The sequence below is a fragment of the Dermacentor albipictus genome, chromosome 1, assembly GCF_038994185.2.
Source record: "Dermacentor albipictus isolate Rhodes 1998 colony chromosome 1, USDA_Dalb.pri_finalv2, whole genome shotgun sequence".
NCBI lineage: Eukaryota > Metazoa > Arthropoda > Arachnida > Ixodida > Ixodidae > Dermacentor > Dermacentor albipictus.
The window spans coordinates 489,197,177-489,485,534 of record NC_091821.1 but is presented as its reverse complement, the minus strand read 5'-3'; the positions used below and the strand labels follow the sequence as shown (position 1 = coordinate 489,485,534).

At 46.8% G+C, this 288,358-nt stretch overlaps 2 protein-coding genes, 1 long non-coding RNA gene and 1 pseudogene across 3 annotated transcripts; 1 reads left to right on the top strand and 3 right to left on the bottom strand.

Moving 5' to 3' along the window:
• The first annotated feature begins 12,329 nt into the window (after positions 1-12,329).
• On the top strand, positions 12,330-15,425 carry LOC135912323 (uncharacterized). The gene is made up of 4 exons (XM_065444733.2): positions 12,330-12,386; positions 12,473-12,738; positions 13,906-14,175; positions 15,142-15,425. Exons 2-4 carry the CDS (start codon positions 12,585-12,587, stop codon positions 15,423-15,425), a joined length of 708 nt encoding a protein of 235 aa, XP_065300805.1. The 5' UTR covers positions 12,330-12,386; positions 12,473-12,584.
• Positions 15,426-15,514: 89 nt separating this feature from the next.
• LOC139059789 (putative nuclease HARBI1) lies at positions 15,515-16,931 on the bottom strand (annotated as a pseudogene).
• Positions 16,932-118,415: 101,484 nt separating this feature from the next.
• Positions 118,416-201,705, bottom strand: LOC135911785 (glucose dehydrogenase [FAD, quinone]-like). Its single transcript, XM_070531753.1, has 10 exons — positions 201,602-201,705; positions 199,273-199,498; positions 196,478-196,664; positions 186,421-186,552; positions 184,135-184,259; positions 183,774-183,941; positions 178,175-178,243; positions 162,440-162,617; positions 139,892-140,044; positions 118,416-118,504 (listed from the first exon to the last, which is right to left on the bottom strand). The coding sequence occupies exons 1-10, from the start codon at positions 201,703-201,705 to the stop codon at positions 118,416-118,418; spliced, it is 1,431 nt and encodes a 476-aa protein (XP_070387854.1).
• A 6,971-nt stretch (positions 201,706-208,676) lies between these two features.
• On the bottom strand, positions 208,677-286,459 carry LOC135912320 (uncharacterized). The gene is made up of 3 exons (XR_010567602.1): positions 286,294-286,459; positions 282,076-282,247; positions 208,677-209,352 (listed from the first exon to the last, which is right to left on the bottom strand). It is a non-coding gene; the product is annotated as an uncharacterized lncRNA (long non-coding RNA).
• Positions 286,460-288,358: the final 1,899 nt, after the last annotated feature.

The following is a 288,358-nucleotide window of genomic DNA, read 5'->3' as shown; positions in this document are numbered from 1 at the left end:
CGTCATGTTACTTATAAAGAGGCAAATCATTGATGTCGACACTAGAGACACTCGGGGCATCCTTGCTCTAGACTTGTCCAAGGCTTTTGATAACATCTCGCACCGGTTCGTACTAGACGCCATCTCAGATCTGGGCCTGGGGCCACGATTCCATGCGTACGTTAGCTCCTTCCTCAGGGATCGCAAGGCCACTGTCAAAATAGGGCAAATCAAATCGAAGGAATTTACATTGGGAGCGAGAGGCACCCCGCAAGGGGCGGTCATCTCTCCCCTACTGTTTAACATCGCCATGAAGGGCCTCTCGGACAGACTGGCCACAGTAAGAGGAACGGGTCACGCCCTCTACGCGGATGATATTACCGTGTGGTGCTTGGGAGGGTCTGACGCTGCAGTTGAGAGTGCGCTCCAAGAGGCGCTCGACATCACAGAACACTTCCTACTAGACACGGGCCTGAGTCTGTCACCAACCAAGTCCGAACTTCTATTGTATAGGCCCACCCGACGGGGGGTTAGGTGCTCCACACCCTTAGATCAAATTCCCATAGCCCTCCATACGAAGGACGGACAACAAATTCACAGAGTGGATACCATCAGGGTCCTCGGACTCTTGCTGGAATCTCGCGGGGGCAACTCACAGACTATAGCCCGCATTACTTCGAAGACGGAGAATATGCTTCGGCTTATCCTCAGGGTCTCGAACCGCAGAGGGGGTTTAAGCGAGAGCAATCTACTCAGACTCTACCACGCGTTTCTGATGAGCCACGTTAACTATGTAGCCTCCGCGTTGCGCTGGTCTAAAGGGGATGAGGCCAAAATTGACGCCCTCATGCGCAAAAGCATCAAGCGCGTGCTGGGTTTACCACTCACTACCAGCACCGCGCGTCTCATGCAACTAGGCATGCACAACACCCTATCAGAGGTGATCGAGGCCCAACGAGTGGCTCAAATAATTCGACTATCATCATCGCGAGCGGGGAGACGCATCCTCGAATCCGTTGGATGCGGTCACCAGGAAATCACGGAGCGCAACGTGACCCTATCACCCATGGTCCGAGATACGTTCAAGGTAGATCCCATGCCACGTAACGTCCACCCTCAATACAATGTAGGGCGCCGGGTAGCCAGGGCTCGTTCCCTGTTAAAAGCGGCTGCTGCCACTCCAAATCTGGCATGTTTCGTTGATGCCGCCCAGTACGAGTGCTCTGATCACTATGCCGTAGTTTCGGTTGACTGTAATGGCACTCTCATTAATTCAGCATCCGTGCGGAAGGTTTCTTCAACAGTAGCCGAGCAAGTTGCTATAGCTATAGCACTGAAGGACCCTCTACGTTCCAATATCTTTACAGACTCCAGATCGGCAGCCCGAGCTTTCGCCTCCGGCTCGATCTCAAAGGAGGCGGCGGCCATCCTCGGCAGCGAGGGGGCTGCTGGTTTTCATAGCATCAAATGGTTCCCGGCCCATATGGGAATCAATGTACACTCTGAGCTTGTTAACGCCAATGAGTTGGCCCATGACTGTGCGCGAGGTCTTACACACCGCGGCGGTTCAGGTGGACTCACGGGCGGCGACTTAGGGCTGTATAGCGATTCGCTTCTCACCTTCCACGAAGTCTTGACACATTATCAACTTGCTCGGCGGGCCTTTCCGCTACCACACCCTAAACTTAATAGACCACAATCGTCGGCGTTTCGCATGCTTCAGACGGGGTCATTTCCCTCCAGGGGCAGATTCAGTCACTTCGCGCCTAACGTAGAACCCCACTGTCCAGACTGTGGGGAGGCGTACTGCTCCTTGTCCCATATGCTCTGGCAATGCCCTGCGTTACGCAGCTCATCGCTAACCACTCTAACCGACTGGGAGGCAGCCCTTAAGAGCGGCGACCTCTCAGAGCAACTACGGGCTGTCCAGAGGGCCTGCGACAGGGCGGAGGACCACGATCTTCCGACCCCGACGTGGGTGCGGCCCGCGACGGCTACGGGGACTCCCTGAAAAGGGGGGTACCCTAACGCCGGTTCCTCAGGACCATTAATAAAGTTCTTTGTCTGTCTGTCTGTCCACTCCTCTGAATGGAAAGGAGAACCCCAGTCCGCTTCGCTACTTTGTGTAAGCTTGGCAGGAAGTAGCGCCTGTAGTCGAACACTATCCAAATGCATTGTTTAGGCAAGCAAAAATCCTTTTCTATCCGCAAATGGTAGCAAGGAACGAAGAAGGCGACAGGAGAGAACACCCACTAGCAACCAAGTTTATCAGTAAGATGGCAGAATTATAAATACAATCGGAGTGGAGCGGGAAGGGGTAAAAGGTAGAGGGTGAAATGCCCACGTAGGTACATGCGCAAGATCATGCATCATCTCAAGATATACTGATCTTTATTATCTAGTAATGTTGAATTCCAATGGCGGAGTCGGAACAGCCGACGGATTCCGCGAGCGAGCACTCGACTCTGGCGCAGAGCAACGCCTCCGGATCCGCGAGTGGAACACAACCTGCGCCACCGGAGCAAGGTGGAAGCGGATGTTCTATCACAGAGTTACCCAGGATACCTTGCGTGTTGTCATTTCCTTCCGCTGTTTGCTCCCAGCACCGGCGCACCGGTCACTTGTCTCTTCAGCGCCGTTCACCTGTTGTTTTTTGAAAAGTGCGGAATGGATATCTCGCCAAGCGTGCAGCAGCTTTTGCTTCCTCGCGAGTCGTGACCGGTGGCGCCTCCCAGCAGACAAACGTGGTAAAGGAAATACGTCACGCAGAGTTCCGGTCCACTCCGCCGATTTTGGCGGAGCATCTTTTTCTGCTCCACGGAGTGACTCCCGCTCTGAATCCCCTCCGACTCTCTCATTGGAACACCTTACTCCCGCCCTCACTCTGCCATTGGAACAAACTTGCTCCGAAACGAGCAGAAAAACTTGCTCTGACTCCGCCATTGGAATTCAACATAAGTTTATAGAAGGCGAACTCACACATTTCAGCACATCGCGAATAAGAAAGGCCTGAAGAATTTCACGTGCCATTTTGTCTCTGCAGTAGGCGGCTCATTCTCATAGGCAGCTTGCAATGGACTCCTTTATTCTTTCTTAAAATCTGCAACAAGCGATTCCGCTAAGCCTGAGAGCATGTTGTCAGGAAAGCCTGCAGCTTTATGTCTTTCAGCTTGGCATTCAAAGCTGGTTTTAAGCTGGTGATGGCAAAAACTTACGGCGACCCCCTCACGTATACTTTTCCTATACCCCGCTTAACATTCTTCAAATGAACGCAACTAAGAGACAGTACGCTTTTACGAGAGCGAGGTGAATATTTCCAGCAAAAATGTATAGGCATGAACACGTTCTTTCATTCCTACGATATGTGCACTAAGAAGTTTTTTTTTCTTTACCCAAAGAATGGAAACTGCTAATGTAGCCGCCCTTTTTTAAAATGGAATATATATATACAAAGACAAATGCAAACAAATAAATTTTAAAACTCGGTAAAAGGTAAGCAGACAATACGGAAATGTCTTCGTCTATGAAGCTGAAGCGCAAGTGTTACATTGACGGAAATTGACGATATTGACGATATTGTTTAGTACCACTTATGAAGCGTACTCTATTTTTAATCTTCAGTAGGAAGAAATTAAAAAACACACATGTGTTCAGAGGTTTTGCGCCCCAAATGCACGATGTGATATCATATTAGGAATGTCTTAGTGGGGGACGCCAGAAAATTTCGACTATCCGCAGTTCTATGACTTGCACCCAATTCACGGTACATGGCCAGTTATGTATATTTCGCCCATCGAAATCAGGTAGCTGGAACCTCTATGCCATCATGGCAGGTGGGGTGGGGGGCGGGGTTAGGTGAAAACTTCAATATCTTAGCTGCTGTATAATAACGTTTGCGCATTTCGTCCCTAATATGATTGAATGGGACGTTGCAGCAACTACCCAAACTTGATCTTTTCCTGTCTGTTAGGCCATGTAAATATCAAGAAGGAAAGGGGTGAAAATAATTTGCAATATGTCCTTGATCGAGCCTTTCATGTTACGGTTTAAATTTGCCTTTGATGTGGCGGTTTAGATGCTGCGGTTTAAGCCGTGAATAAGCTACAGCGATATGTTGTGGTTAGCGAGAGCATTGAGCGAGAGTAACTCGGCTAGGCTGCATTTCGTCAGTACTGAATATTTCAACTATGCTTTTCTAATGCTGAGTGGTAATTTATTATGGCAACGCCAGTGTCAGAGGCAAGCGATTTCGGCGCTAGTCATATCTTCATATTCGCTAATAGATGGCATAGAATCACAAGTGCAGTGTCACCTGCGCAGCTAGTAGTTTCATATTTTCCTAGTGCTTTTGTAAGGTCATCTATATATGAAGAGAATATTATGAACCATAAAAGAGAGATTGCAGCACACCACGCAACCTAATTACGAATGAAATATAGTCGCCAATCATAACAAATGTGTTGTGGTAGCAAGGTGCCTGCAAAGCCGTTAAGAGAAATTTTCGGCTTACACGCCAGACACAACAGCGACTGAAAACCTCATGTTGGTGCGTCTGAGATCGCGGCGTGATGTTCGCTTCTTTGGCGCAGCGAAACGCATACGCTTGACGTCTGTGAGTGGCGCATGAAAACGCATTCAAACGGCGATGCGAAGTGGCAGACTCAGCAAATTCTTTGGGGAAAAGATTTCCAAGAATTCTTCAATCGTCACTGAGTGTAAGTGCTTTGTCTCTAGAGGGAGTGGTAAGAAATAGCTTGGGGTGTGCAGGACCGCCAGTGGATTATTTCGAAAAATTTTAATTAAATAATTTCCTGCGCTGTGCACCGCCAAGTGCGCATATCCGCCATTGATATAGCTCTTTGGAAACCTACCAGAAGGAAGGCTGCTGCAAAATGCCTTTAGTCATCAAAGCATTAACGAAATACAGTGACATAGTGTCAGAATTTCTTGAATTGTGCGTTTTAATAAAGGTTTTGTACTGGAGCTACACGTCTTCTATGTTAAACATCTCACTTAACTCACCATCTTCTGACAGCTTGCTTTCATATTGCTTAAGGCCGAGAAGCTGTTCAGAATATTACGCTTCATTCCTTGGAATAAGCTTTAATAGCACACCTTTGGAGTAGCTTGATGGTGCTACTATCAAGAGTGTGTATTTTATTCTACGCTGATACTAGTGTTGGCAATTGGGAAGAAAAAGAAACATCAGACGTAAATTTATGACCGCTTATAGACTATGGCGTGTTCAGAGTGAGACTTATGGTACAAAATGTGAAACGTACGAACGTACTGCACTGTCTTATCTTTTTGCGTGTGTGCGTGCGTGTGTGTGTGTGTGTGTGTGTGTGTGTGTGTGTGTGTGTGTCTGTGTGTGTGTGTGTGCGCGCGCGCGTGCACGTGTAAAAATTGGTTTTACACACGGACAGTCCTATTACCGAAAGTTATTCGGCGCTTGCGCTTTCAATCATTCTCGCGTCAATTCAAGCAACAGATTTAAAGGCATATGCAGTGAGGCAGATTTAAATTGCTGGGTTTGACGCAAAACACCGTTGTGCGAGACACATGCAGCTTTCCTGATATATCCGCCCCAAGCGACCGCGGCACGAATTTAGCATGTTTTCAATGGAACGAGCAGGTTTTTCACGAAAAATCAAGCTGCAGGTAAATTATCAAAAATGCAAGTGACACGCATGTTCTAGAAGACATTCCACAAGAGTCAAATGCAGGTGACACACATGTTCTCGAAGACAATCCACAGGAGTCAAATGCAGTGATGACACTGTGGAGAGCTAGAATTTCGTTCCCAGAGCGATTAAAAATGAAGCAATAGCACCTTGCGGAAACGACAAACATTTTCCCTGCATTTTCGCGACAAAAACGATAGCTATGCCAAAACTACGGCTGCTATCGCAAACGTTGCTACTGTGTATGTATTCCGGAGACTCGGTTTTCAATTGATGCCTATCCCGACTTTTTACGCATGAGGTAACACGGTTCCCAAAAACGCTTTTTGAAACGCATTCGCGCAAATTCGCGTGGTATCTGTAAAAACCCGAGCATATGGCTTGCGGAATCGTTAGAAGCCGTGGCCGAGTCATTTAATCGCTTCAACCCATTGTTCCGCATAATGCTGGCCACGGTTCAATGCTTTGCTGCGTGCTATTTTTATTTAATGCCAGTAGGACTTAGCTTGATAGACAAGGTAGGGTTTTGGTTTTTTCAGGAGTGCTCTTCAAATCTTAAACTTTCTATTTTTACTTTCTAAGACGAAGCAATGGGGGGCTAATTTCTTATGTCATCGCTTTCATTATCAAATTTTATTCGTTGGACCACATAACAACAAGGATGCGCATGTGTTGGTGTTACACTATGGTGTTAGGCTGCTGAGCACGAGGTCGCGGGATTGAATCCCGACCACGGCGGCCGCATTTCGATGGGGGCGAAATGCGAAAACACCCCTGTACTTAGATTTACGCGTACATAAAAGAGCCCCAGGTGGTCTAAATTTCCGGAGCCATTCACTACGGCGTGCCTCATAATCAGAAAGTGGTTTTGGCACGTAAAACCCATAATTTACTTTTTTTTGGGTGCTACTCTAAAGAAAAAGAAACTATCGTGGCTTGTAGCATAGACATACTCAGGAATTATGCACCACTGCACCTTTAACATTCTGTGGAACTTAATGACAACACACATGCGTACCTGAATAAGCAAAATTTTTGAAAATTTTACTTCAATATGGTCGGCATAATATCAACAAGTTTCAACTGACTGCACCGAGAGCGTAGTCCCTTTTAACAACATATGCATTTGTGGAGCTTATATTCGGACCAATGGTGGTGCTTTGAAGCATTATTTTCGCCAGGAATGGGCGATTATGCCACACGACAGGAGCCAATGGTCTTGCAGAATCTCGGCAGAGCGCACATTGACTTGAAAAAGCGCGACATTTAAACCGCAAGAAGATTTATTACAGGTGGAGTTTGAACGGTAATTGCAGAGGAAGTGTCAATCAGTCTGTTGGCACGCGCATGTTTTTGTGAAGCAGCAGGGAACGAGAGTGAGTATATATGCACGTGCACGCCTTGAGCGTACGTGCGTGTGTACTTACATATGCGTGTGCGCGCGTGTTTGTGTCTGCATATTTGATTCTGCGTGCGCACGAGCGCGTGTATGCGTATGCGAGCATACAGGCGTTTGTGTGTGGGCAAGCATGGACCTTTCTAAATAGAGTGTTTTAGTTGAGCGTGTTTACGCTCCGCTAAGCAGCTAAGCGGAGCGGAAGCGCGAATGCGCATACGCCATCCGCTTAGTTGTAAGCGGACTAACGGAGCGAGGAACACGGTTCGCATAAGGCCCGTTTATAGTCCGACGTTATCGGCGCGCGGGCGGGCGTCGTTCGCGGTCAGTCACGCTACGTCGGTTGCGCTGCGCCAGCCGAGATGCCATCCCCTCTATACTTCAACGCGCGCGCAGTCGGCTGCTATCTTCGGAGCATGCGCAGAACTTTCGCCAAGTCGCGCGCCGTCCGCAAAAGCCGTCTGCGGAGTTGTGCTGGCGCCTTTTTCTTCGCGCGCAATGCATTGTGGATCGACGCAGTCGGCGGCGCCGGCGTGCGAATGGAGCAGGAGCCAAATTTGCGCCGGGCCCGTCGGGGCCCGCTGGCAGCCGCCGGTTACGTCGGCGCTGCAGTGCGTCGGACTATACACCAGAACACCGTGAATTCAAAGGACGCCGCCATATTGATGAGCGCCGGTCGCGCCATCTATCCCAAGCGCCGCGAAATTGCAGGCCTGGGCTGCCACGCCGGGAGATGCGACCCGGCGCGAAAGCGAAACTTGGGCTTTTTAGCTGGGCGGAAGGCGTGTTTCGCGTTTTTTCTAACTTGTCATTTTCGCTGTCTGGGTTCAATCAAACTTCAAGACCTCATGCCAGTCCGCAATGGCCACACTGAGTGCTGTGCAGACTGCAGAAGCGAATACATCGGGTAAGTACGCTATTACGTTTGTACAAACCGCGCGCTATATGCTAGAACACGTGTGAGCTTTTTGGCACGTAACCTGTGAAGGAATTTACAGCACTGTGTTGGTGCCATATATTATTAAAGCACGCAGAACACTGTCATCTGCACTTTCAGTTTGGTCTTGTTTGTCATGGTCTCTACTGGGTTGGCCGCGTTTGGCAACCAACTGGCGAGGTCGTTTGACTGCCTGGTTAGCAGATGCCTGCCCTTTACCACCTGCACATTGAAAACAAAATAGATGTTATAGTAAGAAGGGCTGTAGTTCTTTCCCATGCCATCACTGTTGCGAAGATATAAAGTCCTCTCAAAATGAAATAGAAAATACACCAGGTCAATTGTATCGTGCAACCACTTAAGAGTACAACATTCAGAACAAAAGCCTACAGCACTCGAACAAGGAGCATATGATGCTAAACCTGCACTCATTGGAAAATGAGGTACTACAGTAGTTATAATGTTCAACTACACGTGCAGTCAAAGCCCGTATAACAGGGCGAGCATGACAGATGCAGGTGTTGTACAGTTGCACAAACCATGACAGGGCACGTAAAATTACCATCGCTACTTAAAGCTGTATCATCAGGACCCCTTTGGTACAAGACAACAACCGCACCTGCATTCCAAGAAATTAGCCCCACCAACTGCAGCTACCTGGTACCAGACCTGTTTCGCTTGTGCGAGGCCATCGGATTGTCGGCGCTCCCTTAGAAAAGAAAACAGTAAAAAAAAAAACTAGTGAGAACGATGAAAATTTTGTTACAAAATACAAGAATAATTAAGCACCTTATATTCCTCGCCATATGAACGGAAATATTTTGCGCTTTGCCCCGCATAACAGCCCGCACGCAGTTTAGAGCTCAGGAGGCTCAAATGAATTCGTTACGTATGACACCTGCAACACCAGCTCGTAAAGGTAGGTGCGCTGCAAGAACACCTTCGGCGACGAGTAGTCGTCATTTACGTTTTTGTGGACGCATGCTACGTGACGAGCAGACTTCGGTTTACTTTCATTAGCAATAACGCTCACCAGCAAGGCCTACAACTTGTCGTTCACGCTTAATGGTCATTCCGTGCACCAGCTGCAAGTATCGCCAACCACAAACTCAACTGTTCCGCTTAACCGTCGGGAGCTCTGCCTGAATGAAAACACGAAAAGGGTTGCCTTTTTGTTATAGCCAAGGCGAAGCACCGGCGCGGGATTCTGCTCTGTAGGCTTGTTGCCCAGAAAGAGCTCGGAGCAAACCTACGTGTTACACTTATTACGTTTGTAGGGCGCAAAGTTGAACGTGGCACCAAAATATACACAAATCGAATACTCACTCGTGCGTTTTCACTGGGTTAGTAGTTCTTCCTATTCACTGCAGCTATCCACCGGTGGCGCAGCTTGGCATTCTTCGTTGCGGATGGAAATCGGCGCAGGCTGAAAACACCGCACCGGCACGATTCCCTACGTGTGTTGTGCTCTTCGCAAACAGCGCTAAGCAACCTGCTCCTTTTCCGCTGGTTGTTTTGGCATCCAAACACGACGCAGTGATGCCCAGATGACTTCTTCTACTTTGGATCCGTGTGAACGGGCACATTTCCGCACTTTGGAGCCCTAGAGCTGGCGCTTGCCATGTCTACTGGTCTTCGGCGAACACACTTTGGCAGCCCAATACAAAATGGCGCCGGTCGACCGGGCAACCCGGGTGCGAGAGTATGCGTTAGGTTAGTCTGGGTGCGAGACTAGCGTGTTCTGGTCTATAGAAGGAGTTGTTTTCGCCAACGTAACGTAGCGTGCGCGAGCGCGCGCGTTACGTCGGACTATAAACGGCCCTTTAGAAGCTGCCTGAGCGGAGTGCGCCGCGCAGCGCTTTGGCTAGCGATGGCGTCAGAAAGAATTGGATTGGATGCAGAAAGCAAGCGCGCTGGCTATCACGTGGCGTTCCCCAAGACGGCACTTTATTTTTCATAGGATAAAATGGAACGGTAGCAAACTACAAACGCACGCCTAGATACTTCATGGAGAAATAAGTGATATATATACATGTGTACGTCTTACTTTATAAGAGTGACCAATAGGCGTACTCATTTTCTTTCATTAACCTGAATTTGTCCAGGGGGCGCTGCAAAAACTGAAGGTCCGCTCCGCTACGCTAAACGCATAACTAAAACGTGAAAATTGCCCGCCGCTACGCTGTGGCTTAGCGGGGCAGCTCGGACTTGGGCGTACCGTAAAGACGCTCAACTGAATCACTCTAATGTCCATGCGGGCGACCATGTACCCTATCTCTGTGTGTGTACGTCCGTGTGTGTGTCCGTGCGTGCGCGCGCGCATGCGTGTGTGTGTGTGTGTGTTTGTGCGTGCGTGCGTGCGTGCGTGAGCCAGCGAGCGAGGCTGTCTTTCGCCGCTCACACCTGCTCTCTGAGATGAATGGGATGTAGAGTTTATTGAAACCCGTATTGAAATCTACGAGGCAAGAACGAATGACACTGTATCTACAGCATTATCTTCTTCGGAAAGCGAAACCAACGCAAAAAAAAATAAACACCTGCGCCATCAATATCGCCGCCCCGGATTTCGTCACGATGGCACCGTCACCATCGGCAAGACTCCGTGAGGAGCTAGCGAGCTGTTCACTTTCGTTATCTTCCTTCCATCGGCGGCAGCGCATTGTCTCGATGCCAGCGACGTGCAAAATCTGCAACAACACTGCGTGTTGCTTTGCTTCTTCGACCAAGCAAGCTTTCTGCGGCACACGTTCGCTCCTATTTTGCTATATTGGCTTTATAAGATTAAACTGCTCGCCTCCGAAAAAACAGCACGAATAAAATAGAAAGCGGACTGGCCACCAGGATTATGCTCACGTAGCCATACTGTTGCTAACATCACAAAAGGCTAGTTGCGGTCAGGCTGACTTTATAGGCATTCCTTCTATGCGCCAGTTACGCTTTCCAAGAGCGTTTAATTGGAAAATAATTGTTCGCATAGCTCGTAAAGAACGATGTTTAATCAAAATCTATTCGCTAGGCTACATGATCTCGAGGACGGGCTCCAAGGTACTCATTTTCTTCAGCCACTTCATATCAATTATTGAAAATGTAATTAACGTACCTTCAATAATTACGCACGTACCCGCCCTAGTTGCTCAGTGGCTATGGTGTTGGGCTGCAGAGCACGAGGTCGCGGGATCGAATCCCGGCCACGGCGGCCGCATTTCGATGGGGGCGAAAACACCCGTGTACTTAGATTTAGGTGCACGTTAAAGAACCCCAGGTGGTCGAAATTTCCGGAGCCCTCCACTACGGCGTGCCTCATAATCAGAAAGTGGTTTTGGCACGTAAAACCCCCTAATTTATTTTTTTTTAAATTACGCACAGAACTTCGCAGCTGATTCCACATTTAAAGGTTGTCACTCTTAACACTCGCATGACAAAACGTTGTCATCAATATTTGTATTGGTTGAATGGTTTTATTTGGTGCAGGTAAAAGCAGCCGGCGTATTGATGGTGAATTAGGATTCTCATAAACTAATTGTGAAAGGTTGGACCCGTTATCTTGGCGCAAGTCAAGTTCGTGAACCTAAACGCGTGTGCCCAACGGTGCACTTCTGCTTTTACGACCGATTGCGCTACATTATACAAGAAGCACCTCAGCGCTACGGTACATCACACAAGGTGTGCGCGCTCCCGTTTAGATATTCTGAGCATTTGCGGCATCAGGCTCGCTTTCCTGGAATCATCAGGAATAAAAACAACTGCGTGGCGAAAAGCATTAGATATATTTTTAGTACGTTGTAACATATGGAGCAGGGCAGACATGTACACGGTCGTCCACTTCCAATTTGAACACGGCTCCGGGAGGCGGCGAGGCCGGCGCTCCACGGAGCGCCGCTCGTGGGCGCTGGGGTGAGAGTTTTAGCTTGAGCGTTTTTACGGCCAGCGGAGCGGAGCGGAGGAGCGCAGACGCCACTGCGCATGCGCACGTCGCTGGGCCGGCCAGCGTTTTTACGGAGCGCAGCTTACGCCCGCTGGGAAGCCCTCTCCAGCGGAGCGATAGGCAGCGCGCGAGCGTGCGTAAAAGCGCGCGGGCGTGTATGGGTATTCAAGATGGCAGCCGTCAACACAAGCGCCGGCGGTGCTGCGTTGTCGACGGCGACCGCAGCTCAGGCCCGTTTAGAAGTCAAGAAAGCCCGGAGATGTTTCACCGCTGAGGAAGACTTGTGCCTTTTGCGTGAGGTGGCAGCGACGAGACCGTTTGGGGATGACCATAAATGGATTGAAGTTGTGCGCATCGTGAACCACGCGGTGGGCCGCCAACTTACGCTGCGCGGAAAAAAAAAAAAAACCGCGTGGATTTGCTAATCGGATACTGGCGACAGCAGGACGCCAAGAACCTTAAAAGGTGAGTTTTATTTCTGCACAACTAAAACACCGGGCACATGATAGGCAGCCGTTAATTGACGTGCATGCTCTTTTCACATTAATCAGGTCTGGTACAGAAGAGCAATACGCGGAGAAAGAACAAATTCTTCAAGACCTCTCGGACTACGTGCGGACAATAAATTACGAGCCGAGGATAACCCCAAGAAGTGGGGGCATTATGAAGAGAAAACGGCCCGCAACAGCCGAGTGTTCAGCTTCCGTGTCCCTGACGGATCCACGGGAAGGTGCTATGTTGATGCAGGAAGCGACCGGCTGCAGCAGTAATCCGAGCGGGGCTGCCGACCGAAGTTGCGAAACTGAATCAAGGCATGGTAAGTATTACCATGTGTGCCTCTAACCTTGCATGTTGTAGCTTTTGATTTTCTCTGCTGCAATATAAAAGCGCTTATGAGTGGTAATTGTTGCGGGTATTCTATGCACTGTAAATAAGTCCGATGAGTCAGAGCAGTCGAGTGCCTCAGCCTGTCATATTGAAAGTCTTTAGAGCTCACTTCACTGATCATTGCTGTGAATGTTCTTATTGTTTTGTTGCTTTGGCTATTAGCCTCCAAACATAACCCGCGCAATAATTGGCAAATCAAACTGCATTGAATTTTTCAGCTCGCTTACTGTCGAGAATGGCTCGTAAATAAAACAGCACACACATCGAAATGCAATTGACGCGAAATGAGAGAAAGCTTATGCAGTCTTTCTAAACCGAGTCGATCACCGTCAGTGCCGCGCGGCCGGCCTCGGATGAGTGATAAAAAAAAAAAACATTTCTCGTAATGCAGCAGCAGGAATGAAAAGCCGCACTCACGTGTTGCTCCTTGCTGATGCAGCCGAGGTCGATTCCCTTTTTTATTTTTAGTCTCTATTGAAAGGCGCTGAGTTCAGCTGTGCACTTGATCAGTTAAATTGTGTTCATTAAAAAAAGCTATACCACTGGCTGCAAGGAAATTTTACCGATTATAGGTTATGTGTGAGCGCCCGCTAGATAGCTGTTCAAAAATTCGACCCATTGAACACACCTCATCACCTCATTTTGCATTAAAATTCTCCAAGCGTTACTGCGGCTGGAGCTCTTTTGCGGGAGTTCTTGATTGACATGAAGGAGATCTATTTGGTCATATGATCGATTTGCCTGATACCTTACTGTGAAGACGCGCCCGGGACGGGCTTGGCCTTGAACACTTAGGTCCGGGCCAGGCTTCAGCGTAGGACTTAAACCCGATAAAAAATTTAGTTCCGTGGGTTCCATCGAAGGGAACTTAGCATACTTAATAACTGAAAGTAAACCACAACGTCATGAGTTCGCAAAGCGAAGGGTGACGATTGCCAACCATAATAACGCTGATTTTAATGTGGGCTCACTTAATTGTGCAAATGCTGAGGTTTGTAAAAATTAACAGACGATATACATTACTTATCTGTGCACATGAAAAGCGGCTCCTAGGAAGGCTGCTACATTTTTGTGTCTACCTTTCTTTACACGTAAGAACCAGAATCCCCGGCTGCTCACCTGCTCCTCACTATGTACGAGCCGGATTCTCCAGAGACCTCGGCTGCTGGAGCTGCTGCTACTAGTGGCGACCGTTCTGAGCAACATGTGCACAGACAAGTGCATAGCCAGCACTCTGCAAATGTCAGTCCAGAGCAGCAACCCATCCCCGCCGGGGGAACACAGCCCCAGCCCACAAATGGAACGGACCAAGGAGGAGAGCGCCAGCCTGCAGCTAGGCGACAAGTTCTTCCCGTCACCACTAGAGGTAGTATTTGAAGGAATATTTTAACTGTGCAAAGACTAAGGATTCGCTGGGTTGAAACGCCGTTGTATGATAGTTTGATGTGCGGTTGTACCAGAACTTGACAAGTGTAGATCACCTTGGCAGGTGGCGGCCGAATTATTTATTGGTCGCAATGTACCACTGTACCAGGAGTTGTATGATGACTCCTATGCAGCGCTTCATTAATCTGTAATATACCATATAGTTAGTTACAATATAATTAGTGAGGATATAATTAATTATGTAGGCTAAATAGGCTATTAAATTGACTATCAAGGCTAATTATGTATTGCCAGGGCAGCTACAACCTAGCATGTCTTATGATGGTATCGCAGGATATTAAACACCATCCGTTAATTTTTTATTCAGTGCGCCATCGGCACGAAAATCTTTGTGTCGCTCAGATTGAACATATTCACTATACTTTTTTAGAAGTCACATTACTCTAACATACCGCCGATCGCCGAACGCGCGTTTGTCTTTTTCCTGCCCCATTGTGGTCTTGACATGAATTGTGGAGAAAAAAAAACGCAATCGTCATTGTTTTTCACACGGTCAAGAAATTTCTCTTTCCGCATGTACTTTGCAATCTGGTGTGTATAGGACCCCAAAAACCCACCGAAACAAATGATGTATTCATTGTTATTCTGCCAGTTAGTACACAGGCTACATTGCAAGAGGAACTCTGCTAGACGTACAAAACAAAAATGGCAGACAAGCAGAAACACAGGGGTTATAAACTGTTTACTGTCCTCGCAACAGTCCTTTTAATTTTTGATACAACGTATACATAATGTGGTACCCGTTCTGTATACAGAGTCCCGGTTACCCGCGAATGTTACATGTCAACTGACTACGTCTGGTAGAAACATTTGTGACTATTTTGCTCCAGTGGAGAAGCTCAACTGAATTTAAGGTTGATAAAAAACTGCTTTTCTGTTTTTGCAGGAACCCGAGGGTTACAGAGCATCGGCCTGCAGCTGTTAACTATGCGAGAAAAACATGACTACGAGTTACGCATAAAAGCGCATGAAATTGAGAAACAAAAAATTGAAAATGAAGTGCGGCGTCTCGCTCTAGAGGAGCGCAGATTGGACTTGGAGGAGAAAAAACATGAGCTTGAAGTGAGACGGTATGACAGAGAACATGAGAAACTGCTTGAGAAGGTAGAGATGATGTTAAGCGAACAGACTAAAGCGATTTTTGATTTCTTGAGCGCAAATCGCGCATGACATGAATAGCCAGAAAACTGTCCTGGAAAGGTGTTGTACATCTTGTGCTTCAATAAAACACATTTCAGAAAGATGTGTGAATGGCAAAACTACCGAGGAGTAAGGTAAGTTTCAAGATCTGGTGGATCGAGGCCGAAGTAGTGCGATACCTGGGCGCCATACAGACATGTATGACAGTTTGCCAAAAGCGCACTAGCTTTATAGATACGCGGCACGTTCTGGCGGTACAGCTTTTGATTTTTCTTAAAGTCAACAAAGGCAAACAGTCCTGCAATTTTTCCAAATCCCCACTCCACGGCTTGCCTTACACTGCTCATAGCTTTGTTGAACGCGCACTGTTCCGGTGTAATGGACACACCACCATATGGCTTCAGCAAAAGAGGTCGCAGTGGATAGGCGGGGTCTCCATAAATGCAGAAGTTACGCCCTTGAACGAGCCTTTCTAGCTTCGAATATACGTTGCTAATCCCGAAGTTACCTGAAAGTAGAAGGGAATTATAAATGATCAGCACCCGTTTTGAAACAGCTGGTATGGGAGGAGAAAACAATGTGCGACATCGCATTATTGCACTGAACACACTTCCTTGATTTCAAGTGTTCGTTATAACTCACCAGCGTCATGCTTGCTGCCCGGGTATGATCCATCCAATTGGCAAATGATTCCATTGGGGCACATTATGGATTGGTATTTCAAGGCATGAAACCGCTTGTGCCCACTAAAGTAAAGTTTCTGATTTCTTGTTGGCCGGCATATTGCCCTTGTTGTACCGTCGATGAACCCCCAACAGTTTGTCAGCGGGGCACCTTTTGCGTGAACGGCCTGAAAATTTTAAGTGACATTTTGAGTGTAAATTTGTAATTGCAAATTTTGACAACCTTGACATTGATTCTGGTGTAATTGCAACTCACCTGCGAGAATTTCTCCAGCGTGTCGAGATTGAGCCAGGAATGGTTATTTACATCGTCGAGCAAATGAAAAAACCGCTCGTCGATGTGGCGCTAAACTTCGTTCGTCAGTGATGACAACGTTGAACTGTGCCGCCCGAAAAGATCTTCAAGATCACACAGCCGGTTGGGATATGCCAGCCGTCGTAGGGTAATGCAGAGGGCTTTATCTCCGGGAACCGCAACCCTTTGCGCAGTTACGACTTTATCGGGTATGCGCAAGGCACGCTGAAGTCTGCCTATATGCTCCTTCTCGAAACGAAAATACGTCCTAAAGACGCCATCGTCCATAGCATCAATGTTCAAACGTCCGTGCACTGAAAGTGGCTCACGTCGTGTCTCTCCAAATACCTCCAGGCACAGCACATCTCCAATCTCGGTCCAGGTCAGTTGCGACAGCAGCAGCGGGTCCTGTAGTATGCTCTTCGGCATGATGCAAACAGCAGTAGCAGCCGACAATTCGCGAATGCGCGCGGAAACAGCTTACTTCTTTTGTTTCGACTTGACTTGGCCAGCTCTGGCGAACATATTCTGTTTAACAGACTGCTCTTTTTTACATCTAAAACGTAACACTTACCAAACAACTAACGAAAAACACACAACCTACCTTTACTAAACAGTTTCAGCGCATTATTAGCAGGTTTAATTGATATTCTTTTCACTCTAACTCGAATTGTGACCAATAGGTGGAGCAGCAGAGCAAGTGACTCTACTCCGCTCGAGAAGACGGGTGATCCGCCCGGCTAAAACTATTTTCTCGCGCGCCTCTCCGCTGGTGTAGCCGCTCGCCCGCTCCCCCCCGCTGGCCGTAAAAACGCTCAAGCTAAAACTCTCTACTCGCCGGCGCATTGGCCGCCACAAGCGTGGCCGCAGCCGTGTCGTCTGCTACAGCGCGCCCGCACTAGTGTGTGCTGGCTGCTGAGGCCACGCTGTGGCTGCCAGTGCGCGGCGCGTTAGTTACCCCGGCGCCCACGAGCGGTGCTCCGCAGAGCGCCGGCCTAAAACCCCTCAATCTCCCAAAGTAGCGCCATTCACTTCCCTCCTCCTCCGCTCGGCGAGGCCTCGACGGTGGCGCCGCCGGTGGTGGGCCTGCCGTAGCAGACGACGGCTAACACGCTACGGGAGGAAATCCGCGGAAAAGTTCGTTCGAGTCCTGCGGAGCAGTTTTAGAGCGCAGCTCTTTGGCGTCCGTTCCTGGGTTTCGCGTCGTCGTCGGCCTCGTAACCAGCTCCGCCCCCCTTTCATCCCCCCAGCGCTAGCAGCGACCGACTGATACCGCTGGATGCCGCTGACGCCGCTAGAGAGTCAAGATAACGTGACTGCATAGAACACCGTCGCCCCCCCCCCCCCCCCCCTGTTCCGCATCGGCGGCGTTGTCCCTGAAACCAACTCCGCAGCTGGGGTTGACTCACTATCGGCGTCAGCGGCATCAGTCAGTCGCTGCTATCTCTTCCCTCCTCCCTTTATCGTGTTGTCCGCTTGCTGCGCGCGCTTCTGCCCCCATCGTTTTCCGCTGGGTCTACACGCCGCCCCCCCCCCCGCCCTCTTCCTGCGAGTCTCGCTCCTCCTCCAATGCAACCCCTGTGCGGTGGCAATCAGAGAGCCAGATCGGTGGCGGCGGATATGTGCACCGCCCGAGCCGAAATTGCCGCTGCCGTTCGCCACTGCGAAATTATCTGCCAGTTCTTTCTGAAAAATAAAATAAAAAATTCTGTGATAGCGCATACATGTGTTGCTCGATTTCTTTGCCTCAATCTATCGAAAAGGTGAAACAGCTTATTTGCTGCGCTCAAATTTCGCGTTAGGAAGTAACGTAATCGTCGGTAATTTTTTTTCAATCTAGATCTTGCTTTGTCAGTCGGTAACTGGCCTTAAGAATGTCGTGTCGTATTTGCGGAAGAAATAGAGAAAAGCACCATTATTCAAGGCGTACTTAAGGCGTAAAGGGCGCGCACGTTGAAAGTTCGTGTTGCTGAAACACGACGCAAGCACGCGGTGTGCTCAGACACGCGAGTAATTACCAGAGTTTCAGGTTTTGACAGCGTGAAAGTAGGTGCACGTGGTTTCGTAGGTTAATTTACGTACCGGCAAGATGCTTTTGTTCGGCCGGCGCGTGAGAGATTCCGACTGTCTGCGGTCAGCAATGCCTGGCAGCAGGGCCGTTTCTGTTCCGCGCCTTTTAGATTTACGTAGCTCATGCACAGGTTGTGGTGGCCATGAGCAACGTTTTCACACATAGGCGGTATAGATAATTTGAACAACGCACCAGCATATAAAATCGTTATTTATTTATTACAGTGCAAATGGTTAGAATTTGATAGAAAAAAAAGAAGGAACTTGATGGGACAACTGGAAAGAGGTTCAGAAAATAATTATCCCCCTCCCCTCATTGGCACCAGCAACACTTTTGTTGAAGTGCTAATTTTATCTCTGTATACTACGTGCGTCTGTATTCTTTTGCGTTGTAAGTTTTCACAAGGAAGCATTGTTGCGTTAACTGGAACAGTCAAGGCACACAAGACAGAAAAAAAGTTGATTGTTGGGTTTTACATCCCAACACCACGATCTCATAAGGCACGCCATAATGGGGGCTCCGGATTAAATTTTTTCCAGCTGGGGTTCTTTAACGCGCCCCCAATGCACTGGACACGGGCCCGTTTTGACACGGGCGTCAAAAGAAGAGGTTGGAGGAGCCGTGGCCCTTACTTTACAAACCCGCGCGTTCTTTGCCACTTGCTCGAAGTCAGCCCGCCCGATCTTGTGAATCCACACTTTTCTTCGTTTTGCGTTGCGCCCGGCGGATGGTAAAGCAAAAAGCTTTTTGCCGTCACTGGGTCTGTTGTGGCAACCGTAGGCGCAGCAGCACGGCATCGCAATTAAGCACTCGGCCCTAACACATTGTATAAAACTACCGCGCTCCTTCAAACCGCCTGCCGTATTTTCGTCGCGCAGGCCCAAGAATGGGGGTCGCAGCGCGCTGGAAAGAAAAGATATACAAAAGCGCGGCGCCTGCTCTGCGCCGGAAAGAAAAAAAATATACAAAAGCGCGGGGCCTGCTTTCACGTGACACAGATTGGCCAATGGGGGGCGGAGGAGGCCGCGGCGACAGGAGGAGTGGAGGAGGAAGCTCCTGGGTGAGCGGGGTGGCGGAATGATCTAAGAATGGCGCTACTTTTGGAAAATTGAGGGGCTTTACGCCGCCCTCGCCGGCCGCCCGGAGCCGTGTTCAAATTGGAAGTGGATGACCGTGTACGTTAGAACTAAAAGTACTGAAGAATTGGGATTAGGGCTTTGCTGCATATATTGTCACGTAGTGGTGACGGCAGTCGCAGGGACGATGAGGACGGACAAAAGTTTCTCGAAAGAAGACTGTTTATTGGGCGGACTTGCACCCACAATGCCCTGAATTACGCGGCGACGGCGAGGCGACCAGCGTGCTCGGCGGTCGTCGAACAGAATGCCCGCCGTTGTCGTCTGCGCTCAATTTAAAGCGCGTCTTGGCGCGTCTCAACTGGGCGCGCCGTGCGTCGCATGGCGGCAGCGCGTCTTGCGTTGCGTGGCGTGGCGGCAGACTTGAAGAGAGAGCGAGCACTGCATAGATTCGCGGCATTACTCCCCCCTCAAAGAGGCATCGACCCGATGCATAAATAGAAATGATGCCACTAGCAACAAATAAAACGAACTGTGCGAAAATAAACACAGAGTGTAAAAATGCAGCGCCCATTAGCGCGTATAATAGGGCTTCAGGAGGACGACATGAACAACTTCTGGTCGTACGCGGCGTCGCTGGGATGCAGTCATGGCGTCAAGGATGACCTCATAATCCAGTTCACCTAGCCGACGAAGAACCTTGTATGGGCCGAAATAGCGGCTCAAAAGCTTGTCACGCAATCCACAGCGCCGAATGGGCGTCCACACCCAGACTTGGTCTCCTGGCTTGTATTCCGCGTTGCGTCTTCGTAGGTTGTAGCGTCTGGTGTCGGTTCGTTGCTGGTGTTTGATTCGTAATCGGGCAAGCCTTCAAGCTTCTTCTGCGCGTTGAATTTAGGTGGCGACATCGACGTTCTCTTCTTCTGTAACATTGGGCAGCATGGCGTCTAGCGTGGTCGTGGCCTCCCTTCCGTGGACGAGCCTAAAAGGCGTCATCTGGGTGGTCTCCTGCACTGCGGTGTTGTAGGCGAAGACGACGAATGGCAGGATGACGTCCCAGGTCTTGTGTTGGGCATAGACATACATGGCGAGCATATCGGCGATGGTTTTGTTTAGGCGCTCGGTCAGTCCGTTGGTCTGCGGATGGTATGCAGTTGTCCTCCGGTGGGTGGTTTGGCTGTAACGCAGGATGGCTTGCGTTAGTTCCGCCGTGAATGCTGTTCCTCTGTCCGTGATGAGTACATCGGGGGTGCAGTGTCGCAGAAGAATGCACTCCACGAAAAATTTGGCGACTTCTGCTGCTGTTCCGTTAGGTAGGGCTTTTGCCTCGGCGTAGCGAGTCAGGTAGTCGGCGGCTACGATGATCCACGTATTTCCAGACGTTGACTTTGGGAACGGGCCAAGCAAGTCCATGCCGATCTGCTGAAAGGGTCTTGCGGGGGGTTCAATGGGATTCAGGAATCCTGCTGGTCGGGTGGGGGGTGTCTTTCGTCGCTGACAATCTCGGCAGGTTTTCACATAATGTGCGACTTCGGCAGAAAGGCGGGGGCAGTAATACTTTTCTTTAATGCGGCGGAGAGTGCGAGTAAACCTGAGATGTCCCGCTGCCGGCTCGTCGTGGGAAGCCTGTAGAACTTCTTCGCGGAGACAAGCAGGTACACCAAGGAGGTAGGCTGTTTTGTTCGCTGCGAAGTTCTTCTTCATGACGACATCATTCTGTACACAGAAGGAAGAAAGTCCTCGCTTCAGTGAGGCAGGGGGCGAAGAAACGTTGCCTTCCAAGTACTCTATGAGGCATTTAAGTCAGGGTCCGAGCGTTGCTGCTGAGCAAAAGAGCTGGGGCTGATGGGTCCCAGGAAGGCGTCCTCATCGTCATCCGGTGGTGGCGCATCTACAGGGGCTCGTGAGAGGCAATCGGCGTCAGAGTGTTTGATTCCGGACTTGTAAACCACGGTGACGTCAAACTCCTGGCAAGCCAGCACAGCGCGTGGTTATCGCTGACCACCTTGAACGGTCGTCCGTACAGGTAGGGGCGGAATTTCGACGTAGCCCAGATGATGGCAAGGCACTCCCTCTCAGTCATGGAATAGTTAGCCTCGGCCTTGGAAAGGGAGCGGCTAGCGTATGCCATGACGTTCTACAGCCCATCGCTTTTTTGAACGAGGACGGCGCCTAGGCCCACACTGCTTGCGTCGGTATGCACATCAGTATCAGCGATTTCATCAAAGTGCGCGAGGATCGGTGAAGACTGTAAACGGCGCTGGAGTTCTTTGAAGGCTTCTGCTTGCGGCGCTTCCCATTTAAATGGCACGTTTGCCTTCGATAGTTGGGTCAGAGGCTCGGCGATGCGCGAGAAGTTTTTCACAAATCGCCGGTAATATGCGCACATGCAGTCCAAGGAATCTGCGCACAGCTTTCTTATCGGCCGGCGGTGGGAACTGTTCAATAGCGGCTGTTTTCTGCGGGTCTGGGCGTACTCCCTCTCTGCTAACGATGTGGCCAAGAAACAGCAGCTCTGCATAAACAAAGTGGCACTTATCGGCTTTCAAGGTTAAGCTAGACGACTTGATAGCATCGAGCCCTGCCTGAAGTCTTTTGAGGTGTTCTTGAAAGTTCGAGGCGAAGACAACGTCGCCATCTAAATATACCAGACAAATTTGCTACTTTAGGCCTGCGAGCACTGTATCCATCACCCGCTGAAACGTCGCTGGTGCGGAACAGAGACCACATGGCATCACCTTTAACTCAAAGAGCCCATCAGGAGTGATGAATGCTGTCTTCTCGTGATCTCTTTCGTCGACCTCAATCTGCCAGTAGCCGGTCTTCAGGTCCATCGATGAGAAATACTTGGCGTTGCAAAGCCGGTCCAGTGTGCCGTCGATGCGGGGGAGGGGGTAGACGTCCTTCTTTGTTATGTTGTTTAAGCGGCGGTAATCAACGCAGAATCGAAGTGCGCCGTCTTTCTTTCGCACTAGAACAACCGGTGCAGCCTATGGGCTGTTTGATGGCTGGATGACGTCGTCGCGAAGCATTTCTTCCACTTGGTTCCGGATGGCTTGTCGTTCTCGCGGCGACACACGGTAGGGGCTTTGACGTAGAGGTCGGGCGTGCTGGTCGGCTATGATGCGATGCTTGACAATTGGCGTTTGTCGCACCTTTGGCGATGACGAAAAACACTGGCTGTAACTTTGAAGCAGATTGCGGATCTGGTCTTGTCGGTTCCGGGACAGGCCTGGGTTGATGTCGAAAGTGGGCGAGTTCTCATGGTCAGACGAATCTTCTGCGTATGGGTCGGAGAGGGCGAAGGAATCCCGTACGTCGGATATTTCGTCGAAGAAAGCAATCGCCGTTCCTTTGTTAATGTGCCGGTATTCTTCGCTGAAGTTAGTCAGCAGTACTTCGGTCTGGCCGTTGCGGAAATGCGCGATGCCTCTTGCGATACCGATTCCTCGGTCGAGAAGCAACTGCCTGTTCCCCTCGATTATGCCTTCAGAGTTAATGGCTTTCATGGCACCTACGGTCACGATAACGCTTAAACGGGGTGGGATGCTGACTTCTTCTTTCAGGATGCTCAGGGCACAGTGATTTCCCAGAGTTCTCATCGAAGGGATGGTCTGGTTCGTCGAAAGTGTAATCAGCTTGGATCACAGGTCGATGATCGCCTGATGCTCACTAAGGAAATCCAAGCCCTAGATCACTTCGCGGGAGCATTGCGGTAGCACAACAAAGGTCGCAGGACAGGTGTGTCCTTTGACAGTCACTCGCGCTGTGCATCGTCCTGATGGCGTAATGAGGTGGCCACCTGCGGTGCGAATTTGTGGGCCATCCCAAGCGGTCGCGACTTTCCTCAGCTGCGCAGCGAATGTTCCATTCATCACTGAGGAATCGGCTCCTGTGTCAACTAGAGCAGTGACTTTCCTACCGTCGATAGCCACTTCTAAGTCGGATGTCTTGGCTCCTGCATTGCACGTCGCCCTCGGCGTCGATCACCGAAGCGTTTCTGGATGGAGGCGTCGTTTCGAAGGCAGTTCGCGTCGTGGTCGGGGTTGTCATTTTCTGCGGCGTCGGTGCAGCGAGTGTGGCTTCTTCATGCTGCGTAGCGGGTGTAGCGTCTTCATAGAGCGTTGTCGGTGGAGGATCTTCGGCGTTTCGTTCGTGAGCAACCTCACCTCCAGAGGTTGCCGTCTTTAGTTTCCCCTACGGGGGCTCGGAGACCTTCCCCGTACCGCGACTGCGTAGCTGCGGCGTGGCGACGCAAAGCACGACGTTGACCGTGATGGTGAGCGTGAAAGGCGGTTCGGCGTGTACTTCTCTCGACGCAGGTACTCGTCGACTTCCTGCGGATGTTGGCCGAAGCGTGGTCGTGGGACGTCAACGGCAAATCCTCGAAGACAGATACGTCGGTACGGGCAGTGACGAAGAATACGGCCGGCCTCACCGCAATGGAAGCACAACGGCCGGTTCTCGGAAGTCCTCCAGGCGTTGCATTTCCTGGGGCTTGAGCGTTGCTCGTAGGCTGGGCGGGCGGGGGCAGGGAGGCGGTGTCCGGGAACAAGTTGTTCATGTCGGAAAGGATGTAGTGGTTGTCGTTGGGGCTGAGGAGTGCGTACTACAGCGGCGTACGTCATGGCCTGGGGTTCTGTGGCCGTCGGGGTGCCAAGTGCCTGTTGCACTTCTTCCCGTACCACATCCATGAGAGTTGCTGCTTGCGGCTGTGCGGAAGATGGCAATAATCGGCGTAGCTCCTCGCGAACCATTCCGCGGATCACTTGCCGCAAGTTGTCGCTGGTGGTGGTCGTCGTGTCCGGACGGATTGCACAGAGGGCGGGCGGTTGTACTGCCGAGCCCGGACGTCGAGGGTCTTCTCAATCGTGCTGGCTTCTTGCATGAACTCCTCGACTGTTTTTGGCGGCTGGCGGACGAGGCTGCACAAAGAGTTGTTCTTTTACGCCGCGCATTAAAAACTTAACTTTCTTTTCCTCGGTCATCTCGAGGTCGGCACGGCTAAATAGGCGCTTCATTTCTTTGACGCAACACGGATGGGCTCATTTGGCAGCTGGATCCTGGACTCAAGGAGTCGTTCGGCTCTTTCTTTCCTCATGACACTGCTGAATACCTTCAATAGCTCCCTCTTGAATAGTTCGTGAACCTAAACGCATGTACCCAACGGTGCACTTCTGCTTTTACGACCGATTCCGCTACTATATACAAGAAGCACCTCAGCGCTACGGTACATCACTCAAGGTGTGCGCGCTCCCGTTTAGATATTCTGAGCATTTGCGGCATCAGGCTCGCTTTCCTGGAATCATCAGGAATAAAAACTGCGTGGCGAAAAGCATTAGATATATCTTTAGTACGTTGTAACATATGGAGCAGGGCAGACATGTACGATAGAACTAAAAGTACTGAAGAATTAGAATTAGGGTTTTGCTGCATATATTTTGGCTTTCTAATGTTAAGACATAAAGTAGAAAAGACTGTGATAGTATGACAATTAACGCTGACATACGTAAAGTCACGTGAAATATGAGCTCCGACACAGTGCCTGTGGCGCAATTGACCCCTGAAATACAGGGCTATATTGACAAGTGAAATACTGGTTCACTAAATACCAGTATTCGGAAAATGTGTAGCTCTTGCGCTGTTGGTACGTCGGCGCCGCTGTGCGGTCTCGGGCGCCCTTTTTACGAGCACTATGGTCAGCTAATATTTAAAGCAACTGTACACTGTGTTTTTATTAGATGAGCTTTCTTTAGCGTGCAACCACTGTTCCAATGTTATCAATTAGCTCAAGACGCGCCTACATATATTGCTAATATCCAGAATGTCATCACGGACTCAATATCTAAAGAGCGTTATCTTATCAGATGGCGCGCGTGAAGCAAATACTGGCTCAAATTCTCACTCACATATGCGGACCCGAGATCGCGCTGCAATGTACGAGCGCTCCAATCTGATGAACCGATGCCTTGATCCCTAGATCAGATTCAGAGGAAGCACTACTTTGCGCGTAGCCATCGTTGTGCTTTGAGTGTTATTTTCTTTTCCAGTGCAAGCTGTCCTTATAATGAGTTATTTTCGTGACTCAATCTTTTGGAACTGCCTCGTTCTTCACCTCTATACAACCTGATAGTATAGGCGTGCTGCATCTTCATTGAGTGAATACTGGGAAATGGACTAGGACTTTTGTTGGGTTTGCATTTACACATTTAACGCAACAACGTATTTTTGATATCTTACTTTTCAGTTCAGGAGCCTATAAAAGACAGCAACCTTATATTAACAGGAGGTGTTAATAATAGAAAAAATTAAGGTAAAGAAGTTCACCTTATGGTAAAGAAGTTCAATAAAGATATCCTTGCGATAATTAAAAGGCTATCCGCTTGACAATGTTTCATCAGAGTTCCCCCCTTTCAAGCTGATACCGACTTGAAGGTGGTTCATATCGTGGTCCTTTGATATATGTCCGACCGTCAGAGTTTTATTCCGAATGTTTCGTTTCAGGAAGGCGTGTTACCCTCCTGCCATTCACTCCCGTTCGCAAACGCACACAAAACGAAAGTTCTGCGCAACGAGCATCGTTAGTCGAAACCCACGATCTACCGTATCTCACTTGGCCTATATTACTGTGATTTAGGCTTAGATAAGAAACGTATATTTTAAATCGACGCATCACGAATCCCAGTTGCGACCAGCCCAGCTAGGTTCCTTAATTTGGTACTTAGTCCCAAGATAGATCAGGCAGGGCAACGACAAAGGAAAACGCAACATCACAGAGGGAAGGACAAAGAATTGAAGAGGAAAGGCAGGGAGGTTAACCATGGACGTGCCAGTCTGGCTATTCTACAGAAAGGGAAGGAAAAAAAATTGAATGGTAATTCAGCAGTAAATGCGAGAGAAATGCAGTAGGCGTTACGGCACACCTCTGTGAGGTCCCGGATCCATGATTGATACCGCGTTCACTACATTGCAAAGCGCTGTTCTGGAGCTCAATCGACACCCATCTTGCCCTTCGAGGAGCGAAATGTAACCGACGGGGTGCAAACCAACATGACACACACACACACACACACACACACACACACACACACACACACACACACACACACACACACACACACACATATATATATATATATATATATATATATATATATATATATATATATATATATATATATATATATATATATATATATATGTATATGTATATATATATATATATATATATATATATATATATATATATATATATATATATATATACGCATTCAAATATATATAACCGTACGCATTCAAAGTCAGAAACATAAAGAAAATGAAGGTGAGAAGAAGAATGAAGAACTAGCGACAGTGAACAGTGCACAACACACAGTGCAGGTGCTTTCAAGTAGCGCAGTTCGTCTTTTGTGCCCTTGTACATCGACAAACGCTCAGCCCAAGTTCCCAGGATATTTGTCTCCGAGAGTGGCGTGCCGTCGAAGCGGATAATGGTAGCTCACGGAGCAGAGCACTGATTGTAAAAATGGCAGAGAAGGTGTCTCGCCGCCCACCCGAAATTTCCCGCCGCGCTGCTGGCCATTCCTAGAAAATTGTACGTGCGACGCCCAACCATTTGCAGCACAGCAACATTGTTTTGCAATAGGATAGTCTGGGTGTGAGAGAGGGTGGTTATGAAGATGAAGACACGCTATGTCCTGCCGTAAATTAGAAATGAATGAATGAATGAATGAATGAATTAATTGAGAGAAAGGAGGAGCAAACACCGGTGGAAGCATGTCTCAGCACATTCTGAAAAGAGCGGGAGACAAAAAGAGGGAAAGGTGGAGGCCGAGTGGCAAGGGAAGTCGCAGTTTAGGGTCAAGAGAATTAAGCGAGAGTTCGTGAAATCGGTTGAATTCTAGTTCAAATGCGTGACGTGGCGAGTAAGTGATTGCAGACACCGCCCAGCATGGATTCTTCAGACTGGAATAGGCGCCCACCGTTCTTAGTAATAAATGTCTCCGTGACTTTCAATATTGGCAATTACTTATTCATCGGCCATACCTCGTCGCGTATTCCTTAGTGGCAGGCTCTGTGGATTAGAAATGCGCTGTTGCAACAACTTATGACCATACCATGACTCTTGCAGTTACACTGGTCATACTCATGGCTCTTGCAATTGCGGGAATACTATAAACATGGCTTTGCTGCCCAAGTTAGAGAGCATACAGCTTATAATAGAGTTTTTCGCCTTACATAAGCTCTACGCAAGCACCTGTGCGGCATGTTACGGTGCTCGTTCCTTTTAAACGTAACTTAATGTACACGAACGCAAACATAGGAACGCGTTAGAAGACAGTGTGCCGCCTTCGGCCTCTTGCCAAACATATCCAACATAATCATGCTGTCGTTTCTACGCAAGGAGGTTATATACTTAGACTTCTCTATTGACCGTACCAGGCGCCGCCCAGGGGATCGAGTGAAGTCGCTGGCGGCCGCATTGCTTGATGGAAAAGAATTATCGCCCATGCAATCCATACAGATGGTTAACAAGTGCAGCTGAAAAGTGTGACCCGGTGTTAATACTGGTTTAATCGCGACGGATCACTAAACGACAGCTTGGTAGGCTGCCTGATCCTTGGTGCGCAGTTGCTGCTCGCACTCGGCTAAACAAGCCTGCTTTTGTGCCCGGACTGCACAATCGGCATGGCGTAGACGAGCTCGTTCTCGGTTCTGCTCACGGCGTTGCTGATCGAAAGCTGCCTACGCATAAGGAGTACTTATGACGCCTGGCTTAACCTTTTCGGAACCGGAGGAAGAATTGCTGAGCGGGCGCTCGGCTGCGATGAAGAGCTACGACATCACTGCTAGCGCAGCTAATCCAACACCACTTAGATAGCACAAATCCATCTCACTCCGATTGATGACGTCATGTTCCCAGGCCTGACTGCCATAGAATCTAAGGGGATGTTTTCAAGTAGACAAAAGGGATGTTGACGGCACCACTTTGATCACGGCAGCCTTGTGAATGAAAATTTCGGGCCAGGTAGCGTGACGTCATGGATCGGAGTAAACAGGCCTTGTGCTATCTAGGTGGTGTTGGCTAATGGCGCACCTCTCTTTCTCAGTCTTCTCTTGTTGCGCATGCGCATGGGGTTGCGCCAGGGAGGTTTTCGGCGTACAGGCGACCGATGGATGGACGGACCAATCGTCTAGCCATGTACAGCTTCTCTGTGAGAGCCCGCGCCTCCAGCATAGGTGGCTGCGGTTTACGCATGGCGCTCCATGCGTTTGCGGTTCCACGATGAAAAATAAAATTTAACTGCTTTAAGAAGTATATCAGTCCACGGATGTGTGACACTGAAGTAAAAAAAGAGAAAATATTCCTGCGTCGATTGATTGCCCCAGACTTTGAGAACGCTTTCGGCAAGCTGTTTCGTCAATCGCACTTCCCCACTTTATTAAATTATGAACCGACTCTCAATACAAACTAAGCTTGTGCGATGAGTGCTTAATGAACATTCAGCTCTGTTTACATACTAATTGACGTGAAAGATTATCAGACACCTTGCATCAAGACTGGGTACACTTCTCGTCCGGCACTGTTTGTTTAAATGGTGCCATCACTATTTCGAATCCCGGCCACGGCGGCCACATTTTGATGGAGGCGAAATGCGAAAACACCCGTGGTACTTAGATTTAGGTGCATGTTAAAGAACTCCAGGTGGACAAAATTTCCGGAGTCCTCCACTACGGTGTGCCTCATAATCAGAGAGTAGTTTTGGCACGTAAAAATGAGAAAAAAGACTATTTCGTATTTGGTGAGCGCTGTCACATGGTTGTGGACATGGGGCGATACTGTACTCAATATATTGTATGTGTTGCAGGTAGTTCCAAACAGGAATTTACGAAACTGGATGCCTTGTCATAAGCGCAGTATTTTATTAGCGTACTTACGCGAATATAACAGGAGATTCATTTCGAGGTTTCTCGCCTCGGAATGCCCCTCGCACTTTATTCGGATTCATAACACAAATATAACGCAGCTTTCGTTTATATTTTTTTATTGTCGCATGCTCTCCGTGCACTATAACGGTACTACACTGCCAATGACCTTTCCTAACGCGCAAGAAAAAAAAAGTTCCTCCTTTCAAATCAATCAATGTCTTTCACACTTTTGTTTTATGGCGAGTAGGGCTGCCTTACGGGATAGATAAATAATTGAAAAAAAAAACCATCAATACGAGTTTAATCCGGCAATAAGCCCAACGAAATTCCATGCACAATGTAATTTGCACTGTACCGGGTGTTCAAAATGCTTCATGGTTTTCTTAAAATTGGGCACTGGAAGACATGCGAAGGCAACTAGTGCAAATACGTTAAGTGGCCAGGGGGACACAAAGTTAGATGATAATTTTGGCTGTCAGCAGCCCAATTAAATAAAGTCGAGTAATGAACTTTTCGTTGAATGCACTAAAAGGGTATGTTTGTATTGAAAAGTTCGAGGCAATCATCTTTCTACACAGTGTCAGTTGGAAGAATTCTTCTACGGAGTCTCTGCTTCCAGACATCCGATTCCAAATTTTAATTCTCTTTGCATGATTCTCTTTGCCCATGGCAACAGACTGAGGATCGGCGCAGGCTCGTCTCTAATGAGATGCGTCTGTTGCGTGCGGCGTTTAGTATGACAACAGGGCGGATACGCAGGCAAGGATGATAACTGTTCCCTTCCCCTCTCGGCTGGCGAAATCAAGATATGACAGCGCAGTGTGCCGTGGTGTTGTTGCTCTTGATTTCAACAAAACTTACAGTACTTGAAAATCAGCCGTCGGTTTATTTGGGTAGCCCAGGCAACGACATTGCCCGCTCGTGTAGTCACCGTTACGCACGCGCACTGCCCTCCAGCTTGTGCGCTCGCGCCATTATCTGAACAAGGCAGCTGCTGCCGTCGTTCCAGACTGCGCGATCGCGCGTCGCGACAGCAGTTAGGGGTCCTTCGATTTTTTATTCGCCAGCCGAGAGCGAAGTGCGTCAGCTATCATCTTTGCCAATGCCTCCGCCCCTTTGTCAGACTAAACGCCGCAAGCAACAGCCCCGTCCGATCAGGGAAGAGCCTAGCGCCGATTCTGAATCGTTTGAATGCGTAATCATGCAAACGAAAATTAAAATTTGCAGTCGGATATCTCGGAGAACAGACACGCCAGAAGAATTCTTCCAACGGATAGTGTGTAGAAGCACGACTGCCTCTAACTTTTCGATAAAAACATACATTTTTACTGCACTCAACAAAAAGTTAAATATTCAACTTTAGTTAATTGGGCTGCTGACAGCGTTACTTATCATCTCACTTTTTGTCCTCATGACCACATAACCTATGGGCGCAGGTGCTCTTCACGTGTCTCCCAGTGCCGAATTTCAAGAAAACGATAAAGCTTGATTTTGAACACTCTATAGATTCCATGCATACCATGTTCGCCACAGTTTCTGCTCTGGTTAAGAACATCGCCAATGCCACTGTAACATCGCCAATGTGACACAGAAAAGTCTGGCATTGAAGTTGGGACATCGCGCACTGTTATTTTGTTCATTTGATACATGTTGGAATTCAGGCAACAAATGTGAGGAATATGACGCTTCTCATACGCCTTTAGTTTTAGCATATTGTTGGCCTGCTAAAATCGGCCTTTCGCCGGCTGACAGGGTTTATATTTCAAGCAACATTATTATATATTATTTTGGAAGATTTTAATAATCCCTTCAAAGTTTATATGGTATGAGCTGTTTATTCTTGCTTCGCTGTACTGAAAGAGTCATTACTGCTCGGACGGAAGGCTTCTGGAAGAAAGACGCAGAAGTAAAACATCCGGCAATCTTTAATTTGCACTCGAATGTTTCACACTGGTAAAAAAAGAAAAAAAAGAGTAGCAGAAGCGTTACTGGGTCCTTTTGTGCGCATCCGTTTGTACGCTTGAAAGTTGTTTATGTTTTCTACTTGCGATGTCTAAAACTGCAGTTGTAGGCGATTGAGGGTCGCTAAGAACCGAAAACACAAGGAAGTTATGTGCAATATTGGTTCTATGTAGTGGTCAAGTACGTAATTAAGGTCCCAGGCTCACGGTACGAACGTAGTTGCAGGGCGCCATTAGGTCAACTGACAAACACAACCGGTTCTGATGATGAGCAGGCGATCGAGGCGTGGCTGCCACATATACTTTTTTGGTCGCGGTGTTAAATTGCTAAGGGGGTACGAGTGAGTTCGCTTGTGTGATCAGTCAAGGCACCTCACCACGCGCATCTAGTCTTCTGAGCGGTCGCATCTTGTTAATTGCATTGTTAATATGCGGCGACGTAACGGCGCACAAAAGCGCATATGCCAATTTAAATGATTCAGCATAGCCATACATGTGTGGCATGCCATGGTGGCCTGCGGCCAAGTCATCATGAAGTTGCGCATGACTGTCCGTATTGTGTGCTCAACAGCAACACGTAACCCGTCAGATACAGCAGGGGGGCATTTCTACGGTACAATGTTACATCATCCGAAAGCAAGCTTGCTAATAGAGGCATTAGAAGATTAACTAGTACGGCTCTTATTAACATTGTAGAGAATGACGTAAGAATTTATTGCAGCCCTTAGTTCGGGCAAAACGAATTCAAGTTATGTTTATTTTCATCACAATGGGGGGCTGCTCAGGCAAGAATTTAAAGCGTTTCATTTGAGGGTACCTGAGTATTCTGTTTACATTACGTGCGACAGTGATAGCAAGTCTACAATATTATTAAACGAGTAGAATTCGAACACAGGCTCACTTATTAGTACAGTGAAGTAAAAACGAAGTACCTTCGCAGTACTCCTGTGGAGGACGCCAATAATGAACCGGCTGAAAAAAACAGTCTTGTATGCGAGTAGCAAACTGGATACACCATTGTCGTCTTGGCAAAAGGGTAAGGCTACTCCTGAAGACAGAAACAAGGAGGCCGAGTCGGCCAATTTGGGTCTCGCAGTTGATGAAATCCCGCAAAGGACGCGATGACACCATGAAGACACGCGACTGCACGTCAAGAAATACAGACAATTTTTTTAAACTGTGAATTTATGTATATGCTTACGAATTTCGCTTAATAATAGTTTTATTCCAAGTGCGAAAAAGCGGCTGCCGTGTCAACGGTAAAGGTGATTTAAACGGCTTCAATCCCATGGCCGTTGCATCATTGTGGACTTCCGTGGCATCGTAGTTGTCAAAATGGGTTAAAATTAAGAGTGAATTCAGGAGGCTGATGAACGGTAAGTAAGCAGAAGCTTGCAGAAGGCCTGATGTAAATTAAATGACTTTTTGAGGAGCATGGTCAGGTTGCGTGCTATAGTTATCACGTCTTTCCAAAATGCCTACAAATATGAACAGCGGCGGGAAAAAAGTATGCAGTAACTCCACTGACATATGCGTAAGCGTATCCCAAAATTCCAATTAACAGACCCCGAAAATTCGCGCTGGCCCACCCTAAAATTTGACATTTGCAGTTCGCCCACACCTAAATTTCAAGTGGCGCCTTACCAAATTTTAAGTTGGCCAATCTCAAAATTTAAGTTGGTGCACGCACAAATTTCAAGTTGGCCACTCACAAATTTCTCGTAGCCCATTCCGTAATTTCAAATTGGCCTAGCGCCAAAGTTCAGTTGGCCCACCTCTATGTTTCAAGTTGGTCGAACCCTCAAGTTTAAATTGGGCAACCCCAAAATCCAAGTTTGCCCACACCCAAATTTGAAGTTGGACCCCCGCCAAATATTACGTAGGGTTAGTCCCAAATTTCAGTAGGCCCACCTCGACATTTCAATTGGCCAGCACCGAAATTTCAAGTTGGCCCAGCCAGGAAAGGTATTTGACCCAACCCTACTATAGGCTTTAGCATGCGAATTGACTGGAGCCCGGTGTAACCCTAAGAATATGCACAAATCTGATCATACGGGCGTTCTATCTGATCAATTCTTTTTGTTTCAATAGTTCATTATCACTTATAATGCTACCAGTTATCTATAATCACACTATAAAACATATGAATGATGAACTTATCAAATTCTGCATTTTTGTGCACATACAAGGTATTACATATCTTGCGTAAGTTTTTGCTCTGGCAGCCGCCAAAGCACGCTTACGAATTTTAATTCGGGCATCTTGGGAAAAGTGAAACCGCTGGAAATGTCAGGAAAGTACTAACTTAAACATTAACGATAACTTACAGATAAAAAAATGGCTGTGGCTTAGCTAAGGTTAAGCCCAGGATGCGAAGCATACTAGCCTTTATTTTAACGCGACAGCGTTAAGGAGCTCGTGTCGCAGAAAAGCCGGTGTCGTCGGCGTCGGCTCAGGCGTGCGGCGCTTGCTCAGGCGCACATTTCGTTGTCGCGCCGAACGCTGCGTTGCTCGACGCTCACCGCGTCCGATGCGGGGCGCGTAGTCGCTGCGCCGTAGCAAAGCCACCTAGAAACAGTCTCTGTAGCACGCCGCAAGCTTCGCTTCTCATTCCAATGAGCAGCTCTGTCTCCAGGAGGCATCTCACCTCGTGAGTGTCTAGCAGAGGCAAGCGCAGCTGCTTATATACCGCCGCGACGCCGCGAGCGACGGCGCGACTGGGAGCCCCGTTTCTCCTCTGTCGTGACGTCATGGTGTCACGTGGTCAGCCTTGAAGACGACGCCGCGAGCGACGGCGCGAGTTGGAGCCCCGTTTCTCCTCTGTCGTGACGTCACGGTGTCGCGTGGTATTGAAGGCGACACCGCCGCGCCTGAGGAGCTGGGTTGAGCTCTAGTAATATGCTTCGCATAAAAAACCACAACGTTGACAGGGTGGTCAAGTTTCGAGACAAATACATTGGCTGTAGGACAAGTTCAGCTGATACCTGATGGAGCGAAAGAAGGCGAGAATTGTCGGCAAGTCTTGAATAAAGATCCAGTGGGTCCTGTGGCCTACTCCAGCGCGCGATAACTGTCGGGAGACTGCACATAGAAGCGAGATGCCTGGTCGTCAGTCCCTACAGGGGGAGTCGGTTCTGAAATTTGGGACGCGGACTCCATCACATTAAATACAATGCACTCTACATTGAGTGTAGTCCTTCGACGACTGGTACCGATTCTCGCACAATGAGGATGCGAACAAATTATTTCATGTGCCAAGTGTCACTTTCATCGAGCTGCCAGCATTCCTTAATGATATCCTTCACAGTCGCGCAGCCTGGAACACAAGTAAATGTGAGGAATTGTGCGCGAGGCCTTTGCGTAGTTCGGCAGGTATTTAGGCGTTCGATGTATGTTAGTCTACATTGCGGCTATGTTATAAATTCGGAACGGCAACATTATAGACAATATGCACAACAGACAAATACCACGCGCATTGCTGCACAATAATGTTAAACAGCTGTCTTCTGTCACGCACGTGGCAAACTGTCACAGGACAGTACTTTGACAACTAACTGCAAGTAATGTCTACACAATGCCCAAATGTGTACTTGGCACGGTTGCTAGTAAATGTGACGTAATATTGAGAGCAGCTTCGGCCATAGCATGCGAACAGGCGACGACACAGAGACAGTTTGCAGGATTCTTGTGCAGTGCCTTTTGCCTTAAAATGCAAAACCAACATATTCCTGTATCCATTCCAATAGTTAAGCACATCTCCATATGCAGCTGCTGCAGCAGCCCTTGAGTGCGGATAATAAAGTCGCTAAGGAAACAATTGGGGGCCCCTTAACAAAATTTGATAGGTGGAAATCAAAAGCCATCCACGGCGGCGTCCCTCGTAGACGCTCTGCGAGGTTCGGACGCTAAGAATGTTTGCCGACTTAACGAAAGCTGCCGCAGAGTGCTTCCGACGGTTACTCCAGCCAGTTTGCTCCGTAGCATAAAAGAAAAAAAAACCATGGCTACCTTCGGAGAAGCCTTTCAGAAGCCCAGAATGAATGATCGCTCATCGCGACTTACGGCCCTTTCGGTAAGCCATTTCCAGGCGACGAGTGGCTAAGCTTTATTAAGAACACTGATAACGCCGGCGGGACGAGCTTTGTTGTGAAGTTGAGCGCGCAAGGATATGTTTTAATTCTTTTGTTTTTGTTTTGCTAACGTCATCGCTACGTCGCCGCGGGAAGTTTGAAAAGTTTAAGGTCACGATGCCACGTGTTGGCACTCAGGCGAACTAAACGCTGATGTCTGGAAAAGCTGGATGCCCGGTAAAGCGGGCTCTGCAATAATGCGTACAAGTAGGAATCATTTAACCTTAACATATGTAGGTGCACAAACGTGCCAGTGTTCCGCCATTATTCATAATGTAGCCGCCATAGCAGGAAATATAACCCGCAACCTTGTGCAGAGTGATACTCTAAAGTACAGTCGTCCGCGCAGCCGTCCTGTCGTGCGGATGCAGCATTGAGTGCTGCTTGGGTTCCTGTACTCAACACGATGGAAATCAACAAAATAAAAGAGGCCCTCACGTCACGTTTTCTAAGCTGGAAATGCAGTGATGTTGGTTTGCCATTTACATTTTCGCCTCCAATCAGCTCGCGGATGCACGTAGGCGCCAGCTTTGAACTTACATTGGTACGAGGCACCGGAACTGTGGGCTGCGAACGCGCGCCAGAACAAAGCCTACCAAACTTCTCTAACAGTTTTAGTGAAGCAGACAGGCTCCTGTGCTTTTCCGCGGCGCGCTGAAGAAGACCACGAAGACCCGCGCCCTGATTGCTTGAGCATCATTGTTGCTGGCTGACACTAACACTCATAGACCCTTAAGAAAACTTTCAAGCTTACACACCACGCTCCCAAGTCAACTCGTCTCGTGAGCATAATGTGCTGCGAGAAAGACATAGGCTGGAAAATCTTGTTACGCTTTTCAGAGGCCGAGAGCAGCAGCGATGGCTTCAGGAGCGCGGTTGCTATGGCAACGTAGACGTTTGGGGTTCCAGTCCCAGGGCTCCTTGGGAAAAAGCAGCACGTGACTTCCGCCACACTTTCTCCAACACGGCCGTGCTGGCCGGGGCCTCTCCTAAGCTTTCCTTCCTCCATGTGTGCACCCGTTTAAAAAGGCCTAGTCGGTGTAGCTTCATTGCTTTGCTGAGCTATGCCTGCCACGGTGCCTTTCTGTCACCGTGACTGGCACAGCGCAGCAGAACGACGATTCCCTGAGCAGGAGCATGGTTCTGAAATTACATTTTCTGCTATTCTTTCTGCCTGACAGCAGTGGCTTTGTACCTTTATATTTACGTAAAATAAATGTTGCCGTTTTCTGCTAAAAGGAGGTCCTACGCTTTGTTGCTGTTCGGACGCACGTGGCCGTTGAAAGCAAGCAGCTGTGGTTTAAGCTCTTTTACCTTATTCCCAAATACCTTTATTATACTTTGTATAATTGTTAAGATTTTTCATGCATTTTGTAAGCTTTTATGCACCGACAGATATTATTTTGCCGCTTACATGCACTATAGTGGGGGCCAACGCTTGGCTTATTGCATGATTTTATTATTGTTTGTGCGGTTGTGAGGCACAATAAATGTCACTCAGTGCAAACAAAAATAGTAAGAAAAATGCAGTACACAATGCAGTTAAGGCCTACGGTGTGCAATGCATGTGAAGGTGTACATGCTTTAAAAGCCAGGAGAACACTTTCGCAGAAAAAGAAAGAGAAGTACAAGAAACCTATGGCATTATCAAGTTGTAGCAAAGTTAACACAACGAGAGAATAGTCACAAAGTTTCATTTAACTCGAAGGTTTTCCTCACAGAATAAGAAATGTTCACTACAAACACAGTTTGTCCAATGAAATTCGCACGTTATTTGACATGAATACATCGGCAGGCGGCGTGTTCGATTCAGTGATTTTCCTGCGGAAAAATAAAGCCTAAAGAAATTTGTACATACAAGAGACCCAGTTAGCATGCCAGGGTGAACGTTTCTCACCGATTTCAAGAAGTAATGCTCAAGCATCTCGAAAGTGGAGTTTCGTGCTTTTTGTCACTATATGCTAACGCTGAACACACAAATTAGTAATGAAAAATTGCAACCAAACTCTGCATTCCCATTAGCCACAAAGTTGTACAATAAATTAGGATAACAGATAATTACCGTACTTTACGTGAAACTCCATCGTCACAGATAAATTTTTTTTTCGTTTGTAACGTGGTTTCCGCTATTGGGATGAGAACGTCCAAATTACTTTCTTTACATGAGTACTTTATCACAAGCTCATTTTCCACTTATGTACTGCAGTATTCAGTTGGGAATGCTTACGTAACATATACATTAAGAATAACCTCCTTTTTTATGAACTGAACCTTATAACGTAGGTGGCAACCCCACCTAGATGGCGACCAGGAGCGCTTGAGCTCTAGCGGCATCCTCGGCCTGCTGGACGGCCAAAAGTTGGTCTTTGGGGTCCGAGCTGAGCAACGCGGTCTCCCACTGCTTCCGATACTTAATTTTTTGGCCCTGTCGCGGCACCCGAGAACAGGCCCAGGTAATGTGATCCTGGTCAGCCTTTTGTTGCCAAATTTACATTTGGCCGAATATTGGTCTGGGTAATAATGATTATAAGTCACCGGATTTGGATACGTACTTGTTTGAAAGAGGCGCCATGCCACTGCCTGCTGCGTATTAAGTGATGGACGTGCGGGAGGAAATGCACCCTCCACAATCTCTAATGGTTAGTTATCTCCCTGTAGCCATCTATCCGGTCGCCCGTCAGCCCCAGCCACGGTGCCCCAGTGGCTCGGCTTGTGAGTCCTCGAGCCACGGTGTCGGCCGCCTCAATGCCAGGGTGGGAGAAGTGCGCCAACGCCCTATGATATGGACAACCCGCTGACCGCGGAACTTTGCCAAGATTCGTTGTGATTCCGGCGAAATGCGCCCATTTGCGTAATTTAAAATGGCGGTTTTAGAATCACTTACTATTATCGTGGCCAGTGTGGAAGCCATTATGAGAACAATGGCCGGTTCCTCAGCCACCTCGGCTCTGTTGGTTTTAATAGATCCGCTGACCTTAAGATCACCTTCCGAGTTCACTGCAACGATAGACATTTTCTGATTAATCGTGTACTGTGCCGCGTCAACGTACACCACGTCCTGAGAGCGTTGGAATCTCCTCTGTTAGACCTTGCCCTTTTCTTCCGCCTTTGCCTGGGGTGTTCGGGATGCATGTTTTTGTGTAGTGGTGGAATAATAGGCTCCTTCCTTATGTCTTGGGGAACGTCTGCTTTAGTGGCATACTGCGATGCGTATGTTACTCTAAGCTTGTTAAGTATGTGTCTGCCATTAGGCGTTTGTGTTAGTCTTTCGTATTGCGCTGTCGTATGGGCTGCTATGAGTTCTTCGAGCGTGTTGTGGACACCTAAGGCTAGTAGCCTGTCATTCGATGTGCTTATCGGCAAACCTACGGCTTGTTTGAATGACCGTCTAATGATGCCTTCGATTTTTGTCTTTTCTGCTACTTGGAGATTTAGGTAAGGGGTTACATATACTATGCGGCTAATGACAAAAGCCTGGGCTAGTCGAACCAGATTCTTCTCTTTATTCCCATAATGGCGATTAGCTATTCTCTTAATTAGTCTCATTGTTTGTTGTGCGCTGTTTTCTAGTATTCTGATTGTTTCCCCGTTGTGACCGTACGCTGATACATGGATTCCGAGGACTCTAATCCTGTCGCTGATAGGTATTTGGCTGCCATTTACAAAAGGCATGATGTTTGGTTTATGTGTAGAACTCTTACGTCCCCTGCGTGTCGGTCGGTACAGAAATAATTCTGATTTTTGCGGCGAGCATCTCAATCCTTTATCCACGACATATTTCTCGACCGCATGTATGGCTGTTTGGAGAATTTCCTCTATCTGCCAATCACTTCCACCTGTTACCGAAAGGGTGATATCATCGACGTACAGGCTATGCTGTAATCTTTCTATAATTTCTAGTTCTGCTGGCAGGCCAATCATAGCTACATTGAAAAGAAAGGGCGATAAGACTGATCCTTGTGGTACGCCCCGCCTTCTGAGTTTTATCTCTTTGGATTTCACTTCACCGATTGTGATTTGCGCAATACGGTCAGAGAGAAAGTCTTTAACATGCGCATGGGTGTGTTGCCCCACTCCTAGGCCTTGTAATTGTATGTTTTTTAAAATAGCCCTGGGGGTGATATATTCAAAGGCCGTTATAAGATCAAGACCAAGGATGGCTTTGGTATCCAGCGTTTGAGGTCCCGCGTCTGTTATTTGGTGTTTGGTTTGCAACATAATGTCTTGCGTAGACAGTTTTGGTCTAAACGCGATCATGGTGTGCGGGAAAAGGCCATTATCGTCCATGTAATTAGTTAGATGCGTGAGGATGACGTGCTCCATGAGCTTGCCGGTACACGACGTTAACGATATAGGCCTGAGATTCTCAAGTTGAAGTTACTTTCCCGGCTTTGAAATCATTATAACGTGGGCGGTTTTCCATTGGCCTGCAATATTACCCTGTTCCCCGCAGTTGTTCTTATACTTGGTGAGGGCCGAGAGAGATTCATCGTACAGATTTCGCGGGATCTTGGTTATTCCATCCAGGCCTAGTGTAGATTTCCTGTTGAGCCTGATGAGTTCAGCTCGAACTTCAGCCTCGGTTATGGGGCTGTCAAGATCCGGGTTTTCCTTACCAGTATACTGATGCTGTTGTTCTTTGGTTGTATTTCCTACGTATAGCCTTTGTAGTTCCTGTAAACGCTCTTCTTCCGTGCCTTTGTATCTGTGAATTATTTTGTGCAGGCAGAGTCGTTGGGTGAACTTGCTGTTTTCCGGATCTAAAAGGTCACGCAGAAGATTCCGGGTTTTAGGTAGCTCTATCTGTCTCTGCATGGCGCTGCAGGCGGCCTTCAAATTTTGACGGCTTAATCTGTTCGCATAGTGCTCTATTTCCTTATTGACCATGGCGATTTTCCTTCTCAGGTTTCTATTAAGTTTTTGCCGATTCCAGCGTTTCTGCAGGCTGCTTTTTGCCTCCTACATATGTAGGAGTTTGCTGTCTGCCTCCTCTATCCCCGCTTTTTCCGGAATAGTCTTGGTGGCTCGTTTCACACTTTGATGAAGTTTTTCAGTCCAGATCTTCATGTCGTGTATGACTTCGTCAGCTTCCTCCTCCCGTATTTTGCGGAAGGGGTCCCATTCGACAGTCGTTATTTTCCTGCCTTTATTTCATGATGGGATTGCGTGTACAGTAGTTGTTGCTACAATGAAGTGATCACTACCCAGGCTTTCTTGCGTGTTCATCCATTTTACATGGGGTGTGTTCTTTGTAAAAGTTAGGCCTCGTGTGGTGCCATTGCTCATGTTGTTACACATTCTACTGGGGGCCTGTGGATCTGTTACGAGAGTAAGACCCCCCTGCTGAGCGTCTAACCATATATTACGACCCTTGACGTTCTCCAAACGGTATTCCCAAGCCACGTGGGGTGCATTAAAGTTCCCCCCTCCAATTACCATTACACGTCTTTCTGCTAAATTTAAGGATTTACGAAAAAGCGGGCCCAACCTCAGCATGTGTCGAGGGCTACTGTACACATTTAAGATGAAAAGGCTTCTTTCTCCCTTGCGCGTGGGAATGATTTCAATCAGGACGTGGTCTACGCCAGTCACGCCAGTGTTGTGTTCTATGACCATAAGGTTTCTATGTACGAGTTGTAACGGACGCCTTCTCGTCGGAAGCATCATATGCTTTGTAACCGGGTAATTTAGCCAGTCCCCCCGTTTCTTGCAGGGCGATGACGCCTGGGGCCTCCTTGCTACTTATGAACTGCTGCAGGTGTCCCCGTTTCCGCCGATACCCGCGGCAGTTCCATTGCTATAATATGTATTTATTAAGCGGAGCCATCTTTAATTGTTCGATTCCCCGCGTTGACTTTACTGGCTTCTGTCACTACGGGTCGATGATGTGGTTTAGTAGTCGCTTTTACTGGTCTCACTCCCGCGGGCCTCTAGTCTTTTTGCGCGTTTTCAACAACTCTTAATGGGGTTTCATGCCGTCTATTCATTGTAGAATTTCTTTGTCTCTTTGTATTTTCTATTCTTTGTAGAACGCTGAGATACTGCTTTGCGCGTCTGTCGCGTCTTCAGCTTTTCTTTTGTGGGGCGGCATCCCTGTCATTGGCGCGAGAACAGGCGTTGACTCGCGGCTAGGCGTCTGTGCCGTACTGGCGGTAGGGCTGCGACTCGGCTAGTGTGTTCTATTCTGCTGAAGCCTAGCGTTTTCTTGCTTTAATTGTTGAATTTCTTCCCTCTGCTTAGCGTTTCACGAGTAATTTGCGGTAGTAATTTTCTAATTTTGACCATTTCCTGCTCCAGGGCGGACCCTTCAATTTTAGGTGTTATATATGACGGAGAAGCACCGCCAGAGGCGGTGCCTGCCCAGCGGACCTGCATTTTAACGCGATAGCGTTAATGAGCTTGTGTCGCAGAAAAGCCAGTGTCGTCGGCATTGGCCGTGAGGGATAAATCCCGGAAGGCACTTCATAAATAAAAAAAACACTTGCAAGATGGGCTGGGTGGGAATCCAACCATGGTCTCCGGAGTGTAAGACGGAGACACTACCACTGAGCCATGAGTTCGACGATTCAAAGCGGGATAAAAGCGCCTCTAGCGTATGCGGTGCTGGCTTAGAAATGTGCCGTAGAAACTTATACTACGGTGTATATCGGTAATTATTAGCATGTAAATTACAGAAGTCGCAGTTACACGAGTAGCGAAGTATGTTTCCGCTACATTTCTTCTGCGCTCTGCGCACACGTAGAGCCATCTTGCGGCAAACACAGAAGACTCTTCCTCGCAATGTGCTACGCTGCCCCGACACGTGGTGCGCCACTCGCCCGCTTCTCCCCTTAGGGCCGTGCGGGGACCGGTGCGAGGATGCCCCAATACTCTTGCGTTTATTACGTTTTCTCGCTCTCTCCCCTTCCAACTGCCAGCGTGCGTCACTCGAACACACGTGTTTAGGCGACGCGGCTCCTCTTTCCGCTCACAGCGCGAATGCTAGGTGCAGCGTCCGATGCCGGACTCCTCTGACGTGATCGCTGCGCCCTAGCATGTCTGATGGGAAAGCGTCCCCTGCGATGTGTGCCGAGCTGCTTCCGAGGAGTCATGCGTCTGCGTGGTGCTCCCAAGCGAGATAGAGGACGATCCTATCGAGGCGTCAGCCTCATGATCGCGTCCGCCTTCATGGCGCGTTGTGGCCCGGCTGTCAGTGCCGATCACGACGTTTGGCTCGCGTAGATCGTTTCTCCCTGCGAGACACCGAGTTCTTTGATTCGTTCCGCTTGCTCGGGCACACGTTTCGTTGCCGCGCCGAACGCTGCGTGTGCCCCAAGAGCATGCCGAGCGAATGAGTGGGCGGTGGGAACGGGCTGCCTAAATGCTACCGCGTTCTACTGTTGAAGGCGAAGCTTAAGCGTCCTCCAACTTTTGTTGCCGTCATCGCCGCCAGAGCCCTCCGGTGTTGCGTGTAGTGGGGATCCTCTCGATCTCTACTCAGACCTGGGCCGTGACCTGGACCGGGACTTGGAGTTGGACCGGCCGCCACCGCGTCCACCAGGGAATCTCGGGAAGGAGCTAGAGCGGCTCCTGTGGCGGCGTCTGCTGCCGTGGCTGTTGGTCCATATCGATCCTTCGTGCGATTCGGTGCTGCCCGACCACTCCCTGGACCGACTCGGGCTATTGTACGCCATATCTTTTGCGCTTGATGTTGATCCTGTTGTCATTGTTGCTGTTGTTTCCACTGTCTCTTTATGAGAATATATGGGGTCTTGAATCGTTCATGGCACTTTTTGTATCCCGTAAGGTTTCCCTTCCCACACATGAAGCATCGTGGCTCATACTGATGATCTTCGGGTGGATTGAGAGTTCCGCATCCACGACATTTCTTGTTGTTCGGTGTCGGGCAGACATCCGCTCCATGGCCGAGGCGACCACAGGTGGCACATGTTTCATACTGCTTACGATATAGTAGGCATCGGTATTCAGCTCCGCGGTAGTACACGTAGTGTGGTACGTATGTACCTTCAACCACTATCACAACCGAATCAGTACATCTCATGCGTCTTGCGTGTAGTATAGTCCGTTTTCTGCAGTTCACTAGGCTTTTTTCAACGTCCACAGGCGTGTCGTATTCTGGTACACCATATAGGACTCCCTTGGAGGTGTTCTCCGGCTCAGTAATATAAGCAGCCATACTGTAGGTGTTCGAACCGAGTTGGATTTCCCGTATCTGGCTGTAGCGTTTCGCATTCTCTAGTTTCGACACGCTCATGATCGTGGTGTTTTGTCTTGGATTGGTTCGTAGCGTATCTTCTTTGGCATTTTATGGTGTCAGCGTGGCTGCCAGCAGAACGCCATCCTTTGTGTACGCAAGGTGTTTTTGCGCCATGTCGAGCCCACCTCTCGGTCGGATCACAATCTTGTAGTCATCCCCTGGTAGCTGTGCTTGCCTCGGGGTCATAGGTGGCTGTAGAATTCGAGTGTTCGCGGTTTTCCACGCCGTTGAATCCGTCGAGTCTCCAATGTTCTTGGAACATTCATCGAGGTCTGGGTATTTCTTGGCTTTACTACGGCGTTCGTGAGCCGCAGTCCAGCCCTGGTCATCATATTCTTCCGATGAAATTGTCTCCCCTTCCACTTCTACGACGTCCACCTTCGCGTCTCGCGGCGAAGCGGGGGCCCGACCGCGCCCTAGTCAGGCGTCGTTCCCGTCGAAGTGGTGGGAACAGTGGCGTCGTAGACCTACCTAGTTAGGGTTAGCCTGGACGCCTGCGTGGCAGTGTACTAAAACTGTCTTTGTGGCTCAAAAAATCGGCCACCTTGGATAATCCCGATGTCGGCGTAGTCTGTCGACCTTCCGGTGTTAGGTGTGGTAGTTCTAGAGTCAAGAACTGCCTTTTTCCGCCACAACCACAGAAACCTTTCGGAGCCCGTGCGTATTCTGTCTTGTCGACTCGGACCCCTAGCGGCAATCTCAGTGCGTGCTCAATAATATTTTTTACCGCATTGTTGGGCGCACCACCACGCGAGGGAATCGGGAAATTTGTGGAATCGCGTCTGCTACCGTAACACATTATTAAATGGCAGAAGTCACAGACTTAAGGCATCCGCTGAGTAATAACTGCGCCCAGCAACTAAGCTTCACAAGTGAAGCGGCTCACTTGAACAGTCATTGTTTATTCGATAAAGGAAAAGATCAGTAATTTTTGTGACATGACTACGTGCATGAATCGTCACCGGCACCGACGCGTCCTCCATAGATACGGAAAAGTCAACAGCCGTGAGCAACGTTGACACTGAAAAAAAAAAGAAAAACAATTTTGGACCGAGCCATTCATATGGTGGTGGATTAGCCAGCAAAGCTGCCGATCGTAGAAGGAGCAACTATGGCCGAACTCCGTGTCCAGAAACATTTTCTTGAATATAGAATTCACTCCGGTAGTGCTCGCAAAAGGTCGCAGCTCACGCATGTGCCGCTTGAACGCAGACTCGAACGACCAAGCTTGAACCTTATGAGCGGACTCCGATGCGCGATGTTCATCGGTGGCTTGCGCTCGGCGCCGAAGATTAGACTCTCGCATCTGCTCTTGCTTGCGTTCTTCAGAAGAAAAGTCACTGACCGAATTCTCCGCTTTCGCACGTGCACGTTCTTGTTGGTTACAGTCGCGTCTACTGTCGACGCTTCTGCTCGTACTCGGGTTGTTCTTCTGCAGTGCGCACAATGCTGGATCTTCCCATTTTCCCCATTTTTCTTGGAGTTGCAATGGTTGCAACGGCCCACCTCTGCAATGCACAATCCAGTTCTTCGACCCCATGGTGCACATCCCCGTGTTTTCCCCCAAGTGCCAAGCCATTGTACTGTGGGCAGGCGACAGCAGATAGGGCGGGCAGGAACAGCGCCCAGTGAGGCTGCACTCCCCCACCCTGCTAGCGCGACGCGCTGTGAAATCACGTGTCCTCCGCCGCATTGTCGTTCGTTCTCCCCTATTCAGCGCTCCCGCCACCATATTTTTGTTCACTTTACGAACGTTAGACAGCCTAGATACCCCCTCCGAGGATAGCGCGCATATTGTTCACTCATACAAGTCCGTAAGGTAGACAGCTTCGCAGTAAAAAAGCACCAGGGGGCCTGAACGGAAGTAAATTATTTGCCCTGGCTGAGGCCTCTAAGGAAAGGGCTCTGAGCAATACGCGATAAGGGTTCGTCGAGAACAGACATCCCACGTGCCCATGCAAGGTGCATGCGACGGTGCACCGTGGCAGAAAGGATGTATAAGCACTGTCATAGACTAATGCAATACGTTAGAAAATCCTATTAGAGACTTACTTCTGTTGTGATGTTCTTAGTATGGCAATCATACGATCTTATGATGTTGAGCGGGTTGTTTTGGGAAGGCTAAATTATGCCGCTGCAATTGATACCCGCCACTGCTCATGCAATCTCACGCGCCGGTTTGGCACTTCTGTCATGTGTATATAGAAATTTAGTGTCAGGATGGAGCCACGTAGACTCACTCAAGCAACTTATAAATTACGTTTCGAGCAGAATTTATTGCTTGGGAGGAACAGTAGGTGCTGGTAGTGGGAATCTCAGGCCCAGCCAGATTTGCACAAATTGTTCCTTGCCGCTAATCTCCGAATCTTAGTAGTAGTGACATAGCTGGTAGGTGTAATGGCACAAACTATAGGGTCACCGATCATTGCCAATGAGCAGGACCAGTCATTCAGAGGGAAACATTTCTACCCAGATACCCAAACTAGGAGGTATTCAGAGACCTGGATTGGGGAGAATTGAGGATAAGAGTTACCGGAGAATACCTTAGTAACTTGCGATTCGCTGATGATATTGCCTTGCTTAGTAACTCAGGGGACCAATTGCAATGCATGCTCACTGACCTGGAGAGGCAAAGCAGAAGAGTGGGTCTAAAAATTAATCTGCAAGAAACTAAAGTAATGTTTGACAGTCTCGGAAAAGAACAGCAATTTACAATAGGTAGCGAGGCACTGGAAATGGCAAGGGAATACATCTACTTAGGGCGGGTAGTGACCGCGGATCAGGATCATGAGACGGAAATAAGCAGAGCAATAAGAATGGGCTGGGGTGCACTTGGCAGGCATTCTGACATCATGAACAGCAGGTTGTCATTGTCCCTCAAGAGAAAAGTGTATAATAGCTGTGTCTTACCAGTACTCACCTACGGGGCAGAAACCTGGAGGCTTACGAAAAGGGTTCTACTTAAACTGAGGACGACGCAACGAACAATGGAAAGAAGAATGATGGATGTAACGTTAAGGGTAAGAAAAGAGCAGATTGGTTGAGGGAACAAACGCGAGTGAATGACGTCTTAGTTGAGATCAAGAAAAAGAAATGGGCATGGGCAGGACATGTAATGAGGAACAACCGATGGTCATTAGGGTTACGGACTGGATTCCAAGGGAAGGGAAGCGTAGCAGGGGGTGGCAGAAAGTTAGGTGGGCGGATGATATTAAGAAGTTTGCAGGGAAGACATGGCCACAATTAGTACATGACCGGGGTAGTTGGAGAAGTATGGGAGAGGCCTTTGCCCTGCAGTGGGCGTAACTAGGCTGATGATGATGATGATGATGATGATGATGCAGATTAAACGAAGGAAACAGAAATGAGACGGAGGCAGTAGATATCTTGCTTGCAAAATGCTTGAGTCATTAGACGTTGCAAGCTAGCAAGACAAAGTGTGTGAGTCGGTAATAATCTGTTGTAACCAGGAAGGGAGAGCGAGACGGCCAGACGAGGAGTCAGATACGCACACGTTTAGTGGTCTCTCAGGCGTGTTCTATCTCAGGAAGAAGAAGAAGCACGCGCTGCCAGATCACCGGCCACGCTCAGTCACGGGGAACTATCTCTCCCAGCTTTCACTAGAGGGCAGCATATACAACATCTCCCCAACAGAGCAAGCGAAGCTCACGGCAGCAGGCGGCTTCACACACCTCCAACTTCTAGTATGCACGTGGTAAATGTATTGGCAACACGAACGGGCCTCTGCTACACCGTCACTGATACAATCATTTTCTGCGTTGGCTTTAGCCGGGGAATAGCGAACTAGCTGGGCACTGTTCCTGCATACAGCACCAGTGTCGGTGTTAACCCAGTAGGACCGATGCTCATCGACTGGGGCGTGTACTGTCGCTTTGCACTTCAGGTCTGTCAACCAGACGCCGTCTTCGTAGAATAGCTCCGGCAGGTCGCGGACATCGGTGCCGTCAGTCGAAGTCTTTTCTTTGACGTTTGCGGTACTGTTCCTCGAATTTGCGAAGGCTCTCTTGATCCGGCAGTTGGGGTGTCAGCTTGGTGGACGTAAGAGAAAGCTTGGTTCCTGGCCGACGACCCATAGTTCCGCAGGGCTATACCCATTCTTCAAATGAGTCGACCTGTAAGCTAGAAGCGTCAAGTAGGCGTCTGTCGTCTTTGTCATGGAAGTCTTAATGATTTTTAGCGCGGCCTCAGCAAGTCCATTGCTCTGAGAATAGTAACGGTTAGAGGTAATGTGCTTGAAGGCGTAGTCCTGAGCGAAGAGTGAAAACTCAGTCGACGAAAAGTGTGGGCCGACGTCGGAAGCCACTTCCTCAGGAATCCCGTAGCGTGCTAAAAATGACTTGCAGGGGTTTACAGCTGCGGACGTAAGCTTCTCGAGCCGAGTCAGTTCACGGTATCTTGAATATTAATATGTCGATATCTACCACCAATGACTCTTACAGTGAAACAAGTCTATTGCAATGCGTTTCCAGGGTCTTTCTGGAAATTTGGAACGTTGTAGTGGTATTTTCCTGTTACTTGGAGTTTCAACGCATGGCTGACATTGGTTCACCAAGGACGTGAGACCAGCTACTGTAGTGGGCCACCAGACAAAATCTCTTGCTCGAGAAAGTGTCTTTGTTATGCCGAAGAGTCTCCCATGTAAGACTCATGGGACTTTGTTTTGGCAAGAAGCAGGGACGACAACTCGAGCAGCGTAGAGTAAATCATTCTCCAGAGTGAGCTGGTGTCGATGCCCGTAGAAAGGTGTTAGGTCCACTTGTAAATCTCGCTTGGAGGGCCACTCTTTTCTTGCTCCACCGGTGAAGTTGTGCACAAATAGGGTCTGTTTATTGGGAGGACTTTAACCATTGAAGGCAGTGCTCTTTCACGGGAAAAGAGATTTTCAAGGAGTATACGAAAGCTTGTACGTTTTCTTCGAGCTCTGTGCCTTCTATTTTTTTTTTAGAGGCGCTCTGGAAAGAGTGTCTGCGGCTAGAAGGTCTTTGCCTGGAACGTATGCAATCTCGTACTGGTATCGCATCATTCTCTTCTTTAGCCTCTGTAAGCTGGGTCTCAGGTCGTCAAGGCTCTTCGAAGTGAAGACGGAAACCAACGGCTTATGGTCCGTTTCCAGCTTGAACGGCTTACCGACAAGATAATCGCCGAACTTGTCCTATGCCCAAACTAAAGCGAGATCCTCTTTCTCGTATTGAGCGTATCGCTTCTCGGTCTCGGAGAGTAATCCTGAAGCACCAGCGATAACAGAAAACTAGCCATTCATTTGCTTTTGCCGGATTGATGCACCAAGCCCGAAGGAAGATGCATCTGCCGTGATGATCGTTTGTCTCGATGGATCGTAAACTCCAAGAACAGGGCGAGACGAGAGCACCGACTTACATCTGTTGAACGCCTGCTGTTGTGGAGCATCCCAATCAAACTCTTGCTTCTTTGACAGCAAAAGAGTAAATGGTTGCAGAACTTCAAAGAGATTGGGAACAAATCGCACAAGATATGCTGCCACTCCGACAATTCTCTGCAGCTCGGTCCTGTTTCTTGGTCTCTCCTTTTTCGTAACGACTTGACCTTTCTTTTCGTAGAGTCGCATTAAGTTTTGGTCTAGCCAGTGTCCAAGGAGCGTGAGGCGATGGATATTACACAAGCACGCGGTTTCATTCAATCTCAGTCCAGCCTTGACTAGTAGCTGCAGCACATTTCTGAGTGTCTTGTTGTATTCATGCTCATTCGAATCCCAGATAAGGATGTCGTCCATGTGACAGACAACCCTACTGACACCTTGTAAAATGCATGACATCTGTTTCTGGAAGTGTTCAGGAGCTCACGTAATTCCAAACGACCCCCTGTTGAAATAGAAGCGTCCAAAAGGTGTGCTGAACGTGGTGAGCTTTTTAGAATCTTCACAAAGTGGAATTTGCCAAAATCCAGAGTTAGCGTCCAGTTTGGCGAACACTTTAGTACCATGAAGAAGTCCGAGAGTGTGCTCCACGGAAGGGATAGGATGCCATTCTCTCAGAACGTGGCGGTTGAGTTCTGTGAAGTCCACACAACTTCTCACGTCTCCAGGGGGTTTTCGGACGACTATTATTGGTGCACACCACTCAGTTGGCTCATCAAAAGGTGACATGACGCAGAGTTTCTGCATTCTTTGTAGTTCCAACTTTGTCCTTTCGTATAAAGGAAGTGGGATGCGCCTGGGAGAGTTGAGTGCGAAAGGTTTCGCTCCTGCTTGCAGATGAATTCCGTGTTCCATGTGCAGCTTGCCGAGTCCCTGGAACAACGCTAGAAATTCTTCTTTCGCATTCACTTTCTCAGCAATGGTGTTTACAAATGTCAACATCCGGAGTTCTTTGATCACTGGCTTGCTTACCAACGGAATGAGGACTTAATCTAAGACGTAGACATCCTGAGTAGTCGTACGGTCGCGGTAGATAAGCTTCAAGTCCTGCGGCTGGAAGGAGTTTTCCGTCTGGACCATGTAGCTGGCGAGGAGGAGCTGAGAGAAAAGGTCTGTCCTTGAGCCTCAAGAATACTTGCTTCGGGAGAACTATTTCGTCGGCACCAGTGCCAGTTTTGGAATCTACTGGCTGATTTTGAACCAGCTTTGTTGTCTCGTACGTTCCAGCATCTGACGTCTTGAGTTCTCCGAGGAATCCTGCTTCTAAATTGACTTGCTGCGTTTCGACAAAATCGAGGCGCCGTTACATGCATACGGAGGCGTAATGACCCTTTTTACGGCAATTCCTGCAGACTTCCGAGAATGGTGGGCACAGAGTACGAGGGTGACGCTCCTTACCGCACCAAAGGCATGGTTTCTGCATGCTATTTTTAGCGAAGGATGAAGAGGGCTCGTTTGCGCCCATGTGAATAGCTGCCGCTTTTGTCCTGTTTAGAAGTACGCCAAGTGGATTGGGGAGCAGACGCAACTTTGTTCACACATGGTACGTCTTGGCGGAGCTCGACTTGTTCCTGACGGATGCTCTCGATCTAGCGGACGGGCTCAAGAGCCTTCTAACAAGTTGGGTCTGCTTCGAGCTGTAGCCTGGCGGATAGCTGCTTATCTTTTATCCCAAATACGAGGCGGTCGCGCACGAACTCTTCTCGAAGAGCGCCGAGCTCGCAGTCTTTCGAAAGTGTGGGAAGCTCAGTAACGAAATCTTCGGCCGACTCACTGTCTTGTTGCGCTCTGGTGTTGAATCTGGCTCGTTCAGATTACGTTGCGTCGCGGGATAAAGTAGTTGTCGAACTGCTCCACGACTGCGTCGAATTTCTATGGAGTTCTCTTCAGAAAGAGCAAAAGTGGCGTAGATTTCCTCGGCTCACTCGACTATGATGTAGAGTAGCGAGTACACATGACGCTTCTCGGGCTTAACGCACAACCTTGAAGAGGTTCGGAAACGTTCAAATCTTTGTTTCCACTTCGGCCACTGATTCGGCGACGAAACGTTGAAGGCGTGCCGTGGTTCAATTGCGAATGACGCCATGGCCTCGAACGTTAAGGGGTCGCATTGCATGAGTACTGAGATGTGCGTATAATGGGCAGCTGACTGGCGTTTCGTTGCTGGCATTGTCCTTTGCACGCAGGAGAACTAGCAGCTGATGTCCGCTGGTCGAACCTGTTCTTCTGACACCATGTTGTAGCCAGAAAGGAAGAGCGAGACGGCCAGACGAGGAGTCACATACGCACACGTTTAATGGGCTCTCGTTCTATCTCAAGAACAAGCACGCGCTGCCAGATCACCGACCACGCGCAGACACGGGGAACTATGCCTTCCCGCTTTCACTAGATGGCAGCATATACAACACAATCGGCATAGTGCTATATCTACAACTAAGAATTCTGCTAGGTAAACAGGAGTGAAATAAAGAAATATAATAAAAAATACCAACCTAGTTTAATAGAACACATTCCTACACCTGCCTTTTGACTGCTCTGTGGGGCATCTACCACTGTTATAACGTTGGTCTGAACATGCCTGAAGTGATCATGCAGTAAGTCATTGATAATTCGTGAAAGTGAAAATATTGCATTATTTTGGTAGATGTTATCCAAAATAATTTCCGGGGAGGCGGTAGTAGAATTTCCTGCAGTTATCTCACGTAGTATTACATTTAAGGGTTCGAGTAGTGCCTGTGCAAAAACGAGCTGCGGCGCATGAAAACTGGGCCAACGCACATTAACAATGTAATAGGATGACTAATAACCACTCCTCGGTTTCCTTTAAAATGAGAGTTACGTAGTCGCAGGAAGGTTAAGTCTGTTAGGAGTCGAAGTTTCGCCGTTAACGAAGGCACTCATGATTTCACGTTCAGTTCAGCGTTCGCTGTGAATTTCGGTAAGTGAAGGCAAAGAGGGAGCAGGGTCCCGTTCGGTTAGAAGACGGGCACAGATCCTATAAGCGGAACCTCCGGAGAACAAAACACGCCTCAATTCTAATATTGGCTCTGCATACATGCTGTATATCATTAGCAGTGTGTCACTCTGTTCCGGAACCATTCTTGCTCAGTTGTATTATGCCGGGAGCACGGCCTCCTTATGTAGCAGCATATTCTATGTGCGGTAGCCAATTTAGTTTACTAAGGTAAATCACTCAAAGGTACTTAGTCCTCTCAGCTTGAGGGATAGGCTCATTCTGATAAAATAGAGATAAATACACCATAATCTTTATCGGGAGAAAAGAACGGCACTCTTAATAAAGTTTAGGGACAGGTGAATTCTTTCTCGCCACTGTTCAAGTGCGGTGAAAAAATCTTGCTATGTTTCGTACACAGATTTAATAGCATCCGCAAAAGTAAGGGACGCAATATCTTCTTCGTAAGCATATGTGTTTACGTCAGGATGACTGAAGATATTGTTAAGTAATACATTGAAGAACAACGGAGTCAGTATGCCAAAACCTTCTGAAGGCGATAGCATGCTTTACACAAAAGGCTTCTCTCTCCCCCAAGAACTCGACCGTTGATCTGATAAACTACATGCCGAGGAAGATCAAGAGCATTCATTCTGTCGAACAATGTTGAATGTGCGACAGTTGTAAACGTTAATAAGATCTAGCATGACCAGTACTGGGCATTGCCCCAGGCGCTGTGCAAAGTGAATTGGACTCTCTATGTCAGTGCGCGAACAACAAATGGAGAAGGCTTCTCTAGAACCAAGTTGGAAAGGGTTCCACAGTTCTCTGGTATTTGCGAACTTCATGAATTATACGTGCAGTATTCTTTCCCTTTAGCCTAACAAGGTATGACGTCAAATAAATAGCCCAAATTTTCTCCAGTGCATATCTGCTACCTTGATTTTTCCGCAATAATTTTTTTCTTAAACAGTTTTCAATGAAATTGTGTCCGTGCCTTTTCTATAAAATGATTAAAAATAGCCAAGAAGTAATCAGAGTGCTCCTTATAAAGAAATTTATAATTGCCACGGTAACCCGTCTGCCCACAGGACTCGAGGAGGAAACTGACAACCAGTGTTGGTTGTCAGTTCAGGTAGTCACACCTTCAGTAAATTGTCCACAGAGCCAAGCCTTAAAGAAGGAAGAGAAAGACAAGAGGAAGAACGGTTCTCCAGCACTTTGGTAATTTGTTCCAAGAACTCAGCAATTTCACTCGGCTAGACAACACGTGAGTGTTGACTAGCCGAGTGAAACAGGGTCCTCATTCCCCGAAAGCGGAATGAGGACCCTGTTTTGCGTGCCTGGGAAAGAAAATTAAAATGTTTGATGATATACACGACATTTTTTTTTCTAAACTGCGCGCTTAAGTGTGTCCGCTATGTATCTGTACACGTGCCAATGCGTTGGGCACTTGTTATGTAGGAGATTTCTTCATGCAGCTTGCCTCGACTTGCATTCTTTAGCACATTCATTGATGCACAATTTGCTATGGGCTGTATCTTTTATTTGAAGGCATTAGAACTATAGACCTTTTTCAAGAATCCTGAAATGCCTGGCATAAATATCAGCCTACGGATTCAAAGTTAGATGTCTCATTAAACTAAACGCTGCTTTTAAAGAAGTGACAAAACAAAAATAACTATTGCAAGTTCTCTCATGAGACTACGAAGATGTTAGCGGGCTTATCCATTCAAGCCTAAAAAGGACGAGGTTGCTGTTCGTGGTGCCATTAGCTGTTGACCACGATGATACACCAGTACTTATTCCAGAAAGCGTGAGGTTTAAAACAGAGTGGGACTGCCCTCGGTGAAAAGTAACTACTCCACTATTCATGCAAGACAGCCTGTTATGTACTATTCCTTTCCACGGTCTCTTACCACACTGGTCCGTTTTGTAGCCCCGTGAACCATGTTGTCAATGAAAATAGCCAGCCAAGTGTAGCTCTTCTCAGCAGCTTGTTATAATTGAATTTAAGGCACGTATGTTATGGACCTCCTCACGAAAGTAAACATTTACATGTGGGAAAGGATTACATAGAGGCAGGTTTTTTTTTACGGCAACTAGTTCGCTGTTTGTGGCAATAAACCTGAACTTCAACTTGGTTTTGTAACAATGTTTACTTGAGGCAAATATTACGATACCTCCGCCCCTAGTAGGACGGCACAAACGAAAGCATCTGTAATTGAGCGCAGTTTTACAGCGAAGCTGTTAAAGGTTTGTTCCCCCAGGATCATGACCGTGCGCAGGCATAAAAGTGCCCCTACGTGGGCCGATCCCGAAAATAGTGCAATGCAAGGCCGACCTGCGCCGGAGGTGAAGCAGACGGCAGGGAACGCCATTGCACAGCAAGCCAACACGTCCTCTCCTAAACCGACAGCGGCACAGCAACAAGAGCAGCGCTCAGCTGCCTGCAAGAATCAACAAATGCCAACGCTAACGCGAGGTGGGTATCAGGCGCTTTGGCTATGCCGAGAAGGACTCTTTCTCCCGCAGACCATGCCGACGCCGCTCCTCACAGTCATCGCCCAGGGCATCGCCATCACCAATCTGTCCCAATTCTTGTGATAACCCCTTGCTTTCGAATACTAATGACAGAAGTTTAATAAATAAATTTTCTGATTTCTTATGGTTAGCAACGAGCTACTTGCCTGATATAGTCGGAGTCACCGAAACGTGGTTAGACGCCAAAATCTGTGAGTCAGAAATATCACCACCCGGTTTTATTGTAGTTCAGAATGACCGCAAAGGTGGAAGAGGCGGCGGTGTGGAACTGTTCCTGCGGCCTGACCTGAACTTTTCTGTGCTTGAAGGGCCTGATGAGCTTAAGACAGTTTGCTGTGAGGTTAATCTTCATATGAAAACGCTTTTAATTGCTGTTGTTTATCGCCCTTCAGGATCATCCCCTACAGATCTTCATACATTGTGCAATTTCATGAACGAACATAACGCTTCTTCTGCGAATGTTATATTAATGGGCTACTTCAATGCCCCTGATATAGACTGGCCAAGTCTATTTGGAATTAGTCACGATGCCCTATTGTGCAAAAAGTTGATCCACGTTTTACTTTCATTTGGTATAAAGCAGATCGTTGATTGCAGCATGCGAGGGGCAGCCGTTTTGAACCTTCTAAGTGCCTGTTTTCCTGATGACGGGTATGAATGCGAAGTTGTAGATGGTTTGTCGGATCTCAAAGCTGTACTAGAGTCCCTTTCTATTAAAGTCCCAGCATCTAGATGTATTTATACTACTTGTCATGACTTCAATCGCGCTGATGACGTCTCTATTGCTGATGTGTTACGTAATTCTTTTGAACAGTTCGAACAGCTTAGCTTGTCCTGCGGTGTTAACATATTAGTTTCGTTCTTTCAAAGTATGGTCCTTAGATGCATCCAAAGCCTTGTTCCTCTCAAAACTAAGAAACAAGAACCAAAAGTCCCTTGGATGACTAGGCAATTACTACACATGTCCCGTTGTATTTCCAGATTCAAACACCTAAAGCGGGCGGATGACATCTATGCTACAGGACATTTTCATACTAGTGAAGAGGAATATCGCATTAAGTCAAATAAAACTAGAGATGTTTATTAAAACTCTACTCCAAACAATTTATTGGGCAGGTATCCTAGAAAATTCTGGAGCACAATTTTTCCTAAAGTAAGCGCTAGCAATACTGTTATCGTTAACAATGTACCCTCTAGTTATCCGAAGCTTATCACTAAAGCATTCAGTGAGCGTTTTCAATCTGTTTTCACAATAGACAACCGCGATATTCCTCCTTACAGCAGTGCTGTGTATTCCCCTGTTGAAGATGCCTTTGTCTCGGAGGAAGGTGTTTTTAATATGATCCTGCACCTGGATACGAAAAAGAGTTGCGACCCAGATGATATTCCTAATATTTTTCTTCATCATTATTCTTTCTGGTGTTCTCGCTACCTAACGCTCATATTCAGGAAATCCCTATCAGATAGCATAGTCCATTCGTCATCGAAAACAACAATAGCTATTCCGTTTTATAAACCTAGCCTCAGACACTGTTTGTTGAATTATACGCCGATCTCTCTAACGTCCTACTCGTGCAAAATGTTGGAGCACATACTACACAGAGAGATTTCAGACTTCCTTAATAATATCAATATTTTATCTAACTTTGAACATGGTTTTTGACGTGGCTACTGTACTACCACTCAATTGGTAGAATTTATTCACGACATTGCTAGTTCGCTTCATTTAGGTAACCAAATGAAATCTACCTTTAATAACCTTTCCGAATTTCTTTCTACAGTTACTCACTCCAAACTTTTATGCTAACTTGACTCAAAACCAAATGGAATCTACCTTTAATAACCATTCCGAACTTCTTTCTACAGTTACTCACTCCAAACTTTTATGCAAACTTGACTCAATATTTAACAATCCTTCTCTTGTTCAATGGATTGCAAGTTTTCTCACCGGCCGTTCACAACGCCGTTAATTTACGAACACTAACTCTTCTGCTGTTGACGTAAAATCCGGTGTGCTGCACGGTTGCGTCCTGGGGCCTACTACTCTTCTTGCTGTACATCAATGATCTAAATTGTAACATTACTATTATTATAAGTTTATACGCAGAGGAACGCATGCTTTATCAAACTATCACTTCACCTAAAGATCATATTCTTTTTAACGATTTCTCTGATCGTTTCCGCCAATGATGTAAAACCAGACAATGACTATGAATTTTAAGAAAACCATGTACATGTAATTTTGTAGGCGTATGTTTCCATCCACAGTTCCTTGTGCATTTAGTGGTTGCGTACTGGAAAAAGTGTCTGAACATAAATACCTGGGTTTTATTTTATTAATAACATGTCCTGGTCTCATCATAACAATAATATTTGTAATGAAGCACTTAAAAAGCTAGGGGACTTAGGGCGTACTCTGCGCACCGCTCCTTTAAAAGTTAAAGTAATCACTTACAGAACAGTTATCCCCGCACTTTTTGATAATACCTCTGTGGTATGGAATCCTCATAACAAATCAAGTACCGTGAAGTTGGAAATTGCTGAGAAAAGCAATCAGATTCATGTACCGCCGATACGATAGGAACTTTTCTCCGTCTTCGAAAGTTTTGGAGCTAAATCTAACTACTCTCAGCCTCCGTTGCAACAAAGAGTCCCTAAAGCTCTTGCACTCATTACCTCGCCAAACACTTCTTCCTTTAGTAAATACATAAAATTTGCTGAACCTTCCCCACCTAGGTGGGATCACCATCCTAATATTGTACCCTATCGGTCACGAACTCAAGCGTTTAAACATATTTTTTCCCTTAACCATTGAATATTAGAACTGGTTGCCTGGTGTCATTCGTTCTCTTCCATTGAACGAATTCTTGGTTAAACTTGAATATCATTGATCTATTTCTTATTCTTGTTTTTTATCCTTGGCGTGCTGCCTACGTTGCACATTCTTGTATGGTAGACAACTGTATGATTCCCCACTTTTACCATAGCCCTAAAAGGGCTGCAGTAAATAAAAATAATGTTATGGGGGGGTGGGGGTGAACGAGGCATCAGGAAGTAATGATTATTTACAAAGTATATTTACAAATGATAACTACAGCGCTGGCAGTTCAACCGACAGCTGGAAAACCGTAGAGCTTTCGTGCTCTTCGTCGGGGCGCCCGCGGGCATCGTTCACAAGAAACAGGCAATATGCATGTATCATTATAGCCCAGCGGCAGAAGCACCGTCCCGGTGCGTATATACATCGGTGATAAAAGGAGAGTAATATGGTTCGACGTGCACAGCGTCAGTGAAATTCGGGGCAGATGAGGCGCCGGTACTGACTGGGGCGATTTCGTACGTAACTGATGTCACGGCACGCAGCACTTGACATGGGCCTGTGTACTGAGACAGGAGTTTTTCTGACAGGCCAACGTGACGAGTCGGGGACCACAGGAGTACGAGAGATCCAGGCGAAAAGTGGACGTCTCTGTGTTGGCGTTTGTACAAACGCCGCTGCTTCTGTTGTGAGGCCAAGAGGCGAGCGTGGACTATTTCACGTGTTGACCTGTCCTGGTGATGGCGTCAAGTGCATACTCGCTGGTATCTGCTGCGGCGGATGGAAGGTATGCGTACAGTGTCAATGCGGGTTCTCGGCCTAACCACAGAAACAATAGGGAATAACCGGCAGTGTCGTGACGCAAAAAAATACATGCAAAAGTGACATAGGTCCCAATCAGTATGGTCGGGCCAGACATACTTTGCAAGCATGTCTGTTAGGGTGGGAATCACACGCTCCGTGACACTATTAGCCTGTGGATGGTAAGACGTAGTCAGCTTGTCCTTGGTTGAGCAGGACTGCAGGATGTCCGCAATGACTTTAGAATGAAATGTCCGACCACGTTCAGTGAACATTTCGTGCGGAGCCCCATGCTGCAGAATGACGTCACATAAAAGACAATCGGCGACATCTGTGGCGCATTTCGTTGGAAGCGCTCTGGTGATGGGGTAGCGCGTCGCGTAGTCTGTGGCTACAGCGACCCACTTGTTGTGAGACGTGGATAGAGGGAAAGGGCCAAGTAAATCCAAGCCAACGCGACAGAACTTCTCCGAAGGAATGCCGAGCGGTTGTAGGCACCCTGCCGGGAGCGTCGATGGTGTTTTTGGGCGCTGGCATTTCTGACTCGCCGCAACGTATTTCCGGACCGAGCCGGCAAAGCTTCGCCAAAAGCAGCATCGGCGAATCCCGTCGTAAGTGCGGAAGAGGCCAAGGTGGTGGTGGTGATAAACTTTATTGAAATAGGGAATGGTAAAGGGGGACGTGGCTCAGGGATTGGGCTCAAGTAAGGCCCTGGGCCTGCTTGGCCTTCTCCGCCCAGTCCACCAGTTCAAACTGCCGGTCGACGTCCCCAGAACTGAGCCAGGCTGTCCAGTCAGTCTCGCTGCTGACGGGGGGATGAGAAAACGGGAGCGAGGTGCATTCCAACATTATGTGTGTGAGTGTTCCTGTTTCTGAACAGAGCCTACATTGGTCGCTTTCCTTGCCCCCTGTGATTTTGTTAATGTACTTTGGGCGTGGGTATGTGTCTGTCTGAAGTCGCCGAAACGCGACCGCTTGCATTTTATTGAGTTGCTTGGCCGGTGGTGGGAGCGCGCGACGCCTCAAGCGATACCTATCATGATCTGTCATGAACACGACGGCAAGACACCGACTGCATCACAACAATGCTGCGAGGACAGTGAAATGATGATGAAATAACGACATCAATAGAACAAAAAAGACGCTATAAAATGGCGGCATACAGAGATGAGATGACGATAGTATGACGACGACAGCGTGATCACGATGGCATGAGGACAATGGGATGGTGACGAGTGTATGACGATGATGCATTGTATACGGCTGCAACACGAAGAGTACATGAAGACGAAGGCGTAAAGAAAACAAAACGAAAATGAAGATGCAAGGACGACGATGTCATGACAGCGAATGTATGACAACTGTTCGACAACGATGTCGTGACGACGATCGTATGACAAAAGTCGGATGAGGAGCTCGGGGAGAACGATGGAACAACCACGGCGGCATCAGACTGATGGTTTGACAACAAATGCATGACTAGGGTTGACGGGCGAGGAGGGTGTGGGAGTGACCATATGAGGAGAGATGGATACCGAAGTTGAAATGACGATGCAATGACCACCACGGCATGACGACCACAGGCGAATGCCTAGTGGTTTAAGCTAGCGACAACTGGGGCCACTGGATCGCCGCAGGCGGACGGACGTACGGACGGACGGACGGACGGGCGGACAGACAGACAGACAGACAGACAGACAGACAGACAGACAGACAGACAGACAGACAGACAGACAGACAGACAGACAGACAGACAGACAGACAGACAGACAGATAGATAGATAGATAGATAGATAGATAGATAGATAGATAGATAGATAGATAGATAGATAGATAGATAGATAGATAGATAGATAGATAGATAGATAGATAGATAGATAGATAGATAGATAGATAGATAGATAGATAGATAGATAGATAGATAGATAGATGGGTAGGCTCAAAACTGGCAAAATAGGCAAAGATTGCTATGCACATTGACGAAAATTCAGCGATTTTCCCGCTTATACACCAAACCAGTGCTGCTCTTAGAGAAGTCGTGAACACCCTAATTAAGGAACATTCCGCAAATAAATATAGCATGTCGATTTTTTGCGGAGTGGCTGCCACATTCTCGCCCATGTTCTGCTGGAGTGCACTCCAGCTACGCGTCATGTGGCATGGAATAACACAGACCTTTACTTGTGGCTAATGAGAAGGCGCACATCCTTTCATCATTGAGAAGATTTGGAATGAGCAAGACTTGTGCAAATTTTTCCTCACATTTTCTTAGAAAAGTCACATCACCTTTAATTCATGCCTATGCGTTTTCGCACTGAAAACACGTTCAGAGTATATTTCCTGCTTATTTTAGTGCCTTAACAGCCGTCGTAAAAATGAGCCCTTCGCAGATCAAATATCTCGCTGTCTTTTAGATCGTTATATTGGCGCAACTTCACACCGAATGAAGCCGACAGGGTTGGAAATTTTTAGTTCACTGTACAGAACAGGAAATCGTTCCTAATTAGCATAAAGCAAGCGCATCCTATCTTCTTCAAGGATGGAGGCGGCTTACTTAAACGGCGATTTCGAAACAAATTGCTTACTGATGGAGATTACGCAGAAAAATTCAGAGTGGTACCGGGCTTGCTGATCCTCTGGCTCCGGCAGGGGCATCCATCGCACCAATCACGGAGTCACCAGTCACGGAGGGTTTAGGCTCAACCGCGAACACGGAGCCAAGAAAAATTCTCCGTGTTTCTTTGCCCTGACGATATGTGTATGTGAAAAATCAAATGAAGAAGCATGAAAACTTGTGTGATGGGAGTAATTGTTCTCGCATTTTACAAGGCATAGAAGACAACAAGAATAATTTCCTCAACGTTTCTGTCACTGCTAGCACACGAAAAGCGGGAATTGTATCCGAGGCATGCACGTGACAGCCTTCGACGCCATTAGTTTTGCTAAAAAAGAGCTCAACTGTTTAAGATCTTACGACACGTTCTGGGCGAAAAATTTACAAGCCTCACACACTGTAAGCCGTCGCGTGTATATCTTTTCTCAGTAGTGATTAAAGAATTCTATAATTTCTTGCAAGAGAATGCGTTACTCGAGTCAACAAACAACTGTATTCAAATGTTCTGCTGAGTAAACCTGAAACATGGGGCAGCTAAGTCGAGAACGAAATTTTCAAATCTGGATCATCTTCAATAAAGTTTTCTCTGTTGGAATCGTATAGGCATAAATGACTACAAGGATCTCGGAATTTGTAGATGAGCTTACGGTTACACGGTTGTTATTACCTGAAACAATCAATGAAACGAGTCCGATGCTGTGAACTTGCTGCATAAGTTTAGACAATGTTTTTAGGCCATTCTTCTAAACCATGAATTTCGTTCTGCGAAGATCATGGCAATGTACTCTGCCATTGTGCTTATATTTAACGCTGACCCTGCTGGCCATACATGTGACGTGGCCACGAAGTGTTTTGCAGTTTGTCTCAATTCCAAGTAGCTAAAATAAGAACTGTTAGTCCATATGCCTTGACTATCACGCTTCGGAAGTTGTGCGGCCATGGCATGATGAAAAGCTTTCTCGGTCAGTGTATCCGTCTCTCAGAAGAGAAGTAACCCTTTCACGTTCAATTGTATTTGGCTAAGTATCTACCTGGTAGTCGTTTTTCTGTAACCCTGCAGACACTCCAATCATCTAAGGTGAACATATTGATTTGCTGTTGTTGGCCAACTTGAAAAAAAAACGCTAGCAGAGCGTGCAATAGCAAGGTTTTTTTTTTTTTGCTCGTCGCAAGTCAGATACTTATGTTCTCTACAATCAGCAATCCTGCCGCTGACAGAGGGTGTGGCTATAGCAAGCGTCACAAACGACGGTTTCGCAACTGCAGGTATTGTGTAATCTGTAATTCGGCTACACGTATAATATTTATACGTGTAGCAGAGCCCAATGCTATATACAATTTATTTACAGGGAAGCTAACGGAAGGTCAAAATGGCGGTGCTATATCATGCGGGGCCCACGTCGTCTTCTTCCTCCTCACTGCAGCCACATTGTGGAAGCTCTTCCCTAGCATCACCCCCGGCAGTAGAAGCACCATCCCGGTGCTTAATCTGCACGTCCGCCGTGAAAGGTGTATGGTATGGCTTTAGTCTCGCCACGTGAACGATGTCACTTGCAGCCGACGATGACGCTGACAGGTCGGTGGGGTTGACTTCATACGTGACATCGATCACTTGTCGCACCACACGGTATGGGCCAGTGTAGCGCAACAGCAGCTTTTCGGAAAGGCCCAGACACCAAATAGGTGACAAGAGAAGCACCAGAGAACCCGGAGTAAAGTGCAGGTCACCATGGTGGCAATCATTGAGGCGTCTCTGAAGCTCCCGTGAAGCCTCGAGACGGGTGCGGGCGAGCGGGCGTCGCGTGGCGGGCGTATTCAGTGGCTGAACGTGTGGCCAGGGGCAACAAAGTGTTTAAGAGCAACGCAGGTTCTCCGCCTTGTAGGAGATAGAATGGTGAATAGCCGGCGGTGTCGTGACGCGATGAAGTATACGCGAACGTCACGTATGGTGTGTGAATGTCCCAGTCGTGGTTGTCGGTCGCAACGTACTTCGAAAGCATGTCAGTAATGGTCCAGTTGAGGCGCTCCGTGAGGCCGTTGGTCTGTGGGTGGTAGGACGTGCTGAACTTGTGCTTTGTCGAGTAGGAGCGGAGGATGTCCTCGACGACTGCGGACAGAAAGCTGCGGCCGCGGTCAGTGAGTAATTGGGGCGGAGCACCGAGCACTAAAATGAGCGGAGCACCGTGCACTAAAATGATGTCAGAAAGCAGAAAGTCAGCAACGTCAGTAGCACAACTTGTCGGGAGGGCTCTGGTGATTGCGTACCGCGTAGCATAATTAGTAGCGACGGCAACCCATTTATTTCCGAAGCCCGAGAGAGTAAATGGTCCAAGAAGGTCTAGACCAACACGGAAAAAAGGGTTCGGTGGGATGTCAATCGGCTAGAGACATTCAGCTGGAGATGCGGAGGGCTTCTTCCGGCGATGACAGGGCTCACAAGCGGCAACGTAGCGCCGCACGGAGCGGGCAAGACCAGGCCAAAAGAATCGACGGCGTACGCGGTCATATGTGCGCGAGACGCCCAAGTGTCCAGCCAAGGCAGCGTCGTGAAGTTGTTGGAGGACAGTCGAACGCAGGTGTTATGGAATTACGAGCAGAAGGTCGAGACCATGTGGATCGAGATTGCGGTGGTATAATGTCCCCTTCTTAAGGAGAAATATCCGGAGAGAGGCGTCGCTGGGCGTTGATTCCAGATGGTTGATGAGGGCTCGTAATGAAGGATCGCGGCCTTGCTCGTGGCCGATTTCAAGCAACTGGGACACAGAGAAAACGCAAGCGATGGAATCCGCATCAGCCGGTTCGTCGACAGGGCAGCGGGACAAACAATCGGCATCCTGGTGCAAGAGTCCCGTCTTATATACCACGAAGAAGGTATATTCTTGCAGCCGTAACGCCCAGCGAGCGAGGCGTCCCGTGGAGTCCTTGAGTGAGGATAGACAGTAGAGCGCGTGGTGATCAGTGCTGACACAAAAATTGGAGGACGCTTAAGCTTCGCCTTCAAGAGTGGAACGCGACACTGTTCCCGTCCACCCGCCAAGGGGTGTAAGACAATGGGCTACGGCGCAGCCACTACGCGGTCTGCATCGGACGCGGTGAGCGTCGAGCAACGCAGCGTTCGGCGCGACAACGAAATGTGCGCCTGAGCAAGCGACGCACGCCTTAGCCTTAGAAACAGCTCGTTTCCAAGGCAACACCGCGTTCGCTAGAGGCGCTTTTGTACCGCTTTGAAGCATCGAACTCGTGGCTCACCGGTAACGTCTCCGTCTCACAGTCCGGAGAACCTGGTTCGATTCCCACCCAGCCCCTCTTGCAAGTTGTTTTTATGCGAAGCATATTACTAGAGCTCAACCCAGCTCCTCAGGCGCGGCGGTGTCGCCGTCAATACCACGTGACACCGTGACGTCATGACAGAGGAGAAACGGGGCTCCAACTCGCGCCGTCGCCTTCAAGGCTGACCACGTGACACCATGACGTCACGACAGAGGAGAAACGGGGCTCGGACTCGCGCCGTAGGTCGCGGCGTCGCGGCGGTATAAAAGCAGCTGCGCTTGCCTCTGCTAGACACTCACGAGGTGAGATGCCTCCTGGAGACAGAGCTGCTCGTTGGAATGAGAAGCGAAGGTTGCGGCGTGCTACAGAGAATGTTTCTAGGTGGCTTTGCTACGGCGCAGCGACTACGCGCCCCGCATCGGACGCGGTGAGCGTCGAGCAACGCAGCGTTCGGCGCGACAACGAAATGTGCGCCTGAGCAAGCGCCGCACACCTGAGCCGACGCCGACGACACCGGCTTTTCTGCGACCCGAGCTCCTTAACGCTGTCGCGTTAAAATAAAGGCTAGTATGCTTCGCATCCAGGGCTTGACCTTAGCTAAGCCACAGCCAGTTTTTTATTCATGAAGTGCCTGCTGGGATTTATCGCTCACGGCCAACGCCGCCGACACCAACGCCGTTGCCGACGACACCGGCTTTTCTGCGACACGAGCTCCTTAACGCTGAAGCGTTAAAAGGGGCGTCTGTATAAGTTTGGACGAAACTTCGCAACAGCCCACATAAGAGCGAGGCACTCGCGCTCTGTGATTGAATAATTGCGCTCGGCGGGTGATAGAAGTCGGCTGGCGTAAGCTATAACGCGATCATGTCCACGCTAGCACTGTGCTAACACTGCTCCTATGCCGTGACCACTGGCATCAGTTCGAACTTCCGCTGAGGCAGACGAGTCAAAGTGGGCCAGAATTCGAGGCGTGGTAAGAAGAATAGTGACCTGCAAATAAGATGCAGCACGGTCAGGTCCCCAAGAAAATGTGGCTTCTTTCTTCAACAGGTTGGTAAGGGGACGTGCGATGGTCGGAAAATCCTGCACAAAGCATAGGAAATAAGAGCACAGCCCTACGAAACTACGAACGTCCTTGGTAGAGTTCGGAATAGGAAAGTTCGTAACAGCGCGAATTTTGTCCAGATCAGGTCGCACGCCTCTGGCGTCCACGAGGTGTCCAAGGACGGTGATGTGGCGGCCAGCGAAGTGACAATTTGACGAGTTTAGCTGGAGACCGGTGCAGCAGAACACGTCAAGAATTGCTGAAAGACGGTCTAGATGTGTGTCAAATGTGGGAGAATAAACGATGACGTTGTCCAGATAGCACAAACAGGTGGACCACTTGAACCCCTAAAGCAAAGAGTCCATCATTGGTTCGAAGGTGGCGGGCGCATTACAGAGACCGAAAGGCATCACCTTGAACTGATAAAGTCGTCAGGGGTAACAAATGCATTCTCGCCATCCATGTCGTCGACGGATATCTGCCAGTAGCCAGACCGTAAGCCGATAAAAGAAAAATAGGTGGCACCGTACACGCAGTCTAGAGCGTCATCAATACGTGGCAAAGGGTACACGTCGTTTTTTGTGATTTTGTTCAGGTGGCGATAATGTACACAAAAACTCCACGTGCCATCCTTCTTTTGACAAGTACGACGGCAGAAGCCGAGGGGCTACAGGAAGGCTCGATAATGTCCTTTGAAAGTGTCTTTTTGACTTCCTGTTGGATAACAGCTCGTTCGGACGCAGAAACACGATATGGACGTCGGTGAATAGGGTTCGCATCGCCAGTGTTAATGCGATGGGTCAGGAAGGACGTTTGACCTAAGGGTCGATTGTCAAAGTCAAAGATGTCGCGATAGCCTTCAAGAACGCGGCAAAGAGCTTCAGCTTGAACAGGTGTAAGGTCAGAGGAAACCATCTTCTCACTATCGACGTCAGTACCATGCGATGACATCACGGTATGGGCTGAGCTTTGACGATCTTTCGCTGTGAATGGCTCGATATCATCATCCTGCAAAGCGCTAATAATAGCCAATGAAATCTCCTGAGGCAGAACTTGCGCGGTTAGCGCGAAATTGACAAGTGGAAGGCACGTGCGGTTGCCCGTAATTGTCAGCACAGTGTGCGGCACGGTAACACCACGTGTAAGTGTAACTGCCGGAATTGGTGCTACCACCTAACTACCGTCAGGTACCGCTGGCGAGGACAACAAGTTGACGTGTGTCACAGAGCAAGGCGGTAGGCGAATAAAATCCATGCAGCTCAAACAGCTTGGAGGCGGGTCCACAGGGTCGGCAAGAAGAGGCACGTTAAGGCGAAGTGAGCCGGCCGAATAGTCAATGAAGGCAGAATGATTGGCAAGGAGATCCAGACCGACAATGAGTTCGTGAGGGCAATGCTCGGTGACGGTGAAGAGAACGACGGTGTGTCTCTCAGCAATGGTGAGCCGGGCAGAGCACATGCCAACAGTAGCGGCAGTCCTTCCGTCGGCGACTTGTACCACTCGGTTCGGGGCGGGCGTCAGAACTTTCTTGAGCCGACGGCGTAGAACAGCACTCATAATAGATACATGCGCCCCGGTGTCAATCAACACGCACACAGAAACATTGTCGACGAGAACGTCCAAAAGATTCTTGTTCGTGGGTAAGGTGAAGCGAGGATTTCGTGCCAATGTCGTCATTGCAGCTTCACCTCGAGAAGCTGCACTGTCTAGTTTTCCGTTCGGGGGAACGGCGAGTAGCTCGGAGTACGGCGTGACGGGGACGAACGAGATTGACGATGGGAGGGAGAAGGTGAGCGGGAGTAGCAGGGTCGTGTCAAAGGTGTCGCAGGGTCAGATGATGGAGCGGGCATAGAAGGGGCGAAGGAAAAGGATGCGCTAGAGGGGCGAGGTGTGGTAATCAGGAGAATAGCGCGTCGGAGAAATCCAGCGGCTGCGGCAGTGGTGAGCGATATGTCCAATGCGTCGGCAGTTAAAACAGATCGGCTTGTCGTCCACGGTTCGCCATACGGAGGGGTTGCGCTGTCCATAAGAGGAGTAAGAAGAGCGCGGTGGGGACTTGCGTGGAGAGAGAGGTTCCGAGCGTACGGAACGAATGAATTGCAGGCAGACGTTAGACAACTCTTGACGGACGACGGCCTGGATCAAGCAAATTGTCACCGGAGGATGATCAGGTGACGGGAATCAAGGGGCCGCCGGTTGTGCCGCTTCGACCTCACGACGAATGATGCGGGTCAAGTTGTCACATCGCGACGGCTGGTGGAAAAGGTCGTCACAGGATGACTTAGCAGCTGTGTTGGGAAGTCGCGTGAGGTGCTGGGATACCCGGCGGCTTTTAGCATGCTCGAGACGGCGGCACTCCTTGAGGATCGTATCGATGTTGGTGACGTTCGTAAACACCAGTAAATTGAAGGCGTCGTCAGCAATGCCTTTGAGGACGTGATTAACTTTATCGTCCACAGACATGGTCGGGTGCGCCTTGGCCCAAAGGGCCAAGACATCGAGAATGTACGACACGTAGGCCTCGGTCCACGTCTGTACACGTGTGGCAAGGGCTTTCTTGGCATTGACTTGGCGACCGAATTAATTGATTGCCAAAAAAGGTCGCGGAGCTTCTCTTTGAAGAGATCCCAGCTCGAGATCTCCTGTTCGTGAGTTTCGAACCATGCAAGTGGAGCTCCGTTGAGGTAGAAAAGAACGTTCGCAAGCATAATAGTCGGAACCCACCTGTGACTGGTGCTGACACGTTTTGTATAGGTGGAGCCAGTCGTCAACATCAGGATTGCCGACTTCGCTGAAAACACCAGGATCTCGAAGGGGGAAAACGGTGACGTAGGTCGGGGCTGCAGGCGGAGACGGTTGAGTAGATGAAGTGCCGCCAGCAGGAGCCGAAGTTGCACTGTCACCATTGCGACCACTGCGAAGCTCCAAGACGGCTACGGGGAACGTCCACCTACACCAAATGAATGCTACGTATCGGTGAAGCCCAATGCTCTGTACACTTTATTTACAGGGAAGCTAACGGAAGGCCAAAATGGCGACGCTATGTCAAGCGGGGCCCACGTCGTCTTCTTCCTCCTCAGTGCAGCCACACTGTGGCGGCTGTTCCGTAGCAATATAAAGAAAAGACGAGAAGTGTGGCTTGTTCTGCGTTTTAGCACATACAGTTGTGATCAATTCTTTCAGAAATGCCTGTTTGTGTAGAGAAAGAAAGATTAACTCGCTAAGCTGTATTTTAAAGGAGCAAGACTAGCAGAATGCAAGTGTGGAATGTGTAAACACACCTTTTGTTAGATTTGGCAAGGAAAGTATGGTCATTTTCGAACGTGATATAGCGCACCTGTCACAATCTTCTTTCCGCTTCAGGGTGGTACGCATGCGTAAATATGTATGTGCGCCAGTCTCTAATAAACGCTTTCTTGAAGTTAGCGCTCTTTGTCTACTTGCTTGTCTCTGTGTGTCAATGCAATTACTCGATTGTAACCATGTTTTACCAACAAGGCGGAACTTAAACGCGCACTTTGGGTATTTTTGGTGCAACTGAGAGGCACGTTACGGGTGATGTCCTTCCAAAGTTCAAAGCGTGCGGGTTAATTACGATATTTATAATAGATTCCGTATTGAAGCACCCAGATGCCTTATGGGTGCATTTCGCTAAAAGCGCCGGATTAGGCGACAGTTATGAGAGGCCGATACATAACTTCGTGCTAAAACTTAGCGAATGTGTACCCAAACTGTGTAGTGAATTCGCAAGCGACATTCAATGTATGTGCACCGCTTATATTACCTGCAAAAGGTTTTATTATCAAGGGCCCATGAGAAATATACAGCCGTTGACCGCCATATTCTCCCCTGTTGGGAGAAGCCTCTACATAACCTAGAATGTAGATTTATTACAAATAAGTGGACTTTTAAACGCTCCGTTGAAAGTTTCGCGTAATTGTAGTGTTTTTTTTTTTGCTTTAATAGGATCCTTATAAATAAATATTGACCCCACGTATTTTTCGGTTTTTATATGCTACGCGATTCTGATCGGCTTTCCTCGGACTTATACGCTAACTACGGGGTATGAGTGACGGGTATGCGGTATGCGAAATGTCAGGTTTTCCGAATAACGATGGACTTCGCTATAATTTTTCTTATGCGCACTTCTCTGGAGTATCTTATACGTGTGTTACGTGTAATGCGCAGAGTCTAGCCCACTGTCCCGTGAAAGCTCCGATTGCCACTGAGATAGAACCGGGTCACAATTTTTTTGATCTCGCAACGGATTCGCGGCGAAGATGTCTGCAAGCGGAATAATTGCAATCTTTCTAAAAAAATAATTCAACACTTGCTGGAAAGCGTAATGTCAGGAAAATGCCTCAAACTGGTATGTTCTGTTCTGGCAACGTTTTCAAGCGTGTCGTAAAATTGAATTCAGCTGAAATTCCTAATGGAACTGCTCGAAATAAGAGCTTCATTTATTTGGGCTGAGATCCTGGAACGGCGCATCCATCTTGTCTTATTCATTTCTCTGGCTTTCGTTTATACGCGAGAAGAGTCACGCAAGAAATAGTGCACTGCAAACAATTAAATTAAGTGTTTTTAAATGTTTAGAACACGTAGTGTTTGCATATCTGGAGTGAGTATAATATTTAAAATTTTTGGGCAATATCCATCACAATCTCGTTTATTAGGAATGCAATATATACTAACATACAGTTCGTTTCGCGCATATAGAAAGTTTGATACTTTGTTTCTTGTTTAAGGCTTAATGCATAAGAAACCAGGCACTTCGTATAAGCGGTATAGCTAGTCTTTATCCCCGTGGAGTTATGTAACATAGTCTCTATAGTAAGGTCTTCCGCTGAAGAGCGTCTGTGAGTGCTTCGTCTACTTTGTTTGTGAAATTTACACTAGTGCCGGGCTAGATTCCTGTGACGAATATTTCGCTCCGTCTGCATTAAAGTCCGACGTTTCACTGCACCGTTCGATCGCAAATGCACTTTCAGGGGCATCCAATTTTCGAAAGCTGAAATATCCAACCAACCTAATCTCTCAGAAAGAAAACATTGAAATCCGCAAAGATGTCGCGAAGCAGAGCTCGTCATACATAGATGTAATAAAAATTGGTTTATTTTCAAGTGTTTGCATTGATATTACGCTTTTGACCTTCAGTACCATTTAAATTAACATAAAAGGATTCTACTTTTGCATGAATCAATATTATTTTTCTTCTTACGTCATTTGTAACTGTTACATTGCACGCTGATCCAAATATTATGAGCGTATATTATTAGCGTTTTATACAAACAACCTTAAAAAATATTTCGCCGCGCGAACGACGTTATTAGGCTGGCTGTATCATTAAAACTTGAGGGAACTAACAAATCTGCCTAATAATACATTTGCCTGAACTCACGCTGGGCGAAAACTTGATAACATAAAAGTGCTTTGTGAACTGACCCACTTCTTGACCGACTGCCCTATATCTTGCCTAATCCATGCTAGTTGATTGAGATGGTGGATATAGATCACGCACGTGCCGTCTTTATTTTATCAGTGAGCACTGCGCCCCTATTTTGTAAGTTTCCTGTATTGTACGTTTCTTTTTTCTCGCCACGTCATTGGCTAGGGTGAAGCCACGCTACCAGTATTGGCTAAGTAGTAGAGAGCCCGCACTCATTATACGGGCGAGGCGGATGAAAAACGAACATATTCGTGCGAAACTAAGTCATGCAAGATCACGCACCTGGCAAGACGCAGGCTCAAGGCTTGAACCTCCCTCCGGAGGTGTAGCGCGAGCGATTCATAAAACTTTCTCTGAAGACGGTGGATGCCTCATAAATCAATCAACTATACATTTTGTATTGAAACTCAAAAGCAGACACACACTCAGTCCGAGGGCTGAGTGTGTGTATATAGCTCAGACACGCAGACACACTCAGACACTCAGCTCAGACACACTCAGACACACACTCAGTCCGAGGGCTGAGTGTGTGTATATAGCGGCTGCATAGCCGCCGTTATCCCCCGTTTGGGTGGTTGGTTCGCTTTCGCGAGGTGAAATGCTTTCAAATTCGTGTTGAGAAGCGCAAGTCTTGCAAAAAGCAATTTTATGCTTTCATAAGAATGCTAGGTGGAGCTGCGCGCTTTCTCAAATAAAAAAAAAAAACCTTTTTCTGGCCCTTCGCAGCAGTAATGGGAAGCTAGCTCGCGAAAAAGAAAGTTAATGGTAGCGTGCAATGCATCCGCGATTTCTCGAATATGTATTGGCGTTCCAACGTACCCGTGATGTCGGCTGTTACGACGAAGCTGTTTATGGCTAGGCTTCAGTAAATTTTTCTCTTCTGCGTGAATGCAATCATCCCGAACCACGCATCGTGAAGCACGCAAGCCCTCCGCGTGGCGCAGATGCATTAGTCTACGAAATGAATTTCTGAAACTAAAGTGCGTCAGAAAATTTGTTATGTACGACTTACACGAAACCTACAGACATGATGGTTTCTCATGGTAACTTGAATGTGCAAGAAAACGTAATTCTGCTACCGGGAAACTGAAACACGAGCCCCTTTTCCGGGTGCCGTTTGGTGCCTGTCTAAATGTAGGTGCGGCGCTGACCGCTCGGTTCCTTCAAACACCATAAAAAAAGAACCACAATATTCGCCTTTGTGCATAACGTTTGCCGCCAGCATTTCCAGGAAAACTTGACGGTTACATAAGCTCGAGTTGCCGGAAAGCGTCAGAAGCACTCAGGTATCTTGGAATGCTATCCTGCTCTACTCTTAAAGGCAAAGCTTAATCAAACTTTCCAATCTACTGGTGTCTGAGTACCTTTCGTGACGATGACCATCGATCAAGACAACAAATGTGTTCGTAGCTTCATTCAAAGCTCTGTGTCACATATGTGTCGTGTGCTAAGCAGCTTCGCAGGTGATCGACCTCCACAGAGTAGAATGGTTCATGCTTTTTTTTTTCATTGGCTGAAGAAAAATGTCGCAGTTCCATCCTACAGGCGAAGCAGTGATTGTGATAGCTAATTATTAGACAGCTATACGACCTAAGGATAGTGGTTTTATTGGCTGTGTAAACTTGAAAGCATTCTCTTAGTAGCTGAATTAACAAGCATGGTGTCACGTGCGCAGAACCATGAATAAACTTCACTCGATGACCGCGAACTCTCGATTTCACACCGTTGACGGGAGGAGATGGGGTAGCAGCAGTGAGCGAATTACCCTTCGTGCTGCCTATCGTTTCAACGCGAGCTAAACGGCGAGAACACAGCGCACACGAAACCATCAGCCCTCGGCATGTCTAAATTCTTTAACCCGTGTACCCAGCGCAGATCGATTTCATGACAGGGCCTGCGCTGAGGTTCCAAGAATGTGGAAGTGCGAAGACCGCGGTGGTGCCTCCATTGCCTAGCGAGGTCCCGCGGCGCTTTCCTGTCACTGGGTGAAAATTCAACGCTTCGGTCGGGAGCGACCGCTTTCGGGGTGGTTGTGACGTGCGCTTGATGCTGAGCTTGTTTTTGTGAGACTTCCTTGACCAAAGTGACGTAAGCCCAAGAGGGAAGAAGCCACAGCTCGAAAAAATAGGTGGCGAAAAATGAAAAAAAAAAAACACAGGAGAAGAGACGGAAGAGGAGATCGTGCGCTGCGGGGGCTGGCGAGACTGGCGACAAGGAGCCGGTGCCGGTTCGTGGAGCGGCGAAAACAAAAGCGCGCCTAGGAGGAGCCAGGAGGCAGCCCTGCTATTCAAATAGACCGGACTGTTGCGAGCATGTCCGCGGATGGACGAACTGAGCCGGGTGGGTAGAGCCGACTGGCCGGTCAGAAGAGAGGACCCGGGCCTGCCCTACAACCTGGGGCCCACTGACCGTTGCCAAGTGCTGCTCCCGTGCCCCGGCCTGACCGGCACTTCCCCAAGAGCGCGGGTACGACCTTTTCACCAACCTTTCATAAGCGCTGATTCAGCACCCGGCCTTAGCGACGACTCCCGGAGAACGCAGATGGGACCCGCTCATCGACCGTTCTGGTCACGACTATCAAGCGTCGTGTTGAGGTCAGCGCCGACAAAAAGCCCTGCGTTACGTCGACTGCCACATCCTCGGCAACTGCCCCGCCATCTGGGCCGACGCAGTTATTCCCGGTGGACCTGTGCTTTTAATTGTGGCTCTATGTCTTATCACGTCATTAACGGGCGTAGTAGAGATACATTTCAAGCGACGGTACAGCTCTGATCGCGCCCTGTCTATACGCTCCTGCTAGCTACAACGATGTTTTTTTTTTCCGAGTGTCTTTGCATGTGTTGTAAATATAGCATAATTGATCTGATCAGAGTAGTGTGAAAAGATTGCATTTTGTGTACAAACGGCCTTGTCTATTATCCGCACCAAGGATGCCCTTGACTGCACGATATTTTTCCAAGAACCTGACATAACAGTGGTAATCCTGTATACGGTATTCTAGCATGATTGCAGATATGTTTCTTATGCCGCCAGGTCACCGAGATGCCTCAACTGGTAAAAGAAAACACACTTTAAACAAATACGCTTACATTGCCTATTGCCAGCGGTGAAAGAAGCGGTACATGTTCCTAATTTTCGTGCAGGTGAGGTGGACCTAATTCTGTCAGTCACTGAGTTTACAACTTGCAGAAACACAGCTATCCATTTATTTAATAGAATTGAAAGCTGAAATTGATCGAAGTTCTCTCATCGTGTTCGACGTGCCTCTAAAGCAGAGAGAACGAGCGATATTTATACTGGGCTACCCTCGTACCTGTAGGTGAGTACAGTGCTGCTTGATGCGTTACGTACGTATTGACACAATGATGTGGGGCTCCCGCACCGAGGGACGGCACGCGCAAAGGTCGGTGCCATGAAAGACGATGAAGCGCGTGAGCTGCACGTTCTTCTCCTGGCCCGCGAATAAACAGAAGCGTCTTTTGCAAGACTCCGTCTTCAATCCAACGCTTCTTTGATTTGTGCGCATATTATAGGTGCTTCGTCGAGGGATTCTCGAGAATTGCTGAGCCTCTGACACGGCTCACACGCGACGATGTCCCTTTCATTTGGTCGGACGAGCAGCAGCGGTCGTTCAATGAATTGCGCAATCGCTTGCAAGCGGCCCCAATACTTGCTCATTTCGACGAAGACGCTGACACTGAAATTCATACTGACGCCAGCAATACGGGTTTCGGCGCAATTCTTGTGCAGTGGCAAGCTGGTGCGGAACGCCCCATTGCTTAAGCAAGCCGCAGTCTCACCAAGGCTGAGAGAAACAACTCAACCACTGAAAAAGAATGTTTAGCGGTTGTGTGGATAATTTGTAAATCTTGACCCTACTTTTACGGTAGGTCCTTTAAGGCTCTCAACGATCACCATGCCCTGTGCTGGTTTTCCAACCTCAAAGATCTTTCACGCCGACTAACCCGTTGGAGCCTGCGCTTACAAGAGTACGACATTACAGTTGTCTACCGATCTGGAAGGAAGCACAGCGACGCCGACTGTTTGTCACGCGCACCACTCCCTACGACGTCCTCGGTACCTGACCATGACATGCCATTTGTCGGCATTATCGACGCCATAGAGATGGCTGAGCACCAGTGCGCTAACCCTGAGCTGCTGCCGCTAATCAAGCACCTTCAAGTAGCTGAAGGTGTCTTACGTCGGCCGCTCGTGCGCGGCTTATCATCGTACTCTTTGCACAACAACGTCCTTTAGAGGAAAAACTGCGGAAGCGGTACAAATACGTACCTCCTTGTCGTGCCCTCGGCGCTGCGCCAAGACATTTTGCAAGCCTGCCATGATGAGCCAAGTACCTGGGATTCGCTAAGACATTAGCAAGGATACGCCAGAAGTATTACTGGCCCCGGCTTTTTTCCTTCTGTGTAACGGTACGTCAAGACGTGCCGTGATTGTTAGCGCTGCAAGAAACCACCAGTTAAACCAGCTGGCTTTCCCCACCCTGTGGTTCCTCCTCAAGCACCGTTCCAACAAATAGGAATGGAGCTACTTGGGCCATTTCCAGTGACCTTAAAGAAGGGAATTGCGCTAAAAAAGACACGGACGAGTAAGGACATGGACGGGCGCCGGTCCTTACTCGTCCGTGTCTTTTTTAGCGCAATTCCCTTCTTTAAGTATGTACGACCGACTCGCCCAACAACGTGCTCTCCAGTGACCTCTTCGCGCAACACATGGATAGTCGTCGCTACCGACTACTTAACCCGGTGCGCCGAAACCGAAGCTATTACGCAAGCAAACTCGTATGAAGTGGCCAAGTTCTTTGTACGCCACATCGTCCTACGACATGGTGCACCGTCTGTTCTCATCGCCGACCGCGGTGCAGCATTTACAGCCGAACTTATGGAGGACGTTCTCCAGCTGACGCATTGCTCTTACTCCAAGGGCACTGCGTATCACCCGCAAACCAATGGATTAACTGAACGTCTGAACAGAACGCTGGTTGATATGCTCTCCATGTATATCGACGGAGAGCACAAGACGTGGGATGAGATTTTACCGTATGTAACCTTCGCGTATAACACTGCTGTACAGGAGACTACACAGTTTACGCCGTTGGAACTTGTATACGGGCGCCACGTCACGTCAACACTTGACTCCATGCTACCTCTGGTTGATAATAGCCCACCAGCGAACAGGCGGAAGAATTCGTACAAAGAGCCGAAGAAGCACGCCAGCTTGCGCGACATCGTATCCGGAGTCAATAGCATACCGACACCTTTCGCTACAACCAGGGTCGACGCGACGTCCATTACAATACCGGCGCGTTCGTGTCGGTCTGGACGCCCATCCGTCGCCGTGGACTTTCGGAAAAGTTACTCCGCCGGTATTTTGGTCCGTACAAGGTTACACGCCGTCTCAGTGACGTGACCTACGAAGTCATCCATTGCAGTTCTGAGCCCGGTTCGCTCCGTCGTCATCCTCGCGCGGAAGTTGTTCATGTAGTGCGCATGAAACCCTACTATGTGCGTAGGTGAACGCCCAAATGCACCTGATGAGCTCCATTTCTTGGATGGATGGATGGATGGATGGATGGATGGATGGATGGATGGATGGATGGATGGATGGATGGATGGATGGATGGATGGATGGATGGATGGATGGATGGATGGATGGATGGATGGATGGATGGATGGATGGATGGATGGATGGATGGATGGATGGATGGATGGATGGATGGAATAACTTTAATGAAAGGCCCTGCGAGCTGCGGGGCGCAAGGTCCCATAAAGCGTGCTACTCCCACATTGGGACCGGGAGTTGTAACTCCCTGGCCGCATCGTGGGCTCGCTGAACGGCCCAGAGCTGCTCTGCCAGGTCCGTGCTGCGTAATGCTTCACGTAGCCTGGCGCAATCTTGATCCTTGTTTGCGTGGGTCCGACCACACGGCCAAAGCAGGTGATGTACGTATAGTGTGCTATGGAAAATTTCGCAATATGATGTTTCGTATAGGTCAGGCATGTAGTAATGTAGTCTGTTCTGCGTGGGGTACGTGTTTGTTTGAAGCATTCTGAACGTGAGGGCTTGAGGCCTGGTGAGCATATTGTGAGGTGTGCTCTATATTCTGCGGTCTCGATAAAAGTGCTTTATTATCTCGTTATATATGGAGAGTGGGTCCCGATTCTCGCTTTGATGGTCACGACCGGAATAGGTGGCCTCGCGGAGGGTTAGGTCTTGAGCGCTCCTGTGAACCATCTCATTGAGATTGCGAGGGGCGCCCTCGATCTCTCCGAGGTGTGCAGGGAACCAGCAGATGGTGGGATGCTGCAGCGGTGCGGATCTATTGATTATTTATAGTGCTTGGCTTCCAACCGCTCCTTCCTGAAAGGCTTTGACGGCCGATCGTGAATCGCTGTAGACGTGGGTGGTAGTCGGGCCTGTGAGCACGAGTGCGATTGCGACCTGTTCTGCTATCTCGGACTTGTGGGTCTTGACTATGAGAGCGTTTCTGACTTGACCTTGCTTATTGATCGTGGTGGCAACGAAGGGCTTCCTGGTCGGGTACTGTGCCACGTCAACGCAACAGGCTAGGATCTTCTTTTCACGTATTTCGCGCAGGATTAACGATCCGCGTGCCAGCCTTCTGGCTTGATGATGCGCGGGGTTCATGTACCGCGGGAGTGGGCGAACCATGTAGGAGTTGCGTGTGTCCGTCGGAACGCTTTGATATAGATTCTTGATTACTGTGGTGTTATGACCTAGTTTGGCTAGGATTTCTCTATGCGGTTTGGTTCCAGAGAGTCTTGTCCATTGAGCCCGTTCTTGAGCTTCGGCGACTTCTTCAAGGGTGTTGTGTACCCCCAGTTGCGGCAGGAGCTCTGTCTCGGTGTTCTTGGGGATTCCCAGCGCTGGTTTGACTAGCTTCCTCAGATGTACATTGAGTTTTTCCTAATCCGCTACCGTCCATCTGTGCATGGCCACTTCGTAGGTGAAGTAGCATAGCGCAAAGGCGTGTGTTAGCTTGAGGAGATTTTCTTCTCTAAGGTCGTGTTGTCTGTTTGCTACGCGTCGTATGAGATTCAAGACATTATTCGACTTTGTCACGATCTTCTCCACTGTCGCGGCGTTAGAGCCGTTGCTCTCAATGAACTTCCCAAGGACTGATTTTGCTGACGTGTGGAATGGGTCCTCCGTCTTTTGTTCTGAGAGTAATGGCGTGTGTGTCTCTGATTTCATTCTTTTGTTTGGGACCACTCCTCGATGCCTTGTAGACGAGGAGAGAAAGAGAAAAAAAACTTTTATTTTTACGCCAGCGTCCGGCGATGAACCGTGGTCGGTCGGCTACCAGTCCTCACCCAACACGTCTCTGACGTGCTGGATAAGCACCGGCAGGAGAATGTTAGTTGCATGGGGTGGTGGAGTGAGCCAGTCCGTCCATGATCGTGGCTTGGTGTTAGTGGGAATGTTAGACAGGGCTCACTGCAGTTTGGGTTGAGTGTGAGGGCAATGCCATAGACAATGCTCTATATATATAGGGACGGATATTGCATGCAGTTCGGGCATTTTGGTGCCCCAGGTAGGCCTTGAATATATTGACGGAAAAGAGGAGTCACTATTGAGTTTGTTTGAAGTCTTCGGAGAATATCGCTGTCTTCTCGCGAGATGTTAGCAGGGGGAGTAATAAAGATGACGGCATTGGCGCGAAGTTGCTTTAAAAGTGATGTGCGCTCCTTGTGCAAAGTCTTTCTGTGTTCCCTTGGGTTAAATTCGCATGGCCATAGGTACGATGTACCGGGAAACTAACTACGTGGGTGAGCTCATGAGCTCGGGAGTTCCCCCCCATTCCTTGGTGCCCAGGTATCCACTGCAAGGTAACACAGAGCGAAGGGTGTGCATCCAAGTGACATTGAAGTAGGCTGTGTATATGCTCAGGTAGCAAGCTATCGCGAAACATGCGAGGAGCTCCGGCTTCGCAGGCGAACATCGCAGGCCGGTGGGAGTGAGGTATTCCTCGATCGCGTCGATCGCTTGCTGCAGAGCGCTTTCAATTGATTCCAAGCTACCTCCCGGGACCCAGAGCGTTACGTCATCTGCGTATATCGTGTATTTGCCGTCCTCAATTTGATCCAGTTGCTTGCCTAGGCCGGCTAGCGCAAGGTTAAAAAGCGTCGGAGAGATGACAGAACCTTGCGGAGTGCCATTTCTTGTCGCCGAAAGAACTTTTTGATAGATAGATAGATAGATAGATAGATAGATAGATAGATAGATAGATAGATAGATAGATAGATAGATAGATAGATAGATAGATAGATAGATAGATAGATAGATAGATAGATAGATAGATAGATAGATAGATAGATAGATAGATAGATAGATAGATAGATAGATAGATAAACTTTATTAAAATAACCTGACCGAGACGGTCGCTTTTCGCATGAGGAGGGGGGGGGGGCAATTGACACAATGATATGGGGCTCCCGCACCGCGGGACGGTGCGCGCAAAGGTCGGCGCCATGAAAGACGATGAAGCGCGTGAGCTGCACGTTCTTCTCCAGGCCCGCGATTAAACAGAAGCGTCTTTTGTAAGACACCGTCTTCAAGATACGTTACAATATATTCTCTGCGTTCGAAGATTTCAGCTAGATTAAAAAAAGAAAGATAGAAACTGCTCGGAAAAGGTGTACCGTCAGCAAGCTCGAGCTACAATGTCCCATAGTTTTCATGACACATTGGCGAGAGGTCCGTAGTATAGGGAAAAAAACATCATGCTAAATTTTGCACCACATATTGCCCACTCCTGACACTTCTTTTCCACATTTGGTGTTCAGGTGCGGCAGTAAAAATTTTGACACAAGTGAAGTACTCGCAGGAGAGCCTCAAACGTTATGGAGACAACAGTGCTTACAAAGACTTCTGCAGATGTGTGAATAAATAGACACAAAATAAACATGTAAGCAAACGCAATCTATGCTCATGGATCCATAAAAATATAATTTAAGGTTTCCGGTTTAAAACGCAAGCTCGGTTTGCGTAATAAAACAAAGAAAAATGTTGCAAGGAGATCAACACTTCAATGGGGCAACAAAGGTAAGCTAGCGAAACCTCAGCTTGGAGCCACCGTTTCAACAAGCAAGCATATGTGTCAGGGCCGTGACGAAGACAAATTCCCACGCTGCGGCTTCTCTTGCTCGTGCTCTGTCATGCTGAATGTTAAGCCAAACCTACTGCGAGTATATTACAAAAACCTTTTCGGAACACGCTACGCTCAGGTTTGTCATTTGCTGTTTGAAGAAGAAAAAAATAGTTTTTAGGGATTTGTTTGTTTTTGAAGCGTGAAGTAGGCCGGTTGCGTGGAGTTAATTTTCCTAGCTATCATTATGGTGCAAGGATAGCCTAATTAATGACGTCATGCAAACTGTACGTGAAACATTTGTAATTAAGCAATGTAAAATAATGCACCTATCCAGACCATATTCTAATCCAAGCACTTACCATGTTAACATTCCCTTAGATTTCTTCATGTCATATAAATATCTTGGTGTACAGTTGAGAAATAACCTAAATTCGAGCATTAATATATAGTATGCTATTAACAATGCTGATCACATGCTAGAGTGCTTACGGTGCAACTTTTCGAAAGCACCATCCACTTCAATACTACAGCTTTACAGACACTCATACGCTCGAAACTTGAATATGCATCGGCTATATAAGATCCCTGTCGCGTGAATCTTATTACTTACTTGAACTAGCGCAAAATAAACCTACTCGTTGTACTCTTTCTAACTAAGACTGCACGGCGAGTATGACCTCAATGAAATTAACTTAGCACGTATTTTACTAGCAACCACCGCAAATTAGTAGCCCGTCTTTCGCTATTTCATAAAATTTTCCATCGCATGACACTTTACGTCGATTTCATGCTGCAGCCTCAGTACATTTCAAACCGCATTGATAATCGCAGTAAGCTCAGAATTGATTCATGCTACACCGATATTTTAATCTGTCATCCCCCGCACATCTGAGGAGTGCAGCCGCCTTCCCTAAAGTACTGTAGCCATCACCGATAAAAAACCCTTTCGGAAGACTTTAGCTAACATTGTATAATCAATAGAACTGCGTCAATTCTACAAGCATGAAAAGTGAATAATCACCATGCTGTCGCAAACTTAATAATGGTTCGCCTTGAGAGATGCATTGAAGAGATCACAGCATATGAGTTTCAGAGCAACATTTGTCTTTCAATAAAGAAAGTGCTTTGCTTGTTCGCCTAACTCCACACCGTTTGCAGATGCGGTTGAGCCAGTGAATATTCTAGGGAGAGAAAAATGCTGTGCGTATGTTCTGTCGAGCATAACATTTTTGGCATATTTCTTGGTTACCGGGAACTTCGAGAGTTGAAAGAGGCGGCTGTTCGACAGGCCGCAGCTCCGGAACGTCTCGCCGACGAGGCCAGCGAACAGAGAGCTGCGGCCGACCGCCAGGCTGCTGCTATGAAGCGCCTGGTGTAGCAACATGGTGGAACTTGCATGAGCTCCATCACATCGGTCGTAGCGCAGGCCCTCAGCACGTCTCTCTAGCAACAGGCTGCAAGGAGGCACTGGTCAAGCGGCCGTTAGAATTTATTTTCCGTTTTTGTTGAGCGAGGAGCTACACAAACGAAAGGCACAAGCGGGCAGTGCAATGTTTACTTTCAGCTGGAATAGTGCTACTGTGCCAAATTGTTTCTTTTTCATTTTATTTTTGTTCTCTGCTGTAACTCCAGCAAACTGTTAGCTGAATCACCTCAAATGACAGGTGCATGTTGAGAGCTGGTGCGACCCTTTAAATGAAAAAAAAAACAATGTCCTTTCGAGCTCACTGTATTTTGAGACACACGTGCATGGTAGAATTGATCTGTCTGTTTCTTTTTTGCGATGTCATGAGCATCGACAAATGCGATGCAATAATTACACGTTTCTCTGGTATTTCTGAACACGTTACCTCCTCATTGAAAGCCACTGCATTTCTATACAACTTTCTGCTGGCTTTGTACTTTGGTACCTGTGATATTTTCTGTTGACCTTCCTCATTCGTGGTCCTACTGCTTATTATGCAGCATGCAGATTTGCAGTCTCGTGCTTATAATGCTGTTACAAGGGTGTAAGGTGTGTCATGATAAAACATACGTTTCGTATGACACTGTTTCAAACCAGTTAGACTGAATTGTTCCTTTTGCAACCGAGACACATGGAAAATCTCGTATGAAATTGTATTTTTTGTTGAACGCAACGGGATGCGTTGCGTTTGACAAGAGTGATTGATGGCCAGCTGAATATGTACACGAATGAAACTGAAGTAGACACATTATTCATTCGAGTCCGAGGGCCGCGTTGTGCTCTAATGGGGGCATGTAAAGTAAGAAGCATGTTTGTTCAGTTAAAACGTTAGGTGTACCTGAAGCTGTAACAAGAGACAATGAAGTATTTGCACTTTTGTATTAATTCTCTTCCAGTCTTCAAGGAAAACGCTGGTGCATATACATAGGCAGCAGCTGCAACAACTTTGCTGTTCATGTCATACGATCAATAACTGAAGGAAATACCTCACAGAAGCCACATCACCATACTACTTTGCTTTTAGCGCACCTCTGTTCCCTTATTATGCAGATGTGTAGCTACATTTGCAACCTAGCAGATTACACCTAATTTTTCTATGTTAATCACGTCTGATCCCGCAGAAACACCCATTATTGATGCCTACTCTTGACGCCCCGCTAAATTGCACATTTCTAGCAGTAGGTTGTGCAAGACAACTCGCCAGGCAGTCCTGTGATGCTGACGGAACTGAAGGAGGTAGTGGTGCGAGGTGGATAGCATGCGCGCTCCGTAGACTTCGGAACGGGTTAACCACATCGCTGCGCTGCTGCCTACCCCTTAAATAAATGTCCCACGTAGCACCCGTCTTTCGTCAGGCAGCCCACCCTGTACTCTGCGAACAGCTGCGGTAGGCGGCCCATCCGGGCACACGTCGGCGCCCTCAAACAGCGCTTCTCCTGCCTACAAAGCAATGTTGTGGAGAGCAGCACAATCACTAATGATTACGGTATCGTCCTGTAGCGCTGCAAGCAGTGGAACCCGCTCTTCAGTACCCCGATGAATCTCTCCACAACATTGCGCATGAAGGCGTGTTCCCTGTTAAATCGGCCCTCGAGGGTATCGCCAGCAGCGTGTCCGGGCACTGGCATCAGTAGCCAAGGCTCCAGGCATACCCAGAGTCTCCTGTAGTGTAAAAATGGCGTCATGAGCTCTCTGCGTGCAAGACGTACACATTTCCCTCGCTTACCTAGCAGCTATTCAACCAGTTGCAGCTGTGATGTGCGACGGCTGCGCAGAGGGTTCTGCCGCCACACCCACGAGTCATGGCACTCCCCCCCCCACTCCAGAAAACGGAGATCGATCACCATGATCTGCAGGTTTGCAACGCACACCTACTAAATAAAAATATGGGTGCGAAGTGGTGTTACAAGTTAGCGTGAAAGCATTTCTTTGTATGGGCCTCCGCAAAAGTAAATTAATGTGTGTAATTGAGCAAAAACTAAATTTTTCCTGAAGAGAAAGCAGCTAACAGCCTATAAGCAAGGTTTGAGCTAGCACACCTCCTATAAATGCCCTGACAAATGCAAACCCGCTTGAATATAGGCTTCAAGTTATTTCTAGTCCACTACTTTATAGTTGTAAACCTTCACGCCAGCGCTTCGAAGTATCACAATTAGTACTCATTTCATCCCAAGTACTACAATACCTCAAACACGCATAATCTAACTATTTGTACTTGCATCGCACATAAATTTGAATACTTATTATGTGCTATCAAAGGCACACGTGTTGCTAGAGATAACGCCTATTGAAACGTGAGCATCAAAACCCCATTGAGGACGCACATGGTCCGAAGAACCAACAGTATTTTGTCACTCTATACTCTATACTCTACTATGCCAAGTAGCGAAGGACCTAATAAAGAAAAAACCAAAAATAAAAGTGTGCAGCTCTAGAAATCAGACATAATTCGCGGAACTGTCAAAGCTGATCAACAAAGACAAAGCAAGCGAAATTCGAAAATATGATGTGAGAAAGGCTGACGAAGCAGTAAAAAATGAAGGCAGCATGAAATCAGTGAGAATAAAACTTAACATAGGACACGCCAAGACCTATGGACTGAAAGATTAGCAGGGTAATATCATCAGCACTTTCAAAGATGTAGCAACAGCAGCGGAAGGATTGAATACTGACCTGTACCGTACCCAGAGCAGGCACGCTTTCTCCATTCGTACTAGTAATGAGGAGGTTACAGAGGCTCCTTGTATAACTAGTGAATAATTTAGAAGGGCCTTGCAAGACATGAACTGGGGGAAAGCGGGAAGAGAAAATGAAAGCTGCTTTTTCGGAGCAGTTTCTCTCTCGCCTCATGGACTGCCGTCGCCTCACCCGCCTTAACACCGACATCTCCCAGGACCCTCGGAAGTCTTGTTACGACTCCACTTACCGCCCTGTGAATTTTCCTCCTGGGGACGAAGTTCTTCTTTGATCTCCTGTGCGCGTTCCCAGCTTATGCGAAAAAAAATTGTCACACGTTTTATTGGACGTTACACGTTCACTGAGCTCACTTCCCCTGTCAATCACCGCGTCTCGCCCCTTCGAAAGCCGTCGGATTACCGTTGACGTGGGACAGAGATAGTGTACGTCTCTCGCTTAAAACCATATACTTGAAGCATTTTATAATACTTACGCGCGGCCAGGCGGCCGCTTCGACAGTGAGAGGGAATTAGTGTGAGCGCAACACATGCCTCATTTTCAACTTCATCATCTCCGCATATCATCATCCATTCTACACCTACTTAATCTGCATATATCTTCACCAGCAACACAGTTTGATCCTCGTAGTAGCAGCACGAGCTCGGCTGGAATAAAGCGGTACCTTACAATATACACTGCTTCATACTCTGTATATGTTATCGTCCTAGTGGAATTTCGCCCTCATTGTAACTCAGTGTTCCTGTTGTCGCTTGTTGAAATCAACTCTTTGTAAACAAGAGGATGACTCGGCAAATTAAGAAAATGACTCAGCGAATTAGTAGAGGTGACTAAGCGAAATAGACTCAGCGAATTAAAAGGATGAGTAAGTGAATTAAGAGGATTGACTAAGCGAAATAGGAGGGCAAGTAAGCGAATTAAGAGGATAAATCCAGTAATGGACTAAGTGCAACAAAACAATCGAACGTAATGTGTCCGTCTTCAATGCATCAGCACTTGGACTCTCACCTTGAAGTCGTCTTCGGGGTAACATAAGAGACCGTGTTATGTTTTTTTTTTTGTTCATTCTCATGCACAGCGTTTTTTGCATACATCATACACGACGCGCTGTATGTGGTTCCGCTTGGATGCCCCACGAATTTTTCAACATGGCCGTCGCTTCCCTTATGTGCGGCTGCACTGCTCCGTTTCTTCTTTCGCCCTTGATTAGGAGGTGAGTGGTTTGGTTTTCAGCAGTGCATAACAAGAAGTGTACATCGTATTCTTTCAATCTGGACTTTCTCCGGGATCAGGGCGTAGAAAAATACCGCGATACTAGCGATAATAACGTGTGGTTCACATGTGGCTATCAAATGCTCAAGACCAAGCTTTTTATCCAGAGCGCTTCTGCAGTTCGCCTTTATTAGTGTAAGTGAAGTATCAGTGTCAGTATCAAGGATGACCCTATGAGACTTCCTTTCACCCCAGGCATAACGTTACCTGTCCACTGATTGTTCATCGAACAGCAGCTTAGCAGCACACATTTCTGCTTTTTGGTATACTTGCCATAATTTCTTTCTAGAATGAACTTTTTCGGAAAAATCCTCCCTAAATTATGGTTCATGCAGAACTTTGCGGCTTCGGATTGTTTCCTGGTATACGTGTCTTATGGCGATAGTGAGGTAGCTTCGGTATTAAAGCCGGGTTTCGTTGTTGAACCATCTTTCCAAGTGCTGTCATGTTCAAGCCCCTTTACTTCCAGGTTAGTCGGTTCTTTAAATAAACAGCTGCTACAGAGTCATGCATTCAGTGCAGTCATTCCTCACTGGGTTCAGAAACGCCACGATTGATACTAGTATTCCTCATGTGGGAGTTTTCTAGATAATCAACCTTGCTTTTCATAGAAGCAACCCTTTCACCAATCGCATTCACCTGTTATTCCACAGCAGCTAGTTGTTCATGGCTTGAAGCAAGGTGCTTAAATGACGATTCCAAGAAATCAAGCCTGCCATTTAAACGTGACAATGTCACTTCCTTAGCATGCTTAGTGGTGCGTAACTGATCCATGTTTCTCACAATTTCTTCTTTGACCGTGAAGAATCGCAAGCACTTCATCATAAAATGGGAAAATCGCGATCGCTTTGCCCTGCCATCCGCTAGCCGCCTGGTTAGCTCAGAGGGTAGAGCGCCTGCCCCGAAAAAGCGGTGATCCCGGATTTGAGTGCCGGACCAGGACGAATTCTTCTTTAACTGCGAGGGTTTTCTTTCGAGGAACCCGCGTGGGTTTCCTTTGTAGCAATTCCTACGATTGGATGGATGTCACATTTGGCCTTTAATTATTAGTTCTCTCCACATTGCGAGTTTCCGCTGAACTTTTACGTCAAACTCTTTCCCTTGCATCGAGCTGTACATAATTTCGTCTTCGCTCTGCCATCTGCTAGCCGCCTGTTTAGCTCAGGTCGTACAGCGGCTGTCCCGGAAAAGCCGTGGTCCCGGGCTCGAGTCTCAAACTATGACGCATTTTTCTTCAAATGCAAGGCTTTTCTTTCGAGGAATCCATATGGGTTTCCTTTGTAACAATTGCTGCGATTGGGTGGATGTCCCATTTTCCCTTTCTTGATTACTTCGCTCCATCTCGCGGTTTTCCGCAAAACTATTCCTTCAAAGTCTTGCCTTTTCTTCGAGCTGCAGATAACTTTGACTTCCCCCTGTCACCTACTAGCTGCCTAGTTAGCTGACATGGTTGCTCACATGGTTGTCTAGTTAGCTCACATAGCTCACATGGTTTCCGGCGGTCCCGGAAAGGCGGTGGTCCCAGGTTTGAGTCCCGGAACAGGACAAATCTTTCTTCAACTGCAAGACTTTTCTCCCGTGGGATCCGTATGAGATTCCTTTGTAGTAATTGCTACGATTGGGTGGATTTGCTATTTTCTCTTTAATAATTACTTCTACCTTCCAGAATTTTGCTGCTCCTTTCTGTGTCTCATGCTTGCTACACCTATGCTTACTTGGCCCCATATTGCGAAATGCATGTTAACTTGAAGCCTATGCTTGACTTAATATGAATGACGCCTGGTGCGAACGTGGCCAAGAAGCTCATTGCGTTTCTTTTGGTACGTTCACGACAGGCGTCATTTAAATCAAGTCAAGCGTGGGCTTCAAGTTAAGACGAATTTCTGGATACAGGGTTTAGACACGCAAGTTTCCGGTTTTCCCTCTGAGGAAGTAAAAAGTGCATGGGACGTAGATAAAATCAGAGTGAACATAACACACAGTATTGGTCTCTGGTCTGACGGACAAATGTACGCTTTGCATTCTTCACCTTGTGCTCATCGTTTCCTTGTGTGAATAACTGTTAAGAATATGCACATGCTCCTTACCCCTGCGGAATTACAGCAATCACGCGCTGATTATATTCCGGCTTAAACGCGCGAATTTCAAATATTTGATTAAACCATTGACCTCACTGAAAAGGAATGGCTGGTATATTTAGCGCATGTGTCAAAGCGTATGTCAATGATAGTGCGAAATAGGATAGCGTACTTATTATCGTTGCACTACTGTTGCGAATATCCGACTTATTAAAAGTAGACTAAGCACATTAAAAAAGGTGCCAAGACAATTCGTAAAATTATGTAGCACCTCGAGCAATTCTATTTCGTAGTATTGAATGAGTGTGCGCCAGCTCTTCCTTCACGAGAAAGGCGCGTACTCGCCGCGTTGGCACAGTGGCTGTATCGCTGTGCTGCTGAGTAGAAGGTCGCGGACTCATTTCGTTAACACGTCACCGATGTAGGTCATAAAGAAATGCACAATTCCATGGTACTAAAACTTGGCGCTTGTTGTAGAGATCGAAAAGCGAAAATTATTGCAGCGGCGCTTGCTACAGTTTATCCGGCAGCGCTTGTATTGGATTAGCACGTATAAAACGAGCAACAAATTTATGTGGGGTTGTTATTACACTTTTAAACACAAATTTCCTGGACCTATACTTATTTACAGGTGACCAGCTTTACTATACGCTCCACAGTTTCGATGCGTAGTTCATCCTACAATGTCAGCAACAGCGACTGCTGTTACTGCTCGCCTATATCGGTGAGATACGCTGGGCGATTAGTACCCTAGGCACGCTTCGTCAACAAGGCACAGATGGAAGGGTCTCCAGCAATTTTCTTCGGGGTGCTGCGGCATCGTTCGACTCCGCTGTCTATACGAGTGGCTTCTTCCGCCGTACGTGAGGCGAAATACTAATGCAGTGGGCTAACGTGCAGAGCAAAGGAAACAAGACATGGCCTCAATTCGTCTGGCTCTGCCCTGGCACAACCCTTCGAGTAAACGAACAAATAATTGCACTACTGTGTTTCCCTATTAATTTTATGAGCCAAGGGACTAAACATAGTGTGTGCAACAGGTGAATGCGGCACCTGGACGGTGTTCTGGTCAACGCTGACTGCTGGTTAGAATGACAGAGCAGGCACATGGCCCGTCGCACAATACCTCGCGTTTAAACTTTCATACCAGTATCGGTTTGTTGTCATAGAAGACGGTGTCTATCGCAGAGTAACAGCAATTGCCAATTATTAAAATCGCAAACGCTTATGGCCTGCTCAGATTAGGGCCAAGTGTCCGTAATGTCGCCGGGAATTTCAACCCCATCCTAATAACCCTGATTCAGATAACTGCATTTAATGCGAACCTTGCTGTTGACGCACACTGAAAGCAGCACCGAGGTCCTGTCAAGCACGTATCTCACCGTCGAGCTGACATCATTGCCGCAGTCTCCTCATTATATTCTTTAACGTTGTCGTACAAGGATGATGTACTGATAAGTACGACGGCGTCGCATACGGTATGTATGGGCTGGTTTCTTTATTTATTGCTGCCAGCTATTATGTTCGCTGCTAAAGGCGCCTCAAGCTGATAGTCACAGGAGAGACTTTTTGGTGTATGCGTAATGTTGCCGTCAGTGTTCACCCTTGTTTCATATATTTCTCATAGGTCATAGCTTCTTTATTATTCCTTTCATAAACAATAAATTACAACGTAAACAAACATTTACGAAAAAAATTACCGACGATTACGTTACTTCCTAATGCGAAATTTGAGCGCAGCAAATAAGCTGTTTCACCTTTTCGATAGATTGAGGCAAAGAAATCGAGCAACACATGTATGCGCTATCACAGAATTTTTTTTTATTTTTCACACGTATTCCTTTAACAAAGACTCCACTAACAGTTCTTGACAGTCATGAAGGAAGCTTTGTGGTCGGAGAAATAGACTGATATATGTTCGACTTGGTGCACCAATGCTTGATTCTCAAAGACGAGATCTATACAAGTGCCTCGCGAGGTTGTCACAGCCGTGGGACGCGTTACGAGCGAGAGGAACTGGATGTTCTCCCGCATAAGTGTTAGGAAATTGCTGTTTGTCTTTATGTCAACATTAAAGTCCCCCACTACTAACATCGGTGTGGATCGATGGACGGTTAATGCGAGTTGCAGGAAGTGCATGACGTCTTTCGTGAGTGCGGTAGCGGACTCACGAAAGCGGTATCAGTCGGTCGCTGCTAGCGCTGGGGGGATGAAAGGAGGGCGGAGCTGGTTACGAGGCCGACGACAACGCCGACGCGAAACCCAGGAACGGACGCCAAAGAGCCATTTGTGTAGCCAGCCCTCCTCCACAGTCTCTCCTCCTCCCTTCCATCATCCTCCCTCGCCCGGAGAGCCGACAGCGCGCATGCGCGGCGGCGGAGCAGATTCGTCAGCGAGCTGGTTACGAGGCCGACGACAACGCCGACGCGAAACCCAGGAACGGACGCCAAAGAGCTGCGCTCTAAAAATTACCCCCAAGGCTGTGATAGGGGGCCACAGCTGCGTTCCATTACGAACGGTGGTGCTGCCGCCGCCTATGCTACTCGAACATCCACATAATGCCAGGCGAACAGTCCGTTCAGAAGGGGGGGGTTCCAACTGCGAGAAAAGACGGCAGCCGGTGCCTATGTGACGTTTGACTTCACGTACATTTATTGCCTCAAAGACCTCCAGAATTGGGGTCTTAATTACACGTTTGCTCTCTGTTACATATGCTAGTTCTATAATTAAAACTTGTGGATGGGAAGGTAATTGCGACGATGTCGTGTGGAAGGACGTTCCAGGCCGATGCTGACCATGGAATGATGAGGCCAAAAGGGTAATGCGCCCGCGTGGCCAGGTGATTTTAAGGGGATGACCAATGCGGAGTGAAATGCGTGCCGGTCAACTTTGTTGCCTTAAAGACCCCCTCGATTGTGGTATCACATAAGGTGTGGGTAATAAACATAAAGCGTAATACACAGACAAGGAAGAGACGTTCAATTACGCGTTTGCTCTCTCTTAAATATTCTAGTTATACAGTTAAAACTTGTTTATGGGAAGGTAATTGCGGCGATGTCGTGTGGACGGTTGTTCAAGGCCGACGCTGACCGTGGAATGATGATGCCAAAGCGCTAGTGTGCCCGTGTGGCCAGATGACTTGAAGGGGATGGCCAATACGGAGTGAAATGTGTGCCGGTTAACGTTATTGCCTTAAAGACCCCCAGAATTGGGGTATTCTATAAGGTAGGGGTAACAAATACAAAGCATATTAAATACACAAGGAAAAGACGCCTAATTCCGCGTTTGCTCTCTCTTAGATATGCTAGTTATACATTTAAAAATTGTGAATGGGAAGATAATTGCGGCGATGTCTCGTGGAAGGTCGTTACAGGTCGATGCTGACCGTGGAATGATGAGGCAATAGTGGTAGTGTGCCCATGTGTACAGGTGACTTGTAGGGGATAACCAACGCGGAGTAAAGTGCGTGCCGGTAACCCAGGTACGGTTGATGATGAAGTGAGCTGAAAAAAAAAACTTTTGTAACAAGTAAATTCTAGCGATGCGGCACCGGCAAGCCGGTGTTGTTAACATACTAGCGTTAAATTAATAACAAAAATGAATTAATAAATATTGTGGCAAGATTTTGCATTGATTTTGGTTAGGGCTCCAGATGGCAAAGGCATATTCTAGCCTAGAGAACAGTGACGTGTAGGCAACAAATTTTATGTTTTGTGGCGCGTGACGCGGACTGCGTTTTACGAATCCAAGACTTCTGCCAACAGACGATAAGACCTTAGCGACATGTGTGTTCCAGGTTAGATCATAAGACAACGTTACGCCGAGGTGTGCAAATTAACATTATACTATTCCACAAAAAGGGAGACGGCGAAGCAGTGAAAAATTATAGGCCAATGAGCTTACTCCCCGTAGTATATAAAATATTTACCACAATAATCTTCAATTGGATAAGGGCAACACTGGACTTTATTCAACCAAGGGAAGAGGCTGGCTTCAGAAAGGGCTACTCTACAATGAATCACATCCATGTCATTAGTCAGGTTATCGAGAAATTCGCAGAGTACAATAAGCCTCTCTATACGGCTTTCATAGATTACGAAAAGGCATTTGATTCAGTAGAAATACCAGCAGTCACAGGCACATCGTAATCAAGGAGTACAGAACGCTTACAAAAATACCTTGGAAAATATTACATAGGTTATACAGCCACCTTAATTCTACACAAGAAGAACAAGAATGTACCTATAAAGAAAGAGGTCAGACAGGGAGACACAATCTTTCCCATGTTATTCACTGCGTGCTTGGAAGAAGTATTCAAGCTATGAAACTGGGAAGGCTTATGCTATGTTCACACTACGGTCGTAACGCGCGTAACAGCTCTTTTGGCGTATCGAACGTAACGGCTGTAAAAAACGTTACGGCAGTTAAGCCGGCACCTTTGTTCACATTTACTGCTGCCTAAATTACGGCTTTTACAACAGGCCAATCAAATTTGGAGCTGCAGAATGGACGTCACCAGCGGTCCAATATGGCTTCTGCCAACATGCGAGCGCTGGCCGAGATCGAAGAAATTCACGCTCAAAACAAACTTATAGTCATGTATTCAATCGCCCAAAGACGGCGAAGGCGACGCAGAAGGGTTTGGGTGCGGCAAGTATTTCTCGAAAGGGCCGCGGACGGCGATTTTCACAACCTTTTCGCCAAGCTCCGAGTTGGTGACGCTGCGATGTTTCATAACATCATGCGCATGTCGCCCCAGCAGTTCCGCTTCCTTGAAAACCTAATGAGACCACTCATCGAAGTTCGGAGCACGCATCTGCGGCCATCGATTTCCTCGGTGGATAAACCAGATGAACTGAAAACAGTCTCGCAAGGCGCACTGCAAAAATTTTCACGAACACAGCCAATCGTGCGCACGGAATGGCGGAATGGCACTTTCCGCGCCCGGAGCTGTCTGCAGACGGGAGGACGGAAGTGTCGTCACCGGTTGTTGAAAGCCGAAAACTTATCGGTCATTGGCTGTGTCGCAACGGTCGTAACATAACAGTCGTAAATGTTGCCGACCCTTCAACACTCTCACCCACGATTTTTGCGAGAATTGCGCACGTTGGTACCTTTACGTTCGCAGTCTGAACTAGACGCATACGCTTGTTGCGCTTCCGCTTACGTATGTTACGAAAAATCGGCGCCTTACGAACGTAGTCTGAACATAGCATTAGAAGTAAGGACCGACGGCGAATGTCTCAGCAGCCTTTGGTTTGCCGATGAAATGGTTCTAATCCGCAAAAATGCAGACGAGTTACAAAAATGATTGAGAACCTTAACAGAGAGAGTGTAAGAGTGGGGCTGAAGATTGTTATGCAGAATACGAAGATAATGTTGAATAGCCAGGCAAGGGAACTGGAGTTGATGATCGCCAGTCAGCCTCTAGAGTCTGTGAAGGTGTAGGTTTACCTGGGTCAATTAATCACAGGGAACCCTGATCATGAGAAGGAAGTTCACAGAAGAATAAAAATGGGTTGGATCGCATACGGCAGACATTGCCAGCTCCTGACTGGAAGCTTACCGTTATCAATGGAAATGAAGCTGTATAATTAGTGCATTTTACCAGTGCTGACATATGGGCAGAGACTTGGAGAATGACAAAGAAGCTTGAAAACAAGTTAAGGACGGCGCAAGGAGCAATGGAACGAATAATGCTAGGCATAACGTTAAGAGGGAGAAAGAGAGCGGTTTGGATCAGAGAGCAAACGGGTATAGACGATATTCTAATTTCCATCAAGAGAAAGAAATGGACTTGGACCGGTGATATAATGCGCCGGCTAGATAACTGTTTGACCATTAGGGTTACAGAATTGGTACCAAGAGAAGGGAAACGCAGTCGAGGATGGCAGAGGTGGAGCGATGAAATTAGGAAATTAGCAGGCGCTAGTTGGAATTGATTGGCGCAGGACAGGGGTAATTGGAGATCGCAGGGAGGGGCCTTCGTCCTGCAGTGCACATAAAACAGGCTGATGATGATCATCATCGTCATGACGTAGAAGTATTTATGAGACTGTGTAATTATATCGTTACGTGTGAGATTGTATTAGGCAACAAGAGATGATTACGTTTACGGTCAAATGAGACGAGTTCTCATTTATCGGGGTTTAGTTCCATGAGTCATTGCTTACACTAGTCCTGGACGCAATTTAAGTCACTTTGGAGAGCTAGTCAATCAGAAAAGGTATTAACTGTGCAATAAATAACAAAGTCATCGGCAAAGATAGGGACGTTACAGGAGACATGCGTCGATACACCATCAATGTATAATGAAAATAAGAGGGAACCGAGGACGGACGCTTGCGTAACGCTTGATGTTACTAGAAAACTAGAGATTTGATTATGAACGTGAATAAATTGGGTGCGGTTAGCCAGAAATTCCTATATCTACTGCAATATCTTAGGATCTAAGTTTAACAAAGAAGGCCTGATTATGTCTGTTTGAAGCTGAGAATCAAGGTTCACATGCAAGTGATGGACGAAAATAGCTAATCCTGTTTCCCAGGATAGATTCTTAGGAAAACCGCGTAACAATGAATGAAAAATTATTGGAGTCAAGAAAGTCAGTTATTTGAGAATAGACGGCATGTTCCATGATTTTGATTGGTACACTTGTTAAAGAAATAGGGCGATAATTAAGGGGTGACTCTTTGTTACAGAAGTTGAAGAATGGAACGACCTTCCCCACCTTCCGATCGCTGCATATGCTACCTGCAGAAAGTGATTGCGTTAACAGTTTGATCGTGATTTCGTTAGTACAGGCAGAAGATTGCGTCTTGATATTTATCATGACAGGTGCTGCGTGCGCAGAAAATGGTATTGACGGTATAATCGATCTCGGGTGGCCAGTTGGGACAGATGGCATATCAGTTTCGTTTGTGAAGACGAACAAGAAGGCGGCCTGAAATATATTTGCACATTCAACTTCGCTCGCTTCTTATCCAGGTGTGTTGGTAAGTGCGACGATGGGCGCCCGACAAAGCCTTAGAACTTGCGAGAACTTTCTCGGATTACTGGTGAGGATCTTCGGCAGCACAGTGTAAAAAAATACGCGACTGGAATTACAAATGGACTTTATGTGCTTTGACTGGGCCTCGTAGTATTTGTCTCATGCGCTAGGGTTTCGTTTTACTGCATGGAGAAGTCGCTTTTTTTGTCTCCAGTGTGTTCAAGGACTTGGAAAAGCATAATTTGTTATCACAGGCGCAACATGTAATGGTGGGAATAAATTTGGTTCTTAGTTCCCTAATTATGGTTTTCAAAGTCAGCCAGTTATCCTAAATTCATCGGTCGTGAAAACCTTATTCGAAGTTTGGTGAAAAGGCCAACAATTGGTTATTAATTTCGCTGTAATTGCGTGATCGTTAAGGCCAATCATTTCAACAATCCTTTGGCGCGATTCCTGGATGAAGGTGAAAATAGCATGTAAAATATCGCGGTCACTAATTTCACTGGAGATAAGTAAGGGTTGATAAAGTTCCTGGGTGATTAGTCAGTATGAGGCCCAGGATGTTTACCGATTCACGTACGTCGCGCGTGGGTTGTGTTCTAACTGGGTGACAATGAAATTTATACTAACGTCAACGAAGTTGGTTATTTCTTTGCGGACTGTTGGTGTTTAGTTCTGCCAGTCACTAAACTGAAAATTTGACAAAAAGAAGGATGCACGCGTTGGAATGTGTAGCATTGCGTGAATGTAGGCCAGCACTTAGGCTACAAGAAAGACTTAGACAGCTTTTCTTTTTTTTGGGGGGGGGGGGAGATGTGTTCTGGAGAAAAAAGCCCGATTGCCTCATTACGTGTTTCTAAGCTTTGTCGCACACAGGCGCTCCATACAGTTCGGAGACCACGCGCAGGCTCTCCGGCAACGGTGCTAGACAGGCACCGAGTGTTTTCAAAGGGATACAGAATAAAAATCGAAGAATATAGAGAAAGCCCCACAATTGCATTCCTAAGACCCGATTCCTATAGTATATAGTCATTATTCGGGGTACTTTTGAGCGGATGGCTTTATTTTTGACTCTCTATGAGCGGCCACCGCGTCCCTCGCAAAGCGCTCCCGACAACAAGCCGGTGGATCTGACGTCACACCTACCCTCAGCAGCCGCGGAGCGAGTTGGCCGGCTGCGCAGTTTTGTTTTCCTCGCACTGCGCAGTGCAAAATACAAAGTTCTAGTGAGAGCAATAGCATGAGCAGAACTTATGACTCCGACTTGGATGAGCGGCCTACTGAACGACCACGAACGATAAAGGCGTATGCCTACGATCCGTCCGCGTCGTCAATCGAAATTGACGACGACCCGCCGCAGCAGTCCCCCTCCGCGGTGCCGAGAGAGTCTGGACCAGCAAAGTGGTGTTTACACTGTGTATTCCATGTACACGCGTTCGCCTCGAGAGATCAGGGGCGGCATCAGAAGTGGAAGCCACATATAAACTCGGTTCCTGCGGCTCGGATCGCAAGCTTGCACCTGTCACGAATGAGTTAGCGAGACGAGAGGCGCACGCCTCATTGACAGTGTTGCATCCGTGGCGGTGCGCCCAGCGCGATTCAGTCACGCAAATGCTTTGCCATGTTTGGCTTCAACAGAGCGAGGACGCTTATGCCTCAGGCTATGCAATGTCAAGCGACGTAAGGAATTTACTCTGCGTTCTGCTCAAAGCGGCTTGCTCCGCCCGCTTGGATGACTAGCTGCTAGCGCGTAAAACATGAAAGCCACCAATGCACAACACAGGTGCCGTGAGTACACACTGTACAAAAAGAAACGTAGAAATCGTTGAAGATATTGACGCGTGTAGACCTCCCTGTACCTACGCCATCGGAGCAGGTGTGGCCGGCGGCGTGAGCATAACAGTCGGCTGCCGATTCATGCGCGGTAGGTGCTTGATGCGCGCAAGTAGCTGTTTTGAGAATAGATGCGATGAAGCAACGGGTGAGTATTGAAGCCAGGCATGTGCAGTGACTGAAATGCGCCTGTGTAAGCAGGGAACGTCCTGTTATCCACGGAGTGAACGAGTAAATGCGCAGCGGTTTCAGCGTCACGTTGTTTCATCGCGGTGAGCACCCCTTCCGTTGGTGCACACGAGATGGTGCCACCAGTCTCATGTCGGCGAATTGTTTTTCGTCAGCCGTCGCTTCAGACGATGCGGATTTCGATTCATTCTGGCAGAATTGGCCAAACATCTGGCTCAGAACGTCGTACAAACGACAAATTACGGTCAAAGGAGACTTGTGCGCAAAACTACAGCGTGAACAAGTACGCGAGAAAAAGACTACCGCTGTCTGCCGTTTTCATATGCGCACAGCAGACCCTCGGCATTTTGCGGCGTTGACACGGCTGCTCCGCACATCAAACCACAAATCCACGAGATGGAAGACGAGGTTTTCGAACAGCTCACACGAGGAAGCGGTACGTATAGGACGGTCGATCAAAAGAAGCGCGTTGCTGCAAACGTCAACTCGCCACTGCGCGCTCAGTGTGGACGATCGCTCGCAATGGGCCTCGAGGTGGGTAAGCGTGACGTGACGTCCGGTTTTGTCAGAGCTTTCGGAGGAGGCCGGTAGGGGCTGTGATTTGAGAATTATTCACTAAAATAATTACTTTTCGCTCACTTCTCTTCAGAAAGAGTGTTGTTTTGGTCGCTCTCGGTGCGACAGCTATCACTGGAGACAGAAATCTCGGCGACAAATTTTTTATTCACTATCCCTTTGAGAAAGCTCGAAAGAGGAGCATCGTTACAGTGCACGCCTCTTTCATAACTCGTTTCAACTGTGCCAATACGCTGTGTCGACATATTGATTCAATGCTAAATGCATTACCATCGCAGTCATCCTAAGATTGCTTTTGCCAGTTCTGTTTCCTTCTCATATCCTGCTTTTGTGGACACGTACCAACTAGCACCCCAAACGGCCGCGGCAAGCAGCTAGCGCATTTTCAATGGAGTGAGCGGGTTTTTCGCGAACAATTAAAGCTACAGGTCGATTATCGAAAAAGGCAGGTGACCGACATGTTCTAGAAGACATGGGATATGGGACAATTGCAGTGATCACGCTGTAGAAAGCTCGAATTTTTTCCCGGAGCGGTTAGAGATTCCACCATGGAAGCCTATGCAAACGACAAAAACTTGTACTCCATGTTCGAGACAATAACTCTAGCTGTGATAAAAGTAATGCTGCTATCGTATTAGCTTCTACAGCGTGTGTGTAATCCCAAGACTCAGCCTTCGATTGATGCCCATTGAGACTCCCTACACATGGCGTAACAATATTTCCAAAATCGATTTATGAAACCCAGTTGTGCAAATTCACGCAGTATCAATAAAAACCCTAGCGTATCACTGCGGGAACGTTGGAAGCCGTGTCCGAGTGGTTTAATCGCTGGCACCTATCGCTCCGTGTAAAGCTCGCAGCCGCTCGATGCCGCCCTTCGTGTTAATTTCATTTAACGCCACGTAGGAGTGAGGTCGACAGCTTCCCAACAGTTCACCGAAACACAAAACTCGATATTTGTTTTCGATTTTTCAGACGTGCTCTACAAATATTGTTTTCTGCTTTTCCTTCCTAAAACGTAGCAATGGGTTCTTCATTTGTTAAACCATCGCTTTCATTTTCATATTTTGTTCCTTGGACAACATAACTACAAGCATGCGCATGTCTGTGTAATGCTAAAAAATAAAAAAAAAATATCCTGCCTTGCAGCATGGACAAACTCAGGAATTCTGGACATTGCACCTTCAGCATTCTGTGGAACTTCACGGTGATGCACATGCGTAACTGAATGGGCAAACGTTTAGGAAATTTCATTTCAATATACCGGCCTCGTATCAACAAGTTTCAAGTGACTGCGCCTAGATGGTAGTCTCTTTTAACAACACATTCACTTGTAACACATATAAAAATGGAGGTGCGACAAAGCAGTATTTTGTTCAGGGATGGGTAGTTATATAACACGGCAGGAGCGAATGGCTGTGCACCCTCTCGCCAGAGGACCCATTGGCTTGAAGAAGCGCCAAATTTAAACAGTAAAGCGATTTATTACAGAATGAGTTTGAACGGTAACTGCAGTGCGAGTGTCATTCAGTCTTCAGGGTAACTGTCATTCAGGGTAAGAGATGGAATGTATATTGTCACGTGGTCGTGACGTTGAAGAACACAGCAGCAATACCGTGAAAGACAAAACTAACTTTCATTGGGCGAACCTGTGCCCACCAGAACAAGCTACTTTTATAGCACAACGATAGCGGCGAACACGGTCGACGGTCGTCCAAAATCTGATCAGCGGGTGAAGCGCGTCGGCTTTTAAACATCAGTCGTCGAATGTTCCAGGGTAATCGCTGGGACCCGCGTGCCTTCCACAAAGATTTACATCATTCACGTCACGAACACATGCGATCAGATTACACAAGGTTCGGTCACAGACAGCGGATGGAAGCATCGATAACATTCCAGAAACTTCCGATATATGCAGGCGCGTCCTGCGCTGTGCAATAACATTTGTTAGGTGGTGAAACATGTCACCTGATATCGAAAAACAAGTACACTTGTCAATACCCTCCTCTTAAAAAGCGTCGACCCGACGCTGCAAACAAACGAAAGTAATAAACAAAACCCCCGTAGCAAAGAAACAACAAAGTAAGGAAGTTCGTCAGCGTGCGTAAAGGGGCTTAAGGCGCACCACGCGGACAACTTCAGATCGTGCGCGGCACCGCTGTGAATGCGGAATGCCGTCTGGCACGACCTCATAGTCAAGTGCACCAATACGTCGGGTGACCTTGTAGGGTCCGAAATAACGTCGCAATAGTTTCTCACTGAGTCCACTTCTGCCATCGGGGTCCAAACCCAAACGCGGTCACCGGGCTGGTATTGGACGTAGCGTCATCGGAGGTTGTAGTGTCTGCTGTCGGTACGCTGCTGGTTCTTGATCCGCAGGCGGGCGAGCTGTCGGGCTTCTTCGGCGCGCTGGAGATAGGTAGCGACGTCAACATTCTCTTCATCAGTGACGCGCGGCAGCATGGCGTCGAGCGTCGTCGTCGGGCTCCTGCCGTAAACCAACTTTAACGCCGTGATCTGTGTTGTTTCTTGCGCCGCCGTGTTGTAAGCGAAGGTTACATACGGCAGGACCGCGTCCCACGTCTTGTGCTCGACATCGGCGTACGTTGCTAGCATGTCGGCGAGGGTTTTACTCAGGCGCTCCGCGAGACCATTCGTCTGCGGGTGGTGGGCAGTTGTCCTCTTGCGACTTGTCTGGCTGTATTGCAGAATGGCTTAGGTGAGTTCTGCTGTAAAAGCCGTTCCTCTGTCGGTAATGAGGACTTCTGGGGCACCATGTCGCAGCAGGATGTTCTCGACGAAAAATTTCGCCACTTCGGCTGCACTGACTTTTGGTAGAGCATTAGTTTCAGCAAAACGGGTGAGATTGTCGCTACGACGACCCACTCATTCCCGGATGTTGACGCCGGAAACGGCCCCACCAATCCATCCCAATGTGCTCGTATGGTCGGCGAGGAGGTTCGATCGGCTGTTGTAATTCTGCTAGCCTTGTTGGTGGTGTCATGCGTCGCTGACAATCTCGACATGTCTTGACGTAAAGGGCAACGTCGGCGGTCAGACGCGGCCAGTAATACCTTTTCCGTATCCTCGACAGCGTCCGGGAGAATCCGAGGTGCCCAGCGGTTGGATCATCGTGTAGGGCGTGCCGTATTTTTGGACGCAGCGCTGACGGTACAACAAGAAGTTAGCTGGCGCGGACTGGTGAGTTCTTCGCGAGCCGATTGTTTTGTAGCGGGAACGAAGACAACGCGCGCTTAAATGCCCTAGGGAAAACATCGGTGTTCCCTTCCAAATACTCGACGAGGCCTTTTAGCTCCGGGTCTGCTCGTTGCTGTTTAGTGAAGACTTCCGCGCTTTTTATTCCAAGAAAGGCGTCGTTGTCCTCGTCGTCTTGCGGCGGGGGATCGATGAGGGCGCGTGAGAAGCAGTTGGCGTCAGAGTGTTTTCTTCCGGACTTGTATATTACCGTGACGTCATATTCTTGCAGTCTGAGGCTCCACCGCGCCAGCCGTCCTGAAGGGTCCTTTAAGTTAGCTAGCCAACACAACGCGTGATGGTCGCTGACGGTTTTGAATGGCCTGCCATAGAGGTAAGGGCGGAATTTTGCTGTAGCCCAAATGATGGCGTGGCATTTCTTTTCAGACGTAGAATAATAACCTTCAGCTTTTGACAGACCGGCTAGCGTAAGATATCACCCGTTCAAGTCCGTCTTTCCTCTAGACTAGGACGGCACCGAGGCCTATGCTACTGGCGTCAGTGTGGATTTCGGTATCAGCGGCCTGGTCGTAGTGTGCAAGTACCGGCGGCGACTGCATGTGTCGTTTGAGTTCTTGAGTTGCGTCGGCCTGCGGCGTTTCCCACTTGAAGTAGACATCACATTTCGTTAGATGTGTTAGCGGCTCCGCGATGCGTGAAAAGTCCTTGACAAAGCGTCTATAGCAGGCACACATGCCAAGGAATCTGCGCACTGCCTGCTTCTCGATTGGCTGCGGGAACTTTGCGATGACAGCTGTCTTCTGCGGGTCGGGGCGTACTGCAGATTTGCTGATCACGTCGCCTAGGAACAGAAGCTCATCGTAAGCGAAGCGGCATTTTACCGACTTCGGAGTGAGCGCTGATGACTTTATGGCTTCTAATACTGTCGCACGACGCCTAAGGTGATTATCGAAATTTCCGGCGAAGACAAGGACGTCATCCGAGTAAACAAGACGCGTCTGCCACTTCAATCCTGCCAACACCGTGTCCATGACGCGCTGAAACGTCGCAGGTGCCGATCACAGTCCAAATGGCATGACCTTGAACTCGTAAATGCCGTCTGGCGTGATGAAGGCGATCTTTTCGCGATCTCTCTCATTGAGTTCTATTTGCCAGTAGCTAGACTTGAGGTCCGTCGACGAAAAGTATTTAGGGTTGCAGAGACGATCCAATGCGTCGTCTATCCGTGGAAGGGGTATAATACGTACTTCTTCGTGATCTTGTTCAGTCGACGATAATCGACGCAGAAGCGTAGGGTTCCGTCCTTTTAGAGCGCAGCTCTTAGGCGTCCGTTCCTGGGTTTCGCGTCGTCGTCGGCGTCGTCGTCGTCGGCGTCGTCGTCGACGGCGTCGGCCTCGTAACCAGCTCGCCTCCGCCGCCGCGCTCCGCCGCCGCGCATGCGCCGCTGCTCCGCCGCCGCGCATGCGCGCTGTCGGCTCTCCGGGCGAGGGAGGATGATGGAAGGGAGGAGGAGAGACTGTGGAGGAGGGCTGGCTACACAAATGGCTCTTTGGCGTCCGTTCCTGGGTTTCGCGTTGTCGTCGGCCTCATAACCAGCTCCGCCCCCCTTTCATCCCCCCAGCGCTAGCAGCGACCGACTGATACCGCTTTCGTGAGTCCGCTACCGCACTCACGAAAGACGTCGTGCACTTCCTGCAACTCGCATTAACCGTCCATCGATCCACACCGATGTTAGTAGTGGGGGACTTTAATGTTGACATAAAGACAAACAGCAATTTCCTAACACTTATGCGGGAGAACATCCCGTTCCTCTCGCTCGTAACGCGTCCCACGGCTGTGACAACCTCGCGAGGCACTTGTATAGATCTCGTCTTTGAGAATCAAGCATTGGTGTACCAAGTCGAACATATATCAGTCTATTTCTCCGACCACAAAGCTTCCTTCATGACTGTCAAGAACTGTTAATGGAGTCTTTGTTAAAGGAATACGTGTGAAAAATAAAAAAAAATTCTGTGATAGCGCATACATGTGTTGCTCGATTTCTTTGCCTCAATCTATCGAAAAGGTGAAACAGCTTATTTGCTGCGCTCAAATTTCGCATTAGGAAGTAATGTAATCGTCGGTAATTTTTTCTTCACCAGCACTACAGGATATGCCTACGGGCTTTTGGACGGCTGGATAATGTCGTCGCGCAGCCTTTCATCGACGTGTTGCCTAAGAGCTTCACGTTCTCTCTTCGAAACTCGGTAAGGGCTCTGGCGGAGTGGTCGAGCGCACTCTTCTGTTATTATGCGATGCTTTGCAACTGGTGTTTGTCGAATCCTCGACGACGTCGAAAAGCAGTTTTTGTATCGTCGGAGGAGACTTCCCGATCTGTTGGTGCTTACACATAGGAAGACTTGGATTGACGTTGAAGTCTGGTTCCGGGACTATGCTCATCGGGGGAGATGCGACAGAATCTGAGAGGACAAAGGCATTGCTGGTTTCCACAATTTCCTCGATGTACGCGATTGTAGTGCCCTTGTCGATGTCCTTGAACTCTTGGCTGAAGTTGGTTAGCATAACTTCTGCGTTCCCTCCGTGCGGTTGAGCGATTACTCTTGCGACGTAAATTTCACGTTCGGGCAGTACATGTTCGTCGCCCTCGATTACGCCTTCTACGTGAGCGGTTGTTTCGGTGCCGACGGAAATAATAATGTCACAGCGCGGCGGGATGCTCACTTGGTCTTCGAGCACACTCAAGGCGTGGTGACTACGAGAGCTCTCCGGCAGTATCGTTTGATCTTCCGACAGCGTTATAGATTTCGACTTCATGTCTACGATTGCATAGTGCTGGTTCAGGAAGTCCATGCCGAGAATGACGTCTCATGAACACTGTTGGAGGATAACGAAGGTGGCAAGGTAAGCCCGGTCATGAACGGTAATTCTTGCCGTGCAGATTCCAGTCGGGGTAATGAGGTGTCCTCCAGCGGTTCGAATTTGGGGGCGCTCCCATGCAGTCTTAACTTTCTTCAACTGGGCGGCGATGTGTCCACTCATGACGGAGTAATCGGCTCCTGTATCGACTAAGGCGGTGACTGCGTGGCCGTCGAGAAGCACGTCGAGGCCGGTGGTTCTTTGTCTTGCGTTACAGTTCGGTCTTGGCGTCGAATCACGGCTGCGTCGCGCCGTCAGGTTGTCTTTCGTCGTCGTATTCTTTACTTCCAGACTTCGTCGGGACGGCAGCGTGTCGTTTCGTCGGGGAGGTAGTTTCTTCGGCGTCTTTGTCGGCGGCGGAAGATCTTAGTCAGTTGGACGAACAGCAACCGCACCTCCATCGGTTGCTGCTTTTAGCTATCCGGATATTGGCTTGCTGACTGGCCCCGGGCTAGGCCAGTGTATGATCGGCGCTGTGGCGACAGGCAACGGCCTGGTGACGGCGAACGGGACAGTCGTCGAGGGCTCCACTGAGTGGCGGTGAGGCAGTCGGCGATATCGCGAGGTCGTTCGCTAATCTGTGGTCGCGGCGCGTTAACGGCGAACCCTCGGAGTCCCATGTCCCGGTATGGGCATCTGTGGTAGATGTGTCCGGCTTCTCCGCAGTGATAGCAAAGCGGACGCTGGTAGGGGGCACGCCAAACGTCAGTCTTCCTTGGAATGCCGAGTGGGGCGACGGGTTGACGTGCTGGCGGCGGGGATGGCGGTGGACGACGGAACTGTGTCGCCACTGGGCCCTGCCGTTGTTGCTTGAGCTCCTCATGTACGGTGTCGGCAATCGAAGCCACTTGAGGCTGTAATGATGGGAACAGCTTCTGTAGCTCCTGCCGCACGACCATTCAGATAGACTTGCGCAGGTCGTCGGTGGCCAGTAACTGAAATCCGGCGTAGCTTGTCGAGTTCGTGCGGCGGTTGAATCGCCGGTTCCGCATTTTCAGTGTCTTCTCGATGCTACTGGCTTCACGAAGAAACTCGTCGACATTCTTCGGTGGGCTTCATACCATTCCGGCGAAAAGCTCCTCCTTTACACCACGCATCAGTAGGCGGACTTTCTTCTCCTCGGACATATCGGGGTCGGCATGGTGGAACAGACGGCTCATTTCTTCCATAAAGATGGCAACGTTCTCGTTAGGTAGCTGCACTCGGGCGTCCAGCATTGCTTCGAACCTTTCCTTACACACGGCGCTCGTAAAGGTGCGCAGGAAGCCGCTACAGAACAGGTCCCATGTTGACATGGTCGACTCCCGGGTCTCCAACCACGTTCTGGCGGCGCCTTCTAAGGCGAAGTATGCATGCCACAGCTTGTCGTCGGAGTCCCAGTTGTTGAAAGTCGCGAATCGTTCGTAGGTCTCCAGCCACGATTCCGGGTCTTCAGTAGCTGCCCCATGAAAGGTCGGTGGGTCCCGAGGTTGTTGCAGGATAACGGGGGACGCTGAGGCAGCCATTGACGTTGTCTTGGCCACGATTTTCTTTGTCGTCTCAGGCAGAAATTTGTACTCCGGGGGAAGTCCTTGCAGTCGGCGGCTAGCACGCTAATCTTGGGCGATGTTGGTTTTGTCCTCGGGCCTGGATCACGGGTTTGCGGGGGCGGTCGGTACATGAAGGCACAAGCGCCTCCACCAGATGTCACGTGGTGGTGACGTTAAAGAACACAGTAGCAATGCTGTGAAAGTCAAAACTAACCTTTATTTGGCGAGCCTGTGCCCACAAGAACAGGCTACACCTATAGCACAACTACAGCGGCTAACATGGTCGGCGATCGTCGAAAATCTGATCAGCGGGTCAAGCGCGTCGGCTTTTATATATCAGTCGTCGAATGTTCCAGAGTAAGCGCTAGGACCCGCGTACCTTCCACAAAGTTCTGCATCATTCGCGTCGCGCACACATGCGATCAGGTTACACAAGGTTCGGTCAAAAACAGCGGATGGAAACATCGATAACATTCCAGAAACTCCCGATGCATACAGGCGCGTCCTGCGCTGTGCGATAACGTTTGCTAGGCGGTGAAACATGTAGCCCGATATAGACAAAGAAGTGCACGTGTCGATATGCATGTTCACGTCTTGAGCGTGCGTGCGTGCGTACTCTCATATGTGTGTGAGCGCGTGTTTGTGTCTCCGTATTTGCATCTGCATGCGCACGAGTGCGTGTATGCGTGTGCAAGGATACGCACGTTTGTGGCCCGTGCAGTTCCGTGAGCGCGCATGCGTGCATTTTTGTGCATGTCTGCATGCGTTGGCGCGTGTAATTGATAATGGGGGTGAACATGTGTCGTAACAGTGTTTGCACGTGTGTGTGCGTGCGTGCGAGCGTGAGAGCATGCGTACGTGCGTGTGTGTGTACGTTTGAGCGAGCGGGCATTTCCACGATTACACCTACTCTTCGCAATGAATGGGATATATAGTTTATTTAAACCCATATTTAAATCTACGAGACAAGAACGAATGACACTACACTTTCAGCATTATCTCCTTCCGAACGCGAACTCAACGCAATAAAAGAAGACAGAAAAAGAACAGCTGAGCTGTCAATATCACCACCCCAGATTTCGTCACGATGGCACCGTCACTATCGGCACGGCTCCGTGAGCAGCTACAGAACTGTTCACTTTCGTTATCTTCTTTCCCTCGGCGGCAGCGTACTGTTTTGATGCTAACGAGGCGCAAACTCTGCACCATCATTGCATGATGCATTGCTTCTGTGACCAAGCAAGCTTTCGGCGGCGCACGTTCGCTGCTACATGGACAATAAAACTTTAAACTGCTTGCCTTGGAAAAAACAGCGTGAATAAAAATCAAAAGCGGAGGGGCCACAAGGGACATGCCCTCGGAGCCATGGTATTCTTGACATCACAAAAGGCTAGGTGCGTTCACGTTTTTACACGTTCGCAAGGAATGACTGACGGGCTAGTTAGTTCATTATCACAGAACTTACGGCGCTTCAAGTTGTTCGTCAGCGGAGTGTGTGTGTGGTTTCTCCTTCATGTTCTGTCTTGATGCGCCGTTCTTTCCATGACATTACAGACGTTCTTTTTCTGCTTCAGTTAAGGTTTCGAAGAGCATTTAATTTGAACATTTTTTTCGCATAGATCTTACAGAAGCATGTTCAATCAATTTTTTTCTCTCGGCTAGATAATCTGGAGGACGGGCTCCAAACTACTAATTTGCTTTAGCTACCTAGGATCAGTTATTGAAAACTTAATTAACTTAGCTTCGTTAATTAAATTCCAATGCTACGCATTAAAGCAAAAGCAGAGATAAGGAAAAATAAAGATAACAAAAATGTGGAAGAGGTAGCGAGAGTGAACACTACAGTGCACTCAGTGCAGGGACATTCTAGAAGCACAGTTAGTCTTTTGTGCATTTGTGTATCGAATAATGCTTAGACCAAGTACCCAGGATATTTCTCTCTTAGAGTGACCTGGTGTCGAAGCGCTTAATAGCAGCTCACAGAGCAGAGCGCTGAGTGTGGAAGTGGCAGAGTGGGCGTTCTATACTCTCTTGTCACCACCGAAAGTTGCACGCCACGCTGCTGGCCATTGCTAGAAAATTGTATATGCGACGCCCAGCCATTTGCAACACAATGTTACGTCCCGACACCACAAAGGCTTTAAATTGACCTTTGCTCCAGGTCAAACGCCTGTCCGTCCATCAGCGCCTATCCAGACGTCAACGCAGCATAGACACTGACTTTTCGCTGGTCCCAAAAGAGGCCCCCACCCAACCATTACCTGACAGCGGGAGCGAAGAATCAAAAGGGGCGGGGGGAGGCATCGAATGCTACTAAACAACGCAGGCGACCTGGATGTCGCGGATAATTAGACGTTTGCCACGAAGTAAGCCACCACCCGTCCATCAGCGCCTATCCTGAGGTCAACGCAGTGGGGACACCGAGTCTTGATGGGTCCACAAAGGGCCACCAGTCCCACAATTACCTGACAGCCTGAACTAAGGATGAAGAGGGGCCCCATCCAATGCTACCAAATGACGACGGCGACCTTGCATTCGCAGGTTACTTTCCTGCCCCATATTCCAAAGCATCGGGCTTCGTAGGCGAGGGTACTGCGGAGTTTTCCAAGCGTGGGCGTAGTATCGCAACAAATTCCGCGTTTGCGATTTGCTGCTGGGCAGCATTAAAAGCGTATACTTTTCGAGCTGTGCGACAGTAGCTGTTGATATGAAGGCGGACGCCCAACTTGCTCCCGCATGGAGTGGGCTTCCGTAACTGGAGCCGTCTAACTAATGAACCCTTCTTCCTTTATTTCTACAACTTACGTGTCAGTCGATGGGGTTGGTATATTCCTGGCCCTAACGCCAACCCTAGCCGCGCCAATAGCAACATTGTTTTGCGATGGGGGATTCCAGGTGAGAGAGAGGGTGGTTATGGAGATGAAGGCACGCTATTTTTTTCTGCAGCAATTTAGAAATGAATGAATGACTTTACTCATTGAGCAAAATGAGAAGCAAACATTGTTGGAAGTACGTCTCAACATATTGGGAAAGGAGCCGGGGACAAAAAGTGGAAAATTTGGAGACGGGGTGACAGGTGAAGTCGCAGTTGTGGGTCGAGAGCATAGAAGCCAGAGTTAGTGAAAGCGGTTGAAATCCAGTGTAGAGGGTTGATGTGGCGAGCAAATGATTGGAGTTTCCGCCTAGTATGCGTCGTTCGCAGTGGAATAGGCGCCCGCCGTCCTTCGTAATACACGTTTCCTGAATACCAATATAGGCAATTACTTATTTCCCGGCTGTCCTTCGTCGCGTATTTTTTAGTGGCAGGCCCTGTGAATTACAGCTGCGCAGTTGCGACAACTTACAACCATACCGTGAATCTCGCGGTTACGGTGGCCGTACTGATGACTTTTTCGATTGCGGGAATACGATAAACATGGGTTTACTGCCCAAGTTCGAGAAGAGACTGTTAAGAATTGATTTTCTCGCGTTACATAAGCTCAACGCAATCACCATTGCAGCATGTTACGGCGCTCGTTCCTTCAAGACATAGTTTAAGGTACGCCAATGCAAACATAGGAATGCGTTAGAAGACAGGGTATCAACCATGCTGTCGTTTCTATGCAAGGAGGTTATACTATGTACCTAAACTTCTTCAGTGACAGTCCCAGCCGCCGCCTTGGGGAGCGAGTGAAGCCAGTGGCGGCCATTTTGCTGTATATATAGATGGAAAAAAATCCCCATTCCAACACATCGCACTTCAGTGCACGAGCGAAGCTGCAACGTGCGGTCCCGGTGTTTATCACTGGGTAAATCCCTACGGTTCATTAAATGACGGTTTGGTAGGCTGTCGGGCCCTCGGTACCCAGTTGCTGCTTGCGCTCAGCTGCACGAGCCTGTTCTTGTGCCCGGGCTGCAGCAGTGATGAAATGCGGCAACGGACACGATGACATTTTGACCACACGCGACTGTACGCCAATCAATAAAGACAATTTTTTTAAACTGTGAATTTATGTGTATGGTTAAGAATCGTGCTCATTAATGCAATAGTTTCATTCCAAGGGCACGAAAGCGGCTGCTCTGTTCACGGTAAAGTTGATTTAAACGGCTTCAACTCATGGCCGCTGCGGCATTGCGAACTTCCGTGATATCGTAGTCGTCAAAATTGGTTACATTTCATTGTGAATTCAGAAGGCTGATGACCGACAAGAAATCAGAAGCTTGCAGAAGGCGTCATGTAAATAAAATGGCTTTTTTAACAGCATGTTCCGGTGGCGTGCTTTCATTACGGTGTCTTTCCAAAAATACCCCCAAACATGAACAGAGCCGCACAAAAAGTATGCAGCAACTCCACTGAAGTTGTCTAAGTATGCGTAAACATACACCCAAATTTCAAGCTGGCTCACCCTCAACCTGAAATTTCCTGTTCGCCCATCCCTAAATTTCAAGTTGGCACATCCCCAAATTTAAGTTGGCTGACGCACAAATTTCAAGTTGGCCCACCCCCAATTTTAGGTTGGCCCATGCCCAAATTTCAGTTCGGCCACCCCTTAACTTCAAGTTCGCCTACCCCTAAAGTTCAGTTCGCCCACCTCTAATTTTCATTAGTCCCACCCCAAATTTCAGTTGGACCACCCCTAAATTTTAGGTTCGCTCGTGCCCAAATTTTATTTTGACCCATTTTTGACGCATTTTGACCCATTTCGAAATTTCAAGTTGGCTCAACCACAAATTTCAAGTTGGCGCACGCCGAAATTTGAGTTGGCCGACAACTACATTTATGTTGGCCTACGCCCAAAGGTGAAGTTGGACCCCCGAAAAATTTTAAGTTCGCTAACCCCCAAATTTCAGTTGGCCGACCTCGACATTACAGTTTGCCCACTCCCAATTTTCAAGTTGACCCAGCAACAAAATTTAGTTGACCCACCCCTACTATAGGCTTTCCCGTGCATTCTCTGGGAGCCTTGTGATCCCTAAAGATATGCATAAATCCGATCATATGGGTATTCTCCCCGATCAATTCTTCTTGTTCCAATTGTTTCTCATTGCTTATAATTTTATACATAATCTATATTCACACTATTGTAACATATAAATGTCATAACTTCGTTAATTATTTGTTTTTTTTGCAGATGCAAGGTACTGCACATATTGCGTGACACATTTTGCTGGGTTACTTGCCAAAGAATGCTTACGAATTAAAATGCGGGCATCTTGGGAAAGGTCAAACTGCTGCAATCATCAAGACAGCACTAACTTAAATATAAAAGCTAACTTAAATAATAAAGAAAACGCATGACGCCGACAGGTTTGCCAAATTTCTACACAAATAATCTGGCTATAGGACTAATTCAGCTTATACCTGATGGTGCAAAATAAGGCGAGAATTGTCGGCAAGGGTTCAATAAAGGTTTGGTAGGTCTTCTGGCCTACGCCAGAGCCTGCGAATTGTCGGGTGACTGGACATATAAGTAAGATGCCTGGTCGTCAGTCGGTACAGGTTGAACTGGGCCTGAAATTTGAAACATGGACTTCATCGCATTAAAAGCAATACAGTCTATAGTGTCATCCTTCGACGGCTGGTCCGATTCTCGGGCAATGAGGATGTGAACAAATTATGTCATGTGCCAACTGTCCCCTTCCTCGAACTGCGAACATTGCTTAATAATGTTTTTGGCAGTCCCACAGCCCTTGACAAGGCCGGCATTATCATTACTAATATGGTTGAGATAGTTCAAGTGGCTGAGGAGTTCTATAGAGATTTATATAGTACCAGTGACACCAACAACGATAATGGAAGAGAGAATAGTCTAGAGGAATTAAAAACCCCACAGGTAACGCCGCAAGAAGTAAAGAAAGCCTTGGGAGCTATGCAAAGGGGGAAGGCAGCTGGGGAGGATCCGGTAACCGCATATTTGTTGAAGGATGCTGGGCAGATTGTTCTAGAGAAACTGGCCACCCTGCATACGCAATGCCTCATGACCTCGAACGTACCTTAATCTTAGAAGAACGCTAATGTAATCCTAATCCATAAGAAAGGGGACGCCAAAGACTTGAAAAATTATAGACTGAGCAGCTTACTGTCAGTTGCCTACAAAATATTTACTAAGGTAATCGCAAATAGAATGAGGAACACCTAAGACTTCTGTCAAACAAAGGACCAGGCAGGATTCCGTAAAGGCTACTCAACGATGCACCATATTCACGCAATCAATCAGGTGATAGAGAAATGTGCAGAATATAACCAACCGTTATATATAGCTTTCATTGATTAGGAGAAAGCGTTTGATTCTATCGAAACATCGGCAGTCATGGAGGCATAATAGAATCAGGGTGTAGACGAGCCGTATGTAAAAATACTGAAAGATATCTATAGCAGCTCCACAGCCACCGTAGTCCTCCATAAAGAAAGCAACAAAATCCCAAGAAAGGCGTCAGGCAGGAGGATATGATCTCTCCAATGCTATTCACAGCGTGTTTACAGGACATATTCACAGACCTTGATTGGGAAGAATTGGGGATAAATGTTAGTGGAGAATACCTTAGTAACTTGCGGTTTGCTGATGATATTGCCTTGCTTATTAACTCATGGGACCAATTGCAATGCATACTCACTGACCTGGAGAGGCAAGGCAGAAGATTGGGTCTAAAAATTAATCTGCAGAAAACTAAAGTAATGTTTAACAGTCTCGGAAGAGAACAGCAATTTACAATATGTAGCGAGGCACTGGAAGTGGTAAGGGAATACATCTACTTAGGGCAGGTAGTGACGGCGGATCCGGATCATGAGACGGAAATAATCAGAAGAATAAGAATGTGCTAGGGTGCGTTTGGCAGGCATTCTCAGATCAAGAGCAGCAGGTTACCATTATCCCCTAAGAGAAAAATCTATAATAGCTGTGTCTTAGCAGTACTCACCTACGGGGCAGAAACCTGGAGGCTTACGAAAAGGGTTCCACTTAAATTGGGGACGACGCAACGTGCTATGGAAAGAACAATGAATGGTGTAACGTTAAGGTATAAGAAAAGAGCAGATTGGGTGAGGGAAGAAACGCGAATTAATGACATCTTAGTTGAAATCTGGAAAAAGAAATGGTACATGGTCATGACATGTAATGAGGAGGGAAGATAAGCGATGGTCATTAAGGTTTACGGGCTGGATTCCAAGGGAAGGGAAGCGTAGCAGGGGGCGACATAAAGTTAGGCGGGCGGATGAGGTTAGGAAGTTTGCAGGGACGACATGGCCGCAATTAGTACGTGACCGGGGTTGTTGGAGAAGTATGGGAGAGGCCTTTGCCCTGCAGTAGGCGTAACCAGGATGATGATGATGATGATGATGATGATGATGATGATGATGGGCCTTGAACACACGTAAGTGTGAGGTGTTGTGCGCGAAGCCTTTGCGTATATTGGCAGCTATTTTGACGTTCGATATCTGCTAGTCTATATTGCGGCTATATTATAAACGCGGACCGGCAACATTGTACACAGTATGGAGAACAGACAAATACCACTTGTATTACCGCACAGTAATCCTAAACTGTGGTCTTCGTTTACGCACGTCGTTAACCGTGACAGGACAGTATTTTGATAACTGCAAGTACTGTCTACGTCGTGCCTAAAAGTATACCTTGCCAGTGTCCAGTAAATGGGGCGTAATATTGTGAGCAGCTTCGGCCGTAGCATACTAGCCAACGATCACACAGAGACAGTTCGCAGAATTCTTGAGTCATGCCTTTTGCCTCAAGGTGCAAAACAAAGATATTCATGTATCCATTTCAATAGCTAAGCACACCTCGATTTGCCGCTGCTGTGGCAGCCCACGAATGCGGACAGCAATGTCGTTAGGGAAACAATAGGGGGCACCTTAATGAAACTGACAGGTGGAAATCAAAAGCCGTCCATGACGGCGTCTCTCGTAGACGCTGTACGATTCGGACGCTATGAATGTTTGACGACTGAACAAAAGCTGCCGCGGAGTGCTTCCGACAATCGCCCAAGCCGAATTACTCCGCAGCATAATAAACACGTGTGTCTTTCGAAAAGCCTTTCAAAAGGCCAGAATGAATCATTGCTTCTCGCGTCTAAAGGCTCTTAAGATGATGTCATTTCCAGCCGACGAGCGAGTACGCTTTATCACGAACACTGCTAACGCCGGCTGGACGAGCTTTGTGGTGAAGTTCAGTGCGCAGGGATAGCTTTTCATTCTTTTATTTTTGTTGTGCGGGTGTCATCATTACGTGAAAGCGGGAAGTTTGACAAGTTTGAGGTCACTCACACGAACTAAACCCTCAGGTCCAGAAAAGCTGGATACGATCCCGAGGTATGACGTGTCCCAGTGGCTGTCTTTCGCCGACCTAAAACGTTTCCTTATTGGTGCGTTCGGCCTAGAAACTAGAACGAGAAGTTTGACAGACATAGTAGCTCAACAAAAAAGGTTACGTTCCTTATTCTGCATATAGGTGGGCACGCGTATGTGTGAGAGGAGAGAATAAAAACATTTCAATTACTTGGCTCGTGCAAGCTAGCAATGTGAGAAACCTTATGCGTCCATGGCTTCCCATAGGAACAATTTACTTGTAAACGTCAGAACGCGCCAGTTCGCCTTTCCTTCCCATGAGGCGGCTAGCAATTTCCTACTTTGTGAGACATTTCGTCGCCCTACGCGAAAACTGCACACCACCGCCAGCTAGAACATTTGCACGGCAACGTTAGGGGGATGTCTTTTTAACAGATCTCGCTTCAAGAATTCAACAAGCGGAATATACAAAAGTAGATAACGTGCGATTTCAAAGTTTACGTGACATTTCATTGCGGTGTTTGTCTTGAGTTTTCACATTTGCCTTTGTAAAAAAACGTGAACCATGAATGCAAAAAACATGCGTAGAAGGCCATATGAAAGAATTAAAGATTAAAAAAATTGTTTTGTGAGCGTTGCTCTTGGAAAATATATCAACGCCAGGCCACGCTCCGTATGAAAAAACAGCGCGGCTGGTACATTAAAACACAATGGTTAATATTGTAAACATTCTGAAATAAGTAGCAGTATGTTCAAGCTCGCTGGAAGCACCGTGCCTACATATGAATGTTGCGTCAAGGTAATGGCCATTGGGCAAGCGGCGGTAAAATAGCCACGCAGGTTGGTCACACTTACATTGATGTTGATACGTAGGGGTATGTGTATGCGTCAAATTAAGGTTGGACATTATGGGGCTTTGTGTGCCGAAACCACAATCTAGTTATGAAACAGGACATAGGGGGACTCCGGAATAATTTGGACCAGCTGGGGTTCTTCAACGTGCACGTAAATCTTACTGCGCGAGCGTTTTCGCATTCCGTCCTCATCGAAATGTGGCCGCCATGGTTGGGATTCGATCTCACGACCTCGTGCTCAGTAGCACAACGCCATTGCCAATAAGCGACCATGGCGGGTGGAATTAGGTACTGTTTTGCTGCAAGACTGACATGGTGGTGCAGGTTACAAAAGGTGCAGAACAAATTCACTTGACAGAAAACGCTGTCCTGATATCGTGAAGTGTGGTAGCGTAGACAACAGAGATAAATAGCAGTACAGGCCGCGTGATATTTCAAAGAAACATATATGGCAGATTTATGACCCATTCTAACATTACATTAGTCCCCTGTGATGACACGGGTGGTTGAAGCGAATTCCATATACGGCGCTAGCCCGCTGTAGCAATTATAGCTACTAGATAGGGCTGCGCCATATACAACATCACTACATTGTACCAAGGTCCGCTATCTTGGGCTTCAATGTCATGCAGGAAAGCCACTTATTTATGCACAGAAGCATTCGCGCAGCACTGCCAGCAGTGCTTTTTTTGTTTATTTCAGTCCTCATTATGTCACGAGTACAAGACGATCGCTCATATAAAGGTTACGAGCCTGGATTTTACGCTTGCATGCCTCATTATCCTCTGGTCAGGTACCCCGGGGCATGGTGGCAACGTCTGTGAGCGTTTCCGATTTCTATACCAAACGTCAATAGTAATACTAAGCTTTCATAGAATATATATAATGCTCATTAGGCATGTATGTATGCATGGCTGCATCAGGCATGTATGTATGCAAGCTAAAATACGTGAATACATGTATTTAAAGCAACAGCGCTGTCACGTCCAGAATTTCGTGTTTGTAGAGTATGAAACCTGAATCCGATCCACGTGAATCACGCGAGAAATTCCGTGCAATTATACATTGTTTGCTTTTGAGCACAGTTTGGAAAGGCCACTTGGAAACTAAATAATTGATGCAAATATAACAATGCGATGAGCAAAATTATCAAATAGAGGAGTATAGTTCTTATAAAACAAAAAAGAAAATCACATCGCAATTATAATCGCTCTTGACCTATTTCTGCAAACGCTATATGTGCTGCAAGAACACTCAAGAATAAAGGTATATATTTGTTTTAAACATTCCTTTACAATAATATTCTTTCAAAATTTAATGTTTCTCAAAGCGATGTCACATACGTGCAGCCGGTCGTATAACTTTTCTCTGTATGTTTGTTTATGACGGTATTCCTTATTTAATACATTACGTACTGTTACGCACTTGCTAATCCAGAGCGCCAAAGTAAATGCGCATTCATTTTGTTAGAACTTATCGCATTTATTTCTTTAATATTCAGAAAACTTCCGTAATTTCGTTTTATAAACGACAAGAATATCCACCTAATACGTACATACTTAATGACGAGGTCGCTTCTTCAGTGGAATCCCTGAAATATTTAGGACTTAACACCACCCGTGACCTCACGTGGCCATCACACGTCACACACATCACAAACCAAACTAACCGCACCCTTTGCTACCTACGACGTAATATCGCACTCCGCCCCTGCCCCGCTCCGTTAAGTTATTAGCCTATCAATCTCTTGTAAGTCCTAAGTTAGAATATGTGTGCGTCATGTGGGATACCTTATAAAGACAACCTTAGGAAGACAGGCGAGTCGGTACAAAATCGTGCAGCCAAATTCGTCTTTTCTGACTACTCATACCATACAAGTGTCACTCAGTTGAAATCAAAGGCTAGTCTCCCAAAACTATACTGGCGCCGCAAAACATTCAGACTTCACCTTTATCATAAACTCTACCATACCCTCCCTCCTGACCACACTCTTATCAAACCAACAAACCGTCTTTGAAGCCGTATCAGCCACATAAAGCAATCTACCCGCCACATGTTCGGACAACTGCTCATCTTTATTCCTTCTTTTCTCAAGCAGCCATCAATTGGAATAATCTTCCAGTCAGTATCATTATTCATGACGATCCTGCGCGTTTTAGGTCCGCCATTGAATAATTTGCCTGATTGCGTCATCTGCTCGTATTATTTGTAGACTTATCTTAAGCGTATTTCTGTCGAGAGCTTAATATGTTTATCGATACGTCTGCCTGTTTTTTTTCTTTTACTTATTGCGTTCCATACCTAGAAAAATGTTACTGGCACCTTTTGTGCCCAATACGTTCAACACTTGTCCATTGTCATATTTAATACCGGCAACGGCGGCCGCATTTCGCTGGGGGCGAAATGCGGAAACTCCCGTGTACTTAGCTTTAGGTGCACGTTAAAGAACCCCAGGTGGTCGAAATTTCCGGAGTCCTCCACTACGGCATGCCTCATAATCAGAAAGCGGTTTTGGCACGTAAAACCCCATAATTTTTTATATTTAATATGTTTGCGTGTTTTTCTTTTGCGGTTTCCTATTTCCTAACCTGCGGATTTGCTAAATGTTTTAGTTTTTACGTTTTTCTTTGTTGCTGCTTCTCTTCTAACTCATTTCAGCACTTACTGCAGTGGTATTGTGTTTCTGCTAATTTGTATGCTCACCCACCCCTCAGGTATAACCCCGCCAGTAGGGGTATTTGAGGTATTGTAATTAAATAAATAAATAAATGGCTGATGCTTCAAAAACGGTTGAGAAGCGAATCCATTGGCAGAGTGAAGCACGTTTCCACATTGCGAAGGAATCCTGCGGGCAAGGCGCACGGAATGACGAGAGCGGCCGCCCCGAAGATGGGGGACGCTGCTGGCGTTTTTGCTGGAACAGTGACCTCAGGCCATGAGACGGGAGATCACGTAGGTGACGTTGCTGAGGTGCCTGACCGCGACAAACGGGGTTTGTATTGTGGGCAAATATCACGCTTCAAGTTTGTTTCTTTGGTGATGTTGCAGTTACATTTCTAAGGACAAGTACCGAAGGAGCTCAAAGAGTTTATAAAGAATTCACAGTCTAACCTCCTATAGATACATGATAAGAATACTAATGTAAAGAAACCAAGCCAAAAATTAAAGTGCGGACATATGAGCGATACCGATAATAATATTTAGGTTCATTTATTATTTTTAACAAACGAATTACGTACATATTCATGATATTACTGAGTACTTGAAGCGCAAGAAAGTGAGCAGGCAGGAAAACAACATACAGCATAACGTCAATAATCAACTTGACACGTGACACAGCTGTATATTATTTGCCTAAAATATAAGCTAGATAATAAAAAAATAAAACTTCAAACTGGCATGTTGACAGTTCATTAGGAAACTCCAATGCGTCCCTGAATTCCCGAACAACATATTTATTGTGCGCGTGGCATCAAGAACGACAATTTCACTGAGCGATAATTTCATTTCAGAGAGTGAAGAACTCCAATATCCACTGAGGCTGCTCAGTGACTTTCACGTTGCGGGGCTAAGCACGAGGTCACGGGATTAAATCCCAGCCATGGCGGCCGTATTTCGATGGGGGCGAAGTGCAAAAGCGCCCGCCCTGTACTGTGCTGAGCGTGCACGTTAAAGAACCTGATGTGGTCGAAATTAACCCGAAACTGTGGCGTGTCTCATAATCAGATCATCGTTTTGTCAAGTAAAACCTCAGAGTTAAAACAAAAAGAAATTCATATTACTGTGAACGAAAAGAGAGTTGTAAGCTTACCGTAATTAGTCCTCACAGCAAGGAAGGGAGGGTGGGAGGGTTATCCAGTCCCCTGAAATAGGCCGCACTCCTGCAGAGCCATACCCAAAAGCGCAGCGTTTCCCTTCGCGTACGGCAGATTTCGATGTCGGTCGTCATAGCGAGCCACATCTCGATGTTGCGAGACTAGCGCCCGGAAAGAGGCAATGCACGAGGTATCCGCAGCACAGCAGAGCGGCTCCGACCACAAAAAGGCTCTACTATAAACAAAAACGATATCATACGCACTATGTGGTGAGCGGACGCAAATTAGTTAGCGTAAGCAGTGGCCTCATGCCCCACAGTATTACAGGACTGCACGATAAGTGGTAGTATGTCAGAGCTTTGTGACTCGAATACACATACACGCAAGTTCGTCAGGGTCAAGCTAGCGTATTCAGCAAACTCTTTCGCATGGGTTAGAAGGACAAATCTTGGCAGTTGAAAGACGCAGAAGGTGTTCGACGACTTCGGGTACAAACTGACAGCCATGACCAGCGGTGATACGAGGAGGAACATTGCGCAAGATGGCACAGCTACGTAACACTGCTCCAGTTGGCGGAAGCTTGAACGCGCTCTGACAAGTGATTGCTATACCATTTGGTATCAGTTATGATTTGGCATTAGCAGAAATCAGCGGAAATGCTCAACGCCTTCAACATCGAAGAGCACTACATTAGGTGTGTGACGGGGGTCTAACGGCGTTCGCGCGGTGCACTTGTGGGTCGCAGTGCAACACGCACTGTAGGTCGTGACATGAGCTTTTATTGAAAGGCAGCAAAGTGATTCTTGATTATTGGATTCTTACTCTTGGACCGAATTGTCTTCAATAATCATGGCGGCTGCTCGGTGTCCCATCATCATAAGTGGCGCATTAAGGTTTCCAGCCGGAAGGTCAGGCATCGATGAGGCATCCACAACGCGTAGTCTTTTAATACCGCCGAGGACCCTGCGACACGTGTGCAACGATACAAGATTAGAACGAGTACCTTTAGCATTTCATCGAGTAGGTTGCGTCACACTAAATACAAAAGAAAATCACTTACCTCTATCCCTCCCTTAAATAGAGAAACCCCTCTTAGCAGATATACGTGCGTTGTAGAGTCATTTGAGAGCGCCCCCCCCCCCCCTACACACACACAATAAGATGCAGAGCTAAAGGAAGAGAAGAAGCGATGAGAAGGTTTGCAGTAACACGCAAACAATAAGAAACAAAGAACCTAACGTCAGCAGTTGCAAAGTTCACAAGCAGATTGTCGTCTAGTAAAAAAAAAAAGTCGTTTCCGTCCAGTTATTTCTTCTACATTTGCGTTCACATCCGTTTTCACGGGTTTCGGTTTGTACTTCTGTAGATGATGAGCATGTATTCGCAACTGCGAATGGTCGTCGGTACGCCTGTAGCGTATTTGCCTAGCCGAGTTCACGGCCGTCTGCGCACCTGCGATTCCAGGACTACGAGGACAGAGCCGTTTAGAAATCGCTCTATAGTGAGTTACCCATTGCGATCAGGAAAACATATCTCTCGCGGATAAATCGTAAAAGTTTTCAGGCATGTAGGACTCGCTGGGCTGCACTTGTCGGCGAGAAGGTAGCCTCGTCTTCTATGGGATTATCTGACTGAGCTATATCGAATCCTCGGTTGCCATAGTCGAAAGTTCGAATCCCTCTATAAGGGTTTTTTTTTTTTTACGATGGTGAGCTTGAAATTCACCTCCTCCAGCGCACAACAGTTGCAGCCTTGGAGTGGCGCCAATCACCGGCAATAGGTGCCGAGAGCGAATGGGGTACTAATCCAGGTACAATCAAATTAGGAAGGCCCACTAAGCTTCAACAAGACACTGCCTCACCAAAACAGGAATTGGCCTCCCTGGTACTTTATTCGGCCACCCGCTGCCAAATGGCTCACCCAATTACCCAATGTCCCTCAGTCCCCAGCAGCTGCGGAGCGCCCGACCAAGGCCGTGGTCAAACCTGTAATGTAGCACAGGGTGCTAAGAATCTCTGGGTCCCGACAGGCCGCCATTGAAAACTGACCCTTGCAACGTTTAACAACCGAAACCTCTCGAGTAAGGCTAGCTTAGCAGGACTCTTTGATGGACTATCAGACATTGTTTCGTATATCGGCTTTAGTACGATTAGAAGAACTGGTGAGGCTTATACATTGCTAAATGAAGCACATGTCCTCTGCTATAGAGGTCTACTAGATAAAAAGAAATGCTGGGTAGGATTCCTAATACATAAGGATTTAGCGGGCAATTTTGATGAATTCTACAGCAATAATGAGAGGGTAGCTGTAGTCGTAATCAAACTTAATAAGAGGTATAGGTTAAACGTAGTACAAGCCTATGCTCCAACATCCAGTGCCAATGATGAGGACTAGATATCATCGTAGAATTCGCAGAAAGGAATGAGCTTCGAATAATGAACACCTTTTTTTTAGGAAGCGTAGCAACAGAAAGTGGACCTGGAAAAGCCCTAATGGTGAAATGAAGTTTACTTCATAGTTTCTGCTCATCCCTGCATAGTGCAGGACATAGAAATGATAGGTAGGGCAAAGGGCAGTGATCACAGGTTAGCGAGAGCTAGGATCCACCTTAATTTCCAGAGAGAAAGAGCAAAATTGATCAATAAGAAACAGGTCAACCTAGAGGCAGTAAGGGTTAAAGCAGGCAAATTCAGACTGGTACATGCAAACAAATATGCAGCCTTCGAAGAGAGAGATCATGATGACATCGATCTAATGAATGAAACCGTAACTAGGCTGGCTTCTGAGGCAGCAATTGAAGTGGTAGGCAATTCACCAAGGCAACCGGTAGGCAAGCTCTCCCAAGTAACAAAGGACCTGATAAAGAAACGACAAAGAATGCAAGTGTCCAACTCAAGAGATAAGATAGAAATCGCGGAACTGTCAGAACTGATCAACAAAGCGAAAATAAGTGAGTTTCGAAACTGTAACGTGGGAAAGACCGAAGAAGCCATAAAAAATGGACGCAGCCTGAAATCCGTGAGAGAGAAACTTGGCGTAGGACAAACCCAGATGTATGCACAGAAAGATGCGCAGAGAAATATCACCAAAAATCTCGAAGATATAGTAAAAGAAACGCAATAATTCTACACTGACCTGCACAATACCCAGAGGAGCCAGGATACCTCCATTAGAAACCGTAATGAACAGGATACAGAAACTCCTCCTATAACTAGCGATGAGATCAAAAGGGCCTTACAAGACATGAAACGAGGAAGAGTGGCAGGATAACATGGAATAACAGTCGATTCAATCAAAGATGGAGGAGACATAACGCTTCAAAAACTGGCGACTCTTTATACAAAGTGTCTAGCGACTGCAACGGTTCCAGAAAACTGGAAGAATCCAAACATTATACTAATGCACAAAAAGAGAGACGTTAAAAAATTGAAAAACTATAGGCCCATTAGATTACTCCTAACATTATATAAAATATTTATCAAAATAATCTGCAACACAATAAGGGATACACTGAACCAAGGGAACAGGCTGGCTTCAGGAAGATATACCTCACAATGGATCAAATTGATGTAATTAATCAGGTTATCGAGAAACCCCCAGAATGCAATCAGCCTCTCCACATGGCTTTCATAGATTACGAAAAGACATTTGATTCAGGAGAGATACTAGCAGTCATAGAGGCATTACGTAATCAAGGAGTGCAGAACCCTTACGTAAACACGTCGAATATAAGTAGAGAGGTTCCACAGCTACCTTAATTCTACCCACAAAAAAGCAGGAAGATACCTATAAAGAAAGGGGTCATACAGGGAGGCACAATCTCTCTAATGCTATTCACTGTGTGCGTGGAAGAAGTATTCAAGCTAATAAACTGGGAAATCTTAGGAGTAAGGATCGACGACGAATATCTCAGCAACTTTTGGTTTGCCGATGACGCTGTTCTATTCAGCAACAATGCAGACGAGTTACAATAAATGATTCAGGACCTTAACTGAGAGAGTGTAAGAGTGGGGTTGAAGATCGATATGCAGACGACCAAGACAACGATGAATAGCCGGGCAAAGAAACAAGAGTTCAGGATCGGCAGTCAGCCCCTAGTGTCTGTGAAGGAGTGCGTTTAGCTTGGTTAATTAATCACTGGGAACCCTGATCATGAGCAGGAAGTTCATAGAAGAATAAAATGGGTTGGATCGCATACAGCCGACATCGTCAGCTCCTGACTGGAAGCTTACCGTCATCATTGGCAAGGAAAGTGTACAATCAGTACATTTTACCAGTGCTAACCTATGGGGCAGAGACTTGGAGACTGACAAAGAAGCTTGTGAACAAGTTAACGAACGCGCTAAGAGCTGTGGAACTAAGTTTGCTAGGCATAACATTAAGAGACAGAAAGAGAGCGGTTTGGATTAGAGAGCAAACGGGTATAGACGATATTCTGATTGACATCAAGAGAAAAAAAAAAATGGAGCTGGACAGGTCATGTAACGTGGTGGTTAGATAACCGTTGGACCATTAGGGTAAGAGAATGGGTACCAAAAGAAGGGAAACGCACTCAGGGACGGCAGAAAACTAGGTGGAGCGATGAAATAAGGAAATTCGAGAGCGCTAATTGGAATCGGTCGGCGCAGGACAGGGGTAATTGGAGATCACAGGGAGAGGCATTAATCCTGATGTAGACATAAATCAGGCTGATGATGATTATGATTAGAGTCATTTTTTTATTTATTTAGAGACTGTCAGGGACATGAATTAGGCAAGTAGGTACAACCTCAATTATTACGACAGTAAAAGCAATAAAAACAATATAAGCCATTTGATAACCACTAGAGGAATGCTGTCTCGAATGGTGTCAACGCGGCGCGGAAGACGATTAGAATGTAAAAAATGTACTGCGAGTAAATTATTCACGATAGCTCTTAGTGTTTTAAAATGGATTACCAACTTTATGATTCATCGATATCAAAAATGGAATAACCCTCCCGACTTTCCGCTCCACGCAATACAGCCAGCCTGAAGCAATTTCTCTAACAGCTTTGAAAGCATAGTGGAGCTGCATACTTTGTATTCATATTAAATGTAGAATTGACGTGGCCAACTCCCGCTGGCAAGGATATCTTGAGGTTTTTAATTATTTTTCTAGTATCTGTCGGGTCTAAACAAACAGACTGGTTCGGGAGAGATTCCCGAATTCCGAAGGATGCTAAGGCATTTAGGACGCTAAGACATTATTTTCTATAGATTAACGCGCCGACCGGTATTTGAAGAGTTATATTGTTCGTGGTCATCCAATATTGTCTCGAACTTTCAGTCAACATGAGAAAGCTGAGTTTATCTACTCATACGTCTTTCGCGAGTTTTATCGATATTAGCGCGATTGCGATGATCCTTAATTGCTACATCCTCCTTAAAAGGAAAAAAGGGCATGGTCGCACAGGCCCGAAAGGTAATCAATGAAACTATAGAAATCACGTGCAATAGTACTCGTGGGATCTGTTACAAAGTAGAGGGTGCAATCCACGTTGACTGGGTAATAATTTATGTAAGGTTTAAATCATAACACAAGGTCAATGGATTGCTGCGCTCAGCAGAAAACAAAGTGAAGTGCGGAAAAGCAGTTGACGAAATATTATGCGGGGAATTAACATCACCAGCAGATGACGTAGGAGCATTTGGGTAACATAGTGCAACTTAATAATTAGCATCATCAAGGGGCTGTATAACGCAAGACTATCCCAATATCTTTTTATTCCAATCTTCTGACGTCAAATTTGCGTAACCGCCGACGCAAGCATCGGGCGGTCAAGGTTGGGGCAGTCAACTTTTGGAGCAAAATGACCGATCAAAGCCTTGTGACATCACTGTCACTGTGTTAACAAAAATCATCAACTAGAGAAGCAGTTCGTCACAACACAACAGCTGCCGTACTAATTACAACGCCGTACAGCCGCCCACCGCGTAGCAGACGGATGGATGGACGGATGGATGTTATGAGCGTCCCCTTTGGAAAGGGGCGGTGGGTTGTGCCACCAAGCTCTTGCTACTATGCTGCCTGATATCCTACCTAGGTTAACCAATGAAAAAAGAAAAGAAAAAAAAACACTACGAACTAACACGTCCAAATTTTCTGATCCCCTATTGCGAACTGTGTTTTTGTACGTCTCCTTCTTTTGTCGTTTCCCGACTTTTCTTCCACCAATCCTCCGATCGCCTCTTACTAATGTCTATTGCGGACCTGTTTGCTTTACCACTGCTCCCGCTTAACCCAAAGGCTTCAAGGAGGCCAGTGGTGCCTAAATCAACCGCTGGGTAGACGTCTCCACAATCTAATAAAATATGCTCCGTCGTTTCCCTAGCTTTACCGCAGCAAGCACATGCTTCTTCTTCCTTCTTATATCTCGCTTTATAGGTGCGCGTTCTAAGGCATCCCGATCTCGCTTCGAAAAGTAATGAGCTTCCCTTTGAGTTATCATAAATGGTTTCTTTCCTGATTTCGTTTTTTCCTCTTAAGTAGTTACTCATCGCACACGAACAGGTTATAAAAGCGCCACCTACGGCCGTCGGTTGAATGAAAGTGGGCGCAAGCTGCTCCCATAGAAGCCGGATATCTGTGCAGGTCTGGAGTTCCAGTAGGTCGTGGTCGCCACCATACTGAGGGACGCGGGGGATCGCGTTGATTGCGCGTCGTCTGAATCTAATCACGTCGTCTGCGCCTGCGTCCCTGCACATGGCAGCGACATGGGGACCCCCTTTCCGTTGCCGATTTCTATAGTGTTTCCAATTATTGTACGAAACTCTATGCCGGTTTCAATGCATGGACGCTATGGTGAGCTTTTTTTCCAATTTATCAAATTCCTTTTTTTCGTGTGTGGAAGCCTACTTATTAGCCCCGAGAACGAACAGCAGGGGACGCGGCGAGCACCGCTCACGTGACGTCAGGGCACGGACTCGCGTCTGTCGTGTGCTGCACTTCGGGCGGTGTCCGGGCGCCTTCTGCGCTGTTTCCGTTTGTTCGCTCTTGTTCCATGTGCTCGTATACTTATGGTGGTCGCCTCAAATGTATTTTTACCACGTCTTCATTCGCAAAAATGTATTCAATAAGCTTGTTTCCTAGATGGCTATACATTTCTCAAAGCCAGTCGTGCCAGCCCAAGGAGCGCAGATCAGCCCATTGCGGGTTTTTCATGCGTCGATTTGCACTTTGCAGCCGCAGGTCGCGTGAATATTACAAGCACAACCGCAAAAACATGGCATATAAGAATCCACTTAGGATCGCGTACATGCCATGGCACATCAAGTATGCCACAAACGCAGGCTATATATCACTTCCACAACATTTACCTTGATTTTAAACCGCTAAAACATGTTTGCACATGACGAGTAGTTCATTGTAAATATCGAATTTTTGCATTTTTTCCCGGAAACGCTTGGCAGTAACACGATGACTTAACTAACTTTATATATGCCACTGGCATATGCCACTGGCAGTTCAGATTCTGCCAGTGGCATATGCTTCTTTATGTGCTTCTCAAAATTAGGCGGTTCTTCACCGGTTAACTTTACATGGCGGTAATTTGAAGTAAACATAACTGAGGTTTACAGCTGTTTGCAACATACGAAAAGGAATGTACCAATATTATCCTCCTTCCCGTACTAGACGTTCAACTCAAGCGGTTTACGGGTGCTTGTTGCTTGAGGAACAGACATGACAAATCTGTTTGGCGAGCTGACGCAGGCTATCCGGCCCAAATATTTTTAGTGTAATGTGCCTTTTGTTGCGTATGGTTGCAGCCAGAATGAAGCCCAAGCGTCATTCATTAGTAGTATGGGCCATATTAGAGATATCATTATTCCCCAGTGTAGGTCAAGAATCAAGTTAATTCACGTAAGGCTTTTGGTGTCTTATAAATGTTTGCGAGGTTCTGTTTCATGTACTGACGAAAGCGAATAGTTCGCAGTTTGTATATTTAAACAACGTTGGATCGAGACATGGTGAAGCGGGAGCTGTTTGGTTTTTCCGTTCCCGGACAACCTAAGCTGCACTGCAGTGCCTCGAGTGTATTTGAAGCATTGCAATTGGCGCTGTAAAAAACTGCTTCATGGTTTCAATTCGAACTTGTAGTGAACCGATGGGTTTCGCGAAGAATGCGTTCCCCGCCATGACGCTCTATTATGAAGAGCACGTTAAAGGCGTTATGCTTCTAACGGAAGACAGAGTGGGAGCTCTGCTCGTCTGCTACCAGGTTTTCGTTGAGGACTGTGCCGCATGAAGCAACCGGTTTTCGCCAGCAGAGCTCGTATCCCGCAGTTCACTGCGGTCACCCCAGCGTATGCTCCGCGAATCACGAAAAGGGCGCGGGGAAGATCCAGTTCCGGTCGAGTAGGTTCTTAAGCTACTAGAACCATTAAGGAAGGCGCAGAGGTTGTGAGAAGAGACTATATCTATACCCCAGCATAGGTCCAAGGTGTATTACGACCGGACAGCCCAGCAAGGGCTTGTCGATTAGAAGTCGGCGATAAATAATGATTCTGCCACCATCGCAGAAAAACAAGCTAGATGTGCACTAGGAGGGTCTCACAACCATGGTTCAAAAACTGTCGGACGTGAACTAGGTTATAAGCCTCCCTGAAAAGCGGAAGGTACAGCAGGTTTATCACTGTAATCTGCTCACGCCTTACAGGGAACGAGAAGCAGTTGTATGTATGATAGTAAACGTTACCGAAGAGATTCCAGTGGAGCCTCCGGGGCTCATGTCAGTCACAAACGGAGAGACTAGGGAACAACAAATTTGGAACGAGCCTCTAAAACGCCGCTGGAACCTGAACAAATGACCGAGTTGCAGCAAATCATACAGGAATTTCAGGAGTTATTTGTGGATATGCCAAGAAGGACATTGGTTCTTACAGACAACATCAAGCTCACTTCTTCAGAGCTGGTACGTTCAAAAGCTCATCGAGTGTCACCGCGCTAAGGCGAGATTATGGAAGCCGAGGTGAAAAAAATGTTAAGAGTAGCTGTGATCCAGCCTTGCGAGATTGACTACACCTTTCCTTTGATATTAGACGAGGTAGCGGGCAAGGATTCGCGTCCTTGCGTAGATTACCTAAGGCTAAACGCGATCAGTGAAGATCAGATCTATCCTATACCAAACATCGAAGAGCGCATCGAGAAAGTTAGTAGCACCCGATTCATTTTCACACTGGAGCGAGTTCGAGGCTTCAGGCCGGTTGCGCTCACCGAGTGGGCCAGCAGATGTGCCGCCTTCATATCGCGGTTGGGAACGTTCCACCCTAAAGCACTGAGCTTCGGTTTGATAAATGCACCGCATTGTTTTTCAAGCCCTATGGACAAAGTGTTCCGACGAAAGGAAGAGTTCGCTTTGCCTTCCTTAGATGATGTCGTGATATATTTGGCATCTTGGTCGGAGTATATGCCACATCTAATTGCAGTGTTGGCCGGAGTGCATGAAGCAGGCTTAACCTTCAAGGCCCCGAAATGTCAAATGGCGCAAGCGAGAGTGATATTGCTCGGTCATGTAACCGTACAGGGCCGTCGCCGTTTCTCTGAGCTAAAGGTGGCTGCGATACCAGATTTCTCGCAGCCCCGCACAAAGTCTAATATCCGAGCTTTCTCAGGGGTCGCAGCGTACTATCATCGGCACATTCCGAGGTATTCTGAACAAGCTAGTGTTATAACTAACGCTCATCGAAAAACTGAGCCACGGAGGGCCCTTTAGGACAAAAAAAAATGAAATTGCCTTTCAACACCCAGAAGAGCACGCTGACGAGTCAGCCCGTGCTAAGATCACCGGACTATAGAGGGGCTTTGCGGTTCAGCTCCGTGCGAGTGAGCGAGACATGAGCGTCGTATTACGCCAAAAGGGACATAGCGAGGAGGAACACCCGGTCCTTTACGCAAGTATGAAACTGGCTAGTCTAGAACAGTGCCACTGAGAAAGAGCGTGTATGTCTCGTATGGGCTGTTCAAAAATCGTCGTGCTATCGTGCGTACTCGAGGGTCGTCATCGAAACGAATCGTCCTCTCAAATGGTTGCAGACAACGTCTTCCAAAAATTGCCTCCTCCTGCGCTGCAGTCTCACTTTGCAGCAGTATTCTTTCGAGATACGATACAAAATGGGGACTCTCAATGGCAATATAGAAGGCTTAAGTCAAAGCCTCTAGATGGAGAATGAGCCTCGAAAGTTTTGTTAAACTCTTGTTTTTTTTCCTGACGTACGATTTAAAGGGTCTTATTTTGGTTCACTCAGTTGGGTTAAGTAATGTCTTGTGAAGAGTACGACAAATTTATGTTTGTAAGTGGTGATGATGTAACATGTCCGGCAAAATTCTCACTATTGAGTGGGAAATAAGCCTGGCGGAGCTCATTGAGAATTTGCCTGGCGCTTGCTAACTGAGAGGTTAAGTCTTGGTGTAGTTCTAGCAGACGCATGCTGTGAATGGGAAACTGCTGCAGACCCTTCGGAGGTATTTAGACTCTGACCGGGACGTTGGGCGACGTTGGAGAACGGCCACAGTGTTTCATGCTCAAGATAGCTGTGCAACAACTGATAACAGCTGCAAGCGCCAGCTGCGAGATCCCTCCGGCCAGGGGATGCCATGCCCTGCCCAGCGGGATCCCCTTTGGTGGCGGGGTAGTCAGTTACAGTTCACTTTGTACGGCAGTGAATGGAACGAATGCTAAACGCATGGGAGAGACCTGGCGAACCGTCACACTCGTCAATATAAACACACTTGTCCTCCACGTGTGTGCGAGGGTAGCATGCGCGGAGTGTGAAAAATCCAACACTCCTTTGGATGCTCAACCCGTCTCCATCAAGGGGCGGACTCTCCGCGTGGCACTCCGTCTGTGTTGCCCCGACATGTCCTCACAAGGCCCTCTGCAGTGGGGGTAGCGAAGAAGGAGAATGCCCGGATTGTAGAGAGTACTGGCGGCGAGAAGGTACGGTGTCGCCATCTGTAGGAAGCGCCCTGCGTAGTATGAGGGATAACGCAGCGCGCTCCTCATATGTTTGGCTGTCGGCGCTTAATAAAAGCAGCACGCTGGAGCCCTCCTGGACATTTCTGCAACTACTCTGAAAACGACAGTTTTGCTGTCAAAATAATGTTCTTGGGCAAACAGAAAGCACAGAATCATTTGCTGGCACCATTTCTTTACCGAAAAGGTGTAGTGAATGCCCACTACGCGTGGTGGCCGGAATGGAGTCCCCCAAACAGGCTTCTTGCATGAATGGTAGGAAGTCGCTGAGAGCAAATAATGTGAAATATGTTCTTGTACTGGGCTGCCTGTGTAACGAAACGGAGCATAACAGAACGAAGCCTCAAGGCGGTGATCGCACGGGTTCGTAGCGGCCGATTGCCTGTCTGCATGCGTGTTCGCGCACAATGTTTCGCTTTCGCGGCGAGCACGTTTTCGCACCATGCCGTGAGCGTCAGGCCGCAGCACATGAGCATTTGACCGTACACAAGCAACCAATGTTGTGTGGACGCTATCAGATCTGTTCAAAAATATGTTTGTTTTAACTAGACACTTCGACGCCTGCGGAGACTTTTGATGTGCTGTTGGGACGATCCAATATTTTGTTTCTAAATTCGTGGACATTTTATTATCATTTCTCATTGTATAGCACCGTATGTTTATCGGTCTTCTCAGAGAGCAATTTTCCGCTGCTAATTTTTTTTTTTAATTCAGTACATTCAAAGCTCGGTGCTAGCACAAACCTGAGCACATGCCATGCCTTTTTATTTTTAATGTGCTTCTGACCGTTCTCTGTCAATTCCAGTGAACTTGCCAGTATGTAGCATCAACATGTTCATAGATAAAATTCGTTACGGTAGCCGAGAAGAACGCGCGGGCGAGCATCCCCATAGGCTCCGTACAGTCAAGTTTAAAACTACTCTCGCGCCATCTACCGCAGCGATGCGACAGTACTGAGAAGGCGGCTCCACGGCTCGGCCGGCTCGACTGGTATTAATTCACGCACACCGCACTTCGTTACGGCCACGGGTGGGGCCGTTTTGCTTTGTTAATTGGCCCTCCCGTTTGTTTGTGTTTTGGGGGGAAGGGGGGGGGGTGTACGCCTTGCGACAATGCAGTGGCATGCGCTTCATGGACAAGCGTCGAAATTAAGGAGGTACGAAAAAGAACAAGTAGAACCGGCGATACTGCTGCGTTAGAATCATAGCCACGAAGGCAGGCCCGGGATAAATTGGTACATGTTTTCGGGCAGGTCTTACGAACTAGAACGGCGATAGAAGTGGATGGCAGCTGTCAGGATAGTAAAGTAAGCCAGCTTCTGCCATCATATATTTGTGAAAATGGTTTGTTTTGTAAATCGTGCTACAAGTGCGCGTTTCGCTGCTTGTGCAACGCCAGCTGTAATGGCCGGGTGAGCTGCTCAACATTTAAAAACATTTGCCACGACTGTGCTGAATGGACAGCTGCTTAGTGTAGCCTTAGCATTTGGCATGATCAGGATAACATTGGCGTGTGTGATGAGCGGTACTTTATGCCGAGGAAGCTTATTTTATGCTGGCGAGCGCTAATTCCTAGACGATATTCGTTTCGGCTGCTGGCGCCAAAGGCGCAGTTTCACATGGTGGAATTTTTCTTGAGACTTTACATTTGCAAAATTGCCTTGCAAAAGCAAAGCGCATATGTAAAGAAGCGAATTCGCAAGCGAAATCCGACCTTGTGAAACTGGCATAATGAACCTCGATAATTGTACAAGATGAAGGACGAAAACTCGTGTCTCATAAATTACGATCTCCTGGTTAATAAATGTCATTTTTCATTTGCATATGGCTCCAAATAGGTCCCAAACGCCAGGATATGATCTAACCATTTCGACAACGGAGAAAAAAGCACAATTGAAAGTCATCTTGACAACAACCCGAAGCTTTTTCCTGGCGTTAACGATGTGAGGCACGCTGACGAGAATAATTTGACGATTTGACCAATAGAAAGGACTGCTAAATAAAGGCTCGTTTGTCTCACTAGCTGCGCGAAGAGACTTCTAGTTATGAGCACGTGAGTCAATAGCATGGTTCTGTGTTGAGCAGTGAGCCACGACAGACCGCTTACAACTGCTTCATAATTACAAAGCTTTCGTCCTGTTACACAGTCACTTTCAATCAAGATCGCACCCAACCGGATCAAATTTCTCTACTTTGATCAAGCGTGGTAACTGCTACAAGGCCCAACAATTTGAAACGAATTAGTTTAGCTCACTCAGCAATACAATAATAATGACAGTCTACAAACGCGATCTTGAAGCTCGAACTTGATGCCCGAATCGTGATAGACTAAACGCATATCGAGCAAAATCGCAATCAAAAGTGACCATCCAGCTGTGCCTGGCGGGGATCGAGCTGTATGGCCATCTGAAGCAAAAACGTCGCATTTTGACGTAATAGTTCTGCGGAAACCCGCAAGGTGGAGAGTAGTAATTATTAAAGGGAAAATCAGACATCCATCCGTTCGTAACAAATGCTACAATGGAAACTCATGCGGGTTCCTCAAAAGAAAAGCCTCGTAGTTGAAGAAAAATTCATCCCTGGTCCGGTACTCGAACCCAGGACTACCGCCTTTCCAGGGGCAGCCTTTCTACCATCTGAGCTAACCAGGCGACTAGCAGATGGCAGGGCGAAGTCGAATTTGTCAACAACTCGAAGCAAAGGCAAAATTTTGACGTAATAGTTGTGCGGAAGTTCGCAAGGTGGAGAGAAGTAAATAATAAAGGGAAAATCAGACATCCACCCTTTCGTAGCAAATGCTACAAAGGAAACCCATATGGGTTCCTCGAGAGAAAAGCCTCGCAGTCGAAGAACAGCAGTGAATAGCGTCCCGGACCAGGGCAAATTTTTCTTCAACTGACCGAGGCATGGGTGTGACCGAGGCATGGGTGCCGTTTATGCCCACTGCTGTTCATGATGTACATGTTGACTACGGAAAGGGTGCCGGGGGAAAGTAAAATCGGATTTAATCTGTCATCAAACAGGGGGTACACTAGCAGAGCAGCAGCTTCCAGGTTTGCTTTATGCGGATGACATTGTGTTGCTAGCTAACAAGCAAAGTGATATGCAACGTCTGGCTAATATCTGTGAACAGGAAGGCAAGAATATAGCCCTGAATCTTAGCGTCAAAAAATCAGGTGTTATATTACTCAATCAAAACAGTGAACAGACAGTGTCGATTCAGGGCCAGGAAATACCTCAGGTAAAACCATATAAATACCATGGCATATCGATAAACGAAGGCGATGGATATCTGCAAACACAAGAAAAGAAAATTAGAGCAAAGGGGAAGAGAAATACGGCCATAATGGAACACAAAGCGCTATGGGGCTACTATAGGTTTGAGGTGCTTCGGGGTAGGTGGACAGGTGTAATGGTTCAACGATAAACATTTGGAAATGCGATTATTTGCTTGAAATCAGGGGCACAATCAGGACTCGATGGCAACCGAAGGTCAGGGGGACGCCTCGCATTGGGCGCTCACGGGAAGACCGCAAGTAATGCTGTTTTGAAGTTTTGAAGTGAAGTTTTGAAGTGAGAGAAGCTCACAGTAAAGTTCTGAGGGACATCGAAGAAAGTAAATGGGTTGAAAGAGTTGTTACGTATTTGCACAGGAACAACATTGATTTACAATGGAGGAAAGGAGCTAGAAAGCTCACCATCAAGCATGTGACCTGTATGGTGAGCAGCCTGGCAACAAAGAACATCAAGTGGAAAGTAAGCGAGGCTGAGATAATCTCATGGGTGGCGGCAATGGAAAAGAAACCTATGAGTAACTCCTTAAGTGGAAAAAAACGAAATCAGCACACAAACAATTTATGATAACTCAAAGGGAAGCTTATTACTTTTCGAAGCGAGATCGGTATGCCTTAAAACACGCACCTATAAAGCGAGATATAAGAAGAAAGAAGAAGCATGTGCTTGCTGCGGTAAAGCTAGCGAAACGATGGAGTTTGTTTTCTTAGGATGTGAAAATATCTGCCCAGCGTTTGATTTAGGCATCTATGCCCTCCTTGACGCCGTTGGGTTTAGTGACAGCCGGGGGAAAGTAACCGTGCCCGCATTAGAGATTAGTAAGCGGCGATAGGAAGATTGGCGGAAGTATGGAAACGACGAAGGAGAGAGGCGTGCAAAAGAAAGTTCACAATAGGGGTTCAGAAAGGTTGGTTATGGGAATTCATCGTGGGTTTTTCTTTCCTTGCCTTTATTTTTTTTGTGGATAGATAGGACACTGGCCAATATAATAACAAGAGCTTGGTGGCGCAACAACAGGGGACGCTCATAGCGCTCCACAGGGGACGCTCATAGCATCCGTCCATCCATCTGCTGCTGTCAGTGGCGGCACCTGTTCACTGGATGGAGCCTAAACGCGCTGTCTGCCACTCACTGAATATCGCAGCCCCGGCGGCATAGCAGAAATATTCCTCGTGGAAGTGTTGGCTGCCCACACGTCTTGTAGTCGATGGCTGCTTCTCGCTTGTAAGTTTCACGATCCAAGCTTCACGCAGCTTCTTGTCCTGCGGGCTTCGTCGCGTACCTCCGGCACTGCAGCACCGATGAGTAGCCTAACCATGTTGGGCGCCTTCAAAGGCAGCCAGTACCCATTATAGTGCTTGCAAGTGTTCTCAAGCAGACAACAAAAACGGGAAACCCTCTCCACATAATCATAACCGCTGCGCAGGTGGGACTCCAAACCTTCGTTTTCAGCTTGTTTCAGCGCTTCAGAAGCAGCCGACGCGTTCGCTGTGTTCATGTGATCCCTCATATCACGTCACGCCGACGGCAGCGCTAGCTTTTCCAGTGGTAGAGCTCGTCTCGAATAAGAAAACCAGCGAGTCATCGCATCTTCTCTCCTTGCGTGCAGGTGCGCGCACGCTGAACGTATTTTTTTATAGTTTTTTTCTTTGGAGCGCACCACTCACCCGTAGCGATGCATTAAAGTTCAGTTGTCTGTTTTTCAGTCACCTATATTTCCCTGCCGACACCCTCTCGGATGTTGAGCTGGTTCGAGCTCCAAGCTGACGCTGCTGAAGATTCACAAAACCGCGTCTCCTTAAGAGGAAGCTATTGCTCGGGTGTTCCTATCTAAATACATGTAAAAGGAGAATTCGCTTTTCTCGGCAACCACTGCACCAAATTTGACGAAGTTTGTTGCATTTGAAAGAAAAGCTTAAACTCTAGTGACTGTTGGTTTCGAATCTTTAAGTTGGGTCGTCAATTTTTATTAAAAATTGACAAAAATCGAAAATTTTCAGAATACGAAACTATCAAGTTTACAACTCTGTAACACAACAACGAAACATGATAATACAATTTGTTGAATCGCATCTAAAGCGGACAAAATTGGTATGTTACACATGAATGTAGAAAAAATGTAGTAGGGAGATACAATTTTTCCAGACCCTTTGTTACCAACGTAACAAGTTTATTTAAGATGTAAAATCACAAATCGACTTTGTCCAGTTTGATAGATCTAATGGATGCCGTTCACAGAACCGCAATATTAGTTCTTGATGCAGAGCTATGAATTTGTAAACTTCGTGCTTCTATTTTTTTCAAACGGTCAAATATTTGAAAATTTTTAAAGACAATTCAAGCCCTAAATCCAAATTGTGCTTGGAACAGTTACTAGACTTTAACTTTCTCTTTCAAATGCAACAAATTTCATTAAGATCGGTCCAGGGTTTATCTCATAAAAACGTTTTTGCGTTTTACATGTATTTGAATAGGCCGCGTCAGAGTTGGGCCTGAGCTAAAGCTTCCTCTTAACAAAGATCCGAAAAGGGACGACGGGCGAGCGTTCGACTCTCGCTTTCTCTTTCTTGCCACCTATGTACTTAAGAGGCACGCCATGTGATAATCGTAAAAGGTGTTTTTAGCAGCGTTCACCTGTGAAAGAATACTCGCCGATTTTGAATGACAGAACCTTGGTGCGAATACGAAAGTTCAATAAGCTGAGCTGTACGTGAGAAGGAAATGAAAATAAACTAAATAAATTTTTGAATTCGGATGATGCGTTTTTTCGCAGTTCGGCTATAGAACAAAGCACATAAGTGTTTTTAGGAAAGTTGGGATGTAAACGGTGAAAATGCTCTGCGCAGTTCTTATTCTGCGGCTGCGTTATTGTGTGATGTATAGAGACAGAGAAAGCGGCGACTGGTATAGATCCTTCGTAGCAACTGTGTTGTCAAGCTCCGCGGCCATTGCGCCATTCGATGCGACATCAGGCAGTGCGGTGTTTTCGCTTTCGTGTGAACACGCATAGGCCAGCACTGTCGAAAAACCAGGACACGACCCAGACACCCGAAACTGACGATCCTACGTCAATAACCTATGCTGCCTGCGTCAGGTCGTGCAAATATCGCGTGCTTTGACATGTTTCCTGAAATATACTGCGTACACACGAAGTGTCGAAAATAGCAGTAAAATTAAAGACAATGATAACAGTTAAGGCAACACACATTATGATATCACGTTACTTAATTTTGTGCTTGTTCTGACATTCTGGCAGCGGTTGTGGCAACAGGAACACAGACTGACCAGCGTTCTTTGTATCCGCAGGCTTCTATCGTCGTCTTCGACTCCCCGTGACCAACGTACCGCTATCTGCTTCCACGTGTGTCCACCCGGCCTACAGCAGCTGCGCCATTCAAGAATCTCCGGTGCTATCGGAACCAGCGTTGCGCTTGCGCCACCAGCCCACCGTGAGAAAAGGATATAAGGAGGCGCAGCGGTACCGGCACCTTATTCTGGCAGCGGTTGTGGCAACAGGAACACAGACTGACCAGCGTTCTTTGTATCCGCAGGCTTCTATCGTCGTCTTCGACTCCCCGTGACCAACGTACCGCTATCTGCTTCCACGTGTGTCCACCCGGCCTACAGCAGCTGCGCCATTCAAGAATCTCCGGTGCTATCGGAACCAGCGTTGCGCTTGCGCCACCAGCCCACCGTGAGAAAAGGATATAAGGAGGCGCAGCGGTACCGGCACCTTATTCTGGCAGCGGTTGTGGCAACAGGAACACAGACTGACCAGCGTTCTTTGTATCCGCAGGTTAGTCATATGCGTATGTATCGTTGTCATTTGTGATTCCAATATTGCTGCAGCCGCTGCCAAACATTGCTGCTGAACTTGTGTTAACTTGTACTGCCAAGCTTGCGTCGTCTCGTGCGGCCTTCCGGGTGTGGTCGGTGAACAATGCCTACAAATGCGGAGCTTGCCAAAAGAATTGATGACATTGAATCTAAGCTTGGAAACGTAAGCGAAAAACTTCTTGATGACATTTTTGGGAAATTTCTGCTGAGGGCGAACAATTCGGGCATAGACGTCGTAGAACTTAAGCAAAGAACTGACAGTTTAGAAACTAGCGTTGAATTTCTAAGCAAACTCGTCGAAAAGCTGAGCGCCGAAAACAAAGAGCTGAAATCCGAAAACAAAGCTTTACAAGCAAACAACAACACTCTCACAAAGAAGGTTGGCGAACTGGAGCAATATTCTCGATTAAACAACGTCGAGATTAAGGGCATCCCTTGCACGCAAGGAGAGGACTGTGTGACAGTCATACAAACTATTGGCAACAAAATTGGCTGCCCAGTAACCGCCAGTGACCTCGACGTTGTTCATCGTGTTCCTACTAAAACAGAACATAAGAACATCATCGCTCGCTTCTGCTCGAGAACGAAGAAAGCCGAGTTCGTCGCGAAAGCACGAAAAGCTAGACTCTGCCTGAGTGATATTGGCCTCGCAACAGCAAAAGAGAACCCTGTCTTCGTTAATGAACATTTAACACTTGAAAACAAAGCTCTCTTTTCCAAAGCCTTGGGTCTGAAAAAAACGAAGAACTGGAGATTTCTGTGGACAGAAAACTGTCAAATCAAGGCCCGGAAAACAACTGAAAGCCGCGTCTTTCGCATCGCAACCGAATCCGACCTTTCAGTAATAACCTAACTCTAATCAACCTTTGCGCCACACCTGTCCCGTAGGCAAATCTCACAATTTCGACCTATCTCACAGTTAACCAGTTAAACAATCTTCTTTCAAATCATCAGCGATCTGTCTTGCACTTGAATGCGCGCAGTCTGCGCAAGCACTTCGATGAATTCTCCGATCTCGTTTCTTCATTCACCTTCCCATTTTCAATCATCGGAGTATCTGAAACTTGGTTGAGCGACCATGATAAACACCTTTTCTGTTTTTCTAGTTTTGTTCCTGAATACTCCAATCGTCCGTTCAGCAACCATGGCGGCGCAGCGCTGTACATCTATTCAGATATTACTTACAACCGAAGAAACGATCTTAAACTTAATGTAACTAATTGCGAAGACGTTTGGATTGAACTTAAAAATGACTTCCTCAACATAGACAACAAAGACCTAATAATTGGTTGCATATATCGTTCACCCTCGTCATCAGCAATAGACTTCTGTACTGCTCTCCATAAAGTCATGGGACTACTAGCAGATGAAAACAAAAATGTAATAATTATAGGTGACATCAACATTAACCTCGCTGATAGTACGTCTACTAATGCTTTACATTATTCTGATCGTTTTAACAGCTTTGGTTATGAATGTTTAATTAAGATACCGACACGATGTGCTAACCACCCCATAGGTACATTAATTGACCATGCATTATCAAATTTAGCATATCCACCAGACGCAGGTGTTATGATGACCGACATAACTGATCACTATCCTATATTTCTAAATTTTCACTACACTCATGGCTCCGAAAAAATCACGTACACGAAGTTTATATTAGACAAACAATCATTCCTTGACGCCGTGTCAAACCTTGACTGGTCCCCCATCTTTTCTACAAATGATCCACAAAAAGCATTTGCACTGTTTATCTCTATGCTTAAGTCATGTGTTGATCGTCATTCCGTTCAAGTTAAATGCAAGAAGAAGTACGCGTCCCCTCAAAATCCATGGATAACAGATAAGCTCTTAGCTTTAATGTGCAAAAAGGATAATCTTTATAAGAAAACCAAACGACAACCATTTAACAAGAATTTAGCAATCCGGTACAAAAAGTTTTCTAACCAACTTTCTGCCACATTGAAAAAAGCTAGAAAAACATGGTACGAAAGGAAAATTTTGGAATGCGATAAAAACGTAAAAAAGAAATGGGAAATTGTTAACTCCTTCTTAAACAGGGCAAATAATCGCGAAGCTATAACAGAAACTGCATATCAGGGTATCGTATACAAGACCGCCAAAGAAATAGCTGATGCGTTTGCTGATTTCTTCTTTAGCAGCGAGCTACAGCCACCTGCGCATGACAATCCCGTGCCCCAGCGCCTGCCCCATTCTTTCTTTTTATTTCCAACTACATCTCAGGAAGTTCTAAACATTATAAACAACATGAAAATAACCGGCGCCGGCATCGATAAATTACATCCTTCCCATATAAAATTAATTGCACCCCTAATAAGTGATGTCCTTGCAGACATAATCAACGTCATGTTTAAATCAGGCAGTTTCCCACAAGAGCTAAAACAAGGCAAGATCACCCCAATTTTTAAGAAAGGTGACCGCTCTTTAATTTCCAATTATCGCCCCATCTGTGTATTACCATTCTTTAGTAAGGTAATCGAAAAGCTAATAGAAAAACGTTTAACTAATTACCTTACAAAATTTAACATTCTCTCACCATTCCAATACGGCTTTCGCTCTGGTTACTCGACCGAACTGGCTCTCATTGCTCTAACCGATCAACTAAAACTAGCTATCGATGAAGGGAATTATGCAGCGTCAGTGTTTGTAGATTTAAGCAAAGCGTTTGAGAAAATAAATCACCGCATCTTATTTCGTAAGCTTGAATCATTGGGAATCACCGGCCCAGCGCTCTTGTTACTGCAAGATTACCTAACAGACAGAATGCAAGTAGTAACAATTTCAGCCGTTCATTCTAAAACCATGTTCACTAATATTGGTGTGCCCCAGGGTTCCATATTGGGTCCGCTTTTGTTTTTATTATACGTGAATGATCTGCCTAACTGCCTGTCCTTTTCGAAATGTATACTTTATGCAGATGATACTACTATTATTAATTCCAATAAATGTATTACAACCTTAGTATCTAACCTTAATAGCGACTTACACAGCCTGATGGAGTGGTGCCAAACTAACCAGCTACAGATAAACCCGTCTAAAACAAAATTTGTTGTATTCACTTCCCACCAACGAACACTTCACTCCATTCCTCCTATCTTATTAGGCGGAAGTCCTATCACTGCAAGTTTTTCATGCAATTATCTTGGTATAGAAGTAGACAAACATCTTAAATTTACTGAACACATAACCAAACTAAAACAGAAGATTGCCTACGGGATTAGGGTACTTCTAAAAGCACGAAACATATTTGACCATCAAATATTACTATCATTATACTTTTCATTTATTCATTCCCACATCATTTACTGCGTTACTTGCTGGGGAAACACTTACGTAACCCATTTAAACTCATTGCAAATTCTACAGAATCAGGCTATTAGGATAATTACGTTTAGCCCATATAATAACAGCGCCTCATATCTTTTACGAACTAATCACATTCTTACAGTCACACAACTCGTTAAATACAATCTAGGTACCTTTTTGTTCCGCCAAATCAATTACACACGACGCGATAGCTTGTTACCACAGTCTTCTCTATTAAATACTAATATTACCAGGTTTGCAATAAATAGGAACTTCATTTTACCTAAAATCCATACTAATTATGGCAAACAGAGCGTCCATTTTTCATCTATCGCATTTTGGAACACACTACCAATTTACATAAAAACACTTAAAATTCACGAATTCAAGAAACAACTAAAAGATTACATTATGTCGAATACTGATGCCTAGTCCATACTCATAACATTTCTTTCAGGGTCCCTTCATTTCATTTTCATTGCCATACCATTAGGTTTCTGTTCTTGTATCACATATACATTAGAGTTAACAAATTCTACTATGTTCGTCACGTCATCTACGCAGTTACTTCATCAGTTGTCAACGAGTTTGTGTTACAGAGCTTTTTTTCATGACATTTATGCATATGTAATTCTTCAATCATGGTATTCATACTAAAACATGTAATTTTTTAACAATGTGTTGAAAACTGCTGTACTTTTGTTTTATTACGTTTACTTTGTAAAGGAGGTCCCATTGCAGTCTTTGACTCCGGGACCTCCTCCTGAATATTAACAACTTGTAATCATTCTAATGATCTCAATAAAAACCGATTCTGATTCTGATTCTGAATCTCGCATCTAGTACAGCGTGCCGATGCGTCCCCATGGGCGCAGTGCAGCAAGGGTGCCAACCACTGAGTGAAGTGTGCTGCACAAAGCAACGCAGGTACGAGTCGCTCCACAATGGTCCTGCCGACTCGCACGCTGGCAGGGCGGCGTCCCAAAGGGTTGCGTTGGCCTTCTTCATAGCTTGAGTTCTCAGTGTCTGGACGGCGATCTTGGCGCCTGAAAGGATGCGCAAGTAAACAGCAATTAACATGAAACATCCGGCCCGACGCAAGTCCCAGACCTAAGAACTGGTGATGGGCTACTGTGGACAAATAAAACGCCAATAAAACCATTGACGGTGAAACTCTGGCCGCAGGATCTTGCACGCAGTCGACCAATGACATCGTATACATACGTCAGCGTCTAGTTTCTGTGCAGTTTGCTATGTTTTTAAATGTTGTGTAAAGTTATTGCTTATATATTCTTCCAAATAAATTATTACATTATTGCTTGTATATATCCACCCCAACTCGTTAACCTTATGCGTCGGTAAGGTTATGGATCATACACTCCTTACCCGCGTAAGCTCTTACCTCGAAGACACGTCCGCATACCCCGCCTCAATCATCGGCTTTAGAGCCCATCTCTCAATCCAGCACGCCATGCTCCAACTCAAGCATCAAATCCTCAATGACAAATCCCGACATACAAAGGCGATATTGGGCCTCGATCTCGAGCGCGCCTTTGACAATGTCTCACACTCTACCATCCTCGAACACAACTCCCTGCTCAAACTTGGCAAGCGCACCTACAACTACGTACGAAAATTTCTATCCAACCGACCCGCATTCCTCTCGGTTAGAGATATTCAATCGGAGAAATTCAGTTTTGGATGCGCGGGAACCCCACAAGGCTCTGTCATTTCCCCACAGCTGTTCAATTTCGTCATTCTCGGATTAGCACAGGAACTACAGAAGCTTATCTGCATAGAACATATGATCTATGCCGACGACATTACCATCTGGACCACAACGGGCAGCAACAGGCAAATTGAAACCGCTCTGCAAGACGCCATCGATGCCGTCGAACATTAACTCCAAGGCACGGGACTTCAGCGTTCCCTAGACAAGTCAGAGCTCCTCCTATACCACCCCACACTCCGTGGATGCCCACACCCAGGATCTGCGCACAAAATGCTGCTACGAGGAAATCCAACTCCACATGACGGATGGTGGAGCCATGCCCGTGGTCTCCACCATCCGGGTCCTCGTCATGACCATAGAAGCCAACGGCGCCAACTCGACGGCTATATCCAACATCCTCCGACAGATGGCCAATACGACGCGCCTGCAGAAATGGGTGACGAACCAGGGTCAGGGCATGCAGGAAGAAAGCCTTATCCGCCTTGTTCACTCGTTCGTCATCTGTCACATCACTTACGTCGCCGGCTTCCATAATTGGTACAAAGCAGAAAAGAATAAATTGGACATCATTATACGCGGCGCCTACAATATAGCCTTAGGAGTGCCAAACAACACGAGCACGGAACTACTACTCCAATTAGGATTCCATAACACCCTCGACAAATTAATCGAAGCACAGCGTTCGTCTCATCTGGCGCATCTCACCCTCAAAGGAACGGGTCAGCATGTTCTAAATAAACTTGGCATCACCTGCCACCGTCAACATGTAGACAAATCCCCAATTCCCCGCGACGTACAGACCTGGCTACATGGCCACCCTATCCCTAAAAACATGGGCCCGGACTACATTAAAGAACGTCGCAAGGGCTACCTCCTTCATTAATGTTTAAGGCGACACCACGGGTGTCACCTTCGTCGACGCAGCTGAATATCAAGACGGGCACCGACTCGCGGCGGCTAGGCCCAGCCAACTAAACTGCTGGTTTCAATAAAAGTTTGTCCATCCTCATCCTTCTATATTGTTCTATGCTGGGTTTACTTCCTCGCAGACTGAGCGCTACGTACTTTGTTTCTAACTTGCGGACTCCAATTGGAGAAGTTCAAGTGAGCATACTGGATGTTTATAAGTGATGACAATCATCATGACAGTGTTAGAATCACGTTTAACCATGCGTGTTTTCATCAGCCACTAAAAATTAAAAGGCGTATTTTACTAAACCTAATGTTTACTCCAACTTACTCGCTCCAGTTTACTCGCAGCTTTCAGAAATTACGTTGCAAATGCTACAAAAGAAAAGAAGAAGAATCTACCATCACTGATATGCGCATCTAATCATGCTTCCTTAACTACAGTTGATTGTTTTAGTAGAGAAATTTTGGAGATTGATAATGCAGCCAAACTATATTGCTCCTAGCACTGCAGTTCACAAGTGATGTCAACTACAGCGCTTTCTTTTTTTCGGATCAACTTCTGGCCGCCCTTCCACCCTAAACATAGGCACAGCAAGGCAGCAGCCACACCGATGGCTGAACACGCCTCAATAGTCCTGATACTTGCTGTCACAGTAGCGACACTAATTTACTCACGGATACAAAGTAAATTCCAAAAAACGACGTGAGCCTATTACATACTGTCGGCTTGAAGGTGACTCTTGCCTTTCATATGATATAAGATGATATTATCACATGTTCACATGACATATTCCCTATGAATTGATGCTGTACAGAACTGCTACCCCTCATCGGATCGAGGAAAACGTCATCATTGTCGCTTCTTGTGGCTAAGTGCATTGGATCAGTTCTGCAACGGTAAATATTTTTCTTTGATGGATCTCAAGACTGGCTACTGGAAAACAGAAGTCGACGAGAGGGATCGAGAAAAGACCGCGTTCATCACTCAAGACGGCCTCTTATGAGTTCAATGCCATTCCATTCGGACTGTGCTCGGCGCCTGCAAAATTTCACCGGGTGATGGCCACGGTGCTAGCGGGGTTGAAGTGGCAGACCTGTCTTGTTTACTTGGATGACGTCTTCATTTTCACCGGAAATTTCGGTGAACACCTTAGGCGGCTTGCGACAGTACTAGAGGCCATGAAGCCATCTGGACTTTTGTAATCTCACAGCACGTGCTACGCGAATTGTGTAGAAGTTTCTGCAAGACACATGGGCACCAGCGATTACTCGAACCTTCAATGACTCATGTACAAAAGCCGACGCGCATGACCGGCAGGTCAGATTTTCGACGATCGCCGACTGCGTTCGCCGCTATATCGGCATTCTTTGAGTGTAGCCTCTTTTTGAGGGCACAGGTTCGCCAAATAAAAAGCTAGTTTCGTCAAGCCTAGCTTTGCTGCTTTCTTTACCGTCACTACTAAGTGACACTAGATACTATTCCAGCTGGCATATGAGATGCGAAGATAACTGTCACTCCTATCAGAAACACAACCTCTGCAGCACCTGAATTTGAAACACAGCATGTTCACACGTGCAATATAGAGGTAAACAATTGGGCCGGAAGACTATATGCAACTTCTAAACACGGGTTTGCTAATCATGAAGGCACAAACAAACAGCAGGCATATATAGTGCACTAATGTGGCAAAAACAGTGTATGAGTTGCGTGACAGTACATAAAATTAAATACCATACAACTAGAAACGCTCAACTGAAAGCAATCAAAGCCGATATTCCAGTGAAAATTTACAGACTACAAGATGCTGCATGCCTGCATGGATTCACTAGAAACTATCAGGGCCAACATATCACAGAAGATTGTCACAAAAATCAAGATATTGAGACGCGTCTTGCAGGTACACGGCGAAGAAATTGAAGTACAAAGTACATATTACCATGCAGATATTCCAGGACGCAAGTGGGCTCATGAGCTGCATATAACTGAAAACAGGACAAGTTGGCGTGTATTCAGTACTAACTACAGCGCAGAAAATAGACAACGGACCAGATCTAATCACTCTGTGTTCACTTCGTTCTTGCCTATTGCTTATTATCAATTCATGAGGCTGCACAGCAGAACGTTACCCGCGCTCAAGGCCCCGAATTCACATCCAAATCTATGTGCACGCAAAGGCGCACACACATAAATGTGGCAAGGGCGCATAGCGTGAAGCAGTATGGGCAGGATGGCACTAGAGACGGATGAGGGCTAATTTCGAACTAAGGTTTACTGTTAAAATGAGGCAATTTCTACAGTTCACTAGAAAAAAAGGAAGCCGGCAAGAAGGCCAACTAAAAATTGATGCCTGATGGAACCAAACACAAATAAAGACGTTACAGACAGAAAATACACATCAAAATTGCAAGTGCAGGGAAAACATCACAACAATCGCCATTCGTCCATTCCAGCACCTCTCAAGAAACACTCTTCTTTTTCCGACAGACAGACTGACAGCTTGCTTATGCAAGCACACTCTTGCACTTCCATGCCATTGAAAAAAAACTTGTTTCTTGGAAGGTAGTCACATGCGCAATTAGTGATTACAGTGTTCCTTTCTCCCGGGACTTGTATATTTATTTCTATTTTCTGTCTTTCCTATTTCTGATTATGTCTCGTTTCATCGAGCACTAGTTTTTATCAGGCTTTCTTGCAGTACTACTTTCTGGTAACCTTTAAAAACCACTGCATTTTCACAATAAACCTTTCAATGAGACGTTAGAGTACCCTGTTCTTACTGCTTCAGACTACGCTCTTGCAATATTGCCCTAATAAAAAATTATGTAAAGTACACAGTATCATAAAGGCCTTTAAAGCGAGTTGTTGCAGTGTAAAAAATAAATAATAGCTTGGATGCAGATGGCAACAGAGAAAACATAGGATTGAACAAGTAAACCGAGATATTTTTTTATTGCGACAGCGTGCCTTCTGGCATAAAGAAATATTTAAACGTGTAGATACACGCCGGATCCTTGGAGGAAGTCCAGCAATGTCTGGTGGTGGGGCCCCAAGATCCAACTGTCTACATGTGGCGGCCGACCTGGGGGTGGTCCACATCGAAGCAGGTATTTCTGGCAGAGGGCATGTAGAGAAGGGCAAGTACAGAGGAGGTACCCAGTGTCCACCTCGCAGACAGGAGCGGGACAGAAGGGGCAGGAATCGCTGATGGAGGCACGGTGCTGTGCCGACCACGACCAGGTTACCGCAGGGGTGAGGGCGACACGGAGGCGTAATCTTCGTAACAAGGCCTCTTCCCAGCGCGCTAGACCACCAGGGAGGTCGGTGCCACATGGTGGGAGAGGTGCTCGCGTGGTGCGCCGAAGGTGTTATTTTTCTGTGAGGAACCTTGTCTCCGGAGAGGTGGGGGCCAATTGAAGTGGACGAGAAGTTTTGTTATAGCTCGCTGCATCCACTAAGGCTTGTGTGGGATGTGAATTGCGATGTATCCATTGCACACACACGGTAACGGGTAATTTTTTCACTGTGTCCCGAATCTCCTGTGCCAAAACGTCGGAATCCAGAACACGCCGCAGACAACGGATGACAGCTGAGGAATCGGTGAAGATGTCCATGTGTCTGCTAGATGGCGGAAGCAGCGGACTGAGGATGGATATTGCGTGTCGGATTGCCATGAGCTCCGCCTGTGTCGACGGCCAGGCAGAGGAGCAAGCATACCATCAGGTTGCTATTTCTTAAAATATTTCCTGACAAGCGATAGCCGTGGTGACGTGATCATCACTCACACTAGCGTCGACATACGCTACATGTCTGCACGAAGAGCTTGCACTCGTAGTTGATGAGCTATTCGCTATTATACTCGACTCTCTAAGGTGACCAATGGATCGTGTGTGTATGCGAGTCAGAGGCCGATTGTCCGCAACTTGCTTTTAAAGCCATGGTGGTCGTGGCGAACAGCAATCGCAGGAGAGAGAGAGAGAAGAGAAGACGGAAAGGCAGGGAGGAGCAATCGCAGGGCATCACTGAACCATCTGCCATATACTTCTCAAGAGCTGCGCCTTCAGGGATATTATGTCGCTTTGCGGAACGACCTTGGCGGCGCTGGTGGACCAGTTCGTCTCGCGTATTTAAGTGCGCTTCGGCCTGGAGTGCGTAAATGTGCGTAATTTGTGGGAGGCCCGTAATAACCCGCATTGCTGCTCGATTGATATATTCCAAGCCGCCCCACTCTGCTCGTGTCATGTGATTAAACTGGGCTTGGTATATCAATCTTGGCTGTAGCACAGTACGTATGAGGAGGCGGGCGATGACGGTTGTGGCATCGTCTGACTTTTCAGAAATCCTACGGATGAGTTGCAGCATTTGGGATGTCTTCTGATGTGCTGTGCGAATCCAGGGGCTGGCAGAGCCGGAACCGTACAGGTCCAGGCCGAGGACTCGGAGTGAGTTGACGACTGGAATTCTGCTTTCGTGCAAGAGAAGGACAATAGGGGTGGTGTTGAACGCACGGCGACCGCACGCATTCGCAACCGGAAGCACAGCTGTAATTGTAAGAGCGAGCTGCAACCTTTTGGCTTGAATTTGGAGGGGCGGGTGGACGGTCCAGACTGTGATGTCATCCGCATAAATGAGTGCGTGCAGGTCAGCAATTTCGCCGAATCGCCATGCCAAGGGTAGCAGGCTAATGATGAAAAGTATGGGGGCCAGCACTGACCCTTGCGGTACATCGCGATGTGGCCGAAAGGATCCCACATTCTCCTTGTTGATGCGGGTGGCGAATGCACGAGATGTAAGAAAGGTGTGAATAAACTTGCATATGTGGGCAGGTAAGTGAATCCAGCGTAGCACTTCAACGAGGGCAGCACGGCTGACGTGGTCGTATGCCTTGTGCACCTCCATGCCAAGCACGGACCTCACTCGGGTCGATCGGCCACCAATCAAAACCATAGAGGACAAGTGACCTAGGCCATCTTCTGCACCAAGGTGGGGGCGCAAGCCAACTTGCGACGGATGATACCAGTGATGTACGTCTAGCCACCATTGGAGACGGTTAGACACCATGCATTCCAACATTTTCTATAATGTACACATAAGAGAAATTGGTCGAAGATTTGATATGTTGTTATGAGGTTTGCCAGGCTTTGGGATGGCGATTATAGCTGTTTGCAGCCAGCGCTCCGGTACTTGTCCTGGCAGCCATGCAGCGTTTAACGAGCTGAGAAAATATTTCAAGGTGGCTCCTTCTAGGTTTTTAAACGCCTCATAGGCCACGCCATCAGGACCCGGGGCACTCTTCAATTTGGCTTGGTCTTTTGCAGTGAGAAATTCAGCCACCGTGAGCGGACCCTGCATCCCAGCGATAGCATAAGCTGATGGGAGTGCCCCTACACTTGGCGGAAGCGTAAATGGGGCGGAGACCACAGGTGGCTGCGTATCATAACCGGGAAATAATGCCTACGCTATGTCAAATGCAAAGACGTCTGTGGTTTTGCCAGACGCGAGGCATGCGCTGGAACCCGGGTCAGAAGAGCGTACACCAACTTATGTTGCTCGGAACGGTCTCCTAATTGAGGTGGCACTGGTGGTTGGACCTAGCGAAGAACACCAAGCCAACCAGCGTTGACGTGAGAGGCGGCGTTTGCTGCGTCTAGCTGCAGCTGTCAGCTGACGGTGGCGGAGTTGAGCCTCCACGGAATCTGGCTGTCGGGTGGCATGAACCTCTGCCTAGCGACGCTGTGTACAAAGCTGTAGGAGTCGAAGATGTAGCGCCGGACGAGTCTCCTCGACCCATGACGTTAAAGTGGCTGTTTGATCGCCGATTGTAACATTGGGATGGGGTCGCATAGAGGAGCGAGGGCGTCTCTTGATAACGAAGCACGAAACGCGTCTCATTCGATCACACTACATTGGGGACGGAGGTGGTCGGTTTTCTGAGGGGCTAGGCCGAGCCGAATGGGATGGTGATCACTCCCCCCGCAGTCCGGTTCCCGATGCCAGGTAACTGTCAGATGGCCCAACCACCAGGCCAGTTCCTGTGAATACGCTGGCATTCGTGGGTGGGTGCAACGTAGTGTAGGCATGGATACGTCATTAATCAAATTAACGTTGTTCTGGGTGAGAGTATCAAGGATGAAACGTCCACGTTCACTAGACGCAGAGTACCCCCACTCACGGTGAGGAGCATAGAAATCACCGACGATGAGAATAGGACAGCCAGGATGATGCCGACGAAGCCAGGTGATCCAGCCTAGACGAAGAGGGGGTGCTTGTCCTGAGTGAGGACGCACATAACACGACACAAGCACAGTAGCACACTGAGAGAGTTGCACCTTTACAGCTACGACCTCTTGCCATGCATTGCACCATGTCACCATCGGTATAGCCGTCTGAACGAGGGAGGTACGAACATATATAGCTGCTTTGCCTGGTTTGTCACCTGACAGGCACGCACGGCGATCTGGGATGGAAGGTGTTGCGTAGCTAGTAAACCCAGAAATTCGAGGAAGAGAGTTCTGCTCCTGTAGGAAGAACGCCCACGCTCACCCATACTTTTCTAACTACAGCGGTCCTGTGCTAATTGTGGCCATGTTGTCCCTGCAAACTTCTTAATCTCATCCGCCCACCTAACATTCTGCCACCCCCTGCTGTATTTCTCTTCTCTTGGAATCCAGTCCGTAACCTTTAATGACCAATCCCAATCAACCCAATCCCAACCTCAAGCTCACCTTCAGCCTCAGGTGGTAACGCAGCCTGCACCAACGCCAGAATCAAACATGCTGCGCAAATCTGTGGCTGAACGCGCTTCCGGAGTGCTCACAAAAACACCTAGCACGGTTTCACCGTGCATAGAACCACACAAACAAATGTGATGGCCAAAGCACCAATTGTAATCTGGCAGTGGAATTGCAGGGGCTCCCACCGTAAACGCAGGTCTCTGGAATACACACTTCAAGATCACCAAACCAAACCTGACATAGTTGCCCTCCAGGAAACAGGGATAGCGGCAAAACTATCAGGTTTTGCAGCTTACAACAAAATTACCGCTCCAAATATCTCTCCGGCCACGGCGATCATAGTGAACAGAAATCTGATCGCCAACCAATTATACCTAGAATTCACGGTGGTGTCATACACCTTCGTTGAAATTCTGCCAAAACGACGATCGGACCAAACGTTCTACAGTCTGAACGTTTATAGCCCCCCTAGGGATAAAAGCCTAGCAGTAGCTACACTAAAAGGCAAAGCATATAAAGCTGCAAAGCATGCACAACTCGTGCTGCTGGGAGATTTTAACCGGCACAATTTGGCCTGGGGCTATCAAAAATTTCCAAAGAAGGGCACTAAACTCTGGGAGACTGCTCAAGAACTTGGTTTTACTCTTCTTGTTGACCCTGAAAGAACAACCCGCATAGGCAATAGCGTGAGTCAAAACACCTCGCCTGATATAACCTTCACCAAGAACTAGACAATGCCATTTGGGAGAATACCGAACGAAACGTTGGTAGCGACCATTACTCTCTTTCCATTACGGTACCCTCCAGAGGCTACAAGCGAAATGAGCGGAAAATTAAGCACACTAAATGGGACGCTTTCCAGTATGTTCTCCATGGACGCGAACCCTCAACTATTACAAACCTTAAGAGTGGATATCCACTCTTCTCAAAGACGCAGCTAACTCGAACACGGAGGTAGGCCAGGAAGAGGACGGCTCGGCTCCTGATGCTAAATTGGCCTACCTGTGCTCTGTGCAGCAGAGCTTGCAGAAGCGCTGGCTGACACAGAAACACATCCGTGGCCTATGCAAACGCATGGCGCAACTCGAACGGGATATCGAGAAATATTCACAACAGCTCAGTCAGGAACACTAGCAACAGCTATGCGACCGCCTTAACGGCCAGCTAGGGTGCAAAAACACCTGGTTCCAACTTAAAGACCTACTTGACCCCAGTCAGACTAAAATAGCATCACAAAAGAACCTTCACAGGGTCATACACTCTCTCCCGGGAGATAATGATACTCTTTTTAGAGCTCGTAAAAACCGCTAATTGAATACAATCACCGATATTCCTCTAACCGTAGCTTATGCCGGAAAGGAAAACAGGGAACTAGACAGCGAAATTATGGAATCAACATCAAAACTACAGCGGTCGCTGGCGAGGACCGCATCACCAATAATATGCTACGGAACCTAGACGATCAGTCGGTTACCGAAATCACCAATGTTTTCAACATCCACTGGAAGGAGGAAACTATACCCATCAGCTGGAAACATGCAAACGTAATTTTCAGACCCAAACCAGGCAAGAAGCTGGAGTTAGAGAACCTCCGCCCTATCTCCTTAACCTCTTGCCTGGGGAAGGTTATGGAACACGTCATTCTTAACAGGCTAAACAAGTGCACTGAACGCAATGGGCTGCTGCTTCATACGGTGATAGGCTTTAGATCAAATCTGTTCCCTAAAGACATAATGTGGCAGATTCAGCAAGATATCCTACACCCGGGCCCTATAAGAGCCACCCGTACAATTCTAGGGCTCGACGTGGGTAAAGAGTTTTATAATGTGTAACATGTTTCAATACTCACAAATCTAGCCCAAATGAATGTCGGGAAGTGCACATATAGCTATATTACAAGCTTTCTCAAGGATCGCACTGCATAAATAGATTCTGGGGACATTGAAAGCGGACAAATTCAATTAGGTTCAAGGGGCACCCCTCAGAGTGCGGTCCTATCCCCCTTCCTTTTCAATGTGACCATGCTAAACTAGCCTACATTACTGGAAAGGTTCCCGCATATCAAACACACTATCTATGCCGATGATATCACCATGTGGACCAATAGCGGTTCTGATGGACAAATCGCGGAAGCATTACAAGCGGCCGCGGATACCGTACAAAATTTTGTGCGACAGAATGGTCTAGCGTGCTCGGCGATAAAATCGTAGCTTCTCGTCATCCGAGATAAATCGACCAAAGGCGCCATCGAAAGGGACGCCACCTCACCTCTACGAGTCAGTATGGAAGACTGCCCAGTTCCGCCGGTACTGATTATAAGACTCCTGGGCATGCTAATTCAACATAACACCCATAATTCTGAGGCGATTGTCCGATTACAGGCGGCAACCCGCCAAATATGTGGCCCAATCAGACGAGTAGCCACACGACACTGTGGCGTGAAGGAGGCCGATATCTGCCATCTGACGGAGGCTTTCCTTCTCTTCTCTCCTCTTCTCTTTTATTCCTTCTCTTACTACCACCTACACCTTTCTGACAAGGAAAATGTTAACATCATCATTCGAACATCTCATAAAGTAGCCCTTGGTCTCCCGAGGTATGCGAACACTGAAAGATTACTTGCGCTAGTTATGTACAATACCCTAGACGAACTCGTGAAGGCCCATAAAACAGCCCAACGTGAACGACTCTCCAGCACCGCAACTGGCAGGGTCATTATAAGTAAACTCGAGCTGAATCTCTTGTGGATTCAGCAGGAAGAACAACATTACCCGGTGGCATCAAACGCCGTTTGGTTACAAAACCGTTACCCAAGAACATGCTCCCTGGGAGACAAGACAAGAGGCGGTCTGCCAGAGCCAAGGCCCTTCAAGAAAGCTACCAAAGCAACCAGCACACCGCTTATGTCGATGCAGCAAAACAAAATCACCAAACTTGCGTATTGAGCGTCGTGACCGGAGAGGGAAGTATACTCAACTCCGCGACCATAAAAACAGCGCCCACCGTGGCAGCGGAAGAGACTGACATTGAGTCCCTCCGTGCAAACTATCATAAGCGACTCGAAAAGGGCAATCGTTAACTTTTCCAGAGGCGCATAGGCCTCTTTGCAGCGTGAGTCCTACGGGATTTTACAAATGAAAATACTGTTGAACTCGTATGGGTCTCTGCCCACTCCAGGAATCAAGGGAATGAGGTAGCGCACTTGGTAGCCCGAGGTCTAATCAACCGTGAGGTGTGCCCCTCGGACTCGGATCCCTTGGATGAGGCACCGACGACATACCACGATATAACAAACTACTACAAGCAAAAAAGGCGAATCTACCCGCCTCCAAACGCAAGCCAGACGCGAGAGCAAGCCTCGATTTTCCGTCGAATCCAAACTAAGTCTTTCCTCAGTTCGCATTGGCTGGCCATAATTGCGAACGGTCAATGGAACTCAATATGTCAAAACTGCACAAACCAAATATTGGCTACCCAAAAGCACGTTCGTTGGGGGTGCGAGGGCTTACCCCCTCCCAGGTCGCTCCTGCCAGCTCCCTCACAACAGGCGTGGGAGGAGCTGCTCAGAACGCCGTCTCAAGAACAACAATATGCCCTCGTTGCCTGGGCCGAAAGGGTCGCTCCTCGTGAGGGGCCATCCTAAGACTCGGGCCTGCCAGATCATAACATGAGCAGAATCTCAATACATTTGTTACCACCCCCACGTTTAATTACCATTGGTTATCTTCCCTCTTCATTACATGCCCTGCCCAGGCCCATTTCTTTTTCTTGATTTCAACTAAGATGTCATTAACTCGCGTTTGTTCCCTCAGCCAATCTGCTCTCTTCTTATCCCTTAACGTTACACCCACCATTCTCCTTGTCATAGCTCGTTGCGTCCTCCTCAATTTAAGTAGAACCCTTTTCGTAAGGCTCCAGTTTTCTGTCCCATAGGTGAGTGCTGGTAAGACACAGCTATTATACACTTTTCTCTTGAGGGATAATGGCAACCTGCTGTTCATAATCTGAAAGCCGGTTCACTAGTAATAAACCGTACACAAAAAGTACAAAAAAAAACTAATGTTTGTTTTCTGACAGAAAGTGCATTAATTTCTAATGGAGGACATGGTGACACAAGATTCTCCCAGCGTTTTTAGACCTACAGCTTTCATAATTTCTTTAGGCAGCTGATCAGATCTCAATATAATGCTAGCGTCTTCCTCCACAATCCACGCTCGGACGTCGACACACCTTCCATAATTTCTCTACGCAGCTGTTCAGATCAGCACAGAATGATAGCTTCTTCCTCTACAATACACGCTCCGATGTCGAGACATCTGAGCATGCATTGTAGAGGAAGAAACTTTCAGAATGCTGTGATGCTACGTACAGGTTTCTACACAAGTGACGGTAGTTGCTCAAAAAAATTTGATGCGTGGGCTTTTGCGCCGTTAGAAACATTCACAGAGGGCTCCCATATATATATTCACGGTACACGCACCACGAGGGACGAATCAGGCTACCGCTAAGGTTCAATTTCACAACACAATTTTCGTTCCAATTTCGGTAATCACACGGAGATCATTTGCGGCTTCGTTCAGGGGTAGACGTGGGCTTTCGGGTTGGGGCTTGTTGCGTTTGGTGCAAGAATACGGCTAGGAGTAGGAACCGCTTATGCATGAGCGGCGTGCGAGGAATATATACACGTCATTTCACCAGAGGCTGACGCTCAGCAAGGGTAGCACGAGGATCTCATTGGGCTGACACGAACACTTCGCTGCAGCTGAGCTCCGAATACTGCATATGCGGTGAGGGTAGCTATATGAACTTGATTGGTCATCTTGTGAGCTGTTGTAGCGCAGCCAGAACGACACGAACTTAGAAGCCAGAACTTAGAACTTTGAACCGCGCTGAACAACCAGCTGCGAACAGCTGTTGTTTACGTGCCCCCGTGACATCGCACTCAACTTCAAAAACTGCCGTTGGGCAATCGAAAACAAATGTAAACTTCAGAGCAATTCTAAATCACGAAATACGCCTATTATTGGTCCTAATAAAGACAGGCCGATAATGTTGTAATATTCATGGTTCCTTCATCATAACAAAATAATTATGCGGCCTGTGCCACAAAACCTGGCAGCAAGCAACCCTGGCTGTCACATCAGTCGCATTTTCGACATCAAAATCATGGGAAATGGACCCTCTAAAAATCAAATTCCGACCCGTGCGACTGTATCGATTTTCATCCTTCCACTGTTCCATATCATCCCCATCGCCATTTTTGTAGAAACCTGTACGTTGTATCACTGCATTAAAAAATATGCGCTTATCGTCCGCTTTGTTGTCCTGTATCTCGCGCTGGTAGTATACTCTGAACTCCTAACAGGAAGACGATGTCAATATGCGCTATCCACAACGCAGGAACTTGGGCCCACGGCAGGCGCACTTGCCCCAGGCTTTCTATGCTCAGCCTCGCACGCCGCTCACTGTTAGCCTGTCTTGTGGAAATAGATGTTATTATTAAATTATACTGTTATTAGATATTGTAGTTCCTTCCCTGTAATTTAATGCAACAATCCTGATTTCTTAGTCTAGTAATGCATTCAACCTGTTTTATATCACCGTTGTTACGACATGCTTATGGGAGTCATCTCAAACTAGAATGCCTATCCAGAGACTATTACAAATGAAAGCCTCAATGTTTATTCCTAACTGGTATTCCTAAACAGATTATATTTGCAGAATTTTATACCCGCTTGCACTGCCTCCAATTCAATGCTAAAAGATGGCAAAATTGATTCCTTTCTTGCTGTCGAAAGGCTGCTTCAATGTCGATAGCAGGCTATAATTATTCATTTCAAAAGTGTTAAGCAATGACTATATCCCTAAGCTTGTCAATGCAATTGTGTTCCATGGACACATTTAAGTTTCCTTTATTCCTCTCATTAACAGCCTTGGAATGAAACTGTTCACTTTAATAAGTATCAGGCTGCAAACATACCGGAGTTTTTCCTTAGCATTTTTCCGTATCCTACAGTGTGCGTATTTGTACCAAGTTTTGGTGCTCAAGCGCACTTATGTACGCATTCTTTAAATATGTTGCAACAAACTAATTTACTGAATCTTGTTTACAAATCTAGAAGACGTGGCCACGCAGTAATGACCACATTAGTAAGCAAAAAAAATGCAGATTCAGTGCAGATATTGGAACCCATGCGAACTGAAATTTCTGTTAGTGGTCAATTAAATGCTGCTAAAGTAACTGTGATGTATACAATTGGTCTTATTTTCAATAATCCAACATGTCCTCGGTTGCAAGGTTTGTTTATGTAACGCATGGGTCACAACCTTGATGTCACGTAATGTTTACGCACTACAGTGTTCACAAACTATACCAAAATGCAAACGGCCGTTAATGTAGTTGCACACTGCGAGACATCAACAAAGTGACGTTTGTTGAAGGAGGGATGGTGCGAGGTGCATGAAGATAAATAAAGGACATGTGCTTATGTACCTATTTATTTATATACCTCGCCGGCTGCAAGGTTGGAGTATTAGATGAGAGGAAATAAACAAGTAGTTACAAAAGGAAGAAGAGCACAACATTAAGAAAAAAAAGCAATAAAATCATCAGCAATGGAATGCAACAACCATCCTATCAACGTGTTTTACTGGCAAACATTATACAATACTTAACAAACAATACCAGAAAAAATTACCACCTATGCACTCCAGTGGTCCACCAGCAAAGCTGAGATGTGCAGCCCCTGTCTTCATCACTGGGTCAATTCCAACGGTTTAATGAAGTCTTTCTGAATAATTGGTTACGTCCACACATCGCGTTTCGAAAAATCATCATCATGGTGGGTGCAATGATGGTTCATTATGTTAATCGAGCGCGTCCATGAAAGTCTTTCTGAATTATGTTACGCATTTATGTTTCGCAATGCGTTAATTATAGTATTTATGACTCATTTATGCACTGTAGTTGCCAAGTGACACACCAGGGCCGCACATATCATTAGATTAAATAAAAGGACCCATTCTTGAACCTATTTCGAAGTCATAGAGAGACTGCTGCACGTGCGTTCTGCTGAGAGAGAGAGAAACGACGTCACTATCGATGTAGCCAATGGCCCGCCACAATTTCGCTGCGAGATAATTATGACATGATGATCTTGTCTTAGTCCCGTCCCCCTCTGTGTCCCTTCCCTGCAATAACACTGAGATAAATGTAGGTTTTAAATAAATAAGCATTTCTATGCCTACCCAACGAGAAATTTGTCCGTCCGTCACGTAAGACGAATGCGATGGCTCATACCCCTCTAAACAATAGATCATACCCCCGCAGTAGGGTTTCTGTGGGCGCACCACGAGTGTTTCTCTTAGGCATATACAGCTTCGCTATAAAAAAAATGAACACCTTTCTGCTAGAGACCAATACAATCATAGCCGCACTGGCAAATGAAAGTTTACTAAACATGCAGAGTAAATTCTGCATGAAAAACAATAAATCGATGCTACACAAAAAGGAGATGCAGAAACTGGTGTGCCCATACTCATCCCAACAGGAAATGCATCCATCTATGAAGGTATAACAGAGACCATGCTGACACAAGATTCTCCCAGTGCATTTGAATCTACAGCCTCCATAATTTCTCTAGGCAGTCGGTCTCCACAGAGTGCTAGCTTCTTCCTCTATAATGCACTCTCGACATCTGTGCGTTCATTGTAGAGGACGAAGCTAGCATTCTTTGCAGATCGGCTGCCTAGAGAAATTATGGAAGCTGTAGAAATAAAAACGCTGGCAGAGTCTTGTCAGCATGGCCTGCGTTATGAATGGATGCATTTCCTGTCAGGAAGCACACAATAATTTTTTTTCTCCTTTCTGTGTATTTCCGGTTTATTGCTTGTCAGCCAGCATTTACTCATGATGTACATTAAACTTTCGGTTGTTAGATCATCTCCGTTTTCTTGTTCGTCCTATGTGTTCTCTGGTGTCGTTTGCAGCCAGGCTATTTTTTATTTTTTCAGGCTGCAACAAGTCACTTTAATCGCCCTTATGATGCCTCTGTGTAGCTCATAAAATCTTTCATTTGGGCCATGTGGCAAGAATGTGTAGTGTAAAGCAGTGAGAACAGGCTACGCTAACTTCTAATTAAAAGGTTTATTGTGAAAATGCCGTGATTTATAAAGGTTACCCGAAAGTAGTGCAGCAATCAAACCTCATAAAAACTAGCCCTTGATGGAACCAAACATAAAAACTGGAAAGGGCGAAAATACATCTAAATATATAAGTCCAGGGAAAAAAACATTGTGATCACTAAGTGCGCATGTGGCTACCTTCCAAGAAACTGAGGCTTTCTATTTCTAATGGCATGTCAGACAGACTGACAGCAAGCTGTCAGTCTGTCTATTTGAATGCGAACGGTGTTTCTTGAAGGGTGCTGGCATGTACGATTGGCTATTTTATAGATTTTTTTCCTGCACTTGGAATTTTCCTATATTGTATTTCTGTAACGCTTTTATTCGTGTCTGGTTGCGTCAAGCACCACCGTTTATCTATCCTTCAAAGCTGTCTTTCTTATTTTTCTGATAAACTCTATAAATGGCCACAATCTTGCAATCAATGTTAGTTGGAAAGTAGCCCTCATACGTCTCTAGTGTCATCCTGTTGATAGTTCTTCATGCTATGCACCCTTGCAACATTTGTGTGTGCTTGTGTCAGTGTGTGTGCGTGCACGCGCGCACATATGGATGTGAAATCGAGGCCTTGTGCGGCGGTACCGTTCTCCTATGCAGCTTCACGAATTCACTAACTATAGTGCAACAGAAATACAATAGACAAGAACGAAATTAACACACAGATCACTTCGTTCTGGTCCGTTGTCTATCTGTTGCGCTTTAGTTAATAAGGAACACACACCAACTCGTCCAGTTTTCAGTTCTTATGTCGGGCTCAGAAGCCCGCTTGTTATTGGCATATCTACATGGCTATGTATCCTGTAATTAAATTTTTGGTCATGTGCTTACAAGTCGCGTGTCATTCTCCTGATTTTCCTAACAATCTTGTGTGATGTGTAGGCCCAGACAGTTTCTGGTGAAACCACGAAGGCGTGCAGGGTATTGTAGTCTGCAAACTTGCACTGCAAGTGCTACTTTGATTGCATTCAGTTCAGCTTTTCTAGGCGTAGGGTCACCTGGAATGGTACTCACTTGTTTGGGGTTTAATTTTATGTAGTGTCATACTAGTGTTACACTGCTATTGCCACATCAGTGTACTATATGTGCCTGCTGTTTGCTTGCATCTTAATGATTAGCAACCTCTCTGTGTGTATGGCAGTTGCATACAGTCTCCTGGCCTAATTGTTTGCCCCCATATTGAACGGTATGGGCCTGTTGTGTTTCAAGTCCAGGTGCTCCTGAGGTTGTGTTTCTGAAGGGAGGCGTAGCCATCTTTCCATCTCATATGCTAGCTGGCATAGTATCTTGGGATCAGGTCCTCAGCTCTTGAGACAGAGCTTGTGTGCTGCAGGTTGGAACTCTACTCTGTCTAAGTGCTTGTTTGTTCGCTCTTTCTCATAGCGGTCTTCAATCATGGTAAAGTTGGAAATACCCGTTATTACCCGATGCCTGTATTCGATGAGTTGTCTTTTTTGTGCACTGCTGGTAATCCATATCCTACAATACTTTGGACACAAGCACAGCATCTGCCATTCTCCATAGTGTCCGCTCGACCCCCCCCCCCCATTATTTCGAGATTATGCTTTTCACCAGGTGTACAATTGGCATCCAGGCATGTCATAACTGTTTCACCCACGTGCTGACCATGCCGTCATGGTCTTACACTAGCTGAACATTTGTGGATGTTCACTTGCGGGTGTGTGTGTCCAGCTATGTGTAGCACAACGTGCAATATATACCCGCCGTGGTTGGTCAGTGGCTATGGTGTTAAGCTGCTGAGCACAAGGTCGCGGTATCGAATCTCAGCTACGGCGGCTGCATTTCGTTGGGGGCGAAATGCGAAAACACCCGTGTACTTAGATTTAGGTGCGGGTTAAAGAACCCCAGGTGGTCGAAATTTCTGGAGTCCTCCACTACAGCGTGCTTCATAATCAGAAAGTGGTTTTGGCACGTAAAACCCTATAATTTAATTTTTTTAACGTGCAATATAGGTAATTCATGATTCTAGTTTTTTTTCCCAACGCCGACATGCGCTGACTTATCAAAAAGCGAAACGCAAGGCTGGCCACGAAAGTCTGGAGTGTTTTCGAGAGCTTGTTTCATCATTCTTGATTTCTGTATAGGATAGCTTTCCTATAGACTGTAGCAGGGGCGTTGCCAGGGGGGGGGGGGGTGAAGGAGGGGGGGCCTCTACCGCTGCGCTCCACGTTCACTTTCATCTTTCGCCTGCGCTCATTCTCTCGTTTACGAGGTGTAACGCCGCCGTGGAACGCCGACGCTGAACGCAGGAACGGGCGCTTAAAGGGCCCATCACCAGGCCACATAGCAAATTTTGGTTATACGCTGGAAGTTATTGCGTGTCCTTTGGGGAGCGTTCTGCCACAAGAATGTTTCAGATTGGCTCATTAATAGCCGAGATAAAAACATTTCAGTGCCGCGAACCCGTGTTTTCACCACAGGCGGGCTCCACTACCAAGCAAGACGCTCACTCCGTTCGCCCCGTCTAGCCTTCGCAAGCGAAATTATTTGCCTCCGTTCTCCTGAACCACACCTCGAGGATCGCGTGACGCACGCGTCACAGGCCCCGCCTTTATTCTTTTTTCTCCTACGCATTTCCGCTGACGGCATCGCGCGCGAGTCTTGTCTCGTTCGCGCAGCGCAAGATTTTGCACGCTGTGCACAAGGAAATATGACTAGCGGTATAATTCAGTGCAGCAAGAATAATGAGGCAGAACAAGCGGATCAAAGAGCATGATCACTCGCTGAAACACGGTAGAAAGTGGCATAGTTTCGGTACTTGCGCACGTGACCACACGACCGTGGGAACAAGCAGATGAAACGAAAGTACATCTCCCTTGCTTCGGTACGAAGTAAAACAAAAAGCACTCAGACATTCCGTTTGTTTTATTATTTTTCTAAACTTCAATTAGTCAATGCAAGCAACAGGACGCACAGATAACAGATGTCTTGAATAATTCTCGATGTCACGTGTCACCAAGAGCGACGTCACAGACCGGACTCGAGTACATAGGCGCAGGGATGCAAGTACATCATCCTCCGGCTTGAAGCGCGCTGGCCGCGAGGAGAAGGAAAAAACGGCGTCTGGTTTGACATTTCAGATCTTTCTGCGGCGCGTAGCAATGCAATACTTTGCAGACATGATCGTTATCGCGCATTGTATGCTCGGCGCTTGTCAGCTGAATATGGCCAGACCTGGTGACGCGGCCTTTAGATATTGTGCTCTAAAACGGATCTTCGGTGTTGCGCGTAGAGTGCTGAGACAAGTATTGTGATCAGACATGTAGTGTGATCAGGCAAGGCCACGGCCTGCGCACGTGTGTAGGTAGTTTCACCAGCCGGGCGGAAGTGGCGCCGGTGTTTCGAATTCCTGATGCATGGAATACGCGTTTCGCCTTTTGATCTGAGGTAGCGTTGCCGGTAGCGGCCTCCTTAGTACTTCGTGGACAGTCGTGTGGATGAATTCTCGCAGATTGTCGGCGCTCGCGCTGTCGGTGTCCGAGTAACTTGACATGGCAGCTTGCAGATGCATTCGTACTGTCTTGCTCGCAAGCGCAGCGTCTTCTGCATTATCACTGCTCCAAAATCAGTGCTTACTTCGGGGATCGCGAAACGAGATCAACAAAAAGTTGTTCCTTGACGTCGCGTATACGATGCTGCAATATTTTTCTTCGTCATGTTCTCGTGGACACGGTGAAAGAGCCATTGCATTTCTTCCACGAACACAGTGACGACTTCATAAGTGAGTTCCTGAACTAAGATGCGCCGTAGTCTTTTTGAAGCGTGTGCAGTAAGGCTTTCGCACGTTCCTTTCAGAGAACTCAGGGTAAACGTCGCTGATAACTGGGCCCTGAATATGTTTTTGATGGTCAAGGTTCTTGCACCCAATTCAGCTTGATGCGGCGTGCGGTATAAGCAGGCGTACAAATTTGGTCGGTAGGTTTTGTAGTCACCCGCTTTTCCAGGCGTTTTATGTATTGGCGTATGCAGCAGCTTGTTCGTCTGCGTCTACCGCAGGAACGTTACTTGGGCAGAGATCCCGGCTCATGGCAGACGTCTCTAAGAGCTTGCTTTTGTACTTGACCACTTTCATAAGGGTAGGTACACCGTAGTTTCCACGTGCTCATATGAGCAGTTTGTTCTAAGTCGCAGCTTCGAATGCACGTCGATGTTGCACCCTAATTCCGGAGGCAGAGGATTAATTTCACCTATCGTATGATTGTTTTCATGGAAGCCATGGAAAGCTAAAATTCGCAGATCGAATGGAAATAATTTTCCTAAGCAATTATTTGTCATGAGAAGTGACTTTTTCCAGGGTCAAATTAGCATTGCATAAAGGTTGTTCTCAGGAAGGCAAGTCTCGGGAGATGAGTATATTGCAGGCCATCACCACCGTGCCTAAAGAGCAGCAGTCACGGCACATTTAGACACTGGCACCCGGACTATGTTTTCTTAGTTGAAACTTGAGAGTGCTCACGAGGGAGCCAAGTACATTTTTCGCTGCGACATAGGGCGTCCAATATTTCGTTGATTTCGTGTTACATATGGAAGCGTACATATTGGCCGCTCGATACGCAGCGCTATACAGCTATACAGTTATATTATACAGCTATACAGCTGTACAGCTACATTATATTGACTTTACTACAATCTCTTGCAGTCAAAGTTACGTAACACCTGTCGCAATAGCGGTGTTGGAACAGCCTAATCAAATGCTCTGTTCATTTACAGGAGGTCACTTTTGCTTGCTCCGGATGCAAACAACACCACCCCATTGACAGGTCTTTCTTATCTGATTGTCTGACAAGAGTAGAGGAGCGCGCAGAAGTCTAGTAAGTTTCGGTGGGTCCGAGCTAGCGCAGTAAAATAATATAAGCAGGTGACGAGTGCGGTGCCGGAGTTTGCGATTACCCCTTCCCCTTGCTTAGCTTGTGGTGCCTGGTCGAAAAGTGCTGTGGCGTGCCACAGAGGGTTCAAATCTTCTAAAGCTCAGCCTCAGCGAGGAACAGTTAGCAGAGAGATGTCGTATACGGGGCGAAAGGGTTCGAGAACGTTATACTTTAACAAAGAATTACTTACTATACGCAGAAAAACCCATTCTCCCCGGTAGCTCTGAGTAGTCATTGCCATAACGATTGGTGGGTAGCCATGTTTTGTTATTTTCAAAACGGGGTATGCTCAGGCTATTAAAGAAACTTAAGTTTTCTTTGTCAGAATAATGCATTTTAGTGAATACACGTCATTCTGACGCGGTGCCTTTTCGAGTTTTTGCGATGTGGCGCGACCGACAGGTGAATTGGTTGCAGCTCGAGAAAGTTCGACGCATAGGGAAACGCTAATGGTGCAAAAGGCCTACAATCTGAAACAATTATGTTTTATTTTGAGCTGCCCAATCATGCATAATCAGCGTATACGCGTAATATGAGATAAATGTTTTAGCGGTTTTTTTACTTGAAATGGCAGACAGGCGAAGTAGTAGTGGCCCGAAAATAATTTCAATAAGTGAGGGCTGCTTAGCAATAGGCAAATGGGGATAAAGGGCCTGGAGAGTGCAATAGCGTGACAAGGCAGAAGGATAGATACCTCTTGCTACTGGACACTTGAGAATCTACGTAATAGGAAATTTTGCCATTTTGTGTTCATTATTCACTGTTCAGAAAATCGTACCCTTTTTGTTCGTTGCCATGAAACGTGGAGCAGGGGCTTGCGTCCATTTGATTCAGCACATAATGTCATACGCATCAACTGCATCCCTACCAACCCCGCCTATCGTAGAATCACAGTTTCTCTTAGTTAATGTTGTGCCTAGCTTTGCAGTACATATGAATACTTAGGCGCGTCTCTGTAATAAAGTGAAGTTGAAGAAATATTTTCGATTACTTACCTTCAACTAGCGTGTCAAGGTCTGTTATATTTGTAAGAAATCGAGGGTCAATAATAGGATATTCTTCAGGATCTGTACTTTTCAGCCGGATGAAACCGGATGACCGTGGATGCAAAAGTACTGGTACTATCATGAACACATCTTGCCCCACCTTCAGCTTGCAGTAACTTTCATAAATCTGAAAATTTGGATAAATGAAGTCCTTAAACGAGTGGCAAAATTTGTTAATATATTATCGTTTACTCATAGCACGATCTGCGCAACGCGATTTCCGGCGTACTGTAAACACGCCAACACACTAACGGAACTTCAAACAAAATCTATGTGGAAAGATCGCCGTTATTTACTGCATAATACGCCACAAGCACATATATTACGCTTATTTGTTTCGAGAAGTGGACTTGTCTTTTTCAAGGCGGCACGTGCCCGCACAGTATATGTAGGCAGGGTTCTTCTGAAAGCGGGTGGGTGAGGCAACCACATAGGGTGTGTTAGTGGCGACGGTGTAAAATTGGAAAGAAAGGTGTGCTATCCGACGTCGGTGGAGGAATGTGAGGTAATGCTGTGTGTGAGCGGGCCGCATGTCTTTTCCTGGAAAGGACCTGGACGACGGGGAGGGGGGGGGGGCGGATCACCTACTCCGCTAGAGGTCAATGAGCTATCGTAGCTCTGAAAGAGAACATAAAGGAAGCGGCAGAAAATGGTGCTCGTGAGAAAAAATTACTTAGGATGAGTATATACATAAACGAAAAAAAAGAGACGAAGGAAAGAAAAGAAAGAAACAACACACTAAGCAACCCAATGAAAATACCTAAGAACTATTGCCTATTGCTTGAAATTTAGCATAGCGAATCGATAATAAAGCTCCCTTTGAAACGCTTATGCCTGTTGGTTGCAATTGCTTGAACCAATGAATAAGATATGATTCTGTGTATTTTCTGTCTCGCGCAGAACAGAAATTTTACAGTAGGGTGTAGAGTTCAAAGTATTGACCTGGTTGGTTTAAATTCGCGGCGACGGCTTTAGGAAGCTATTTAACTTTATCCACGCCATGTTCGTTTAACCTGACGTTTATTGATTGTCCCGTTTCACCAGCATATTTTTTTCTCTCCACCTTTTCCTTTTTTCCTTTTATTTATACATCTATTTCATTTTAGTAATGTTTTTTTTCCTCGAGCACACACTTTCTGCCACTTCTTGTATTGTCTTTCAAGAAGACAATAGCACACTGAGTTCCAGCAAAGCAGATACCCCCCCCCCCCCCCCACCCTTGTCCGTCTCATCCACGGCCCTTCCGCAAAAGAACACCGCCGGCTGACACATGGCCCTACCTCACATCGCTCCACCGACGTCGAATAGCACACTTTTCTTTTAATTTTTACACCCTGGGTTGTTGTCTCGCGCGTCCACGTGACCTCATCTGCCTTTTACAAGAACCCTACCTATATAACATACTGTGCCGAGGAAAGCCTATGTCGCCTTCAAGAAGACAAGTCCACTAGTCGAAACGTTGGCTGCGCTTCTTACCTTTTTCTCGTTTAGCTCATCGTCTTGAATTTTCATCTCCCAACTTTCCCGTGTCCTCCCTTGTTTACGCTTATTTGTAATTCGTGCAAAAACAGCACACAGAAGGAAGGAACGGGCACTCAGATGCGCATTCCTGACAGGTTTGAAATCATGTAACCATGTTTGGGTAGCAAGGCGGTACGTTACACTTCTTGGCTACCCGCCGTGGTTGCTCAGTGGCTATGGTGTTAGGCTGCTGAGCACGAGGTCGCGGCATCGAATCCCGGCCACGGCGGCCGCATTTCGGTGGGGGTAAAATGCGAAAACCCCCGTGTACTTTGATTTAGGTTCACGTTAAAGAACCCCAGGTGGTCGAAATTTCCGGAGTCCCTCACTACGGCGTGCCTCATAATCAGAAAGTGGTTTTGGCACGTAAAACCCCATAATTTAATTTTTATTTACACTTCTTGGCATGATCCCATTGCGGTCGTACACTTTCGCCATAATTGCACATGAAGCTTTGCCAAAGCCTTCGCCTCGTCAGCGTATCATCGGGGGGAGTGCACCTTCCAGGCATACGCACATTGCAGACGTCGATAACAGCAACAGTTCTCAGCGGGATGCATGCCCGCTGAGCTACCACTAAGCACTGCGCTACCAGACTAAGTGCGCTACACTGCGCTACCACACTAAGTGAGCAGTTCACGGATCACCGGACCAAAGCTGCTGCTGCTGCTGCTCCATTAAGACTTTCCTGTAATTTATTTACGTTCGTTACGTCCTCAAGGAACCAACTAGCGCATGTTGGTATTCTGTGTTAGGATCGATCACTTGGCAGTCCCACAACTTTATGTTTACTGGGAAAGCGATAATAAGCCGTCGTTGCCATAGATATTAGATGAATCATGAAAGTCCCCTCATCCTATCTAAGTGAAATAATACTAAATAATAAATACTTGTGTTTGCGTGCCAACAGCCCGAACTGATTACGAGGCACGTCGCATTTTCCTCACCTGTGGTCCGTTGACATGCACCCAATGCACAATAAACGTGCATTTTTTTATATTTTTCTCTAGCCGAAATGCAGCCATCACGGCCCCTATTTGATCTCGTGCCCTGGCAGTTCCCAAAGCTACACCAAAATGAAGAAATATCGACAATATGGTAATAAAGACACACATACAAAATAATTATACTATCTGGCATCTGATGTACGTAATTAGGGATCATCCCTGATCACTATTGCTAACCTAACCTACCCTAACTTAGCCTTGCCTAATCTAAAACACTTGTACATGTAGTCTATGTGTTCTTATGTTTTTTCGCTTTTAAGATGCATACATTCCGGCCCATTGGAAATGTCGTTTTCAGGATATTATCGGAAACAGAAGGCGCATGACTTGAACTTGACACTAGCCTCTTCCTCTGAAAAGTTAGCTGTTGCATACTACACACATTTTCTCATACATATTATTAAAAATAAGTTTGCGGGATTTATTTTCGATATTTCTGTTGGATTTCTATGTTTAAAACAGTGTAACAAGAAAATTGATATTCACCAAGCGAACCTATGTCTAGGTAAAGCATGGTAAACAATCGACCTAGGAAGTTCATCGCATGAACAAATACACTAATCAGCCAGTAAACTTGAAATTTACGCACAAGAATGTTCCTAATGGTCGTTCATTGAAACAATATTCCCCGAACCTGGAAAGTTCCTAGTCTTTGTGGGTCAACAGACCGAACACATGACCCGGCGGAGTGAACTTAATAGCTTGTGAATCACCGTATAGATGCTGCAGTTCACCCATTCGACTGATGCGGCACGTGGGTTGCTTACCTAACAACCCTACATCTCATAGAAAAGAACTCGCAGGAGCGTTATGAGTGCGTAACGTGAATGTGTAAGCGTTGGGCTGTGCTGCGGACAAGGCTTTTTTACTTTCGAGCTCGCCAAATCACTTGGTCTCCGAAGGTTCTGCTTCCTCCATGATATTTGACCGCAAAGCATCGTTGATATAGTTCTCGCTTAAACTACTACGCTCCTCTACGATGTTCGAGTGCTGGCCGGCTTTCTTAGTGTACACTGTGCGTACGTGTACAGCAAATTACGAGGTTGCAATGGACACATTTTGGACGTGAAACGCGACGATAAACAAACTTTTGGAGCTCGAACATGCCGATTGTATTCTTGACGAAGGAATGATGGCGATCGCATTACAACGGTGGTATGACGACAACAGTATGACGATTAAGGCATGATGATGATGTAATTGACACAGTGGAATGATGACGAGGGCGTCGCACCGATGGCGGGGCGACGATTGTATGACGACAAGGCCACGACGACGAATGTGTGATGACGCTGGATTCGCTCATACAGAATGACCATGATTCAACGACAATGACGGCATGACGGCAATGAGATGGCGATAACTGTGTGACGTCAACTACATAAGGACAACCGGATGATCAAGCTGGAATGGCGATGACGAAGTATCGCGACGGCATAATGATCATGAATTTATGACTATGGCACAAGGACGGCAATGACATTAAGTACCCGACAATGGCATGAGTTTTCAGCTTAGTGCTACAGCGCGGTGGATGAGACTTTTCCCTTTCACACCAATTACGACGACGACATGATGCTGCGAAATGTATACAAGACGAACTTTCACGCCTTGGGGAGCATACAAGGTCAAGCCCTACGCACGTGTTTAGGGCTGCCTTGGTGCACCTCAACAGCAGCAACAATCGCCATCACGGGAGATCATATAATCCAGACACATGTGGCTGTCGACTCTCTGATAGCGCACATTCGCCATCTGTCAAGGATCCCCGACAATCATTTGGCCTCCCTACCAGCCGGGAGACCTCAAACGACCTTTTCACGAGTGATCAGCGCTCATCAAGAGTGCATACCGGCATCTTTAACACCGGCGGCGGAGCCTTCCTCTCCCCTGTGGTGCCTGCGACAGCCTCAAGTGAATTTTGCTATTGCTGTAATTACAAAAAAGTCCAATCATGCAGCGCCGGCTCTGAAGCAACTTACGCTCCTATTACTGCACCAGACGTGTCATGACCACATTCATATGTATAATGATGGTTCGACCTCACCTACCAGCTCAACTGCCGCATTCGTCGTTCCAGCCAAGAACGTTACAGGTAAATTCAAATTGTCGCACACGACTACATCTACATCGGCAGAACTTGCAGCTTCATGCCGCTATGATGTACATCACCGGACAGCCAACAGAGAAATGGGTCGTATTTTGTGACTCTAATGCAGCCGTTCACAGCATCAAGTCTGCATTACGTCACAGAACTTACGAGCAGATGATATTTGACATCAGGGAAGTGCACCACTATGCTCTGGAAAGAGGACACCACATTATATTCGAATGGATCCCTGCTCGCTGTGACATCGTCGGCAACAACCTAGCTGACAAGGCGGCCCGTTGTGCCCACGAACATACCAAGACGCGTCCAACACCTTTGGCGAGGTCGGACGCAGCCGGAGAACTTCGCCTACTTGCACGCAAAAAGTCACAAGATCTCTGGATTTCAACTGCCTTTAATTGCAGATTACGTAAACTGGACCCCACGCTACGGTTACAACTGCCATCTAGCCTTTCCCGCGGCGAAACAACCTTGTTGTGTCGCTGGTGGCTGGGAGTGGCGTTCACGAATGCATACTGCTACCGTATGGGAATGGCCGAGAGCCCGATGTGCGACTCCTGTGGGTGCGAGGAGACCATCGAGCACCTATTTTGTACCTGCCCTCACTACGATGTCCAACGTCTCTCTCTGCGGGCAACTTTGTGCCGACTGGACTCGAGATCGTTCACCGAGTCAAAGATACTCGGACCGTGGCGACACCCGTCACTGGCTCGGAAAACGATTCGTGCACTAGTGCAGTACTTGAAGTGCACCGGCTTAAGAGGCCGTTTATAGTGTCCCTTTGTATGGTGTCCCTCCCACACGTACTCAGTGCTTACTCTCGCCCTTTCTTCCATTTTCTATTCCCCTTTTCCCCACCCCCAGTGTAGGGCAGCAAACCGGATGATGTTCTGGCTGAACTCCCTGCCTTTTCTATCCTTGTTTTCTCTCTTCATTCTACTTTGTCGCCAATGGTCTGGTATTCGCCTATCCTTTATAGTTTTTTCCACTGTTTTCACCAGAGCTTCCTTACTTTTTGGGCCAAGTTCATTATTCAGCCTAACGGGAACCTCGTCTAGCCCAGTGGCTGTGCGCTTAGGAATTGTCTCTTCCGCTTTCTTCCGGTTGAAATTTGTCAGCACCAGCTCCTTATCCACTTGGGTCTATTTCATGCTCTTTTTTTCTTCAAATACAACCTCGTCATAACCTTGGAAAGATTCGGCTGTTACTCATCGGATGTAATTTATGATCCGGCGGGCACGCGGAGTGGCGCGAGCCAATGGGGCCCTGAAATAAGGGCTCCACCCTGCGAGGAAGTCGCCCAAACTGATGATAAATAAATGTTTTCTCTCTCTCTCTCTCCTTCCAGTCTGTTTTCATCTTCGTCAAGGATATGCTGTTGAATTGTTCTTGACTTCATTGCCTAATAGTTTTATGTGGTTCCAAAATATTCTAGGTGCGGCCTTCTTTTTCTTATGTATTTCTGACAACCAGCGTTCACCTTTAAATTTTGCTTGCACCAGTATTTGAACCACAGACTTTTCTCCCGGTATATTTGCCATTTACTGGTTACTTCATCCTGCAGCAACTGCGCCTTCTTTGCCTGCCTGTGCTCTCGAGATGCTTTCTGTCGTTCGGCGATTGCTTCTCGTACCTCCCTGTTCCACCAACTTTTCGGTTTCTTTCTTCCTTTCCTACGAACATGTTTCTCTTTCCGTATTTCTGTCGTTATTACACTTAAAAGCTCACTATATTCCCACTCTTGGCCACTTGCCAAGTTCTTCCTCGACTCTAGTGACTTTATTTGCTGTTTGTTCAGCGTTAAAATTTGCACTGGCCATTTTGCACTCTTTGCTCTCTTTCCCGCCTACATATCCCATTTTCAAGATGATGCGTTTATGGTCACTCTCTATGTTGCTATGCCCTTCCTCATCAATGACCATTTCTCTCAATTTATCATGAATTCATTCTGTCATCAGACAGTAATTAATGGTCCATTGCCGGTTTCCCACTTCCTACGTGATCTGCCCTTCCCACTTAGGCCCTGTGTTCACGACAACGAGGTGATGTTGCTCACAAAGGTCTAGCATTGACTTCCTGTTGTTGTCGGTATAGCCATCTAAATCCTGTATGTGGGCATTCATGTCACCTAATAGGAAAATTTCAGCACCATTCCCGAAACCCTTAATATGAGCGCTTATGCGTTCCAATAAGTCTTTATTCTTCGCTGTGCAATTATCCGGTCCACAAATACGTAATGCCCAGCCAAGTTTTTTCCACTCATTGTACCTGATAACGAAATATGCTCTTGACATAATGAATTTATTGTTTTCCATTTGGCTCCCTGATGGATAAGCATTCCGACTCCCACTCCCTTTCTTCCCGACTTCGTTCTGTTGCACTCTTCCCAAATAAAATTCTCAGTAACTGGCGGCTCTTGCAAATCTCTAAGGTGCGTTTCTGTAACCGCATACAACCCTATTTGTTCTCTATTTGACTGCTCCTCAATCTCTGCCCACTTTTCCTTTCTTCTGTCGCCCTGCATGTTTATGTAGCCTATTGCATGGCGAGCTCTCTTTCCTCCTTTCTTTGTTAGCGATGACGATTCTCTTTTGAGGTTACCCTAGGGGACCTTCTTCATTAATATCTACTCTGGCCTCCTGAGCGCCCGCGGGTTCCGTAGAAAAGCAACAGCGCGACCACCAAGTCGCCAGCCCACTTCTCGTGCAGGCCTGTAACGGGTGCCGCCGAAGGGAGCGCGCCATAGCTGCCCGCCCGGGCAACTTCTTTTCGTTTGTTCGTTGCGGCTTACATGACGCACCGCAAGGCGCCGCCACTGCATGTGCCCCCGTCCACGCATGCCATTTCATAGCGTCCTACCACGGCCGCTCGATGCAAAGCAAGGTTACCTTGTGCTTTTGGATCGAGCGACCGTGCTCATACACGCCGTTTTATCGGCGAGGAGGAGCGTAGCCTCGAACCAGCGCACCGCGCCGCTCTCCTCCTCGCACTGGTATGTACCGATTCCATTTTTCCCCAGCGGCACCTTGGAAAGGCAGCGGTCTAATTCGGAATTAGGGCGATTCTAACGCGTTCTGTCTGGGATTTCTGCGATGTAAGATGACTCAAGGTCTGCGCGCTACCACTCTTCGGCAGCAAAAATAACTTTCGGAAGCAAGCGTTAGGTGCATCTTCTGCCGCGGCGACTTCGTGGACACCGCCGCTGCGATAGCAGAGAAGCGCCCGCCTTGCATTGCCAGCATAAACAGAAAGTACTTGATGCCATCTCGTGTAACTTCGGAAGGTTTGTTCCCAGTGAGCGCTCGGCGACGAACTCGGAAATCGGCACCCATGATCAAAGCGAATAACAAAGAAGGGTGCGTATTCGAGTCGCTCAACTTATTCTGATCAAACGTGTTCTATGATTATCATGCTTGGCAACCAGCGTTCTAGCGGAAGTTGAACGAGGACGTATTATGAAAACGGTACGTGCCGACTAAGAAATAAAGGTATGTTCTTTTAGAGCGCAGCTCTTTGGCGTCCGTTCCTGGGTTTCGCGTCGTCGTCGGCGTTGTCGTCGGCCTCGTAACCAGCTCCGCCCCCCTTTCATCCCCCCAGCGCTAGCAGCGACCGACTGATACCGCTGGATGCCGCTGACGCCGCTAGAGAGTCAAGATAACGTGACTGCATAGAACACCGTCGCCGCCATGCAGAAAGGGGAGGAAAGGGTCCCCCCCCCCTGTTCTTGTGTGGCGGATAGGGTGCTCTTCAGTTGCCGACGCGCCGGTTATTTCACGTAGGCCCCGGCACGTCGACGAATACGTGACCACCTCCCCACGGCTAGACCTGGTTCTTAGCGCTGCGGAAGCGAGGGTATTATATTGTTCGTGTCGGCATCGGCGGCGTTGTCCCTGAAACCAACTCCGCAGCTGGGGTTGACTCACTATCGGCGTCAGCGGCATCAGTCAGTCGCTGCTATCTCTTCCCTCCTCCCTTTATCGTGTTGCCCGCTTGCTGCGCGCGCTTCTGCCCCCATCATTTGCCGCTGGGTGTACACGCCGCCCCCCTCTTCCTGCGAGTCTCCGGTTGTCAAAGCGCCGGCTCGAACTTAATTCCTTTCTTCGCTCCTCCTCCAATGCAACACCTGTGCGGTGGCAATCAGAGAGCCAGATCGGTGGCGGCGGATCTGTATATGTGCACCGCCCGAGCCGAAATTGCCGCTGCCGTTCGCCCTGTGCGGTGGCAATCAGAGAGCCAGATCGGTGGCGGCGGATCTGTATATGTGCACCGCCCGAGCCGAAATTGCCGCTGCCGTTCGCCACTGCGAAATTATCTGCCAGTTCTTTCTGAGCCATGAGCGAGACGACCGATGGAAGTCCTCCGTCTGCTGCTGCTGCTGCTGCTCCCCCACTACTAACACCGATGTTAGTAGTGGGGGACTTTAATGTTGACATAAAGACAAACAGCAATTTCCTAACACTTATGCGGGAGAACATCCCGTTCCTCTCGCTCATAGCGCGTCCCACGGCTGTGACAACCTCGCGAGGCACTTGTATAGATCTCGTCTTTGAGAATCAAGCATTGGTGTACCATGTCGAACATATATCAGTCTATTTCTCCGACCACAAAGCTTCCTTCATGACTGTCAAGAACTGTTAGTGGAGTCTTTGTTAAAGGAATACGTGTGAAAAATAAAAAAAAAATTCTGTGATAGCACATACATGTGTTGCTCGATTTCTTTGCCTCAATCTATCGAAAAGGTGAAACAGCTTATTTGCTGCGCTCAAATTTCGCATTAGGAAGTAACGTAATCGTCGGTAATTTTTTTTCATTCTGCAACCAAAGCCATGCCTAGCGGGTGCCGGCTGGCCCTATTTCACGTGGGCTCACCCGTGCTTTCGAATCTCGCCGGCAGGCTGTCGACGCCGCTCATCGCACGCTATTACTTCGGAAAATCAAGTCGCTGCTGTAAAGAGTATTTAGTTTTTCAGTTTTCAAATAGGCGACGTGCTTTTGAGGCAGAGGCACCATTCGAGACCAAAGAGTGCGCATAATATTCAAACGCGTCGCATTCGTCTGGTTGATCGTGGCATATTTACGGCCACCATAATCAGCTGATTCTATCTATGTTATCAGCCCTTTCGATCGAGTTATTTTACAGTTCTTTATTTTGTAAAGAATCATTGATGTCCGTATGCCAGATAAACAATTTTTAGAAAATCATACGGTGAAACGTTTAGGAGCACGAAAGCTAGCAACACGCTTTTGTTCCGAGCTTCGATGTTTCCTAGATTGGCATGTACTCTGCCGCGGCACACCACATGACACACGCAGAAACCTCTGATTATTGTCGCCCGAGTGATAAACTCATAGAGTTCAAGGCTATCCATACAATAATAACAGGTTACATGTATCCGTTACGAAGACATATACGTAACTCGCCTGCTATTTCGATCGTGGGCAGAGCTGCGGGAGCGCCTCTACGCCCGTCGCCGCTCGATATTGAGGACATATCGAAGCTACAAGCTTAGTCACGACACGCTAAGAAGTTTTCCAATCCAAACAACGTGTTGACATTTCTCGGGAAAGCGCGAAAACTTCCCACTCGTCGTCAACAGCACGTTCACCGTGCACCCTCCATCGCGATCCCACATAGCAGCATGACGCCGGACGATAGACGGCGCTCTGATCGCCAAATGGCGGCGTCCGCAATGAAACTGTCTACGTCTACATAACTGCCATGGAGATAACTGCTCTGTCTGGCGAATAATGGGCAAACCAATGGGAGGCGGCCGTCGTTGGAACTGTGGTGCTGGCGCCACTTACATGAGGTTGTCTCGAACGCTTTTATGTTTGCGGTACTCGATGCTGACGAAAAGAGCATGTGCATCAATAAAAGAGCAGCGACATGCTTCTGCTTGATGAAATATTAGCGAAACAACAAAAAGTGGTCGCTGTTGGAACTTCTCATGGGGGGTGCCACTTACGTTGCGGTCTCCGGCTACGTCATTACTCAGGCGCGCTATTTGAACCGCCTGCATGGAGGAAAGAATACTGAGGAGAGCCCTGACGTCACTCTTTGTGAAGCTAAGTGAAGCCGGAAGTCGTTGTTCCGCCATCATATCGGGCCAGCTCTCCTCTCTTGTTTACATTTCTCGCGAAACCATGCCGCGGTGCACGCAAACGGGCTACTCGGACGCGCGCGCTCCGCAGTAGTAAACAAAAGGATGCAATCGCGATGTCTCATTGCATTACCGTTGCCGAGGTCATGTTGAAACAAGTTCATAATGAACTTCGCAAATTGGGCCGTGAGGCTCAATCAGCCGCTTTTAGCGGCTTTTATGAAAATAAACATGCTTTATCAGCCCAGTCCACTGTTCTCGTTAACCGCAGGTACCGGCCGCTTTCAGACGGACTTGCGAGCTAGACGTCTGGCGATACGAAAAAAATGAACGCATTCTCACTGCACTGCAAGAACCCACTGGACACACGTATGACACACCGACCCATTTGCGATCCATTTAGAGTTTATGAGCATAAGCACAAATTCTCACTGTTGCTTGACGAATCGTCGTGCTTTATTGAAGAAACTTCAGGTAACCGTGCATCACTAAGACAGCGCGCCGGCGAGGAGGCAGAATGTCGTTTGTGACTCCGCGTTTAGATTTATTGACTGGGGCCTGAGATGCCTTCTTCCCACGGTAAGTGAAGCTAAACGGAACCAAATTTTTGTGATAGCCGGCGAACGGTGCAAAACAATACGCGTGTAGAACCGGCCTACGCGCGACCATGGAACAACCGTTTGATGTGTTCGCAGGCGTACGTTCTGTGCAGCCTTGCTCACTCTTGCAGCGCATCCACTAACCTTCACTTCCTTGCACTTCTCGCACGCACAGATAAGATGCGCCTGCGGTAGGGAGCATTCGTTCCTTAATAAGTCAAAGCAGCTGCTTCATTCCCATCTTCCAGGATGAAGCATCGACTGGCCGGCGCACGGTGCCGAGGGCAGCAAAATGCACATATTCTGCGTAACGCTCAATCAGCCGGTGTATTGTGGTACACCTGTGCTGGTTTGCATGGACCTCGAACGCGCTCTGCTAAATGACTTCGCGTTGGCGCGAGCACTGCGAGAAACAAGCAACAGTTAAGCAACATGCGTTCTAATATGGGCAAAAAGAAATTGTTACTGAACAGTAATGTTCTCAAACCAGGACTATTCATTCTTGCATAACGTACGTTCTACGTGCCGCAAATGCACCATGGGCTGTCAAAAGCAGGAATCGCTGACCTGCAAGGCGTTCGTTCTTCAGATTCTGAAACACATCGGTTTCGGCCTCCGATGGCACGTTAGCATGATTCCGCCGAAGAGGACGAAATTTCCCGCGGATATTCCTTCGTCCGTCGCCATTGCCGTGGCGTGGTACATTGCGTGCAGCGCTGCATGCGCGTTCATTTCGCGACTAACGCAAACCTGCCCACACGACGCCTTCGCTACGGTACGAAACCTACGGGGCAACACGTGTGAGCGCACAGAACTGAATCAAAGCCGCCATTGTGGCTTGAAAGCGTAGCCGCTACAGCAAAAGAAATAAAAAAGCAAAAAAGGAGAACCTACTATGTCATTTGCTCCACAGTTTTCTCCTAGCGCGCGGGCGGGGTGGGGCCTCTCCTCAGTTTTCCTTCCTCTATGACCGCCTGCAACTGCCAATCAAAACCAATATTACGTGAGGGGTGCGAACAACTTTGGTCGCCTGCTGCCGCTACTCTACGACAACGCCGTACAATGATCGCTTAGTACTTGGTGTGGGTTGTCGCTACCCTCAATGTGCTGATTGTCACCCTACGTAATTGGCGCTTCCATAGACGACGGCCGTTTGCGGTCAACCGACAGGCACAGAAGTTACCTAGAACGGTATGGTTATTTTTATGACTTTATCAAGTCGCCCGAGCTGACGCGAGTTTCAACTCCTAAACATTTTTCCGCCGTGACCACAACGCAGTCTTTGAACAGGTGCTCAGAGATCACGCCTAGAAATATCTGCAGGGTCCCATTTCGAAATTCGAACCCCCATAGATAGCTTAGCACCAGGCTGGAGCATAGCTACTCGATAGAAAAACCGGTGGCATCACCACAGCGCCAGGAATCGACGCCAGTAGTACCGCTTCTGAGGCGGATGCTCTGCCGCTAGGCCATGACTGCGACGCGCGACAGTTTTTCAGCTGTAGTAATAATCGTATAGGATGGCTAGTTCTCTAATGCATGTGAATATGCTTCGTGTACGTTATAATGCATAATTCTGTTCGTGTCAACAGATCCCCCAGATTAGACACTGGCTCGCCCCTTTACATTGAAGGAGGAATCCAAACATCCGCGTCTCCAGAACCTACCGTTTTCACAGTGAAGTGGCTGATACAAAAAAATTAGCTCCTTTGAATTCTCTGACTCATCACGCCCACTCAATATGTTTGCATTTTGCGGGTCCTACGCACTCCTCATTTTGTATTTTCACTGACCAGCAAGTATGGCGTTTATCTTTAGGCCGACTCCCTACGTGTACTACTACGAACATAAACTTTTGACGTAAATAGTTCTGCGGAAACCCGCAAGGTGGAGAGGGCTGGACTAGGACGAACTGTTCTTCAACTTCGAGACTTTTCTTTCGAACAACCTGAATGGGTTTCCTTAATAGCAATTGCTAGAATTGGGTGCATGTCTCATTTTCCCCAAATAATTTACTACGAGCATACTCTGATTGCCACGTAACCAAGTGTGCTGGCGCAGATATTTCCTACAAAATCGGCTTTCTTCGTTTTTTTTAAATACAGCGATATAAAAAAGATTGTCCAAATAGAAACTGCATTCTGGTAGGGTATCCGCAGTGGCTGTGGTAGGTAAAGGAGTCTGCGGCCGTGTACCTGCCTGATAATTGGCGTCAACAATGAAGAACGTCCAGCGCGTCCTTCACCTTAAAGGCATGACGCATGACGTCACATAACATACGATAAACTGTACTCCTGCGCTCAAGATTTAGGCGATATCGTTTTTTTATTTTTTTCTGTGCTGCTAACGTAGCAACCTTGTACTGGCGGATTTGCACGGCAGAACCCCGAATGTAACTTCGTGTTACAAAAACGTTTTACCTTTTGAGAGTTTAGAGTTGCAAGTTCTATGAAATAACGGTGCACCCACGAATTCCCCGCCGGAGGCAGAAATAACCACCTCATGTACATGACAAAGTGTTGCCGCCACTTTTGTCACTGAGAATACTTCCCGCAGTAGTTCCCGCGCACCAATACCAAATACGTGGTGTCCAAATACATGACCCAACGACGGCTTACTGCTGGGCACCAGAAACGCATATTCAAGGCAAAACTTTTGCTGAGTCTATGTGCCGGAAGCAATTTCAGAGCTGGAAACTTTTAGAGGTTACCTTAATGCAAATTTTGCTGTGTCGTGATTGTATATGTGTTGGACGGATATGTGAACCTCTTTAATAGGCTTCTTATACGACATTAGTTATGCAAAAATTAGGATCTTACCTGCGAAATTCCTAGTACGCCGGCTATGTATCCCGCTTCAATAGTGGCGGGATTGAGCGTCACGAAAAGAAATTGAATGTTCGGAAGCGTGGAATCGGCGCTTGGTGTGCTTAAGAATGCGACACATTCGACACCATAAGCATGGGTAAGTGGCCCTGAAACAATAAAATCGTACAGATACATCATAATTGCGTTCGTGAATGTTCATGGTAGTATTTCTTGCACCATGCACTTTCGTACGGATTCCCTTTCCCGTAAAGTTCCTGATTCTTACTCTGTAGGTGAGGGTAATGAAAGTTTGCAACCCTCACAAAGGTGTGCACTGTACAAAAAGAAAACAATTGATATACCACTTGCATTATTAAACAGTTAACTAATATCGTAACGCGACGGTTTCACATCATCAGGGAACAGATGCATTACTTGCCACATTGCTTAGTCATGTTGACGGACGGTTGTGTTATATCTCAAGTGTACTATATACATTGCCCACCATTGTCAACTCACAGTTTTGCTCAAGATTCTACTAAGAACAATGTGTCAGCAAGTTTGTGCCTTCTAACTTTAAATGCTAGTCTCAACTGTTTAAGCACACTCGCAAAATGATTTCACACGACGATCTGCGTATCTTCATTCTAAATTGCGTGATTTCGAAGCTGGAACATCGCGATGCCCAATGTGGTGATTAGGTTTGTGAACTCTATTTTGATGTCCTGAATATTTTTTGCTCTTTCGTAATATCATGGTCATCGGAAAGTAATCGCTGGCACAGTGTTCTACCGTCATCGAATGTCGCGTACATCGCCTATTTAATTGACATCAAAGCGCGTCGGCGGGAGCAAAATTTTTTTCTCTCCGTATTTTTAGAGCAGCAGCGCATAAATTTGGTACATGAAGGAATTAATCATATTCATTTACATTTAGTGTTAAGGTGTAAACCTAACACTAAAGCCCGCGGCGTTTTCCAAGTGTACTAGACAAATTGTCATTAATACTTGCGACGCTGGCGCCTCCATAGAGAACTCAAGTTGTTAAACTCCATGTTAGGACGGCCAAGAAAGTACTAGAGGCTTACAAGTTCCATAAAGAGCACATTTTTCTTTCTATTTCAACAAAACAACCGGGACGGTAACTTCAGTGTTCGTTCCTATAGTTTTATTTATATTTCTCTAAAAACGAATATGGCGTAGTACAACTTATTTTGGCGATATGGGGAAACCACAAGAACACTGGAATTTACACGCTATAAGGTATAAAAATATTACAGCCTTCATTCATGAAATAATACATCAGGCTCTCCTGCACTGTCTTTTTGCAGGTTTATTATGGATATCATATACACGTACGTACGATGCATGGATGTCATTCATGAAACTCATGTTTGGCAATATGTTTTAACATGCACGAAAACACAAAAGAGACGTCGATCGCCATTGTGCGTTCTCACTTACCTGTTCTAAACATTGAATACAGCGGCACTGTAGACGGTAAATAGTAGTTTATTTCGAGGTGCTCCGGAATGGTTACCGCTATTCCGTTCACGGTGACGTGATCGAATAGGTTTTCACCTACAGGAAGGTCTGCAATTACGTTGACCTGCAATGCGTGAAGCATGCGCTTGCATGAGAGTGCGCGCAAACACTTTTGAATCGGGTCGCAGGAATAGGCTTGGTATTGGGTAACGGTAATGCTACAAAGCAGTGCAATGCCTTGACGGTGTAATGTTCAAGTTTGAGCAGATTTAGAGTACCAAATTTTGGTACTCTAAAAATCGACAGAATCTTTTTTTAAGTAAGACAATAAATGACGAAGAGCGCACCTTCGAACTGCACCTATGGATGCATCTAAAACTGTCAAAATTGATATATTGTATTAACGTCTAGAGAGAGAGAGAGAGAAGAAACTTTATTAATGAATGGTTCGGCAGTTTTGTTGTTGTCACCTCAGGTGCCGGCTCGAAGTCCTTGGACTCGGGCGGCATCTTCGGCTTGCCGGACGGCTCAGAGCTGGTCTGCCAACTCTGAATTTTTGAGAGCCGCCTCCCAGTGGCGGCGACGCCGATGGAGAACGTCGCCGGGGGCCCCCCAGCCGGGGCAGCGTCGGAAAGAAGCGAGCGTGAGGCTTCCCGTGGTGTGGCAACGGCCGCGATTACGGACGCGTCGCGAACGGAGGTGGGCTCATTACCGTGGTTGTGGGCACATTTCCAGAGCATGTGTCACAGTGTTGCTCTCTGTCCGCAAGTTTACAGGCATCTGTTGGATATAAACCTGGGTAGCAGTGATGTAGGACGGCGGGGCTAGGGCAGGTGTGTCTCTGGAGCAAGCGTTAGGTTACAGCCGCATTCCTGTTTAATTTATCGTGTGGTGGCGGGAATGTGTGTCTTTGGAGTTTGTAGTGTTGGCTGAGGTCTCTGAACGTGGTCAGGCGATCGCCCCACGCCCATTGGGATCCTTGTTGCTGCATTTCTGTTGTAGAGTGCCGATCCGGCAGATCCGATGCCCCGCTCTCGGGGGCGGGGGCGGCGGCCACATAGTCTGCGGCGGCGCGGCGTGTGAGACCTCGAGCCGTGGCGTGGGCCGACTCGTTGACCGCGAGCGGGACATCGGTGTGTGCCGGGGTTCAGAGGAGGAAGACCATAGAATTTTGGGGTTGCGAGGGTGATGACGAGTCGCCGTCGTCACAAATTTGGAGTATGCGGACCGCTTCCCGCGAGACGCGACCACGCGCGAAGCTGCGGATTGCCGCCTGCGAGTCGCTGATCACGATCGCAGCGCTTGGCACCGCGGCCAGTGCTAGGGCTATGCGGCTTCTTCGGCCGCATCCGTGTGTCCCGTGGTCACCGTGGCACTCGCGAGGCACTTACCCGTGCGGTCTACAACCGCTTCTCTCTCCTCCATATCGCGCAGCCTCTACGTACACCACCTCGTTGCTGTTGCTAAACTTCTTCTGAAGGTCTCTTGCTCGTTTGTTACGTTTCGGGACATGGTGCGTAGGGTGCATGTTTTTGGTAAGCTGTGGGATGATCAGGTGGTCGTGGACCAAGACCGGAACCGCCATCTTTTCTCCATGCCGAGTATGGTACGCGATGCCGAGTGACTCGAGGATGCATCGACCTGTCTTTGAATTATATAATCATTCCTATTGCGCAATGTCGTGCGCCTCGATTAACTCCTCAAGTGAGTTGAGAAGTTCGAGCTCTAGAAACGTGTCGGTGCTCACGTTGAGTGGAACACCGACCGCCCTCTTGAAAGCCTTTCGTATCATGCATTCGAGTTCGTTTTTTTTTTTCGCACCCTATCCACTTCAGGTATAGGGGGCAACATACGTTATGCGGCTTATCGCGTACGCCTGCAGGAGGCGGATCGCGCAGTCTTCACGCATACCATTGCGCCTATTCGTGATGCGTCGCAAGAGTCGGATCATCTCATCTACCGAACGACGAAGTCTTCGCACCGTCTCTCCGTTATGGCCATTTGCCCGCAGGTGTAACCCCAAGATTCTAATTTTGTCTACGCGCGGTACGGGAGTACCACCTGCCAATATAATACGTATTTTGGAGTATTCCCGATCTTCGTCGCGCAGGGTTTTACGACCTCTCCTTGTGGGTTTGTAGATTAGGATTTCGGACTTGGTAGCCGGGCACTCGAGGCCCGTACCACGCAAAAAATTCTGGACCGCGTCTACTCGTGCCTGTAGCGTTCACTCAACGTGACCGTCACATCGTCCCCCGGGAACCCAGAGGGGGATGTCATCCGCGTATAGACTGTGATGCAATCCTTCTACCTCTGTTAATTTCTCGGGTAGACCGGGCAGAACTGAATTAAAGAGTAACGGTGATATGACGGATCCTTGTGGCGTGCCTGACGGACCCGTCTCCAATTCCGGAGATTCCTCGTTGCTAACGACGATGCTTGCGCGCCTGCACGAGAGGAAATCTCTAACGTAATTATACGTTCTTTGGCCTAGTCGTAATGTTTTAATTGTTTTAAGATTGTTTCGTGTTTAACGTTGTCAAAGGCCTTTTTAATATCTAGTCCGAGAACTGCCTTAGTGGAGCTGGTAGTGTCGTCTGCGATCTGGTGTTTAAGCTGAAAGCGTCATGTGGGGAGAGGTTGCGGCGGAATCCTAGCATGGTGTGCGGAAACGCGTCATTACATTCGAGAAAGTCGGTCATGCGGGTGAGAACTGCGTGTTCCATGACTTTGCCGACGCAAGACGTAGGCGAAATCGGTCTTAGATTATCGAGCGTGACTTACTTGCCGGGTTTTGGAATCATGATAACGCGGGTCCGTTTACACGCTTCAGGAAGGCAGCCCCCTCGCCAGCATTCGTTGACGTAGGTCGCGTGGCGGGAGATTGACTCGTCGTTTAGGTTACGGATAGTCTTTTTGGTAACCCGGTCCGGGCCGCGCGCCGATCGGGTGATTAGTTCGAACAGGACTATCCGAATTTCTGCTTCGCTAAATTCCACGTCCAGTTTCTGGCTTGCGACGCCATCGTATTTGGCATGTTGGATGCTTTCGGCCTTCTTAAAGTAATGCTCATGTATTGCGTCGAGGAAGGTATCGCCTTTGTAATCTCTTACTAGTCTACGAGTCTTGTGGCCTTGAGCGGCCCGAGTCTCCTTCGGATCTAATAGGTGTCGAAGAAGGCGCCAAGTGCTCGCCCCGGTCATCTGCCTCTCGAGGCCATTGCACGTGTCTTCCCGCTGTTTCCTGGATACCTGGAGTGCGTGTTCTTCGATGTCTCTGTCTAATTGTGCTATGTGTTTGCGCAACGCCTTATTATGTCTTTGACATTTCCATCTCTTTAGGAGTGCTCGCTTTGCTTCCTACATGTGTAGCAGCCTGCTGTCAATTATTTCGAGGTGCGCCTCGGGCGAACCTCGAACCGTAAGAGCCTAAGAACCTAAAGAACCATAAGAACCTAAAGTTTGTGTAGATCTCGATAATATTACTACGTTATTGCTCAATATCCCGAGTTTTCTGGCATCACTGGATCTCGCCGATGGGCGTTGAGCTGGGCGATTTCTATGGATAACGATGGGAGAGGGGGGGGGGGGGTGAACGTTCGTCCAGTACGTGTGCCACCTGGACCTATAAATATTATCAAGGCAAAGCTTCCTCTTAAGAGGAAGCTTTAGCTCTGTAATACCAACAATTTGTGAATCTGATCTTTGAAAATTCTCGTAACCATTGTAACAATTTCAGCTAACCTGTAAATTCATCGGTGAAGTTGATCAGTTGAGGTTACAGATGCAGTTTACAGAGCTGCGATATCTGTTTTTTCCGCAGTGTTAAATTTGTAAGCTACTGCTTCTATTTCTTTTAACCTTACCAGTTTGCTGCAATATTAGTAAAGAGGTCTCAGTTTAGGTCTTTATTAACGTTGTTGCTCTTAACTTTGCTTGAACTTATGTTCACTCATATAGGCAAGAGTTTTCGTTGAAATCGGCCCAGCGATGAGCTCATCAATGCAGTCATGCGATTTGCATGTACATGACTAGAGAGATTAGAGCTGACCTTGAGCAAAAGCTTTCTCTTAAGTCGGAGTTATTATTCAACTAGGTCTTAGCATCTTTCAGGAATGACTTTGCGAGCCTTACTTTACTTTGCAGACGGCGACGGATGCCGCTGCTGCTGTTGCTGCTGTCAGCACCGATTTCACTTCACTTCACTTTATTTCCAACACAATGTTGGGGATCCTCCAGACAAAACGGTTGTCATAGACAGCTTGTCTATGATACTTGTAACGCGTATGACTATATCAATCAGCTTCTTCGTAAAGGATCCACATACTAAGAGACACACTAACCACACGGAAAGCACACAAAACAAATCACTTAGATTCACCTATAATGCATATATTACATACCGCACATAGGCCTCATTAATGCAAATTCGAGGTCGTTCCTTGCTGACTACTCTTGAACATCTCCGCGGTGTACACCGTTTCAATATGCTTTCTAGTATTGCCAACAATTTCCATAGAATGAACGCTGATGCATACATATGGTGTAAATACAAGGTGAATAATACGCCGTAAGCATTACAAAACCTTTCTAATTCCATAAACAAAAAGAAAAATGTGATGGTGCTAATTCTTTCCTAGAACAATCGCGGAATGGAACTTCCTTTCAGGTGACGTCACTACCTTGTGCAGTGTTTGTTCCTTTTTATCGGTGCCATGTAGATTGGGCTGTTTTCTGGTCGTCCTGGTCGTTTCTATTGTTTTTTGTTCTTTGTTTTTGTAGTAAAAGAGTTAGACCTTCAACACGCTTCTCTTAACTGGCTATCAGATTTTCTACTTTTGATATTTCCTCGTCTTTTCGTAGTGCATTGACTGATGCGAAATTCCGACGATGATGGACACTTCCTTCCTTGTGAAATGTACCACTCCTGGTTTGGCTGCCAACAGTTAGCTGGCAGCTTCATCTAAGCGAAACAACAAAATACCACTCTCTGTATACCACAACCACCACCACCCGGACGTGCTGGTGGAAGGCTTTGTTCTCTAAGTACTACGTAATCAAACAGCGAATGCAACCTAAGCATTCTTATTGCCAGAAATATACGCCTTCAAGTGCATACTTCCTTTATTGTAAATCAAAGCTCCTCATGCTTTCCTTTTCGCTGGGTTTAGCGCACTTGCTCAGTCGGATTCACGCCTGGAAAAATGGGTCGATGCCGGACGCAAGCGCAGCAATAAACTGGGCTGATTCCGGAGGCGGCGCAACGCAACTGAGATCACCTCGGATACAGTGCGATCCGCTATTGTGTGGGTGCTGGAGTTGGAGTGTCCGGTTTTGCCTACAGAGAAAAACCGGACGCCCCAATTGGCCACGTAGTCGCTATCATGGAATGCGGGTAGCGCACATAAGCGGTATGATTGCATTTAAACTAAGCCTATTACGTAAGCTTCGTTTCACAATGCTTCAACGTGCGCATTGAATCTGCGCATTTTTTTCCAAAAGTCGAAGCGTTCCGCTTTTGTAGTGATGAGATAAATCTGCGCAATCTGCACACGTCTCAGGGCATTTTATATAGATAGATTCTCGTTCTCTCCACATAGGACCAACGATAACGTGACGTGAGTATCAGCGATCGAAATCAAACCGTCCTCTTACCCCAAGAGACTCGAGATGTTCTCGAGGTCCTATGCCGGAAAGCATCAGTAGCTGCGGAGAGGATATGGCTCCAGCGCAAAGAATTACTTCTTTCTTCGCCAGAACGGTGTGTGTTCCGAGGTCGCGCTTGTACTCCACTCCTATAGCAGTTGCGCCTTGAAAAAGAACCTGCGAAAGCAACGCACTTAAAACGCTCGCGTTTTATCTCTGACCGGAAATAAAAAAAAGCAATAAACACTACTTCTGGTTTCAGACCACGGGACGATGTACTGAGTTTGCAGGCCGTCTGCAATATTTCAACGATGACCGTAACATACATTATGTTTGTACAACGAAACATGAATTTAAAATGGGATCTTACCTTCGTCACATGCGAATAAAGTGCGACGTCGAAGTTTTCTCTTCTGCGGACGTCGTTTGTGATAAAGGATCGGCTTGAACTCCAGCGCTCTCCGTTCTTAATGTTGTTTTGTACGCGTGAAAAGCCTGCAAAAAAGATATATATATACATATAGTCCGTCAGTTGCTTGTGTATAGAGGACACAGAACATAATGCCGTAATTTCAAACAGGCACTCTCAACAAGGAGGTTACATCGACGTGAAGGTATTTTGCCACGCAAGCAAATAGGCATAAGTGTCCAATGCAGTGACATATTAACTGGTTGTTGCACATAGTAACTCGTTGTTGCTCAGAGTACAGTTACCAATGAGCACAAAACAGGAAATGGCTAGGTGAGGCTTAAAAAAACCGCTTACTAACGCCAACATTGGGGTACTGATAATCACTAATGCATTCCAATGAGACTTCTGATTGTGGAACGTGACCCCTGTAAAATTTTTAATTTACATTGCTATCCCCCTCCAAACGCGAAACAGTGCAATATTTTATCAACAAGCTGCCCTGTTTTCATAAAAGATTGAATGTACAGGTAAAATTACACACCACAATGTTGACCCAGTTTCTTGTCTTCACCCCTAACTTTTTTAAACAGTAATCTTTCTAACTTATTAGTACTTTTGGAACATTTCACTATGCTAAACTCGAAACAACAGGGTTCTTCACAGGAGGGTGCCAGCTGGAAGGGAATAACTGCTAGAACAAGTAATCTCGCTGAAGGTGGCGTTTGTACAGGCGCACTTGTCGTTGTCAGGGCATCAAACCGTAAACATGGTCTCGTGTAGTAACCTTACCTACAAAGAAAATTCACGGCATTAGTGTGCCGAGTTTTGTTTTTTTCTTTTTTGTGCCTGTGCAGAACGCGGTGGCCACTTTAGAGCCTCTTGGTGACGCAGCGCTCTCCTGCATGGGTGACTTTGTAACACTGAGCACGAAGAACTCCTCAAGCTTCCACAAAGTTACGCTTTGCCGTACTCGCCGGGCTTGCGTAGGGTCACATCGAGCTTACAACTAAAGTTGAACCATAGAATGCATTGCCCATTCTCTTTAATATCTTTTTGCACGTTTTGACCATCATTTTGTGAAAGATATGACGGCGTGAAAAAGTGAAATTACGGGAAAATGCAGTAGAGCGTTTGTTCAAGGATGGCACGAATACAACGAAGAAATCGAACGCAAGTACCGTCGTATGTGCCATTAATACTTGTTTACACGTATTGCCACCAACCGAGCGCGAAAAAAGAAACATGCTGGTGGCATGCGAAATGCTGAAAACGACACAAAAGCATGTACTATCAAGATGCGAAAACGCGATACACATTAACAGAATGAAAATTACAATAAAGCCCGTTTATTGCACGCGACTTCAGAACAAAAGCAGACTGTGGACCTTATTGGTGCAAATAGGATGGCTAATTTAGCCATAAAATCGCGAACATAACAGTCTCTTGTAAATGACAGCAGTTGCACAGTTGCCGTACTTGTGCGTAATTGGTAAAAGGATCGTTCTGTTTTTATGGTAAATGTCTTGAGCGTGTTCAACGTGTTCAATGTTTTCAAAGTGATTTTGGCTGGCCTGCTTGCGTATATGTGGTATTCAATTGCCGAATGAACCATTGCAAGTCAACGCCCATGTGTTTATACTTCCTCATGTAGGATCTTCTTTTTCTCTAGCTCCACCACTGATGCAACCTGTGTATCGAATATGGCAAGGACGAGCACGGTTGGCATATAGTAAGACCTATTTTCAATACAAGGAAATACGTTGATATTCTATGTAACTTTATTTCAGGTGGCACACTGCCTCGGGCTTCTTTTCGGTACGTCATCTTGAAGCGACTGAATGTGTAAGCCGGTATTGCATATGTTGTCAGAGCCCCGTAAATGGTATTTGTAGGCTGCTCTGTGTGCTCATCGAGAAGCTTCATGATATATCACAATTTTTTTTTCAGGCAAGGCATGTTATGGAACCTAATAAACTGTGTTTACATTAGAAGACACGATGAAACCTCCTACGTCCATTCGAAATGTTAGAGATTTTTCAGTTGTATGAACTGTATTCGTCCATGTTCGTTTACGTCTGCAATAAACAATTTCTTTTTTAAAGGTGAATAGAGAGGAAGTGCTGGTCCTCTATTCGCGAAAATACCGCTATATGTTTTGCACATATTTTCTATGATATTTCAACAATGTGTATTTCATAAACCCAAGTACAGGTGCATGCGTCGCTTCGCTTGTTTGCAACTCACTTGTCTCGTTCGGCCCATTATAGTCGTCGTTGCTGTAACCAAGTTCCCGGCCAGCCTCTAAGAACAAGTCGCTAGCCTTCGTATGTGATGTTGGAAAACTTACAGGCACTTCCCCACTTTCTCCATGGTAACCTGTAAGAGTACCACCAGTAAGTTCAGGCGGTGCTTAAAGGTTACACTCAATAAATGAAATACCTTACCAAGCAGTGGCAAAAATGGAACTGCGATTCTCACCTTTTGCGTCGTTTTACTCTGAGTCATACGTGGAGCAAAGCTGATTATGAATAAGAACAACCAGCTCAGACTGGATAGTACCGGCACTCCCGGGCAACTCGAAGCCTGACACTGCAGATGAACAATTGTACCCAGAGCTTTCCTTGTACTGCGCGACTATCCACACCCATTGAGCTTATCTAGCCTAGAAAGGACTGTAGGTATCCAAACAGTCAAGTAATATGCATACTGGTAATACTGTATATAGGGAAGCACCGAGAAAGCTCGAATAGCAGGTTGTTATTCTGTATGTTCAGAAGAGTCTCAGGCAAATACGGCATCTAGAATAGTTTCACCTAGGTATAATTGCATGAATAAAGTTCAACAGAGAATTATTAGAACATTTTTTTAAGTGACCCCGCTATATCACCACCAAAAGACGACAGTACTCCTGTAGCATTCGCACTGATCAAAAAACGTCACAATTTTCTTCGCAGTGTCCTAATTATCTGCTGTAGTTAATATTTTCCCAGTCCACAAGCTTCGCTAATCTCATCGAAGCAACTTTTCCCTTTCAATGGCGTGCCTCTCATTTTGTACAAATAATACGCAGCATTTAACAAAATCAGTGTCATGCGTTTCATCGAACATGCTTTTCTGTCGTACATAAATATTTTGTTCAATACACAAAATAGCCAACCACATGGTTCGTCTTTGTCTAACCATACCACATAACTGGTTCAAATCAACTTAAGTTGCTTTTGCGCTCTTTGCAATGGCGCTCTAAAATTCATATAGATCAAATTTTTTGCGACAAAAGTTAGTGCACCTGCGGAAAGCGAGTTTCCACGCCTCACGAAGGAAAGCTTCCGGAGCTAATCACTAAAATAACACGGTTTCATGTGCAAGGGCTCTAAATTATGGCGATCCCTTGGCCAACTGCAATAAGCGTTTCTGGCAAACAGGCAGCAGCCCAAGCAAGCGGCTCCCGAGAGGCTCTTGCTCGTATTGAGAATGCTTATCGAAAAAGCTAGAACGTTCATAGTGGCTTCTTGCAAGCATTGCTCACGCCATCCCAAATTTATTAAACCAGCATATTCGGCAGCATCAGGGACCAAAACGCTCGCGAAACTAATAACACAGTTGATATCACAGTTATGAGATGGCTTTGATAGCACGCCATCGTTTACTTTTGCGTGAGAAGAAAACACTCTAAGCTTGCCAGTCCTTGCTGTAGTCGTGACAAAGCGTTTGCGTAACATTGTGTACGACTATTTCGTTGTTTCAGGCATAGAAGTAAAGCTTCTTTATTGCCTTGTTCGTTTTGTTAATAAAATTCAGTTCTAAAGGGTTCGACTGCGAAGACCTGCGCAGATACCGGGAAGATAGATCTATACACAAAAAGGCGCTTGAGGTTCGCCTCCTTCTGTTGCAGCCATGTGCTAAATTTTGGCTTGCCAACACTGGGTAATGCGAAAAACGTGCTGAAGTCAGGTTGATACTGTCAATATGCTTTGTCATGTCGTTGATAATGTCAATGGGCTTTCTCACGTCTATGTTGCCGCAATTGCTAAATTGAGAGTTTCCATAAATAACGCTGCAAAACACAAAAGCGAAACCATCGACAGCTGTGCCAACCAATGTTTTCACAGCACGCACATTACGCATAAGCGGAAATGGAATGAACTACTACATGATGCACTAAGCGAACACCACACGTCCTTTCCTTGTTCCGCTCATGATGGGTTGGTGAAGGTGAGGTTCTGTGTAGGACCACGATCTGAATAGCCTGTGGGTAAATTGTGGTCACCATATGTTCTTCACCGTGCACACAATTCACGGTACATGAGCGTTTACGCTCTTCACGGCCATTTAAGTGTGGCCGCTGTGGTTATGAATCAAACCCGTGAACTCATGCCTACCAGCGCTGCGTCATCGCCACTAAGCCACCATGGCACGTGGGAAGAAGACAGAGAGACGAAAGAAAGGGCAGATGCTGAGTGGAGAACAAAAACGGGAAATGTGGCTTGCTCTATTGCACTAGGAATCAGGGAATGAAAGGTGCAAAGAGAAAGTGAAAATAGAAAAGGAAGCAGAAAGACGGCGCACACAAACTATCCCAACCACTTATATTATGCAGCAGATTAAGGTCCCAGCGAGCATGTCCCACGTAGTTGGATCCCCCATAGTTGATGTAGAGTTTTGTGCAGCTATCCCGCGACCTTCAATTCCAACTTGTAATTGTATCCATTGTAATTTCAGCTTGAATACCATGTTCCTACGGGCTTAGGGAGCGCCGGATATAGCCGAGTAAGCCTCTCGTGAGGAAGGCCACGATATATTTGTTGTTGCGCCAACCTTGAGCCCGAGGCTACAACGGCACCTTCTGCACAGTAGACCCTCTGTTTTCGGAAGGTGGTGGTGACTGCCGCAGTTTCTACAGCTGACGAATCTAGGGCGTCCACCCGACCGGACAATTACACGGCAAAAGAAGGTATACAGAATGCCGTTCCGGAGCTCTCCTTACATATCCACGTCGAACTATCTGTGGCTTGCATGTGAATGCGCTCTGTTGAAGTGGTCCAGGGCAAAAAGCTTGCTTCTGGCGTTGGAATAGTGCATGTCACTTGAACTTGAGGTACTCTGACGCTGCGCGTTAGATCTGCAAAACACCCCGATGGGTCCGGATGACTTCGTTTAGACCATTCAAATCCTAATTGCCGGAAGATTTTCAGAGGGATAAAGTCAGCACCATGAGGCCTGGTAGCTCGTTCTTGCTCACAGTGGCCAGAATAGCTTGGGATGCGAATAGGCGGAGCGGAAGCAACTCAGTTTCATTTGTAACCTTGTCTGAAGCCGTCGCCGAAACACCCATCGCCAAATGAAGTCCCTATCTATGTACTGCCTTCAAGCGGTCGAACGGGATGTTTCATGGCGATATGAATGGCAGCTCGTACAGAATGGTGATTGTTATCAGTTCAGCGTTGTTTCAACATGAACTGATGGTTGCCCCAACGTACGCCTGCCCGTAGAGTTACCATAGTGAATATATATCAAAACCTGGGCGAAAAAAGTGGCAACCGCGAGCACATCGCCCTGCTGCTACCTCTAATAGTTTTAACACTAAACAACAAAAACTTATAATGCAAAAAGGAGCATTTACACGTAGCACGTCTGTTTCAACAATGTACACAGTTCATTTTATGGTCACCATTTATAAATGTTTGATGCAAAATTTACGTTGCGAGAAAGGTTGCGTTTACAAGCGCCTGAACTTGATGGCGCCACCATACCGAGAGAGGTTCAGGATTGCGTTGTTCGTTGACCTAGTCTGAGTCGCATCTCGTCGTCTGCGCCTGCGCACTTCCACAGAGTAGCAACCTAGCGGTGCCATTGCGGTTAACAATTTCAGTACATGAGTGCTAAGGGGAGTTTTTCCTCTAGAATTGATTGTATGAACTCTATGCGCCTGCCGTGCAACGAAGCGCATCGAGCCTATGAATTGATACAGCCGCACGACTTGATGAAGCTTTTCAGTTGAGGCAGGAACTAGTTGCACGGCGAAATGGGTGGCCCATAATATTGAGCCGCAAGAGCATTGACCTCCGTCTCACTCTAAGAAGTGTGAGGGCTGACTTTTCCACTGATAAGCAAAGGCTAAGCGCCCATGAGTGGCGTCCAATGATAGAGATTGCAACCTTGGACCATCATCATCATCAGCCTCGCTGCGCCCACGGCAGGGCAAAGGCTGCTCCCATACTTCTCCAACTACTCCGGTCATGTGCTAATTGTGGCCATGTTGTCCCTGCAAACTTCTTTATCTCGTCCGCCTTGGATATCCGTGCCAAGCGTTTGTCCGAAGGAAAATCAAAATTGAGACATCGTCAGCGTAAAAGGACATCTTAGCTTTCCTCCCTCCTCTTTATAGTGCCTCAGGAAGGCTGGCCACGGCAACATTACAAAACAAGGAAGATATGACACATTTATGATGCAGGCCCAGGGAAATGTGTCGCTCTTCACTCATTGCATTGCCTAGCTCATCGCGGACACAGCCCTATCTGAGAAATTCGTGAGTGAACTTAGGAGCATTTCCCAAGATTTGCACGGCTTCGAGTGATTTAATGATGCCTGTCTGAAGCGCACAGTCGTACGATTTGGCAACATCCATGAAGAAAACAAGTGTTAAAAGGCCATTGACTCAGTGGTTCTCGATGGGGCTCAGCAAGCTCAAGGCACTGTCCTCAGCGTTCATCCATTCTAGCAATTCAGTCACATAAGGCGGAAGTTTCGTTCCTTGCTCCTTATGCCAATTTAATATTGAGCATAATAGACTTTCCATCTCATTCAATCGACATCATGTTGACATATACTGGCGGGTAAGAGGCTAGTTTTGCAAGATCTTTACTGGGCTTGAGCCATGGCAGCACGCAGGCTGTCTTCCACATTTCTGGAATCTCTATCATGCTCCAGACGTGATCGAATATATCAAGAAGGGCTCCCTTGTATGGCAAATCTGTCGGCATCTGGTGGCTGATCAAATCCGGATACACCACCCATTGATTCCTTAGAGTGCTAAGCGCTAGTTCCAACTCGGGAAAACTGGATGAGGCGTCCATCGTAGAGCATGACTAATGCGATATGGAGTTCACTATGCCTACTGACCTGCCAGACGACTATACGGCTTTAAAGTCTTCTGTGAGAGCTTGAAAAGCTTTGCTTTAAAGCAAGTGCATGCAATGGCCTGTACGAGAGAACTTTTATGACATGGTTGCTGAGTATTCTTCCTATCTTTTTCAAGGAAGTGGATACTGATAGATCTAGTAAACAGCAGCAGATTGCGCTTTTTCGAAATATTTTTGTATTGCGAAGAATGAAGACGTTTATTCTATTATATACCGTTTTAGCATACGAATCTCCTTTTCTTTCTTATTAGCTGCCTCAGTTTTACTGTGCACTGCGAAAAGGTACTTTAGCATGAAGTACGGAGCAATGAAATGATGTAGCAATTTAATTACTGAGGTAGCTGCTCCGTTGCTTTACAACATATCGGCAAACAGCTCGTCAGAAGATTCATTCAGCACTTCCCTATAAGTGTCTTAGCGTGTTCCGATACAGAATTGTCGGCCGTCACTCCGAAACACATTGATGTTTGAAGAGTTTACCTCATGAAGAGCCATATACAAAACTCAAACTCGTTAACATTACGCTCCTATGGCAAGCACGCATAACCAGATTTCCTCTGTTCGAGCTGTCAGAAAGACTCCGGTCACATATCGCAAGCAACACCACCGCACAGATCCTGTTTCAAATCGAAAATAAGCCATATCCTGCTGGTGTACGGATCAAAATGTGTCGAATCGACTCGCCCTATAGCAAATTGCTTATCAGACAATATATTCGAGTGGCTATGGCAGACTCTTTGTAAGTTGCGTCCCTGATTTTGTTGCTGCCTTAAAATTCTGCCCAAGAAAAATACCCTGTGAGACCTTGCAAATGGGGCTTCCTATACTTTCAAGCAGACGAATTTACCCTCCAAATATTATTATGAGTGTCCATGAAGCATAGCAGTGCTCCTAATTGCCAATGTTCTAATCGATTTCTACTTAAATAACATCAGGATATAATAAAAATAATTTGCAATGCATTTTTTTAAAAGAAAACCGCATCAAATGGAGGCTTCCCAAGAAAAAAAATATCCTAACTTTACATGCAAATATTGGTCAAATGTGCTCCATGACATTTCACTCCTTGTCGCTGTAAAGTTGCCCTAGCCCTGACATGCAAAACGTATTTGATTGCTTTTATAGCACTGCATTTCGGTCTGATAACATTATTTTTTTCGTTTTTCGCAAGTTTTATTTAGGTGGAACTGACACAGTTTGAATCACCTCTCCCCGTCCTGATTTGCAAATGTCAGGAAATTATCACTGTCCATTGTGTCTAGGGCCATTGTCGATGATTGCAAGAGCTCTGTTCAACCTAGCACGATTTCTATGGCGCTGCATGAATCCGGTGGCTTAAAGAGAGTCGGCTTGCCACTGTTTGCCCCACATATTTCCTCAGCATTCGTGGCTGATACTAGACTTTTGGCTTGAATATCTATGATCCTATATCCCAAGAGCGAATGGTGTGCATTAAAATGACCACAATATTTTATTGCAAGGGGGCAGAAGTCTAGGGGGCAGAACGATTACAGAAGTCTGTTAGAAACGCGTCAATGGCGATTCTCTTTCGTGGATGTATGTGCACTGACACCACAGGGAGTATTCTGTTGCCTAAGCACACTTGCATGGCGGCAACTCCCAAGGAACTGCAACGAAGATCTTTTACTGGCATGGTAACATGACAGATTTGTGTCCCGATATATATTAAGCACTTCGAATTTTCTAGTTGCGGTTTACGGGGATTGCTGTGTGTCCATACCAAGCAATAGTCCTTCGACTTGGCAGATCTGCGTCTGCGAAGCGGAAGGCAACCGGAAGGCAGCCCGGCGTCCATTCTGAGTCTTCCTACATAATGTAACAACTTCGCCTTCGCAGGTACGTTGATCTGGGTCCTTGCAGGTGCCCAGTACTCCGTTACCGGACATAGCCTGGCGCTTGGTCGTGGTGTACGTACATCGCTTGCAGACGGGGATATCCGAAGCGATCGCAGGAACTCTTGCTCCGCAGACCAGTCACACCAATCTGTGCTCGGAAAGCGTAATTTTCCCGTCACGCAGTCTCCGCAGACGAGGGCTTTCTCCTAACTTGTCACATAGCCAGTGTACTGATGTTTAGGAAAGAAGAAAAATGACACTGAGGCTGTGTCGGTCATGTAGGTGAACCGTTCCAGACAGCCATAAGCGGCAAGAATTTGGAGTGGGGCCCTCTTGCGAGTGACGTCGCGGCCAGGACGCCGCTCGCTGCGGCTCGCTCGGCTGCCGCGCGCGCTCGTTCCCTTCGTGTATGCTTTGGGTATGGGTGGCTCGAGCCGTACTTATTGAATGATATGCCGGCTTCTTTCTGCTGCCATGCCTGAACCACAGTTCTTTCTCCTAAAGCGTGTAAGTCCATAAAATGTGCGGCCTGGATATGGCAAGCTATGTAACGTTGAAGGAGTCTACTGGCATTGCAATGGATATATGCGCCATGTCTCCCCATAAATTTTGCGTAAAAGGAATGCTGCAAATTCAACACGCGAAGTTGTCTTTAATGCTTCGATAAACACTTAACATTCCCTTAGTATATAGCTATGAGAGACATTGCATTTTACATGGAAGAAAAATCTTGATATTGGCGTCAGCATGTTATTCGTGTTAGACACTGCCCAGCGAAGCTTTCATCGTGGTTCTTATTACTCTGGTGAGTTGTTCTAGTCAATTATGGCCATTTATTAATGCGTAAAAGAAAGTGTTAGGCGCGCATTTCTTGTGAAAACGTTTTCTGCTACTTTCATCCCTCTCTGAAACAGGCTCCTTAACAAAGCAATTGCTCATGGCTGATAACACGACAGCGCGTCATGTAGAGTATTTACATAGTCAATTCAGAAATACCATAGTAGCAATCACCTGAGAGAAAAGTTTCGTTGTTAAGATCAAGAGCCAATCAATTGCAAGCGATGTATTAAATGTTTCATGGTGGCCCTCGGTAGCCTTTATCGACAATATGGCACGCCCCTCATGCAACGGTAACGCCCGACTGTCGGTATGCGAGGCAGCCATTCTTCGCGAAACCCATCAATTCACTACAACTTCGAATTGAAACCGTAAAGCATTTTTTACAGTGCCAATTGGGATGCCTAAATTATTCTCGAGGTACTTAGCGCAGCTTAGATTGTATAGAAAAGAAAAATTCAAGCACCTTCTGCCTCAACATGGCTCGAGCCAGCGTTGTTTAATTATACGAACGCAGAACTATTCGTTTCGTCGGTACATAACAGAGAACCTCGCAAACCTTCATAAAGAAAACACCACAAGCCATATTTCACTTGATTTTTGACCCTCCACTGGGGAATTATGATATCTTCAATATCTCCCGTACTACGAATGATTGACGCTTCGATTTCTTTCTGGCTGCAACCATATGGTCCAAAAGGCATATCACACTAAAAAACTTGTGCCGAGCAGCTTGTGCCAGTTCGTCAAACAGTTTTGTCATGTATTCCCGAAGCAACAAGCACCAATAAATTTCTCAAGTGAGTTGAGCGTGCAGCACAGAAAAGGGAATATACATTGATACATTCCTTTTCGTATTCTGCAAATAGCTGTAAGCATTCATTAGCTTTACTTCAAATTACCGCCACTTAAGGTAAACACGCAAAGAACCGTCTCATTTTGAGAAGCACATAAAAAGGCAAGTGGTGCTTGTAGAGTCTAAACTGCAGTGTCAAGTTTTGGTGTTACTACCGAGTGTTTCTGAGAAGAAATGAAAAAATTCGATATTATACTTTGAACCACTGGTCGTGAGCAAACCTGTTTTAGCCGATTAAAATCAAGGTAACTTTTGTAAATGTCATATATAGCCAGCGTTTGTGAGATACTTGTTGAACCGCGGCAGGTACGGTGTATCATAACTCGGTTCTTATATGCTATGTTTTTGCGGTAGTCCATCCGCACATGAAAATACCGCAATGGGCTGGTCTGCGCTCCTTCGGCTGGCACTGCAGCGTTGCCATTGAGAGCTGCATTGTCGTCTAAGAATGAGCTTTTTGAATAAATATACGTGAATTAAGACGTCGTAAAACTATATTTGAGACGACCGCCACAAGTATACAAGCAGAGACAACGAGGGCGAAAAAACGAAAACACCGCAGAAAGCACCCGCACACAACCCGAGCTATACTTACTGTACCCGAACTGTAGCAGGCGACAGGCACATATCCGTGCCCTGACGTCACGCGAGCGGCGCTCGCAGCGCCCCTGTAGTTCGTTCTCGGGGCTAATAGTGAAGCTTACTGTCGCTGGATGCGATGATACAAGCCGCCGCTGCCGCAGCTATGTTCCCGAGTGTAACGGCGGCGGGGCGTCGCGAACGATAAACCTACGTGTTTCCAAATCCACAGCTCGGAGTACGAGACGTTCAGAAATAGAGAAAACTCCAGACTCACGCCTTTCCGCAATTGGGACTGTGCTACGCAATGTGGCCAACCGTGTATGCCAGTCAAATCCCTATTGTGGGGGCGGCCGTCTCCTCCCCACATTATGTGGGAATAGGGCAATCGAACATAAACTCGCCCATGATACTGACCTCCCTCACGGAGCCTTGGAAGGCCGTCCTCGTTCGAGCTGACTTGGAGTCCCAGAAGGGTCTCTGGAGCCCTGGGCTAGGAACCCACCCTTCCCGTTCCCTTATCCTTTTCTCTATTAAATGAAGTGCTTCAATCAATTAATCGAGATGAAATTCATATAGGGCCCGCTAAAGATTCTCATATACAAAAAGGGACGACGCATATTCCGTGCTGCTCCAGAAAGGTTGTCGCGATGAGTACGCTTTACATGCTGGTCAAGACGCTGCTAACATTCACCCCCCCTTCACCCCCCCCCTCCCCGCCCTCTTGTGCGAGTCGTGCTGTGCAACTGCCTTAGTACTCGCACTTCCAACATAAGCGCTGGCTCAATGCGACTTTCTGAAGTATAAATGCCAAGTGATCAGCCTGCTACTGAATTTATTGCTTCTGTATTTAGCACTGTTGAAATATGCATCGCTGCCTATACAGTCCATTGATTAACGAGTACGCTCCTCTTTCGCGCTTTCCCGACTTTTGGTAAACAATCAGGAATGGATGCTGCGTTTTTCTGCTTGTCTAAGAAAGAAGGTGAATGCCCCGTATGGCCTGCACACTGTGTCGAGTAGTCGTCGCTTACCATTGTCGATTCCCAGATACGACGTTTCAATGGTGATGAAGTCTGGCAACACATCGTCGTACGACCAGCCCTCCGCGCCGTACTCAGATGCCCATCTATCAAAGTCTTTTCGATTTCCTCTAGCATAGATAATGTTGTTGATGGAACTCGAGCCACCGAGCACTTTGCCACGCGGGAATCTGTTTACCTGCATAAAAGAATTTTAGAAGACGGTAAATAGGCAGCAGAATACTAGTGTACAGTTTCTTGTTTGAATGCAAAAAGAGATTATGTAACCAGCATTCGTGTTTGAGAGCTATCGTGAGACAGTTTACGTGGCTTCGATTACTTGCCACTGGGGTGAAATTACACTACTCTCTAGTCACTAAGGCACGTTTTGAGAAATTACACTACTCTATAGTCGCTAAGGCACGTTTTGAGCTAGTTGATTGGTATTCATGATAAAACAGTGCCGCGTGACAGGACAAGGAGAGAGAATTTTGACACACACAACCAGGCCTGTGGTTGTTGTTGACGTTGTTGCTAAAAAAATAAGCCGCGCAGTTTCCAGATTCCACCAAATTCGCCTTTGTCACTGTTAGACAGGCGCATTCTAGCACGATTTCGTAAACGTAGCTGCAAGGTAATTGGCAGTATTGGCTTCAATATAAGCAATTTTAGCAGAGTTGCCGTCGCTTGGAGATACTCAGCTTATCATTTGCATTCTGCTAATTGTTGACGACTAGGCCTACATAAATAATTACTGAACTGCTCGGTTACTATAATTAGATGAAAAGCGTCCATTGGAATATTGTGGAGCAACATGAAAATCTCTTGATACCGCTTTATGTAAAAATAAATAAATGTGTTTTTCCGACCGTGAGAGAAGCCCTCGAATACACATAAAATTGCCGCGCGACTGTAGGCTCGAGGAGCCCATGTCCGCTTCGTGCCTAGGTATTTGCCTATATCTGGATCGGAGGTCTATACTTCAGAAAATATTCAGCGCCCTGGAGGGAGTTGATGGCATCGTTGATGCGAGGCATCGTATATACGTCTTTGCGCGTGATCTTATTAAGCCCATTAAAATCGAAGCATAATCGTACAGGGCCGTTTTTCTTCCAGACCAAAACAACAGGAGACGACCGAGAATTGGACGATGGCCAAAAAATGTGTCTTTTGAGCATGTCATCAGCGTTGCTCGCAATGACTTTCCCGTGTGCAGAAGACACTACGTATTAGCGGCGGTGTACAATCGAAGTCCCTTCGATTTCGAGTCGATGCACTGCGACGGAAGTGCGCCTTAGAAACTTGGAGCAAACGTCAAATAAAGCACCGTGTTTTTGCTGTAGGACAGAAAGGTATTTTGTCTGCGCATTAGACACATCGACATTTATCGCGGCCTAAAGGAGAGGTCAGAGCATAATCATCAGTTGTGCATTCCGCTTTAGTGATGTCGTTACCCGACTTAGATTGAGACTGAAGCCCTTTGGTACCAAATCAGAGGCTGCATATGATTTAAGCGTCGTGCTGTGGAGATTACACTTTATTTTTCTCTCTACCGCTTTCCTGCTTTGCCGAAAGCGCAACCATGTATTGGGGTAGCTGACCGTACTGTGCAAGTGTCAGTTCCCACGCGGCTGCGTCGGTTGACAAGAGACGTCGGCATAGCTTCGGAGATTCTAGCTTCTGGGCCTGTGGATGTGACATGCGCGGCGAATAGGTATCCTTGGCGGTCACCATTCCGGCTGGCTGTATAGTCTGCAGGCGTAGGTGTCAGCGGCTTCGAAGCTTGGATGAAGGCTGTCGGCGGCCAAGCCCCTCCAAGGGGGCACTTCGTGGAAGACATGGTCTAGGTAGAAGACACCGTGTCACAGCTCCCTCCGGCGGCATGAGCGGCTCACACTGCTCGCAAATTGGGACGCTTCTCTGTTGAACCAGTAGACGAAGAGTTTGCTCGCTCCTTAGCGTCGGTGGTTCAGAGTTCGGGGCATTGGCAGGCTCACCCAGATATCAGCATGTGGTCGCTGTTGGCGGATATTCTTGATGAGTTGTTTTAACTCTTCCAAAGCTTGCGTCCGTTCATTATCCGCAATTTCCATGGTTACCACATGGAGCACCAACCTCGGCACTGGCACCAACCTCGCGGCTGTAGCACACGGAAGCGGGAGATCCGGGTTCAAGGCGGTTGAAGTTCTCGTGGGCGTGGTTGATCGCGGATTCTCTGAGTGTAGATGAATTGATGGAAATGGGAGGAAAGCGGAGAGATAACCGCTCAGAAGTGTATTTGGATGGCACTGCTGTGAGTGAATTATTCAATAGGCCAAGCGCATTGAGAAAGATGAGAAGCAGTACTTCGCGGTTATCTTCGATTTATTTGCCCAACACTGTTGGTCGGTGGACCGAAATTTTTGAAAGGCTGCAGTAAATTTTCGCGACAAAGTCTCTGAATGAAAGTGACGAAAGAGAAAAGAAAAGGAAATGATAGACAATTAAAGCGGGGCGAAAAAAAAGAACATCAGTGAGATAGTCGGGGGAAAAAGAGATTCGTCGTTGGTAATATTGTTATCATTAGTAACAGTATTATCACTATCCACGGCGCATTTGCGGTGTCACTCCGCTCATCATTGTGAAGTGTTCAAATCTTTCCCACCTTCCCCAAGACGAGCGTCATGCGGTCAGGAAGTGCTGGTCATAAGAAAGAATATGTCGTAAGGCAAATGAAGTCAAACAAGGAAGAAGAAGAAAACTCTTCTTTAGAGGAACAACTTTCCTCTCTTTCTCACTCTATTCCCATAAGAACAGATTGAGCTCACCTGATCGTCTATGGATAAGCTGGCATTGTGCTGTCGTTCGCTGATGTAGGCCCAGTCGATATCGGTGCGCTCCAAGAGAACCGAGAACAAGGGCACCTGCACAGCGGCGTCCTCCAGTCCTCCAGCTTCGAGAAGCAGCACGCTGGCTGTGCCGTCGGCCGTGAGGCGGTTGGCGAGAGCGCACCCTGCGGAGCCGGCACCGACTAGCGCGGCCAGCGATTCCGCGCTATTACCGCAGGCGTGTCAAGAAAGTGCGGATATTTACAGGTCAAATAAACGAGGACGAAATGATCCACGAAAAAGGAGCAGTTCAGGACAGGACTTGACATTCCACCGCGAGTTTCAGCAAGTCTAGATTCCGCGTAAATTCTGTCGCGACACTGCGAAACATAACTGATTATGGCAATATGACGCTTTTGCGTACCTGCTTAAAGAATGCTTCGCGGAGGCTAATTAACGGACGGTCTCGAAACTTTGCCCGCGCCTAACTCACAGATGCACACTATTTTCACCAGAATATCAAGTTTTTGGCCACGTCGAGTCCTTCCATGACGTTGGCAAAACTCCGGCGTGGTTCGTAAAACACGAGTGTCAAGCTCTCAGTACAAGTCATATGACCCTCGCTGTCTTCAAATCTACGTTCGCTTCCACCTTTAGTGCGTGGAGTGAAGCGGGGAAACAGTGTGGGCGTTTTAATAGCGCCGTTAAGCAGCCAACAAACGAATGCTCAGACACCGTTATTCAGGAGCTGATTAACCTACAAACGCAACTTTTTTTTTCTGCATCACTACTTTCATTCAGTATAAGTATAACTTTGTTTTAAACAGCGCACTTGAATAGAACAAGGACATACACAAAGAATGAAGCGCTGAAACAAATAAGCGTTTTTTGCCAGTCCTCTTGTTGTTGTTGTTGTTGTTATTATTATTATTATTATTATTATTATTATTATTATTATTATTATTATTATTATTATTATTATTATTATTATTATTATTATTATTATTATTATTATTATTGCAAGTGCCACTTCTCAAGTGCGCTGCTCACCTAATTCATGAATTACCAACAAGCGATTTATTACGTTGAAACACTTAAATAAGACCTGCGTGAATTATTCAGTTGTTTGGGGCCACCATTCAAACACGCATATACATATTATCGCGCTTACACCTACTGGCATTAAAAGCATCGCCGTAAAATGTGCAAGGAAATTTGGATGCAATTAGAACGTTCTGCAACATATTTATTGTCAACTCTGAGGCTTTTCTTTCGAGGAACCCGTATGGGTTTCCTTTGTAGGAGTTGCTACGAACGGGTTGATGTCTTATTTTCCCCTTTATATTTATTGCCTATACAGAACCTATTCATAACATTAAAATTGAGGGATCGCCGTCCTTTTAATGCGCTGCCTTCCTTATCATCATCACTAGACATCAAGAGGACACATGGAATAATAAAAAAAAACGGAGCACATCTGCGCACCAAATATATTACAACAAATTTTTAATCAACTGAAAAGTTTCAGAAGCGAAAACTTAAGGACAATCTTTGCAATGACAAATTGAGAAGGGGGGTGGAGGCGGGTGTAGCGCTCTGCGTCGTCAAGCAGGTGGGGGGGGGGGGGAGGTGTAGTCGGTGCCTGTGTATGAAGAAACAGGAAAGCAGCATCCGAGAGAAACCTCGGCTATTGCTTCTGTCGCTCCTAATTAGGTTGTAATTATTGAGCAAGTAACTTTTTAATTGCTTCACTTACGACAGATATGTCCGGACTATACATTAAAGCACATTTAAACGCTTACACTTTAAGTGTTTGCACCAGTCATTTTCTTGCGTGAGTATTTCCACTAATTTGGTGTTTCAGAAGAAAAAATTGGAGGCTTATCAAGGTTAAGACCAGTGGATGCTTCGCATCCACTTGGCTTAACCTTAGCGTATCCTTAGCGTTTGGAGGCATCTTGACGGCATACACGCCCGGCGCAAAGACGCTGGCGCGGTTGCGGGCACAGAGACTGACGCGACGGCGGGCGCGCGCCGCTTCATCCCTGGCATGACGTCACATATCACATGATGCAGCGATGGTGGCGCCGCCGCCACGTCGCGTGCGACGGCGCGTACCGAAGTGTGGAGGCCTCCGCCGAGCGACCTCCGACGGCGCGATATGAGGCCCCATCTGCAGCCGCTGTGACGTCATCACGTGACGTCACATCATGTGATCTCACTGCAGGGTCAATGGTGGCCACCGCCGGCAGGCGACCGACGGCGCGATATGAGGCCCCATCTGCAGCCGGTGAGACGTCATCACGTGACGTCATGTCAAGTGACCTACTTGAAGGTCACTTGAAGGTCAATGGTGGCCACCGCCGGGAGGCGACCGACGGCGCGATATGAGGTCCCATCTGCAGCCCCTGTGACGTCATCACGTGACGTCATGTCATGTGACCCCACTTCAGGGTCAATGGTGGCCACCGCCGGGCGTCGCGCGAAGGCCCGAAACCTACGTTAATATGCTTCGCAGAAAAAAACATGCGCTGGAGCTATTGCACGATGAATATCGACGTTAATGAGATGGATATCGATGAATATCGACGTTAATAAGTGTGGTGTGCCGCACTTATTACCGCAGTGCGCCACACCACACTGCCGCCGCCGAAGCGCATCACGTGCTTAGGCGTGTATTGCAGCCGCGCTCAACTGTCGCACTGCGATTTGCACATGTCGTGCAATGTGGTGGCGCCACCGCGATGTCCGTGCGTAGTCAGCTAGATGCGTCATGGGAGAATGAGTGCGAACGTTGAGAAACGCGCACGGGAGGCTCATCTGGTGCGCTTCGATGACGACGATATATTAGCATCCCGTTCAAAGCGGTGTGGTGCGGCCCGGTTCGAACGGTCACATGATCTGGTTGACCTAAATGGGCTATAACTACATGCGTAGCTGTCTAGGATTTTGTTTGTCTCCGCTGGATTGTCTGCCTCTTGAAACATCTATATCTACACTGTACCGTAACGTAAGCCCGTACCAACTCTTGTCATATCAATCTCATGTTTGTTTTGATCATTTATTGCTTCCCTCTGGACAATCTGCCTCACCTAACAGCGTCACTGCGAAAGCCGCGCGTCGCATCCAGTTGATTTTTCTCGTTTTGATTCGAAAGCGTCATAAGGCCCATTGATCGAAGCGTCCGTGTCCTGTAGCAGTGAAACGGCTCCAAAGTGGGCAAGGCAGCAGCAATACAGGCCAGATATTCAAACGTTGTCTCTTCTTCATGCAGCTTTTCACCGGCTTGGCTGCTTTCCCGGAGTGTACTACGAAGGCCTTCCTGGATGCATCACCTCTCGCATGTCATCACGCCCTGATGTTCCCGCATGCGCGCGATGACTGCCCTATCTCCGCCATGGAAGATAGTCATGGTCTGTTCACCGCTGGATTCGACAAGATACTGACCTCTGCCATCGGTGACGTCAGCCTGGATGGTGCACTAATGCGAGTCACGACGCCGGCTCCGTTCAGTATAAAAGCCACACCGCAGCTTCATCGCTTCAGTGGGCAAGGCAGCAGCAATACAGGCCAGATGTTCAAACGTTGTGTCTTCTTCATGCAGGTATGTTGCCTTAAGAACGCTTCTTATTGCTGATGCCTTGCCCACACGAATGTCTTACTGAATGAGCAGCCTCCTACTAAGTGGCGATATCGAAACGAACCCGGGCCCTACAAAACGCTCCGCCACTCAAACAGATGATACTGGCTCTATGATATCCGAAATGTTCGCTCAGCTTCTTGCAGGGCAAAATATGATAACCAAAGATATAGCCGATATGCGAACATCTATCGACGCTCGATTTGAGGCAATTGAAAAACGCATAGTTGATCTTGAGCAGCAGCCACCCACGTATAGCACAGCACACTACGATAACCTACAGAGCCAAATTCAGAAAATGTCATCCACTATTAAAATACTTTCTTCCCAAATCGATGATTTAGAAAATCGCTCACGTCGCAACAACCTTATTCTTTATGGTCTAACAGAATCTGAGCATGACACTAATGAATCGCTGCAATCGCAAGTTAAGAACTTTTTACTCACGTACTAAAGCTTGATTTTCCTCAAATTGAGCGATGGCATAGGCTTGGTAGACCTAGAGGTGGGAGACCTCGCCCTATCATTATGAAGCTCCTAGATTTTCGCGAAAAGATTAGTGCTCTAAAGAATGGCTATAAGCTAAAAGGGTCTCAGTGGCGCTTATTTGAAGATTTTTCTTCAAACGTACGATCCATCCGTAAAAAACTATGGGACGCTACAACACAATTCCGTAACAATGGTTCAGTGGTACACCTCAGGTACGACCATGCGTTTGTTGATAATCAGCTCTACAATTGGGATGTTGTTTCCAACTCCCTTGTAAAAGCTCCTGACCGCACCACTCACCATCACTTACCACTCTCCCAGGGGAACAATCCTTGACTTCACAATGACAAGTACGATAGACTTTGTATAATAAATCTTAATGCAAGAAGCCTATCTAGCAAATATTCAAGCTTTTCCTCGTTGGTGGCATCACAATCCCCACATGTTATCGGTCTTACTGAGACTTGGTTGCATAGCGACATCCTTGACTGCGAAGTAACTCCCCCAGGATATAACGTCATAAGAGTAGACAGGAATGCGGGCAAAGGCGGAGGCGTTGCCTTGTTTTTGCGCTCTGGCCTACAGTTTTGTGTACTACAGTCCCCACTTGAAATCGAGAGGATCTGGTGTAAGGTGCACATTATTAAAACAAATGTAATCATTGGTGTGTTTTATCGACCTCCCAGACATACCTCAAATGAAATAATGATCCTCAACGCTTTCATCCAAGAGCACGGTTTTGGCTCTTCAAATTTAATCTGCATGGGGGACATCAATGTACCTAATGTTTCGTGGGCTTCATTTTCGATAACTGGTGATAACGTCCCTTTTTCTAGAGAGTTGCTTGAATTTCCACTATCCCTTGGATTGAAACAAATTGTATCTAACCCTACTAGAAAGTCCTCCATACTAGATTCGATTTCCTAAATGCACCGCTCTTTACAATTGGCTTTGAGTGTGAGATTACGGATGGTATTTCCGATCACAAAGCTGGTATTACTACTATTCTTTGAGTTTCAAGGCGCCACTATGAATATACCAGTTTTTACGATTATAATCATGCAGATGATACGTCCATACTTGATACATTAAGCATTTCATTCGACAGATTCTCCCAGATATGCACTACCAGTGATATCAATGCTATGGTATCCCATTTTGAAAACATTGTCCATACTTGCATAAAGCGCTATGTGCCATTAAAAACAAAAATGAAAAATCTAGACGTTCCTTGGATGACAAGGAGAGTACTGCATTTGAAGCGTCGAGCAGCTAGAGCACGTCGGAAGCGCCACATGAATGCCGAAACAAATGACCAGTTCCGCTTTATGAAGGAAGAACTCCGTCAAAAAATGGACGCAGCTAAGAACTTTTATTATCAGTTCACTCTACCTGATTTAGTTTAAAATAAACCACGAAAATTATGGAGCTCAATTTCGCCAATGAAGAACACCACCCAGACATTTCTATTAGATGATTCCGAAATAAGCGATCCTGGACCTATTGCTAAAGCATTCAATGAATATTTTCAGTCTGTATTCACACAGCACAATGGCGTAATTCCTCCCTACTCCACGACAACTAACATGTCCTGTGCAATTAACAATGTTACAATATGTAGGCAAGGAGTCCTGAACCTTATTTTAAATCTTGACACCAAAAAAGGCTGCAGTCCAGACAATGTCAACAATGTGTTCCTTCATCGTTATGCGCTTTGGACGTGTCAATACCTCACATTGATTTTTGAGAAATCTGTATCTGCTTGTACAGTTCCTTGTTCATGGAAACGGGCTAGAGTCATTCCATTGTTCAAATCTGGGCAGAAACAATCTCTTCTAAATTATAGACCTATTTCGTTAACTTCTCATACATGCAAACTTCTTGAACACATAATTTATAAACACATTATCACTTTTCTCGAGTCTAATAACATTTTATGCAACGCTCAGCATGGATTTCGTAGTGGTTTTAGCACAGTGACTCAATTAACTGAATGTACACATGACATCGCTTTTGCTCTAGATTTAGGTCATCAATTAGATGCATTCTTCATTGATTTCTCCAAAGCATTTGATACTGTACCACATCCTAAACTATTACATAAACTAAGCTTTATCCTTAATAACCCTCTTCTCGTTGACTCGATCCGTAGTTTTCTTTATGATCGTTCACAGTATGTTTCTTTTAATTCATTCAACTCTCCTGACGCATCAATATCTTCCGGTGTGCCCCAAGGTTCTATTTTAGGGCCATTGCTTTTTTGCTTTATATTAGCGACATTCCAAGCTTTGTTTCAGTAAAAATTCGGCTTTACGCTGACGACTGCGTTCTCTACAGTGTCATTTCTTCACCTAACGATAATAACACTCTGAATCAATCTTTTACAAGTTTTTGTGAAATGTGCGAACTCTCGCAAATGAACATCAACTTCAAGAAAACAGTCGCCATGTCCTTTCACAAGCATGCTAAGTGCTCATATTTTAATTACTCCTATAAGTCCACTTTTCTGCAGCGCGCATATGAATCTAAGTATTTAGGCCTCCTTTTCACTCCAAGATTATCCTGGTCAGAAAATATTCTAACAACTTGCGACAAAGGACTAAAAAAACTTGGTTATCTAACCCGAACTCTAAGTGCTGCCCCCACAGAAACTAAACTCATTACATACAAAACACTTGTAAGACCTATTCTTGAATATACGTCTACCATATGGAACCCTTACAAAATTTCGGACATCCACAAAATATAATCTGTTCAGAAAAAGGTGGTTCGTTTCATATACCGCCGTTATGATAGAATGTTTTCACCGTCATCTCATCTGAATATGCTTGGTTTAACCCCTCTTTCCCACCGTCGTCACATTACTTCTCTGAAACTTCTACACTCTCTATTTTACTCTGTACGTTATGCTTCCCCTAACACATATTTGACCCGTGCAAAGCACCTAATCACGAGAAACAGCAATGACTTAAACTTATCCGTCTTTGTTGCTCGCACCAACACTTTTAAATACAGTTTTTTTTTTCCTCGGACAATTGAACTCTCGAATGACCTGCCTGGTGCCATCCGTTCATTGCCACATAGAGAATTTGGGGATGCCATTGAATGCTCCCCTTAGTCATGTTACTCACGTATGGTTCTTTTGTATAGTGATTTTCTTTCTCATATTTGTATTCACCCACTCCTGCAATAGCCCTTCTGGGCTGCAGTATTTGTAAATAAAAATAAAAACACGCATGGCCATTGGTTGCTACACCGCGTCAAGAGCTCGCCTCGACAGAGCAGAGCGGGCGGAAGGAAAGACCTGCGACCCAGTTGCGAGCCAGGTACTTCGTGAGGAACCAAAGCTTAGCTCGTGGCTCGAGCGCTCCTGGACGGAGCAGAGTGAACGCGTCCAACAGGCTTGTGCACAAGTGCAGCAACATCAAACCGCTTTTGCGGTAAAACCGGTTATCCGGTTATTCGATTCGCCGATTGTTTGAATTTGAAAACCGGATAAACCGAGACTGGTTATTCGGTTGGTTATTAATAGTATCCGGATATTCGGATAGCCACATATTCGGATATCCTGATATTTGTTCTTCTGTACTTGTGCCGAAATTACCCCTCTTTCTCACTTGTACTTTTAGATTTGTAGTTATTTTTGCAACCGCTCGTGCAAACCAGATATCCTGCCTGGCTAACCTCCTTACCTTCTTTTTTCATGAATTTATCTTTTAGAATTGCTGTGCTCACTAAAATTACACTACAGGTTTTCCCGCTCAAACTAATACAAGCGCCACTCAATTTATTCCACCGGCCACACATTTTATCCCAGCGTCAAATAATTTACGCGCCAGGTATTTTGATCCCACCTCCAGTGAATCTAATCCAAGGATGCATTTGCGGACGTGTTCTAGAAAGTTCAAAATAATTACGAAATGTGATTATCGTGCGCCGACTAATCATAACTGAAGAGGTTTCTTGAAAAGCGTTATCATGGGACAACAAAAAATGCGTTTCCCGTGCTATTCATCATCGAAGAAATGCATTGCTATTGACATATTAGTGCCATGAATAGGTAACCGAAAACGCAGTTATTTGATGGCTTCGCTGACATGCATTGAAAGAAAGGGGCATCGAGCAACAAACCGTTGATTGGTAAAGCTGATAATAACAGGCTGAAAATAACGGCACGTGACATCTCATCCTTTTGTTTTCTACGAGCCCGGCTGACATGGAAATCAAATGAAAGAGCTTTCAACAATCTCTGCGTCTATAACCACGTTGCAAATCTGAGATCACGTGGAAGAGGGTGTCAAGGGAGCTCACGTACCCTCCGTCAGCATATTCCTGATTCCCAACCATACTGACATGGATATCAAACGATTGGGCTTCGAAAGAACTCCGAGATAGTATCTAGATCATGAGGTAGAAGATGTCCGATGACCTTGCGTACCTTAGGGAAGCGCACATGTCATTCACAAAATGAGCGACATGTTTGTCAAATGAACGGGAATCGCAAATGCCATGCGCTGGTACACGCGTAGCGAACGTCAACTCACGAGCGAACGGGCGTCACGGGACCTTGCGTATCTTTCGCCGGCCCATGCATTATTACCAACCATACTGACATGGATATCAAACCATTGGGCTTCGAACAAGGCTTTCGATGGTACGCACTTCGCGTACTTCAGACTGCGTGGAAAATAGTCTAGTGACGTCAGGTAAGTTTAACCAGCCCATGCGTAATTTCCAACCATGACGACATCGATATCGAACGAATGGGAATCGGAAAAACTATGCTGTGGTACTCAATTGTTTCAAAATATCCGTCAAACCGGCTATCCGGTTTAACGGAAATCGGGAAATGAATCCGGTCTTGAAAGCCGGTTATGCGGTTATCCGCATTTCAAGAAACAGATAATCAGGACATCCGCTTTAATTATTCGGTTAGCCGGGTATTCATATATTCGGACACGAACATTCGCTGTCCCTAATAGGTTATTCAAATCTTCACTTCTATTACATGTATCCCGATGCCAAATGCGCAGCTGGTTATTTCACCTATATTAGATTCCATTGTTCATCAGACGGCTCAAAATTGTGTCCGTGACTTTCTATGTGCTTCGTTTTGTGCATCATACTCCCGTTGGTATTAAAGAAAAGACAACCACATTATTTTTTCATAACTTCTGATATCGTAATGTAACCGAAACACGAACGAAAGACACAATACAGCGCAAGTCTTGTTTTATTCGTGCGTGTTTGTCAGAAGGTATGGATCAGTAACAACAAGCCCGATATCAGTGCTTATTAGATTTTTTTTTCAGATAGGACCGCTGCTTCGTAGGCGGCCATTGATTATATGAGGTAAAAATATTTGAACATTCGTGCTTGACAAGGTCGTATTAAATAAAAAACAGCATTTCCAAAATCAAAATCTTGAACCCTATATGCGATGTTCCTGGGTAACCAATGAGCCTCAAAGCTTTCCTTAAATTTATCGTTGACCTGCTCTAGCAACGCAGTGCAGATCTTTGAGAATGGTTGTGGCAGCAGGGACACGTTGTAATGGCTCATTGTTCAATAATGGATGTGAAAGTAATCACGCCAGTATGTTACGACTATACTCAAGTAATATGACCATATATCTGATGAGTAACGGTCAGTGTGAACACGCTCAAAGGCAGACATACTTCAGGTTATATACTTAATAATTCGTAAGCATTCTTTGGCTAGCACCGCAGTCCCGTAACGCGGAAAGTGTAATTTATTTATTTATTTATTTATTTATTTATTTAAGATACTTTCAGGGCCCGAAGGCATTACAGAAAGGAGTGGGTGAACATAACAAAACATTTGTGCAATATACAAAGACAGATTCAATGTGGCGTTTCATGAATGCTGGTTTTGAAGGCGTCGGTATCCAGGATGGCTGCAACGGTGGCGGGAAGGTGGCTTCCTTGTATCTGCACAAAAATGCGTAATTTGCATGCTTAATTCGCGAAGTTGAGATATTGAATCGTTATAATAGCGTAAATGTAAATGATTTGTAGCTTTATAAGCGCTAAGAAACAGCTTAAGATACTGAGTTATCCTTAGAAAATTCATGGGGAAGCTTATACTAGGTGTCGGTTAACTGGAATTCGTGGGTGGGTCAACTTGAATTTTGTAGTGAGGCCAACTTGAAATTTGGGGTGGGTCAACTTAAGGTTGAGGCTGCGGCAAAATGAAATTTGAACGCTGGCCAACGGAAATTTGGGGGTCGGCCAACTTAAATTCGAGGTTGAGGCAACATGTAATCGGAACGTGAGCCAAGTGAAATTTGGGGCTTGGCCTAGTCAAATTTTAGGGAGAGCCAGGTTTATATTAGACATCGTCCAATTTAAATATGGATGTGTCCCAATTGATGTTTGGGGGCGGACCAACTTATAGCTGGGGATGGGAAAAATTCGAAATATGGGGGTGGGCCAATTTAAATTTGGGGGCATACTTCGCATACTCAGACAACTCCAGTGGAGTTTTGCATTCTTTTAACGTATACGAGCACCTTCGACACAAGGTTCTGGTTGCATAGTCGCGGTGCTTGTGTCTGAATTCTTTATGAAACGCCGCGCGCTATAGTTGTTAGAACACGGACTCCTTCGGAGTAGGCACTGTTAATAGGCCTAATGAAAAGGTGCTACGAGGAAGCCAGCGACGCCTAGCGCTAGCTGTGGGCCTTACGTCTATAGCTGCTGGACATGTTTGGGCCAACGAGCTACCGTTAACCGTCGTTGGCTGGCTCCTGAGCGCCCCAGCAGACACCGTTCCCGCGCTCTACACATGGATGACGTCGACTGTACAGGAAAGAGTGTAATAAAAGTTTTCATACACTGCTAAATATTTTAGTTCAGTTTAAGTTAAAACTGAAGGCTTAAACCTGTGACCTTAACTGGGCTCGCCTTGTCGCCTCTAAATTCGGTATACAGGAGCACCGACTCAACTGCTAACAGTGTTCCCTTCTTAATACGGCGTTGAGCAGCTTCGCCACTTGTACTGATGCCGACATTGTGCAGTCTGCAATTTATTCCGTGCCAGCCGCTCGATTGGGCGCGTTTATTTCGCTTCTGTGTTGTCACCTGTTCGAGAGAAAGCGGTGTCAGAGGAAAGCTGTGAATTCAGGTTGCAACTCTTTTTAAACTACCAAAATATAGAAAGCTTCCTTTTGGAACCAGAGAGTGGCATGAAGCTGCTTTATTTTCATGTGTGTCCGTCGTTGGCTCCCATCGGACGCAAGAGAGACACTTTTCGACCTGGCTTCTTGTTAACGAATTTCTTTAGCAAGTGGTTCATTCAATATGGTTGAACCATTTATAGCACATTGGAGGAAATGAAGAAGAGCGCTGGAGGCCTAACACTGTGGCGTTATGGTGGCTAGAGGAGCAGGTGTACCGACCGAGCGTAGTGCACCGCTTCTCCGCATCATTACGCGAAAATGGGGCCGCTGTCAGTAGAATGGTTCTCCGTCACGCGTCGTCGTCCCTACGCAGGGAATCCAAATGCCTGTTTGAGGACATCGCTGCTATGCTTAAAATACCATTCTATCAAGCGCAAGCAAAGCTGTATGGGTAATTCTGATATTGTCAGAAAACACAAAGTGCCGGAGCTATTTTTTCAGCTTCCATGCAGAATCAGGGTATCAGGACTCCTGATCGAAGCCAAGGGCAACAACGGAGAACCCCTCAGGAGACTGGAGAGAACTGCAGCACAAATCAAGAGGCTAATCAAAAGGATAGCAAACAAACATAGCGAGTTGAGAGAGGAAAACACGATCATATCAATACAGGCCTTCGTAATCAGTAGAATAGCATACGTAGCGCCGTACTTGAAATGGCAGGTCACGGAAAAGATCAAACTAGAATGCCTCATTCTGAAAATGTACAAACTAGCCATAGGATTACCGATCAGCACCAGCACGGGCAAGTTGCTACACTAGGCCTATATAGACGAGCTCATTGAAGCGCAATGTACGGCGCAATATGAACGCAAGAGTAGAGCAGGCAGACACATCCTAGAGAGACTAGACACACGCTATAGCACACACAGCACCGTGTCAAGGTGGCCATACCAAGAGAGACGAAGGAAACAATGGTGATACTCCCCATACCAAAGAACATGCACCCAGAACACAATAAGGGCAGACGAGAGAACAGAGCGAAGCATATACCAAAAAATTCGGCAGTGACAAGGACGCAGTCTTCGTAGAAGCGGCTTACGGCAGCCGTAATCGATAGTGAGAAACCGTGCAAGACGTGCGTGGACGATACGCACCACAAGTACGAGACAGCGGAAGAAGTAGCCATAGCACTCGCAGTAGCTCAGAATAACGCAACCGTGATAGTCAGCTACTCTCAGATGGCCGTAAAAAAAACTGCCAATCACCGAATCTCCCCGGAGGCACTACGCATCCTTCTTGCAGGAGTTAAAGATTGCAATAGAAGGATGTACATCACGTGAACACCCGCTCACGCCCTTGCGGAGGACAGCAACAACGAGGCGGCACACGACGCGGCTCGAGGGCTTACGGACGGAGCCGCGGTCGCAAGTGACGCCCGGGCACGCTCTGGACGTGACGGTGAGGTAGATGAGTGGGAGTGGGAGGACAGCATGACAACATATACTGACATCACAAAACACTATAGGTAATAGAGGACCATATTCCCGCAACCTCTCTCCAAAATTGACAGAAAAGCATTCTGTCGCCTGGCGGCAGTTACAAACTAGGACGTATCGGAATCCTGCGCTCTAGCACGCCATACACCCGGATATATATCAAACGGGCAAATGCAAAACATGTGAATCCAGAGCAACTCTGGAGCATATATTATGGGAATGCCGAGGGATACATAACAGTAACGAGAACGCGGGCTGCAGCAATGGCCTTCGCACGCGCTGGGAAGCCGCGCTGGGAAGCCCCACCCTGGAGGATCAACTGTGGGCCGTCCAGCGGGGCGAGGATGCCGCCAGGACCCACGAACTTCTGGCCGCCACCTAGGCGGGGCCTTGGGCCCTCCCCACCGGCTCGCAGGGCGGAATAAAGTTATTTCTTCCTGGTCTATGCAAGAACCTTACAGCTTTAGAGGATTTGAACGACTGGGGAGTTATTTCGCAGTTTTAGGCTGTTCACTATTGAGTAGTTATTCGTAGATTTGGTGCAGCCAAGTTTCGTTAGAATCAAATAAATAATAAGGTTCAACGTCTAGACTTACATGAGCGAGCAAGGAGAGATGCCGTAGCGGAGCATTGCGGAATACCCTGAGGGTCGTTAGCGTCGACCTAAACCTAAGTACACGAGCGCTTCGTATTCATTCTGACACAGTCACGTCACGGCATGGCAGATAAACAAACCCATGGGATCATCACCAGCAACACTACCATAACCACCGAACCACCACGGCGGGTAAGAACTACGGTTGGAGCAAGGATGCTTCACTTGGTGCTGAATGTACAGCTCCCGCGTGTAGTTAAGTGTTGATGTCGTTCGCGTTTCTTAAATCTTAGTAAGATATTCTTACAATTGTTCATGCCGTAGCCGGCAATATTTCAGCAACAAGCGAACTTGCCTTTCCTGCCGAGTTATGGGGTGCAGCCGTCAGTTCCTTGCACAGAAATTCACACGCTTACAATCGAGTTTTAATTATTGAGCGTAATGTTAAAGAACAATTTCGTTCAAAGACAAAATGCAGCAGCCGTTGAATCTTCAACTTCCAGATCCAGTGACCAAGCATGATACAACATGTACTCGATGAGAAGCTCCGCAAGCTCCGGTACAGAAATATTGACGTCGTAATTTGCACTACGTTCATTCGCAGCTGGGTGCTGTGATTTCTGCGAGGGTTTGCGATCCTAATAGAGCTATGTATTCACAGTCCCCAATGATGTTCTCTCCTAATTTCTGGGGAATCATATATGAGCCGAAGTTTAATATTATTGCATCTTTGGTAAACGCTTTGTAGTCGACAACATGGGTGAAATAGCGCTGAAGGGACTGTTCATAAAAGCATCCTTCGCCCACAAGCAGTGTACGCTGCTGCGTCATGCCCCAATTATTTATAGTTCACATTAATGTCCAGTGAGCTTTCGACTCTGCCAGCTGGTGGGTCAACATTATCTGCGTTGTTGTACGTTATGTTAATGGCTAGCTGGTGCGCCATACTTTAAGCAATCAAAGCGGTTCATTGAGTATAGGCCCTGGCTGCAATAAGATTTAGTTTCGCCGGAGTTGAACGCCTTAGGACGGACGATTGCGATGAGAGTTCCGTCCACACATCCCACAAATGCGTGCTATTTTTACCGCGGTAAAAGCAGCGTCCTTGACTGCGGGTTTTCCCTGCATGATGCCAAGAATTCTCACACCCGTTTTTGTTTTCCCTTAACCTTAATTTCCCTAGCAACGACGGTAATGATAACATAACATGACGCTTGCAACAACCCAATAGCTTCAACATTCCTTGCACGCTGCTAAAATAATACCGTGGCTAAAAAGAACGCTACACACGCAGCATTTACGGCGCATTGTCGACGCTACTAAATCTTGTGATCCGAGATATTGCAGCTCGTCGCAAATCTATCGCACTGTGGTTTTGGAGAGCCTAAAATGCCTTCACAACACTCCTTCGCTCCTGTCGGACGCATCACGCCATTGCCTCTCGTTTGCGAGCGACACAACCGTCGCCATCGGCGTCTCTCTCATCGGGGCGGCCAGCGCGAGACTAGCAGACGGCCATGGTTGCCTTAGCAACTCTCGATATCGCGATCGCGACCTCACGCAACGATCGAGCGAACCACTTCTGCTCGGTTCCAGTCATAGCAGAGGACAGGTTCGCATTCCAGAGGAGTGACAACCTGTGTGACTACAACAAAATTTGTAATCTCGCCCACCAGGGGACGACAACGAAGCGCTTACCAATGGCGCTCGTGAGAGCGAACCGGTCACAGCGAACTGTTACAGAATACGTTCCCTGAACAGCCGGACAAATCGTATTATTTAGCCTTTCACTCGGAACATACATTGATGTTTTTGCATATGTAAGTGTATTATTTCTTAAATAAAACCAGTGCCGCCAGAGGGACAAAACCACAAAATTTAAAAGAATGCAGAACCTCCACTGGAGTTGCCTGAGTATGCGCAAGCATACCCCCTTACTTCAAGTTGACCCATCCCCAAGTATAGGTTGGCCCACCCCCAACCTTCAGTTGGGCCACCTCCACATTTAAATTGGAACGGGTCTTATTCTAACGTGGCCCTCCCAAAATTACATAACTAATATAATGCCAATAGAAGTGCATTTTTTTCGATGATGTATAGCGCGGGAAAGGTATTTTTGTTGTCACTTGACAGCGTTTTTCAAGAAAGCTCTTCAGTTATGTTTGGTGGGCAGAAAATTGTAACAGTTCGTAATTATTTTGAACTTCCTAGCACACGTCCGCAAATGCATTTCGGAATAAAATAAAATTAGGATTAAAATACGTGGCACGTGGAATAAATTATTTGACGCTGGGAATAAATGTTTAGGAGGCGGAGTAAATTGAGTAACGCTTGAGCTAAAATAGCCGGCGTTTGGATTAATTTGAGCGAAAAAACCTATTAAATTCGAATATTCGAATATCCTAATAACCGATAATTTAAACCAGATATCCTGAATATCCGTTTGCGAAAATCCGGATAACCGGAGAAGCGGTTTTCAAGACCGAATTCACTTCCCTCCCGTTAAACCAGAGCGCCGGTTTGACCGATATTTGCAAGCACTAATGTGCACTCTGCTTTCTGATGTCATCGTTCTAGGAACAAGATTTCCAACGTCAAGGCTTGCGTGATGAAAACGGTCACGCCGAAATTACCGAGGCTTGCTCGGGAGCACCCCCAATAGATTCTATGACAGCCGGGCGAGGTTGGATGATGTCATGGATGGAAGTTAACAGGCCGAGGTAAATGTACCCGGTAGCGAAGCTTCGATAGAGGCCCATATTTTCAAAGCATGGTGGCTGATAGGCTGTTCATGGGGTTTAGCGCCGTCATTATGAGACTTCCGTACGAAGTAATGCGACACCATATCTGTTAAAAAGAGAAGTGGCGTCATTTTTGTTTTCGAAGGCGCGAAATTTTTTTTGGTGGTCTGCTGTTATAGTTGTATTTTCGAATTCCGCGCTGTTTGACTGGTTGGACGTTTCGAATTTTTAGCACGGAAATCGATGCAGGAAAGGGTCAACCGCATGGATTTCCAAAGCGCACGCCTGTGCGAACAATCTTTCTTTGCGGGCCGACGAAAGATTCGAGTGGAGTGCTGGTCGTCAGATGCCTAGCCTCAAGCTAGCCGCGCGAAAACGCCTAAATTGAACAATTATCTGGCGGTCGTAACTCACTACTTTTGACTGAAGTCGTTAAGAAATGGTGACCGCCCGCGTCAACAGAATTCAGACAAGCGTTGACGAGCTAAACGACTCGATGTCTAAGGGGAGCGTATTGTAGCAGCTGAACTTTACGAGCGCTCCTTTCCGCACAAGAGCTGCATTGCATTGCAAGTGATAGCGGCATCAATGCCCTCATTTATATCGTCGAAAAATAGCATTTATTAACACTAGAGCAAACTAGTTATTTTTTTTGCTGCCTCGCCACACCTATATAAAACTTAATACTAATGTTATATTGGTTGACTTAATCAAATTGTCCCTCACCTAAATTTGAAAAAATTAAAAGCTTTTTCTTTCCCGGTGTTTCTTCTCTGCTCACATAGTCGAGCTTAATCCTTGCTCCCATAACCACCCTTGCAGATGTCGGTGACAACTGGTTCAGAACCGCTTTTCACACGAAGCCTCGCGGCCTATCTCGATCGGCCTTGCACTGGCCTCGTGACTAATAAGAGGCGCTGGCAAAGCAGGCGAAATGGGACACCTGATGCAGCTGTAGCGCGCCAGGTTTTGCGCGAGCATCGAAGCGACGCCTCTCCCAATGGGCGTCACGGCGTCGGTGGCGTGCGGCGTTGGCACTGCAGGCTGCTGCTGCTGCTTGCTGTCTCGGGCAGCAGTTACTGCTATGGTACGCTCGCAGCGCGAAAATCGAAGGACCGCTCAGCACCGTTTAGTTGGACATTAATGCTTGGGCATTCAGAACACATAAGTGCTTAGTTGTCCTCGGATTTTTTTCGCATCGAAGAGCGTTATATTTGTGTGGCACATACCCACCTAGCGAAGTTGACGTGAAAGATGTTCATTTAATATCGATGGACTCCTAAGACATTCGGGCACTTTTTTTTTCTTCATTGAGCTGAGACACGCACCCTGTCACCGAAGCTGACGTAAAAGAGGTTCATTGATGACGCGCACTTACTTTATTTCTTAATTAAGGATCCCACAGCGCCAGGGCATTACAGGAGGGGGGGGGGGGCGTTACAAGAAGTAGATACGTCACCTCCTCTCCTGGACAGTGTTATAAGTGATAGCAAACAAAGAAAAAAACGGAAAGAAAAAACGGCAAAGCCCTTAGCAATGCACATCTACAATCTACAACATCAAAAAGAAGGCTTCATTTGATTCAACCCTCACAACATCGCTCGACAATCCATTCAATTCCCTAATGGTTTTAGGAAACAAAGACATTCTAAGCAATTAAGTTTTTGTCGCAAATTCACGGACCTTAAAATCATGGTCAACATGTACGGTTGGATCTATAACAAGGCTCTTGCACGAACTTCTCGCGATCAACTCGAACAGCTGAATAATAAATAGCATGAAAAAACTTCAGGCCCAACAACTTTCGGCGCGTGCAGAGCAATTCCCAGCTGAATGCTTCCTTCGTACGCGATGCGCTGTACCTAGCCCTGCATGCGCCAGATACGAAACGAGAGGCAATGTTCTGCACCCGCTCTGAGTTATATTTATCTCGAACAGTAGGCGGGTCCCAAACCGTACACGTGTATTCCAGAATGGACCTCACATAATTCTTGTACAAAATGTCCCGACATGACTGTGGAAAGGTGTTTGCATTTCGGCGAAGAAATCCCAAGGTTTTGCATGCTTTAGCAGCCACCTAATCGACGTGACGGCACCAATTCAATGTAGGAGTAAAACAAATACCTAAATATTTAAATTATAATACCGGTTCCAACATTACATCCCTAGTGACATATCGTTGCACATCAGGATTTTTCATTCTTGTAAATTTCATATGAACAGTTTTAGACAGATTCAAATTGATATTCCATTTGAAGCACCACTCTGAGATTCTGTTCAAATCTTCCTGAAGCATCTCAGCATCACGGTCACAAGTGACTAATCTATAGAGAACGCAGTCACCCGCAAATAATCGTATTTGATACACTGTTGCGTCACTAATGCCACTCACGTAGAGCAAGACCAATAGCGGCCCCAACACAGAGCCTTGTGGAACAGCCCACATAACTTGCACCCTCTAAGAATGAGTACTATTTACAACCATAAACTGCTGACGTAAATATAGGTAATCTTTTACCTATGATATCATTTGAAGAGGCATATTGTAAAAGGCAGTTTTTTTAATTACTAACCACTGCGCCATGGTATCAAATGCCTTATTGAAATCCAAGAATACACAGTCCAGGCTAAGATGCCTGCCCAGGGCCCCTGCCAGATTTTGCTTGATTTCAGTCAACTGCATAGTACAAGATAGGTCCCTTAAAAAACCATGCGGACGAGGATTAAGCAATGAATGTGCGTCCATATGTACTACTATACTAGTATACAAGATATGTTCAAGTGTCTTGCACGCAACAGAAGTTAGTGATACTGGCCCGTAATTTGAGACGGTGTCACGAGGACCAGATTTGTTAGATGGCACTATGCTTGCAATTTTCCAGTCATCTGGAAGGCAGGGTTCGTCAAGCGATTTTTTGAAGATAATCTTCAAGTACGGTGCAACCGACTGAGCACAAAATTTATGAAACTTGTTTGGCAAATCATCAGGGCACCCAGCCTTAGCAATCCACAGATTCTGCAACAGAGACTCTATACCAATAATGCTAATAACATCATCATTCATAACACTTATCGCTGGCTGAAAATTCAAGGTACTCGTATCATCATGTCTCTGTTTCGATGCAGAGCTGAACAGAGCTAAAATACGTATTAAAGAACTCAGCTTTTCCTACGTCATCGTCAATACAGCTGTTACCAGACACAAGAGGTGGTATATTCACAGTGTCTTTTCCATTTCTCTTTACAATGTTTCCAGAATTCCTTTGGATTATCATTTAATTTCGACTCCATTGCAATTCCAAATTAATGTTTTGCAGATGCCACTGCAACTTTCATTTTTTCGGTAATTTCATGTAGCTTAAACCGATGCTCACGTGTCGGCTTTCCTTTATATTTGCTGTAAGCTAGTTGCCTTTTGCGTTTTTGACTGCGTAGCTCCCGAATAAACCAAGGTTTAATTTTACTACTTCTTTTCTCTAATGTCCATGCCCGAACAATGCGCTGCCTCAGTTCAAACACCTTCTCCTTAAATATGGGCCATAATTCATTTACTCCAGTGTAGTCGGCATGTGTTTCAAATACCGTCCGGGACTCATTGAACGCTTTATTTCTCTCGCTTACATTTGCTTTTTCGTTGTTATATACTCGTCTATTTGCTGTTCCAATGCTTCTTAAATGTTCAGCATTCACTTCACAAAGCACAGCATTATGATCGCTTATTCCAGGCAGCACTTGAGGGGAGCGGAAGAATTCAGGTTCATTTGTCAATAGCAAATCTAAGATATGATTCCCACGTGTCCGTTTTAAAGCAGTTTGACGTAACGCAAAAAATTTAACCAATTAATCAGTTCTTGACTGGACCGACCCGAAAAAGAGTGGAAGTGAGGTTGATGACTCCAATCAATATCAGGCAGATTGAAATCACTTCCAACTACCATGAAGTCTGTTTGAACTGCGTCAACTGTCACCCCCAACTGCATAAGCACATCGACGGATGAATCAGGCGGGCGGTAGAATGAACACACAGTTAGGACTTTGTTAGTATTAGGCGTCAATCTGCGCCATACAGCCGCACATTCATCGGCGCCAGCATTTATCTGCGAAGAAGAAATTCTAGAATCCACAAGAATAAATACAGCTCCGCCATGCAAGTCTCCGTCCTTTCTGTAACACTTAAAGCGACCTGACAATACTTCACCATCAGCAACTTCATTTGCTAATGATGATTCAGTACCGAGAAAAATAGGCGGCTTCACCATGTCAACTACAGATGCAAACTCATCAACGTCGTTCTGAATCCTTCGGCAGTTAATTAAAAGAAAGGAAATGAGCCTTGCATTATGCCGATGCCGTCACCCGACCGGTTCTACTCCCTTTGTAGTATCGGTTTTGGCTCCTACTGCCGGTATCATCTCATTCGTTATATCAAACAAGTACTTCTGACCATTAATAATTAGAGTGTCGTTCTTAAGACTGATCTTGTCGCCACTTTGTTCACGCGTTTTCGCTAACTGCCATAGATGTTTTCTCTTTCTACGTACATCCTCCGAAAAGTCCTCTGAAACACTGACATTGCTTCCTTTTAATTTATACGCGGTCGTTAAAACCTTTTGCTTTTCAACGTGGGAAGCGTAAATCGCGATTAAAGGTGCATTCCTCACCCAGTGTATTCCTGACCCAGTGCGCTATAGCGTATGGCTGCTGCTGAAGAATGCTTGTGGCGCAGCTTGGATACTTCCCTCCGAAAATTCTAAAATTTTAAAATTTTTGAACACTTAGACATTGCCACGCGCTGGTAACGCTGTAAACCGAGGATGAAGAAGTCCCAAATGCTGTTGTACCTTGCATTTTCAACGCGCCTCCTGCGCCTAACCCGTTCTACGGCGACGTCATTGAGGACGTCGAAGACTGGTTAGACCATTTCGACTGGTCGCCGCCTTTAATAACTGGGAAGATTCCGTAAGTTGAAGAACGACTACTTTTCCCTGTTAGACGTGGCAAGACTGTGATATGAGAACCACGAAGCTTTATTTACCAGTCGGCAGGAGCTTTACCGACTGCTTCGCGACGCCTTCAGTACCGCTGAAAGGAAAGAAAGAGCCGAACAGGCACTCTCTTAGAAGTTCGAAATGACGAAAGAAACAATTGCCATGTTCGTCGAAGGCATGACGCCATTGTTCCGTCGGACCGACAGACTAATGCCACAAAACCAGAAGGCGCGGTGTGAATACGCGGTGTGAAAGAATACCTTTCTGCGGGTCTCGTGCGCAGTCCTCCTACAACAGTGCCTCCGTTCGTCCGTGAGGCAACAGTCATGCAACGCATGCTTAAGTAGCGGCTCTCGCAGTATGAACGCCAGACCACCATGACCGCAGCATGCTCGCTTGTACCTGCAGACGCTGGCAGGGATTCCCTTACCAAACTAATACGGCAGATTGTACGAGAACTCCAGAGGTGTTATGCATCGGCTGCAGCCCCTCCAAGTGCCGCTGCTCTAGGACGTCATTCGAGAGCAAATCAGGCAGGTGGTTCATTCTTCGCCACCAACACATACCGAACCCCCCACGTGCTCGTACGCGGTTGCTCTTCGGGTTTCTGCGCCGTGAATGGCCCGTTTCTCGCAGCCGCCTGCTGGAAGCGACCGATACGGCAGCTTATTACTTGGTTATGTTATTCCTCAACGCTTCCCAAGTCCATGACTCTGCAAGCAGCCTTTCATCCTGGTCCGGGCAAGTACGCAGTATGGCACGCTCCCGACAATGTTCCGTTGTGCAACCACTCCGGGATGGCTGGACACTTGTATCGCGACTGCCATTACCGCCGGGTTAGTCTGCGGGGATACCACTCGGACGACTGTTTCCCGCCCTATGCCGAACTCCGAAACGAAATCGAGGAATACTTGGAAAGCAACCGTCTTCTTCCTGCCTTGCAGCGAAGCCAGTTGCGGTCGCTGTGACCGTGTCGGGAAGCGTCCCCAAACCGCTCTCGACCCGCCTTTGATTTCACTGGAGTCCATGGCAGAAGCCCGCGCTGGGGAGACTGAAAATGGCGACTTCCGGGGGTGATCTGCTTTCATGCGAACAGTAAATTAGCCTCCGCCGACGCCACTCCCTCGCGATGTACCGCTGACGCCTTCATTCGAAACTGCCAAAATAACTTTCGCTGCTATTAATGCTTCCGTCGACTATTATCCGGTAAGTAAACTTGTCGATACGGCAGCTTATTACTTGGTTATGTGTGCCCCATTGACCACTCGGCTGCGCAAGGTGCTGACAGCGTGGCACGGCCCACATTTGATTACGGCTAGAGCTTACCTCGTGTCACCCATTGAACGATGCGCAGCTAGACTTGCAATTCATACTTCGGCCTTCGTAGCGTCTTTCCTTGTGCTGCCCAAGTGTTCTCGGCTGGTTGTATTGGGCATTGTTTTTCTCTAGGAATATGGAGCGACCTTTAATCTACGTGCCTTGTTCGGGACTTTTTCGATGTGTCTTCGTTACGTTACCACCTCAAAGTAGCATCTTCGTTCTCATTGAATGCCCACAAGACCAACGAGGAATAAGCGCCGCCGAAGGTAACCTCACCATTTTGCTGGAATGAGAAGTCGGCGTCGCACGAAGTCTCTTAAAGCTCCAAAATAGGCAAACCCCGATCCTAGTTACTAACTTCAGTGTCGAATGCAAGCACTTTGCGAGGCATACCACCATGGCCTACTTTAAAACAGCGGACGATTCTAACTACTGTGCGTCGGTAACAAAAATCTTCATTCACGAACACAGTGATGCGGACTTGACCATTCACATCAATACCAATTCACAACTGGAACAACCCGAAAACGAGAGCTCCTAAGTCTGCTATCATCATTTAGCGACTGTTTCGCCACCACGTCGAAGGCCAAGCAAACTCATTTAAGCAGCACAGAATCATCACTGAACCGACCGCCCAACCTGTTCACCAACACGCTTACCCCGTGTCGCGGAGATAACAGGATGCTACAGGATGCTATCCGTAATAAACTTAAACAAATGATAGATGATGATGCCATTCAACCATCGAAAAGTCCCTGGGATTCACCTGTTTTACTAGTTAAGAAGAAAGACGGTTCACTAGAACTCTCTGTCGATTATTGCAAACTGAACAAGATCACGAAAAAGGCGTTTATCCTTTTACACGGATTGACGACTCATCGTATCGCCTGCGACATGCCATTACTTCTCTTTAATGGATCTGCGTACTGGCAGATTGAAGTTGACGAATGAGACCGGGAAAAAAATGAGTTTTATACCACCTGACGGACTCTATGAGCTTAAGGTCCTCCCTTTTGGATTGTGTTCCCCTCCGGCCACATATCAACGCATGATGGACACAGTTTTATCTGAACTCAACTGAAACCCGTGTTTAGTCTTAGACAATGCAGTGGTTCTTCCCAGCACGTCTGGGAACGCCGCCGTAGGCGTCTCGCATCGGCCGCGCGACGCAGTTGACGCTCCGTCAACTTTTGACAGGATCCGTGGAACTTCGGATACGACCCTCTTGAATTTAATGGTACTGGATCCCCAACATCACGAGGAACCTGTCGACAACCATCTCGTACAGGTGGGCCAAAATTTGGACATTCTACGACAACTTAATACTTTCTCCACGCCGCTGATAGGTAACCCTCAAGAGGGTTAGCTTTGACTCCATCGGCACCGGGGTTTCCCCGTGACTTACCGGACGATGGCGACCACCAAGACGGCTGGATACGACCCTACCACCATGGCCTGGGTAGAAATCGAGATTCATGGGCAAGACGAGGACCTGCCATCCACAGAAGATGAGTGTCTTTCCATGATGGTGAATCTCCGCCGGAGGCGCCAGCAAAACAAGGCGGCTACAAAGGGCGACGCCGCAGCTGCGTCGGCCACGTCAAACACGGCAGCTAGGAATCCCAGCCACCCCGGTAAGCCCGGTAATGCTAGCGTTGCGCTGCCACTGAACAACAAGACGGCAACCACCTGGCGCCCGAAGCAGACGCCAAAATGAATTCGGAGTATCTCATCGTGGTATTGAAGCCGCGTGTGACCCTGGACCTCAAGACGGTCTTTCTGCATGGAGAAGTGGGAGCGGCAGTGGCTCACTATGTGGGTGGGGCGGCACGAGCTGCTCTCAACATCTGGCCGGTCTGGGACCAAAATCTCATCGTCTGTGGAACTCAAGTGGTGCAAGCAGCGGACAAGCTTGCCAAGGAATTTGACTTGAAAGTGGGTGAACGCTCCTTCCCCTTTCGGGGCCATGTGGAACTAAATGGTGAAGTGTGCCGATGTGTGGTCAGTGTACGGACTGACGAAACCTCCGCATCGCTAAAGGCTAAGCTTGAATGGCGAGAAGGCTATATTGCCTTCATACGGAAACTTGGTGCATCCAATGTGGCGGTGGTGACCTTCATGGGCCGGCGGTTACCGCGTTACATACACTAGAACTTAGTGTACCCCGGTCAGGGAGTACAAAAAGACGATCCCCGCCTGCTACATACTGACACAACTATATTTGGCAGAACCATTGTGCAGCGGGTATGCGCCAGTGGGGACGACGCTGAAGTAGCACGGGTTTTTAGGTGAAGCAGGGAAAACGAAGAAGACGTCGTTGTTGTTCCCTTGGACGACTGATAAAGTGCGTTTCTTGGCGGTGCTGCTACTCATACTCGTCGATCTCACGTCGTTACACTGGTGGAGGTGCTGGGTATTCTTCATGCTTGGCACCCCTTCGCGGAGCCGACGATCGAGCCCGGAATCACCATCGCGCATCGAAACACCGGTCCACCGGTTCAGTCGTCGCCTGCTAGGCTTAGCGCCCGAGTCCAGTCCTCTGCAAGACACTTCGAGAAATCATTTGCCTTCTACAAATAACACGGCCACCGCAGCTCCATCGCAAGTAACAGTACAGAATCCGATGGTCCCGGCGAGCTTTCATGGTGATGCCTTTGAAGATGTCCAAGATTGGCTAGACCAGTTCGAGCGCGTCGCCCAGAATAACCATAAGACCAGCTCGGCGGACAAACTCTCGAGTGTCTATTTCTGTTTGAAGGACAATGCTCGTACGTGGTACGTAAACCGGGAGAGGAGCTTTGCCACGTGGGACGACTTCCGCGCACAGCTGCTGGATACGTTTTCAAGCATCCACAGGAGGGAAAACGCGCAACGTCTCCTTGAAATCCGCGTTCAAAAGCCCAATGAGAGTGTTACTACGTTCTCGGAAGACATAGCCCGTCTTTTCCGTAGGGCAGACCCTACGAGGGTCTGCCCTACGGAAAATGACACTCATCTCTTGCGAGGAGTGAAGGAGCAACTGTTTGCCGGCCTTGTGAGAAATCCACCGACAACAGTGGCACAGTTCTCATAAGAGGCTACAGCCATTGAACGGGCCCTGCATTAACAATACCGCCAGCATCACATGAGCAACTCGGCGACGAACACTTCCGTACTGGCTGCGAGTAGCGACATGTCTCTGCGTGAAGTTGTCCGAGAGGTGGTGCGAGAAGAGCTTCGGCAGCTCGGCTTTGTGGTTGCGCCTAGGAAACCGACGCCAGCGTTATCTTTTGTAGCTGATGTAATCCGAGAGGACGTCCGGCAAGCTTTTCCAGCGCCAGACTGTGGGAACGTACCGCGGCGCCTCACTTATGCGGAGGCTGTTCGCCGTCCACTCAACGCAACTTCAACGCCGTTGACACCCATAACTACAACACCACCTACGCCACAAACAGAGCCGACATCGTCACCCTCGTCGACTCTACCGACCCCGCCCATAATGCCAGCACAAACAACGCCGTATTTTCGACATACGCATGCCACTCCTTGGCTCCATGGAGAGTTACCGCCGAACTATCAGCGTCGGAAAACCGATTTGTGGCGCACCATCGACCGTCGACCAGTGTGCTACGATTGTGCTGAAGCTGAACACGTCTATAGAGTTTGCCACAAATGGAACAACTATCGCGCCGCTAAACACCCAAGCTTTCCTGCCAACTATGCTCATTCTCCGTACGACGGTCGACATGCTTACAACGACGCTCCTGTTAACAGTCACCCACAAAATACGACGACGCCCCGACCACGTTCTCCTTCTCCATCTCCGGCGCGCTACAATTCACCGACTCGTCGCAGTTTTGCCGACGTCACTAGGGGCAGATCGCCTAGCCCTCGACGGGGAAACTAGCCGCAGCAACCTCCGGGGGTGAGGTTGCCAATACTCTAACTGCTCCACATCCCCCGTTATCGACGAACGATGACGTGAAGACTACATTGACAGAAAAGACGCCCAGCACAACGACGAATACGACAAATAGAAGTACGAAAGTCGTAACTGACGTCGTCAGCGCCGAGCTCATCGTTTGCATTGACGGCCACGAAATAGCAGCTATGGTTGACACTGGCTTCCATTTTTCAATCCTAAGCTTACAGGCCGCTGACAAACTGAGGAAGGTGAACGAGCCCAACATAAGAACCGCCGGAGGTCAGTTGATGACACCTGTCGGGAAATGCACGGCCCGACTCTTAATCGCCGATTCAACCTTCGCGGTCACCCTCGTCATCCTTACTGAGTGTTGTAAAGAACTTATATTGGGCATGAATTTCCTACGAGAGTACGGCGCCGTGATTAACACCCGTGACAGAAGCGTCACACCTGCCACGAGTTCGGATAATGCCACTCATGAGAAGCCACAACAACCTCGTTTACGTATTGCCGCGGACGACGTCATACTTTTGCCGCAGAGTTGCTATCTCGTACAGGTGCGCTGTGACAGCCTGCAAAATGGGACTGGAGTAGCTGAACACATCAGTGCGCTACCACTGAATTGCGGTGTCTCCATTGCCAGGGCACTTATCAATGTAATCGACGGAAGCGCCGAACTCTTGCTGACGAATTTTAGTAAGGAGCGCCGACACATCGTTAGAGGCACTGCTGTCGCCTATTTCGACGACGTGACAGAAATACAAGACTGCCACTTAGCGCAGGAGTCGGCCTCTACAATCCACACAGCTGCGCCTATTGTAGACGTTAATCCGACGTTAACCACCGTTCAGCGGAACCGTCTTCTTGAGCTCATCAAGCAGTACCAGGGCTGTTTCTCCTCTGCGTCAAGAGTTGGTCAAACGCCACTTACCAAACACCGCATCGTTACTGATGTTGACGCCAGACCCATCTGACAAAACCCTTATCGTGGGGCCTCAAAGGAACCCGAAGCAATACAAAAACAAGTGAAGATGATGCAGGAAGATGGCGTTATTCGACCATCTAATTGTCCGTGGGCATCACCTGTAGTTTTAGTGAAGAAGAAGGATGGTAGCCTGCGCTTCTGCGTCGACTATCGGAAGCTCAGTCAGGTCACAAAAAGGACGTTTATCCACTGCCCCATATTGATGATTCCTTGGATAGGTTGCGAAACTGATGCTACTTTTCCTCTATAGACTTGAAAAGTGGTTATTGGCGGATCGAAGTGGATGAGAGAGACCATGAGAAAACAGCCTTTGTGACGCCTGACGGACTTTATGAATTTCAGGTGTGTAACGACGTGGGATCGACGAGTATGCGTAGCAGCACCGCCAAGAAACGCACTTTATCAGTCGTCCAAGAGAACAACAACAACGTCTTCTTCGTTTCCCCGCTTCACCTAAAAACCCGCGCTACTTCAGCGTCGTCCTCACTGGCGCATACTCGCTGCATTATGGTTCTGCCAAATATAGTTGTGTCAATATGTGGCACGATGGGGCACCGCGTGGACAATTGCCCCCACCCTGTCGTAGGACGGTGTGGCTATCGGCCAACACGTTGTAACTGCGGACCAAGGCCTGGCAGAACAGGAGTGTACCCCGACATGCATGATCTGTGGAGGGGCCCACCTCACTGGCTCGAGAGATTGTGTAGGAAAGTTTCGGAAGGTACGGCGACCGGGACAACCTACCCAACAAGAATGGGGTCAACCACTGAAGAGGGGCAAGAAGGGACACGTCACCCAGCAGGACAACGTAACACCGACCAATAAGAAGACGGGCAGGTCCGGGCAAGCCAACCGAAATCAACCTTCTCAGAAACAACTTGCGAAGTCCGGGACCAGCGCCAAGCCGCCAGCCTTCAAGGTAGAAGATTTTCCACCGCTTGGCAACAACCCTACTGCAATCCAGGTAAGCAAATGGGGGGGGGGGGGGTGGCCCCTACTTCCTCTCAACCCTCCCCCACCCCCATGGTACTGGAGCTGAGGAAAGAATTAGAAATTCTCAGAAGTCAGAACGCGCAGCTGGCAACTAAACTCAATGCACTGGAAAAAGCTAGGGCAAAGCCGCTTGTTCCAGGAACAATGGATGAGGGGGACGACTCGGCGTCTGTGTGCTCGAGCTTTCTTCCGATGTCACGATCCCCTCTAATCACTAACTTAAAAAGCCGCATAACGGCGCTTTAGCAAACCATGGCCGAACAAATGGCGCAGCTTCCCGCTCTGATTGCGGAGACCATTCAAGATCGGTTGCAACAAATTGCAGCCACTATAATTGAACAGGTGGCTGTACAAGTAACTCAAAACATCAAGGCCTGCATCCAGGCTCGTCCAAAATTGTTTAGGCGCGCAGGACCTGTCAAGGAGGTGAGCCGCCCATCAAAGATGTTTCGTTCTGTCGATGACGATGAAAATGATGGTTCCCCCCTAGCAGCTTTGGAAAGTGCCGGCCCCTATGAAAATGGTCGTTGCCTTTATGTTTCCTTTATGTTTCCTTCTTGTGCCCTATGTGACCATTATGATTCCTTGTCCTTTGTGTGACCTCCGGGACGCCAACTGTGTGTACCACATGTTTACTCATCCTAACGTATACCTCGAGGAAGTGACCTTTATTATGCCTCTAGGATGTGTCCTTTATGTTTACGGCAGGATGTTAACTGGGTGTGTACTATGTGTTACCTGAGCGTACACTTGAGTGCACATGTAGGTGACATAGAGTGCACATAACAACTGTCTGTACATATAATACAGGCAGATATATCTGTGCTTTGTAACAGCCGTTGATACACTCTGCAGAGTCATTGTAAGTACTAAATCTTGACTTATCCTTTCCTTTGCCCCAAGAAAACAACCCTTATTATAATTATTGTAGGATGTGCCCTTTGTGTTTACGGCGGGATGTTACCTATGTGTACACTTCAGTGTACACGTAGGTAACATAGAGCATTAATCTATATATGGTGCATGTACTCTTTGAGTGCACATGTAGGTGTCCACCATACTACATCTGTAGGTGTAGGTGTCCATCATAACATACATCTGTACTGTATGTTAGTCACTGGCAGATTCATGGAAAAGGCACTGCGTGCACCCCTCACAGTAGACATACCGACCGGCACTAATTGTGGCTATATTTTGCGGAAAATTGAGCATGCCATGAAATAGGATGGTGTATACAAATGATTTACGCTATGCATTCTCCTAATATATAAAGTATTTCTAAGTATTTCTTACTTTTTCAACCTGCTATATATATATATATATATATATATATATATATATATATATATATATATATATATATATATATATATATATATATATATGAGCACTATGTTACCTGTGTGGGCACTCTATGTTACCTGGCTGTGTACTCCCTCGAGTCCACATCCAGGTAACATAGAGTGCGCCCAGTGATTATCTTTTACACATGCTACAGATAGGTCGTCTGCCTGAAATATGTAATAACTTTAACTACTGGCGTATTAAAGTAAAAAAAAACATAGGGGGTGCGCCTGCCTCCCCCGTCCCTATATATCTTGGCCGTATTGATCACCACGCGCCATCAACAGTACATATGTGCATCAAAGCCTCATGCAGCGAATAATCCCTCACGAGAAATAACAATTGCGCGGCGGCTAGAGACGCGGTGGCACGAAGCGCAGTGTTCGATGGCTTGCGCTACTGAACCGCAAAAGAGGCGGATGCCTCCGCGGCCAATCCGCCGCTTTGCTGTGAGCGTATATGATTATACAACCATTTAAGTAGCTGTTCGCGGTGTTATATTGGTTTCATGATAGCCTCATTACACATAAATATCTAATACGTACATTACGATTGTCTCTATATTACGCTCGTAAGATTTCTTTGCAGCCATCAGCGGGAAATGCAAGCGCTGCCACCTCCAAAGCTCAACTGGAGCTGCCGCTAAATTTCAGAACGCCTAGTTCGAAAGAATGTAGTGAAATTGAATATCTATAACGTTTCTGATGCTCTAAGCTGAAAAAAAAAAAAGCTCGAACATTGGGAGACGCTGCCACTGCTCCACCTCAAAACCGTGGTCTTCGAAGCACTTTTTGACATGTTGCTTTTTCTACGCAATTTTTTTTCAGCCCTCGGCCATGTCATGATACCTTTTCTCTACTACTCACACAGATTATACACAAAAGTTTGGTCACTAACCAATGCAGAACCGGCGGTTGATGCTAAATGTGCCTTTCTTTTCAAAACTGCGTGTGATTGCTGTAGCGAGATAGCAAAGTGGGCGAGTTGGTTACGATTCATGGTACATTTAGCAACAGCGCAAAAGCAACGCGGAAACAAGGAACAAACACTCCGAAGAAACAGCGCCGTGTTGTTGTGTTTCTTCCTTTTGTCCGTGTCGCTTTCGCGCTGACCACAAGTACGAGCTGCACATGATGCGCGCTGATTGGCTCGTGTCCGCCGGCAAAAGTTGGCGCATAGTTCGTCTAAAATCTCTGCATATACTTTAAAAAAACAAGGCAGCGCACCAAAACACTTTAAAATCAATAATCTGTGTTTAAATACCAGCCTTCCCTCCAGCAACGACTTTTTTAAATCTTGAAGGCCGTGCTTTTCCAAGATGCGCGCCCTAAAAGGAAATGTAGATCTCGGAGGCTAAATTCACTTTTTAACCGCAGTGCGGCGCTCCCGCAGTGTAACGGTTGACGGTGAGCTGGGCCACGTTGTGTGGCGGTAAGCGGTGAGAGTGCTCGTTACACGGTAATTTAATCATATTTTCGAAGTGCCTAAACAAATTGTGATCCGTACCGTGTGCATTAACCATCAGGAAACCTCTGGACTCGTGTAACGCCATTAGTTCGCCTTATGTTTCCTGTGATACGCCAGTGTCTTGTGTACTACAGCGCCCGTCCGAGCTGCCTTTGTTCTCGCCTGTACGCGTTCGCTCGTGGAATACCTGGTACTGTGGCTTCGAATTATGGTGCGTGGAAGAATTTGTTGAAAGTTGTGCTTTCGTGCGCTGGTGTTCATCGGCAATTCGACAGTGTTCGCGCCGGAAAGAGCGTCGTCGTGTGGTGCCTGCGAGACTAAGAAGCCGTTTGCTGACCACATTGAAGATAAGCAGGTCTGACGCTTGCGCGCATTCTCGCAGCTTTTGGTTCATGTAGTAAGCTTTGTGGAACGACAACAGAACACTTTCTGAGCGTACGTTGACCATGTTGCTGTGCACATTTGGCAAAGCGTTTCACGAGGGGAGTTTCCGTGAAATGTATCCTTTCTTACCAGTGGCGTAGCAACAGGGGGGGCCGGGAGGCCGTGGGCCCCGGGTGCGAGGGGCCAGTGGGGGGGGGGGGGGGTTGAGGTGTCATATACGTCTGAAGACACCCCTTTTTCCGCAGGCTAAACCCGAGGGGGGGGGGGTGACAGAAGACCTATGGGCCCCGGGTGCCAGATGACCTAGCTACGCCACTGTTTCTTACCGCTTACTTGCTTTATGGAGTGATGTGCTACCACCGCTGATTGTTGGGGCTTAATGGGCATATATCTACGTAAACACTGAAAGTTACTGTTTTCTCGGTAGTTTCCGGCAAGAAATTCTTCCGTAAATATGAATTTCCGCAAGTTACGTGTGTAATGCATGTCGATGTGTCACGGGCATCGCGAGTTGGCACGCGACTGCGATGTTTGACACTTGAACAGATATTAGCTTGTGTGAAGATTACTTTATTGATAGTGTTCAGATTGAAGTCCAGCTTCGCGAGAACTTGTCTGCATTGTTTGTGTTCTTCGACGTGCTCGTGTATTTGTCTTCTATGTTGTAGGGCAAATATAGACCGACATTACAACAGCGAAATTTCTTTTTAATCGAGGCATCTCAATCAGACGCTCGTTTTCATTAATATTTTCATCCGAAGAACAGGGTGTGAGTTCCTGCGATTGTTAAAGACAGTGGCTTGTAGCACTGCCTAATAAGGGATGCTATTTTCTTGCGATGCTTTGCGCTCGATGTTTGCCACTCTTATAACCCACCTTCTACGGCTGGCTGTTATAGTTAATAACGATAGCGGAATGTCGGTCAGATCAATGAGCAAAAGGAGTAGCATCGGAAAAGGGATCGCTACAAAATCGCGGTCTAGGTTTTAAACCCTTCGTAATCGATTGTTCATTTGATTTACTAGATATTTAGGCTTTGGTGATAATTTCCCAGGTAGTCTGATGTTTACGGCTGGTTTTATTCCCGCCTGAATTTTACCATATAACAGTGTAACCACTTGAGATATAACTACGAGACATCTGTACAAGCAGGCACACAAAGATTTGTTGGCCAGTTGCCTACTCCTATAGGTCATGTACTACTTAGCAGCTGCTGCAGAAATGTTTATAAGCATTTGTGAGCAATTTAATACCTGAGTGGACTGGCAGCTCAGTCTCTTTGAAACAACAATTAGTTAAAAGCTTCTGTGTTGCCCTGGTGTTTTTATGATCTGTTTTTGGCTGCTCCACGTTTCGTAGCTGTGTGCATACAGGCCAGGCTGTTCTTGCTTATATGAATATTTTTGAATAAGTGAAAAAGATTGGCTTATGTTTTGTTTTTCAGGTGCCTTGTGAGCTCTCACCCAAGCACCACATCCCAGAGGTCTGCTGTGAGCAGACGTGGCAAATTGAAGTAGCATCCAGATAGTCCAATAAACTGTTCGTAGTTTCAGACAAACGTTTGCAAAGTATAGTCAAAACTTTCTTTTTAAAGTGCGAGCACTGATCCAAACTGATCTTTCTATCGAAACATAACATTTTATATTAGTCACAAAGACATAACTAGAACAGGAGCACTGCAGTGAGGAACGTACAGTGGTACTCCAAGTGTTATACTGAAATAATCTATGAAGTCTAATTAGTTTGTAATTTTAGAACAAATTGGCATGAAGTTCTGTGCCATAGCAGAGTTTCAATCCGTGCGCTGCATCATGTAGGGAACAGTACCCTTACAATGAAAACCAATGCAAAACTTTTTAACTCGGGAAAAATTTGTAAATGTAAAATGTGTACACGGAACTCTTCATGTATGCATGTCTACGTAAAATACAGCATTTAGTCACTGCGGCCACATGAAGGATGCATAAAGGTAGGACACATGAAGGAAACAAAAGCAGTGGCCAAATTTCAACATGGAGGAAACATAAAGTACGTTAACATAAGGGATACATAAAGGGAGTACACACGAAGGAAACATAAAAGCAGTGGCCAAATTTCAACATGGAGGAAACATAAATTACGGTAACATAAGGGATACATAAAGGGAGGACACACGAAGGAAACATAAAAGCAGTGGCCAAATTTCAGCATGGAGGAAACATAAAGTACGGTAACATAAGAGATACATAAAGGGAGGACACACGAAGGAAACATAAAAGCAGTGGCCCAATTTCAACATGGAGGAAACATAAAGGACATTTCCTTATGTGAACTGCGGGAAACATACAGTAAACATAAAGGGCATAACCATTTTCATAAGGGGGAGCAGTTGCGGCAGTTGGCGGGTTAGACCAACCAGCCTCGAGTCAGCAACATGGCTCAGGGAATTAATCGGTCACCTCGCAAACCAAAACGGGAACCTTTATCATTAATACAATGAAATCGTAGAGGATGCCGTGATCGGCATAAAAGAGCACACTTCAGCCGCTACCTCGAAACTCTTGAATTCCTAGCAGCCATTGTAGCTCTGCAAGAACCTAGTGCATCTGCCAAAATGTTGGGGTACAACACATTCCAGGAAGACCCATCTACCTGTATTCTTGTACACAAATCGTACACGGCACAGAAGCTGGATCTAGACATTAATCTGGCCTACTCGTACATAATGATCACTGTGCTTCCCCTGCGGTGCTCTGAGTCATCAGTGCATATTCTTAATATCTATTGTCCACCCAAACTCAAGCGCTATAATTTCTATGAGATCTTTAGTCGGGCGCTAAGGATAGCCGGTCGAGATCCATTGTTGATTGTGGCCGATTTCAATACTTCCAGTCAACTATGGGGCTACAGGAAGGAGAAAACACGCGGGCGTAAGCTAGAGGAGCTTATCTCAACGCTAGGCATCACTGTGCAAACCGACCCAGCGCACCTTACGTGTATGGGGCAATTCCGTCACTAGGGACACATGCCCTGACCTGACGCTTTCAAAACACGTACAAAACATTGAATGGCACTACATGGAGGACACTCTCGGCAGTGACCATTGTATCATTAATACATTAATATATGTACGACCTCTAAAGCGGTCACTTACTCACGCCCGACTCCCGAACTGGCAGGCATTCCGCAAGTCCTTACCAGCCACCGATCTTTTTGAAAATGGATATGAAGCATGGGAACGAACACTCACGTCAACCCTCAAACAACAGGAGAAGCACATACAGACAACGGAGGACTGCCCAGCTGTGGATAACCATCTACTCCACCTCTGGGAGGCCCGCCGCAGTCTTACCAAACGCTGGCATAGACAGAAACACAACCGTGCCCGCAAAAGACGAATTGTAGAGCTCACCCAAAAGGCCACGGAATATACCTCTCACCAGGCTGACACTAACTGGGTGGACCGGTGCAACACAGCAGATACACAAATGTCTGGTAAGAAAACATGGAGATTTTTCCGTCATCTGATTGACCCCTCACAATCAAGAGGAGAATCACAAAGACATTTACAACGTTCACTCCACAACTTCAAAGGCACCACAACGCACCTGGCCGAGACATTACGGGACAAGTACTTGTGCCAGAAACAGGACCCCAAAGGCACGGAATAATTTTATGCAAGTAAAAATAATCCGGAGTTGGACCAACCATTCCAACTCTACGACCTCAAAGCGGCTCTGGTCAAGATGCGCAGGGGCACGGCGCCAGGTAGGGGCAAGGTCACAGTCACACTGCTGGCCAACCTCCCTGACTAGGCATATGAAGCCCTGCTCGAATACATTAACGCAATTTGGAAAAGGGAAAAGCCGGTTCTCTTAGATTGGAAGACTGCACTGGTGACATTCATTCCTAAATCAGGCAAGGCAATAAACACAGACAACTTAAGACCTATCTCGCTCACACCGTGTGTGGACGAACTGATGGAAACGATGGTGCGCGATAGACTCTCAGAATATTTGGAATACCGTAACACTTTCTCGGACACGATGTTCGGCTTTCGCCCCCGCAGGTCAGCGCAGGACATCCTGTACCAACTTAACAGAGATGTAATACAGCTTATCTAGCACCGTCATAATGACAAGGTTATCTTAGCCTTGGACTTGAAGGGTGCTTTCGATAACGTTAAACACAGCGTCACACTGAGTCACCTCCGTGAGACACACTGTGGCCGCAACACTTTCAATTACATAAAACATTTCTTGACAGATCGGGCTGCACTGATCCGTATTCAAGACACCGAACATGGACCCTATCAAATGCATTCGCGGGGCACGCGACAAGGTGCGGTGTTGCCCCCACTGCTCTTCAATTCAGCTATGCTACACCCTCCGGCACAGTCGAATGATATTGAAGGCATACGGCACGCGCTGTATGCTGATGATATCACGATCTGGGCAACCGAAGGCAACTTAGGGCACATGGAGGAGAGCCCGCAAGCAGCAGCACGGGTAGTGGATAGCTACGCGGAGCACTGTGGCCTCCAACGTGCACCAGCAAAGTCAGAATTTGTTCACTTTAGGGCATCCCCTAAGGATAATACAAACATCCACTTATCCCTCAGCACTGGCCTCATCGACGAGTCTAAGCAGATTAGAATTCTCGGACTCTTCGTACACCATCAGCGAAAGGTCGACACAACACTTGAAAAGCTCCAGAAGATTGGTGGGTCGAATGATTCGCCGGGTCTCCAATAAGAGAGGAGGGTTACGAAGCAAGGATGCAGTGTGGCTCGCTCACGCTTTCGTAACCAGCCGCATCCTGTATTCAGTACCCTATCTTCACTTGCGGAAGCACGATGAAGACAGGATAGAGGTTATCCTCCGCAAAATGATGAAAAGGGCTCTTGATCTCCCGGTATCCACTTCCAACGGAAGACTTCTCGATCTTGGAATGGTCAACACCTTCCAGGAGCTCAAAGAAGTTCATCTAACAAATCAATACACAAGGTTAGCTCAAACACGATCGGACCAACTACTTCTGGCTCGACTACACATCCAACACGATTTTCACATACAAGAAAGAGTCAGAGTGCCCGAACTATGGAGACGCGCCACCTGAGTTCGACCCCTTCCAACGAAGATGGATAGAAAAAACATATTGGACGCCGCCAAGCTATGGCGGAAGCTTTGGAGCGTCACTATGGCAACAAACATGGATTTTACTATGTACATGTCGCAGGGCCAAGCCACGGGGAATGGTATACAGCAGCAGTCATACATCAGCGAACACAGGTGGATGGGCTCACTTTTTGTGCACCAGGTACAACACAAGCAGAGGAGGTAGCGATCGCCCTAGCTGCTTCGGACCCAGTTGAAAAACACAACAGGAAATTTTGACAGTCTGTCGTATTTTGGGACGCTGTTTCTGTAGTTCTGTTGCCTGTAGTTCTGTTGCCTGTAGTTGTGTTGTCTGTAGTTCTGTTGTCTGTAGTGTGACGTCCTGTAGTAGAAAGCTCTGTAGTTCATGATCAATATTTAATTAAAAATTGACAGAGACCTCCTTAAGGATATGTAAATTTGTTAGTACAGAAAGAGAAAAATATAAAAGTGAAAAAAAAAATTAAAAAAAAAACGTCCGCGGCCAGGATTCGAACTTGCGACCGCACGATTCCGAGCACGACACCTTACCACTGCACCACCGCTGACATTTTTTTTTTCTTTATAGCATGGAATTATCGGTACTGTCAAACCAACGCAGTTACATTACATATGAACATACAAGAGAAACAAATTCACAGCTAGTATACAGTCCAATGACAGTTCAAAATTCTGGCAAACAAACACAAGCGTCCAGGTGTGAAATCCATTCAGGGACGGGATCATATGTAAGCACCACACTACGGACTTGAGCAGTCTCTTCACGGAAGATAGACCTTGTCGAGCGAGGTCGCTCGGCATGTCTGTCGATCATTCGACTTCTCCATAATGAATAAAGTCCTAATAACATAAACAAATCATATGGTGTATTACTGGCTGTATTTTTGAAAGGAAGGAACAGGATACCATAACATGTGAGAGGAAAGTCTTTTTTGATAGTTCTTTGTAAAATGTCCCAAAAAAGAAATGCGTCACGACAAAGTATAAAGCAATGTTCTATTGTCTCGGGTTGATTGCAAAGCCTACAATTTGTATTCCAGGGTACATACAGTCCTTTTTCCTGAAGCCACGTTTTAACTGGCAGTGTGGAAGTGTGCAGCTTAAAGAAAAACGTTTTCGCTGCTGGCGCAATGCACATTCTACGGACACGGCAAAGAACATCTTGACCAAATAGAGACAGATACGGCTTTCGGTACAGAGGTTCAGGGAAAAGGTTATCTATAAGTGCTACGTTTAGCGACGTTCGATTAGCGGTAAACAAATATTCAAGGGTGAATCTGGCTTTTAAGAATGAAATAGTGTCGACAAGTTCCTTTAGGAAGCCCCATAGCGGTAGTTCTTGAGCAAAGTTTGTCGTGACAAACAGAAAGGGTAGGTGTGACGCAAGACGTGCTCGATTAACTGCGAGAAGGAATGGATGATGGACATTTTTAAGGTAAAATAAGCGCATGACCAATTGTCGCACAAATAAATGCACAAGACCCAGGCCTCCCTTTTCAAGCGGGAGAAAAAGGTTGTCCCTTCTCATAGCTTCCCATGATGAATGCCAAATAAAACATGCAAATATTCTATGAAATGCCTGGACATGGACACGTGAGCAGTGCAAGACCTGCAGAACATAAAGAAGCTTAGTAGCGAGAAATGTATTGCATGCCTTAGCTCTCGCAAAAATGGAGAGATCACGTCCCTGCCAGGTTGTCACCTTTCGACGGATAGTGGTTATCGTGGACGTCCAATGAGGTCCACTATTACGGAAGTTATCGAGAGGTACTCCAAGAGATCGCAACGGAGACTGATTCCAATGAATATTCGCGAATACAGAGGGAGTGAGTGCCCACATGCCTAGCCAAAAACCCCTACTTTTGTCAAAATTTACAGTAGCTCCTGCAGTCTCACAGAAACGCAGGGTAGCGTTTATTGCCTTGGTAATGCTTGGCTTATCGACGCAAAAGAAGGCAATGTCATCTGCATAAGCTAGCACTTTAATTTCCTCACCGGCATACATGTATCCTTTAATGCTCGAGTCGCAAAGCACGCTTAAGCAAAGCGGTTCTAAGTATATGGCGAAGAGTAAAGGCGAGAGCGGACAACCTTGACGAACGGATGACTGTACTTCTATTATATCTGAGAGGGTACGGTTCACAATTAACTTTGTGGTGCAATGTTTATAACAAAGTGTTATACCATTGTATAATACATCCCCTAATTGTATATGTCGCAGTAGTTGGAACAAAAATCCGTGTTGAACCTTATCAAAGGCTTTGGCGAGGTCGATCTGGAGAAGAGCTACTTGATCCGTACTACCCTCTATGCACTCAAGGACTGAACGTGCGATATGAATATTTGTCTGTATAGAGCGGCCTCGAATTCCGCATGTTTGATGATCTCCTACTAATTTAGTAATGACTGTCTGCAATCTATTGGTCAGTATTTTTGCAAATATTTTGTAATCCACGTTACATAACGATATCGGCCTATATCCGTTTACTCTCTTTATTGTTTCATCATCAGTGCTTTTTGGTATTAAGGTTGTGTGGCCCTGATAGAAGGATGGAGGAAGCTCACCATATTGATAGGCTTCTTCGAAAAGCTCCTCCAGAAAAGGACACAGGAATTTCTGAAATTTTATATAAAATTCAGCACTAAGGCCATCAGGACCAGGCGTCTTGTTCATCTGCAGCGTTTCGACAGCAAAATTAATTTCTTCTCGAGTTATTGGCCCATCAACACTGAGCCGATCATCTTCTTCTAAGTGTGGCATAAGGGAAATAAACTGATCAGCGTTTTCTTCGTACCCATTTTGAGGCTTAACTGCAGTGAAAAGATCTTTATAGTAAGCTTCAAATAGGCTCATTATTTGGGACGTGTCGGTGTATATCGACCCACCAGACTCAATTTCTAATATTTGCTTGGAAAGCGCGTATCTTTTCTCATCACCGAGAGCCCTTTTTGTGGGCTGTTCCTCTGTGAAGCGAGTTGTGCGTGAACGCACCATTGCTCCTTTGTACACTTCCGTCTCATATTTCTGTATTTGTGCGCGAACTGTGTTTATTTCATCGCTATACATCCCTGGTTCCTGGCTTTCGAAAGCGTGCAGCTTGTGAAGTAGATCATGAAGGTAATGCTTTTCAGCTTTTTTTCTTTGAGACAGCTCACATGAAATGGCAATCGCTTCATTTTTCACTCTATTTTTGAACATTTCCCATTGAGCAAACAAAGAGAGCTGTTGACATTGTGTTATTTCTAGCCATAATTCTTTCACTTTGTTCACAAAACTTTCCTCTCGCAAAAGTTGTGTATTAAGTTTCCACAGTTCCCAGTTTGGAGCAAACCTGCGACATTTTCGGGGACCCCATGATACAGCTACTAAACAGTGGTCTGTAAAAAATACAGGCTTCACGACGTAGTTGTGAATGTTAGACCGGAGATTTGTCGAAACATACACACGATCAAGTCGAGCATGGGAGACGCCTTGAAAGTGCGTGAACCGCACCCAAGATGGTGTGTAGGCGCCCACGTCTATTAGATTGTGATCTTCCGTTAACTGATGCAGGAAAGTAGCACTTGCATCATAACGATTAGTTAGGTATGAGTGGTCTCTGGAATGACAAACACAGTTGAAGTCTCCCAACAGTACCAAATCTCTGTCAGTATCTAGGAGCGGAGCAAGTGAGAGGAAGAAAGCCTTCCTGTCACTCACTTTTGAGGGAGCATAAACGCAAATAAATCGCCAATTACGGGAATGAAAAGAGAGGTCACAGCATATAAGGCGGCCTTCCCCATCAACACGCAGCGACAATGAAGAATGATTTAACTGCTTGCTGACTAACAAAAAGCATCCAGCGGAACCACCACATGCTTGGCTAGTACACACCTCGTAATATGGTTGAAAAGTTTGCAGCGCAAGGTTGACATCACCAGCAGACGATATCTTTGTCTCTTGCACTGCACCAACATCAACTTCATGCTGCCTAAGCACGTGTAGTAACTGCTGCTGACGCCTTATATGCCTCAGCCCACGTACGTTGAGTGTCGCTACACATAAGGGGAGGGTGAAGGCGGTAGCCATTTTGCTCACCTAAAGCTTTTGTGTTTCATCGCCCTTGGTCACAGGTAAATCTGTGGTCTTGCTCCCTTTGGACTTCTTTGTGGCACTCTCCTTACTACGCTGATAAAACCGGCGCGGCACATTATCACCAGGAGAGGGAGTTCGCTGAGCACTAGCAGACACTTTCTCGGGCGCCTGTAGTGCACTTTCTGTTGCGTCGTCGTTGCATGGTGCCGGACGTTTCCTTGCCTGACTTATGTCCATCGCCTCCTCCTCTTCTGCCTTGTCATCAGGGGGCTTTTCTTTTAGGCTTGCTAGGCCAGGTGGGCAAACTGAGTCATCCTCGCCAGTAGCTTCGCTAGTATTACTTGAGCTGCTTTGACTGGTTGGCGTTGGCTTCAAGGACTCCTGGTCCTCGTCCCTAATGCCACCTGTAGTCTCTCCGGTGGCATCTACCACCTCTGTAGAATCCATGAGATGGTCCAGTTGCGGCTCGTCTGCGCTAGGTTGCCCAGAACGAAGCTTATTGGCGTAGGTGGACACGCAGGCGTCCGCTGAGTGACCAAATCGGTGGCACTGTAGGCATCTCGGTGTTCTGCATTGTCGTCGAACGTGTCCCACGCGCTTGCAACGAAGGCACAGCGGAGGCCTACCGGGGATAAGTACGAGGCACTGGTGTCCATAAATGGACATAATGTGCGGTATTGAGGTTACGGTAATAGTGTCCTTGAGCACCAAGGAAACCTCCCGGTTTGTTGTCACCCACTGTTCCATGCCAGTGCATCTCCATACTTCTCTCTCCACCGACTTCACCTGACCATAGGCCTGGAACGCCTCTTCAACGCGTCGTGGTTCAAGGTGAGGTGGAAGCCATAGTAATTTAAGCTTGATGTTTTATGCGAAGCATATTACGAGAGCTCAACCCAGCTCCTCAGGCGCGGCGGTGTCGCCTTGAAACCACGTGACACCGTGACGTCACGACAGAGGAGAAGTGGCTTTGGCTCAACTCTTGCAAGACGGGCTGGGTGGGAATCGAACCAGGGTCTCCGGAGTGTGGGACGGAGACGCTACCACTGAGCCACGAGTACGAGGCTTCAAAGCGGTACAAAAGCGCCTCTAGTGAATGCGGTGTTGCCTTAGAAACGAGCTGTTTCTAAGGCGTGCGTCTCTTGCTCAGGCGCACATTTCGTTGCCGCGCCGAACGCTGCTTTGCTCGACGCTCACCGCGTCCAATGCGGGGCGCGTAGTCGCTGCCCTGTAGCCCATTGTCTTACACCCCTTGGCGGGTCGACGGGAATGCTGTCGCGTTCCACTCTTGAAGGCGAAGCAGTAATACATGAGTTGTTTCTTCGTCTAGCCGAACCAAATATAGCCAAGCAACAGCAGTTCACCAGGCTAAACAGTGGTTCAACAACTAAAATAAAGGCTAGTATGCTTCGCATCCTGGGCTTAACCTTACCTAAGCCACATGCTTTTTTTAGTCTCCGGATCTATCACCATGCACTTCAGCCCTTTGACACGTAGCTCACCACAGGCGACGAGAGTCTGTTTTGCCGCACTACTAGCGCAAGTAACCATCCATACATGGCTCATTTGATACTGTCCGACACCAACAATATCTGAATTATTCACTACCTCAAGCAGAGCGTCTCGGAAGTCGGGAGCACGGTATGGTCTGCCACTCAAGTCCGCATGAAGGAAAATAGAATTCAAAACATCGTTACCGGTTGGTAGACGCGGGAGGACAACTTTGTAGCTTGCATCTTCGTTCAAAAACGGGGTCGACGATCCTCGGCCCGGGGCCGATACGCTGTTTCCAGCAGAGAGCATTTTGGAGCACAGCCGTTCCACACGTACTTCGAGAGTAAATTTTTGGCCTTTTGAACAGTACGATGTGCTGATGCGCTGCTGTTTACATTTGCGTTTTAAGGGTCAAGATGCGCTATCACTCCACCGCGTCAAGTGCCGCATCTCTAGAAGACCAAGAGTGTTCTTACCATCGACAGGTACATCATGGAGTGCTAGAACATCGATTTTGATGTACGATATCCATATTAAATGAGAAATTCAGAAATAGGCAACGGTGACTGTTAGGGTTGTTTCTGCTAATTTCGACAGTTGTCGCTCTTTCTTTACACTTTCGAGCGCGCATATAATTCTTGTGTTCAATGCAAAATAGCTACATAAACATTCGTGGATGAGTGTTCTTTCTGACAACATACTGGCTTCTCACGGCAGCGCTGTACCAGATTAATGTGACCCGAGCGAGACAGCCTTTCACGCAACTTTGTGGAACAACCCAAAACTTCTTTTCCGCTTCGCATAAGTTTTGGAAATATTCTTGGGAAATTAGCTAATGCGTCAGTGTAACAGCACATGTAAGTCCACAGGCCTGTGTGCCACATTTTACCAAATAAAACAAAACGGATGCGCAGCCATTCCCGCAGATGGTACGGTTTTGATCAGCGGCCGATTTTAAGGAGACCGGCAGGGCGTTGCTGGTGCCGCGTCGTCACGGCACAATTATAAGTATTGGCCACGTCGACTTTAATACCGGTGTCCGTGCTATCAGCATTGCCGGCTTCAGAGAAGCGCGATTGAAAACCGCGCAAGAGAAAAGTGCAGTGTACATCACCGATCTGAAATTGCCATACAATTTTAAAGGGCCGCGACGGAAGGCCCTTCTGTTGCGACTCCAGAACTCTTGGCCCTCGCGACCGAATGTTTCTGTTGCGACGTCAGAATTGGTGTCGTAACGTCGGGGTCGCTGTCACGATATAAAGCTGTTGTTCCGACTTCAGAACTCTTGTTGTCGCGACAGAACGTTTCTGTTGCGACTTCATAACTCTTGGCCTTCGCGACAGAATGCTTCTGTTGCGACATCAGAATCTCTGTCGTAACGTCAGAGATGTCTCTCAATTAAGAAACGTCAGGAACTTCTGTCGCACAACAGAATTTCTGTAGTTGCGGCAGGAATTCCTGTTGTCTTTTTCAACTGGGAATTTTTAAACTGAGTTATGTCTTCACAGTAGGTCATGTGTCAAAACGAAATTCCGTGCTACATATATGTAGTACACACTACAAAAGCTTGCCGCATAATTTCAACGCACTTCTGTTGTCATCATTGGGTACATGTTGCGGCGATAGGTTTCTGTCGTACAACAACAGATCTCTGTAGTACAACAGAAGTTTGTCGCATTACTTCAGGGACACTTCTGTTATGATATTTGGGGGCCTGTTGCAGCGATAAGTTTCTGTCGTACACCAATAGTTCTCTGTAGTACAACAGAAGTTTGTCGCATTACTTCAGGAACACTTCTGTTGTGACAATTGGGGGCCTGTTGCCACGATAGGTTTCTGTAGTATTTCAAAAGCTCTCTGTAGCACTACAGAATTTTCTTGAGTTACTTCAGGAACATTTCTGTTGAGACAACAGGGTGCCTGTTGTGCTGACAAATTTTTCTGTAGTACTACAAAAATCTGTTGTAGAGCTTCAGCTTTCTGTTGTAACAACAGACATACGACAGAGTGTACTTCTGTAGTCACAACAAGAAATGTCTGTTGTACATCAGAAAAGTCTGTCGCTCCGTCAGGAATCTGTAGTTACTACAGAAAAATCCTGTTGTACAACAGAAATTTCTGTAGTTGCGACAGGAATTCCTGTTGTCTTTTTCAACTGGGGACTCTAATTGTAAATATATCATTACAGATTCGCGTGGCGCGTGCCGTAATTGCGAGGCTGGTTGGGTCACCCTATTGGCCGAGCGAATACTGAGAAACTGCAGCAAGGATGTCGATCCTACCCCCCGCTGTATAGTTTTGACTCCTGGCCATAAGGGGCTTCAAGGGAATGAAGCTGCTGATCTGGCAGCCTGAGCACTTATTTACCGGGCGTCCCTTTTTGCCCCTGAGGTCTCGGAACAAGAAGGTGAAATTCTCTTAACTTTCAAAGACATTTCTACCTATTATAAGGATAGCCATCGCCGGTACCAAGCCCCAGCTAAGGGACTGGAGAAAGCGAACGAACGCGTTCTACTTCGCTTATACACCAACACACTGCTGTGCCCGGCAGTAATGAAGCATTTTGATCCTGCGATCACCAGCAGGTGCCAACACTGTGGCGAGGTGGCTGACACTTATCACATGGTGTGGTCCTGCCAGCAAAATTCGGCTCTCACCCCCACCCCAACCCTACCCGAGATGACTGGGAGACAGCCCTGCTTGGTTGCTGAGACCTTCAGGCCCAAAAGGCCTTGGTCAAGAAGGCCAGGCTGGCGGCTTCGACCAATGGGGTCTCGGACTAGGGACTACACCTAGTATGTAGGGCTCCTGCGCGAGACCACACCTCTCATTCTTAATAAATGCTTTCCACCACCACCACCACGTCTGGGCAACACATCGTGCGGCTTGAGGTGGTTCTTCAGGGCATTCGCACCTCCAGCCTGTTTCAAAAGCCCGAAAAATGTCACTTTAGATACGAGGAGCTTAAATTTCTGGGCCATAGTGTCAGCAGCACCGGCGTTCTCTGACCATGGCAGCTTTGACCATGGCGGCTTCCATGGCAGTTGCTCTGTTTCCTATACCGAAGACAAAGCGCGATGTCCGCCGATGCTTAGGGCTTTGTGCGTATTACTACCGTTTTGTGCCGAATTTTTTTGAAATTTCTGAACCTATGCAACGGCTCACCAAGAACATTTGTTTGTGGCCCGGCACAATCCGACGCTTTCCACGGCCTTCAGCGACGTGTACAGACACCACCGTTCCTTGGTCACTTTGACACAGATGCTTATTCAGAAGTGCATACCAATGCTAGCAACTTTGGTCTAGGAGGGACCCTCGTACAAATTGAAGCTGGTGCCGAACGCTTTATTGCCTATGCCAGCTGCAGGTTGTCAGCTGCTGAAAAAAAAACTACTCAGCAACTGAAAAAGAATGTCTGGTGGTCGTGTGGGCTATTTAGAAGTTCCGGCCTTATTTGTACGGACGCCACTTTCACGTTGTCGGCAACCACCACTCTCTCTGCTGGTTGGCGAATATCAAGGATCGTTCAGGCCGTCTTGCAAGATGGAGCCTTCTGTTGCAGGAATTTGACTTGACAATCGTCTATCAGTCTGGTTAGAAACGCAGCGACGCCGATTGTCTCTCCCGCGCCCCCGTCGAACCCGCACCACTACATACTGGCCACTGTGGCTATCCGTGCTGCAACCCTTATTTAAGCAACCCGCGGGGGGTGTTCGCAGGAAGCTGCGAACAACCCCCGCGGCAGTTCTCAAGGTTCTTGTCCTCTTGCTGCCGAGGCAGCGACATCCGAAACAAGTGGAACTTTCCCCCTACGGAAACTGTATTCATTCTCGTTGTTGCCGCTTCTCTCCGTGACGACATTTTCACCTCCATGCCACGACCAACCAACGTCCGGGCATTTTGGTTTCACGCGAACTCTGGCAAGGGTCAAGCAGAATTACACGTGGGGAAAGCTCACAAGAGAGAGAGAAAGCACTTTATCTGCACCCGTCACAGAGTATGCGTGATCGGGGTGAGATGCAGCTCCCCCTTTCACCGTCTACCTCCCCCCTAGACATCGGTCGGAATTAGTTGGCTTCCGGTGGTGGTCTGGGCTTGACTGATTACTTGTTTTCGGCCTTGCTCTTCCTGTCTACAGAGGGAGGATTCCCTTCACTCTTTGTTCCCATGTAGACCGTTTAGTGCTGGGCAAGCCCAGAGCATGTGATTTAGGGTCGCTATGACTTTACAGTTTTTGCATTTGTACAGGATATACGGGTTTGAGAAGGTACACATTTGCAGTTTTCACCAGAGAACTTCTTCCTTCTTTTTGACAGATCTGTGGGAGGGGGGGGGGAGGGTTCTCCTGCCCATTTTATAGTGTTCAAAAATTTCTCTGTATGTGTTTAAGTCTCGCTTTTTGTACGGGGCGTAGTCTGCCTGCGCTGGGGTCCCGTGTGTTAGTCCTTGGGCGACCTCGTTGGCGATCTCGTTCCCTGTGAGTCAACTATGGGCGGGCGCCCGTATTATTCTAATTAGGTCATTTGGTACGTTCTCCTTGCCTGCCTGCAGAATTCTAGTGGCCTCTTTGGACACCTTTCCGGTGTCATAGGCTTTGATTGCAGTTTTAGAATCGGTGATAATTATTCTGGTTGACGGGTTTGTGATTGCCAGGGCAATCGCCACCATCTCTGCCTCCTCTGGTGAAGACTGTCTTACGCTACAGCGCAAGATTAGCTCTCCTATGTCTCTCACTACTACTGCAGCGTAGTGCCTTTCTGGGTACTCTGCCGCATCGGTGTACACTACCCGTTGCACGAGAAACCGTGAAACAGTAGGTCCGAAGTTGTCGAGATTGCCAACACGCCGCAAAGTTCCGCCATTGAAACCAGCCGGCGTGCTCCAGCCTGTACGGTCTCCTTGCTCACCTTTGTAACAAGTCGGGATGGATTTTTTTCGTCCGTTTCCTAAGCCTTCAGCCTGATAACCGCTGGATCATTGTCGCCAGCGATTACCTCACTCGATACTGCGAACCCCAAGCCGTTCAGCGAGATAGTGTTTCAGATGTAGCCAACTTCTTTGTCAAAAATATCGTCGTTCGACATTCTGCTCCCACTCTCGTCACCAGAGGTCGTAGTATGGCCTTCACCACACAGTTGGCCGGAGATATTCTGCAGCTGACTGGAACAACGCACTGTACGGAAACTGCGTATCACCCGCAGACCAACCAGTTAACTGAACATCTCAACAAAACGATTGCAGATGTGCTTTTGCCACGGATCATAAAAATTGGGACTAGCTGCTCCCGTATGTGACATATGCGTATAACACTTCGCTACAAGAAACCACCGGCTTTCCTCCTTTTCGCACGGTCTACGGACGCGACGTCACCACTATACTCGACGTGATGCTCGCACCAACGTCGTCGCAACCTACCACGCTAGATACAGACGCTTTTGTTAAGCGTGCCGAAGAAGCGCGGCACCTTGCACGGCAACGAATTCTATCCTGACAAACTCAAGATGCTCGCCGATACAACAAAGGCCATCAGACGTAACGTACAAACCGGTAGACCCAGTATGGGTTTGGACCCCTATACATCAATGACGCCGCTCAGAAAAAATAATTGGGCCGATACTTTGCACCCTACATAGTTTTGCATCGCCTAACACTTGTCAACTACGAAGTTTTTCCAGCTGAAACATCACACCTCTCTCGTAGACCACGTTCCTCTGTCATTGTTTACGTTGCCAGGATGAAGTCCTACCACTCACGCTGACTACCATTCACAAACTGTGGTGCGGTCCCTGTCCTCAGGTCCTTTGTCTTTCTCATTGCTTGTATTTTCTCCTTGTATTTAACCCATACCCAACGTTTTGTGGACTAACTTTCGTTTAGTCGCATCAAGAAGAAGTCTCTGTTCTGTTTTCTTTTTTTTTAATTTTAAGGGGGAGGGGGGAAGGAGAATGCCACGTGCTAGTAACGCTGGAAGCCAAGGATGAAGACGTGTGTGTTGTAGCTGCTGCAGAAATAAACAGTAAGTGACCATTCCCTTGGAACTGACTGCTTGCCTTTTCCCCTCGCGATAATATATACCGAAGAGTGTATAAAATATCCTCAGACTGGTAAACACATCAGAGGATACTCAGCTGCGAATGAGGGGTGACCAACGATTCTGTGCGGAACATAGGCACTTGTGGATACGTTGATATTATTTTTCACTGGACGCCACCGAAAACTTCGCGACCTGTTCTATCCGGATCAGTATATTGTTCCTCAAAATATTAACCCCTGTCTCGGCGACTACCACAACTATAAATTAACGAGAAACGACGATGCTGCCGTCAAATTCAAGGGTTTCGACAAATCTGAAAGAGGGATTCGACAAGATAAATTGCTGAGAGAAGCCTGGTTCATTGCAGCAATCTCACGGAAAGGGGATAGTTACGCGACTTAAAAAAATGTCGTGTTTTAAGTGCCAAACTCAGATCTCATCATGAGGCAGGCGGTAGAGGGGGACTCCGAATTGATTTCGACCACCTGACGTCCTTTACGCACAAAACGCCCAATGCCTGGTGTTTCTGCATTTAACTTACATTTAAATGCAGCCGACATTGCCGAGATTTGATATCACAATTTCGTGCTTGAAGCGCAGCGCCAAAGCCAATGAGTAAGCAAAGTGGCTGATAACTGCCATGATAAAAAGCTAAACACAACGTGATTCACTCACACAACGCTGGTGCTAAAACAGCAGGCAGATAAGTGTATTTGCCAGAAACTAATTAAATAAATCTGAAACATCTGATAACGCCACGAACGTGATACAGGAATCGTGATTAAAGCAATAAAAACCATGTATTACAGGTTGTTGAACCTCAGAAAATTGAAATAACGGGCACTATTATGTAATTGAGCAAATGATATGTGGTTTTGTATTTTTTGGCGAAACGTTACACAAAACAATTCACAGAAAATCATGGAAAAAATTGTCGAAACACATTCTGGGTGTAAGTCTGGCCACGTCATCCAAGATGGAATGTAATCTCTGGGGAACTTTTTATAGCACATAAATAGACCTTTAGACATGTTACACCACAGAAGTAATATTCTTCACTCTTTTAATTAGACCAAACGTCCATAAGCATAAGCTACCGAATTTGATAAATAACTCAATTTGATATTTGTTTTACACTTACCGATTATATAGTCATACTCTTTTTGCAAAATCAACGAGTTGTATAGCACTTCGTCTGGTAATTCAAAGAATACGACGACTGTAACGACGTCCACAAGAGTCAACAAAATGTTCTGAAGTAACGCCATGGTACTTGCGCTCTCCGTGCGGTTGTCGAAGTGGATGACTCTTCACTGACTGCTAGTCGTTTATATTTTGATGGTCGTACGTACCTCACGTGCTACTTATGCCACAGTGTCTGAACTGCTTTGCCATTTTTATAAAAGCAAGGCACCTGTGGCCTCGCCGCTCATATAATTTTTTTTATAACAGCTGCTTATGCATGCCCGACTGAATGGACTATCAGCACTATACCAACAACCAAAAACTGTGTCGTCGGCAACATATGTTCATTTGAAGCTTCTGAAGTTTCTGTCAAGCTACTATCGTTCACAACAAGTGCATATCCCATCTTCCAAAACTTACATTAGTTCTGTTGTCGAAACAGATTTCTCACACTGATAAAGAACAGTGTTGTGAAAACAAAGTCCTCTATCGCTACACGGTACTTGTGGTTTCCTGGCTTCCAATAATCAAGCTGTAACAAATCTCTCTGATGAGAAATAGGATCCATTTTATTGCGGCACGCACCTATAGACCGAATATGGTATATCATGAAGAATCGATTTCAGTAACCAATCATTTCGTTTATAAGGAGACACCGGTACTTTAGATGCAGTTTTCGTTTCTATGGTCGTGCTTCAAATATAATGTTTGCCACCCGCGCCAACCAGATCATGCAAAGCGATTGGGCTCAAGAAGTTCAAAGTCAATACTGGTGTATAACACATTAACCTCGTTGGAAATTAAGGTCCAGACATGCCTCTCACCCCTCCTCCCTGACCTTATGGAATGCCTCCGAGCCCTTAAAGAATGAGTAAATGAAATGAGATGAAAGTTTACGCATATGGTTGCAATTCGTTATCGCATTTGTATGCACGCGGAGTTGTGCCGAGATGACTGCTCAAGATAATTTCAATACACACAGAATGGAATACTACAAGCTACTCGTCGTTGCCTTATTAACTCCTCGATAATGATAATTATTGTGTCTGCACGCCATCGGTAATAAAACGCACATATAATTATTTTCGCGAAATGCTTCACGCCTGTCGTTCGGTTTCAAATTTGGTGGTGGGGTGGAATCCCAAAGCCCAGTTAAGTGCACAGGGGTTTTATTTGTACGTCGCTTCACTTTATCTACTGCATCGTTCGTAATTCCTCTTCCTTAACTTGCGTCCATCGCCAACCTCCGGTCACACGAATAAACACGGCTTAGGAAAGCCGTACCCCATTACTTACTCGCTCATATCTAAAACCATCGACGCGCCAGAACAGGAAGAAAAGTTTGCCACAGATGGGCACCCCTTGCAGACAAGTGGCCATGTTCACTTGAAGGGGTGATCAGACGGGGTGGTTGATAATGGGAGCCGGATTGATCCTTGCGATAGCAAATGTGTTGTCACGCCCATGGCGCAGGATTGTGAAGTGGTGTTCAGCACGTTCGATGACGGGGAAACGACGATCGTAGAGGGGCTGAGGAGAAGACTAGCTGTGTTAACACGGACAAAAACGTGTCAGGATGTTTGTAGGTTTCAGAGTACGAAAATGTCGTGTTTATTTGTGTGACCAGAGTTTGGCGATGGACGCAAGTTCTCCGTGAAAATGCGTAGATGGTGGACAAAACCGGAGAGGTCCGAAACATACGGCGTAAATACGGGGTTGACGAGGTCAGCGGGCAACGGAGGGTGCTGACGTAAACCATATCCGCTACAGAGCAGGCGAGTTCTGATCGAAGCGTTGATGGAAGGCCGAGCAGCATGAATGGAAGGTGCGATACTCAATGCTCCACGTGAGGATAAGCGGCGAGTGCGGCTATCAAGTGTTGTAGCCTCTCGTGGATGCGGTTGGATGCAACATGATAACCAGTTGTGCGAACGCGCGCACGACCCAGAAGGGTTTTTACAGACGTGAGAAGTGCCCACGCAAACTGTCTATCTCGATCAATGGTCACTGTTCATGCACACTAAAATGGCTAATCCAGGAAGACAAAAACTATGAGCAATTGTTTCCGCCATTAGGTCAGGCATTCGAGCTGCTTCGGGCCACTGTGTACCTATCATTACACGTAAGCAAATACGTACATCGACGGCATGGTGGCAAAGGTCCAATGATGTCTAAATGAATGGTGTCAAAACGTACATGGGGGAGAGGGAATTTTTCCAATGGAGGCTTGGTATGTCATTGCACCATGATACGTTGCCACGCTGTACAAGTGCGGACCCGGTCGCTTATATCAGAGCTTATGCGCGGCCCAACGTAACAGTCGGTGATAAGGTATTGCGTGGCACGTATACGCCTGGATGGTAGACTGAGTGAAGCGTATGAACAACAGCACGACGAAGAACAGCAGCAACTTAAATGCGGGTGTCACACCAGAGTCTGACGTCGTAGTTGGGAATGTTAACTTGCTCCAAGCGGAGGGATGTAGAAGACCGGAGTCATGGAAGTTCATCGTCGGTTGCTTGAGCTGCCGTGACTTAAAACAAGGAAAGGAGGACAGAACTTGTCATGGTATTGATAGTAATACGACTGATAGCGTGCCTGTTAAGGCTGCCTTTGACGTAACTTATGTCTGCCGTGAAATCGGCCATAAAAGGAAGATGCCGGAGCTCTCTATGAGTATGGATGGCACTGCAGGAACGTAAAGGCGAAACTGGCTTGTGGTCGGCAAGACTGATAAATTTTCGTCCTTCAAGGAAGTACCTGATATGCTCATTACGACGTAGGCCGCGAGCAGCTCCCTTCGGAAAATACTGTAACGGCGTTCACTGTCGCATAACCTGCTGGAAAGGAGGAAGATGGGGGCCCATGCTCAGTGGCGTAGTAAAGGGGGTGGGGGTCCTGGGCCCCGGGTGTCTGGTGGGGAGTGCCATGTGTCTGAAGACCGCCCTTGTTAGTGCCGGCTGGACTGGGCGTATGAGGTAGCGGAACGTTTCATGCCCCATCGTGGCTTGTGTGTCATCAGTATGTATACAGTCTTCCATTTATCAGTTTTGTATAGTTTGCAATACTTTTATATCTGTTTCACGGTGTTGAATAAACACACTGTCTCTGAGTTGTAGCTAAGCATCTCTCTGTCATTTTGTTGTTCCTGTCACGGTGGCGTCCCACCGGGCGGGGTATAAAGCCCTATCCTCTTTAACCTAACTGTGGTTGGCCCTGCTGAAATATAACCTAACACAAATTGAATAGCGATGCACGCTGACGGTATTTGTCTTTGGTCTTTTGCGGCGACTCGTCTTCAAGTGCACGCAAGAATTCAGCGGGTAGTCACCCGAACTTTTTCGTGTCTCCGTAAACAAAGCCTTAGCGTGCCCATCAAAAAATGAGCGTGAATCGCGTTTATGCGCACACCCATAGCACCATGCCTTGCTTCTTTCAATGGCCAGGGTATCAAATACCAGAAGTATCACTGCTTCTTAAGGGTGGTTATTGAGAGGGTCCTTCGGTGGCGCCCCCACTAGATCCACCTGAAGCGGAGGCTAATTTTGATTGTACATATAATGATGTTCCTGTGCGGAAAAACCTCGGGCACGTCGGTACAGTCCAAGCTGCAGCTGTACAGGGCACTGTGGGCTTTTTACTGGACAGCTTGCCGGTTTTGGCGAACACATGTAAAACAAACATTCGTACCCTCGAAAGTTTGCAATGCCAGGCTATACGGTCATGTCTTGAACTACCACGACGTGCCTCGACTCACGCAACAATCATGATTGCTAGAAATTACGTGGTTCCTACATATAAAAAATTGACAACCTTAGAACACACATTACCAAGTCACTATATTGCTGTTTTGTCAGTACAAAGACGACAAGCCACATTTTTCACACTTGTTGCCACGAATCAAGGTTACCTTCCGTCGGGCTTTAACCAGCAGCAAGACCACTCTTAACCCTCTGGCGCCTACGACAGCCACAAGTACGCCTCATGATTCAGGGAATTACGAAGAAGACCCGTCAATCAATAATGTCTCTACGTCAGTTCACACTGTAATTACTGAACGAGGCATATGAACATATGGCGCTGCTATCAGCCCGGCCTTAAAAGTTGCAATTACTTCCAAAGTGTCTCATATAACGGAGCCTACGGCAACAGAAATTGCCGCTCTACGTGCCACTGTTAATTACATCGCACAATCCAAACTTCGAAAGTGATTCGGTTTTTGTGACTCCAAGGCAGCCCTTCAGAGTCTGCAGTCAGCTTTGCGAAGCAAGACACACGAACACATGTTTTTTGTGACCAGAGAGGTTCTCCATCAAGCCTCCTAAACGGACATGAATTCTTCTTCCAGCGCCTTCCTTGCCACTGTGGCATCGTCGGAAATGACCTTGCTGATGATGCTGCCCGCTCAGCCTATAAAGAAACCCTGACATTTCCTACACACTTATTAGGGACAGACGCTGCGAGGGGTCGTTAATTTGCTCAAACCAACACTGAAACTTTGCGAAACACCCCGATTTTCTTCAACGGCCATCTCCACCGGCTGAATCCTACATTGAAGCTGCACATTTCATCAAACTTCTGTCATCGTGATGCAACATTACTGTGCCAGGAGTGCAGATTTTTGGACTAGTTGGTTCGTTGCATGAATTGCCGCCTCTGGTTAGGGTTGCCTTTTAAGAAAGCCTACTCATTCCATATTGGAATGACTGATACACCGATTTGGGACTCATACAAATGTGAAGAGACGATCGAGCACGTGGTGCGTTTTTGTAATCTCTATGAGATCGAACGCGACGTTCTTCGGACGGTGTTAAACCGATTAGATAGAAGACCATCTTCAGAGACTAATATTCCTGGACCATGGCCCCACGCGTCGCAGGCTCACAAAGCGACGCGGGCACTGCCACGTTTCATGAAATAGACTGGCCTGAGTGACCGGTTATAGGCATGAATTGAAGTTATGGACAACCAGACGTATTCACACTGATAATACATTCTTCTCTTTCTCTCCTTCCTTTTCTTCCATTAAACACTTTCCCCTGTCTAGTGTAGCAAAATGGACGTGCGTCTGGTTGACCTTCCTACCTTTCGTTCCTTCTTTCCCTCCTCCTACACCCCCTCCTTCTGTTGTTGAGTGACTTCATGTCCGGAATACAGTGTCCGGTTTAGGCTGCGCGGAATTTCACAAAAAAGGTGAATTTTCTGAAGTATTACCGGTATTCTATCAGGTTATGCGTCTTTGTGACCACTAGAAACTCAGTATCGTGCAAACTATGGCAGATAATTAATAAGGATATTGATACATGCATATTGCATGTTTCTTGTGGACGATACCCACGGACGCCCCCATGAAGACGACGAACGGTCTTTGGCTCTCGAGCTGTCGGCAGAACTGGTCAGCACTGCAGTTATCTTTTGTAAGTATACGTTGTAAATAGTCTCCAGTTCTTATTCCTTCGTTCGCTTAACATTTTGGTAAAGGGTGCCATTTCCCGTCCTCGCCACGGAGCTCAGCAGCGCATGCGCCATCTTGCTTTCCGCCATGTCTCCCGGGGAGGGCACCTCATCGGCTTCTACTCCTGTGACTCCAACAACGACGTACGTTACGCTTACGAATCCCCGAGATCCTGGCATATTCTCCGGCCAAGATAATGTCAACGTTGAGGACTGGCTCAGCGTTTATGAGCGTGTTAACAGAAACAACCACTGGGAACCTGCCAATATGCTAGCGAATGTCCTATTCTACTTAGGCGGAACTCGTCGTGTCTGGCTCTGCAAACAGGAGGACGAGCTCTCTAGCTGGGATGCTTTCAAGGTGAAGCTCAGCGACCTCTTTGGAAATCCCACCGGATGGCAGCTGGCTGCTTGAAAAGAGCTTGCTACCCGAGTTCAGTCTTCTACTGAATCGTATGCTTCGTACATATAAGATGTGCTCGCTCTTTGCAGAAAAGTCGACGAGAAAGTGGTCGAGGTTCACATAGTCGGCCACGTGCTCAAGGGGATCGCGCACGACGCGTTCAACTCGTTGTTCTTCAACAATGTCTCCACCATCGACGGCACTGTCAAAGAATGCCGCCGCTTTCAGCTCCCCAAAAACCGCCGCGTCATTCTACAGTTGTCCGGGCTCCCTAACGCGGCTACGACGTCGTCTTGCGTCGACCTTATCGCTTCACCACCCTTAAATGAGCACGTCACACGTACTGTTCGCCGCGAGCTCGAGGCTACAAATCCTGCACCGTTCCATCTACGCCCACTTGACCTCACCATTGACCAACCAGCCCCAGCGATCTCTCTGATTGAGGCAGTTGTTCGGCAAGAATTCGCAGACATATGTTTTCGTGCTGCCGGCTGTGGCTCCCTACTTGAAACTCGAACGGTGCCGACAGCTACCGCTCACAGCGATCTGTATTCCCCTCCCAGGTACCGCAATCCTGCCGAGTGGACAACTCCCTACGACAAGCCCATTTGCTTCCGTTGCTTGCGCATGGGCCACGTCGCTCGCCACTGCCGCATGTCCTGGACATCGTCGTATTCGAGCTCCTTTTTCCAGACTCCTCGCCCATATGCCGACCCGCGCCGTTACTCGCCTCGCCGTATGCCTCCTACCTCTGACGTACCCATCGCTGACAGTCATCTTGCTCACTCGCCGTCACCTTAGCGCCGTCGCCCCAGCCACCCCGCCATTCGTCGCCGACCACGTATAGACCCTCCCGGACGGAAAACTAGGTCATGCAGCTCCTGAGGCTAGGGCTGCGTTATCTTCGTCGTGTCGAAATGCTCCATTGACGCTCCCAACGAACCAGGACTTACTTGATGTTCACGTCGACGGGTGTCCCTTTGACGGCGTCAATAGATAGGGGAGCCCAGGTGTCCTTAATAAGTTGTAACCTTCTTCGTTGACTGAGCAAGGTTCTCACGCCTGCTACTACACGAGGCCTACACGTAGTTGATGACAGCACTGTTGACGTCATTGGAATGTGTACTTCCCGTATAAGTATTGCCGACCGCCACGTCCCTGTTCTTTTTACAGTGCTGACCAATTAGCCCCATGGCCTAATCCACGGCCTCGACTTCCTTACGGCACATTCAGCTTTGATCAACTGTTCTAGCAGATAACGTTTGCCTCGAACTTCCTCTACTCGCGCATGTTCGGGCCGAACTTCCGAACAACTTTAATACAATTGTTTTCGTCTGCCTGGTGCCTAAAGCCTTGATTCCGTCAAGTTGCTATCATCTTTTCCTGTTTCAGAAGGTGATTACGTTACCACACCCATTCCTGATGTCCTTTTGATGCGCAATATCACTGTGCTCCACTTCATCGCCCCCATCGCCGATAACTGGACGTGCTTCCCGCCGTCAATTTTGGGCTGAAAAAGGAAGTTCTACCCCAAGCTATATCGGTTACAACGCTGCGTGCTATAGGAGATGACCGTGTCACCATGTTTTCAGTAGATGTCTGCTCAGATTCTGCACCATGTCCACAGGATGCTATTTGCCGTGACGCAATATTTTTGCCCATCTTTGCTGCGAACCCATTTCATAAGCAAGCAGCAGCTATGTGTCGTCTTTTGGTTTCCTACCACGACATCTTCGACCTCAACAATGGCCAATTGGGCCAGACTTCAATCTTTAAGCATCACATAAATACTGGTGATGCAGTTATATTCATCCCAGGCCATGTCGTGTTTCTGCTCCAGAGCGTAAGGTTACTCAAGGTAAAATGAACACGATGCTTGTCAAAGGCATTGTTGAACTTTCGTCGAGCCCTTGGGTGTCGCCCGTGCTGCTCGTTAAAAAGAAAGATGGCACATGGCGCTCTGCGTAGATTACCGCTATATAAACCGCATTATCATGAAAGGCGTGTACTCCTTGCCATGCAATGACGACGCCTTTGAGTGTCTCCACGGTGCCAAGCACTTTTCATAAATAGACCTTCGGTGTGGTTGTCGGAAATTCCTGCGGATGAAAAGGACCAAGAAAAGACCGTGTTCGTCACCCCTGGTGGTCTATAGCAATTCAAAGTGATGCCATTTGGCTTATGCAATGCCCCAACAACGTTCGAACGTATGATGGACTCTTTGCTTCAAGAGTTCAAATGGACAACATGCATCTGCTACCAAGTCGACGTTCTCGTACTTTCGCCTACATTTGAGACACAGCTTGAGCGTTTATCAGCTGTTCTTCAAGTCTTCCGCGAGCCTGGGCTTCAACCAAATTCGTCGAAGTGTCACGTCGGTCGTCGGCAGATTATAGTGATTGGCCACCTCGCCGACGCTTCCGGTATTCAACCAGATCCGGAGAAAATTTGTGCTCTCACGTCTTTTCCTGTACCTCAGTCTGTCAAAGACGTCCGAAGTTGTGAAGGACTCTGCCCCTACTTCGAACGCTTCGTTAAAGACTTCGCAGCGATTGCCCGACCACACTGATCTTCTGAAGAAGGACGTGCCGTTTACGTGGGGCCCGGCTCTAACTGCCGCGTTTGCCCACCTCACCAACATTCTGAATACGCCACGTATACTTGCCCACTTTGACCCGTCCTCCCCTGCAGAGGTGCGTACCGATGCAAGGTGTCACGGTATCGGAGCCGTCTTAGCCCAGCGCCAACAAGGTCAAGATCATGCTATCGCCTACGCTAGCCGCCTCCTCACAGCAGCGGAGTGCAACTATTCGATTCCAGATCGTGAGTGCCTGGCTCTCGTCTGGGTGGTTTCCAAATTCCGCCCGTACTTGTATGGCACGCACTTCTCTGTAATCACGGACCACCAGGCCACCACGCGCTCTGCTGGCCTTCCTTAGTCAAGGATCCTACCGGTCGGTTTGGTCGCTGGGCTGTGCGGCTGCAAGAATATTCCTATACAGTAGGGTACATGTCATGCCGATTACACCAGGACGCAGACTGTTTGTCAAGCTATCCAGTGGACGAACTACCCGCTGACCTCGACCCCGATGCCGACGCTTGCGTTTTCTCTGTTTATGAGTTGCTAGGCGTTGCCGACTAGCAACACCGCGCCATCATTGATGGCTTGGAACTTTCGCCTTTTGATCCGTCCCTTCGCCTGTTTGTTCTCCGGGATGGTGTATTAAACCGCCAATATGTACGCCCTGATGGTCTTGCCCTACTCCTCGTCATTCCTAAGCACCTCCGGTCAGCTGTTCTCCAAGAACTTCACGATTAACCAGCGGCAGGTCACCTTGGCGTCTCCCGCACCTATGACCGTATTCGCCGACGCTTCTTGTGGCCAGGCCTTGCCCGCTCCCTTCGGAAATAAGTTGGGACGTTTCAAAAATGCCAGCACCAAAAAACGCCACCAATGCACCCGACCGCGTGCGTCGGTGGCGTTTCCTTCGGAGCCGTTCTTTCGCGTCGGCTTAGAATCACTTGGCCCTTTCTCCCTACCCACGTCTCGCAACAAATAGGTCACTGTGGTGACAGATTAAGCCACGCGCTAAGCCATCACCAGAGCGCTTCGAACAAACTGCGCCACAGATGTCGCCGATTTTCTTTTATGCGACGTAATTCTGCAGCTTGGTGCTCCACATCAACTGCTCACAGACCGTGTTCGGAAAGTTCTTCATGAATTCATCGCCGACATCCTGCAGTCCTGCTCCACCAAGCACAAGCTGACTACGTCTTACTACGACTACGTCTTACAGACCAACGGTCTCACTGATCGTATGAATCGTGCCCTAACAGACATGCTTGCAAAGTATGTCTCGTTAGACCATACTGATTCGGACCTTGCTTTGTCCTACGTCCCTTTTGCTTGTCATTCCTCGGGTCACGACACTGCCGGTTATTCACCGTTCTTTCTGCTGTTCGGCCGAGAACCCATATTGCCACTGAACGCGTCCCTTTCATCCGCCACAGCAGAGACCAGCGAGTATGCACTTGGCGCAATCACCAGGGCAGCCCAGGCACGCGACATTGCCCGCGCTCGCCTCCTGACCTCCTAAAAAGCGAAGGCGTTTGTGCGATCGTCAACACAGAGACGTCCAATTTTCGCCTGGATCTCTGGTGTTCCTGTGGTCCTCGACTCGTCACGTTGGCCTGTCAGAAAAACTGTCTCAGTTCACAGACCCATATCGAGTGCAGCGGCCTTGGCTCCAGTTACGTACGAAGTAGCCGCAGTCAGTACCAGTGCCTCATCTGCCCCGAATCCCACTGACGTTGTGCATGTCACCCCCCTCAATATATATTGTCACGTGGTAGTCACGTATAAATAACGCAGTAGCAATAATGTGGATGATGAGAGAGAGAGAGAGAATGAAACCGTTATTTGAAGTCGTGACTTGTCAGTCGAGGTGCGAGGGTCCCTTATTCCAGAAACCCTCTGGCTTGGATCGCCCTCCGGGCCCGGGCGACTAGTTCGCGCTGGCCGACCAGGTCCGGCTTGCAGATCGCAGCCTCCCACGTTTCAGCGAGGAGGTTTGGATCTGCGTCTGCTGCTATTAGTTGTGTCGCTGTGATGCTTCCTCGGGTGTTCTTGCATTGCAGGAGGAGGTGCGCCAGGGTGTCAGGCACGTTGCAGTGTGGACAGGTGTAGCTGTATAGCGTCGGGTGGAAATGATGCACCAAGATTCCATGGGTAAATTATTGCTCTGGAGTCGCCTGCAGTCGGTGCCTTCGTTTCTTGTTAGCTTGGGATGTGGTGGAGGGTACACCCTGCGTCCAAGCCGATAGTGTTGTAGTAGTGCTTGGTAAGTTAACGGTATTGTTTCCGTTTCCTCCACTGAATGTGTGGGTGGGACCTTTCTAGAATACCGTGTGGGGAAGCTCGGTTGACGCTTGCGCGGGCCGTGGTATGTGCCGCTTCATTCCACTCGAGTCCCTCGTGTCCCGGAGCCCACATGATGCAGGTGTAGGGGGGAGGAATATCGCCACGTTTCAGTAAGTTGATCGCTTTGGTGAAGACCCTGCCTTTCATGTAGTTGCGTGACGCTGTTTGGGAGTCGGTGAAGACCACTATGGCATCCTCGCTTGTATGGGTGGCGAGTGCTATAGCGGCTTCCTCAGCTGTGTCCGCGCGTTTGGCGAGAATTGTCGCCAACGCCAGTGTCGTGCCCCTGTAGTCTGTGACGCTGATGGCGAAGGCGTTTCGGCCCGGTTACTTGGCTGCGTCCACGTAGCGAGCCTGCAGGTCGTTACGGTGCTTGTGTATGATGGCGTTTACCCTGGCGAGCCTTCTGCCTCGATGGTGTTCTGGATGCATGTTCCGAGGGATCTGAAGAACTTGTAAACATTCTCGCAGCTTCGATGTGATCTTTTCCTTACGTTCGCCATCGTGTTCTATGTAGGTTACGTATCCTGTGCGTCGGAGGACTGCTCGACCTGTGGTTGTGAGCTTGAGTCTCTCATTCTGGTTTATGAGGTGCGCTTCCGCGAGTTCTTCCCAGGAGTTGTGAACTCCCATGCGAAGCAATCGGTCAGTGGAGGCGGTTGTCGGTAGTCCTACGGCGAGCTTCGTGGCTTTTCGTATTAGAAGGTTTAGCTTTTCTTTCTCGGCTGTCTTCAGGTTGAGGTAAGGAGCTCCGTATGTAATGCGGCTGTAAAGGAGGGCTTGTACCATTTGCAAAGTTTCGTGCTCTTTGAGGCCATTGCGGCGATTGGCCACCCGTTGTATCAGATGAGTAAGCTGTGCCATGGTGTTGTGTAGCCTGGGGTGTGTGGCGGAGCCGGACCCGTCCTTGTGTATATGGACTCCGAGGACTCGAAGTGAGTCGACTTTCGGTATCGGGACTGCCTGAAGAAGGACTTGCGGGTTCGATGCGTCGTGGCTTGGGGGCCAGCCCCGGGTGCGTGCCCCGAGTACTAACAGCTCGGATTTATCTGGGGCACAGTGGAGGCCACAGGTGTTGATGATGTTGGCAGCCTCCTGAAGACGGGTCTCCTGTTCGCCCGTGCTCGCGCCTCTCGTCCACAGTGTGATATCATCTGCATATAGAGCATGGGATACCCCTGGGACGGTGTCTAGGAGGCGGGGAAGGTTGAGGAGGGCCACATTGAAGAGGAGTGGCGAGATTACCGAACCTTGTGGTGTACCCCTGTTACGTAGGTGAAATGACTTGCTTGGGAGGTTGGCAATCCCCACCGTGGCCGTACGGTTGGTGAGGAAAGCGCGCATGTAGGCGTAAGTTTTGGCACCACAGCCGATATCTTCTAGATTACGGAGAACGGCTTCATGGCTCACGTTATCAAAGGCGCCCTTTACGTCTAGCGCTAGAATGGAAGACTTGCTGTGTTTGCTCAAATGGTCAAGAATATCTTCTTTTAGCTGGAAGAGGACGTCCTGCGTGGAGAGCATCTGGCGGAAGCCGAACATGGTGTGCGGATAGCGATCGTTTCCCTCGAGATGTGTGCTGAGCTGCTCGTTGACCATGTGTTCAAACAGTTTCCCGGCGCAGGAGGTAAGGGAGATGGGGCGGAGGTTTGCGATGGAGATGGGTTTGTTTGGCTTGGGTACCATTGGTTACCTCCGAGTGTTTCCAGGCTGTTGGTAGCTCGCCCTTAATCCAGCAGTCGTTATAATACCGAAGGAGAGCCGTCAACGCCCGAGGGGGTAGCTGTCGAAGGTGCTTGTTGGTTACTCTGTCTTTGCCCGGGCTCGTATTGCGTGTTATCCTAGAGAGGGCTGCCTGCAACTCTGCCTGTGTGAAAGGCCGATCTTGCTCTTTGTTCGGCGCTCCTTGGTACTCCCTGGAGGCGGAAAGGTTGGTGGCAATGGTTTGCGGGTTAGCTGAGCCGTGTAGCTTCGTCTGAAGTTCTTGGAGTAGCTGATCCTCTGTGCCGCCATAGTTGTGGATTAGTCGGTGAATTGTATGTCTTTGTTGGGTTTTGGTGTGGGTGTCGTCGACCAGGGATCGAAGTATATGCCAAGTCTTCTTTGTGCTTAGGGTTCCTTGAAGTTGGTCGAAGAAGGATCGCCAGTTCTGGCTCGCTAGCTGTTCAGCGTACTCCTGTGCCTGCATGCTTAATATGGCAATTCGGAGCTGGAGCTTGCGGTTGAGCTTTTGGCGTAGCCATCGTTTGAGGAGCGATCACCGAGCCACCCATGAGTGCAGTAGGTGGTTATCGACCACCGGGTTGTCCTCGTCTAGTTGAATCGTCCTGGTGTGGCCGTCAGCCGCACCTACGATACCGTTTAGCCAAGATTCAACGTCTTCGATGTCCGAATCGTTGTCAAGCTCATTCCTATACGCATTCCAGTCAGTGAGTCGCGCCTTTCCTGTCTTGTGCGCACGGTGAGATTGTTCAACCTCGATTTGAATTATGTGGTGATCGCGCCCTGGCGTGTCCGGGAGTCGGGTTCACGTGGCCTTTCGCACTTCTCGAGTGAACGTGAGATCAGTATTGGTGTCCCGGGACACGCTGTGGCCCACTCGGTTGGGTTGGAGCAGGTCATTCCATAACGTAAGACCGTGCTGCTGTGCGGCATCGTGAACCCCTGCCCCTTTCTTGGTGGTATTGGGGTATCCCCAGGCCGCGTGTGAGGCGTAAAAGTCCCCTACTACAACGAGCCGACTGCCGTTTACGTTCTTGCGAAGGTCCCGGACGAAGTGGTCGTAGTGAAGTAGCCGCTCCCGCGGCGGGCTGTAGAGATTGGCCAGGTATAGGCTCGGTTAATACTTGCGAGTCGGCAACACCTTCACTATGGTTTGAAGTTTGAAGTTTGAAGTTTATTTCCTTTCTTCATTACAGAAAGAGGAAACAAGAGCTAAAGGCCATTCGGCCTGACAGGGGCTCTTGCTCCTAAGTGCATTCGGCTTGCATGATGAACCGTTGTACAAACAAAAAAGCAAATATAACAGGAAAACAAGCAAGTACGATATACAACAGACAAATAAACAAGATAATGTGTACATTATACAATGACTATGTGTAAAAGACATTTATGCTTCAGTTTTTGTTTGTGCAATCACATTACCGCGCAGATGAAGGAATACATATATAGTGCATTATTAAAAAAATTAGTGCGAGAGCAATTTATGTGTAATTAATTTGATAGTGTATGAGTAGGTTTCTTATACCTTGCTTAAAATTAGGCGCACAGAAATCAATTTTTTGTTCAACAATGTTTAGTAGCCTAGGTATTTGATAGTTTATATCCTGACGTCCGTAGTTAGTACGCGTGAATGGTATTTTCTTGATTTCATAACGTAATGGGTATCGAAAAGAAGTGGGTATGCTGACAACATGGAGCCTGTGTTTTTTTATATGTAAGAGTAATCTATAATAAAATACTTGATTTGCTCGGATCATTAGATGTTTGTCGAAGAGATTGTGTGTGGGTAAGTCACGCGGCCTACCATGGTAGTTTTCAAAAATTCGGAGTACTCGTTTTTGCAAGCTTAATAACTTATCGTAGTTTTTTGTTGTAGTTGTTCCCCAGATCAAGACACAATAAGATAGCTTCGAGAAAAAAAGGGCAAAGTATACAGATTTCTTTAGCCATAAAGGAATTAAATCACCTATTTTGTACATACAGCCTACTACTTTGCTAAGATCATTGCAGAGCTTATTGACATGATTATCCCAGGAGAGGTTTTCTTGGAACCATACCCCCAAAAACTTTTGCGTTGTTACTTGTTCTAGCCTCTTTGCTTGAAATAGAACAGTTATATTAACAGGCAATAGCTTGTTTATCGGTCTAAATATTATATATTTGGTTGTATCGACATTCAATTGTAGTTTGTTGATGTACAGCCATTCAGATAATAAATTTAAATAATCATTTATTTCTTTTTGTATGCATTGGAAGGAAGAATTTGCAAAGAAAAGATTAGTATCGTCTGCGTACATGATGATATTAGGTGAGGAAGAAATGTTAGGAAGGTCATTGATATATAGATTAAATAATATAGGACCAAGTATGGATCCTTGTGGCACGCCATTCTGTATTTTGAGAAGTGAGGAAGTGGTCTGATTATATGAAACAAACTGGTAACGATCCGTTAAGTAGCTTCTCATTAACTGTAATGCTGCACCACGTATACCATAGTCATAAAGTTTGCACAGAAGTACACCATGATTTACGCTGTCAAAAGCCTTACGTAGGTCCAGAAATAAGCCTACCACGTATAAACGGTTTTCTATATTTTGCAGTATTTGATGTTTTATATTTAGGAGCGCATTCTCAAATGATTTATTTTTTTGAAATCCGTATTGGGCCGTACTAATAATAGAATATTTCCTTAAGAAACCTTCTAGTCGAGTGTTTAAAACAGTTTCAAAAAGTTTTGATAAAAGAGGTAGTATAGATATGGGTCGGAAGTTGTTTACACTATGATCAGCACCGCCTTTATGAACCGGGCAGACTCCGGCTATTTTAAGTTTGCTAGGAAAAATTCCTAGCAAACTAGTGTTCGAGTGTGTTCGATTTCAGTGTCTTCAATTTCGTGAGGCTGTGCGGTTAGTGTCTTCTTTACAAGAATTGCGGTGCGGGCAGTCTGTGCCATAGTGTTGTAGCCGGGGAGCTTTATTTTCATGGTGTTGGTTACCTGTAGCGCGATTATGTCAGGATTGTTTGCTTTGAGATATACTTGCAGGTTGGCCGAGCGGGGTCTTTAGGATCTGCAATTCCAGTGCCAAATGCGGAGGCTGGGAAGCGGCTCGGTATGTCTACGTTTGGGAGCCGCCATGTTGGTGGTTGTCCTCCACCTGGAGTAGGTGGTTTGGCGTTGTCGAGCTAGAATCCTCCGCGGATTCCCCTCGTACTGTCCTTCGTCCTTCTCGTTTGGTTGCTAACTGCTGCGCCAGATGTTCCTGAGTAACGAAATTCTTGTAAGCATAGGTCATGAAGTTGTGTTGTTGTGCCATGAAGGCATCCAGTTTGACGTCGAGTGTGGTGACCGTATGGGTTAATGGCTCTACCCATACGCCAAGTTGTATGTGATACAACTTGGCGACATGGGATTTCATAAGACCTCTCAGAACTCGTTATTCGAGACAATAGGCACAATATTATTTAAAGCTACTTATGACATCACAGACTTTGTGCTAGAGATGTTAATGCTCTATGCAGGTCCGTTATACAAGAAACCTGGGTACTGCAAGGTGGGATTCAAGATTGCACCCATTTTGTCGTAAAAATTAATTCTTTCCGCTCATCTGTACCACGGATTGTGTTTTACTGGGTATACGTAGATGACGTACAGTTAGGATTCATCTCCTGTATCCTCGCAATAGTGAGTGGCATCTTCAGCTTGGCTTGAATGAAATGTGCACATGAGCATAATAAAATGGCTTTCAGCTAAGTATTCTTAAAAGCTCCTGTGTCCTTTTCATACGAAAGACATGCTTATTTGCATAGAATAATGTAGAACTACATAGACAGCACATGTCTGTTACCATGGAACACAAATCTATAGGCACCATACCAGACATGTGTGGGATGAAAGCTAACTTTCATCCCACACATAAAGTATTCTAAGAAAGAATGCTTAATAACAATGAACACTCCAAAAATATTGTTGCAATTCACGTATGATCTAGACAATACAGGGGGATGAAGGAGATGAAAATTTAAAACGATGAGAAAAACGTGAACAATATACAAGCAGGAGCCCACGTTTCGACAGATGGAATTGTCTTTTTCAAGGTGACATATGCTCTCCTCCTACTACCGACGTATATTGTGCCGAGAAGAGCATATGTCGCCCTGAAAAAGACAAGTACACTTTTTGAAATGTTGGCTCCTGCTCTCAGCTTGTTCACGTTTTGCTCTATTTGGAATATGAGCAATAGGAGAATAAGGTCACAGCAGAAGCCAACGTTTCGACAAGTGGACTTGTCTTTTTCAGGGCGACATATGCTTTCCTGGACAGAGTAAATATAGGCACGGCTCCTCTAAAGGGGAGACATGGTAAGGCGGGTGGCCGAGGTAACTCCCGAGGGTGTGTTAGCGGCGAGGGTGCAGAATTTAAAAGAAAGATGACGCGCTTTTGAACGTTGGCAGAGGAATGTGAGCCTGAGGCAGCGCCGTGTGTCAGCCGGATGACGTGTCAGGGGACGTTTCTCTTTTCGTGGAACTGGCCTGGACGACAGCCGTCTACAGGACTCTAGAGGCGGGTTCTGTGTGCTATAAAGCCCTGGATTCGTGGGGGCATATCTCGTTGGCATCTCACCATACGCTACTTATGTATATCTGTATGTACTTATGTGTTTTGCTATGGCGGTAGGATTAAGTGAAGGGGCTGACAACGTGACCTCCTTGATATCATGTACGATTCTCAACTCATTCCACCATGTTCTTGGTGCACTTCGGCTAGAACTGGCTCTTGCGCCGTTAAAGCACATTATACATCATGCCAGACGAAGTTCTCTTGCAGCGACATCAAATTACTCTTATCTTGCGTTAACTGGCTTTCACTTATGCAAGCATATTTTTCGAATAGTTTTTTTTGCGATCATCTACTGTGCTTTATTTCTGTTCGCACTAATTCTATAACTGCGATATACCAGTGCTGAGCACATAACCCGCCCAACTATTTTTCTTTCTATTAAACTTATCTAGAATATTGGCTGCCCCTCTTTATTTTCCAATAGCCACCGCTGTCTTCCTGTCCCTTTTGTGGTGCGCTTAGCAGGTTTCGGTTCAATGGCTCTTTCCAGGCCCTTAGCTTCCTCTCTCAAGCTTCTTCCTTAACCTACCAAGTTCGTGTCCCAGATGCTAGGAAAGTGAGATAGTGACTTTGGGATGAAGAAAAGAAGAGATAAGTGCAGCCCTGTAAGAAAGGTCATTCAGGATTATTCATGATGGAGCATCTATTGAACTGTTAAGCGAGCATATCGTACTGGCCACAGGTACACTACACATGAATATTTTTTCCCATATCTACTTCACGCTTTGAAAGACTGACGCTATTAGAATGCCGAAACAGATCACAAAAAAGCTTTTGTTTTTACATTACAAATTCGGGTCTGTAGGGCGGATTTGGCAGGAATTCGTAATCCTCAAGCGAAGTATTAAAGAAACAGGCCATCTTTCTGCGGTAGCACTGACGAGAAAGCGTGGCAGTTACTCCAGGAAAGCCAGAGTGATGGTATTTGCGCAGCCACGACTGAAGTATCCGAGGACGTCAGTCGAACCGACAGGAGTTTCATTTCGGGCTACGCAGGCGCTTGTATTTATGGTTCCGGAAGTTACCCGTCGGCCATGTTTGTGGGAATGGAAATTCTGTGAAAGTTGCTTACACCTCTAAATGCCCTCCATATCTGCATTCTCCTGCTCTACTAAGATGGTAGCGTGAAACTAAAATACTTGCAGGTATGTTGAAATTCATCGAGGAACCACTCTTGTCCGTTCTTAAAAGTTGTTACGTTCACTATTGTAGTAAATATCGTCAATTAATATTTGTACATGCTGGGCTGCAGCTTGAATGCACAAGCACCGTAGTTCCACGCGTAGTTTTCCACCTGTAGAAAGGGGGCTTTTCCGCAGGTTAGTCCTAATCGATAAAAAGATTCTGGGCATTTGGAAGCCTAGATATCAGATGCAAGAAAATAAATGCTCGCTGTCATCTACAGCGAAATTCTGCGTTATTGCCGCGCACTTTGCACCAATCGGAGATGGCTTAAGAGTCAAAAATTTAAGCATGGTAGCCAGTTAAACTGCCGAGTAGTACAACTCAATCTGGGTTAATAAACCTTTTGTATTTCTGATCGCTTGTTATTTCTCAAGACCAATGTTTCGTAATATTATCCTCATTAAAAAAACATAGTCTGTATCGTGTACTTCACACAAAATTCGCGACATCAGGAAATTTTACGAGAGAGCTTTCCGTACCTAGCATTCTGGGAAAGCAGGTGGGGTTGCCCAAGGCCAGGAAGTTTAGGAACCCCTGTTATAGACGACTGTAAAAGGCTTTTTGTGTAATCACTGGAGAACAAATCCTGTACCCAAGGGGTTCAGGAAGACAACAAAGAAAGTATGCAAATGGCTTCTCAGGATGCAGAAAGCATGTGACTCCTCCCCTCAAAATAAATACATTTGAATTTGAATTTTTATAGTTAGGCGCTTAGGTTTCCACCTTTTGTACTGTAGCGCAAAGGGATCTTGTGAAATACGAAAGTCAACAAGCTCTGGTGATATGATGGTTATCTCACACTCAGAAGCATTGATATTTTCTTCTATACCACTGCAACGTAGAATAGTAAGTTTGCTCAGCACCAGGCTCAACTTAATTAAAAGCGCAATATAAGGAGACGGCTCCGGAAACCGTTATTCAGACGACCCGGGATTCAGGTGGTTGAATGTAATTTGCACAATAGGGAATTAGTCAAGAGTCTGTGCAATCTATTGCTTCCGGTCCTCTTTATCAGTATCTCATTGCGCAGTCATGGGCTGTCATCTTCAAGCTGATTTACGTAATACCGTTTACTGTTAGGTGGTTGAACATACGCGTACACAAGGCAGTATAGTATGGGAACTCGAATATATAAAATTAGTGGGGAACACGTGTGCTGAGAGGAGCATTGCTTGGAAGGCGCGGCTGTCATTTCATACGGCTTAACTGTCGTTAGGTAAAAAAAAAGTCATGTTTCTATTCTGCTACAACCAATAGCTCCGCCAGTTTAATGACCATAAGCACATTTAAGCAACAGCGACAACAGGGCAAATACAGAACTTACTAGGTACCTAACATTCCGGTTGTTATGCCTATGAATATGCGCGGATTAAGTTATTGCAAAGAGCATATCTTGTTAGCGCACCGATAGTTGCTGGCTTCGTCAAACATGGCTCTTTTTCTTTTCAGAGCCCGTGCCTATGGACGTGCCAGAGGCAACGCCTGTAAACGTTTCATGTGTATGCGCTTTGTGCCTGAAAGCCTGCTCAACCAAACTCAACTTCTGCTCAAACAAAAGCAGATCATCCAACAATAAGAAAGTGTTGAGCTTCGATTGCGATGCTGGGTGCGTTGTGTGGTTGAACGGCACAAACGTGCCTTAACTTCGGTCCAGGCGTTCCGGTATTTGGAAAGTCGTCGCAGTGTGTGGAACATTCTTTCCACGTTCCCGTCGTAAAGGCACGAAACAGTGAAAATGCAGTTCAAAGGAATGTCGGAGGCACTTAAGGCAATACGGGGATTCACGGTTCTTTCACTAGTAAGAGAACGTGACCCGGATGAGAGCATGATCCGGTATGGTTGGAATGGGGGAATGTGCTCGATAGCGTAGTTGCTGGCTGTCGCAGCATCAAATCGCTTAAACCTTCTGGAAAGCCATTTGTCCGCATGCCGTGTACTGACAGCAGTCGGGCGTCACATGCCTTGATTTATTGTCAGCAGGATTGTGGTGCCGTTAAGCGTATTATTTCTCGCTGAAAAGCGTATTGCTCTTTTCGCTAACTAAAGCACTTATTCTTGCGTTTGATTGGAAGCAGCGCTGCATTTTTCTTATATTTACAATTGACGAAAGTTGTGATTTTACTTTGTCAGAAACATCGAGCGACAAGCCTCTGGCCAAGAAATGCAGCAGCATTATATAAATGGCTTCTCGTTTCTACATTTGGGTGGCAGTAATTGTGCGCTCTCTGTAAAAAAAATAATAAGCGAAATTAAGGATTATGTTCGTCAAGAGACTTCATACAATAGGTTCTGCAGAAGAGCTGCTGTAAGGACCAAGTTAGCTTCACTCATAACCCGAACTGGAGCTTGCCGTTACGAACAGCTGAATGCAAAGCCAAATCCGATGAAAAGAGTGCTGACAAGCGCTTGATCATGTGCAATCGGGCTTGTAGCACTAACATTCTGAATGCTGAATAAACTGCGATTATCAAGTCTAGGATTTCTTTATTATCTATATTTTCCATCAATTATTTTTCAAATGCTACCGCCTCGCTTGCTTACCAATATTACTTCTGTGCTCTTTCATTTTAGGTGTGCGCTGCGCAAATGTTGTCACAAGAACTGTTAGGTGCTGAAATCCTGCCCTTAGAGATTGTGCTTATTGAATGTATGTTCAGCCGTTTGCCGAGCCTTGATGGGCCCCAAAATTACAAAGCTCTGAATCCGCCTCGTCCTTCTCCGGCCCTTCGCCCTTGTTCTAGCAAGCTCTTTTGTGACATAGCTGTTTTTATTCTTTATGAAAACATCTGATTTTTAGAAGTGAAGTTAGGGGTACATCAGCGATTAAGCTGGCAGTCCTTCTTTCGATTTCTTTTGCTTTTTTCACCCGTTTCTTTGGGACAAGATGATTAACGTGGCGTCGCTAATAAATGACACATGGCGACAACCTACGAAAGCTGCACAATTGTATCTATGCCGACTGCATGAAGCTATGGCTCTAAACATGAGACGCAGCTGTGGATCGCACGACGACGTGCACAAGTTTTGCAAAGCATCGCTGAACTCTACGCCAGAGATTCAATGTTGCTACGTGGCACTTAGCTTATTGTGAAGTTTCTTTCAAATGATCAAATTTGCGACCCCATTACTTCGCTACTTTGATAAGTACTGCTGTGCTGTTGTTTTTTTTAGCATCCTCTATTCTCTTTCGTCTCCTGCGAATAGTTTTCTCGGTACAGAGCCTACTGTATAGTAATATTCCTGATGTAGCATGAGCTCGTTGACGAGTGCTTTCAACGAAATTGCGGGCCAGTAGGGGATGACACATCTGTCCTCATTATTAGGTGTTAAATTCTTAATTGTTGATCAATATTTACAGAATTTCGAAACAAGAACGGCCACCTTCACAACATCAAGAACATGACGACGGCCACAGTCTTTAAGGAAAAGGAATTTGGAGGAACGGTTTAGCAAATTTTGTGTAATTTTGGAATTATTTCGCACAATTTGGTATGAACAACCATTCTTTCACACAGAGCACCGTCTCTCTTACGCTGCCATAGCGACGTTCGCTTAGCCATAGAATATTTTTTTAGCTCTTTCAAGCAACTCTCTCGATGAATCATTCTTACGACATTTCAGATTCATTTCTTCCTGAAATTTTTTTTGTAATTTTTGCATTCAGAAACTTCTTTCCTTATAACACCAAAGTCTTGCTTAAGCCTCTGCACTTTCTCATTGAAATGAAAACAAAGAAAGCGATGTAGTCACCCGGCAATAGTCACGGCTACTTCTTTTCTTCTAGCTGAAACAGCAATAAGAAAAGTATACATAGAGTAGGAAAAAAAATGAACAACGCCGTAGGGCGAAAAATACACAGCATGCTTTGCTATACAGATTCGAAGATATAGCTATAAAAGGCAAAGGCAAGTAGCACGTCAATGACCTTATAAACAAGGTCCCAAACACACATGCGGCGCCATGTAGACTGCGATGAGCAGGTAAACAGATGATGAATGCACTCTGATAAAATAGTGCACGCACTGATACATGACAATCAAAAGTACGGTTCAGCATAGTGTACAAAAGGGTGACACGTAGTATGCAAGTGCTAGTATATAAAAATAATTTATTTATTTATTTATTTATTTATTCAAAATACCCCCAAAGGCCCTCATTACGAGGGTATTACATGGGGGGGGGGGGTCAATCACAAGCACTGGTTGTAGTTTGTACATACTAAAAACAAGAGAGGTTAACAGAAGTAATAATACAGTGAAACATAGTTAATATACAAGATAATTAGGTCACAATTATTACAGAGAAAACATTAGTACATATTAGGAGAACATAAGGCAACTGCACTAAAAAACACCAACAAATATCGAAAATGAAAATGAAAGCATACAAGCTGTAGTTACATAGTGTTACTATTCAATGCGGTAGCTAGTAGTTGATGACGATGCCGTTGCCTTCAAAGATAATGTTCGAGCGTGTTCCATGCTTTTCGCTCCCTCATATTTGAAGGCCATGGACCCAGCAATTTTGCGAGTGAGAAAGGTCGGTGAGGATCAATGGAGTGTAGCTCATGTTCTTACTGCCATCTTTGCGTCGCATGTCTGCGGAATCTAAAGATGGTGACATCTTCATCGTCGTTGACACACGAGCAAGCTTGGGATGAACAGCGTTTGACGAGATATAGAAATTGTTTTGCGCATGCTGTCCCATGGCGCAGTCAATGATTTAGTCTCTCGGTGATTTGCCAAAGTTCTATATCCATCTGGCATTTGAGTTGAGGGTCCACATCGTGAAGACTCGATTCCACAGTATATTCATGAAACCGACTGGCATATGCAATTTCTTTTGGTACTTTTAATATGCGTCGCACGTCCATCGATGATAACAAAATCAGCTGAGTTTCTACAACTTTGTGGTTCGATTTCAACAACGAGTCCGCTATTTTTGTTGCCTCCTGTACCAGCATGTCTGGGGACTCATTGTAATATCATTTAATGTTTTCTTTCAGTAGGCCTAGTTATCCTGTTCAGTACTGCGTATGTCATTCATGCACGTGGTCGGTTCTCATCAATGTTTTCAAGAGATGCTAAAGCCGATGAGGAGGCTGTACAAATTACCCACCTTTTTTGGTGTCTCATATGTTTTGATAAAAAAACTGGCTTCGAGAACTGCCACTAATCCTGCTATTGTGGATGGTGGCGTGCGTCCTAGCTGGCAAGCGTACTCCACCTGTGAGGATGGTACACCACTACCTACCGTGATCCTTTCGTTGATAACTGAGCCATCCGTGTAGTCGTGGAGAGATTCCTGATACTTGTTATATAGCTGAAGTAAAGCCGAAAGCTGAAGTTAATAGCTTTTTCGCGGCTAATGTGGAAACATCGCTGTCATTTAGAAGAAAGCCTGAAGGGGCTTGTTGCAATAGCTCATATCTAGAAGACGCGGCGTCTAGTCACGTGGTACAGAAATATCATCAGCAATTGCTGATACCACCGTAACCGTATCACACAACACAGAAAACGTTTCAATAAGAAACAAGCTCAAAACAAGCATCTGAAGCACCATTAAAGCATCGCATAGCCCCCTCGGAAGTACGCTACGGCTGAGTGTGTTCGCCAAGCGAGAAATGAGGAGCGACGTGCAAAGTGGCGGGAGCAAGGCGTTCAACCGCATGTGCTGCTTTCGGATGCAGCCATGGGATCACGGCTGCGTCGTGTTGACCTATGACTGGAATGTCGCGTCATCAACTCTTCTTTTCTCGGCGTATTCCTTGCGTGTACGTTTCGTCATGATGAGGGCGTATTGTAGGTATGTCTTCAAGATAGTCTTGTCGGCGTCTTCGTCAGCTGTGGAGGATATTTGTCAGTTTGACGGACAGCAACCGCACCTCCTTCGGTTGCTGCTTTTAGGGTTTTTTTTTTATTTAGGGTTACGGACCAGCTCTGGGCTGGGCCGGCGTATGGCTGCCATTCCGGCGACAAGTACTGGTCAGATAACGGTGAACAGGACGGTCTTCGAGGCATCCACTTAGTGGCTGCGATTCGTCGGTGATCTCACGTAGTCGTTCACTTTGCATCGGACGCAGTGCGTTGACGGCGAATCATCGCAGGTTCATCTCGCGCTAGAGGCATCGGCGGTACGCGTGGCCCGCTTCTCCGCAGTGATAGGAGAGCGGACAGTGGTCGAGGACGCGCCACACGTCAGTCTTCCTTGGAGTATTGCGCGTGGCGACTGGGTGGCGTGCTGTCGGCGGCCGTGGTGGACGGCGGAACTGTGGCTGTGCCCTTGCGTGGGAGCGGAGGAGGCACGTGACGGCGGGTTACGGCGGCGTAGGTCGTCGCTTTAGGCGTGGTTTGTAGTGATTCTGGTTTCGCTTCAGGAACTCCCTATGATTGGTGGATGTCTTCTCACACGAGGTCGGCGATCGAGGCAGCCTGAGGCTGCGACGTTGGAAGCATGCTCTGTGGCTCTTCCCGCACAATTGCTCGGATGGTCTTACGCACGTCGGCGGTGCCAAGGCCTTAGACCTCGTACGTAGGTGCGACCACTTGTGGATCATATTGTCTCGTGCGCATTTCTAGCGTATTCCCAATGGCCGTTGCTTCAGGTAAAATGCCGCGACGGTGTGTGGTCGCTAGCGAATTAGTCCGGAAAATAGGTCTTCTTTGGCAGCCCTCATCAAGAAACAGACTTTCTTTTCTTCTGGCATCTCAGAGTCAGCAAGGTGAAACTCGCCGGTCATCTCTTCGGCGAAAATAACGACTTCTTCGTTGGGTAGCTGCGTTCGACGTTCTGGGACTTCAGCGCTTTCTCTCTATATGACGCTCGTAAAGGCCTGCAGAAATCTGCTGCGAAACAGGTCCCATGGCGTTAAGTTTGACTCTCGATTCTCAAATCATGTATGAGCGGAGTAATCGAACGGCAAATAAACATATCGCAGCTTGTCCTCGAAGTTTCAGTTGTTGAATGTCGCAGTTCTTTTGTAGGTCTGAAGTCAGGTTTCTGGGTCTTCATTACCCACGGAAGGTCGATGGCTCCCGACGCTGTTGCAGCAGGATGGGGGAAGCTGCGGCTGCCATTGGGGCTGTCGAGTTGACCACAATTTTCTTGGTCGTCTCGTTTGTTGTTTTGTGGCATGCGGCTTACTCGGTGGTCCGGGGTGAAGTTGGTGTAGTCTTGGGGTTGCGGGCCTGCATCGCTGTATTGCGGGGGCCTCCGCTACGTCAACGCACAAGTGCATCCACCAGATTCCACGCAGCAGTGCCGGTGAATGTTATTGAATATAACAGCGGTAAAACTGTTAATTAAAAAACTCAATTTATTGGGCGAACTTGTGCCCACAAAAACAAGTTACACTTAAAGCGCAGCGATAGCGGCGAACAAGCTCCACGATCGTCGGAAATTTTATAAGTGAGTGAAGCGTGTCGGCTTTTATACATGAGTCCTCGAAGCTTCCAGAGAAATCGCTGGTGCCTGCCTGTCTTCCAGTAAGTACTGCACAATTCGCGTCGCGCATACATGCAATCAGGTGCACAAAGTTCGGTGATAACAGATAGCGGATAGAGCCATCAATAACATTCGAGATACTTCCGATACATGCTGGCGCGTCTTGCGTTGAACGATAGAATTTGTTGGATGGTGGAACGTGGCCACTCCATAAAGATGAACAAGTACGCATGCCAATATCACGTAGCGTAGGCTTTTAGAAAAAACTGGATAGATAAAAAATTAATTTTGGGTACTAGACAATTTTAAACTGAAATAGATGAAAAAAGGTCTGCTATTGCATAGTAGCTGCTGTATTGATTTGAATTACATGGTTTTCTGTGCCAAAAGCACCATTTGATTATGACGCATGCTGTAGAGGGGGCTTCCCGAATAATGCTGACCTTTAGGGATCTTCAACATGTCCGCAACGCACAGGGCGTCTTTGCATTTCACTTCCATCGAAATGCGACCGCCGCTGCCGAGATTTGATCCCGTGACATTGCGGTTAACACCATAGCTGTTAAACCACTACGGCTGGTGTAACCGTGGCTTACATTTTCTAGCACAAGGTTGTTCTGTTCTGAAAAGTGTACGTCATTTCTATTTTAATGTTTCGTTGGCAAACGTAGCTCACTAGCAATGCCACCATTGTAGTTTCAGAAGAATAATACACCTAGGGCGAGTAGTAATATGTAAGTAAATTTGTCCTAAAAAACAAGTAACTGGCAAGCAAAATGAAGGCGGCGAGCACGGTTGTCTAACGTCCAGATGTGATTTACGGCGATGTGCGCTGGCGATTTATGCATGACTCGTCGTAGATTCTAGTGCAGTCGTTGGTGTTGGCGTGCGTTGTGGTATTTACAGCACGATCTGCGTCGCACACGCAACCTCATTACGTTAAGTCCAGCCGGCCATGTAGATGGCCAATAGAATCGGCGACAACAATGGAGTAGCTCTTGTTAGAGGAAGGCGTGTCTTGCGCTGAGGGATGAGGTTTAACATGTGTTAGCGCGATGAAATATGGTCCCAGGAAAAGGTAAAAACTATTTAGCGTGTCAGTATCAAGTTTCCATGCCCCCTTCCGTTTTATGTAGCAGTTATAGAAATATAGTCAACTGTGTTGCTATACGTCAAAGCGTGCGTAGCTGAGTAAGACTTCTTATGTTAACGAAGTCCTACAGAACACTCTATGCTAGCAGCAACGTTGCAAAATATTCTTGAAGGTATGCTTATAAGTGTAGCTGCGAGAGCCGTAAAGTTACAGTTTTAATGACGTCGTTACAGCCAGCTTCGGCCACCGCAGTTTTTAAGCCTTTTAGAAGGGCGCATAGAAAGCAGGCAGACCTTTTAGCCGGTCTTCGTTGAGCTTATGCGGGCTCATTTTATGATTATGTACCTACAACTGAGCGCTTGCGAAATTTGAAATAAGGCTATGCACGTGTCCAGCCTCTTTAACGATGTAGTATGTTCTGTATGCTGGCTTCACGTTCTTCATACGTACATTTCGCCAAGAGCACTTTCAGCCACTGTGACAGTGATCGAGCATGCAATCTTTCTTAAGGTCGCAAGGTGACTATTTACACACTACGACCACGACATACGCTCCAGAATGGGAATCCGCGAGCGTGTGCACCTTTTTGTGTACGTGAGGCCTCATCGCTCGAAATGCCCCGAAATCCCAATTTGTGTTTTTGTAGCAGACTTGCGAGAAATTTGGGGATTTCGAACATGTAAAAAAAAAAAGAGCGACTTCTTCCAACAGTGGGCTTCAGCGTTGGCAATCATGGCCTGTAACATACATACGCAGTGGGCCCCGTACTTCATAGCAGGTCATAAGAGAACTTCGTCATAGATCACAAGCTTAAAATCCCCCCTTAGTTGACCTTGAAGTGGTATGTTGCCGTTATATTTTGTGACTTAGATTGAAGAAACTCATTTACGGCTGCTTGGTTGAAGGAACCTAATACTCGTTAATATTTGGTGACCTACTATGACAATAGGAATTGTATCTACACAGCCCAGTTGAGATATTTTCCGTCGGTGTGGCTGTGTTGTTCCGCATGCGTTTATGTGCAGGTAGGCTATGTTCATTCTACGACGTATTTGAAGGTGTGAAGGTTTTATTGAAACATATTCGAATACAGGAAAGTATATGGTAAATATTAGTATAGAAGGTTGTCCCAGAGTTTAAACTACCGAGGGGACCTCCTGTGCTAAGTACAAAAAATAATCAAATACAGACAGGCGGTGATGTTGCAGATCAGCGAAACCGTATTAGCAAATGTAAATTGAATAACGACAATACATAGCTTCATTAGAACATCCTTATACAGAGAAAAACACATAAAACGAATAGACGGTCATACATAACGTAAACTGTCAAATGCGAAGGATGGTTCGTTGTCAATAAAGGTCCTTTATTACTAACAGGCTGTTGACCACAAGTGAATTTTCAATGCTTTATGAAATGAGTGTTCCGAATGGACGCACTTGACGTTCATGGGCAATGAATTCCAAAACATTATTCCCGAAAAGAGCGCTGTCTGCTTGCCGTAATTTGTGCGTACTTTACGTAACAACATAATTTTTTTTCGAGAATCTTGTATTATTGCGGTTGAGTCACTGGGGGGCAGAAATATTATTATTGACAGTACTTTGATTTCGGATGCGATAAATTAAGAAACCAAGTTTCAGCTGCAACGAGTAAGTGAGGAGAAGGATTTTTAGCTTTTCGTAATGTGGGAGGGCACATGTCAGGTGATAAATAAATGTAACCAGGCGTACTGCTTCGTTTTGCAAGTGATGAAGGCATGACGTGTGCTTCATACGTGTTAGGCAAGATATCAGGTGACGATGTATGAATACGTAATATAATGACCATAAGTTATGCTGCTGAAAGTAATGTCGCGATTTGATTATTACATGTAAACCAAAACATAATTTTTTAACAAGGGATATGGTATGTTTGCTAAATTTCAGATGCTATTCAATAACGACGCCATGAAATGCGGTCGTATCAGATGGAAAAATTATTTGGTTATCTAGATTAAGACTCGGAACTAAAGAGGTCTGCTTATAATGAGTATGAAAAATCATGAAGCATGTCTTTGTTGCGTTTATTTGCAGCGCATTCTCAAGACACCAAGACGCCATTTTTCTGAGGTCTTTGTTTAGTCGTGTTGTCAAGTTATTAAGTTCTTTATTTCCACTAAATATGGTTTCATCATCAGCGTAAAGTATGCATTCTGAATTGTTAAAGGGACACTAAAGGTTACCAGAAAGTCAAGTTAAAGAGGTAGAGCAATGTTCTAGAACGTCTAAGGCGTCAATATAATCGCGAACAGAGCTTTAGTAACCGAGAAATTGAGGTAAATGGATGACACGATTTGAGACCCCCCAGCGACATTCCGGTACTAGCCCGATGACGAAAGCACTCCTCATAATTTGTGTTACTAATACTCAACTACTCGTATTGAAAATATCATTTCATTCGATTATAAGACGGAAGAAAATGCTACTTGTCTACGTCTATTTGATTCTAAGAAGAAATAACATATTGACGTTACTTTTCTGTAGTATGGGCGGTCGAAAGGTTACGTTTCCGCTCGACTCTGCGCGCTCGACTCTGCGCCGCGCACGCTTTGGAGTTTGAGTACTTTCGTTATCGCGTCGTGCTGTGCGGGTTCTGCTGGCTCGCGAAACTTCCATTTCGAACAAGCAGTGAGAATGCCACGTCCTTGTGATGTCGTGGGAAGCCCTCGTTGCTTTGCCGCTCCGGAGAGCCGGTGTCGAGGCCGCCGTCGTAGTACGCAACGACGCCGCAGCGCGAGTCCTCAGCAGCAGGTCGCGCTCGTCAGTGCTCAAATCGCTGAAGTTGAGCCCAGCATCGCGAGGCAATCTGCAATTGTCAGGGTCCATTGCGACGAGCGTCGAAGTTCGCGTCATAGAATAAAGTACCAGCTTATGGTCACGCGTTTCTCCTTCCGCTAGCCACCATACCGCTTTCACTCTGCTGTCGGCTCTGTCTTGGCTCTGTTTCTGGCCGCGCGTTTGCGTTTTGCGCAGAAAAGCCGTAGCGCCGTCTGCGGACGCCGTTTTACTCACGGATGGCGCAACGTCAATATGGGACCATGATGTCAGTACTCTTCGATCGGAGGGCGGGCGATTTGAACAGCGCTAGAGGTACGCGGACGCTTCAGAACACATTTTCTCTTAAAACAAGTCTCTCCTCGGCACGAAACAAGCGTTTCGAGGTTTCTGGGATGGTATTTCAACAGTCCATGTTCTTTTTATAGTAACCTTTAGTGTCCCTTTAAGGCAATTAGACAAGCCATTAATATACAAAGGAAAATGAAGAGGGCCTAAAATGAATCCTTGCGGAGCACCTTTATTAGTAGTTATTTTCTGCGATATGGCATCAGCGAATTGGACAACCTGGGTAAGGTCTAATAGATAACTCTTTAAAAGAGTTAGAGCAGGTCCAGTGATAACCAGTGATTCTTACTTTAAAAAAGTATGGTGTGGTTAATTGTATCAAATGCCTTAGTACAATCAATAAATTACGCCGCAGCATTGCACCCGTTGTCACTGAATTTTTAATGTGGTCAGTGAATTCTATTAGAGTAGGTTCTGTAGAAAAATTTACGTGGAAACCGAATTGATGCGGAGTCAATAGGTTAAATTTTTCAAGGTACTTAATGAGGTGGTCAGCAAGACGTTTTTCGATTAGTTTACTAAAGAATAGTAGGATCGTTACCGGGCGATAGTTACCCAATACACTTGGATCTCATTTTCTTTAAAAACAGGCACAACTTATCCTTGTTTTAGTACGATGGAAAAATACTTCTGGTAAATATATTATATATAAGGGTAGCAAGATAACCCATTAGCTCATGGGCGACCAGTCTAATTTTAGAGTGCATTTAGACCCCATACAATACGAAAAACCTCATCCGGTGACGTAGGTCATAAATAAAATGATTGGGAGCAGCGGCCTTAGTGAGAAATATGAGTCGGTTGGTTGTAGGTCACCGTCGAAAAAAAACGTGTTCAATGCGTTAGCTATATCAGGAGGGTTTACGGTACGCTGGCCAGCATCATTAAATTCATTTGCTACTGGTCGTTATTTAGGCATGTTCAAACATTCTTTTATTAGTTCCCTTTTTTCGATTATTGTTCCCATTTTCAATAATCTGATCTTGGTAGTAATCTCGTTTAGCGGGTTTTAAAATTCCAGACAATATTTGAGTGCATTTTTGAAGCGATTTTTCAAAGCCAGAATAAATGGTCGTAATTTAACTTTTTTACGTAGATTATCCTTTTTACGAATGCAGTGCAGTAAGTTTTTCGTGATCCATGGGTTTCTGGGGGCCGAGTACCGTTTGTAAGTAACAGCAAATTACGAGAATGCGCTAATTGTTTCCGTTATTTTAGCACAAAAATTGTTAAAAGCGGCCTCAACATTCGGTTAATGAAGAAAAACGTTCCAGTCAATGTGTACAATTTTCTGCTGAAATAACTTGGCGTCGAATAAATTCCTTTTTGAAGTTTTTATTCTGAATTGGTTGTGCGATTCGACCAACTTGATGATGGCAGCCCTTTTAAGGCTGTCATCGATTTCGGCGCACTCGCGTGTTGCCGTACCCACGCACAGATAGAACTAGAATTGCAGCGGAGCTCACCATTCAGTACCAGATCGCGGAGGTTCTCGTCATTCCGAGCCTTCGAACTTTTTTTGTTGAATCTTGTCGTTGGTTCTATCTGTTGTTTATCTTCTCGCCGAACGTTTTATAATAAGTTTGTATTTGGGACACAAATTGTGTAGTAATTTCTGGAAGGCACGCGGGCACCAACGATTACCCTCAAATTTTCGACAGGTCAAGTATAAAGGCCGACGCGAGTCACACGCAGATAAAATTATTTATGATCGCCGACTTTGCTCGCCGCTGCCGTTATGCCTGAGTGTTACCTGTTTTACTGAGCACAAGTTCACGCAGTAATAAAGAGTTACGTGATTCACAGAGGCCCCTACTGTGCTCTTCACCGTCACTACAAGATGAAAATACTGATAGCGTGGTTTTTGGGTGCACAGTTTTGCTCCGGTAACTGCCTGTGTATTCGAAAAAATAAAAGCTTCTTACACAAATTTTTGTAGCCTACTATCTGAATAATTGCAAACAACGACGGAATGTATGACTGTTGTTCCGAAATCATAAAGGATACTACAGTCTAACAAAATTTTGCATAAGACTGACGCAATCACAGCATAGTAGATGACGGTCAGACGATGTAGTAGAGGCTTAGTAGTGACATAATAAAAAAACAATTACGAGCCTTCATGGCTTATAGCGGGAGCACTCACTAGCTTTACGAGACCCTGGCTTTTACAGAACTAATAAGAAGGTAGTAAAGTGCACAGTATTCTAGAAAAGACACGCTCTTACAAGCTATTTACAAACTCCATTTTCCACCATATGTTGCTATGGGTTAACTCCAATAGTCGTTATGGCTGGCGATAGTGTCCGCCGCGACCGGCGTCCGTCGCAGTTATCTCCTGTCGCGCGAGAAGTCACGCGATGTCACAGGCGCACCGCGGAGCGTCGATACGCGTTCGCTTTACATCGCAGTTACATGTTGTAGTGCTTACAAAGTCAGATTTATCCAAGTCGTTCTTATTTTATGGCTTCGTGCATGCACACGCTTAACATTCACATTGGGATGGTGCATCCTTTGCAAACGAAAAAAAAAAATTCCTCCTCTGTAGAGCGGCAAGGACAATGACGAAAGTAAGACATATCGCCACGTAGAAGAAACATAGCGAAAAAGAATAAGAAGCGACTAGCGCGCAGTATTATACAGTCCTTTGTTGTTACTTTCCCCGCGGACTGAGTGCTTTGGAACTGTGGGGGAACAAAAACAAGACAGACGCTGATGACTGGTGTCCACAAATTATAGTTTCGGCGATCCCGCTCAATCAGGCGCAAGCTTGATTCCGCCGATTCCACTGCTCACGCACCGTCAGCAGGCTGGGCGTGTCGTCGTCGTCTTTTTTTCACCAGACCATTGTAGTAGGTAGTAGTGCGCTACAGGGCTCCCCTTCTAGCGAGGGAGCCCTCAGCGAGACGAATGGCTAAGGGCAACGAAACGTGTGCGGCGAGTTAGGACTGGTTTGGTAAGATTGGAATGTGACAGCACAAGTCGCTAAAGCGTCACATTGCAAGTAGACAGGCTTCAGACGGTCGACGGAGACCGTGTAGCACAGCGCATGGCGTAGTACGCTATGCGCTCTGCGTACTATGCATAACGCATGGTACGCATAGCGCTGCGTAGATGGTAGGCGTAGGTAGAAATCTCAGCAGGTACGGTGGTCGAGTCGTCAAATAATTCACCAGGGACTCGCAGATTGGTGCCAGACGTAAGCTCGGTGGCGCTGGTGGAATTGTCACTGCGTAGAGCGGTGCGGATGCCAAGCATGACGAAAGGAAGGCGCTCGGTACGTGATGATGGAAAAGTCGAAGCCATGAGTGAAACTTTCAGTTGGCGGTGAAAATGTTCGATTATCCCATTGAATATCGGGTGGTAAGAAGTAGTCTTGATGTGACTTACGCCGAGTAGGCGAGATAGGCTTGCGAGCAACGCCGAGTCGAATTGACGACCATGGTCAGCCGTAATGGTGGAAGGGACACAGCAGTGGCTAATCCAGAGTGTGACGAGTGCTCGAGCTATCGATTTCGCCGTTATGTTCAGGAGGGGCATCAATTCAGGCCGTATGGTGAACCTGTAAATGCAGGTAACAGGTAAAGATTGTTTGCGCAGGGAGGAAGAGGGCCAACAACGTCAACGTGCAGGTAGCGCAACGTGCAGGAAGTGGGCGCTAGCGGACGGGAATGTGCTAAGAGGAGTCGCGGTGTGGCGATGCACTTTAGAGTGTTGGCATTCGAGGCAAGCGCTTAACTAGCGACGAACGTCTGCGTTGACAGTGGACCGCACATAACGAGAAGTGACGAGTTGCTGTGTTTCGCGAATGCCAGGTTGAGCCCAAGAATGGAGTGTAATTTGTGGACGCCAGACAGACGCTGGTGCCTGGTGTCCACAAATTATATTTTTAGTCGAGCCCGCTCAATCAAGCAGTGCTGATTCCCCTGCTCGCGTACAGTCAGCGTGCTGTGTTGCGGTACAGATCAGTTTTGCGGTACAGATCCTCCAGATTCCAATTGCATCGTATCGTGACACGCATCAAGGGATGTGACGTGTGTGCCACGTAGGATCGCCACCTGTGTTACCTCTTCGCAACGCATTTTGGCGCTTCCTCGCAAGGTGCGAACCGCTGCCCACGAAGCGACTCGTAGGCTTACGCGTGCGGCTTCAGTTAGGCATCGTCGGGGTACGGAGACCACTGTGCAGAAAGCAGCACAAGCCGCAGGTCGCCGTCGACGCCTGATGGGCAGTTTTCGTATTTGTTTATCTGTGCATGACAGCTGGGACAGCCTGTATATTTAATGACTCTTTCATATAACCCCAGCCGCCGAGGTCAAAGACACGATCTCGTGACCCAATCGCACAAACATTCGCCGGATAACCATCTCACGATGAGTGTCGACGGTTATGCCTATAACATTGAATCAATATAGCGACGCAACGCACTGCTACCGCCGAAAGGAGTTGCTCTGGCGCATTTGCTTAAGAACACTCGGCGTCATCTAGCGCCGGCGCCGTGCAGTCTGCACGCGGCCTCACAAATGGGTGGTGCGTCGGTAGGCGCGAACATTGTTGTGCGTACAAATGCTGAGCTACTACTTTTCTATGTGAAACACGCGTAATAGGCAAGGCAAACCAAGGGACATGACGATTATGACTCAGTAGTACAGTTTACGTCTTCACGATTTCTTCGTGCTTTCTAAGCCTGCTCAATTTGAATCGCGCCGGACCGCTTAAATCGGCTGAGTCACCAATTGCATAATGCCGCATTTATTTGATAATGTGCTGTTGTATTGGGCTGTAGTATATACAAGTCTACAATTTGCAAGAAGAGATGATATACCAACTTAGTTGAGTGGACCGAATGTTATATCCATTGGTCTGCAATTAACCACTTATTCGTGAGTAGGGCATTTGGGAAACCCTTGTAAACGTTGTGACAATTTTACGTTATCTGTATATTTATATAATGTTATCCACTTTAGATGTTCTAACTAAAACTGTTTACTCAACTACGATATCTCTGTTTGCTGCAAAATTAGTGAACTTCGTGCTTCAGTTTTTGAGACTCATTTTCGAAAAATTGGATAAAGCGAATGCAGGCATTAAATCATATTTTTGCGTCTGATAGTAACTAGAGTTCAACTTTTTTTTTTTATCTAAATGCGACAAATGTCATTAGCATTGTTCATGCGGTTGTCTCATGAAAACATTTCTGTGGTTGACATATTTGTGAATCTGGAAATTCGATGTGGCCCTGAGACACAGGATCTCATCCCGTTAAATGTTCCGTGCGTAAAGCTAGGCGAAGCCGGAGGGAAGCCGGCTGTGGCATGGCTGGCATCATGTCACGTTGCGCGCAGGCATGAAATAAACCTAGAGGTTGTTGAGCTGTGCGTGCCCTTAGGTAAAGCACTGTTACAGGGAGTGAGCGCCTCTATATCTCTTGATCATCTCAGACAATTTTCGCTTGGAATGTAACAAAATCTGGCCGGTTCAGGTAGACTACCTAAGGATGTGGCGGAGATAGCTTCCACGACAAATGACAATTTTACGTAAGGAAAGTTCCTCTACTTGTCGTTTAAATGACGTACTTGATGCCGCATAATTATATTGCCAATCTTTTTACAGCGGTTGTGAATCATTCTCTTCTGAGAAAAAATGTTTAAGGCTAGCACCGCTTTGGAGATATAATCTTCGAAAGCTTTCGCCTTGCAGTTTGCGGTGTTACAATCAACTGCAGTGCCAACGCGTATTTAGCATATTTTGGCGACGGCGAATACATCGAAGTGGCTTGTACTCTAGGAATTATTACACTGTGTAATTTCTCTATTTCCAACATGCGTTTTACAGGGATAAATAAACAGTTAATTTGGAAATCTAGTTATCAAGCTAAGTGGTCACAGCTGTTTATATTCCTGTAATTTGCGTTTCTTCCTGGAATGAAGCTAGGAGGTAAAAAGACTTGTACGTTTCAAGGGTAATTTCGTTGGATAACTGTTTAATCTTGCATTCAGGGAAGTGTGTCCAAAGTAGTATTTACGCATAAAGGCCCACAGACATAGACGCACGATACTACAATAAATGCTCACGCAAGCTGTCTGCTGCTGTTTTAATAATGCCATATTCTGAATGGGTTTTATAAGTACTGAACTGTTATGTTTATTTTTTCAATTCCACAAGAAATGGGAGGCTGTATCGCAAAAAAAAATAAAAATCCTTTTATATAACCTCTTGTTTCGAGCTGATATTCTAAATATCAACTATCGCAGAACTACATCTCTTTGTTGTTCACGGGCACATTCAGCAAATTATGCCGCCAAAATAATCCAATATTAATTTATTGACCGTTGCGAGAGGTGCACGGCGACCCCTAATGATCGGACGGTGGCGCACACAATAATGTGGCGATAGCTCTGAGAACAAGCCCTTCTATCAACCGAGCGCTTTCACCCAGTTCGATAATGCTGTCCCCTTGGTTCACGTGTACGCCGTCGCAGCTGTACAGCGACCGTGGATGAAGGAAGTAAACTGAGGTATCAAAAAAGTACACTGGAAAATTGCATGACACAGCGTGCACTGTATCCTACAGGACGCCAAAGAATTTTTTTTTCTTTTTATAGTGCGCTCAAAGTTCAACCATCAGTTTTGCGTCTAGATATGTTATTAGCAATTTGCTCTTCTTGCACAGAAATGTAGATATTGCAGTTACAATCCTTAATTTTTCGTTTAAGTTTGACAATTCTTATTTGCAAAATGTATTTTTTAACTATATTACAACGACGTGGCAATAAACGAAAAAAAAATATTTTGCGCTAAGGCGAAATGCAGGCAACCTGATTCACACAAGTAGATTCATCTGCTAAACAAAACAATTTCGCCTCTGTTTGAATGAAGCGATAACGGAATCAGTAAAAGTCATCTCACTGGCTGCGGTACAGGCTTACACTTCAGAAACCACTGGTAGGAGAAATTCACAAATATAAACCCAAGACATGGTGAATGTTTGAACGCAGAAGTGACATCCAAGTCAACAACGCCAACGCAAAGCAGTAACCCTCAGACATTGTAACAAATGATCCGAGGTAAGGCGTTCCCATTAATCATTACTTTCCTAAAGCTTTTCTGCTGTGCTCTAAAAGTATATTGACGAAAAAAAGGGAGTCCAAAACCTCCATTTTATTACACGAAGCTAACGGTTGTTAGCTTGAGTACTCTTGTGATTTCGCTTTTTATTCAGCCGGCCTAGTATCCTCGGCCGAAGAACTATGCTACTTTCATCGGTGTAGTGCTCTGTATTTATTTTAGTCTCATATGCTATGTTTTTCTTGGTAAATCTTTTAGTGGAAAGCAGTAGTTCTTAAAGTCTGATGCGTCTACTGTCTCTCAGGACGAGAAATAATGCAGCGAATCATTGTGGCGGTATTCGAACATTGAAACAAAACGTAAGGTTTAAACAATTTCTTGGTTCAGTTAGCTATATAAAATCACATTGGCATACTGTATTTCAGCGCGTTCATTCAATGCACTACACAACGACCGTAGTCATATCCTTTTTAAAGTTCTCTTCCATTTGCCGCTCTGTGCATTTCGCAGACACAATAATACACTTTTCAGCAGACTCACGTCCACTCCAATCCCGGTGGGCGAAAACCCAAGAGCCTTGTCAAGTGCTCACCGCACGGCGCACAAGTATCGCGGCGAGTGTGCCCTGACGCTATTTCGCAGGATCAGAAGCATCCTACAGCCCGTTGCAGTCTCTCAAACTTTCATCCCGGATTTCCATCGTTGAACGCGGATGAAAAGCGCTAATGGCGCGGTGAATTCTCCGGACGCCGGAGGGCAAAGCTGCTGCATTTTCTCGTGGGCCGCAGGTGCGCACTCGAATGCGAAATATTTAAGACCGCATGTTGCTTCATAAAGCTACGCAGCTTGCTATAATGCAGTATAAGTCTATATTTGTATAACCGTGGGCAGAAGTTCCCCGTTTCACACTGAAGATGCTCGACGAACTTGTTTTGCAGAATACCGCAGCTACCTTCTTTGAAATGTAGAAAAGTATTTCAAAGGATGAAGTCGAGGGCTTTGTACACAGTGCCGCCAAAGCAAGTGATTCCAACATGTGTTTCCCTTTTGTTTTCATGACAAATGTATGCCTTGAAAAAGATGAGCCCACTTGTCGAAACGTTGGCGCCCGCTTTAACCTTGTTCTCCTTTTGTTCATCGTTTTGAATTTCCATCTTGCGCCTTCCCCGTATTTTCCAACATGTATTTGACAACAGGTAGTGCCAAACAACGCCCTGTACAATTTGAAGACAAAATATGACGTCCGAAATACAATGTGCAACGCATTTTTAATATGACATTCCTTTTGGCTCGAAGTTTCAGTGGCATGCTCTAGCATTTGACGTAAGCTGGGGCCTCAACTACCACACAGCGCGAAAGCTCGATACGTGAATTTGACTTGACGCGGTGGATCAACCTACCCTGCTCGAGTATTTCAAATGAATGTCACTATTCTGCAGTAGTGTATGTCCTTTATGAAAATGACAATTAGAATGTTATGGCATAATGTTGATGAGGTGTTGACTCAATAGCCTTTGAACAATGCATCAACAGTCATTGAACGCACACAGCAATAACTAAGTACTAAAGTTGAGTAGTTCAGTACAAGGAAGTCGCTGACTAAATACTGTTGACTTACTGTGGAATATAACTAGCCACTGTTGAGTAGTTCACAACAATAAAATCGTTGAGGAAATGCTGTTGCCTTACTGTTAAATAGGATTAAGTAATGTGGAGCCTTATCAGCAATATTGAGATTCAAAATACATGTGCGAAAACCCACACACATATACGTATGTGTGTGTTTTGCACATATATGTTGTGTTGCTGATCACTTAATCACCACTAGATATGTACAGGTAGATACGCCTACTGCTTAAATTACGTGACTTGTCCCATACCTCACTTCTTAAAGGGGGTATATATATATATATATATATATATATATATATATATATATATATATATATATATATATATATATATATATATATATATATATATATATTATACATATGTGCACATAGTTCGAGAAGAACACAATTAAATGCCCAGTAACTACCAACAGTGACTAAAAACCGTTGATTGGACCCATCCTGTATTACAATCGAGGTTAATTGTAAGGTACCAATGGCAGTATGTTAGCAAGCGGCATTGCCTTTGTGTTAAAAATGGGAAACACGGCAGAAAAAGTTAAGAAAATTCGAGTCTGGGCTTTTCCATGCCAAAACCACGATTTGTTTATGAGGCACACCGCAGTCGTGGACACGTGATTGATTTTAACCACTTGAGGTTCTTTAATGTGTACCCAGTACACGGTACACGGACGTTATTGCATTACCCGCCGCGGTTGCTCAGTGGCTACGGTGTTGGGCTGCTGAGCACGAGTTCGCGGGATCGAATCCCGACCACGGCGACTGCATTTCGATGGGGGCGAAATGCGAAAACACCCGTGTACTTATATTTAGGTGCACGTTAAAGAACCCCAGGAGGTCGAAACTTCCGGAGTCCTCCACTACGGCGTGCCTCATAATCAGAAAGTAGTTTGGGCACGTAAAACCCCATATTTTATTTTTAATTTAGTTATTGCATTTCACCCCCATCGAAATACGGCTGCCGCGGCCGG

What these genes read in the sequence shown, in the direction of transcription:
- LOC135912323 (XM_065444733.2), top strand. Translation starts at nt 12,585, where the DNA reads ATGAAGAGAAAACGGCCCGCAACAGCCGAGTGTTCAGCTTCCGTGTCC. An exon ending in CGAAACTGAATCAAGGCATG is followed by an intron (nt 12,739 to 13,905) that starts GTAAGTATTACC and finishes TTTACACGTAAG; the next exon opens with AACCAGAATCCCCGGCTGCT. An exon ending in TCTTCCCGTCACCACTAGAG is followed by an intron (nt 14,176 to 15,141) that starts GTAGTATTTGAA and finishes CTGTTTTTGCAG; the next exon opens with GAACCCGAGGGTTACAGAGC.
- LOC135911785 (XM_070531753.1), bottom strand. Translation starts at nt 201,705, where the DNA reads ATGACGTCACGTGATGACGTCACAGGGGCTGCAGATGGGACCTCATAT. An exon ending in GCTTATCCATAGACGATCAG is followed by an intron (nt 196,665 to 199,272) that starts GTGAGCTCAATC and finishes TCTTTTATGCAG; the next exon opens with GTAAACAGATTCCCGCGTGG. An exon ending in GCAGCACACTTCACTCAGTG is followed by an intron (nt 118,505 to 139,891) that starts GTTGGCACCCTT and finishes CACGTGTCGCAG; the next exon opens with GGTCCTCGGCGGTATTAAAA.